We start from the raw sequence: 214529 nt of genomic DNA on the forward strand, positions 1-214529 counted from the left end.
GGAAGTTATGTTTAGTTTGTTAATTTCATTTCCTCCACTAAGAACATGCTTTGAATTTCGTGTTTTATGACAAATATTCCACTTGTTTTAGAACATTTGCCATTTTACCTTTGCCCCTACTGACAAGTTAGTAGTTGGCGTTGGGTTCCTAGCGAATACAGAATTATTTAGATTTTCTAGGCGTAGCGAATATAAGTGATCCTTGGCTATAGTGTGGTTTGTGGTGCCTGATTGCTCAATACAGTTCATAAATTAATTGACTATGTTTGTTATACACTTTGTCATTGTTGATGATAAACTAATTAGATTTATTTTTGTAGAGAAAAATATGGCGGTGATGTAATTACGAACAATATTTTTAGTTTTAAATATTATTTCTCCAAAGAATAGGATGGTGACATACATCCAATCTAATGACGACTGGTTCAAAATACACTATCTTTCAATAGTGGTAATAGTTTCACATGGAGAATATAATAGAAAAATACAAAGAAGCATAATTGTCTACAGCATACTGTTTGTATGGCGCCTGATAATAGGGCAAACCTTTCGGTCGTGTTGCTGCGCGGGTTGCGTCCGAACCGCAGTCAGGCAATAAGACAGTGCGCTCGTACAGCTGTCGCACGGTAGAGATCGTGATAAACATGCAGTCCTGTCTCAAACGTCTTAAAGCTTCTAACTTCGGTAACTATGAAGCGAAAAAAGTTTGACTGACAGCTCAACTGCAGGTTACGATATACCTCATTGCACAGTCGCTACATTACATAGTCATGCAGAAAGGCATTGCCCAGTAGTAGGAATAAAATCGGGTTCCTTTTAAACAATAATTTGAATATTATACTCGTAAATCGATAGAGCATACTTTAGAACTATGTTTTCTAAATATCTCCAATTTTGATTCGAACATTGATGAGGTTTCAAAGCTCAGACGTAGATAAAATAAGAAAACTACCCTATAGTAGCAACTTTCCTGTCGAGTCATATTTGAGGAATTTATTGTTTTTGATATTTTACAAAAGATTTATAGCTTAAGTGGTATCTATAACATTATGATGTAAGTTTAAAATAATTTTAAGGTAGATGAAACGATATAAGTAGGGCAACACATTTTTCTGCCTGAGGAGACGTGAAAGTTCAGCGACGTTATTTGAGCGAAGTCATCCGATACGTAAGCCTAGTGAATACTGTGCAGTGCCAGTGAGTACGAGCTTTTGGCTTTGTGGAACTGAGTCGCTGAATGTACCTTAGTTCCGGATTCTCATTAATATTCTGCGCACTGAAAAATGGACAGCAAGTGCCCAAGTCTTTGAAAAGCTGGCAGCCTTAAATATTTTGTGTTCCAACTACGAACTTCAAACATTCTAAATATTCCTGCACGATCCATAAATGAGCGCTCGACAGTTGAAACAAGTTTGCCTAGAGCTATAAATGTTGCGACTTGAGTTTTTACTTCTGGTGAAAGCGACTTGAACATATTTGTACCAAAACCCGAAAAGCATTGGGATTGATACTGCTTGTGAGAAATACAGCGATTATCGATTTGGAAAGACAATGATAGGAAAAATGATTATTTTTTCTTATGTTATTATGCCTGACTTCAATCACTGATGTATTTTTACTATGGCCAGTTTCAGCAGTGACCTACAGCCATCTTACTATCTAGTAATAACTATCATGTAAGTGTAGCAGCATTAGAAGTCTAGTAACATGGATCCTTCGTTTTATATTTTATGGAAAAGTCTGGCTAACATATAATCTATGTGTATGATTTTATCGCTAGACAGCATGGTTTGTACAGCACTTCTCTGCTGTATTTCTGTTGTTGTTGTGGTCTTCAGTCCTGAAACTGGTTTGATGCAGCTCTCCATGCTACTCTATCCTAAGCAAGCAGCTTCATCTCCCAGTACCTACTGCAACCTACAACCTTCTGAATCTGCTTAGTGTAGTCATCTCTTGGTCTCCCTCTACGATTTTTATCCTCCACGCTGCCCTCCAATACTAAATTGGTGATCCCTTCATGCCTCAGAACATGTCCTAGAAACCGATCCCTTCTTCTGGTCAAGTTGTGCCACAAACTTCTCTTCTCCCATATCCGATTCAATACTTACTCATTAGTTATGTGATCTACTCATCTAATCTTCAGCATTCTTCTGTAGCACCACATTTCGAAAGCTTCTATTCTCTTCTTGTCCAAACTATTTATCGGCCAAGATTCAATTCCATACATGGGTACACTCCATACGAATACTTTCAGAAATGACTTCCTGACACTTAAATCTATACTCGATGTTAACAAACTTCTCTTCTTCAAAAACGCTTTTCTTGCCATTGCCAGTCTACATTTTATATCCTCTCTACTTCGACCATCATCAGTTATTTTGCTCCCCAAATAGCAAAACTCCTTTACTACCTTAAGTGTCTCATTTCCTAATCTAATTCCCTCAGCATCACCCGACTTAATTCGACTACAATCCATTATTCTCGTTTTGCTTTTGTTGATGCTCATCTTATATCCTCCTTTCAAGACATTATCCATTCCGTTCAATTGCTCTTCCAAGTCCTTTGCTGTCTCTGACAGAATTACAATGTCATCGGCGAACCTCAAAGTTTTTATTTCTACTCCATGGATTTTAATACCTACTCCGAATTTTGCTTTTGTTTCCTTCACTGCTTGCTCAATATACAGATTGAAAAACATCGGGGATAGACTACAGCCCTGTCTCACTCCCTTCCCAACCACTGCTTCCCTTTCATGTCCCTCGACTCTTATAACTGCCATCTGGTTTCTGTACAAATTGTAAATAGCCTTTCGCTCCCTGTGTTTTACCACTGCCACCTTCAGAATTTGAAAGAGAGTATTCCAGTCAACATTGTCAAAAGCTTTCTCTATGTCTACAAATGCTAGAAACGTAGGTTTGCCCTTCCTTAATCTAGCTTCTAAGATAAGTCGTAGGGTCAGTATTGCCTCACGTGTTCCAACATTTCTACGGAATCCAAACTGATCTTCCCCGAGGTCGGCTTCTACTAGTTTTTCCATTTGTCTGTAAAGAAATCGCGTTAGTATTTTGCAGCTGTGACTTATTAAACTGCTTTCTTTGGGATTGGAATTATTATATTCTTCTTGAAGTCTGATGGTATTTCGCCTGTCTCATACATCTTGCTCACCAGATGGTAGAGTTTTGTCAGGACTGGCTCTCCCAAGGCCGTCAGGAGTTCCAATGGAATGTTGTCGACTCCAGGGGCCTTGTTTCGACTCAGGTCTTTCAGTGCTCTATCAAACTCTTCACGCAGTATCGTATCTCCCATTTCATCTTCATCTACATCCTCTTTCACTTCCGTAATATTGTCCTAAAGTACATCGCCCTTGTATAGACCCTCTATATACTCCTTCCACCTTTCTGCTTTCCCTTCTTTGGTTAGAACTGGGTTTCCATCTGACCTCTTAATATTCATACAAGTGGTCCTCTTTTCTCCAAAGGTCTCTTTAATTTTCCTGTAGGCAGTATCTGTCTTACCTCTAGTGAGATAAGCCTCTACATCCTGACATTTGTCCTCTAGCCATCCCTGCTTAGCCATTTTGCACTTCCTGTCGATCTCATTTTTGAGACGTTTGTATTCCCTTTTGCCTGCTTCATTTACTGCATTTTTATATTTTCTCCTTTCATCAATTAAATTCAATATTTCTTCTGTTACCCAAGGATTTCTACTAGCCCTAGTCTTTTCACCTACTTGATCCTCTGCTGCCTTCACTACTTCATCCCTCAAAGCTACCCATTCTTCTTCTATTGTATTTCTTTCCCCCATTCCTGTCAATTGCTCCCTTATGCTCTGCTTGAAACTCCGTACAACCTCTGGTTCTTTTAGTTTATCCAGGTCCCATCTCCTTAAATTCCCACCTTTTTGCAGTTTCTTCAGTTTTAATCTACAGGTCATAACCAATAGATTGTGGTCAGAGTCCACATCTGCCCCTGGAAATGCCTTACAATTTAAAACCTGGTTCCTAAATCTCTGTCGTACCATTATATAATCTATCTGAAACCTGTCAGTATCGCCAGGCTTCTTCCACGTATACAGCCTTCTTTTATGATTCTTGAACCAAGTGTTACCTATGATTAAGTTGTGCTCTGTGCAGGCACAGAGCACACCAGGCGGCTTCCTCTTTCATTTATTTGCCCCAGTCCATATTCACCTACTACGTTTCCTTCTCTCCCTTTTCCTACTACCGAATTCCAGTCTCCCATGACTATTAAATTTTCGTCACCCTTCACTATCTGAATAATTTCTTTTATTTGATCATACATTTCTTCAATTTCTTCGTCATCTGCAGAGCTAGTTGGCATATAAACTTGTACTACTGTAGTAGATGTGTGCTTCGTATCTATCTTGGCCACAATAATGCGTTCACTATGTTGTTTGTAGTAGCTTACCCGCATTCCTATTTTCCTATTCATTATTAAACCTACTCCTGCATTACCCCTATTTGATTTTGTGTTTATAACCCTGTAGTCACCTGACCAAAAGTCTTGTTCCTCCTGCCACCGAACATCACTAATTCCCACTATATCTAACTTTAACCTATCCATTTCCATTTTTAAATTTTCTAACCTACCTGCCCGATTTAGGGATCTGACATTCCACGCTCCGACCCGTAGAACGCCATTTTTCTTTCTCCTCATAACGACATCCTCTTGAGTAGTCCCCGCCCGGAGATCCGAATGGGGGACTATTTTACCTCCGGAATATTTTACCCAAGAGGATGCCATCATCATTTAATCATACAGTAAAGCTGCATGCCCTCGGGAAAAATTACGGCTGTAGTTTCCCCTTGCTTTCAGCCGTTCGCAGTACCAGCACAGCAAGGCTGTTTTGGTTATTGTTACAAGGCCAGATCAGTCAATCATCCAGACTGTTGCCCCTTCAACTACTGAAAAGGCTGCTGCCCCTCTTCAGGAACCACACGTTTGTCTGGCCTCTCAACAGATCCCCCCCCCCGTGGTTGCACCTACGGTACGGATATCTGTAACGCTGAGGCACGCAAGCCTCCCCACCAGCGGCAAGATCCATGGTTCATGGGGGGGGGGTATTTCTGTTAATAAACTCTTTAATGCTTTATTTTAAGCCGTACGACACGCATGCGTTTCTGTGTTACCAGGAAGATGCTGCGACTCTGGTGTGACAGTTTCAATCCTATTCTTCTATAACGAAGTTGTTCATTTTTGCTTTTATTTACTGTTGCCATATTTAGATATGAGTGAGCAGTAGATCACAGCTAAAATTGCTCATTCTAAAAGTAATACTAGTGATTGTCGTCATGTATAGCAAAAAAGAACGTAGGTTGGGGCTGTTTTGGTTCTGAAGCCATTAATTAGAAACAATGCACGTTAGCACATTTTGTAAAGAGCTTGAAATTTGTATGCACGTATTCTAGTACACAACGTATATTTTATTACGTTGGTGTATATGTTCATAGGTTTTTTGTTTTGCCTGTTGGTATTCCGGTTGCTATGGGCTGATTTATCGAGTCATTTTTTATTTGTACTTCACTGTTGCTAGCTGAATTTATGTGTTGTCATTTTGTCATTTGGAGATAGTGAATGGGGCTGTGGACGCTATAAAATGGAGTTCCAAGCGGAGAAATCGGAACATTTCCGACATATTCCTCGCACTGAGTTCAATAGCGGAGGCAGCCAGAAGTATTTGCACCGTACATGGGCTTAATAAATTGGACAGATCATGGTAAGAAAAGATTGTTTCATTTTAAGGAGGATCGTTTTGCCATTAGTGACTCTTCACGTTCAACAAGACGTTGGAGTTCGATGAAGATCGTTCAGACTCATTAATCGACAATTATCTACGTCAGTGGACCGGATGCACTGTAAAATGTGATGAACTGCGACCATTCTACCGTCAAGCGACATTTGCATGCGCTGTTTGGAAGGTTCAAAAATCGGATGTATGGGCACCGCATGCTCTAAACCAAAATTACAGAAATCAGCGGGTGGCCATAGGTGCATCTCTGCGTGCTCGTCATCAATTGGCTCGAGAAACAATGCCGACCATTCCCATTCTGTATCGTTACTGCTGACGAGAAACTGTGTCTTTATGCTAACATAAGGAAAACAAAGGAATGGTTGAGCTCAAACAAAGCAGCAACTTCCCGTACAAAAACCTAAGCACACCCACAAAAGACAGTGTTATGCATCTGGCTGAACAGCGACGATGTGGCGTGCTGTCAGTTGCTTCCATTTATTATCAACAACTGAGACGTCTTTCAGACACAATCCAAGAACAACAACCAGAAAGCCTGCGCCCATCCGCATCTGGCGTTCCGAGATTTTCACCTTTTCCACCGTGTATCTAACAACGTTCAACTAACTTCCTTGCAGGATGAAATTTCGCTCCGACCATGATTCGGCGAGTTCTTTGCCTCGGAACCACGTCATGTCTCCAGTCGCGGAATCAGAAAGTTACCCCATTGTTGGCAGACTGTTGTAAATAGTGAAGGGGAATATGTTATTGATGAATAAAGTCTCTGTTACGTTACCTGTTGTGTTTATTACACTAATGGGAAAACGCTACGAATTTATGCACCAGGCCAATATTTGAATACAGTCTGTGTGCTATCCCTGAAGCAGTTGGCGAACTGCAAATGGAGTTAAGTAACATCCTGAGCGAAATCTGAAGGCTATCCTGCAAAGCGAAGCAGTGAAACTTGTTGGTGAGACGGGAAAGAAGCCACTTGTGATGGAGACGGCTCTGCCCGCCCCACACGCCCTGCCAAGAGATATAGCCAGCAGTCTGTAGCCCGCCTGCCAGCTGGCTTCTCGCTGAAATGGGATGCTGCCACCCGCCACGCTCACAGCAGCCTGATTATCGCCCCGTAAAATACACTGCAGCTACCGTACAAGTTCGCCTGCCATGTCCGTTCGTCTTATAGCGACCATGGTTTAGACACTAACGGCGCGGAAAAATGGTTCAAATGGCTCTGAGCACTATGGGACTTAACATCTGAGGTCATCAGTCCCCTAGAACTTAGAACTACTTTAACCTAACTAACCTAAAGACATCACACACATCCATGTCGGTACTGACGACGTTGAGAACTTTGTAATTGATAATGGGCAAATTGTTATTTCCTTCTTCAGGAGTAAAATTAACTTGCAATTTGTAGTTCAATAACTGTAGTCCTAGGGCAAATTCGTTTATAAAAATGGAAGTTTGTGACCAACCTCTTTATATTCTTCCTGCTGGTGTCCCTAATTCTTTTATACACTCCTGGAAATGGAAAAAAGAACACATGACACAGGTGTGTCAGACCCACCATACTTGCTCCGGACACTGCGAGAGGGCTGTACAAGCAATGATCACACGCACGGCACAGCGGACACACCAGGAACCGCGGTGTTGGCCGTCGAATGGCGCTAGCTGCGCAGCATTTGTGCACCGCCGCCGTCAGTGTCAGCCAGTTTGCCGTGGCATACGGAGCTCCATCGCAGTCTTTAACACTGGTAGCATGCCGCGACAGCGTGGACGTGAACGGTATGTGCAGTTGACGGACTTTGAGCGAGGGCGTATAGTGGGCATGCGGGAGGCCGGGTGGACGTACCGCCGAATTGCTCAACACGTGGGGCGTGAGGTCTCCACAGTACATCGATGTTGTCGCCAGTGGTCGGCGGAAGGTGCACGTGCCCGTCGACCTGGGACCGGACCGCAGCGACGCACGGATACACGCCAAGACCGTAGGATCCTACGCAGTGCCGTAGGGGACCGCACCGCCACTTGCCAGCAAATTAGGGACACTGTTGCTCCTGGGGTATCGGCGAGGACCGTTCGCAACCGTCTCCATGAAGCTGAGCTACGGTCCCGCACACCGTTAGGCCGTCTTCCGCTCACGCCCCAACATAGTGCAGCCCGCCTCCAATGGTGTCGCGACAGGCGTGAATGGAGGGACGAATGGAGACGGGTCGTCTTCAGCGATGAGAGTCGCTTCTGCCTTGGTGCCAATGATGGTCGTATGTGTGTTTAGCGCCGTGCAGGTGAGCGCCACATTCAGGACTGCATACGACCGAGGCACACAGGGCCAACACCCGGCATCATGGTGTGGGGAGCGATCTCCTACACTGGCCGTACACCTCTGGTGATCGTCGAGGGGCCACTGAATAGTGCACGGTACATCCAAACCGTCATCGAAGCCATCGTTCTACCATTCCTAGACCGGCAAGGGAACTTGCTGTTCCAACAGGACAATGCACGTCTGCATGTATCCCGTGCCACCCAACGTGCTCTAGAAGGTGTAAGTCAACTACCCTGGCCAGCAAGATCTCCGGATCTGTCCCCCATTGAGCATGTTTGGGACTGGATGAAGCGTCGTCTCACGCGGTCTGCACGTCCAGCACGAACGCTGGTCCAACTGAGGCGCCAGGTGGAAATGGCATGGCAAGCCGTTCCACAGGACTACATCCAGCATCTCTACGATCGTCTCCATGGGAGAATAGCAGCCTGCATTGCTGCGAAAGGTGGATATACACTGTACTAGTGCCGACATTGTGCATGCTCTGTTGCCTGTGTCTATGTGCCTGTGGTTCTGTCAGTGTGATCATGTGATGTATCTGACCCCAGGAATGTGTCAATAAAGTTTCCACTTCCTGGGACAATGAATTCACGGTGTTCTTATTTCAATTTCCAGGAGTGTATAATTTGCAATTGCTGCATTCGTGCAATCCAAGATATCGTGATTCGTTTTTATTTAATATGGACATCTCGCACTCAATTGCAAATTAAGATACTGTCATTCCTTTGATTTAGTACGCATATGGCGCAATCAAATGCAAATTTACTAACATACAGAGTGATTAAAAATGAATCGACAAAACAGTGTCCGACTGAGTACAGTAATGACTTTACGAAATACACATGTAGACAGAGGTTAACTCTCATAGTTCCTATGAACATTCGCACAGTTATTCGATATGGGCTCCATCTGTGACACTGTAGATGTCTATAGAGTACTGCAGAGCCTGCCAGATCCTTTTCAACCTTCAGTGGAAAGAACCGCACCATCTGGTGCCTTAGTTACTATAATTCCTGCTGAAAAATGTTATGTAAACCATGTTATTCACACATCCCTAAAAGAAAAAAACCCACTGGTGTAAATGCAGGTGACTGGGGAGGGGGGGGGGGGGGTTGGAACAGGGGGCACAATGTAAACGGCTCACCATTCGACCCAGTACGATCAGTCCAGTGCTCTGGAAGATGGTCGTTATGGTAACTACATACGAGGTTACGCCATTGTGGCGGGAGTCCGTCCTGCTGACAAGTGAAGTCGGCTACCTCTAGTGCCATCTGAGGTAACAACTAAAAGAAAGCATATCTATATACATTACGCCTGTAATGGTAGGTTTTGTGAAGAACAAAGGACCAAAGACTCTGCCATTGGTTAAGGCACACAAAAAAATAAGTCGCGGAGAATCACGTTCATGTTCCAGAGAGACATGCGAACTTCTTGCAATCCAAGTTCTCGGGTTGTGCTTGCTCACTTTGCCACTCAAGTGAAATGTGGCCTTATCAGCTAACACAAGTCTGCATGCGAAACCACCCACACTCATCCGTGCTTGAAAGGCAATGCGTAGTTTCCTCTGTTTTGGTTTATAGGATGATTTTAGCCAGTGCAACGCTTGAATTCTACAAGCCTTAAATTGCAGGCTCTGGCAAAACAATGCCAGACTGTTGACTGCGACACATTCATTTCTCTCTCTGCTTGCACAATGCGTAGATTTTCTGGGGAGTCTGAATGTTTTCCACCACTTCATTCTCGATTGATGGCCGTCCGGTTGTTTTCTGTTTGTATATACATCTTGCCTCCTCGCTTTGCTGTGCCCGTCTAGCAATGTTGTGACGGTGTGGTACCACTTCACCAGACACCATCAGAAACTGTCTTTGAACAACCATTATTTATGATGTTCCTGTGTATTCTGTGACACAATACGTCTTTTCTATCGCGAATGCTACCGTTTTGAATACTAACATCAGAGATGAAACAGATGGCGACTTTCCCTTATTCATAGTTGACAACTCGAACTATGAGATTTAACCTTACACTCTATAAGTGTACTTCTGGAATAAATTCATTACTATAGTCAAAGGAATACTTTCTTTTCGCCCTATACATTTTGTGTGATCCTCTATATTGGTAAAATTTCGACCACTATAGCAACAAGCATTACGGCTCTCCAGCCGCAAACGGAATGCATTCGGGAGGACGTAGTTTCAGACCCCTGTCTAGCCACCCTGATTTGGGTTTTCGGTGATTTCTCTCGAGGAGAATGCCAAGATGGTTTCCTTTAGAGGGACTCCGTCTCCATGAGCTCGTTGTAGATAGTACATTTAATCGTCCTTCCTTCAGATTGGTAGCGATGAGGGCACCTGGTAAGGCAAGGAAACTGTATCAGTGGAGCAGATACAGCCATTCTAGTGAAGACACTGGCCGAAAATGGCGGAATTCACTGATATAAGCGACTTTCACAAAAACTAGATCATTATGAGCCGATATCTGGGAACGATCATGTCGGAAACGACAAAGCTGGTGTGCTTCTCCTGTGCTACTGTTGTGAGCGTCTATACTAAGTTGTTGATGGACGATGAAAACACGAGTACGCGTTACAGAACTTGCAGTTCAGAGGCTTGACCAGTTCGATGGTCATGGCTGCCTTCTTTGAGGGGAGCGACTGCTCGAAACATGCACTCCGTCACGGACACAGGCCGGTAATGTAAGTATCATGTTGTCAAAAATATCCACGCGGGTTTCCGTGGCACCTGTGGTAGTAATACGAGGCACCGCGACAGCTGCAGGCTACGCTTGTACTGTTATGAACCACCTGCACCCCGCATCCTCCTCAATGCTTGACGTCTTCCTCAACGACGACGGAATCTTCCAGAAGGTCACCAGGACGGAATCGTGCTTCAGTAGTTTTGGAAGTATGACTGTGAACTCACACTGATGTCTTGTTATTCAAAATCGCCTGATCTGTGCCCGATGGATACCTCTGGGATGCTAGCCTCCAAAAACCACCAGCCCGTAATTTATTGCGTGACCTGTTGCCACATGTATCTGGAAGTTTACCAAGGACTGATCGAACTCATACCACGCAGAATTCTACATCTACATGACTACTCTGCAATTCACATTTAAGTGCTTGGCAGAGGGTTCATCGAACAACAATCATACTATCTCTCTACTATTCCACTCCCGAACAGCGAGCGGGAAAAACGAACACCTAAACCTTTCTGTTCGAGCTCTGATTTCTCTCATTTTATTTTGATGATCATTCCTACCTATGTAGGTTGGGCTCAACAAAATATTTTCGCATTCGGAAGAGAAAGTTGGTGACTGAAATTTCGTAAAAAGGTCTCGCCGCGACGAAAAACGTCTATGCTGTAATGACTTCCATCCCAACTCGTGTATCATATCTGCCACACTCTCTTCCCTATAACGTGATAATACAAAACGAGCTGCCCTTTTTTGCACCCTTTCGATGTCTTCCGTCAATCCCACCTGGTAAGGATCCCACACCGCGCAGCAATATTCTAACAGAGGACGAACGAGTGTAGTGTAAGCTGTCGCTTTAGTGGACTTGTTGCGTCCTCTAAGTGTCCTGCCAATGAAACGAAACCTTTGGCTCGCCTTCCCGACAATATTATCTATGTGGTCCTTCCAACTGAAGTTATTCGTAATTTTAACACCCAGGTACTTAGTTGAATTGACAGCATTGAGAATTGTACTATTTATCGAGTAATCGAATTCCAACGAATTTCTTTTGGAACTCATGTGGATCATCTCACACTTTTCGTTATTTAGCGTCAACTGCCACCTGACACACCATACAGCAATCTGTTCTAAATCGCTTTGCAACTGATACTGGTTTTCGGATGACCTTACTAGACGGTAAATTACAGCATCATCTGCGAACAACCTAAGAGAACTGCTCAGATTGTCACCCAGGTCATTTATATAGATCAGGAACAGTAGAGGTCCCAGGACGCTTCCCTGGGGAACACCTGTATATCACTTCAGTTTTACTCGATGATTTGCCGTCTATTACTACGAACTGCGACCTTCCTGACAGGAAATCACGAATCCAGTCGCACAACTGAGACGATACCCCATAGCTCGGCAGCTTGATTAGATGTCGCTTGTGAGGAACGGTGTCAAAAGCTTTCCGGAAATCTAGAAATACGGAATCAACTTGAGATCCCCTGTCGATAGCGGCCATTACTTCGTGCGAATAAATAGCTAGCTGCGTTGCACAAGAGCGATGTTTTCTGAAGCCATGCTGATTACGTGTTGCTGAACTGTATTGCGTTCCAGCGGTGGACCAACGCACTGTTTACCAAGTGACCATCGGTGTGTGTGTGCAGTCCACGTGTATCTGTTACAGAGTTAAAATATATTATATAGCAGTTAAAATACTAACACATTCTAAACTACTTTGACACAATAGTTTCCCTACCATGTTGAAAACTTGCCTTGTTGTAAACTACAACCAACATCCCTTTCATTTCTGATTTGTACTGTCATCTTACTCCCCAGTAGAAGAATTCTTGTTCGTTTTTGAGAAGGACATTGTCCTCAGCTATCCTGGTTGGAAGTTCTGTATTCTTTGCAAACAAGTACGTAAGTTTGGCCTCAGTTTCAGAATTAACTCCCCCCCCCCCCCCCCACTGTGCATTAGCGACATCTTTTCTGTTATCGATTCTATCTGCGCTAGGTTTGTCTTTGGTGGCTGGGAGACCAGGGCACGTTTGTCTGCAAGAGTGCGTGCGTAAGCAGCGGTGAACGGACGTATATGCTATGCGGGAAGTGAATGGCTGGCGGCAGTGGCAGATTGGGGTCCGCGTTTACAAGGGTCGTCTGGGCGTTCCATTATCTCCGAACCTTGATGGAAGGCGGTGGCTCGAATGCGGAGTGATGTCGGCGTCATCACAACCACCGGGAATTCAGCTGTCAGCGATCCGACCATTTAAGGATGGAACTTAGCTCTGGGGAACCGTTGCTTGCCCATATTGTGAACCATAGTGAAATCCTTTAATTAATTTTGCGCTTAGTAACTGCATCCTGCTGTTGCACCCACACGATGTTTGTATCATTTCTCCGGTCGGGTGTTCTGAGCCAACGATGCTCGGCTGTGTTTTTGATGTAAACCATGTATTCAAAAATTGTGGCGACCATGCATACGTTGATGCCCGGCGTGAAGGAATTGTAGTGTCTTCAGGCGCTTTCATTAATTTCACTCTGTAAATTTCTTGTCACGATCTTTTATGTCACGCTCGCTAGATTCCTTTAAGGTGTCTTAAATTTTATGCATTTTATCTTTAATTTTTGTGATGTTTTAAGACCTTTAGTCCAATTACTAGTTTCTACAGAATCGTGCTGTCATCTTCTGATTGGTATTACACTGTATTGAAGGAAAATAGGTAATCGGGAATCTGCACATGATACAACCATTTTTAGGGATAACCCAAATTTTATAAAAGCTTTTACTTTTTTTTTCTTTATTGTGATTTCATTCCCCTGCCTCATATGGGCAGGGGAGGGCTGTCAGCGGCACAATACGCCGCTCTACAGCCGAGTGACATAACAACTTAAAATAAGAATAAAATGTTACGTATATAAGGCGAGAAAGGGGAACTTAAAACAGAGTAATGGGAGAAAATGGAGGAAAAAAATAGACTGACACGGAGACGTTCATGGAGGACAGTTAAAAGACACCAGAAAGTTAAAAAAACACAGTTGGCGAGTCTTCAAAACTCAGAGAAGACACTGAATGGGTATGCACACAGTAGTAAAAACACTCCGGAACAACACACTTAAAACCACTTGGAGCACACAAGACGAAGAATAAAACTGCCAGGCGGGACCTGCCGAGAGAAAGGGCAGAAAGGATGGAAAAGGAGGGGAGAGCATGGGGCAGCATGGGAAGAGGCGGGATAAAGACAGGAGGGCCATCAGTGGGTTCACGAAGAGGCAGGAGGCACATGGGGCGGGAGAGGAAGAGGGAAGACAGGGTAGGAGGGAGCGCACAGACACTGAAAGGAGGCACAAGAGATGGAGGGGGAGTAGGAGGGGGAAACCGCTCAGGAGGAGGGAGGGGGAGGAGAGGGAGCCCTGAGGTGGAGGCAGGAAAATGGGGTTAGAGTTGGTAGGATGGGTAGATGTCAGGGTGAAGCTAATCATCCGGGAGGTGTAGAAGGTGGAAGTTGTGTCGAGAAAGGAGGTGGAGGGTGTAGAGATGGAGAGAGGGTGGGACACAACGGTAAAGGTGTGGCAACTGGTTGGGGGTGGAGAGGAAGGGAGACAGCAGGGGGTGAGGGGATCAAGGCGGCGGACAATATATAGTGTGCGGATGTGTTCAAGGAAAAGGAGAAGGTGGGGGAAGGCGACGAGATCATAGAGGATGCGCATGGGGGACAGAAGGCAGATGCGAAAGGCGAGGTGGAGCGCACGGTGTTTGAGGATTTGGAGGGCTTTATAGAACCGGGGAGGGGCGGAAATCCAAGTGACACTGGCATAACAGAGGATGGGGTGGATCAAGGATTTGTAAGTCTGAAGGATGGTGGAAGGATGTAGACCCCACGTCCGGCCGGACAGGAGTATCAGGAGGTGGAGGTGGTTGTGAGCTTTGTTTTGGATGGTAAGGAGATGGGGAGTTCAGGTGAGGTGGCGGTCGAGTGTGAGGCCAAGGTGTTTGAGGGTAGGAGTGAGGTGGATAGGAGGGCCATAAATGGTGAGGTAAAAATCACGCAGGCGGAAGGAGCGGGTGGTGCAGCGTATGATGATCGCCTGGGTCTTTGAGGGGTTAACACTTAGGAACCACTGGTTGCACCAAGCGGTGAATTGGTAAAGGTGGGTTTGGAGGGTACATTGGAACGTATGAAGGGTAGGATAAAGGGCTAGGAAGGCGCTGTCATCAGCGAACTGGAGAAGATGAACAGGAGGGGGAGGTGCCTTGGGGCACTCCGGCAGAGGGAAGAGGGATAGAAAGTATGGGAGTTGGAATTTTGGATAGTCACACAGGAGGGACGATGGGAGAGGAAGGAAGCAACAAGACGGACGAAGTTGATGGGGAGAGCATAGGTCGGAGTTTGAAGAGGAGCCCGGGATGCCAGACACGGGCATAGGCGCTCTGGAGATCAAGGGTAACAAAGATAGTGGAGCGACGGGATTTAAGTTGGAGGGAAAGAAGATTAGTAAGGTTAAGGAGCTGGTCGTCGGCGGAGAAGGAAGGCTGGAAGCCACATTGAAAAGCTTTTACATACCTTTGCGTACATGTTCACATACAACTGTCATTGACATTTTGAGAACAAAACACAAATACATTAAACTCCATAGGCCGGCCGCGGTGGTCTCGCGGTTCTAGGCGCGCAGTCCAGAACTGTGCGACTGCTACGGTCGCAGGTTCGAATCCTGCCTCGGGCATGGATGTGTGTCATGTCCTTAGGTTAGTTAGGTTTAAGTAGTTCTAAGTTCTAGGGGACTGATGACCACAGCAATTGATTCCCATAGTGCTCAGAACCATTTGAACCATTAAACTCTATATGTTTGCCATTTATAAAACAGAGTGAACCCAGGTGTGTTGTTAAATGAATAAAAGATAAAATTACAACATCCATAGCACCAGTAGAGTTAAAACTACACTCATATCGACGACGTTACATGGATTAAACTGAGGCGCCTCAGAGCCCTTGTGACTTGCTGTGTAGACGCCAAGTGGCGCCACCGTATTAAATGGCCATATATTGAAGTATTTTGCACAGTTTAAGAAACGTATTATATACTTTGGGAATCACATAGGTAAATCTTTACACCTGACTCATGAACAACGATATCGCGCATTTCACCAATATAAATTGCATATATTGAAAAACGTATAGTAACAAAAATTTGTAATCCTCCTAGACTATCATTGTGTGCTACAGAGCGCTCAAACACCATACCAGCCGATGAGCTCGCTCATTGTACACGACGATTCTTTTATTTATTTGTAAGTTTCAGTTATTTATGTATTTTGAATTTGCCGTCTTATTTCAAAACTGTTCACGTTTTCAGTTCTTATCGAACTTATTCTATCTAGTGGTTTCAAATGTAACATGGAATAGTGTTTGATTCTGTCTACAAGTTTATGTTACAGGACAGATCAGTCTTTGTGTTATCTATCAGGGACCTAGCTGTATTTCTTACTCGATCCTGTTTTCATTAAGGTAGCTGGCCAGTGGATTACACCAGGTGCGCACTGTGATTTGCTATTTTTCGAGCTAGTCTCCTGTGCGATAGTTATTTGTCATTTGTTTATGTGCCGCTATTCTGCCTGTGTATTTGATCGGCTAGTGTTCGACTCGCACTGATATTTTAATTGTTTCAATTGTATGTGGTTTGATGTATATGTTTCTTATAAATTCACCCCTTGCATTTAAGTAAATCTAAGCGGCAACACCTAGAAGCGACCCTTTGTGTAAGTTCAGTGTTCTGTTTGTTTGTCCATTGCGCTGAGAGGTTCTCTGAATGGTTACATATGGATTTCTTGCGCCTTAGCCGAATTTCAGGCAAACCTTACGGCGTTTTCACCACTTGGAAAACTTCTGGCATGGTCACCTGGCCGTTGATTCTATTAACTTGCACATGATGTAATTTGTTTGAATACTATCAATGTCCAGTGTATGTTTTGCCTTTGTCGTTCTTAATTCCTTCGTATAATCACTCTGCGTACATCACTAATTGCTAAGAATAACTTTCGATTAGCCTTGTGCTGTTACTTTGTCAACTGTTTGTACTGTACCTCTTTGTAATTTAATTTGTTTTGGCTTGCCTATGAGACATACCTTCTGTAATGCCCTAAACCACTTGTGAGTTGCTGTGTTTATTATTATTTTTTTTTAAATTTGTGGAAACCGAAACCGCAGGTTTTTTGGCTGAGATGTGCAAGTCACTTGTCATTTCGCCTTAAGCTGTTTTATTTGCTAGTTCTCGACCCCTAACTCCTTGTTACCTATCTGTAACTCCTTGTTACCTTCGCATCCAGAAGTTCTTTTTTTTTTAAATTTTAAAATATTTTATGCTTACTGTCATCCTAATTTGGTGCATGTTTGTTATTGCAAAGAGTTTGGTTGTTTTTAACAAACTGTTTTCTAAACATATTTTACTTGTGTTGTAGTACCTTCCTGTTCCGACTCAGCTCTCTATAGCTTCACTCTCGTCACTCCGTTTAACGTGGTATTACACTTTTCTCTTTCGGTATTACGAGTCTGAGGTGACAAGTGAAGTCTACATCTCCGTTTATGTCCTCCACATATTGAACAGTGTTGCTTCTTCAAACGGATTCCTTTAATTAATTTTGTGCCATATAGATGCTTGAGAATGGTGATACATTATACCAGTATTCTACCACTTCAATCTGCGCTTTATTTATCACTTATTCGGGAATGGTGGAAGAAAGAAAAATAAATGTTTAACATCCCTTCGACGGCAAACTGGTTAGAGATGGACCAGAATATCGGATTAGGGAAAGAACGGGAAGCAAATGAGCAGCTGCCTTTCGAATAAAGCAACTCAGAATTACCCTTACGGGATTTAAAGAATCACAGAAAACATAAATACGGATGACCGAAATGATATTTGAACAGCCGCTCTTCTGAAAACGAGTTGTATATTAACAAAGTTCAAATGGTTCAAATGGCTCTGAGCACTACGCGACTTAACTTCTGAGGTCATCAGTCGCCTAGAACTTAGAACTAATTAAACCTAACTAACCTAAGGACATCACAAGCATCCATCCCCGAGGCAGGATTCGAACCTGCGACCGTAGCGGTCGCCCGGCTCCAGATTGTAGCGCCTAGAACCTCACGGCTACTCCGGCCGGCTGTGTATTAACTCCGCGCCACATCGTTCCGTCCACGAAAAAGACCACACTCTGTGTTTAAGTAACTATTCGAACAAAGCATATGAACAAAATTATAGCTGTGAGAATCTTGCAAGAAAGATAAGTGCTAGCTGTCGTTTCACGTTACTGTCACAAGTGACGCGATTCTTAACAAAAGCCTATTGACCAACGCTCTACGGAATTATGTGCTTCATTACAGGGTGTCTACTGTCTGGATGGTCAGAAGTTCTTTTAGTTTTCGTTTCGAATTTTTACATTTGAACTGTCTATTTCGAGTTAACACAAGTAAATTTGACAAACAAACTACATCGAGCAGTAAAGTTCCATTTTCATGATAGCTACCGAGTTCACTGGCGTACCATAGAAATTAACAGAAAGACTGCAACTCAGAAGGCGTTTCGGAAAGACACTGTCCACACTATGGTTTCTGATTGAGTGGTGGAGAACGGAAGTGGTGTTTCTCAGCTGTTGGGTCATTAAACTTCAAGCAATGCAACACTGTGACGATGCTTGCATTTCTAATTATGTATGAGGTGTCATTGTCGTCTGCTGATTCATCAGTCAGTTTTGGTAACTAATAAGGTACATTGTACAATAATGTGCAGGGACTTGATGATGATATACTGTTGCATTCTTGACATGGACAAAGAAGCGTAAGATGAAGACTACTTTAAAGATAATTTACATATTGAAAGGAGTGCTAGATCACTAGTTAAGCTATTAGAGCACACTTTTAATTTCTTTATACTGGGGTCTTCTCTAGTGAGAAAGGTTCCTGAACAACTCATTTACCAGTTGTGTTAGAAGAACTATAATGATTGAGACCTGGCAGTTAAGGATGGCAGGATTGGGTTACGATTGTGGACAGGGCCCGAATCAATTACTACTGGTTTGCTTTGCAATTTCACTCACTTATTTTAGTAAATAAGCCAATGAGTCGCAAACAGACTTTTAAGGCACGTAACCACAATCATGGCTAAAGGCCTTTACGCCAAAATTGGCAATTATTTAAAATTTAACAAATACATAAAATACAGACAGCTAATAATTTTGAAGACAAGCCAATGTGGTCGCAATCAGAAGTTTAAGCCAAGTAACCACAATCACGGCTGAAGGCTTTTTAACGCCAAAATAGCAGATATAAAAAAAAAAATTAACAAATGTACTGTCAGACGGCGAATGGCATACAAAAGGTAATTAAAAAAAAAACAACAACAGATCACCATGCAGGAGAGACAAATGATGGTAACTTAATAATACAGTAATGAAATAAAACACAAGGGCCAGTGACAGACGGTGCTCCAGGAATCGTTCTCTGAGTAGAACACACCAAAAACACTTTAGCGAGTTAAGAGAAAGGCAGCCAAGAGTTTCAGATCACAAGATGCTAACTCGTAGTGGCAGTCTAACGAGTGACTAATGATAATCTTGGTGAGGCTACCTGGCATCCAACAAAACAAATGCAAGATGTAACATTACGCCAAAGCCAGAACCAGTGGTCTGGGCTCTGCCCGCAGAATACTGTGCAACCTGCAATCAAGAAGCTGTCAAACTTACACACCTCACCGGACAACGACGGCAAGGCGAGGAAATGTACACTGCTGTTACATAGCCCGCATCTCGTGGTCGTGCGTTAGCGTTCTCCCTTCCCGCGCCCGGGTTCCCGGGTTCGATTTCCGGCGGGGTCAGGGATTTTCTCTGCCTCGTAATGGCTGGGTGTTGTGTGTTGTCCTTAGGTTAGTTAGGTTTAAGTAGTTCTAAGTTCTAGGGGACTGATGACCATAGATGTTAAGTCCCATAGTGCTCAGAGCCATTTGCTGTTACATTCACTAACCACCAGGGCAGGTAACTGGGGCGTTAGCGGCCACAAGACAGAAAAATACCGCTGGTTGTACTTAACAATGTAAGAAGCTGAAAATAGTAAATAGTAATTAGAAGCAGAGGAAGGCTAATCAGATCCGCCTTCCCCTGGTACTCCATTCGCTGCTTTTCCCCTCGGCGATCCTACGAGCAGCAACACGAACTCAAGTCTATGGAGAATCGGGACACTTCACAATGGTGGAGTTTTCTCTATGCGAATTGCAATGCACTCAAACATGCAGGACCAGGTTTCGACCAGGTCGTGCACCCTAATGACCACTGCCCTTTGATCCGGCTGTCCATACACGCCGCCAGTGGTCCCAGCATGTTGTCACTCCGCGCAGATCTCGCTGCTCCTGCGTTCCCAAATGAACTCCACACTCACACCACAAGAAAAGGAACAAGGTCGCTCCAAATATAGTGCAGCAGAACTACATATCGATAAGCGCCGCTGTTGCCTCTAGCGGACAGGCAACGCTTACGAAACCGAGTGGCGCCAGTGAATACGAGAAGAAGACAAACAACGCAACCATACCAACTAAACGCTACGGTCTGGCAGAAACCTACACACGGCATCAACGCGAGCCGCAGCACGGCTCAATGATGTTAACTCGAGAATGTGCTACAGAGACTTCTTCAAAACAATTGATATTTACACAACAGCTTCACAAAATATTTGTTCATCAATGTTCTTAGTTGTTACAAATATTTTTCTCTCGTTACCCAAAATATAATAAAACCATGAATAAAGTACAAGGATCAAAAACAAACTCTGCAAAGACGGTGGTAGGGAGGACAACATTCGGGCAGAAAGGACTCACATACACTACTGCATAATATATCCAACAACGTGTCAGAGCATTTTGTATACTTTGGTAGAAAAATAATCGCAACACCAAGAAGGAGTTGCGCGAAATAATGAAAGGTTGTAGGCGTGTTTCTGCGTCTGCAAGATGATTATTCAAATTTCGTTCCAGTCGCATGAGAGTGGTGCTAATTGCGCCACTATGAGGACGCGAATCAGGCTTGCTTTAATTACACGCTTTAAAGATCTTGAGCGTCCGTTACCTTTGAGACTGGAACTTATGATGTTGGTCAAGAATGCCTTTAAGGTGACAAAGATGCCATTAACAACACCTCACTGAATTTGAACGAGGTCGTCTATTGCGACCACGAGAGGCTGGATTGGCACGAACGTAGCCGCTGTAAATGATTGCTGGCAGCAATGGTCACTAGAATGTACGCTCACAAGAAGACTGGGTTCCGGCCGATCACGGGGCACCACCGCGAGGGAAAACCACGTGTTGTGTTCGGGACACTGTTCCGGCGCATCCATCGTGCATCCGCAGCTGCAGTCTAATGAGCAATTGGCACCACAGTGATATGATGAACTGTTACAAATCGGTTTCTAAGAGGACAGCACCTAGCCAGATGGACTGTAGCGTGCCTTCCATTTACACGAAAGCACCGCCATTTGCGTATTCGGTGGTGTCCATCGAGAGCTCATTGAAGGACAGAGTGCAAGTCTGTTGTGTTTTCTGATGAAAGCTGGTTCTAGCTCGGAGACAGTGATGGCCGTATGTTGGTTAGGAGGCCTGTCGATGGCCCGCCCCAAACCTGTCTGCGTGCTGCACACACTTGACCTATATCTAGAGTTATGGTTTGGCGTGCGATTTCGTATGACAACAGGAGCACTATCGTGATTAGTCCACGCACTCTGCAGACATGTACGTCAGTCTGGTGGTTCAACCAGTTATGCTGCCATAAATGAACAGCATTTCAGCGTGGCTTTTCCAACAGGATAACGCTCGTCCTCATACCGCTGTTGTAACCCTACATGCTCTAGATGTCGATATGTTCCCTTGACCTTCTCGATCAACAGATGTGTCTCCAATCGAGCACATGTCAGACATATAATGGCAACTCCGAGTATCATCCACAAACATTAACCGTCCCTGCATTGATCAACCAAGTACAACGGTCATGGAACACAAACAGACATCCGGCAACTGTACAACATAATGCATGCGCATTTGCATGCTTGCATTCAACATTCTGGCGGCTACACATTTTACTAATGTACCAGCATTTCACTTTTGCCGTGGCTTACATTAACCTGTGATCTAGCAATGTTAATCGCTTAAATGCATTAGCTAGACAAATGTAGTCCCGAAATTTCGCTACTCTACATTAATAATTTTTTGATGTTGCGATTTTTTTCCGTTAGTGTACCTCTTGGGTAATGTGATTGAGTTGGTTAAAAACTTTCTGTCGAACAACTCCACTAAAAAATATCTTCACAGAAACTCATAAAATTAATATTTTACATTATTTTACAATTAATAATAGCATTGTAATACAATTTTCTTTCGTAATTTTAAGTCATTTCATTACGCTCCACTTACGTAAAATGTTCAAATGTGGCATGTTTCCACCTGTCAGAGACTCCAGAACGTGTATTATTCGTTTTCAGACAGTGCTGCCACTACTACATATTATCGCTTCTGAACTGAAAAACACTGCCAAACGGACCGCTAAATTATCCTGTTTAATTTTCATTTGGCTTCAAGGCTTCGCTTTTCCGAAAAACTTTCAGATGTCACTTGGGAATTACTAAAGTTCGTGTGTATGAGATTCACCAATTACCGTACTTCAAGAATGAGACGCGGACTATGTTAAAATAAAATATATATTTTGCATTAGATACACGCATACAGGTCCCAGACGTTTACTAAAGGCGCTAACGTGCACCGTTACTAATTAATGACTTCAGAATAAAAAGATTCCCATGCTTCTTTTTATCATAGTTAACGACACTCACTGGTTTAATTTTTTGAATGAGCAATTATAGTTGTGATCTACAGCAGTTTCATGTGTAAATTTGAGAACAGTAACAAAAGTAAAATGGTACAATCTTACTATATAAGAACACTGTCTAACCTGAGTTGCAGTGTAAATATCCTGGTAACACAAACAAATGCGTGTCATACTGCTTAACCTAGACTTCAAAAAGCTTATAAACAGAAATACACCAGAAACGTGAATGAGAAACGATGCTGTCTTGAGATAGAATCATATATGTAGGCAAGTACACATCAGCCGAAGCTTTCGATGACGTATAAAGCTAAGGCGCCATGCTGTGATGTTTCTAATGCTGCTACACTTATTTGATACATATTATTAGATCATAAGATAGCTGTAGGTCACCGATGTTACCAGCAAAATTAAATATTAGAAACAATGGATGTTATTATGGCTGTTGTGTACATAGTTCTGCGTAGTCAGCGTGTACACAATTTCCCACTAGATGGTTCAAATGGCTCTGAGCACTATGGGACTTAACTTCTAAGGTCATCAGTCCCCTAGAACTTAGAACTACTTAAACCTAACTAACCTGAGGACATGCCCAAGGCAGGATTCGAAACTGCGACCGTAGCGGTCGCTCGGTTCCAGACTGTTGCGCCTAGAACCGCTTAGCCATTCCGGCCGGCTTTCCTACTAGAGCGCGCCCCGCTAAGCACAACAGCGCAAGCGCAGCGCACTACGAGAAGGCGCTGCCACAGAGATGGACCAAATTCTGCTTCCACCGATCCGCGTATTGGTATGTAACGCAGCCAATGAGATTGCTGCTAACGTAGAACCTTTTCTCCTCACGGATCACACTCGCGCAGTGATACATGAACGTGCGAGGTATTATAACGAGTGTACAGACCTCCGATTAGTCAGTCTGCATTTGTTTGCACCAGGCAGTACAAGTCTACATTTGTCTGTACCAGTCTATAGTCAAGTTTCAGTCTGCGCCTAATAAGATTACCATATTCCTGTACATAGCCATGAAGATAAATGTATAGACACTTTTGTCAAGTATCAGAGATACATGTGAGAATAAGATTAACGTACTAATACCAAAGGAACTTCAGACTGTCAATTGTAAATAGCATCCAGAACCAAGTTAAGTAATTTTTATGCTTGTTATTATTTTAGTAAATGTGTGTGAAAATGAATCAAGTTCTGTTTAAAGTTGGTCACCGTCGGTCTGCTACTCTAAGCGTGCAAGTGGCATTTCTATCGTCTGACCTAACGGCAGACGATAAACACGCCACGATAAGACCACGAGACATATTGCTGACACGTGCCTACTTCGTTAGAGCGACAAGTCAAATAATCTGATGGTGTGTGTACTGAAGGTCGTACAGTACGCACACCACAATGGCTGACCTCTTGTTTTTTTATTTTTTTGCAATATTCCTTAACACTATACTTACAATATAATATATAGGAAAAATGACATAATAGTATTTTACAAATAATATACATAAATTACATAGAAACATGAAATAAAAATTTTCGATACTTACAAAATTACTTTTTTGCATACTTTTTCAGTCTTTGCCTGAAAGAGATTTAATAATCTATTTTCCTTCAATCGTTTCAGCAACTGAGAAGTTGCCAGAAAGAACTATTGGCAACATGTTACATCATAAAAACTTGACATTCTACTTCATTATTTAGCCTGAATAACAAACTTTGTTGATCCATTTACTTTTATACGTGAATCATAGCTATTTTGTACTGAAGGTCAATTTATGTTCTTAAGTAGTGACTTTTTGGGTTAATTTGCAATTTTGTTTTATTAATTAGACGTTTTAACTTAGAAAATTGAATAACCTTTGTAAGTTTTTCGTTCCTTCCTGTGGCTCAATAATCGTACGGATTACTATACTAAAGAAATCATTTGTTTTACAGTAGTTCCTTTTCTACATCATTAGAAGGCTGTTTTTATTTCAACATATCAGATGTACGATCTGAATTTCTTAACACTTCCGTTTATTTGTATTTTGTTGTCTGTATTTATCGGTTAGATGACCATCTGCTTTAAGCAAAACTACGCGTTTCTCAAACCTTTTCACGAAACATTTGGGAATTACCCATCGAATTTTCACCTTTTCACCATATATGTCAGCCTATCGATTTCATTTCTCCTTTTTATCCCCATTTGCATTTAGATATATATGTCGACAGTCTCTCTATTTTACCTCCGTCAGCCTACTGACCTTATTATTTACTTACACATTTGGAGTGATCATTACCCCACTTCCACAGACCTCCTTTAATTATTATTAAACGCTTTGGCCTGCCTCCAATGGCATCATATTATTATTCTTTATCTTCAGACAACCTTACGCCCAACTGAAAATTATTAATTTATGCAGAGACTATTGGTTCAGATTTTAGGACCCCCTGTGGATGTGCGGGTTAGAATAGGTCCGAGGTATCCCTGCCTGTCGTAAGAGGCGACTTTAAGGAGTCCCACACTTTTCGGCCCTATAAGTTCAGGTCCCATTTTATGGTTTGACCTGTCGCCTTCCAAATTCTATAGAAGTGCGGGACATGTGGGGAAGGACTCCTTACGTGCTGCGTAAGTTATCCATAGTGCCCTGAGAGTCGATCCCCTGAATCTCTTGTCATGGCTTTGCATCTCCACCTGCAATTCACCTATTAGAGCGAGTACACTTTCCGGGGTATGTCATCTTCTTCCATTGACTCCTGTCCTCTTTCGCCCTCATGACTGTTGGATTTCTCTGCGCCCAATATCCAGCACAGTAGCCAGTCCATTGTGGTGGGGTCGTCACAACCATCATGCCATGTGGCCATTGCTGTGGCTGGGTGGTGCCCGTGGGCAGAGCCCCTGATCGGAGTGGGTGGCATCAGTGCGGTTGACCCACAATGAAACAGACTAAATCGTCGCTTGCTGGTGTCCGTAAGACGCTAGCAGTCTCTAAGACAGGTAAGATCGGGTACAATGTTGACAGATATGGCCCTAAATCGTTTCCCTCCCTCGCTACACCATGGGAGGAACGTAGGGCTACAGAAAGAAGAGAGCCATATTCGCCTCGGTATTTAGTCTGTAGCAGAATGGATGGGGACTCCTTTCTACCCATAAAGCCTCAGTTTTTTGTTGAACATCTTGAGGATAAGTTAGAGAAAGTGATAGCGCTGTCCAAGATGAGAACGGTGAAGTCTTGATTCAGACAGCATCCCCAGCCCAATCCCAGACGTTACTCGATTGTGACCGGCTGGGCGATGTTCCTGTTTCCGTCACTCCCCATAAGAGCCTCAACAGTTGATGGTTTACCGCTGTGACGATAACCACACGTCCCTCCCCCTATGCGGCGCTTTAATTGCAGGAAATTCGGACACATGTCCTCCCACTGCACTTCCAAAGCCACATGTCGAAACTGCTGACGTCCACTGCATCCAGATACTCCATGTGCGTCTCCTCCCATTTGTATTCCGTTCGGTTGACGTCTACGTATGCTGTAGTTACGTTACCATCGCCATCACAAATACCAGTCCTACCACACTCTGTGCCTCGAACAGCGTGCCGTCTGGGCCTCCAGAATACATCCGCCCCCTTGGTGGTAGGGGGAAAATCTTCTTCCGTTGCTCCCAAAGTACCTACTTTGCGAGCAAGGCCCCTCTGAACGCAGGGACATCGATCCCCTCCCCCCAACCAGAGAAGCAACAGCCTCCTCCTGCTTCTCTCTTGTAGAAGGGGACCTTTGGGACGTCTCAGCCATTGGGTGCCGTACGTCACCTTTCCAAGTATGGAAGATCAGATGTGTTTTTGGGTATCAGACCCTGACAGGTGTTACTGGCATTAACATCAATGGAGTGCTATCTACCGACGCAAACATAATTGCCGAGCACTTTGCTGAGCAGTATGCTCGAGCTTCCGCGTGAGAGAATTATCCCCCAGCATTTCGCACCCTCAAACAGTGGATGCTGTCGTTAACTGAACGTCGCAGTGAACCGTATAATGCTCCATTAGAGAGTGCGAGCTCCTCAGCCTTCCTTACACATTGCCCCGACACAGCTCCTGACCCACCCCAGTGTCACTGTGGCTCACATATGACTGTCGTCCACATCTTGCTGCACTGCCCACTTTTAGCCGCTCTACGGCGGACTGTTAAGCTTTCTAGCAACCTTCCTTCTTTGATTGGCGTCAATGCCACAACAGCAGATTTAGTTTTACGTTTTATTTGTTTTCTCTCTGAGGTCGCCACCCTCCCTTCATTTTAACTCTGTCGCACTTTCTTTGCATTTGTTTGTCTTGGTGCTCGTCTTTTCCCTACATATGTTCATCTCTCCTTGTCTTTCTGGGTTGGACATTTTAATGTGTTGCAGAGTGGCTGGTTCATCCTCTTTTATTATTACGGTTTTGGTTTGGTTGTTTGGGGAAGGAGACCAGACAGCGTGGTCATCGGTCTCATCGAATTAGGGAAGGATGGGGAAGGAAGTCGGCCGTGCCCTTTCAGAGAAACCATCCCGGCATTTGTCTGGAGTGAATTAGGGAACTCACGGAAAACCTAAATCAGGATGGCCGGACGCGGGATTGAACCGTCGTCCTCCCGAATGCGTGGTTAACCACTGCGCCACCTCGCTCGGTTTATTATTATTATGATCAGCCAACCCAGACCATCTGCTCTATGGTTTTAATGCCTTCTTCTACTTTTCCTTGTGGTGAATGTTTTCCCCGTTTTTTGTTCATTCCATTCGTTTTCTTTTTAGGTGTGGTGTTGAGTGTTTTTGTAACTTGAGCTTTGCTTGTGTCAGGAAAAAGGGAGTGATGACCCTGTAGTTTGGTCCCGTTATACCCCAAACCAACCAACCAATCAGATTTTAGGACATTCCAGCTTTAATAGCTTCTCTTAACCCAAAGTGTTCCGGGTTTCTTCGTTACTAACCCTTCTTATGGATCTTATTTATTATTTATTTATTTATTTTAGCCACGACTTTTCTACGCTTTGGTGCTCAAAGTTACCCATTATTATTTTAACGTTTATAATTTACTCCTGCAAACTACCTGTGACATTCTTTGGGTATAATCATGTTCGGGAATCACTCTTAATCACTAAGAAGACATTACAAACTTACAGCATATATACAACATGAAGACATATATTCCTTACTTGCTACGATAGGACAGAAGAAGGGAATGAAACTTCAAAGGGAAATAAAGTTTCATCCAGCTGGGACCACACAGTTCGCCAAACTGTGTATCCGCCGAAGAGTGACAGGCGCCCTACAGTAACTAGTTACCGTTATTTTTAAATTTCTTCAGATCTACAATATTTCGGAGGCCTAGTTCTTTCTTACTCTTTGGGTATTCCAAGCGGTATGCGTTTGCATGACGTTTACTTATTACCCTGAATGGCCCTTGATAAACATGCATAAACTTCTTGGTTTCAGATATTTCTTTAGTTTTAGCTGCTACTGATATATCAATGCTAAAACTTGAGAGTTGGCAATACTCTCTTAGGGATTAAAGGTTGGCTACAGCGCGCATACACAAGATCTGGAATCTAAGATATTGTCGCGCTTCGCAGCGCACGGATTAACTTGTGGCAGTGTTGAAGCCAGTGTAGGAGCCCGCCTGCTGTGTGTTGGGCGAGGGGTCATCGCCGAGCTGCTTTACTGCCGTGTCCGCTTGCAGCGACACAGGATTTGGTATTTAGTTGATATTTTTTTAAAATTTGCAGCGCCCTTATTAATTTAAAGAAAAGGGTTTGTGTATGTGTGTAGCAGCATAAGGTAATTTTGATAATGATAGGAGTTGAATTCTTAAGGGAAACCATTGTTAGGCGAATAGATTAATTTGTAATTGTCAGGGAATTGTTTCACTATGCATTTAACTGAGACGTATTTCAGTCTGTCTCAAGAGGTGTGGTAAATTTATAATATTGCTTTAATGCCACTGGAGGCAGATTTACATACGAAGCGATTGTTCAAAGAGCTTCTAGCGTTTTGTTAATTGAATGAGAAAGAATCGCCTTCAGAAAATAATTTTTTTTAAAAAAAGAGGAATTACGTGTTTGGATTATCATTGCTCGAGTTTAGATTTGACCAAACCCTTTCTCTTGAATTATATGTAGTTGTAGTAAGCAGCAGCAATCACAGCAACAGCTGGAGCCGCCATACAGAACATGCATTGCACTCAGCATGAATAATTGGTTTTTTATGTTTTTGTTAAATAATGGAATGCAGCAGATCAAGCAGTGGCAGCAGAAAGACCAAGTAAGTTATTTGTTGCGCACAGTACCAATTAAAATGAAAAGTTTAGGCGATCTCTGTAATAGTAAAGTTAACAAGAGTACAAACACGAGATTTTCAGTAGAAAACACGAGATAAGAAGAAAGAGCTCGCGACTTTCAAACTAGTAGAGAATGCTTTTACATCATGTCTTTTTTCTGTTCAGAGCCCTTTTACCTGAAATTAGATTTGTTGGCAATACCTTAGCATATATTTCTTCTAGGATATAGCTCTCTCCTGCATAAGCATCTTGCACATTATTACTGAATTCAATATGTTCCTTTAAAGATCCTCTATTCCTCATCACCCTAATAGGCAGTTCCAAGGTTTCATAATTACTCCCTGTATAGCTTCCTATAAAAGGTTATTGTCCCTGTATAGCTTCCTATAAAAGGTTATTGTATTACCCGAGAGTCAGGTAAGGTTAAAATGAAGTTGTTCTGGTCAAAATCAATCCTCCCCTGCTACTTTGATAAGAAATCTGTGCCAATTAATAGCTCAACATTTAAACTGACTACTCTTCAATAAGGATGATCTATTATCACGTCACCTATACCAAGGAGTATCAAAAATTTGTGCTGTACTGGTCTAGAAACTTTTCCAGTAGAGCCTATTATTTTAAAACCACTTACTTTCATGTTAGTTAATTAACTCTAATCGGAGCAGAATCAAAAAAATGCTTGGGACAGAGCACTTGCTTCACTGCCACTGTCAATATCTGACAACGCACTGTTACTCCTGATATGTTAGTTTTTATAATAGGGTTGGTTATTTTACTCTGAACAGGTTTCTAATAAACATCTTCTAATAAATCCTTCTCAAATTGTTTCCAGCTAAAGTAGTTTTGGTCAGTACCAAGTACATACAAACTTAGATTCTGGGGACATCAATCTCTACATTTTTAACTGCCTTTTCCAACATGTTCACGAATTTTAAATCAAAACACTTGACGACTCCCTCCACTTCCGTGTGCTGCACATCAGCTAAACTATTCTCTATCTGTTAGCAACTGCGTCCCTGCGCAACGTTGCTACCTATGATACTGTCGTCAGCTTTTACAGATTGTTGCAAGTCAATACAGCTATGAGGTTCTTTGACCTCATTCCCCTTCATCCATCAATTCCTCTTTTTCAAAGCCTTGCAAAACTGATTCTACTTCCTCTATGGCAACTTTTGCCTTCAGATTGACATCAGTGTCGAAGATGTTAGCCTTTATTTCATCTTCGTGCCTATTAGATTCAAACCCGTTAATTTCTTCCTGCTTATTAACTATAGCGTTTTCTTTCTCTTCCTTGACCCATTTTTCTAAAGTATCCAAAATGCAGTTCAAAATGGTTCAAGTGGCTCTGAGCACTATGGGACTTAACATCTATGGTTATCAGTCCCCTAGAACTTAGAACTACTTAAACCTAACTAACGTAAGGACAGCACACAACACCCAGTCATCACGAGGCAGAGAAAATCCCTGACCCTGCTGGGAATCGAACCCGGGAACCCGGGCGCGGGGAGCGAGAACGCTACCGCGCGCAAAATGCAGTCAACTATATTATGAAAGTGGTTTAACACATCACTGTACTGTCCGTTCCTATTTCATCATCCTTGTTATCTCTTTGCGTATGTTGGCTGACTGTGGTCTGTGTTTTTGTTACTGGCTGTGTTACTGCTTCTGCCTTACGAGCGTCATTTTCCTCATAGATGGGATTTAGTTTCCCACATGCTGCGTGTTATGTTCATTTGACACTGAATCAGATAGGGTAGCATTTTGTTCTCCGTCTTGTCTCAACGGCACATGATTTAAATTTCTGCTTTCGTCGTAGTAACTGTTGTGAAAGCGTGGTGACTGTTTACCCCCTCTTCCTCCAGCATGGCTTTGATCATGATAATTAGACCTCGTATTCCGAATCTCCACATTTCTAACGCTTACGTTCCCACTGTCATTATTTCCGTTGTTTACATGATTGTTAAAAGACCTCTTATTATTTTGTATCTGCTCCTCAGTAGCAGCTACTCTTTCTACTCGCCCTAAATATTCATTGAACCTATCCACATTATCCGTAGGTGCGGAAATGATCCTTTACTGCCAGTACCAAGGCAGCTTACCTCCTAGTCCCATGATAATCATTTCCGGTTTCATCTTTCCTGTCAGATGTGACAGCCGTGAAACCCACTTCATAGAGAATTCTTTTACTGACTCAAGTCCAGGAGCAAACTTTTACCACTCCAGAACTCTCTTCAAACAGCGGTTTGTTTATTATGTGACCAGTATTCATTAAGAAACGCAGGTTTAAATTCAGAAAGAGTTTTACATCTTATCATTACGTCAGCTGACCATCGCAAAGCATCTCCTGACAAATGACTTCTCATGAAAGAAATTTTCTCTCGCTCTGGCCATGCATTAGACAAAACATCCTCAAAATCATTCCAGAGTTCTAGTGAGTGAATTCGTTTGTCTTGATCAGAACGTAAAAATTGACGATATCCGACGAAAGCGGCGTCAGCTGAAGCCACATGTTGTACAATAGCAGTACTAAAACTACCAGAGGTTATTTTCTACGTTAGTAATACTAGTACTTACTTCTTCTACTTGTATTTCTCCCGCATCCACTCTGTCAGAAAGTCTTTTGTCCACATGCTCACATTAGTTGCACGCAATCTGCTTTAACTTTTTAACATCTTTTTGACAAACATTTACTCTCCTAGTTACTTCTTCAAATCGATTAGACCAAACTTTGGATTCGTTGCCTATTCTTTCCGACATCCTCCCTTCCAGAAGTTCATCTGCGTCTTTGAAATCTTTGCGAACTTTGTCAATTTCGCTTTTGAAAGTACTATGCAGTTCATTTAGCGGTTGCCCTACTTTGATTTTTAGATCATGATGATTAGCATCAATTTTTTAGTTTTAACTATTCAGTTTCGAGGTCATTTCATCCTTTAATGTTCTATTACTATCCTTCAGTCCTTTATTACTAGACTCAATCTTACTTAAGTGTTTGCTGTTATCACTCTGTTCTTTACTAGTAGATTTAATCTTACTGTCCAGTTCTTTATGATGAAGTTTAGAAAAGCAACTTTAACTTTTAATTCCACTCTTAAATTATGGTGCAATACTTTTATGCTACGCACAGAAGCGTTGTGGTGACGTGGCGCTACTGGCAGTGAACTGGGCGCACTCGCTCGCTTGTGTTCAATGATATAGCGCTTGTTCCGCCACAACGTCAATTGTCAACACGAAGGCTAGGACACTATACTCACCTTCTGCAGTAGCAGCGTATAATTCAAAAGTCCACGAGAGAACAGGCTTATCCCAATACGAAGTTGTCTGCAGTAAAAATACGCCATCTCCTTTCGAGCTGTATTAGAACTCTCCAGGAGAAGATGTGTCAGTGGTTCGTTATTTTTAAAATATGTTAAAAACTACTTGGAACCAAGTTAAACAGATGAATTCTTAGGCTTTGGAATGACAGGAAGGCCCCCATTATGAGAAAGCTATACTACTGGAATACCACGTCGGACAACTGGTCATGCTAACAAAAGGGTAGGCTCAGAAAGTTGTTCGGCGTTACCTACCTCAAGTGGTAGAAATGACATCACCTGTTAATATTGAGTCAGAATTCCCAACGCTCACCACTGCAGTGCACCCCAACACTCATCCAGTGCAGTGCACATAGGCCGTATTCGGCCAGTTAAAGGAACACCAAATACGACACCTCCATTGTCAGCAACGTATTCCAAGATGGGATTGGGGTGCCTGGGAAGAGAGAAAAGGAGTGTAAGATCAGGCAAACGAAACAGGGAACACCTACGATTACTCCGACCCATCCATATGCCTTAATGTCACGAAAAGGCTGCAAAGTAAGTGTGAAACATTGCGTATATGAATTTTATGTGACGAACTTCCTATTGGCTTCTGTCTCGGGTTACTCGACCGACGATTTTTCTGACGTTTCGCCAGCACGAGTGGCTGGCATCGTCAAAGTTTCACCCGCCCATTACTGGTGGTGGACTGGAGACGATCTCTCGGCCGTAAACTATATGTACCTGGCACGCCAACGTCCAAGGGCTTCTGCGTGGTCATTTCCGGTACTGTTCTCTTGCTACCTGCGACGTCGTTCGCTGCAGCACGGGAAGCCAGGATCCGTTACTTTTTTAGACTTTCTTCTTTCTTGTTGGAGCTATCTCGTGTTTATATATTTCTGTAGCTTCTCTGAACAAGCGGGTGTGACGGCTTTTCTGTTACGGTTACGTTAAAGTTTTATGAAGTGCACCATGAACCACGGCACAGTCATCTTTCCCACTGCCGGTGGTGTGTTTCCAAATTGATTTGGCGACAGAACACGCGAGAAATCGGGCGCAGAACACGGGAGTGCTCGGAACTCTACTACCGGTTGGTGACTGGCAGTCGCAGTGGAACGGTGGTAGTTGGGAATCGCCCAGCGAACGGAACATTGGTAACGGTTTGTAGGACAGGAACTACTTCCTGGAGATAGAAAGCAGGAAAGATATGGCGGATCAGCAAGGCCGCCTGACGGGCGGACAACAGAGGCTGATGGGCGTTTGCTGTCACACGGGTCATCGTTCCGGCGGCGGGTGGTGATGGGCTTTCAGAATCCAAGAAATGCACTTCAGCCGAGGGTGAAGAGCTGGTTGCGGCGGCGTGTTTTCAAGCATGAGAGTTAGAGGAGAATGAGCGTATTGTGATAAGTGCTGACCATAGTGAAAACGAGGTAGGCTAGGCCGACCTACTTGACTTACCTATGTATTACAAGAAGAAAAACAAGGCCACTTCCAGAATGAAATTTCACTCTGCAGCGGAGTGTGCGCTGATATGAAACTTCATGGCAGATTAAAACTGTGTGCCCGACCGAGACTCGAACTCGGGAGCTTTGCCTTTCGCGAGAAAGTGCTCTACGGAGGTAGGAGACGAGGTACTGGCGGAAGTAAAACTGCGAGGACGAGGCGTGAGTTGTGCTCGAGTATCTCAGTCGGCCTGTAATTAAAAAAAAAAAGATTGGTTAATGTATCAATACTGAACTTGAAAAAGTGTCATGGGACGTCCGCCCTGGACAAAAAGAACGAACAATAACGAACAAATGAGATAAAAAAGTCGATAGAGCACTTCCCCGTGGAAGGCAAAGGTCCCGAGTTCGAGATTCGATCCAGCACAGTTTTAATCTGCCATGAAGTTTCAAGACAAGTTCCAAATGAATCCTTTTTTAAATGCCGTTATAGAAGACTATCATAGTATTAAGCCAACTGAAATCTAACTCTTCATTTACATTTACAGTCTTCCTTGCTGAGTGGCAGAGTCTCATAATAAAATATTGGATCAACTGGCTCATACAGTAAGTACATGTGGGCTGCTAACGAATGTACGAAGTACTATTGTGGTCGTAATTGCTTTCATAACCAATACAATAAGAGACAGTGTTGAAGCAGAATAATACCGCGGTAGACAGGCTAGTGAAGAGTATCATTAAGTGGTTTGGACGTGGTAGACCCATTAGTTAATGAGCACATAACTTAATCGTTTACCACGACGCTTCATGAAGTATATTGGCAAAAATGATGACTAGTAGTGGTGTTGCATGCATTGCCTCTAAAAATCATGTATTGGATGTGCTTTCGATGGGCCGGTTTTTGTCTCTGTCTTTTCATGTAATGTTAGGAAGTGTTGGCTGAATTGATTTCATATCATGCCTTTCACTGATACTGTGCTCTGAGACTTCGGTATCATTTGACTTGCCGAGTATATTCTCTTCATGCCTAGTAACAATTCAAATAGATATTGCCTTCTTTTTGGAAAAAAATTGGGAAATTTGTGGTAAGATCTTATGGGACCACACTGCTGAAGTCATCGGTCCCTAAGCTTACACACTGCTTAATCTAAATTATAAGAATATAATAATTCCAATTCAAAAGAAAGCAGGAGTTGGCAAATGTGAAAATTACCGAACTATCAGTTTAAAAAGCAACGGCTGCAAAATACTAACGCGAATTGTTTACCCACGAATGGAAAAACTGGTAAAGCCGACCTCAGGGAAGATCGATTTGGATGCCGCAGAAATGTTGGAACACGTGAGGCAATACTGACCCCTACGGCATATCTTAGGAAATAGATTAAGGAAAGGCAAACCTACGTTTCTAGAATATGTAGACTTAGAGAAAGGTTTTGACAATGTTGACTGGAATACTCTCTTTCAAATTCGGAAGGTGGCAGGGCTAAAATACAGCGAGTGAAAGGCTATTTACAGTTTGTACAGAAACCAGACGGCAGTTATAAGAGTCGAGGAGCATGAAAGGGAAGCAGTGGTTGGGAAGGGAGTGAGGCAGGGTTGTAGCCTGTTCCCGATGTTATTTAATCAGTATATTGAGCAAGCAGTAAAGGAAACAAATTAAAAATTCGGAGAAGGAATTTAAAATCCATGGAGAAGAAATAAAAACTTTGAGGTTCGCCGATGACATTGTAATTCCGGCAGAGACAGCAAAGGACTTGGAAGAGCAGTCGAACGGAATGGACAGTGTCTTGAAAGGAGGCTTTAAAATGATCATCAACAAAAGTAAAACGAGGATAATGGAATGTAGTCTAATTAGCTCGGGTGATGCCGAGGGAATTATATGAGGGAATGAGACACTTAAAGTAGTAAATGAATTTTGCTTTTTTGGGAGCAAAATATGTAATTATGGTCGAAGTAGAGAGGATATAAAATGTAGACTGGCAAGGAAAGCTTTTCTGAAGAAGAAAAATCTGTTAACATCGAGTATAGATTTAAATGTCAGGAAGTCGTTTCTGAAAGTATTTGTATGGGGTGTAGCCATGTATGGAAGTGAAACGTGGACGATAAATAGTTTAGACAAGAAGGGAATAGAAGCTTTCGAAATGTAGTGCTACAGAAGAATGCTGAAGATTAGATGGGTAGATCACAGAACTAATGAGGAAGTATTGATTCGGATTGGGGAGAAGAGAATTTTGTGGCACAACTTGACCAGAAGAAGGGATCGGTTGGTAGGACATGTTCTGAGGCATCAAGGGATCACCAATTTAGTATTGGAGGGTAAAAATCGTAGAGGGAGACCAAGAGATGAATACACGAACAGATTCAGAAGGACGTAGGTTGAAGTAGGTACTGGGAGGTGAAGAAGCTTGCACAGGATAGAGTAGCATGGAGAGCTTCATGAAACCAGTCTGTCGACTGAAGACCAAAACAATAACAATCTAACTTAGAGTAACTTACACTAAGGACAACATATACACGCATGCCCGAGGGAGGACTCGAACCTCCGACGGAGGGAACTGCGCGGACCGAACGGCTACCCCATGATGCCTTTCCTTTCGGAATTTCGAATTTTTTGTGCATGGAACACAGTTTTTGCCTTTTTCGTCACACGCTGAAGAATTTTGCAATACTGCTAATAATACAATTTTAAGCCTACGGCGTCTATAGAGGCAGCATGGATCAATATTTCTGCTGGGGACTTCCAAGTAATTGTTAAGTCCATGCCACGTAAACCAGTCTCTGTATTTCACTATCCAACCGAATTCCGGCGTATGTTGATAGGGAAGCACGTGCCGATATGTGACCCTCCCACAGTTAACCAATATTCAATTGCAATTTCTGAGTGTGAAATCCGCTACGTAATCTTCCCTTGTATACAGAACGTATGTGAAATTACTCCTGCTAGTTTGGTGCGGTTGCGCTTGAATATCCAAGCGTAAAGTACACTTCTTGCCAGTTTCTTTCATAGATGCAACCTTCACATTGTAGTTTTGATGACAGCTGCGTGGGCGTTCTCATCAATGACGTTTGGATGAGATGACTCTGACACGTCGCTAGATGCTGCGTGTGAAGAGAGAAAATAGGAGGGTCATGTCGTATAAAACTATACGTTCTGGACATGCGTATTACTTCAACAGGGAGAATGCACTGAGGGGTCAAGACATTATGACCGCTGCTTACCGCGAAGTTCTACATCTACCGCTATATCTACATGGTTACTCTGCAACTCACACTTAAGTGCCTGGCAGATGGTTCATCGAACCGTTTTCATACTACTTTTCCACCATTCCACTCTCGAATGGCGCGTGGGAAAAAGGAACACCTAAATCTTTCAGTCCGAGCTCTGATTTCTCTTATTTTGTTATGATGATCATTTCTCCCTACGTAGGTGGGTGTCAAAAAAATATTTTCGCGTTCAGAAGAGAAAGCTGGTGATTGAAATTACGTAAATAGATCTTGCCGCAAAGGAAAACCGCCTTTGTTTCAGTGACTACCTCCCCAACTCGTGTATCATATCAGTGACACTCCCATCCTTATTGCGCGGTAACACGAAACGAGCTGTCCTTCTTTGGATTTTTTCGGTGTTCTCCGTCAATCCTACCTGATAAGGACACCACACCATTCAGCAATATTCCAGCAGAGGACGGACAAGTGTAATGTAGGCTGTCTCTCTAGTGGCCATGTCGCATCTTCTAAGTGATCTGCCAACACAGCGCAGTCTTTGTTTCGCCTTCCCCACAATATTATCTATGTGGTCTTTCCAATTGAAGTTGATCGTAATTGTAATTCCTAGGTATTTAGTCGAATTGACATCCCTTAGATTTATGCGATTTATCGTATACCCAAAATTTATCGGATTTCTTTTAGTACCCATGTGAAATACCTCGCACTTTTCTTTGTTTAGTGCCAATTGCCATTTTTCGCACCATACAGAAACTCTCTCTATATCATTTTGTGATTGGAATTAATCGTTTGATGATTTTACTAGACGATAAATTACAGCCTCATCTGCAAACAATCTAAGGGGGCTGCTCAGATTGTCACTTAGATTAAAAAAAAAGTTCTAATGTGTGTGAAATCTTATGGAATTAACTGCTAAGGTCATCAGTCCCTAACGTTACACACTACTTAACTTAAATTATGCTAAGAGCAAATACACACACCAATGCCCGAGGGAGGACTCGAACGCCGCCGGAACCAGCGGTCACCTAGATCATTTATGTAAATCAGGAACAGCAGAGGGCCTATGACATTACCTTGCGGAACGCGAGATATAACTTCTGTTCTACTCGATGCTTTACCGTCTATCGCTACGAACTGTGACCTCTTTGAGAGAAAATCACGAATCCAGTGGTGGTGGTGGTTGTTAGTGTTTAACGTCCCGTCGACAACGAGGTCATTAGAGACGGAGCGCAAGCTCGGGTGAGGGAAGGATTTGGAAGGAAATCGGCCGTGCCCTTTCAAAGGAACCATCCCGGCATTTGCCTGAAACGATTTAGGGAAATCACGGAAAACCTAAATCAGGATGGCTGGAGACGGGACTGAACCGTCGTCCTCCCTAATGCGAGTCCAGTGTGCTAACCACTGCGCCACCTCGCTCGGTACGAATCCAGTCACACAACTGAGACGATACTCCATATGCACGCAATTAGATTAATAGTGGTTTCTGAGGAACGGAATAAAAAGCCTTCTGGAAATCTAGGACTATGGAATCGATCTGAGATCCCTTGTCGACAGCACTCATTACTTCATGGGAATAAAGAGCTAGCTGCGTTGCACAAGAACGATACTTTCTGAATCCGTGTTGGTTGCGTATCAATAAGTCATTTTCTTCAAGGTGATTCATAAACTTCGAGTACAGTATATGCTCAAAAACCTACTGCAAATTGAGGTTTGTGATATGGGTTGAATGCCTCCTGGTTGTGTTGTGGAAACGTGACACAGTAAGGAAAGAGTGTAAGCGGAACAGAGACGAATGGGCAGTTATTCAGGCATTATATCGAAGATACAGGCCGAAAAATCGGAAATCCACTGAGATAAACGGGTTTTCAACAGAACGCACTGTTGTGGCGCTGCGGCTGGAAATGTGAATCTCTGAAATGATGAAGCTGGTCACTTGATGGCGCAGTACTGTGGTAAGCACCAATAGAAAGTGGTTCACGGACGGTGAAATAACAAGTAAACCATATGGTATTGGACGATCAAGTCTCATAAAAAAACGTACCGGTCGGGGATCCCCCCCGCTGTGTAATCCAGGATAGGCAGCGATTTGTGGCAGATCCGACGACAGCTGGTGCAGGCACAAGTGTTTCGGAGCGCATCGTTCAGAAACCATTGTTGAGCACGGAGCTCCACATCGCAATACCCCTACCTGTTTCTCTGTTTACCCAAACACGTCATCAGTTGCGTTTGCAGTGGGCACAGCATCACTAAGTTTTCACCGTGGAGCAATAGAAATGTGTCGTCTGTCCAGTGAATCGTATTTCTCGTCACACCATGTCGATGGTTGAGTCCTTACACGCCGTCATCCACGAGAATGGCTGCATTAAACACGAACAGCGTTACAGGTGCAGGCCGGCGAGGGCAGAATTTTGCTACAGGGTACATTGAGTTGGGTTTCTATGGAGCCCATGGCGGTACTCGAAGACGCCATGACAGCATTGAACTACTTGAACATTATTGCAGACTACCTGCATCCTTTGGTGGTTGAAGACTTCTCCGAAGGCGATGACATTTTCCAGCAGGACAACTCTCCGCGACCCGACGCCATGAAAAATGAAATGAGCGTTGGCGTCATTGGCCAGGAGCCCCCTTGCGGGGCAGGTCCGGCTGCCTTGGTGCAGGTCTTATTACATTCGACGCCGCATTAGGCGACCTGCGCGCCGCATGGGGATGAGATGATGATGAAGACAGCACAATACCCAGTGCCTGAGCGAAGAAAATCCGAGACCCAGCCGGGAATCGAACCTGGGCCCGTAGGACGCCAATCCGTCACGCTCGCCATTCAGCTATCGGGACGGACGACACAGGGACATAATCATGATGCAGTGATTTGAGGAACATGATAGTGAGCTCAAATTGATGTCTTAGCCAGCAAATGCCCACTGGAACACACATCGGGCGCTAGCTACGTGCCCACAAACCACCGATCTCTAATTTGCGGGAATTTAGTGACCTGTGAGTACACATATGGTGCCACATAGTTCTGGATACCTATCAAGGACTCTTGGAATGTATGCTAAGCAGATTCGCTGCTGTACTGTATTTTAAAGGTGGACCAATACGCTATTAAACTGGTGATTATAATGTTTTGGCTCATCGGTGTAATTTTTGTAACTCAAATGAAGTAGCATGTTTGATCATTCAATATATCGTAGCCTAATTCATTACTGCCTATATACTTTACACCATCTTTATGGTATCACATAGTAATAGGCTTATCTCAAAAAGAAAGTGATGAATTTATGAATGCAGTAATATTTTTCAGAGATACTTTCGTTTTTATTACGGTGTACCCACCATAAATTTTGTGTTTGCTTTTGTGCTATTGACCAAGCGATTGTCATAGCTTTGAGCCATTTCATGTAAACTCTGTCTAAAGAATGTGTCTTCCAGTGACGACAATCGTACCTCCAGTCCTCTTCAGCCTCCTTGAAACACTGTCAAGAAACTCCTTTAGCCCCGGAAGAGATGAAAGTCACTTCGTACCAAGCCAGTGTTTCGTTTCTTTTTGGCTATGTGTGGCCAAGTACCGTTATCTTGACCTCTCTACCTTCATTCAACTTTCGTGCCCACTTCGAGGCCATTACATCATTCATTACACAACGTTCGTAGGCGTCACACACTTGGGAATTACTTTCTTCTCGTTTCATGTCACTTGCATCCAGGAATCGAATATCAGAACAAGTCTCAGAGCTTGCAGTTATTAGTATGATTTGATATGGTCAAGTTTATTGATCATATCAAGTCATAGCAACAACGAGAAACTTTCAATGAATGAAGAAAGCGACTGGCAACGGGCAATGTTACGACTCCAATGGAACAGAGTGGTTATTTAATAGTGGTACCTCTATGTGGACGTATCCCATTTTCTCACCAAGCACTTTTCACCCTCTTGAAATCCTAGATTAATTTTTTTTTGTTCCGCTGTTCTAAGAGTACACAATGAAGGTGCCTCCTTGTTGGAAGTCAAGCTAGCCATAGCCATTTGCATCTGTGCCTTCTCTTGCAGTTATTTTTCATCTTGATTCATGTGTGCTGATAGTTAAAATTTTTTTAGTATTTAAGCTTTCTTATTGTCATTCGCAGTTTCAAGTCCTCTGCTAGTAATAGCTGCATGTACATTCTGTATTGGATTAATACTAGGCTCAGTACACAAAATTGTTTCTCTTCTATTGCAACAACGTAGTAAATGACAAAACAGTGAAGCACTGAGAGACGTTTAGAATCTCCTTTTTTTCCTAAACGTAGACTTTGCTTTTTTGTTACAATTGAAAATGTTGTCCCAGGTGCAGTGATACCCACGCTGTGTCTGCTTCTGGGAAAGAGAGAAATGAAGATAAAATATACGTAGAGTGTAACGGGTATAAGTGCACATATTTCTATTGGTGACTTAGGACGGCGTATTGAACAACATTACATCCTTATTTACGTCATTAGTAGATTAGTAATTATAGCTGGAGCAAGTCATATGTCTCTTCTGGGTTGGGTAGTACCTCCAAGTACATGTGGCACGAGCAAGCTATGAATGCAGATTTTCCATAGGTAGCAGGTCAGGTGTTGAAGAGTGGACACGTTGACACAAAACGGTTAGTGTATACTGACAAGCATAACGCACTTAGTGGTGCTATTACGGCCCGTCCAGAAAACATGACGTAGTAAATTATGTGACGTGTTTGCGGGAAGACTGTGAGACACAGAGGAAAAACAAGTAACACGCTGTAGTGGGTTCATACTAACGTACCACATATGAAAATTTCTGCACTTATATGCGTTACAACATGTATATAGGTACAATCCGGTATTGTTATAACTGGAGAACTGTCATACATTACAGTACTAAGTCAAACTGCAGTGAATATGTCTGCCGATGCACTCGCACATAATGTATCAAGCATCTCAGAACTTCATAAATCAAATGACACGCACAGAAGCTCTGGAGGAAAGGGAAAAATAATGTCATAGACTACAAAAGGAATAATTACAAGAGAATAATTTCCAACGGGTCACCAAAGACGAGCAGTCATATGACCGATTTCACCTAATTTCGACTGCTACGGTCGCAGGTTAGAATCCTGCCTCGCACATGGATGTGTGTGATGTCCTTAGGTTAGTTAGGTTTAAGTACACTCCTGGAAATTGAAATAAGAACACCGTAAATTCATTGTCCCAGGAAGGGGAAACTTTATTGACACATTCCTGGGGTCAGATACATCACATGATCACACTGACAGAACCACAGGCACATAGACACAGGCAACAGAACATGCACAATGTCGGCACTAGTACAGTGTATATCCACCTTTCGCAGCAATTCAGGCTGCTATTCTCTCATGGAGACGATCGTAGATATGCTGCATGTAGTCCTGTGGAACGGCTTGCCATGCCATTTCCAGCTGGCGCCTCAGTTGGACCAGCGTTCGTGCTGGACGTGCAGACCGCGTGAGACGACGCTTCATCCAGTCCCAAACATGCTCAATGGGGGACAGATCCGGAGATCTTGCTGGCCAGGGTAGTTGACTTACACCTTCTAGAGCACGTTGGGTGGCACGGGATACATGCGGATGTGCATTGTCCTGTTGGAACAGCAAGTTCCCTTGCCGGTCTAGGAATGGTAGAACGATGGGTTCGATGACGGTTTGGATGTACCGTGCTCTATTCAGTGTCCCCTCGACGATCACCAGAGGAGATCACCAGTGTAGGAGATCGCTCCCTACACCATGATGCCGGGTGTTGGCCCTGTGTGCCTCGGTCGTATGCAGTCCTGATTGTGGCGCTCACCTGCACAGCGCCAAACACGCATACGACCATCATTGGCACCAAGGCAGAAGCGACTCTCATCGCTGAAGACGACACGTCTCCATTCGTCCCTCCATTCACGCTTGTCGCGACACCACTGGAGGCGGGCTGCACGATGTTGGGGTGTGAGCGGAAGACGGCCTAACGGTGTGCGGGACCGTAGCCCAGCTTCATGGAGACGGTTGCGAATGGTCTTCGCCGATACCCCAGGAGCAACAGTGTCCCTAATTTGCTGTGAAGTGGCGGTGCGGTCCCCTACGGCACTGCGTAGGATCCTACGGTCTTGGCGTGTATCCGTGCGTCGCTGCGGTCCGGTCCCAGGTCGACGGGCACGTGCACCTTCCGCCGACCACTGGCGACAACATCGATGTACTGTGGAGACCTCACGCCCCACGTGTTGAGGAATTCGGCGGTACGTCCACCCGGCCTCCCGCATGCCCACTATACGCCCTCGCTCAAAGTCCGTCAACTGCACATACCGTTCACGTCCACGCTGTCGCGGCATGCTACCAGTGTTAAAAACTGCGATGGAGCTCCGTATGCCACGGCAAACTGGCTGACACTGACGGCGGCGGTGCACAAATGCTGCCCAGCTAGCGCCATTCGACGGCCAACACCGCGGTTCCTGGTGTGTCCGCTGTGCCGTGCGTGTGATCATTGCTTGTACAGCCCTCTCGCAGTGTCCGGAGCAAGTATGGTGGGCCTGACGCACCTGTGTCAATGTGTTCTTTTTTCCATTTCCAGGAGTGTAGTTCTAAGTTCTAGGGAACTAATGACCACAGCAGTTTAGTCCCATAGTGCTCAGAGCCATTTGAACCATTTTTGATGTCCTTAGGTTAGTTAGGCTTAATTAGTTCTAAGTTCTAGGCGACTGATGACCTCAGAAGTTAAGTCGCATAGTGCTCAGAGCCATTTCACCTAATTTCACAGCGATGTTGAATGGACACGAAAAATTGTAGTTTTAGTACTGAAATGTGACAGGTCGTTTTGGCCCCTCCACTCTCGTTGGAAGGCCCATCAGGTCCTTTTCCTATTGTTTTGTTTTTTTGTTTCTTCTTTTAGTAGTGCAACATGCAAATAGATCATAATTCACATGTTGTTACCTTAATTCTGTTACTGAATACGAGGCACGAATCGGTGATTGCATGGCTGGCGAAAATGGATTTCTTTTCTTAATACTACGTTTCTCCCGCTTTAAGTGGCGGCTGCATTCGGCCGAGTTAGGGTGGCCAGGGGTCATGTAATGTGGTGAGTCCGGGATCCTCCCGGAAGAAAGCGAGAACGATACGTGAAAGTGGCGAAGGTCCTCAAAGTTACATTCCGTGTTTTAAGTTACCGCTCTCTGCGTTGCTAGAAACCGTGTTTGTTGCAACATGGCAGAGTGCAGGGCTGCAGTGCCCTCACTGCTTGGTGTGATAGAATACGCAGAAATTGCCCTATGGCTCTATGGGACGCCCGCCGGAGAGACAGCGCAAGTAGACCAGCAGATTTACGTAGTCTGTCATTGCACGCCTAGCTTGAGTTGTCCCGTGCGCCTACTTGGCGGGGCCTGTGATTGGTGGGCGGACTGTGACATCTGCCTACGTTCAACGTCGCCTTTTGGTTTTAACGGGACGCTTTGAGATTGGCGCAGGGCATTTTTCTGTTTTTGTAGTGGGAGCACAGGGCGCCTCTTTCAGGGCCATGATTGCTGCCGGTTTTGTTGCTATGCCAGGATTCGCAATTTTCGAGCGCAACGGGATTCGGCGTTGGTGTTGTGGTGTCCACGGAGAGATCAGCATAGACTTGTGCTCGTCCGGACATCCGGTTGAAAATTAACTTTTCACGCAGCCTCGAATTAATCGTGATCCACTACGGAGTAGAACAGAAGGGAAGCTGGACTGTTGACGACTCTTGCAGCTTCGGCAGCGCACCGTACACCCGTGTGCTTCACACCGTACGACTGCGGTTTTGGTTAAAGGTCGCAGCACCGGCAGGTAGGGAATGCTGAGCTACATTACCATCACCTTGTTGCCATCTGCAGTAGCCGCAGTCAGCGCCCCTCTGTTTGCATGTAAAACCACGGCTTTTCTATGTGTTTGGCATGTTCTGTGTTAGTATGAACGGCCCTCCATTCACAGCAGAGTCGACAGCACGTCTGCTGTAGTGAAACTAGGAACACAGGCATCTATTGTTAGCAAACAAACAGAAAATCTTCTTCATGGTCGTGATTTTTGTACAACTTGCCGCTCTAATTTCTGTGTCGAGATCAGAGTTTAAATTTTGTTCTTACCCTAATAAATCTATAGCTTAGCACAAAGTCTTCTCGGTTCGTGTTCATAACTTAACTTCCTTTAACAGCATTTTGGCGGGGTTACCACATAATTTCTGTAGCAATTGCATTTGTGGGAATTTAGCCACCTCATTAGCATACGTATGATTGCCGAAGCAAGTTAGCGCTCAGTAACCCTTGTGCCACAGTATCAGCGTGCATCCTGTTGAGGGTGGTGGCTATTAAAATTCATCCCTTTTTGATATTGACGAGTGTAAATCAGTCAACCCTAAGTAGGACCCACCGCAGTCTAATTACCACTACTACCGATTCAGACTAACCAGCGAGCCATGTGTCCATGTACTGAACGTAATCAACTGTGGACCACATGTTAGCGAAATTCAGCAGCTTCGACAGGCAGAGACAAATACTACTGCTAACTTTAATAAACAAGTTTCCAAATGTCTGAATATCAGTCACCGGTACCAAACCAACCTCTGTACTAGTTTAAGACAGTAGCCAACGTAAGAAAAATTATGTAATATTTAAATTATCTTTTTGTCATAATTAATTAAACCTACAGACGTAGTAGTACTCTGTATCATGGAGCATGTTAATAAAATGTGTAATAATTTCGATGACTGTTAACTTTCCTACGTGCTGGTTGATGTTGCTGTATGTTCTGTTTTATCTTCCATAAAACATGTTTCGCTGTAGTTTTAGTTGCTACTTTTAAAGGGACACAAGACGCCTTGTTACCAATTTCATTGATTTGCAGATTAGAAATAATTTTGTTAAAGATGGAGTAGGTGCATCAATTAAACTCTGCTGTGCACTATGGTTTGTGAATAACGTAGTACGTGATTGTTTTGCCAGTACGCGTTCAATATAAAGAGGTTCTATGTAAAGAAAACACTTGCCGTATGACCGCAGATGCTCTGTTTTTCCATGAAACTATGTGCCTCTATTATTGCATCACAATTCTTAGGATAAACGCCTTCCATGTTTCCAAACATTTAGTGTTCACAATCTCAGAGAAACAGTTGCCACATACCACGTTTAAAATGTTCACACCATGTATTCCGTGGTCTTCCTGAGTTGTCGACGACGCATTGTCATTACTGATGTACCTGCTCTTGCTTCTGTACTCTTATTGGTGCTATGGGTATCTTATTTACCAAGTTTTGTATATCTGACAAATCATCGTGGAGCTGCGTTGTTATAAATGGAGCATGTTCTCAGTATGTCGACGAGACTGGCGTGTTATTATTATATTTGTCGGAGAGCTGAGAATCTGAGGACGCAGCAAGCTACAGTCGAAACTGGTGGTGAAAGAAACTAATTCACATCAAGCGATCTTGGCCTCTGGTATCACAAATTACAATCACCCGAACAACATGTGTAAATTATTTATCTATGCTGTTGGTCCACATTGTATCTATGAAAATTCGTGAAAATCTGTGTCATAGATTTCTCTGACATTCATTTCTGTATGGACCCAAAGCAAAAAGCATAATACCTCGCCGTTGAGCGCCCGTAAGCACCAACATAAAGCATAATAATTATTGCTCTGCGCTCCTCAATTGTTATCTAGGGTTTCCATATCATGTATGTACAAGTAGTAGTAGTACTTCCTACTCGGAGGTATATAGACAGTTTCATCTAAACCTCAAGCTACTGAATTTGCTTAGTGAAAATGATGATACTCGCATCAAGATGTGTTACTACAGGTCATTATTGTGTGTGATGCTTTTGTATCTGTTCTTCATGTTAATATTCTAGTTTCTCATTAATTGCAAACTTTACAACTGTCATAACACACTATTATCAATAGCCATATATGGAAATATTGTGGAGTAACGTTAGTAATAAATATAAACCTAAAAATTAACTCATTTTCATAACGTAGAGTTGGTACATTATTTTTCATAAACTTGGTTAAAAAACAAGTCAGACCTATGGGCCTGATGGTTTGACTACAAATTCGATATTCACGAAAATCGATTTTTCTCAGAACTTTGTCCTGTGCCTTGGGCCATTATGGTTCTCAGTGCTTTAATTTATTTATTATCAAAAGAACCGTTCGATTTTACAAGGTTATGTCTTGGGTACTTTTTACAATTACGTGTTGGATCAAAATTCTAATTTATGTTTTTTCTTCTTTGTTTTTTATTTAGCTTTTTTCCGCAGTTTCACATATACGTGTCGCATAGGATAACTGCCACTGTCCTCTCGTCATTTTGCTTGGAAAACGCGCAAAATGACTAGAGGACAGTGGACAGAAGTGTAAATGTGTTAAGTACATTGAAAGTGTTGTGTGTAAATGCAAATATTCAACACACACACGTGGAAGACGAAGTAGAATGGAATAAACGAAAAAGAAAAAAACTGACCAATGAAAATGCTTTACAATAGAGCGAAACGCGTCTGTTCTCATTAAGACTTTTGTTGCATTTGCTAAAGACGACGAGTAACCTATATAACTTCTCATTTATCTGTCACAATTGGTCAATATCCACTCCACAGGTTGCACGACCGAAGTCCGCATGATTGGCTGCTGCTACGCGGTGTCGCAGTTCGTTCAAAGTTGTTGAAAGGGGAAGAACATGACGGAGTCTTCCAGGACCCCTTAAAAAGAATGTACGCCAATGTCTCGTCCAGATCACAAGTGCCCTCTCTCGGTGAAATTGTCTGCCCTAGTGCTCCCATACTATCTTCACGCTAGTTCACAGGCTAAGCACTGATAGTATGCAGTGTTCACATCGACCATATCTTTATAATCAAGCTGTATAGGTGGAGGTGATATTTTAATTTTAACTACTGACAACGCCTTTGGCACCATTATTTTATGAATCTCCACTGCAGGATGTGCTTTTAGTAAGTGACTAAACGTTTTTGTGCCTGCAATACTTTGGTGATTTTCATGGTTACTTAAAGCTATAAGTGTATTTTTCTCATATCTTAGTTATGTTCCTTATACTTTTTTGCTAATGAAGGTGTCTTCTGTTCAGGTGTATTTAGATATACGGAAACCGTGGTCAAGGATTTCAATAAATCTTTGTTCTGTAATTGTTTATCTGTTATTATTTACCGTGTAGAAGAATCCCTTAATTTCGTCTACTTCGTGATCACCAATTTTGATGTCAAGTTTCTTGCTGTTCTCATTTCTGCCATGTGTCCATCTTTCTTCGATTTACTTTCAAACCAAGTTCTGTACTCAATAGATTGTTCATTCCATTCACGCTGTAATTCTTCTTCATTTTCATTACAGATAGCAGTGTCATTAGCGAATCTTATCACTCATATCCTTTGACCTTGAATTCTAATCCCACTCTTGAACCTTTCTTTTATTTTCCTATTTCTTCTTCGATGTGTAGTGGAACACTACACCTGTCTTACCACCATTTTCAATCCGATTGCTTCATTCTAGACCTTCCAGTCTTATTGTTCCTCTTGTTTCTTGTACACAGTGTATATTAGCCGCCTTTACCTCCAGCTTACAACTATTTCTCTCGGAATTTCGAACATCTTGCACCATTTTACATTTTCGAACGCTTTTTCTACGTCGACAAATCCTGTGATTTTCTACGTCGACAAATCCTATGATTTTCCTCCAGTCTTACTTCCGCTATCGAGTGCAATTTCGAAACTGCCACACTGATGTCTTTATCTTTGCTAAAACCAAAATGATCTGCATCTGAGAGATACATAACATAAAACATAGGTTTTTAACGTGCTAAATGCATTATTAATCAGTATAGTATATATAGTGACCCTACGACGTATCTTAGGAAATAGATTAAGGAAAGGCAAACCTACGTTTCTAGCATTTGTAGACTTAGAGAAAGCTTTTGACAATGTTGACTGGAATACTCTCTTTCAGGTTCTGGAGGTGGCAGGGGTAAAATACAGGGAGCGAAAGGCTCTTTACAATTTGTACAGAAACCAAATGGCAGTTATAAGAGTCGAGGGACATGAAAGGGAAGCAGTGTTTTGGAAGGGAGTGCGACAGGGTTGTAGCCTCTCCCAGATGTTATTCAATCTGTATATTGAGCAAGCGAAGAAGGAAACGAAAGAAAAATTCGGAGTAGGTATTGAAATCCATGGAGAAGAAATAAAAACGTTGAGGTTCGCTAACGACATTGTATTTCTGTCAGAGACAGCAAAGGACTTGGAAGAGTAGTTGTAATGAATGGATAGCTTCTTGAAAGGAGGATATAAGATGAACATCAACAAAAGCAAAACGAGGATAATGGAATGTAGTCGAGTTAACTCGGGTGATGCTGACGAAATTAGATTAGGGAATGGGACACTTAAAGTAGTAAATGAATTTTGCTATTTGGGGAGCAAAATAACTGATGATAGTCGAAGTAAAGAGGATATAAAATGTAGACTGGCAGTGGCAAGGAAAGCGTTTCTGAAGAAGAAAAATTTGTTAACAGTGAGTATAGATTTAAATGTCAGGAAGTCGTTTATGAAAGTATTTGTATTGAGTCTAGCCATGTATGGAAGTGAAACGTGGACTATAAATAGTTTAGACAAAAAGAGAATAGAAGCTTTCGAAATGAGGTGCTACAGAAGAATGCTGAAGATTAGATACGTACATCACATAACTAATGAGGAGGTATTGAATAGGATTGGGGAGAAGAGACGTTTGTGGCACAACTTGACAAGAAGAAGGAACCGGTTGGTAGGACATGTTCTGAGGCATCAAGGAATCACAAATTTAGCACTGGAGGGCAGCGTGGAGGGTAAAAATCGTAGAGGGAGGCCAAGAGATGAATACACCAAGCAGATTCAGAAGGATGTAGGTTGAAGTAGGTACTGGTAGATGAAGAAGCTTGCACAGGATAGAGTAGCATGGAGAGCTGCATCAAACCAGTCTCAGGACTGAAGACCACAACAACAACAACAATATATTATCTCTATTCTACGAGGGTTGCCCAGAAAGTAATGCAGCACAACTTTTTTCTTCAACAATTACTTACTGAACATAATGAGAGTTACACACACGATAGAATAGTATTTTATCTACACATCCTATTTTTAAACGTAGTTTCCATCTCGTTCTATGGCCTTCCTGTAGAGCGAAACAAGGGTGCGTATGCCCTGTCGGTGCCAACCCTTGTCCGGGTGGCGGAGCTAGTGCTTCTTTGTGTGAACCATGTCTTTGTCCTCAAAATATCTTCCACGAATGGCATCCTTTAATGGCAACATGTCAGGTGTGACAGTCGTGGATCGTCTCCCCGACCGCTGCAAATCCCTCCCAATAAATGTCGTGTGATCATTTCTTTTCACCGTGCCCAGCGACTAATTGTACTTCTGTCGACAGATGTTGCTCCATAGACTTTACACTTTCCTCACAGTTTCCTTCTCTGGAGTGAGAAATTCAATGACGGCACGTTGCTTGTAACGTACATCACCTACAGACGCCATTTTGAAGCTGTCGTGCAGTTACGCTATCTGTTGGAAGTGTCGGAAACTTGGCGCACGCACTCAGAAGACTTCAAAAAATACATACGTAATGTTTCGCATTCGTAGCATTATTTTCTGCTGAGGAAAAAAAAAAGCATTACTTTATGGGCAACCCTCGTAGATCTCTAGATCTAGAACTGATCTTTGAACTTTTGATATAAATTCTCTGAGAAATATTAACAGTGATATAGTAAAAAATCAGTAAGCTGCATTAAAAAAAGGAAAAAAAGTAAGTCAACTTACTTTTATTGAATTTTTTAAATAGCTGTTTATTCGTGGCAGTAATTTGGTAGCACCAAAAGTGAACCGATTGCGATTGATGGGAACTGAAATTACACGTTAGAATATGTAGAAAACGTACGTGATTTCATGAAGGGCATCGACTTCTACTTTACATCCAGAATCTTATCAGTGCAAGCAGTTCATTAGCGATGTTCTCTTAATATTAAACACTGAAACTCTCTGTGATTTATTGGAATCTATTTTGATGGTGATGATGATATATCATGTATAATTTATAGCTAATAGGACGGTTTCATTGAAAAATGTTTTCATGCCAGGATAAGAAAAAAGCCATTCGAGTATGTCAGCGGCGAGATACAAATGTTTTACGAGCGCATGTTTCGACTGTTTGCTTTTGCGTATGTCAGAATCACCGCGTGCATTACTAGCCTTTCCCGGGACATTAAGCCGTGCACTCGCACTGATTTACTTTCCGCAGAGACACGCCGCGCAGTGAGGGGGCAATAAATGGCTTCACGGTAGACGCCGAATGGCCTAGACCGCGAACGCTGGCGGAACGCATTGAGGCGGGAACCTAGGCGCTAGCTGAGGCCGCTGACCCACTCGCTGTCGCTCTCTTGCACCGCTCGCCGCGATGCACGCATCCGGGTCAGCTGATGTTTTCGTTTCCCCACAGCCCTGGCGCCAGCAGAGGCCCACCAATGTGTGATTAAGGCCGCTCGGAGAAACCGGCTAGCTTTCGTGGAGGGGACATCACAATGATGGTCAGGAACGATTACGCCTAATTAATCCCGAGGAGTGGAAAATCTAGGGCGCCGGTGAGCGCTCCGAGCTGCGTGCCAGTTCGCAGAAGTGCAGCCGACCATTCATTGATTCGGCTTAGCTTTCCCAGTGCACCTTTGAAATCACTGTGCCGTCCCACCACCACGCACCTCTATCATCTCTGCAGCGTGTGGATACTCAGCTGGCTCAGAATGCGATCTCTGTGTCGTAATGTATTGCTGGTTGGGTATACACTTGAGGTTTGCATCTATTCCATCCGCGTTCAGAACTTCGCGATTGCGGCGTTCCTCCACTTTAACGTGACACCCCGCACCTATCGACACTATTCGAGATCAGTTAGCGCTGTACCACACCACAGATATAGAAATGTAATCGCAATGACACCGGTAGCAGCATTCCTTTAGATTCCCACCGATAGAGGTGGTGAACTAGTTTCGTCACCCGATTCCCAATCGCGGCAACGGTGGTCCATGTTCGTGTACGGCTAAACAGTTTGAAGTTTTAAGTGTTTTTTTTTTTCTAAATCGCGGAAATGAAATGGCGGGTGGATCCCTTGAAAAGGACGCGCCCGATTTCCTTCCTCGCCCTCGACCACACCGGGCTCGTCCTTCTACAATGATCTCGTCATGTACGGGACGCTAAACCCTGTTTGCTGTGAGCTCTGAAGACAAATTGTGCGTTAATAACTCGTTTCTTTCTTGTGTCACGTCTAAGTATGTGTAAGTGCACTGTGTCTGAAGACTCCCGTTCCGCTGCCATTATAAAACGATAGTTGTACTGACAAGCCCTGCACTGTCTAGAATAAGCCACGAACCATGCCAGCCGGCCGCTGTGGCCGAGCGGTTCTAGGCGCTTCAGTCTGGAACCGCGAGACCGCTACGGTCCCAGGTTCGAATCCTGCCTCGGGCATGGATGTGTGTGATGTCCTTAGGTTAGTTAGGTTTAAGTAGTTCTGAGTTCTAGGGGACTGATGGCCATGATAGTTAAGTCCCATAGTGCTCAGAGCCATTTGAACCATGCGACGTGTGAATATATCTGGTGTTGCACACATAATTATGCAACAGTACTTCAGAAGTGATATACCTTCTGCGTCTGCAGCGGCTTCTATCACAGCACTAATTTCTGAGAAATAAGGCGCGGTGAGGAAGTTTCCGTTCGCAGGCCGTACACTCTAGACCTGGAGTGACAATCACGCAAAATCGCCGTGAGCATTCAGGCAATCATCTTACTGATGCACCAGGTTCAAGATACCCGATTGTGTCCGCTGCGTGAGGAATTCCGAATTCCGTAACTACCTGTTGAACATCTTCTTCCGGCAGGAATTGTCGACCACTATTTTTTTCTTTTTGATGCACCTAAGGCGTGATAATTGGATACGCAGAGATCGGGCCTAGAGGGTGGGTGCTCTAGTGTTCTCACCTGAGTTGCGTAGCTTGTGCGTTACGACAGTCGCAGTAAGGGGACGTGCACCCCTCGACGCACGATTCCACAACTACACTCCTGGAAATGGAAAAAAGAACACATTGACACCGGTGTGTCAGACCCACCATACTTGCTCCGGACCGTGCGAGAGGGCTGTACAAGCAATGATCACGCGCACGGCACAGCGGACACACCAGGAACCGCGGTGTTGGCCGTCGAATGGCGCTAGCTGCGCAGCATTTGTGCACCGCCGCCGTCAGTGTCAGCCAGTTTGCCGTGGCATACGGAGCTCCATCGCAGTCTTTAACACTGGTAGCATGCCGCGACAGCGTGGACGTGAACCGTATGTGCAGTTGACGGACTTTGAGCGAGGGCGTATAGTGGGCATGCGGGAGGCCGGGTGGACGTACCGCCGAATTGCTCAACACGTGGGGCGTGAGGTCTCCACAGTACATCGATGTTGTCGCCAGTGGTCGGCGGAAGGTGCACGTGCCCGTCGACCTGGGACCGGACCGCAGCGACGCACGGATGCACGCCAAGACCGTAGGATCGTACGCAGTGCCGTAGGGGACCGTACCGCCACTTCCCAGCAAATTAGGGACACTGTTGCTCCTGGGGTATCGGCGAGGACCATTCGCAACCGTCTCCATGAAGCTGGGCTACGGTCCCGCACACCGTTAGGCCGTCTTCCGCTCACGCCCCAACATCGTGCAGCCCGCCTCCAGTGGTGTCGCGATAGGCATGAATGGAGGGACGAATGGAGACGTGTCGTCTTCAGCGATGAGAGTCGCTTCTGCCTTGGTGCCAATGATGGTCGTATGCATGTTTGGCGCCGTGCAGGTGAGCGCCACAATCAGGACTGCATACGACCTAGGCACACAGGGCCAACACCCGGCATCATGGTGTGGGGAGCGATTTCCTACACTGGTCGTACACCTATGGTGTTCGTCGAGGGGACACTGAATAGTGCACTGTACATCCAAACCGTCATCGAACCCATCGTTCTACCATTCCTAGACCGGCAAGGGAACTTGCTGTTCCAACAGGACAATGCACGTCCGCATGTATCCCGTGCCACCCAACGTGCTCTAGAAGGTGTAAGTCAACTACCCTGGCCAGCAAGATCTCCGGATCTGTCCCCCATTGAGCATGTTTGGGACTGGATGAAGCGTCGTCTCACGCGGTCTGCACGTCCAGCACGAACGCTGGTCCAACTGAGGCGCCAGGTGGAAATGGCATGGCAAGCCGTTTCACAGGACTACATCCAGCTTCTCTACGATCGTCTCCATGGGAGAATAGCAGCCTGCATTGCTGCGAAAGGTGGATATACACTGTACTAGTGCCGACATTGTGCATGCTCTGTTGCCTGTGTCTATGTGCCTGTGGTTCTGTCAGTGTGATCATGTGATGTATCTGACCCCAGGAATGTGTCAATAAAGTTTCCCCTTCCTGGGACAATGAATTCACGGTGTTCTTATTTCAATTTCCCGGAGTGTATGCGTCATGGGAGTCGCGTGTGCCACCCACTGCACCAACTCGCTCGGTCCAATAAACGCGAACAAAGTTAATGCACTCTCGTGGCCGTGCTACCTGACAGAGAGATTTGTAACTCTAGTCAACTGAATAATCAGCGACGGTGTGTACGTGTACGGAGCTACATTGATAACCGGCCGTACCTTCTGGGTCATCCATCATTTTGGGCGTTTCTGCCCCTTCAGTCGATGTTTACGTGACTGCCTAGATGAATCTGGGATCCATCAGCAGAGTTCACGCTTATGTCTGACCCACCTTCTGGTCGTTTTAGCGGTAAGATTCAACACTAAAGAGTACGTTTTATATAACACTGTTCTTCTCTTTGTTATAGGTTACAGAATTCTGTTGAAAAGATAATTCGTTTCACTAGAAAAATAAGTTGATATCCCTCAATATCTTGATAGATAAAAGTCCAATGTTAAGAATACAGTAAAATACTCCATCTTTCGGGTACTGATATTTACAGAAAACGGTGAGTCTTTCACGTAATGTTAGGACCTACCTATTTCCTGATCATTAAGTCGATAAAATAGAAATAATATCTTTTTATGACACCGGATCTGCGACGGAGCGTATACTACTATAGAATTAACTCAGTGATCAAAATTGTGTGTGCGGCGGACAGTAACCCGTTCCTGAATGTTTACTCTTCGCGGGCAGAGCTCTTTTCAACTTGGCACACAAGTTGAATGTGTCGGTAAGTCACTTCGTCATTTATCAGGTACCAACTTCGAACATTAATTATTTCATAAATGAGCGATAAATATGCAGGGATCCTGCAGCAGTATTACATATAATCTTTACACGGAATTTTTGAGCTGTAGGTAAAGGGTAAAATCGGATGTAGTGGTTTTTTAATGTTCTGTTGTATGTCGCGGCAGGAACTGCTCAAATGGCTCTGAGCACTAATGGAACACGGTACGAACCGTGTCACGTACACAATTCACAGTCGAATAGTAAGAAAATGAGGCCGAAAATATATTATGTAGTTATTTATTAAAGATCGTACGTGACAGTGTAATTGGCCGCAACAGACGAACTACCGGAATTTCAGAGGTTGTGATACGAAACACTGTTAAATTACATTAAATGTATTCGCAGCTGTATAATGAAAAGACGGCAGTGAAAATTTGTGCTGGACCGGAACCCGAATGCGCGTTTCCCGTTTATGGCGAGCTATTGCCTTACCAACTGGCTACCCAAGAACATCTCACGGCGACATCCAAACCTTCATATCTGGACAACCATGTGTCTACAACTTGTACATCCGTTATGTATATTCCCGTACAGGGGGAACATTTTACTTGAAAGTCACTTGCTCGGTGCTGGCGGATAAACACGATATTACAGTGATTGTGTTACTTCATATGGCGATTCAAAGTTTCTGCGGACATGAATGCAAGTCTGAAGGAACTTCGCATCTTAATTCGGAATAACACAGGCACTGCAATATTGTCACTGTTAAATTGGTTGTACAGATATTATGGTTCGTGCAACTGGTGAAAACTGGAAAGGATGAGACTCAGGGAGTTTGAAATGTAATGTCACTCAGTGGCATTACGAGAGAAATAATTGGACAGATGAAATGAAATCAAGAGATTTTAGTTAGGCTACGCAAAGAGAACAGATAGTTTGAATCTAAACGACGAGGCATCAAGCAACGTTTCTCGATCATGGAAACAAGAAACTGGGAACATTACATAATTCTACAAATAAATGTGGCAACGCTCAGGATGATAAATGTTTCTGTTACGTGGATATGAGAATAAGTCACTGGGCAGAATAGAAAGGAGAACGACTGAATGCTGGACTTGTTGATGTTTTTAGTCGGCCAGACCTTTTGCTTATGCACGTCCTGAGCAGTACCGCACAGTAAATTATTGTACGTCTTGGTGGCTGAGTTCCGTGCACATTACGCCACTGCCGTGGCACCTCCATTACGTTTTCGCACTTTTAGTGCCACTTCCATAAGGCCTTGCGTTTCTGAATCGACAATATTCATAGCTGCAATGTCATCTACTGGAAAACGTGCGCCAAGATCTGCTGAAAAAGAATGGACCACGCTACCGCGCAAAATTGCACCGATATGCCATTTTATTCCAAAGATGTTAATTATCTAAGAGTGTCTAAATTTCACTGGTCCCTTCTGTTTTGTAGAATCGAATCGGAACCGCTTCGTGGCGACCTAAATGGTCGTGAGTACTATTGAGCAGTTGGAAGGGAGAAGAGGGGCATGAAGTTCTCAAGCATCATAATAACCGTGTATTGTTCATCATCAGACAATTGTGGCATCATTATGGAGCGATGTGACGGAGAATTGTCTTTCTGAAAGTTCAGGTCGTCTGTCGGCTGCTCTAGGAGAACAAACGGATGCTCATGGTCGTAGAGTTGATTCGTTAGTCATTCGAAGGCGAGAGATGAGGGTAGACTTATCAGGGCCTAAATTCATCGCATGTGTCTATCATTTTGGCACTTGAGTGCCTCCCACATCACCCTGGACTCTGAGCTATTTTGACAAGCAATATTGATCGTTCATTTCTGGTTTTCGACGTACCTGTATATCGCCATAGGTATGTACTAACGTGCCATGTCAGTTGAGTCCGGCGTCGGTGGTTTTCGCCGATCGAGATACTCACAGCTCATCCTTGACACAGTGGCACGTGGGAAGCTGAACTCTGGCATCCATGATCTGATCATAATGATATGCACTGAATACACTTACCCAGTAACGCGCGCGCGTTTGTGTGTGTGTGTGTGTGTGTGTGTGTGTGTGTGGGTGAGTGTGTGTTTGTGTCTTCCAACAGACTGCATTAATAAACGTCTCTGATTGGGGCGACTGCAGTGAAGTAAATGTGGGCTTACACAGTGTATACAGACGAAATGGAATGAGCTTGGTCACTGGAGAGGAGTCTCAGGACAGTAAGGATATACACTCCTGGAAATGGAAAAAAGAACACATTGACACCGGTGTGTCAGACCCACCATACTTGCTCCGGACACTGCGAGAGGGCTGTACAAGCAATGATCACACGCACGGCACAGCGGACACACCAGGAACAGCGGTGTTGGCCGTCGAATGGCGCTAGATGCGCAGCATTTGTGCACCGCCACCGTCAGTATCAGCCAGTTTGCCGTGGCCTACGGAGCTCCATCGCAGTCTTTAACACTGATAGCATGCCGCGACAGCGTGGACGTGAACCGTATGTGCAGTTGACGGACTTTGAGCGAGGGCGTATAGTGGGCATGCGGGAGGCCGGGTGGACGTACCGCCGAATTGCTCAACACGTGGGGCGTGAGGTCTCCACAGTACATCGATGTTGTCGCCAGTGGTCGGCGGAAGGTGCACGTGCCCGTCGACCTGGGACCGGACCGCAGCGACGCACGGATGCACGCCAAGACCGTAGGATCGTACGCAGTGCCGTAGGGGACCGCACCGCCACTTCCCAGCAAATTAGGGACACTGTTGCTCCTGGGCTATCGGCGAGGACCATTCGCAACCATCTCCATGAAGCTGGGCTACGGTCCCGCACACCGTTAGGCCGTCTTCCGCTCACGCCCCAACATCGTGCAGCCCACCTCCAGTGGTGTCGCGGCAGGCGTGAATGGAGGGACGAATGGAGACGTGTCGTCTTCAGCGATGAGAGTCGCTTCTGCCTTGGTGCCAATGATGGTCGTATGCGTGTTTGGCGCCGTGCAGGTGAGCGCCACAATTAGGACTGCATATGACCGAGGCACACAGGGCCAACACCCGGCATCATGGTGTGGGGAGCGATCTCCTACACTGGCCGTACACCTCTGGTTTTCGTCGAGAGGACACTGAATAGTGCACGGTACATACAAACAGTCATCGAACCCATCGTTCTACCATTCCTAGACCGGCAAGGGAACTTGCTGTTCCAACAGGACAATGCACGTCCGCATGTATCCCGTGCCACCCAACGTGCTCTAGAAGGTGTAAGTCAACTACCCTGGCCAGCAAGATCTCCGGATCTGTCCCCCATTGAGCATGTTTGGGACTGGATGAAGCGTCGTCTCACGCGGTCTGCACGTCCAGCACGAACGCTGGTCCAACTGAGGCGCCAGGTGGAAATGGCATGGCAAGCCGTTCCACAGGACTACATCCAGCATCTCTACGATCGTCTCCATGGGAGAATAGCAGCCTGCATTGCTGCGAAAGGTGGATATACACTGTACTAGTGCCGACATGGTGCATGTTCTGTTGCCTGTGTCTATGTGCCTGTGGTTCTGTCAGTGTGATCATGTGATGTATCTGACCCCAGGAATGTGTCAATAAAGTTTCCCCTTCCTGGGACAATGAATTCACGGTGTTCTTATTTCAATTTCCAGGAGTGTAGAACAAATACTGCAACAAAAGATTTTTTTAGACCTCAAGTGTGGACTGGGCTGTAACATAAGAGAAGGGAAAAGCTCTCTTAAACTGAATGAGATTTTCTCTTCCGCAAACGATCTCATTTCCTGAAAGGGCTCTGAGCACTATGGGACTTAACATCGTAGGTCATCAGTCCCCTAGAACTTAGAACTACTTAAACCTAACTAACCTAAGAACATCACACACATCCATGCCCGAGGCAGGATTCGAACCTGCGACCGTAGCAGTCCCGCGGTTCCGGACTGTACCGCCTATAACCGCTCTCATTTCCTGACTAAAGGTACGGACTTGGCTGTGCGTTGCTGTAAGATCGATCGAATGAATGCCTTTCCTCTCGGGTGCTAGTCGAGTGGGGAAATTGAGGTCGTGCATGGCGCTGAGTATGGCCCTCCTGATCTGTATGGCGTTGAGTATGGCTCTCCTGAGTCAACAAATTGAATATTCGCGTGGCAATCGTCGGATTCCAACCCGTTGCGAGCGTTGGTGTCATAGACAGATAAACACAAATCTTTATGTGCCATAACTGGCTACGATTTTACAGTGTGGTAAATGTCAGTAAGTAACGTATAATGCTAGCGCATACTAAATGTAAGTCTTGTTATTAAATTAGATTGTCAGAGATAATTTCGCAAAATGTCATCAGTAGTAACCTGTACTATTATCATCCGCTGGTATTCAGGTTAGCATGGAACCACCACTAGTAGCTTGTATACTATGAATTCTGATTCGTAACGTTTGGTTTTAAACGTGAAATCTTATTCTTAGGATGAAACGAAAGTGTCGATTAACTCTTAAGTTACTTTCAAAACATAGGCCAATTACTCAGACAGAAAATCCAGTGACATTCATCTCCAGATTTAAGTTCGCACCAGAGTTATCACTCGTAGCAGTCAAAACCTACACAACTATTTTCATTTTAAATATAATAAACTATTTATTTACGTCAACATACTCGACGTGAAACATAGGCTAACTATTATTTATTTTGATAAGTAACTAATACAGACAATGCTATAACGATGATTCAGTACGCTTGTGTTACCAAACGCCATCGTAAAAGGAACATGGAGGATGTCGTTTCAGTCGATCTTCGTTTTGGTTCAAAAAATGGATCTGAACACTATGCGACTTAACATCTATGGTCATCAGTCCCCCCCACATTTTTTTTTAAATCTCATTTTGTTCGCTTTTGTTCGTTGCATCTGCTCGGGGCGGACGTCGTAAGACATCCGTTTAAGTTCGTTGTTGATCGATTAACTCAGTTTTTTTTTATTGCAGAGGGCTGCTAACCCTCTGACCGAACACGCTGAGTTACCGTGCCGGCAATCGCCTAGAACTTAGAACTACTTAAACCTAACTAACCTAAGGACATCACACAACACCCAGTCATCACGAGGTAGAGAAAATCCCTGGCCCCGCCGGGAATCGAACCCGGGAACCAGGGCGTGGGAAGCGAGAACGCTACCGCACGACCACGAGCTGCGGACTTCGTTTTGGTCCTGATAACCTCGACGTTTAGCGCCCATAACCCACATACACAAAAAGAAGTAAAAAATGAAAATTTTTAGGCTTCAAATCATTGTTAAAAACAATTCTGAAAGGTCACATCGCATTCGAAGTGACGACGTATTCTGTGATGCTATCTAATACTCTGTGGCAAGTTTCAGTGAATGAGGTTTGCAAGCTTTCCAAGAAGCGAGATATTAAGGAACCGGGAGGAAGTTCTACAGCTGAAAAGACAAGTACACTTCCGTGTCTTGCGGATTAGTAAAAAGCTTTTGTAGAGTACGCCTTTAATTAGAAGGAGGTTTAACTGCAATGCATTGTAACCTGCAAGTGTTCTACAGTCGTTACTTGGCGTAGAAAAGTTACTGGCTTGCTGTAGAAAAGGTAGCTTGAAATGGTAAGTGATGTAATGGTTCTGAAGCGTTGACAAGCTGGGTGTTTGTTTTATTTGTTTATCATAAGTGAAAAAAAGGAATTAAATGACATGAGATAATAATTTGTCTGCTCTTTATAAATACGTGAATAGCAAAAACTATCAAAAACGCATAGCTGATTTAAAGTACAGACATTCTGTCACTTTATTTGCTATACATAAAAAATATTGCATTTACATAAAATAATGTCCCATACAGTTTACAGTGTGCAGTTCAGTAACTTAAGCACCTAAGCAATAATAAATAAAATAACTGTGCATAGTCTTACATTTATAGGATTACATGACTCGAATCATATACGATGGAGTGGCTATTTGATAGTTCAGATTTACATGAAGTTATTATTGACATACCTATAAGCATTCGAACAGGGCTACAGTAACTCTATTCACAATCAGGGATATGATGGCCATTTATCTGACTGGTTTATGCAACGCAATGATGAAGTCTGATAACGTGTTAGTTGGTAGGATTCAGTAAATGCAAATAAAATCATTTAAAATGAAAGACAATTCGTTTCAACTACTTCAGTTGTCACAGCAGACTGGAGAACATGGGGCGTATGCAGAATTGGTGTAATATGTAGTCAGGAATTCTGACAGGTTAAAACTGTGCAGCGAGAAACAAACAATGAACGTTGTCCTCTACAATAGAGCGTGCAGATCTCAGAATCTCCTCCCTCCCTCTTCGTCCTCTCACTGTCTTCCTGAGTCTTTACAGGCATCTCAATTGGCAAGAAAGTTGCCTGCGATAGGCGAGGATCAGAATTCGACTCCCTAAATGGCCCACAGTTTTAGACAGCTCTCTCTTTCTGTCTGTTATTTTACGGTGATCATTCGACTGACTGATAATCGAAGATAATGAATGGGTCTCTTTCTCATTGTCTATGTGCTGCGACAGGCGTAGAAAAGGAAACTAGTTCACTTTTTTGGGCTTTCGCAAGAACATTGCTCATAACAGATATCACAGAGTACGTCACAGTATTAACAAAGTTTTCGTCACTTCTTACACCAAAACACAGCGAACAGAGTCTCTCCGGATCTGTGCCGAGAGAAGGGGTGTGTTGTACTGTCGCGTTCTGTGCTTGCAGGTGGTGTCAGCGACGAAGCAGACGACGCGGAGCGCCATCGAACCGACTGTCGAGGTGGGGGTTCCCCTGGCGCTGCTCAGGCGATGCTGAGCCCGGGCTCCGGGGGCTGGCCCGGCGCGGGCAGCGCCTCCACGAAGTGCTTGCCGGCCGCGGGCTCCTGGGGTGCGGGGGCGGCGTCGGCCGCCTTGGAGGCGCCCGCTCCCGGCTGGCAGACGGGGTGGCTGCCGTCGCCGTGCGCCAGCGCCAGGCTGACCACGGAGCTGGCGGAGGCCGCCTTGAGGTCGGTGACCCAGCCGCGGCGCGCCAGCCACTCGATGATGCGGGTGGACAGGTCGTAGCGCTGGCCCAGCTCGGCGGCGCGGTAGTCGTACGGGAACGAGTGGTGGTAGTTGTGCCAGCCCTCTCCGAACGACAGGAAGGACACGAAATCGCTCTCCACAGGCTCGATGCGGCTGGAAACGAGAAAAGGATTACAGAATGAGATCTGCACTCTGCAGCGGAGTGTGCGCTGATATGAAACTTCCTGGCGAATTAAAACTGTGTGCCTGAGCGAGACTCGAACTCGGGACCTTTGCCTTTCGCGGGCAAGTGCTCTACCATCTGAGCTACCCAAGCACGACTCACGCCCCGTTCTCACAGCTTTACTTTTGCCAGTATCTCGTCTCCGACTTTCCAAACTTCACAGAAGCTCTCCTGCGAGCCTTGCACAACCATATCCTTTCTTCCTGGAGTGCTAGTTCTGCAAGGTTCGCAGGAGAGCTTCTGTGAAGTTTGGAAAGACGGAGACGAGGTACTGACGGAAGTAAAGCTGTGAAAATGGGGCGTGAGTCGTGCTTGGGTAGCTCAGATGGTAGACCACTTGCCCGCGATAGGCAAAGCTCCCGAGTTCGGTCGGCCGATGTGGCCGAGCGGTTCTAGGCGCTTCAGTCTGGAACCACGCTACCACTACGGTCGTAGGTTCGAATCCTGCCTCGGGCATGGATGTGTGTGACGTTCTTAGGTTAGTTAGGTTGAAGTAGTTCTAAGTTCTAGGGGACTGATGACCTCAGATGTTATGTCCGATAGTGCTGAGAGCCATTTGAACCATTTTGTTCCCGAGTTCGAGTCTCGGTCCGGCACACAGTTTTAATCTACCAGGAAGTTTCAAGAAAAGGATTAGTTTCCTCGAAATGGTTACATTGTTTGAACTATCCGAAGATAGGCTAACATCTCGAATATTGTAGAAAAATAGAATATCTGAGAGTTGTCCTAAAAGTTAGCACGATGACAGGCTTACGTTGCCAGTTAACTGGTTTTCTATGTATCCAAGTACACCCGTCAATAAAAGTTTTGCATCACCAGCTTATTTCGAAATTCACGGTTCAGAAAACAAAGATTGGTTCTGAGGCATACGTAGGCCTAAGTATTGCAGTTTGTCCAAATACACCCTGTCCCCAAATAAATAAAAGCATTTGTGTAACACAAAATTGTCTGTTTCCCATGGGGGATTTTTCACAGCACTCCTCAGCAATCTCAACATAAGATGGAACAGCCCCTCACTCGGATGCAGGCTTCAATCAGTAGTGGCATACCATCGGTAAGACTTCCGCCTCCGTAGCGTAGCGGTAGCGTTACTGTCTACCATGCAGGGGCGGCGGGTTATATTCCTGGCGCGGGACTGGTTGTTGTATGTCCATCATCATTGACTCGCAAGTCAACTAAAGAGGACTTGCAATACGGCGGCCGAACACCCCCGCATGTGGGCTCCCGCCGAACAATGCCATACGACCATTTCATTTTCATCGATAAGACCATCAAGACATTCCTGGTTCAAATTTTTCCACTCTTCAATGGCGGTTCTGGATAAGTCACGCAGACTACGTCATTGTCAGCATCCAAAAACAACTCGTTTCAGTCGATCACACACATGTACGATAGGGTCCATATCGAGAGAACAGCAAGATAAGCACTCATTGTTCACCAAGGTGACATTTTCACCAAAATTTTGGCGATGTTTTCCCGCCATTACAGAATCTCGTCCTTGTACCATAGAGCAGTGACATGGCTCTCAACAGCCACGAGGGATGTACATCACGTAGTTCCACCCCAAAACACCTCTCCACTACCATCACATATATGGGACACGGTGTTGGAGGCGTTCGATATTTCTGGGTTGTCTCCAAACACGTTATCTACGATTACCAGGTTACAAACAACACCCAACGCTAATCCTCGTGCGTCAGTTCTGCCCAACTGTATCTGAGTCCATGTTTGGTGTACGACGGAGTCTTCACCATGGTTTTCTCATAAAAATTTGATGCGAGACATGGCGTCCTGTAGCCTCTTCGAACGCTGAATCCAGTTATGGAGCGCTCATCCCACTGTCCTTTGACCCAAAATTTGTAGGTATCGATCACCTTGTGCATATAACGAATATAAACGGCCTGCGCAGTGTAAATCCTGAACACCACCTGTCAATTAGAAGCGATTTCATTTCAATTACACGTTGCTTTGACTCCAGTGCACATATCGGGCATCATCTCTGGTTGACAAGTCTTCTGCGCTTAACGTGTAATTAACTCGATTACTGATCGCGACTGTACTTCGTTGTATGATGGATATTCCACTGTTCCACAGGCGTCTGTAACGGGCCCTTAATGGTACTTCACGTTCAACTGAAATTCTGCAATCCATTCCAGTGTGGCTTTCTGCTTCTAGGTAATGCTCATGGTAACTGTGTGAATGTTTACAGACAACGTCAGTGGTGACCTTCCAATCGGTCCAGGGGCAGTCACAGTAGCAACACACCTGTGCGACGTATTGGGGTGATGCATAACTTTTGTTGACATGTATAGTTAGGGGTTGGGTTGGGTTGGGTTGTTTGGAGAAGGAGGCTAGACAGCGAGGTCATCGGCCTCATCGGATTAGTGAAGGATGGGGAAGGAAATAGGCCGTGCCCTTTCAAAGGTACCATCCCGGCATTTGCCTGGAGCGATTTAGGGAAACCACGGAAAACCTAAATCAGGATGGCCGGACGCGGGATTGAACCGTCGACCTCCCGAATGCGAGTCCCGTGTCTAACCACTGCCCCACCTCGCTCGATCCATGTGTAGTTAGTTATGACTTTCTAGTGACGACATCGCAGCGTATTCCGGAGCAGTGCCGCTTGCCTAGAGACCGACCGGCCGCCGCCCGCCCAGATACAGCAGTCACCTCGCAACGTCAGCCAACCAACCAGCATCCAGCCCAACAAAACCCCGCTATGAATGAAAAGTGTGGGTCTGTTTCGATCCGGCAATTATTTCAGGGCTCAATAAATCAGTGCTACCGACAGTGGATTTCAAATTGATTTCTACATTTCCTCACTAGCGGCATCTAGTTCGCAGTAGTTGACAGAATGTAATTTAGTGAAACACATGTGACATCTGGAATTCTCTAAGGAGGCTGTCCTTAAACTGTATAAATTCTTTAGCAGAAGATGTGAACAACAATTTTAGAGTGTTCTCAGATCATTGCTGTCGTTTAGAGTCTGGTGAAGTAATTAGGAGGTGAAAAGGAATTGCAAAATAATTTGAAAAAAAAAAGAGTTCTGGTTGGTGTGAATAGTGGCATTGACACAAAAGTATAAAAAGATTGAGGTCCTCGACATGAGTACTACCACAAATCACACAAATTTAAAGTTGTTGGTGGAACTAAATACCTAGGCATTACAACTGCGAACAATTTAAGATGAAACCACTAGATAGAAAATTAACTGGGGGAGGCAAACTAAAAATTCTTTTCTGTCGGAGGACCCTTAGAAGATTCAACAAATCTACTAAAGATACGGCCTACACTATCTTTTCCGTCGTATTCAGGAATACCACTGCGTTATATAGGATATTTACCTGATAGGGTTGATAGGGGACACAGAAAAACGTAAAAAATGGCAGCTTTTTTGTATTATTATGAAATAGGGAGAGAGTGTCACGGATATGATACGCCACATGTGATGGAATGCATTAAACAAAAGCATTTTTCATTGCAGTTGGATCTCTACATGAAATTTGAATCACGCAATTTTTCCTGTGAATGCTAAAAATTTTTATTGACCTCCACATCTATAGGGAGAAATGACCGTCGTAATAAAATAAGGGAAATCACAGCTCACACAAAAAGAATTACAAGTTCATTTCTCCAGCGAGCTACCCGAGAGTAAAGCTGTCAAGAAACAGTCTGAAAGTAATTCTATGAGTCCTCAGAAATAGTGTGGAAGTTGTTCTATGAATCCTCTGCCAAACATTTAATTGTCAATTTCCAAGTACTCATTTAGATGCAGGTGCAGGTACTTCGAGGAATGTAGATGTATTAAAAACTGAAAAAAGCAGTATTAATATTCCGCTACAATACTGATTTTATGAATAACAACATTTTTAACAGTTAGTTATGAGATACGTACAAAAACACGGCCTCTACTCTCAGTTTGTCTCCTTTGACGGTATGTACTCGTATTGTTGAGCGGAGGTATTGGAATACATGACAGCTGTGAAAACAGAATTGGGTCAGGAATCTAGGACATTGTAACGAATGCAAGTTGGAGTTCTATGGATACTGGAGGAGAATATATCCTCAGAGCGGAAAGAAGTTTTCGGCTGAATGTGTGAAATAATATTTATGGCCATCTACATTATTCATTGTACTATACTGCTTGCGACGGGGATGTCCTATGACGAAGCGACAAATCACAGCCCAATTTTTTTTTTGTATGGGCTAATATTCTTCTCACCAATGAAGTGTTGAAGTAATTAGTAAGCTAGACTCGCTTGCAGCACAATGGTGGCGAAATCCCCATCTCTAAGTTTGTATTCGGATTTTACCATAGATTCTCTAAACCACTTATTTGCAAACTACTGCAGAAATATTTCGGAGCATTTCTTGATTGATAGTTTTTTTTTTTTTTTCGAAACGGCATTCGTGGTTTTCTGTCATACAATGCAAGCTATATATATTTTCAGATCTACAAACAAAAACAAAAGCAAACTTAGTAAGATTAACGATCGAGCAATAATACTGTAAAACCAAAAAATAAAAATGTATCATGCTCCAAAGATAACATTTTTGCTTGGATTTCGTTAAAATTTTCATGAAATAAAATAAAAAAGTGAACAATGAGTACGGCCATATCTTCTGCAAGATGAAATAAAATGAAAGATCGAAGCATATACATTTCCATATATATTTTTACGTCGTGTGCTAGGAGGCTTTTGCTATTTATATAGCAACTTTTAGTATGATACTTTTAATCTCTGTCTTTTATAATGTTAATATTGGGACACAAATTTCAGTAATTTGAACCACCCAGAAACCAAGACGGTACTTCAGAAAGCCAAATTGTGTGGTTTATTCTAAAGAAACTGTGTCTTACGTATGATGGATCAAACCCTGTGGAAAAAAAGAAAAACATTCTTAAGCATTGTGAGTAGAACCTCAAGACGTGATCTGTGAGACTACAGGACTCGGTATACAATCTTGTACTGAGACATAGAAACCACTGATTACTTAGCCCAAATAACGCTGTTATTAATTGGTGGAACACTGGAAGAGGACTTCGTGGACTGAAAACTCACCCGCGTATGGGACTTAGCTGGGTGTGTCTGGAAGTGCCGCATGTCTGGTGATGAGTTTTTACCTAAGAATGTTGTGGAAGCAATTTTATAGAGATGGTGTGACGGTTTAGTGTTCTTTCTCCTGATTCTGACTTTGGTCTATTGGTTTCTGTTGATGGAAAGATGAATTAATTTGTTTATAAAATCGTTTTACATAACTCTTTGCTTCTCGCAACACGGAAACTCTTGTATCTTTTTCTATCTGAAAGAAAATGTGTCTAAAAGAAAATTAATTACACCATAGTGCAAGAAAATCTACGCATCTGAGAGTTTAATCTGCTAACCTAAATCCCATCAAACATGTTCCTGATGAACTTAGGAGACTGTTATGTATTTAAAAAATTCCTCTCAGAAACCTGGCAACGCCAGTTCATCATGCTGCAGTAGAAATGGGAAAACATCTAGTCGTATGCAGACGAGAACGAATCGTCCATGCCTTTTCACCTTCTCATCTTCTCTTTTACTTGTTTGAGGAAATTGTAGACATCTATTCCTCTTCTCGCTGATGTAAATCATAACACATCTGTTAATCTTACACAACGGAGTTACAAAGTCTAAAAATTTAAAATTAGGAAAAAATGATAGTATCCAAAAGTGCAAATACTCTTTTCTTCTATTCTGCACTCTAAATTTAGTTAAAGATGGAGTACGAGTTAATGACGTGGCAAATGGGGCATCTATTTGACGCTATTTTCTCGACGTTTGGAGGACGAGTGCGAAAGTGAAATGTAGACTGCGAACTGCCTCCAAGCTATGCGTTGTGATAAAGTGTTATTTAGATACTAACATACAGAACTGATTACATGTAATTAACGCAATTTAACAAGGATTACAATCGTTACATATAAAGGCAATTTGTCTGAATTGCTGCAAAAAAGGTAGCTAACTCAGAAGATTGTTGCTGCTGGCACTGCTGGAGGTTGAGGTAATACACCAGACACTGCATGGGTCCATTAACGGCAGGCGCTTTGTAATGTAATCGCACCTTTAATTAGTTTCTCGTAGAAGGGGAAAAAAGACTGGGAACGCTTGCATTCAAGCACAGGTGCGATCTATCATTACTGTCGATGTCTTACGTATCGCAATACAGCAAATAGCTGAAACTGCTCGGCGAATACGCTGATTAAATACATCTAACTGCATTACAAATTACAGTCTCCTTTTACATGGAGTAAGAGCAGACAATGATTAAGGAGTAAAATTGTCCTAACACATCTGTTGGTTTTTACACTACAGTGTTTTATGGGGCGTGATCCTAATTGAAGTGGTGTACCATTGCCTTCCACTGTGGAACTGATCAGTAGTTTAATACGGACTTCGAACTACGGTGTAACTTGAAATTTTTCGCTTTTTTGAGAAACTTTGGTTTTCATGCAGCTGTAGTACTCAGTTTTATTACACAACCAGTTTCATTCGTTAACAGGCCATGCATAAAGCGGAAAACTAAAATAAGGCACAATGAGTTACCACAAAAACTATCGTAAATATAGTAATCAACCTATACAGCCAATTGAGAACTTGCACTGTGAAACCATCATATGTGTGTTAACTGATAACCATTGTAAACCCTCAGGGTGCAAGCGAACATTTCCTTTTAACTCTGACAAATAGCAGAAGCACATACAGCGTCCAGTAGTACAGTGGTGAAGCACCTGACAATACTGATGTAACACTTGCTCCTCGGTACTAAATATATGGTCAAGAGACAGCTCATAAATTTTGCAACACGGGGTACACTCGCCCTATAATACCTAAATATTGTTGACTCATTGATAAAACACAAAGGATAAAGGTGAAAACGCGAAGACAAATTATTATGAATTTCTTCATATTATCCACTTTCGTCTTTGTATTTTTATCATTCAGTCAACAATATTAAGTCACCGTAAGTCGAGTGTTACTTACGTTGTAAAAGTTATGAGAGTTCTCTGGCGCTATGTAGGTTCTCTACCTATTTATCTCTCTGGTGTGGTATTCAGTATGTATGTACGTGTTACATCAGTATCGTCAAGCGCTTCGCCCTTGAAGTACTGGACGCCATATATATTTTTGTGATGACTCATTGTGATTTATTTTGGTTTTCTACTGTCTGCAGACGCCTGAAGATAGTCTGTTAGTGACTGAAAGTGGTTGAGTAATATAACTGAGTGATACAGCTTCGTACAACCATGCTTTTTCGACAGTTTTTAGGATCTGTAAATCATAACCTCCTCAATAAAATGTTTCACTTTAATTAATGAGAAATTAAGAAAATAACGAAAGTAAATCTACTAACAGATCAACAGGCTGATACAAACGGAAGACGAGAGTTGGAAATGTTTAGGGAAAAAAACCATTACTATAGTTTGTGTGTGCGTCTCACGTGCTCTTCTCATTTATTGTTTCACTGTGTTTCCTCTCACAACATTTCAGCGGAAATTTTGACAGTTCACAAACTTCATCTTGTATTAATATCTTTATGTGAATACTTTGATTTATTTCACTCTGTTTTGCTCGACTTCTCTACTCTTTCGAGGATGTTGTAGTTTTATTTTTCGTTTTTTGTACTGTGACTAACCCCACTTGCAGATATTTATCCATACTCTCCTATCCCTTTCGTTCAGTTATGTCTGTCTGCTTTTTATAATTTCCCACTATTCTGATGTCTTTACATATTACGTGTATCGGTTTCTGTTCCTCAGTGTTTCTGTTCACCCTGATTTCTATAAGTGTCATTGTTTTTGTCCTAGCTGACGAGTCTTCTCTTTCCTCTTTTCCTACTGCTTATCTCCCTGACAAAGTCGTCTTAGTTTAATCCATTTCCATTACTCTCTAAACAATTTGTCTTTCTGCCATTGCGGCTTGGGTTTCGCTTTTATTTTCTGTAGTGTCCTTCTTCCTTACAAATGCTGCTAATTTCTCTACGTTACCATTTGCTTTACTTTACAATGTTGCTAATTTCTCTACGTTTCCATTTGCTTTACTTTACTTGCCATTGCGAAACCTGTCCCCATTAATATTTTTTCCTGTTGTATGTGTGCCTTCACCACAACGAGACTACTGCTAAGAAGAGTCTGTTCCTTCTGTCCTGACTTTCACTTAGCCCTGCTCTAGTAGTTCCAATACCGAGAATTAACAGGAAAAATGACGAAAAACTATCGCTTACTTGCAACTTGTCGGGGAAAGCATTGTGAAACTTCATCAGCAGGCACACTGTTTTGCTGCCTGAGATGACACAGATCTTTTAACGTTTGTTCGGAAGACACCGTTTTGTACCTCCTTTGGAATTATCTTCCGTCAGTCTAATAATACCATTTAATTTTAAACTTCAGCACTCTTATATTTGAAGATTCTGTTCTTATAAAGTGACAACAAATCTTACGCTGATTTTCTCTACTGCATGAGGAGAACGTTTGGATTAATTAATGTCTCCTAAAATACTGATTTTTGCCTACTACAGAACGGTTTGGAGGCGCGGTGGATTTTTAAAATTCAGTGGTTCGGAGAATGAACGCCTCCTGATCCATGTAGAATGACTTCTATTTCGGACAATGGTATTGAGATTGAATAGATAAGTCATTTCTTGGTTGTCTTCTCATAAGAGATCTGATGAGCTGAGCGTACATTGTAAAAAGGCATATTACTGACATTAGTTGATACCTAGTATAAAGCAACGTTGAAGCCAACCGTGGTATGATGACTACTTTGGCGGTAACTTAGATTTTTTTTTTAAGAAACACCTATGTAATGTGAAAGTAGAATCCCAAAGGTCAAGTTATACAATCGTATACATTTTAAGCTTTCACTTCAAATTCGTAACCCAGTTGTGTCGGTTGCACGCAATAGTGTTGAATCGAAACGAAATTTTACGAAATATCATATTAGTTTGTCTGAGTTTCCGTAGATAACTCAAGAAGAGCAAGATGACTACTTGTCTTAGTGTAATAAATTTTGACCCACCGAGATGCATGTGGGTCAGAACAGAAAGAGATTTTTCAGAAGAAGCAGAGAAGGAGTGGGAGAAAAGTACAGAAAAGGAAGAGGACAAGAAAAGGAATAAGGGAGAATTGAGGAACACCTGACCTGAAATGGAACAGTAATAAAACAAAATGTAGGGAACGTGTAATGAGATCTCATGATGAAAACTCGGGGCAGTACATTAGCAGAAGTATGAAGCTGGATGAAGAAATTGGAATAATTAGAAAGAATGAAATGTTTGACTTAGCAGTGACAGGACGTTCACTAGAAACGGAATGTATGTGCATACTGTACAAAGTTAAGAAAGAAAATTCAATATGGAGACAGCAATGATAAAATTACAGTTATTGTGAACACCACGGCAAATAACACAAACTTTTCTGCACAATCAGCTACGATCTAAGATCCTAAGTAGGTTGAGCGTTATTTTCTTTCAGAGAATGTTTGCACCAGTCTGTTATTCTATGAGCATATTACTTCATTGTGCACTACTGATCAGTTTTGAGAGCATGCTCATTTTAAAGTGTGCAAATGGATATGACCACATCCTCCTAATTATTTGACAAATATCAAGAATTTGGGCTCAATTCTGAAACTTTAGGTATGGACTATTTCAGTGATAACTGTATTGAAAGCGGATAAGAAACCTGATGAACGGAAATGGCATACGCTACTGCTGGACAAAGCAGTTTATCTTCTCCATCACTTTTCAAAAAGTCTGAATTAAGGTGCCGTACTTCGTCTGCGATGAGTGTAGTTTATTTGACTATATCACCTTGATTGCACTATATACAGTCTACCACTAAACTCACATTAGTAGTAAACGTCTAGATACGAACGCAGTGCGATGGTACTCGGCTCCGTTAGATGAGTACGTTTAAGTAGAGAACACTCTGACATACAGAAGAAGAAACAATCGTTCCGACACTGCATTCAAGTTTCATAGTCGACAATATTAATATGTTGCTAGGGGACCCATCAAGGAGTTATACCGTGAAGAGATACTCATAGCACTCTTTACCCATGTCTCAGTAATGATAAAGGTCATACATTACCACAGAAACATTGTCTACGCAGAGGAAAACGTGGGAAGATTCTCTTTAAAACACAGAGCAACGTTTCAGGCATCACTTTCTAAATAAGGAAAATGAGGCACGAGTTCTTACAGTTTATTTAATAGTATGGCTATTACCCCCGTCGGGCATACCGTTCGCCGGGTGCGAGTCTTTCAATGTGACGCCACTTCGGCGACCTGCAGTCGATCAGGATGATAGGATGATGATGAGAACAACACAACACCCAGTAGCTGGGCGGAGGAAATTCCCCGACTCAGGCGGGAATCGAACCCGATCCCAGAGGAGTGACAATCCGCCATGCTGTCCATTCAGCTACCGGGGGCGGACGTTCTTGCAGTATGGATTGAGAGACACCTGACAAAATTCTATTTACTCTGCAATTAAGTGTATGGGGCATCACGTCACCATTTATCCAATGAAGTAAATTCTTGTATTCTGGAGTGGAAGTTTAGAGATAATTTGTAAAGTGTATCTAGTAATTTCCGTAATGAGTCAGACGACGTGCCTAATCTTTGGCTGGCGATTTAGGAAGCATGAACCATATGGCTTTCTCCGAGGTGCACGATCAAATCTCCTCACTGCAAAATGAGGTGTGGGAGAGAACAAAAGCCGTCAAGTGGTAATTTTAATGTGACCGTCAGAGATGTGGGTACCGCATATTACGCCAGTGCCACACCCGCGTCACTTACGTAAGTAGGGACCAGGGATGTCAGCGACCGGTAGAAAGTGCGCCCCGCCACACTCCTGATAGCGGGCGTCACTGGGTCGGGGGAAACCGCAGGGTGGTTACCCAAGCCATCTGCCTTATTAACAGGAGCGCTGCGGCGGTCCCGCCGTCTTCCAGTAATTTCAGGACGCGTCACTGTCAGAAAGGCCAGCGCCGCGAGCGTCTCCCCAGGCGGCTGACAGCTGCCAGCTGTCGAGTGGGAGCAGCTGCAGTGTAGTGAGAAAGCCAAGTTACGTGGAAATGAGCGGTGCAAAGCAGCGCAAAGCTTCTGAGAGAGAGACGAGAGCGCAAGACGTGGCGCTTTACGTAGTGAATGTTTTCGGGCAAATCACCAAATGACGCAAATTTAATGAGAAAGACGGTGTTCACAAAATGTCGAAGCAAATGTCAAATATATACTTCGCCTCTGGGATAATTGTACGAGGTATGGCTATAAAATAGTGGAACTGACGGTGACACACTGACGGTGACACATGGGCAAAAGATGGACGACCAATAGCTGTGAATCGTGAAGCATTCTCACTCCAAAGTGGTATCTCTGGTGTCTGTAGACATATCAGTGCGACCCTGGTCTTCGTTTGTGTAAGAGCTGTTATTTTGTTTTACCGGAAAAATAATAAGTATAATAACAGAGCAACGAACTGTCGTGAAGTTTCACATGGAACTTGGCAAAACTGCTACTGAAACCTGTCTTTTACTAAAATAAGTATACAGTGAAGATTGTTTACCATATACCTAATTTTTTGAGTGGTTCAAGCGTTCCACAATGTCCTAGAAGACGCTGAATATAACTCACGCCCGGGACGCCCTTCAGCATAAAAAGCCGATGAAAATATCAAAAAAGTAGTAATATGATTCGATCTGATCGTCGGTTGAGTATTCGATCTATTACTGTAGCGGTAGAAAGTGACAAAGAATGCGTAAAGAAAATTTTACGTAACCAATTTAAGACGACAATAGTGTGTGCGAAACTGGTGCCAAAAATTCTCGAAATCGAACAAAAAGAAAAAAAATGTTCAAATGTATGTGAATTCCCAAGGGACCAAACTGCTTAGGTCATCGGTCCCTAGACTTACACACTACTTAAACTAACTTATGCTAAGAACGACACACACACCCATGCCCGAGGCAGGACTCAACCTTCGGTGGGACGAGCCGCGCAGTCCATGACAGTACGTCTCAAACCGTGAGGCCCTTCGCGCGGCAACAAAAAGAAGCTTACGAAAATGTGTGTACGGACACGATGACTACCATAAAAATGATCCTGATTTCATGGAAAGAATCGTAACACTTAAAGAATATTGGTTTTTCACTTATAATCCAGAAACTTAAGCGTGATTCCATGAGCAAATCAAGATTCAAAGCGATGATGATTATTTTTCTTCGATATCTATGCAATGGTGCATCTTTACTGGAATTCTGAAGGTCAAAGTATTAATCAACCTTACTACCTTTCGATTCTTGCTCAACTACGTATGAAAATAAGAAAAGCCCGAAAAGAATTATGGATGAACCAGATATGGGTTCTGGATCAAGACAACGCACAACCTCACATCGCGTTGTCTGTTAAGGAGTTTCTAGCGAAGTACAGCATCCTAGTGTTGGACCACCTACATTAATCGCCTTACCTAGAATCATGAGCGTCGCGGTCTAGCCGTCTTTTCACGGTCCGCATGGCTTCCCCCGTCGGAGTTTCGAGTCCTCCCTCGGGCATGGGTGTGTGTGTTGTCCTTAGCGTTAGTTTAAGTTAGATTAAGTAGTGCGTAAGCTTAGGGAACGATGACCTCAGCAGTTTGGTGCCAAAGACCATACCACAAATTTTCATATTTCCTAACACTATGTTACTTTATTTATTCCCCAAGGTGAAATCAGCATTAAAAAAAATTCAGCCCTTTGAAGCACTGGAAGAAAAAGCAATGGTAAATATTGGCAGATCTTTTCACACGCTGAGCTACGTCTAACACGACGTGAATTCGGAATCTAAAATGAAGAAAAGGCCCTTTTCAGAGCCATGTTTGACAGTCATATCTCTCAACATTGACGGCGTATCAACTGAAAAAGAAGAACTTATATCCAACACATGTAAACTTCATTCCTTCCACGTACTGTGCCTCCAGGAGGCACATAGAGGGCCATTACAACGCCTTACAAATATTCCTGATATGACCCTTGGAGAAGGAGTGCCCCCACAATCAATATGGAAGTGTTCTACTTATTCGGCCTGGAATCAATGTATGGTTCAAATTGCTCTGAGCACTATGGGACTTAACTGCTGAGGTCATCAGTCCCCTAGAACTTAGAACTACTTAAACCTAACTAACCTAAGGACATCACACACGCCCATGCCTGAGGCAGCATTCGAACCTGCGACCGTAGCGGTCGAGCAGATCCATACTGTAGCGCCTAGAACCGCTCGGCCACTCCGGCCGACAGAAAAAGCGGCATTTGTCATCAAGGAGCTCATAGAGAAAGACTTCCAGCACCTCTTCCATCAATGAAAAAAGGATAGAGGAGGGGAGTTTGTTGTGGGTGACAGTAAATACGTAAGTTCTTGAAACCAAATGTTTCACAGCAATAGTACCGCTATTTTATGCAGTGTTTTGTCTCTGGATCCATAAGTATCTCGTTCGAATCCAGATGACCGATGGAATTTTAATTAGGCTTATATAAGGTGATCGGTGCGCTTCTTGTTGTGCACTAATTTCGTCATAATTATTATCGTCTTCTTTTTCTCCTTCTTATTGGTATTATTAGTGTTATTACAGTGCTAAGGATGCAGCGAGGTGTTTCCGATCAGCGTGATTTGCGTTGGTATTATGTTATCTTCTTTTCCTTTAGAAGCGTCAGCCTTACTTCTTGGTATTTTATAACGAGACAAACTTTGTGAATATTAATTCGATCTGCTTTTTTATTCAGAACTGATTCCTGTTACTGCATAACGTCAGTGTTTCTATTCCGGTCTAACAAAGTCTATTAAAAGTTTCATTTCTACAAACTGAAATCTTGTCTTTTTCCAGTTCTGATTTTTCTTCGAACGGAGCCAGGGTACGGCGTAAAAATTAAGTCGTCGAATCGGGATGTTAAGTCTGAGGTCTTCACCCGAGTCTGTATTAGATTTCACACCACTTCTCGTATTGACACACAGACGAGCACTCGTTGGGGTTAATCAAATATGTTGATATTTCACACACAGAACTAAAACACTGGAAAACTACATTTCCAAGGACCTTAATATGCTTGCTGTCGGGGGATATAATGTTATCACCCAACTGCCACTGTTCGTCCACGAGATCCAGATAGCGGTAGTTACCAGCGCTCAGGTTGATGCCACGTTCCGTTACTTCCGGAAGGCGTTGGATACAGTTCCCCACTGCCGCCTGAAGGACAAAATACCTGTGTACGGAATATCAGGCCAGCTGCGTTAACTGGACTGAAGTGTTTCTAGCAAACAGAACACAGCATGTCATTCTCTTCAGACGCAAAAGTAACTTCGGGCGTATCGCAAGGGACTGTTATTGGACCATGACTTAGTGGATAATGACTTAGTGGATAATGTTGGAATTTATGTGAGGGTTTTCAATGACATGATACTGTATACAGAGAAGTCGCGATGCTAGAAAATTGTAGAGAAATGTACGAAGACCTGCGGAGGATCGATGCCTTCTGCAGGGATCGGCAACTCAACCTCAGTATAAACAAATGCAACGTATTGCCCATCAATAGGCAAAAGGACCTGTTCTTGTATGATTACAAAATTGCAGAACAATCATTAGTATTAGTTACATTCATAACCCATTTGGAAATACGTGTACGGAGTGACTCAAAGTGGTAGTAGTATGGTATTCTGCCTTACAGCAGGCCTTTGTCCGTCCATAGCCAGTCTTTTCATTTCTGAATATTTTCCTCCTTTGATATTGTCCAGCATTTGATATCTTCTTTTTCCTCTTCGCCTTTTTCCCTCCACCATTCCTTCTATTCCTTCCTTAAATAAACAGTCCCTCCTCAAACAATGTCCAATCCAGCTGCGTTTTCTCTTTCTGATGACTTTAGCATGTTTCTTTCTTCTCCAACTCTTCTTAATACTTCTTCATTCCTTACTCGGTCTTCCCATTTCACTTTTTCCATTCTTCTCCATATCCAAATCACTAGTGCCTTCAATCTTCTTTCATCTTCCTTCCTCAATGTTCAGGTCACCGCACCATATAGTGCAATGTAACAGCCGGCCGGTTTGGCCGAGCGGTTCTAGGCGCTTCAGTCTGGAACTGCGCGACCGCTACGGTCGTAGGTTCGAATCCTGCCTCGGGCATGGCTGTGTGTGATGTCCTTAGGTTAGTTAGGTTTAAGTAGTTCTACGTTCTAGGGGACTGATCATATCAGATGTTAAGTCCCATAGTGCTCAGAGCCATTTGAACCATTTTTGAACCAGATGTAACATTTTGCAAGTATTTTCCTCAGATCTTTGTTTAGTGGTCCACAAAGTAATTTCTGTTTCCTCTTGAATCCTTTTTTTGCCATTGCAATTCTTTTCCTAATTTCTGTTGAGCAATACATTTCATCCATTATTACAGTTCCCAAGTAATTGAACTTACTCACTTGCTTTAGTTCCTCTCCCCCTATTTGCATGCGGCATTTTCTCCCTTTCCTCGAATTACCATGCTTTTCTTTTCTTCTAGTTAATCTTCATTCCATATTCTTCTAATTTTGTGTTTCGATCATCTAACATTTCTTCCATGCCTGTTGCACTCTCTGCCATCACAAACTGTCGTCTGCAAATCTTATACACTCCACTCTCCGACCCTCTATACAAACTCCTCTCCTTCCATCACCAACCCTCACTAATAATTTCCTCCATATAATATATTGAACAGTGTTGGTGATAAGCCGGCCGGTGTGGCCGTGCGGTTCTAAGAGCTTCAGTTTGGAACCGCGTGACCGCTACGGTCGCAGGTTCGAATACTGCCTCGGGCATGGATGTGTGTGATGTCCTTAGGTTAGTTAGGTTTAAGTAGTTCTAAGTTCTAGGGGACTGATGACCTCAGAAGTTAAGTCCCATAGTGCTCAGAGCCATTCGAAGCCATTTGTTGGTGATAAACAATAACCTTTTACACCTCTTCCCATTTCAATTTCTTCACCCATCACACCTCCTATTCTTACTCTTGCTCTCTGGTCCAAATATAAATTTCTAATTATCCGTCTATCCCTCCAGTCAATTCCATATCTCCTTAGGATTTCCATCAGTTTGTGGAACTACTACATAAAAATAATAGCACTGAGAGTCATTGGAAGAATCCTCAGGGAATGTAGTCACCCGCGGAGGAGATATCTTACAAAACCCCTCATTCGACTAATATTTGAATAATGCTTGTCAGTCTAGGATTCGTACCACACAGGACTGACAGAGAAAATATAAAAGAGCCAGAGAAGAACAGCACGTTTCGTCAAAGGTTCATCTAGTAAGTGCGAAAGCGCCACGGAATGTGCTCAGCCAACTACAGAGGCAGACACTGCAAGAGAGGCGTTCTGCATCGCTGTGCGGTTTACAGTTAATGGTTCAAAATGGCTCTGAGCACTATGGGACTCAACTGCTGTGGTCATAAGTCCCCTAGAACTTAGAACTACTTAAACGTAACTAACCTAAGGACACCACACACATCCATGCCCGAGGCAGGATTCGAACCTGCGACCGTAGCATCCCACGGTTCCGGACTCCGCGCCTAGAACCGTGGGACCACCGCGGCCGGCTTACAGTTAATGGTCCGAGAGTTTACATCCGTAGCGGAGTCAACAAATATGTTGCTTCCTGCTACGTATATCTCACTTAAAGATCACGAAGATAAAATTAGAGAGATTAGAGCACGCACAGAGGGCTACGATCAATCTTTCCTCGCGACTGGACCAGGATAAAGGAGATGTGACACTGGTACACCACAATGTACCCTCTGGCACACAACGTAAGGTAGCTTGCGGAGTATAGATCTAGATGAAGATGTATTTCGGCCACTGAAACCAATTGGCAAATCAGGGCTGCCTATCGTAATAACAATTCCTTTGGAGAAAGGTGTTTTGCTGACTGTTGACTGTCTGCAAACACCTTTTCGTTATACTGAATAATGGTAAATCCGTGTATTCAATACATTCAGCAGGAATATTAGGCCACCAGCACCTCACTGATCTAAGATTCTTTAGGCGGTGATTATCGGAATCGGGTCATCAGTTTGAAGCAACTGTTTTCTTCCAGGTCCCTATGGTTCAAACTGTAACTCCAAAACAATGGAGAAGGTATTGTCTTGTCTTCTGGGCTTAATAGCGGTTGCCTTTCTGATGCCCCAACATACAAAACTGAATGTCTGCTTGTTATACAGGGTGAGGCAAATAAAAGTGGTCCGGAAGAGGGATACCACTGGACGTGAATTTGGGGCAGCATTAACGGAGGAAGAAAAGACCTACAGTTACTTCCAGCAGGATGCAACAGAGCTGTTAGCAGAGGCCAGTGTCCCATCCTGTACCAGATACAAGTCAGATATTTCTTTAACTAAATTTTGTTTTTACATTACCTGCAGTGACTAATCGTTTGCTCGAAAAGATTATTGTTATCTGTAGGTGGCTTCAGAGGTGTGAATTTATATTCACTATACGCACATCGATAACTTATTACCATACACAAATCGCTGACTGAATGATCTTTATATTTCGTGCGGCGAGTTCGCCGGTCCTACTCCGTTACATTTGCTTCTCTTTGTACAACGTCCCTCTTCCTTTTCGTATTGAGCAGGCATTGTAATATACGTGCATTTTTACATCGTAATGTGCAAATTAATATAATTTCGAATGCTGCGATTTCCTGTGAACAGAACGCCTTGTAGAATAATTTATTCGCACATTTTACGAAGCCACAAAAACTTGTGAAAACGAGTATACAGGAACAGAACAAGGAATTTTTACAATATAAAGAGCAATGCAAATGGAGACTACAAAATTGTTGTAGTACGGAAAGAACCCGATTACAAGATTGGTGCTGAAGTGTAAAGTTATTTGAATAAATTTTGGATGGATATTTAACCAATAAGGAGCGGCGTTAGTTTTTGGGTACAAACGCAGTAAAATGAATGATGGTGACAGTAGGGAAACTTCTAATTCTGAATATTTCTGCAGAGGATAACAGGAAGTATAACATGCTAGTAATGTTACTTAATAACTACGTTAAAAGTATCCGAGAGAGGACTACGTAAGAAACGAAGTCGGGAGGCTGGAATTCTGTAAGGTGAAAGTGCTTTCTAATTGTGGCACGTGTTTCGTAATGTTTCAAGAGCAGCTAAGCCGTAGTAAGAGAAACACATTACTCGAATAATTAAGGTAGGATTCTGAACGAATTCCTTTCGTCAGAAGGAAGGAAGCAAGATCATGGTTTAAAGTCCCGTCGACGATAACATCTGTAGCAATGGGTTACAAGCTCGGATTGTGACCAATGAAGAAGAAATTCATCTGAGTCCTTTCAAAGCAACTCTCCTGAAATTAGACTTAAGCGATTTAGGGAAATCACTGAAAACCTAAATCTGGATGTCCGGAAGTGGTTATGAGCTGCCAGCCTCTCGAATGCACCACACCGCACCAACTTGCTCGATGAAATTTTTCTTTAAAAGTAAGGTGTTTACTGGTATCGAACTCTGAGAAAAACTTAAAAACCAGCTCGGCTGTTCCAACACCATTAGCCTCATAAGCAGCTATAATGGCACTGTTCGAGAATTCTGTGTTTTTTCGTTTGTAGATCGTAGCTGAAGTTAAAAGTTAAAATGACACTTACCGTTGATCCTTAGAATGAGAAAGATATAGTTTCGTCGGGTTTCGGAATCCCCTTCAAGACTGGCTGCGAAAGTGAGTTCTGCGGTCGGAGGTGCCCAGTGGCTTAAAAAAATGGTTCAAATGGCTCTGAGCACTACGGGACTTAACTTATGAGGTCACCAGTCCCCTAGAACTTAGAACTACTTAAACCTAAGTAACCTAAGGACATCACACACATCCATGCCCGAGGCAGGATTCGAACCTGCAACCGCAGCGGTCACGCGGTTCCAGACTGTAGTGCCTAGAGCCACTCGGCCACTCTGGAAGGTCCAGTGGCTTATATCGCCTTCCGTGAGATCATTCCTAATGAGGCACAGACCAGACTTGGAGTTGAAGACTACTTCATGCTGATGTACCTGAATACATACTGAGTGATGCCGATTCACTATCCTCTTTCCACAATCTGAAAATTCTGAACGTGGGAATAAAAACAAAAATTTAAAGTCATTGATTGAATTTCGAGTCCATAGACTTTGAAGTTAATGTGACAAGTCCTACACTCTTCTATAAATAAATTACTCTTATTTGTGAAAGCTTGGTGATTTCAACTGCTCTTTCGATATCCGTTAAAAACCTGTTACCATATGTTATTGCATTTCCAGTCTCAATGTTTGTCCTTACATATATGTTCGATTTATCCATCACTATTGTTTTCAGTCAGCTTAACCTAGATTTCTAAACCCTATTAAAATTTACTGTTGCAATAGGGTGTAAAACAGACCGTTTTGTACTTAATATTGCAAATTATATATCTTTGGAAACGTAATAATTATAATGAACTAATGCATATCTTATAAATTATGACCTCTTTTGAATAAAATGTGGAGTAAGAAACTTTACAATGGCTTAGTAGCAATGTACCATTTTCCCCTAGTTAGTGTTCTAGTGTTAATATAGTAACTACAAGAAAGTTAATCGAGGTATTTATTTGGAGGATTTGAAGCCGTGGCTCTGAAAAGTGGACTGTGGGCAAACATCAAAAGAAAAAAAGTAGAAGCTATAGAGATGCAGATATGGAGTAAAATCACAAAAACTCCCTGGACTGAAGGGAAGTCCACCGAAGAAATACTAGAGACTTACTAATTTGGTACGGAGAAGAGAAACATAATCCGACATAAGAGCTTCATGTAAGACATATTAGGGGGAAAAATGCCGGAAAAATAAGCAACAGACAGTCCCAGAGCAGCCGTATTACAAAGCGTTAGGACTGAAACGAACTAGACCAACTACAACTTGATATCTTGCGAACCATGGATGAAGGGTATCAGACGGATGCCATATTCCTTGACTTCCGGAAAGCGTTTGACTCGGTGTCCCACTACAGACTCCTAAGGTACGAGCATATGGGATTGGTTCCCAAGTATGTGAGTGGCTCGAAGACTTCTTAAGTAACAGAACCGAGTACGTTGTCCTCGATGGTGAGTGTTCATCGGAGGTGAGGGTATTATCTGGCGTGCCCCAGGGAAGTGTGGTAGATCCGCTGTTGTTTTCTATCTACATAAATGATCTTTTGGATAGGGTGGATAGCAGAAGGTGTCGTCGTTGAGTGACTGTAGGAGGATACAAGATGACTTGGACAGGATTTGTGATTGGTGTAGAGAATGGCAGCTAACTCTAAATATAGATAAATGTAAATTAATGCAGATGAATAGGAAAAAGAATCCTGTAATGTCTGAATACTCCATTAGTAGTGTACCGCTTGACACAGTCGCGTCGATTAAATATTTGGGCGTAACATTGCAGAGTGATATGAAGTGGGACAAGCATGTAATGGCAGTTGTGGGGAAGGCGGATAGTCGTCTTCGGTTCATTGGTTAAATTTTGGGAAGATGTGGTTCATCTGTAAAGGAGACCGGTTATAAAACACTAAGATGACCTATTCTTGAGTATTGCTCGAGAGTTTGGGATCCCTATCAGGTCTGATTGAGGCAGGACATAGAAGCAGTTCAGAGGCGGGCTGCTAGATTTGTTACTGGAAAGTTTGATCATCACGCGAGTGTTACGGAAATCCTTCAGGAACTCGGGTGGGAGTCTCTAGGGGAAAGGAGACGTTCTCTTCGTGAATCGCTACTGAGGAAATTTAGAGAACCAGCATTTGAGGCTGACTGCAGTACAATTTTACTACCGCCAACTTATATTTCGCGGAAAGACCACAAAGATAAGAGAGATTTTTTTCCAGTGTCACGCAAAATCAGAATGAACAGGCGTGATAAGTGGTAGCACTTAAGCAACACTGATGTTTACCTTCGGTTTATCACGCAAGAGGTCCTCCGTTTGTCACTCTGGGGTGTAATTGCCTCCTTGCCCAAGTGAAATAGTTGATTATGGCCGCATCATAGCGTTCCGTAGCCCATTTTAACGGGAACTTGCCTCGTCTGAAGTTTACCTCGGCGATAACGGCGGTGAGGCAAAAGTGGGGCCATCAAACATCGCAACGCCGGTCACCAGCACTCGGTCGCCCCGTAACAGGTGCCAATGCGTGGAAAGTGTCCACTGGTGAAGCGGCAAAAACGTGGGCTTTCTCCGCGCGGGCCTCGGCTATGTCCGAAGTAGTCAATATGCCCCGCGGGGATTGACGTAGTGACATTTGGAGGGCTCCAAGCGTTACGCGGTATTACGTTAGTCGCGTGCGTGGGAGAAAGCGCTGGGTGGCTGCGCAACTTCAGAACAATCGCGATGCTACTCTTCCGCAAAGCGAGGTCCCCTCCCCCAGTACATCATGCCGTCAGGCTAGGTGCCAGCACAAAGCAAGTAGGACGCCTTATAAGCTGTCCTCTTTGTGAGGCAGATCCGGTGCGTACATTCATCTCTCACTGTAGTGGATAGCAGCCTATCAGTTCAGGTCGGCGTGAAGGAAGCCTTCCGGGCTATTTGATGATATATCTCCATACTCTCACTCTTAATGTCATGGCCGCACTCCATTCATTCACTGACGAAAGTGCGTCCCTAGCTGTGTTACAACTTGACGTTCGAGATATAGGGCTAAAAGTCGACATAATAACAAGTAGCATGGCACATACGACTCATGGTGATAAGAATAAATATCGGAACATATTGATCCATAATAAAAACTTCATAACACTTGTATTTTTATGTTATTAGTAGCTTAGCACCTCGCTGCTTCACTCGTGAAGACTATATGGTCGCCGGTCGGGGTGGCCGAGCGGTTTCAGGCGATACAGTCTCGAACCGCACGACCGCTACGGTCACAGTTTCGAATCCTGCCTCGGTCATGGGTGTGTGGTGTCCTTAGGTTAGTTAGGTTTAAGTAGTTCTAAGTTCTAGGGGACTGATGACCTCAGAAGTTAAGTCCCATTGTGCTCAGAGCCATTTGAACTATATTGTCTGCACAATTTTTGTATTTATTTAATCGAATTTTTATGTTTTTCAGAAATTGTGACCCGTTCTAAACCTTTCACGCTAATTCATGCCGTACAAGCATGGTCTTTTCGAATGTACTTTTGACCAAAAGCAGTTCTGCTATCTAAAGGCCAAGATTTTTTTAAATTGTGCCTTTTTCGTTCTTGTGGTGATATTTCCATAGAAACTTTCATCCCCTATCTTTTTACATGTAAACAAGGTGTGAAATACCAGTTTTCATAGATAAAATGTTTTTTAGAGTAATTAAATATGTTCTTGAAGCTTTCTTTCCCTATTGCACCCCATTAGGGTTTTAATTCGCCAAAACGGTTAAAAAATATTTTTTTATGTTCAACCGGGAAGCAAAATACAAATTTTTATAGATTAGCTTCGAAATTTTATTTCATAATGAAATAATTACATAAAACATTTTATTCCAGTTTCAATTCCTTCGGGGGTTTGAAGTCCTAAAAGCACCCTAACACATACTTTTTTTATTCCTAACCGGAAAGTCAAATATCAGTTATGACAGATGTAGCTTTAAAAATGCTGTAAGAGCTCTTCAATAATTTATTTAAAAAAATCACCCACTGTTTAACTCTGTTAGTTACTGTATTTCCAAAAATGCTGAAGCATGCATATTTTTCAATAATTCAAAAACAGTCTTAATCGAATTTATTATTATTATTACACCGCCAACAGGTTTCAACCCGACGTAGGGGTCACGATAGTTTCCTGCCGTTATGTAGACTGGAGTGACAACACCAGCAGTCGACCAATGGTGTAAACGCCCAGAAGATGACCCCTACGTCGGGTTGAAACCGTTTGGCTAGGTAATAATAATAAATGCGATTAAAACTGTTTTTGGATTATTGATTAATCATACTACTCGCTGCTTCTCTCCACAACCATGTTGTCCAAAGATCTATGTATTTTTTTTGTTTCTGGTAGAGAAACTAGATAACAATTTTAAAATTACCTTAATGGTGACATATCTTCAGAAAATAATTTCCTCCTTATTTCACCGCTTTAGGAATGGAACTTCAGACAATCCCTTCTTTAATGATTCCTACAGTGAAAGATCCACACCATCTCTAGATTTAATGTTTCTTTCCTTAGCGGTTTACGCTGGGCGATCGTGAGTCAGCGAATCAGTGAGACAGTGAAACAGGTACTTTTCAAAGATTTAGTTTCAAAATGCTTTATAACGAAATATTTCCACAGAAGTTTTCATTCCGTATTTCATCCCAGTAGTGGTTGAATTTCCAAAAAAGGCTGAAACATGCGTTTCTTTAATAACGACCGAGAAACCAAGGATCAAGTTTTGTAGGTCTAGCTTGAAATCTGTTGTAATAGCGACATATTTTCAAAAAAGCTTTTATCCACTATCTCTTACGGGGGGAATTCCGAAAATCCCTTCTTAAACGATCCCTACACTGCAAGATCAACACCCTCTCCAAATTACATGTTTCTGTCCTTATCAGTTTGGGCTGGACAATGATGAGTCCATCGGTGAGGATCTTGCCTTGCGTATTAACTATTGACATGAGTACCAACAATCCAAATGCAGATCTGTCTGCAATGTGAATGCCTTTATGGGACTCTTTATTTGTCGAGCTTCTTCGTGAGATATCAAGTGTGTGTAGTTATGTACAGCAGTTAGTTTGATATGTAATTTAGTTTATTAGTATTTGTCTATCACCCTTTTTCTTTCCTTTGAAACACATCATCTGCTGATGAGTCAGTAATAGTCCGAAACAATTAGAGTGACCTGAGGCTAAAAAGCCGCCCACTGTGGCCGAGCGGTTCTAGGCGTTTCAGTCCGGAACCGCACTGTTGATGCGGTCGCAGGTTCGAATCCTGCCTCGGGCACGAATGTGATGTCCTTAGGTTAGTTAGGTTTAAGTACTTCTACGTCTAGGGGACTGATGACCTCAGATGTTGTCCCATAGTGCTTAGAGCCGTCTGAGCCAATTGAGGCTAAAAAAATACTATCTGATCAAAAGTAACCGGACATTATTACACTTTCATATGGCTATTACGACGGCTTGGACACCGCTGGAGACATTTCCAATGAGGCGTATGTCTGTGGAGCAATGGCAGTCTATTCTTCCTCAGGAGTCGCACCCAGAGAAAGTAGTGATCGTGGACGCTGAGGTCTGAAGAGAAGCTGGCGTTCTAACCCATCTGAAATGTGTTGCACCCGATCCAGATAGAGACGCAGAGCATACTGACCCACTTCATACGGTATTGCAGTGCCTGTGTTATTCTGATTACGACGCAAAGTTCCTTTGGACATGTATGCTTTTCCAAAGGAACAGGCACTGTGGCGACCACAGCCGTTACGAAACGCATCAAATGAATTCGCAATAGCGAATAAGGACTACCATCTGCTGTAGAATGGAATGACGACAATGAAAATTCTTGCCGGACCGGGACTCGAACCCGGATTTCCCACTTATCGCGAGCGGTCGCCTTACCATTTGGCCATCCATCTAGGACTCACGGCCAGACCCTAAAGCCATGTCGTCCACCATGCATCTATGACCTGAACTCGTACATCCATTATGTATATTCCCGTACAGGTCCTACGTTGTACTTTAAAGCCCTTGCCCGGTATCGGCATATAAATACGATATTGCAGTGCCTTTGTTTTTCTAATTACTATGGAAAGTTCTTTTGGACATGCATGCATGTCGTATTTATCTGCCGATACCAGCCAAGCGACTTTCAATTTCAACGTCTGATCGTACGGGAACGTACGTAATGAATGTACGAGTTCAGGTCGTAGACGAATGGTTGACAACATTTGGAAGTTTGAGTCGTGCACGGATGATAGTGGACTTGATTCGCAATTGCGAGCTCATTTGATGTTATCCATTTCAGGAATGTTATTGTCTCACAGACGGCCCCTTATAACAGGGTGGATTGTCACGCTCAAACAGTCATCGTCTCCGACTTGTCCCCTTACTGTAGCCGTTGTACGATGCTGTAAAATGTGCTCCTATCCTTCCGCATTTAGCGTTTTCTTAAGCGCATTAATGGGCCATACACTAAGCAAACACCCCTACACCACTTCACGTTCGGCACTGCGCGTAATGGTAGCTAACGTTTTTCCAGGCTTCCGCCGAGCCCAAAGCCTTTAATCCGATTGCCACAGGGTATAGAGTTGTTTATGACTCCAAATACCCCATTTCCTGTCGTACTCTGTCCGGTCGCGTCGCTTTTGTGCACCACTTCGAGAGTCGCTTCCGCTGATTTTATGCGATTTTTTACAGCCTCACTACTTAACGCTCGGCTGCCTCTGCCCGTCCTACACGAGGTCTGCGCTGCCTTGGTTTATCCGTGGTTGTTCCTTCGCATTTTCACTTCACAGTCACCACAGCAGAAAGAGACTTGGGCAGATTTTGAAAGGTTTTCAGTTCCCTGATTGATTTGTTACTCAAGCGCCATCCAGCGACTATTTCATGTTCGAAGTCACTGAACGCTCCTGCCCGACCTATTTCTCTGTTATTGCTTCTTTACTGACAATACAGTAGTCTTCACCTCCTTTTCTACCAGAGGGTCCGTCTCTCGTGACACTTAGTGGTCAATTTTGTTTTTGCATGAGTGTAGCTTAGACTATAGAGTCGCGAAACACTTTGGTCGGAAACCACAGCACAGCACTAAGATCCGCTTGTTCTCTGTGTGATGGTGCACCAACCAATCACATTAGAAATGTGTCAGCATGGTCATGAACGTGCTTGTATGACTCCCAAATCGAGTGACCGCAGTTGGACTGAGCACATATTCTGAGATGTCATGCAGTAGGCTTTTCCCACCCTGAATCTATCTCCAACCAGTCTCCGTGACGCTTGTTCGAGCAATCGGGAAAAGCGATGGTTGCCAAAATCTTTCGTTGCCACGTGTCAATACGTCGCCACTATCATCACGATGAAAAGTGGTGCTATACGCTACTGTGGAAAGCTTTCGATTGCGTTTGTATCACTGTTGGACATCTTTCTTTCAGCAGTGCTGCGCATCGCTCTCCAATAATTCTGGAATTTCGATTTATCAGAAGCATTTACAAAGTTTTATTTGGCAGTAGGTTAATAAATGTAGCATATCACCATGTAGAAGCACGGAAACAGGTGTCTCTGCCAGTGAGAAGTGTTACGGATCACAGTACATCGTACACTCATAGACTTCATGGTAGACAAGTACTCCATAAAGTAATTATCTGCAGTCGGAGAAAAACGGTTTCTTTGGCTATTAAGAAGTATTAAATGCAGAAAAAGATATAAACCTACGGGTAAACTTTTAAGGATTCACAGCAGCTGTAAATTTGGAGGGAAAAGTAGCAGGACTCAGTGAAGCATAAGGAACTTATGACTGTAAAAGACAAAGTCACGAAGTCATGGAGAATAATAGCGATGGAAATAAAGAATGACAAATCTTGGTCGTTTGAAAGTTGGTGGAAGTGTTACGCAAGCACTTCGTGAATTTCTAAAATGTTCTGTTACCATGGGTTTCAAAGGGAGCTCTGTTATGTAATACAATAGAGAAAAGTGGACGAAGGTAAAAGGGTTACTTGATAACTGCGCAGAACCGTATCGACGCCAACGAATGACTCTGCACATTTACTGACTTTTGTCGGCGTGACGAGCGGGAGCGCTTTCTCGTCGAGAATTACTAGCTGCTCCTTCGCTACAGCTCTCTTCCTGCTCATTTCTTTTCTAGTCAGTTTAGAGCGACCTGCTAAGCGCCAAAAAACTGTCCTAAATGTGGTTCTTTCTTTAGACCCTACCATTCTGAAATTCAGTGCTCTCAGTTTCCCATAAAAAAAAGAAATTATGCAAGGGGATAACATGTAGCTGAATAAGGCTACGTGTTTATCAACAACATAAAAAACAGCGTTCACAACAAGAAAGGCGTTTGACCTCTCCCTGCACTACATTTATCAGGAAACGCACCTGTTGCTCTTGCTGTATATAAAGTGCACAGCGTGTAACCACCCTAACGTAACATTCTGTGTTTTTACGGACGCGAAAGGATAGTTTTTGTGCAGTTCAACGCGTATTTAGACAGCAATTTAGTTTTTCTTTTACTGAGATGTTAAAGATATAATAAAAGTTTCGTTACAGAGGATGCTGTCATCGAGTAAGAAGGAACAACAAAAGCCCAGGTATAATAGAAGAAATAATCGCCAAAATGTAAATGACTCACATTTTGGCGATTACGAGGGGCGTTTGAAAAGTCCGTGCAACAATAATAACTACTTACGTGTTTGGGGTAAACCTTCTTTATTTTTCGACATAGTTTCCTTTTAGAGCTATACACATTGTCCACCGCTGTTGTAATTTGTTGATCCCTTCCGAATAATAGGAATTGTCCACGTCTGCAAAATAGCTAGTAGTTACTGCAATCACCTCCTCGTTTAAATAAAATCTTTATCCCACCAGCCATTTCTTCAAATTGGGGAAAAAAATCGTAGTACGAGGGAGCCAAGTCTGGAGAATAGGGGGGATGTAAAACGAGTAGGAATCCTATTTCCATTAATCTCGCGGCCACCACTGCTGAGGTGTGTGCTGGTGCATTGTCGTGATGGAAAAGGACTTTTTTCTTGCGGTCAAATCGCCGGCGTTTTTCTTGCAGCTCCGTTTTCAAACGGCCCAATAATGATGAATAATATGCACCTATACTAGTTTTACCCTTTTCCCGATAGTTGATGAGGATTATTCCTTGCGAATCCAAAAGACAGTCGCCAGAACCTTTACGGCTGAAGGATGGTCTTTGCTTTTTTTGGTTCAAATTCTCCCTCGGTAACCTATTGTTTAGATTGTTCTTTGGCCTCAGGAGTAGAGTAACATATCCATGTTTCATCCACAGTGACGAAACGACGCTTAAAGTCGCAAAACCCATCTTGCGGATAGCTTTCTTATGTCCAAATGTTTATGCAAAATATTGTGTATCCGTTCATTCGAGATGCCCACAGCACTAGCACCTTAACTCTTCTGTCATGCATCACCATATCATGGATTTTATCAATGATTTCTGGAGTCGTAACCTCCACAGGGCGACCAAAACGTTCAGCATCACTTGTGCCCATATGGCCACCTCGAAAATTTTGAAGCCACTTATCAACTGCTCTAATCGAAGGTGCAAGGTCACTGTAATGTTTATCAAGCTTCTCTTTAGTGTCCTGAGGCGTTTTGCCTTTCATAAAGTAGTGTTTAATCACCACACGAAATTCTTTTTGGTCCATTTTTTGACAATCACTCGACTTTCTTGATTCACACGAGTGCAAAACACAAAGAAATTGACCAATATGGCTGAAACTTTGTGTGCGTTCTTTCCAAAGATGCTACTAACTAAACATGACCTCGATACCCACCGGTGGTGCCATCTCTCGGTCTTTGCACGGAATTTTCAAACTCCCCTCGCACTTTGCAGCCAAAATAAATGGACAGATGCCTCCAACTGGTTCTTCTGCATGCATGTCAACACCTGAGTTTAGAATACTGACTTAGCTGAATCTCAGGACAAGACTGGATAGGCTTTTTTAAAGCAATGAGAACATTTATATTCGTGAGGTTCTGTGCACAATTATAGGACGAATCAACTTTCGCATAAAATGTCACTGGGAAGTGACATGGCTTGATGAAATTTGGGTCATACGTAGATAGAGCTAATACAGTATAGTACAAAAGGTAACGAAAAGAATTGTGTGATGAAACAAACAGAAATGACACTTTTATTCAAAGACAATAATTACACTGAAGTCACCGCGATTTATGATGATTGACAAGTGCTGGATGATCCGGTGCTCGTGGACGTGGTGCGTCTAGCTAACGCATCACACACGTGTTCGACGGGATGCAGGCCAGGGGAACGGGCAGGCCAGTCCATTCGCCGAATATTCTCTCTTTGAAAAAGCTGCTCCACCTTCACAGTTCGATGCTATCGCGCATTGGCATCCATAAAAAAGACAACAGCGTCGAATACACCTCTTAAAATACGCACATGGGTAAGTCGTACGGTGTCACTACGACATAGACCGGTGAGTGTACCGTGTTCAAAGATGTGGACGTCAGTACTTCCAAGAAACATTATGCCCCGCCACACCATAATACCTGGATCATCAGAACGATCATGTTGGACAATGTTTCTGGGTAGATTAAGTGTTCACACCATTCGCCATATAATGCTACTTCCAACATTGGAAAGACATTCTGCAGCACATCTACATGCACCAACGACTATTGAGCATTTGTCAACCGCACTGATGGAGGAATGGAACTCCCTACCACAGGAAGTTGTTACCAATCTTGTGACCAGCGGGGTAGCACGTTACAGGGCATGCATTCCCGTCTGTGGTGATTCAAATGGTACAAATGGCTCTAAGCACTATGGGAGTTAACATCTGTGGTCATCAGTCCCCTGGACTTAGAACTACTTAAACCTAACTAACCTAAGCACATCACACACATCCATGCTCGAGGCAGGATTCGAACCTGCGATAATAGCAGCAGCGCGGTTCCGGAGTGATGCGGCTAGAACCGCTCGGCCACAGAAGCCGGCGTTTGTAGTGACCACATGCAGCCTTAACCCTTTGAAAACCAGTGGTTGCTGCCTGAAATCACCATTTTATTAATTTTTTGTGTGCCAGTGCCTTTAGCTTCAGCATGAAACGACAGGTGCTGGATACATCTGGTGGTACACTGGGGAACTTCTACGAATGAAGAATATTGTAACAGTCACAGCGTTTAAAGCAATAGTCGGTGCAAAGATTGTGCTGCGTGATTTCGGGAGCTTGTGAAATGCGGTTTCTTTTTTATAGTTTATATTAAGGAGATCACTGACGGTGAAAGTAAATATACAGGGTGGTCGGAAATTCCCGTTACAGAAATCTAGGAGTTGTAGAGGGGAATGAGTACATCGTATTTTGAATAGGAACCCATGTCCGGAAACGTCATCCAGCGAGACTAAAGAGTGTCAAATTTATAGGCGCCTGAAGTCTGTAAATGTACGTATACACGGGGTGATTCCGTGATGATGTTACAGACTTTCTAGGATGATGGAGAACGAAAAATGTATTAATTTGAAGTAGTGATCCCTCTACCGGAAAGAACGAGTCGGAAGCGTAAACGAAAACGGTTGTGATACCTCTGACAGTTGAATACATGTACCGGTTCTTGTGCTGAGAAGAGTGTAGGGCTGGTAACTTTCAGTGATCATAGTGTGGACAAAAACGAGAAAAAATGTCTAATAAACGTGGGCTCTAAAGTGCATGCATTAACAGTTATGAACACTTGCTCAATAGAGGAGATGTGTTCAACATTATCGAAGATGAACGAATGGTCATAGATCCTCAGGCATGAAATTTAGAGCCCACTTTTATTGGAGATGCTTTCTCGTTTCTGTCCACACTACCACTACTGAAAGTTACCATCCCCACACTTTTCGCAACACAAGAACCGGTACATGTATTCAACTGTCAGAGGTATCAGACCGGTTTTCGTTTATAACTTTCGATTCGTTCGTTTACGGTACCGGGATCCTTATTTCAAATTAATACATTTATTGTTCTCCATCATCCTAGACAGTCTGTAACATCATAACGGAATCACCCCGTGTATACGTACATTTACAGACGCCCGCGGCTATAACTTTGACGCTCTGTAGTCTCGTTGTATGACGTTACCGAACATGGGTTCCTATTCAAAATACGATGTACTCACTCCCCTCTACAAGTCCTCGAAATCTGTAACGGGAATTTCCGACCACCCTATATGTATAGCTATTGTAACGTAAATCTGAGTTTGCACTAGTGCTTCTGTGAGTGGCTTCGAAATGAAACCACTGACTCAGTACTTTGTTTTAATACAAGATTTATTAAATTTTAGGTCCATTTTAGCTTGTTGTATGAAATAATAATTTGTTTGAGACATCGTGAGTTCACGATGTTTCGTGATATAGTATTGTGCCTAGGAAAAATGGGAATTCGCTTTCAGATTTATCACGTGAAATAACTGGTGGTAGAAAACAGTATGTCCTAGTAATTCTAAAGTCAAATAATCTACTTAAAACAATTGAGTGTTTAATTTTCTTCTTGTATTTTTTGCTTACTACGATTATAACGCTTAATTTTCTCAAATTTTAAAATTATATGTTCATTTTGTTGGGACTTAGAGGCTTAAGAAACGTGTCCCGTTGTTTGTAATGTACTGGGGACTGGCATTAATCTCGGTGACTTCATTGTAATTATGGTCTTTGAATAAAAATTTCATTTCTTAAACTAATTATTTCAATGTGGAAAACTATTAATGACTAAAAAGAGCAATTTTCATTACATAATTTAACTTTAATGAATAGTTTCGGTTACAGTCTACAACAATCTTCAGAGCGTTTAAACAGTAAAAATGAGTTGAATAAGCATTGAAAAATATCATCATTAGCTACAGTCATGAGATGACATGTATTCGTATTATGGGTCAACAAGACTAGGACAGTATGTACAGGGTGTTTCAAAAATGACCGGTATATTTGAAACGGCAATAAAAACTAAACGAGCAGCGATAGAAATACACCGTTTGTTGCAATATGCTTGAGACAACAGTACATTTTCAGGCGGACAAACTTTCGAAATCACAGTAGTTACAATTTTCAACAACAGATGGCGCTGCAAGTGATGTGAAAGATACAGAAGACAACGCAGTCTGTGGGTGCGCCATTCTGTACGTCGTCTTTCTGCTGTAAGCGTGTGCTGTTCACAACGTGCAAGTGTGCTGTGGAATTCCACCGCCTAGAACACAGTGTTGTTGCAACAAGACCAAGTTTTCAACGGAGGTTTAATGTAACCAAAGGACCGAAAAGCGATACAATAAAGGATCTGTTTGAAAAATTTCAACGGACTGGGAACGTGACGGATGAACGTGCTGGAAAGGTAGGGCGACCGCGTACGGCAACCACAGAGGGCAACGCGCAGCTAGTTCAGCAGGTGATCCAACAGCGGCCTCGGGTTTCCGTTCGCCGTGTTGCAGCTGCGGTCCAAATGACGCCAACGTCCACGTATCGTCTCATGCGCCAGAGTTTACACCTCTATCCATACAAAATTCAAACGTGGCAACCCCTCAGCGCCGCTACCATTGCTGCACGAGAGACATTCGCTAACGATATAGTGCACAGGATTGATGACGGCGATATGCATGTGGGCAGCATTTGGTTTACTGACGAAGCTTATTTTTACCTGGACGGCTTCGTCAATAAACAGAACTGGCGCATATGGGGAACCGAAAAGCCCCATGTTGCACTCCCATCGTCCCTGCATCCTCAAAAAGTACTGGTCTGGGCCGCCATTTCTTCCAAAGGAATCATTGGCCCATTTTTCAGATCCGAAACGATTATTGCATCACGCTATCTGGACATTATTCGTGAATTTGTGGCGGTACAAACTGTCTTAGACGACACTGCGAACACCTCGTGGTTTATGCAAGATGGTGCCCGGCCACATCGCACGGCCGACGTCTTTAATTTCCTGAATGAATATTTCGATGATCGTGTGATTGCTTTGGGCTATCCGAAACATACAGAAGGCGGCGTGGATTGGCCTCCCTATTCGCCAGACATGAACCCCTGTCACTTCTTTCTGTGGGGACACTTGAAAGACCAGGTGTACCGCCAGAATCCAGAAACAACTGAACAGCTGAAGCAGTACATCTCATCTGCATGTGAAGGCATTCCGCCAGACACGTTGTCAAAGGTTTCGGGTAATTTCATTCAGAGACTACGTCATATTATTGCTACGCATGGTGGATATGTGGAAAATATCGTACTATAGAGTTTCCCAGACCGCAGCGCCATCTGTTGTTGACAATTGTAACTACTGTAATTTCGAAAGTTTGTCTACCTGAAAATGTACTGTTGTCCCAAGCATATTGCAACAAACGGTGTATTTCTATCGCTGCTCGTTTAGTTTGTATTTCCGTTTCAAATATACCGGTCATTTTTGAAACACCCTGTAGCTCAAAGCTTCATCGGGAGAGAGGGATAGGCTGTAAACAACAGTCTCAGAAGATGCACGTAATAAAGAAGGAAAAAAAGGAGTTGTATTTGATGCCATTTTTATAAATGTTTGAACAACATACTCTACTGTTCTTATTGGCCCATAACGAATGCGTGTCATTGCATGACTGTAGCTAATGCCGATGCTTTTCAATGCATTTTCAAGTCTTTTCACAATCTGAACATTTTGGATATGGCTCTAGAAAGCAACCAAAACTTGTCATTATAGTTTAATTGCACAATGAAAAGTGTTGTCTAGCTATTAAACGTTTTTGTACATCAAGTTTTTTTATTTAATAAATTACCTTAAGACGGCTGTCTCGCTCCTTACAATGTCAGGCTTCATTTCTGTTCATCTCATTGCTTATATCTTTCCCTTAACTTCCGCATAACACTGCAGAAGATCTTTCTATGTATGGTCCAAGATTCATCGAGCTATGCTACTTTGTATTGACACATCATGTGAAACTTGCTTTCATCCTTAAGTTTTACTCACCAGTGGACATTCATTAGTTAGGCTTTTGATGATGACACATGCCTCCCATCGTGCTGCTTATTAATGAACAAAAATAAAAGGCTCATCACTTAGATTAATACAAGAAATTAAAATATTATGAAAATACGAACATGAACAATAGACTACAGTGAACAAGCTAAGTTAAAAAAATATTTCAGTAAAAATAAAAACTTTCTTTTATCTGCAGAAATAGATCAATACGCATGACCTTGCACTATATAACATTTGTAGAAGTAGTCATGTAGATTATTATACACAGCAATTATCTTGAGACCTGGGAAGGAGACGCGCAAAATTTGTGTGAGACAATTATACAAGGGAAAAGGAAAACAGAAATAACACAACGTTGTATTACTACTGCTTTGTGCCAGTGTATAACTTACTTTGCATGCTGCTACGGTGCCAGAACATCTTGAATAATACGATCTTAATATCTGACAAACAACCGTATTATTTTCCATTTGGCACGTGCATTTACTCAGGGCATTAAAAGAAAGAACACGGCACGTTCTCTTTGTAGCACGTTACGTTGTGGAGCTGGTTGGACCAGTCTGCAAGGTAGCTAGCTGCATGCAGACTCACTTGTTATACGGCCTGGTGCCGTAGAGGTGTGCCCAGCTGTTGACGAGCCACGTGATGTTGAGGGTTAGGATGGCTCTGGTGAAGTAGCACAGCATCAGAGAAATCCACGGCTGCTCGTTCCACGCGTAAATCGGCACGGCCACAGGCAGCATGATGGAGAATATCGCGTACAGCGTCTTATAGTACCTGCAACAGGGTCACGTCGGATAAATCAGAAACAACTGTGAGTACATAACGCTTGAGATGTTCGTCAGAGTATCGACAACCCATTTCGTAACCTACGCCTCGTCAGACGAAATGGAGTTCAAGTGGTTCCACACAAATATGAATAAAATTAGCAGGACAATTTATAAATCAAATAACATGTTTTAAATGACAAGTGAGTCTGTTATGGTCTTCAGTGGGAAGACTGATTTGATGCGGCTCTGCATACTTGACTAACCTCTGCTAACCTCTATACTTCTGACTATACTACAGCCAACATCCATTTGAGCCTGCTTGTAATATTCATTCCTTGGTCTCCATCTACAATTTTTACCCCCCCCCCTCCCCCCTTCCCTCCTCCCATCAATATTTTCCCTCCATTACGAAATTAGATCCCTTCTTTTAGTCAAGTTATGCCACAAATTTCTTTTCTCCCCAGTTGTATTGAGTATCTTCTCGTTAGTTACCCTATCTACCCACCCAATCTTCAGCATTTTTCTGTAGCACCACATTTCAAAAGCTTCCACTTTCACTTTCTGAACTGGTTATCGCCTACGTTCCACTTCCGTACAGGGCTACACTTCACACAAACGCCTTCGGACAAGACTTCGATGTTAACAAATTCCTCTTTTATAGAAACGATTTCCTTGCTGCTGCCATTATTTTTATATATACTCGTTACGTCTTGCTGTCCACATAAAAAATACATCGGGTACTTTTAGTGTCTCACTTCCTGATCTAATTATGTCAGCAGCACCTGATCTAATTAGATTACGTCCCATTACTCTTGTTTTACATTTGTTGATAGTCATTTAATAACCCCTTTTCAAGACAGTATCGATGCCATTCAGTTGCTCTTTCAAGCCTTTTGTTATCGCTAATAGAATTACGTCATAGGAAAACTGAAATTTTTTTGATTTATTGTCCTTGAACTTTAATTCCCATTCCAAATTTATGTGTGTACAGTTTGAATAACATCAGGGAGAGTCAACAATGCTATCACACTTCCTTCTCAACTACTGGTTCTCTTTCATATCCTTCGACACTTATAACTAGGTGATCGATTAAATGTACAACCAGTCATTACGGAAAATATATTTTTCACTGCAAAAACAGAAACAAAGCTGAGTCCTAAAAGTATATTAGATAACACAGCATAAACTATAAATACACTTGAATAACGTCCAGAGTTAGCTGATTTGATGAAACTGCCGATAACATTATGATCCCGATTCTATTACTTTAAGACACTTGCACAATAGTTTTAATCTTTCGAATGCAGGATTACGAGTCACAACTTCGAATACAGGAAATTGCTAAGATTGCAGGAAAGAATGATTTAGATAGTGCAGGGTTTATTATTAGCGACATAAGAGAAATGATAGCGACGAGTAAGTGGAAATAAACGTCAGTATCGAGCAGATCTTGAAATCACTTTTGAATAGTAATCTGAGCTACTTCAGTTAACTGCAAGGAATTTGGCCGATAATACAAGAGACAACTGGGGTAACTCTTGATACTACGAAAACTTTTGAAGAGAAAACATGTTAATACAGTTTCTTTAAAAGCTCTGACACAGTAATATGAACGATGGGGATATATTAGATAAAAGAAGTACAATTAAGAAATAGAAGGGCGCCTAGTTTTCTTTCAAGTCGTGAGCGAATTAAAAGACAAAGCTTTCCTATATGAACAGTAAAAATCTCAGAATAATGTATAAGATACATTATACCGATTATTGTATCTACATTTTACTGTTTTATGACAGAATTTAAGATAAAAAATAACCGGTATCTTGGTCAGACCCATCTCAGTGCAAAGTGGAAATATACTATAACTCCCAAGGGATGCTGAAATTTCACAGAAATGATAACTTGTAATTAATCACGTGGTACGTGTCTCAGTTTTTCTGGAAGATTTTTTCACTAGAGCTTGTGAACAGACGTCACTAAGCTCTTGATAAATAAATGCTATTGAAATATTTCTGCTGCGTACACTACACTGATGGCCACAGTGATGTACATTCGTACTCATAGATTAAGGATACTGCTGATACATGGTGAAACAACGCTCTGGTGGGCGGTTTGCGGGATTAAATCACCTCGGGGTATGACCATGCGGCGCATGACGTTATGAGGGGTAGAATACCAGGGCGACTGGAGGCTGGTCAAACACAGCAGGTCGTAGCACGGGCCTTCCGCGTACCGCAAAGTGTGATCTCAAGATTGTGGCAACGATTCCAGCTGACAGGAACGTGTCCACAGGAACGTGTCCAGGAGCTACAGTGCGGCACGTCCACAGTGTACACCACCACAAGAAGACCGATGTATTAACATCAGTGCCCGCAGACGGCCACTGAGTACTGCAGGTAGCCTTTCTCGGGACCTTACCGCAGCCACTGAAACAGTTGTCTCCAGACACACAGTCTACAGATGACTGAACATGCATGGTTTATTCGCCGGGAGACGTGCAAGGTGCGTTCCATTGACCCTGGTCAGCCCGTAAAGGCTGGTGTCAAAAACACAGTACATGGTCATTGAATAGTGGTCTTCGTGGACGCGTCCAGGTATAGTCTGAACAGTGATTCTCGCCTGGTTTTCATCTGGCGTGAACGAGAAACCAGATACCAACCCCTTAATGTCTTTGAAAGGGACGTGTAATAAGGAGGTCGTGGTTTGATGGTGTGGGGTGGGATTATGATTGGTGCACGTACACGCCTGCATGTCTTCGACAGAGGAACTGTAACAGAACGTTCCACATCAATACGAAGTGTAGTATTCATGATCTATGGAACAAGTATTAATCTAATCTAATCTCTAATCTATCGGGACGTCATTTTGCACCAGTATGTCCGCTTTTTTTAGGGTGCAGTGGGTCCCACCTTCCTCCTGATGGATGATAACGCACGGCCCCACCGAACTACCATCGTGAAGGAGTACCTTGAAACAGAAGATATCAGGCGAATGGAGTGCCTGCCTGTTCTTCAGACGTAAATCGCATCTACCATGTCTGGGTTGCTCTCGGTCAACGTATCGGTGCACGTCTTCAAACCCTTAGGACACTTGAGGAGCTCCGACAGGTGCTTGTGCAAGAATGGGAGGCTACAACCCAGCAGCTGCTCGACCACCTGATACAGAATATGCCAATCCGTTGTGTGGCCTGTACACGTGTGCGTGGTGATCATATCCCATATTGATGTCGGGGTACATGGGCAGCACAGAGTGGCGTTTTGTAGCGCATGTGTTTCGGGACGGTTTTCTCAACTTATCAGCAATACCGTGGACTTACAGATCTGTGTCGTATGTGTTCCCTATGTACCTATGCTATTAGCGCCAGTTTTGTGTAGTGCCACGTTGTGTGGCGCAACATGCTGCAGTTATCTTTAATTTATGAGCATGAGTGTACGTGGCAGACAGAGGAAAATTAGAAATAGCGTAATATATTTGAGAAATGTTAGTATTTTACTAAGTATGTTAATGACTTCGAGTATGTGACGAAGCGCGTCTAAAAAGGGAGTAGACATTCCTCTACCTTAAAAGCATAGCAACGTTCTTCCGGACACCAGTTACGTACACAGAACATAAAGGCTTTACTGACTAACGTTCCGGTAGCCAAGCTCCTACCGGCGTCGGGCTGTCCACTAATGAACCTATTTTAAAGTACTTCCGTGCCGCTGAAGGCGCCACCGAGAGCTGGAGATGTCTCTGGGTCATAAATACGGCAAGATGGGGCGGTACGCTTTCGCTGTCACAGACGCTTAGCGCACAACTCGGGCGGCGGAACCAGTACAGCTGCTGTAATATTCAGTTAGGTCAGCGGCATTCCAGGTTTCCAGCTTGACGTCAGAGGCGCCGCTTGGCGTAAGCTCAATGAGTCTTGCTCCGTGATGTAAAAACCGGTTTTATTACCGTACGCGCAGCATCTACAACGTCTGTTGTGACGCTTAAAGACACTTCCAAGTTTTTTCTGACATATCCATTAATGAGTACGTTGAACGGTAATACTTATTACTAATTTGCAAGTCCTTTGCTATACATGACAGTGAGGATATAACATGTGACATACACTGAATATTATACAACACATTCAGAAAATATTTTCCCCACACTTTGCAGTCTATTCAGCCCTCTTAGTAGTTCTTCTAATGCTTGTCAACAGTAATTCACAAGAATGCTAATTGTATGTTTTTTCTTGTTTCTTAGGATAATCAATGGTACAGTGTCTTAACTATTAGCAGGCCGATTGCCAGAGAGGGTTGTGGCGGGGAGCGGAGGAAGGAAGCTTAGCACTAACAACAGTGTTCCAACAGCCCGTGAGGGGGTAGGGGGGGGGGAGGGGGGGAGGAGGAGATCGAAATCCCCGCCGGCCTTCCGCAGTGCAGGCACCTTAACCTGTACTTCACATTTCCTTGAAAACAGATATCCTGCACAGAAGTAAATATGTCTTAAATGCTTTTCGTAATCGAAACTGAAATCATCTTATGTACTGATATGTTTACTAAAATCCTCATTGCAACAGTTACGTATACTTATTACAAGGAAAATAAACTGCACGAATTAGAGGAAAGTACAAAAGACAGTAACACAATAGACAACAGTCGCTACCTCACAAAGTACTGTCAGCTAGGTAAGGTTGGCTGCATGACAAAAATAACTATCATCCGAAGTTAACATGCTGTACATAGTCGTGAAATAAGTCAATACCTGACGACAGTATTTCAGGATTGATAATATTCTATAAGTAAGACTGTATCAGAAACAGCGCGTTCCAGCCATATTAATTCTCGTTTTCAGTGGTTTCCCTAAATTGGTCAGACGAATGCTGGAATGGCTCCTTAAAGAGAGCACAAATGTTTCCTCCAACGTCATTCTCCAATGAATATACAGATGAGGACAAAGATTAATACTGACTTTTTATCTGCGTCAATCGATAGTACTATTTAATGGCATACGAGGAAGAGAACACCAGACGTAAGTTTCCCCTTAGCCGTTTATACTGTAGCCAGATGACCATTCTCAGGTACCTTACAAAGTGACAGCTCACAAACCAAATACGTCTTTCGCACGCGGACTCAGATTTTTTCTGATGGACTTTGATAGCGTTAGTTCAATTAGTAGAGTTTCAATCGCTGATGTAGGAGATCCAGCTTCGAACAGCTGGTGCGGTGTTCCAGTTGGACGCCAAAGGGCGTCACGCACTCGGCTTCATAAGGCATGCTGGAAAAATATTCCAACCTACTGAGACGCGAATGAAGACACTGACGATGTCTTATTAGCCATGTCTGTAATCTTTAGGACGCAAGCATTCCTGTTGATCTCACACGAAAGATTTAGTCTGTGTTAACAACAGGCAAGATTCACTTCACATTAATCACCTGAGACTCAACTACAATTCTGTTTCTCTATCGAATCGCTTAAGGAACAAAGAAGTAATAAAATCGACTCGCTGGTTTTCTTTTTACCCCTGTGCGTTCTGGTGCTCCATACAAGCGAATTAATGCAGCTGGCCACCAGAAGGAATTTTCTGGGACTACTATGCTGCTTGGTAACACTTCTTGGTCGCACTGGACAGACTGTGTTGCTCATTTTAGTCCATGCTTGTGACACACAAACCGGTCTGAAAGTCAAATGATCGTTGATGATGGTTGGTATGCGCTTAGATCACTCAGATACTTATTGTTTCGTACACACTTATTTTGATTTTCCTTTCGGCAGTGGCAGTTTCCTGTGACTGGCAACACTGAACAACTAACTCAGATAAGGATTCATATTGTGACATACTGTTTGCAGTAAATAAACTATTGTTGGACTGGCTTTCTTTTCCTATTTCAAAGTTCAAAAGAAAGCAAAGGCCGCACGATACCAAGGCAAAGACAGAGGCTGGAAGTTTCAAAATACAGTTGTCTCCAACAGTTATGAAATGATGACAAACACAAAAAAAAAATAATTAAAAAACAGACACGAAAGCTGACTGAAATAGCAACGCATTGAAGGAAAACAATCAGTGCTTCAGTTTGTTTGCTCTTATAGCTACAGTCTCCTATGAAACGAAGTTGTCTGCAGTGTAGCACTGCAGACAACTTCATTTTATAGGAGACTAACAACTGCAGCTATAAGAGCTATAGAAGGTGGAGGTGGTTAACAATTTGTCATTCCGTTGTAGATAAACAACAACAACAGCAATTTTTTGTAAACATCATTTCGGCATAGGTGAAGTTCAAATAGGGGGCCGAGTTCTACGTATTTATTGTTATATATTTAAAGGAAGATATAATAAATTCTAGTTGAGGTCCACCGTAGGTAATATCATCGCGCAAAAAGCTTCGTGCATCTCAGGCGACCAGCTGCATGTTTTCTTTCAGCCGCTCGTCACAGGAAAGAGTGTTTGTAGTGATGCAGTAGACACATCAGCATGACAAATTCCAAAACAAAGGAGAAGCGCGCTCTCTCTCTAGTCATGAATTAGCAGAAGAAACTACTACGAATTCTCTTCCAAGAATCATATAGTTGGATGCAATTACGAGATACGCTAATCAAGATAGCTTAAAAAACAACTCCAGTAACATATCCGAGTAAAAATCCAATGTCGTCCTGCGAATGTGATGTAGTTTTCATAGTTTTGGTGCTAAGGCAGCTTGCGTGACAGAAATGTAACTCACAGAATAAACAAGATGACTGGGCGAAAATCCTCGAACAAGAACATACGCTGCTAGAACTATCCGTGGGTTAATACGTGCTTTCGACAAGAAATAAATAGTACAGATTGAGGAAGACTTCATGCAGGATTCAAAACTTATATAATACTTTTCTCGAAAATCATGGCATAACTACCATATCACAGCGAATTATTTAGAATTCTTCCTTCAGGAACTGGCCTCAATCATAATTTATTTACCCCCTCAAGAGAAAAGAAATTAGGCAATCACGCGGTGACGTAAGAAAATCAAAGCACCAGGGGAATCACCGGTACTTGGAACCACACAGGAAACGAGCCTATCGATAAAATGGGATAATCCGCAGCAATTTGGATAACGGTAAACTTCCACGCAGCTGGTCATTCGCACTTACAAGACAGCGCAACGCAGCAAATGATTGATATTAGCCTTTACTGTAATACAGAGAACAGTTATGTACTAACCGCACTTTTGGAAATAGGTAAAATTCCAAGTTCTGGGCCCAGGTGGCCCCATCGGGCCCGACCTAGCGCCGTGTGACTGTCCGCCAATGAAGTCATTGCATGCGACACGGAGATGCATGTGCTCAGAACACCGGTCTCCCGGTCGTTGTTGGGTTTCTTTACCTCGGAACCGCAGCTACACACCACGTGTGCGTGCGACAGGCATAAGAGCGCACCAGTTCAGTCGAAAGGCTGCCAAATAGAAATAGAAACCCCTTTTCTATCCCCTGTAAGCAGTGATAAGAAATACAAGTTGAGCATTTTAAGGTAGGACTATCCTGTCAGCACTTTGAAGGGTATGCCAGCAGGTGTTCGTTGCACGCTTTGGTTTCTGGGGTGTAAGACAGACAGCGCTAATGATTGGGTACCCTCCTAGATAGGTGATCGTAATTCGTAAGAGATGTCACAATTACCAAGTGCCCAGTAGTTGTTGACAAGACTATACTGACGTTTGTAAAGTAAGTGTGTCTGCAACGCACTCGTCGTTCCGCGACTTCGGAGTACTTTTTTGTCCTCCTCGAGGCATGCTTTTGGATTTTAGTCAGTATTCTCTTCTACGTGACAGGTCGATACCTGAAGTCTAAAAACGATATATATATATATATATATATATATATATATATATATATATATATATATATATACTCCTGGAAATGGAAAAAAGAACACATTGACACCGGCGTGTCAGACCCACCATACTTGCTCCGGACACTGCGAGAGGGCTGTACAAGCAATGATCGCACGCACGGCACAGCGGACACACCAGGAACCGCGGTGTTGGCCGTCGAATGGCGCTAGCTGCGCAGCATTTGTGCACCCCCGCCATCAGTGTCAGCCAGTTTGCCGTGGCATACGGAGCTCCATCGCAGTCTTTAACACTGGTAGCATGCCGCGACAGCGTGGACGTGAACCGTATGTGCAGTTGACGGACTTTGAGCGAGGGCGTATAGTGGGCATGCGGGAGGCCGGGTGGACGTACCGCCGAATTGCTCAACACGTGGGGCGTGAGGTCTCCACAGTACATCGATGTTGTCGCCAGTGGTCGGCGGAAGGTGCACGTGCCCGTCGACCTGGGACCGGACCGCAGCGACGCACGGATGCACGCCAAGACCGTAGGATCGTACGCAGTGCCGTAGGGGACCGCACCGCCACTTCCCAGCAAATTAGGGACACTGTTGCTCCTGGGGTATCGGCGAGGACCATTCGCAACCGTCTCCATGAAGCTGGGCTACGGTCCCGCACACCGTTAGGCCGTCTTCCGCTCACGCCCCAACATCGTGCAGCCCGCCTCCAGTGGTGTCGCGACAGGCGTGAATGGAGGGACGAATGGAGACGTGTCGTCTTCAGCGATGAGAGTCGCTTCTGCCTTGGTGCCAATGATGGTCGTATGCGTGTTTGGCGCCATCCAGGTGAGCGCCACAATCAGGACTGCATACGACCGAGGCACACAGGGCCAACACCCGGCATCATGGTGTGGGGAGCGATCTCCTACTCTGGTGATCGTCGAGGGGACACTGAATAGTGCACGGTACATCCAAACCGTCATCGAACCCATCGTTCTACCATTTCTAGACCGGCAAGGGAACTTGCTGTTCCAACAGGACAATGCACGTCCGCATGTATCCCGTGCCACCCAACGTGTTCTAGAAGGTGTAAGTCAACTACCCTGGCCAGCAAGCTCTCCGGATCTGTCCCCCATTGAGCATGTTTGGGACTGGATGAAGCGTCGTCTCATGCGGTCTGCATGTCCAGCACGAACACTGGTCCAACTGAGGCGCCAGGTGTTGCTACAGTAGCTAACCTCTATCTGAAAGTTTAACTCTTGTAGAGATGAAATGGCGTATGGCACTGTTGGCCGGGAGGCCCATCGGGGGAGTTCGGCCGCCGTATTGCAAGTCCTTTTTAGGTGACGCCACATCGGCGACTTGCGAGTCAATGATGATGAGAGACACGCAACACCCAGTACCCTGTCTGGAATCGAACCCGAGCCCCCTGTGTGGTAGCCGGTAACGCTACCGCTACGCTGCGGAGGCAGACGTTTAATTCTGTCATCAACAATGAACAGCAAAAATGAAAATAGATCAAGAGACTGGGGAGAAACTAACGAATTTGGATTACAATGTTACTGGTGGAAATACAGTACATCAGATGTGAATAAGTAGACAATTTCGAGGATCACGTGTCGATGGCCATTTGCTCTTTTCTGCGAACATCTCCATATAGCTGGGTAAATTAGATATAATGTCGAGATTCAAAATCCCTAATAATAATAACACTACATGATTTTTTAAAAAGTCTTTCTCTTGGTATAGCGGGAGAACATTTGACGCAAACACAAGCCTCAAACGCTTCCCAACGTCACTGACGGCTTCTTGAACGGGACAGGAGTGAAGGAGCGTAGTTCTGGGAAACGGAAAGATCTATAATTTATTACATATGCGCCAGGTATAAAGTAACAGAACAAAAATATGTGTGTGAAATGCAGTAAGAACGTTTGCAAGAAAGATAGCTCCATGGAGCACAAAATGGGTCCAAACGAATGTGAACAGTAGATGGAAGCCAATTACTTTATTAATTATTCATCTCCCGTGATTTGTAAACGTTGTAGTACCTCTTCATAAAATGCAGTCAAATGTCTATATACGACTTTACTCTATCTAGGATACAAAATTTCTCAATGAGAATGATAAATGACGTAAATCACTAATTGTGACCTAAAAGTCACAAGGCACCTCGACCCGTGAAAATTTGATGTGCGTCAATCGAAATGTTAAAATGTCATATTGCGACTTGCAGTGGAGTGTACGCTGTGACGAATATCTCCGACAAGTTTGACACTAAGTTTTAAGTGACACAATACTGTACTTACCTTATTTCATCAAAATCACGTGATATACGAGGGTGAGTCCAATGAAAACCTCAGATATTTTGTAAATAATATTTATTGTGCAGGAGTGGTACAAAGCTGTATCACTTTTCAACATAATTTCCCCCACGCTCAATGCAAGTCCTCCAGCGCTTACGAAGTGCATAAATTCCATTAGAAAAAAATTCTTTTGGTAGTCCGCGCAACCACTCACGCACCTCTTCATCAGAACGGAACTTCTTTCCTCCCATTGAGTCTTTGAGTGGTCCAAACATATGGAAATCACTTATGGCAAGGTCTGGTGAGTATGCTGGCTGAGGAAGACACTCAAAATGCAGGTCTGTGAGTGTTGTAACTGTTGTACGGGCTGTGTGGGGCCTTGCATTGCTGACAGCAATCCACGTCGCTTTGATCTGATTGCAGGCCGCAGATCTGTGTAGGGTGCACTGGTGACAGTGGTCCCTATAGGCATGTAATGCTCCAAAATGACGCCTTTTTCGTCCCAAAAGAGAGTCAGCATAACCTTCCCTTCTGACGTTTCTGTTCGAAACTTCTTTTGTTTTGGTGATGAAGAATGGCGCCATTCCTTGCTCGCTCTCTTCGTTTCCAGTTGGTGAAAGTGAATCCATGTTTTGTCCTCAGTGACGATTCTTGCAAGGAAGCCATCACCTTCTCGTTCAAAGCGCCGAAGAAGTTCTTCACAAGCATCAACACGTCGTTCTCTCATTTCAGGAGTCAGCTCCCGTGGCACCCATATTGCAGACAGTTTGTGAAACTGGAGCACATCATGCACAATGTGATGTGCTGACCCAGTGTAATGGTACTTGAATTACGTAACCATTACGGCACCTCACCTCAACCTCTCGACACCAGCAATATTCTACTGTGTTTCTGTAAAATAGTTAACATATTTCTGTGACAATATTCAGATTTTATTTCATTAATGTTGAGGTACTTCGATACATCGATATGTGTATATTGCAATGATATTATTCTTATGTGTATTCTTTCTTTTGTCACTATGATCTTTGACGTACTTGTAACTCTGATTTTTGGGCGCGTAAGCTGTTACTAGAGAGTCAAGTTTTGGTAGTCATGTTAAAAAGACGCAAATTGTAGTCAGTTTATGAAATGTGAACTTTAACAGTGAGGAAGATATTTTCAAGTATGTTTTATATGGTGAAGTGATGTTTTGGGACGAGTTAAATGATATTGCAACAAAAGTAAGAAAAAAGAAGTGTAACTTAAATTCGGAGTGCTGATTACTTTATTAACTAGCAAACGTTTAATCTTCAAGAATGGTTTGTGAAACACATTTATAAAACTTTCGAATATCGCAGAATAACACCTAGGCCTCTTTGCATCCGAGCTTGCAATCATCACTACCTAGATTTTCGACGATTGAGCTATGAGTTTACAACGAGACCAGCGTGGGAAGCACGAAACGATGAGTGCCTAGTTTATCCATTACTTCAAGAAATGACTTTATTAACTGTGTTCTAATGACCCTTGCCACATAATAAAACTTTGTTGTTGCCCGAAAATGCAATATTTAGCTGCGTGAGCAACACTACAATCATAATTAATTTTTGACCTTTGTTGTGGTAGTGTTGTTAGACCATGACCAATTTATAAACATGCTGCAATGTCATTCAGTGTCACTCGACGGTTTTCCTTCACTATGACTTCAACTGCTGTAATGTTCTGTGGAGTCACATCTCGTTGTGCCTGACCTGGACGAGGAGCATCTTCCACTGAAGTCACACCATATGCGAACTTCCTACGCCATTCGTAGACTTGCTGCTGTGACAAACATGCATCGCCGGACTGAACCTTCATTTCTTGATGAATTTCAGTAGGTCTCACACCTTCACTAACCGAATAACAGAACACTGTTCTTCCCTGACGGAAGTCGCAAGTGTGGCGGCCATCTTTATACTGATACTGCGACGGTATGTGTGCATCTGCACTATGTTGCCACCTACAGGCCATTCTGCACGCTGTTTGTAGCACGCTTACCAACTTACAGTATAACGGCGTGAAATTTCGATTTGTTACTCCAAATTTATGGTTCTAATTTGAATCACCCTCGTTGGATCTCACTACAATAACAATAAAAGATTATGCAATAACACACCATAAAATACGGTACGTCTTGCTGGAACTGTTCCAGAATGTAATAATAAAGGCTATGGCTGTAAAGTGCTACTACGAGGTTGGAAGTTTGGCACAGTAGAGGATGCCGTGGCGGGCGGTATAAAACCGCTCAGACTTCCCCAGTAAAAGTGTCACTTACCTCTTTTGGAACATGACGAAGGCGTCCTGCTCGAGGTCCGTCAGGTCGATGGTCTTGCCGAGCCGGATGACGTCGGGGTGCTTGCGCACCATGAGCCAGCCGATGTGCGAGAAGAAGAAGCCCCTGGTGGCGTTGTGCGGGTCGGCGTCCGTGTCGCTGTACTTGTGGTGCTGCCGGTGGTCGCGCACCCAGATGTACAGGCAGTTCTGCAAACGCACACACGCGCCCTCACACTCCGGCTCGCAGCAGGCCACAGAAGCACTTGCTACATTTACACTACTGGCCATTAAAACTGCTACACCAAGAAGAAATGCAGATGATAAACGGGTATTCATTGGACAAATATATTATACTAGAACTGACATGTGGTTACATTTTCACGCAATTTGGGTGCATAGATCCTGAGAAATCGGTACCTAGAACAACCAACTCTGGCCGTAATAACGGCCTTGATACGCCTGGGCATTGAGTCAAACAGAGCTTGGATGGCGTGTACAGGTACAGCTGCCCATGCAACTTCAACACGATACCACAGTTCATCAAGAGCAGTGACTGGCGTATTGTGACGACCCAGTTGCTCGGCCACCATTGACCAGACATTTTCAATTGGTGAGAGATCTTGAGAATGTCCTTTCCAGGGCAGCAGTCGAACATTTCCTGTATCCAGAAAGGCCCATACAGGACTTGCAACATGCGGTCGTGCACTATCCTGCTGAAATGTAGGGTTTCGCAGGGATCGAGTGAAGGGTAGAGCTGCGGGTCGTAACACAGCTGAAACGTAACGTCCACTGTTCAAACTGCCGTCAATCCGAATTAGAGGCGACCGAGACGTGTAACTAATGGCACCCCATACCATCACGTCGAGTGATACGCCAGTATGGAGATGACGAATACACGCTTCCAATGTGCGTTCACCTCGATGTCGCCAAACACGGATGCGACCATCATGATGCTGTAAACAGAAGCTGGATTCATCCGAAAAAATGACGTTTTGTCATTCGTGCACCCAGGTTCGTCGTTGAATACACCATCGCAGCCGCTCCTGTCTGTGATGCAGCGTCAAAGGTAACCGCAGCAATGGTCTCCGAGCTGATAGTCCGTGCTGCAAATGTCGTCGAACTGTTCGTGCAGATGGTTGTTGTCTTGAAAACGTCCCCATCTGTTGACTCAGGGATCAAGACGTGGCTGCACGATCCGTTACAGCCATGCGGATAAGATACCTGTCATCTCGACTGCTAGTGATACGAGGCCTTTGGGGTCCAGCACGGCGTTCCGTATTACCCCCTGAACCCACCGGTTCCAGTCATTGGATCTCGACCAACGCTAGCAGCAATGTCGCGATACGATAAACCGCAATCGCGACAGGCTACAATCCGACCTTTATCAAAGCCGGATACGTGATGGTACGCATTTCTCCTCCTTACACGAGGCACCACAACAACGTTTCACCAGGCAACGCCGGTCAAGTGCTGTTTGTGTATGAGAAATCGGTTGGAAACTTTCCTCATGTCAGCACGTTGTAGGTGTCGCCACTGGCGCCAACCTTATGTGAACGCTCTGGAAAGCTATTCATTTGCATATCATAGCATCTTCTTCCTGTCGGTTAAATTTCGCGCCTGTAGCATGTCATGTTCGTGGTGTAGCAATTTTAATGGCCAGTAGTGTAGTAAGCGAAAACTAAACTAAACTCCGCCCGAACAGGCCATGAACCGTCCGGCTTTTCATCCTCAGCCCACAGGCGTCAGTGGATACGGATATGGAGGGGTACGTGGTCAGCACACCGCTTTCTCGGCAGTATGTCAGTTTACAAGACCGTAACCGCTGCTTCTCAATATGACATTACTAATTTTCGTTTGTTTCTCAAGTAATCACCTTCCCAACAGTGCTCTCACTCCCACACAAGGGTCTAAGCCAAGTCCTACCCCATTGTTTCTGGAGATTGCAACAAACTAATGGTGGAAGTTGTTTCATCCTTATCATCGTGCATTTACAGTGTGTTTGAAAGTCTTTGTTACGAAAGTCTAGGGGTGATAGAACAACTTCTGTTAGAGAGAAAATGTTCACCGACGCTTTCCAGTGACGCTAGGCGCCCTTTGGTATTCAAAAGGACTAGGAAGACGAAATTCCTCCGAACTAGCAGGGTTTACTAACCAGGTATTGAGCTACTACGATCACCAGTAAACTGATAGTGAGACACAGTGATTTTGAAGAAGGAAATTGTAAGAACAATTGGTTCTAAGTGGAGAAAGATATTTTAGAAACGAATCAGGAACTTGGATTTTGCTCGGCCTACCGCACCTATTGCATGATAGGCAACACAAACTGCATGCGAACGGTGCAGAATGCCTACACCGTACTGCCTCTCAGTGGCATAACCAGTCATAAACGACGCATGGCATCGCCGGAAAGTGTCAGCAAACAATTTCTCTCTAACAAAAGTTGTCCGCCATGACGCGACCTATCACCGTTCGATTTTGTTGCATAGGTACGAGGTCTGAAAATAAGGTAGTGGCAACGCAGTGTTAGTAAGCTAACACGTGCAGCTCCATTACATTTATTCAGTGTAGTTAACTACAAGGTCTGTTGCCTTCGGTCAGATGTCGGAAATCGTTGGAAACCATTGGCAAGACGTACACTGTTGATTGACAGCGACAAAGCGCCCTACTGCGAGCAGTACACATGCCACCTCCGGCCTCGGAGGGGTTCTTTCGAGGAGACAGGTCCAAGTCACAAGAACTCATTCGCGGTATGTACGGAAGGTGTTCCTAGACTTCCCAATGCCCCTCTGCAATAAGAGTTTGACATCGTTTGCGACTTGACAATACGACAGAGTGGTCATCCCGCAATAAACGTGGACGTTTGTGCCGCATATGTTGCTCCAGATATCGGCAGTAGTAGTCACTGTTGCTGGTCTGTCCCTCAGGCACAACATGTATATCAATAACACCATCTGAGCCGTATGCCACAATCAGCATAAGCTTCACCCGAATGAGTTTCTGTCGAAATTTCTACAGACGCAGTTGACCTGGGTGACGTCGTTCATTCGATTGACACTTTAAATCAGACTCGTAAGCTCGTTCCCACGTCACATCAAGGGGTGACAACACGTTGCAGAAATGCGTCGGTTTGTTGTGGTATCTGTCAAGGTGGATGCCAGTCAATGCATACCAGTACCATTTCCGTATGTCGGTGAATCGGTGTGGAACCCAAAGTGACGTAATTTTTCCTTGTGTTAAGACATTTTACTAGCAAGTGCCACAGCGTTTTTCACTTAGCCCAACCTCTACTTATAATAAGTGGCCAGTCCATCGATGGTCTAAGGAAACGAGACCACTCAAGTTGACAGTCTGGCTTGAGGAATGAACAGCCGACACACGCGGTGCAAATCTGTAGTCTCATCCCGCCCCGCACGAAGCGTCTTGGCCCATCGTGCAAATCTCGCCACTGGCTCCAAGCAATCCTCGAGAACATTCTGACACATTTTTACCACAGGTAAACTCGATTTTACTCCATTAACGTTGACCACCTTTCGAAAACATGTTTAAGAGTTGTGAAATCTACACTCTCCACTTCAACGCAACACAGCAACAACATTCCCAACTGGATGCCTCCCCAAACAACATATCGACTACAGCGCGACCTAATCGCTCCCAAATCCAATTTGCGCATGCTCGATCTCCTGCGGGAGAATATAAGACACCCCTCAGCAGTGCTGCGAATTGCGAGTGGGGGTGCCGGTTGCAAGTATGCATCTGAATGGTTATAGGCTGATGGTTAACATTACATTTCATCCATGGGGGTCCCGTGCAAATGAGCGCTGAGGAAGGTGTGAGTGGTTGGGAAATGGGGTGTGTGTGTGTGTATATGTGTGTGTGTGTGTGTGTGTGTGTGTGTGTGTGTGTTCGGGAGGGAGAGAGGGAGGGGAATTGTTAGGCTTCGCCCGTGGACTGGGTGTTGTCATCAGCATCACCGACACGCAAGTCGCCCAATGGGGCACTTCAAATAAGACTTACAACCCGGCAGCTGAACTTCAGCGAGTAGGGCCTCCAGGCCAACAATGCCACATGATCCTTTCATTTATTTATTAGAAACATTGCTCAAGTTCGGACTGGGTCCGAAATAGGAAGGAAATTGACTTTATTCGTTCCAAAGGAACTATTCCAACATTTGAGGATACCACTGAAAAGCAAAATCTGGATCGACAGATGGAGATATGAATCGCCATCCCTTCGAAATAGACTACACTGTCCTGACAACTTCTTCATTATGCTCGAACCAGTACTAGAACCCGAAAACTTTCATTTAGCGGGCAAAACGTTTTGCTTGGGGAGGGTAACATTCCATGTTCCAATTTCGATGTGGCACAATATTAGTCCGCAGAGATAAAGATTCATTAGTTGATTTCTATTTTGTAAGGTATAAAATCTAACGGAGGAATAAATGATTTTGTAGTCGACCAAAATTAGAATTTTGAGATGAAGAGTTTCGCTCAGAACAAGATACAAAAAAAATTGAAACAAATTAACTTTCAGAAGCTTTAAAAATGTTAAATTTCGGTTTGGCGGAAGTAAATTGTGGAGAAAAGATGGAGGATGCACGCATAGTAACTTGTGAATCATACAAAGTGCACGTATACATCCGAGCTTTGGATACTGCATTTGTTACGTAAAGCAGTTAACATCCATTCGAGCATCTCAGCCCGTGATGTAACACATGCCTCACTCGACTGACGTTCCTTAACAAACTGTGTTACATTATACACAGCAGCGTTACTGTTCCCCATTCGTGACATTCATCTATTTTTATTGAGGAAATTTGATAATTTTTTATTTTGTTCGTCTCAGTTGCATGAATATACAATTTTTTTCTGCAGTGGTTACGGTATTATGGCTGACTTGCCCGTTCTCAAACCACACACCTTGTTGTTAACCGTAACTGGTGATACAATATGATGCCAAAAGGTACGAATAACTTCTACAGAAAGTCAAACTGTGGGCAACAAATACTATCATTGATAAGTTAGCCTATGTGTCTACTGCTGAACCTGAATGACACAATAGTAGCTCCTTTGTTACACCAATCGTGGCCTTACGTATCGACATGGTTCACTTCCATCTGACAAGTGGTTTCCTGTCTCACAATATTTACAGAAGATGCTACAATTTGTCTTTTAGTTGGATAGTTGCACTAATTCTTCAGTTTACCAGTCTATCTAGGTGGAAGAGGACGCCAACTTGGTACATTCAACAAGAGTGTAAACAGAAAGCATCTTACCCTCGTTATGTAATCTCAGAATAACAATGAGTTCAGAAAAACTCAGCAGCCGCCGTACATGGCGACATTATGAGATGGCGATTGGACAGGGGAGTGACAGAGAGAAACTAACGATGTAAGATGCGTAAGTTACAAGCACCCGTTTGATGTCATTGGGATGGTGAGAAGATTCAGGAATTTACTTTTATAACCCAAAGGGAACACACAATTTGTGTGTCACTTTGATTCTTTTGCGGCGTGTGTAGTGTTATTTGAGGATTTTTTGCATTGCTATCTCTGTGGGACATGGTACTTACATGATTTACTCTTTCAGTACTATAATATTCTAGTATGCAAGACACTGATGTATTCCGAAGCTTCGTGCCACTTCCCTACAGCAGATGAGAAATTGGATCGTTTAGAGGAAACCGAATCTTAGGATCTGTGGGCTAATGTTACAACAGATTCGATCTGTACCGTGTGTTACACGCAGTTAGGATTCTTTGCGGAACATCAGAACATACAATTGCCTTTCTGTCCCTGATTTTAAGACTTGAGGGCTTACACTTGCAACATGTTTCTAGTAATCTTTTTGCGTTTCTGTCATTTCTGAAAAGACGCTGATTGTAGTAATGGCAGACAACGAGCGAAGTATAAATTCCGATTTACAAGAGAAGGCACATCCTTCGGATTTATCGGGTGAGACATCGAATATATGCCTTACCGCCGCGCTGAGTGGCCGCGTGGTTTTAGGCGCCATGTCACGGGCAGAGCGGCCCCTCCCGCCGGAGGTTCGAGTCCTCCTTTGGGCATGGGTGTGTGAATTGTTCTTAGCATAAGTTAGTTTAAGTAGTGTGTAAGTCAAGGGACTGGTGATCTCAGCTGTTTGGTCCCTTAGGAATTCACGTACTTTTTTTTATGCCTAACCAGTTCTAGAAACCATATCTTATATTCATACTCGGATTTATATACGAAAAACTGGTTTATTATTACATCATAACCAGAGAAAGAAATTATCTGTTTTCAAGTCATCTCAACTTGCTGCCTTGGAAAATAAAGAAAAGGATTAATCGTAAAGTTCTGTTTCAGAATATGACTTGAATATCTTGCCCCTGAACTATCACATAGCAACAATCATGTATGGCTGAGTTGAAATTTCCCTTGGAATATTATATTGCATTTTATGGCACAATAAATTATCGTTCATACATTTAAACTGTAGTTCACTTTTAATTAAACTGTTAAACAATAGAGAATCAATTTATTCTGGCAAGTGAACTTCATATCATCAAAAATTTTCTGTGGACCTGTTACTAGATGTCACAAGTAATATTATAAAGTGGTAAGAAGCATTAGTTGTAGGGGGCAAATGGACAAATGACGCAAGTTCTGGGAAAGTGTAATGCAGCCACATAAGGAACTTCACACAGTACCCCGTGAACAATTTTTAAATATTTCTCCAGTGCCTAGAATTATTGCTTCGGATCAAACAAGGAAATCGAAAGAGTTTAAAGACTTATTGCTAGATTTTTAAACGATAAATTTTTTAACGGATGTAGTCAGTTCCAGAGATGATCACTGAGCTTTAACGGGAATCGCTGGTGAATACGAACTTCTCGCAAGACACTCATATGTGTATAAAATACCTACCATAACAAAGGGTAGACAAAATAAATCAGTCCTAGAATATATTTCATGCACATGTACTCCCTAGGCAAATGATATAAGTTGGATTTCCTGCCTTAAGGTTGTAAGTAGGCTGTTTAGGTTTTCTTATTGGTAACGCCGCTTAGCGCTCGGTATGAAAAATCACTGGCTGTGCTGTGCGCAGTCTGTGTTTAGTTTGCATTGTTGTCTGCCATTGTAGTGTCGGGCAGCGGCAGCTGGATGCTAACAGCGCGTAGCTTTGCGCAGTTGGAGGTGAGCCGCCAGCAGTGGTGGACGTGGGGAGAGAGGTTGCGGAGTTTTGAAATTTGTAAGAATTGGTCTCATGAAGTGCTATATATATTATGACTAGTGAGGTAAATACATTGTTTGTTCTCTATTAAACTCTTTCATTTGCTAACTATACCTATCAGTAGTTAGTGCCTTCAGTAGTTTGAATCTTTTATTTAGCTGGCAGTAGTGGCGCTCGCTGTATTGCAGTAGCTTGAGTAACGAAGCTTTTTGTGAGGTAAGTGATTTGTGAAACGTATAGGTTAATGCTAGTCAGGGCCATTCTTTCGTAGGGATTTTTGGAAGTCAGATTGCGTTGCGCTAAAGATATTGTGTGTCAGTTTAAGCACAGTCTTGTATAAATTGTTCTAAGGGGACGTTCCAAGGTATATAAAACATTTTCAGGGACAGTTTCATTTTGGCGACCCTGTACAAATACTCTAAATCAAATTTTTTACTTCCATTGCATTTCCTGTCGAATGAACGTAATGAAAGGTAAAAGGATTGCAAGGGCATGTAGACAATTTATGCTCTTCATTAGCGAGTAGAAAAGGAGGAAGATAGGGGCAAGTAATAGTGCGTGCTGTACATAGTGATACGAAGTTGATTTAGATACATGTCTGTGTTAAGTTCATAATCACGATTTATCCAGATAAGTTTACAAATACAAAAAAATTGCGATATGATTGTGATTGTCAACAGAATACTCTCTCATTCTTTCTCTTACATTTTGATTCACTTCTCACTTTCATGTCTTTACAGGGAATTACTAAAAAAGTTAAAGAAATTAGTCTTGGCAATGGAAACTTGTATTACAGCATATTGAGGTAATGAAAACTGTCATCAACCTGAAGGCTGGTTTAAACAGTACATTACTTTAGTATGTAGGATTTTTTAAAATATTATTTCCAGGCGGATATCTCCAAGTATATACACTGATTGAAAAAAGAATCACAACACCAAGTACTAAACGAAAGTTGGTAGCCGTGTTTTTACGCCTGAAATATGATATTTACTCCGATTTCACGCCAGACTCGTAAGATTGGTGCCAGTAGCGCCTCTATCAGGGTGCTAATCAGATTTGCTGTAAATACAAGCTGTAACGATCATGTGTTAACTACCTTTGAGATTGGACTTGGTGAGTTGATGTTACTCCAGAATGCCTGTAAGGCGACAAAGATGCTATTGTCAACACCTCGCAGAGTCTGTACGACTCCATGTAATAGAGATACGAGAAGCTGGATTTTCCTTCCGAGATACTGCAGAACGACTTGGCAAGGGTGTAGCCACTGTACGAGATTGCTGACAGCGATGGTCACGAGAACGTGTATAATACGATTGCAAGAAGGCCGGGCCCCAGATGGCCACGTGGCACTACGTGTAGCACGTAGCACGTCGTGTTCGGGTTATGGCACTGTCGCATCGTAGTGCATCTGCAGTAGCAATTTGAGTAGCAGTTCGCATCACAGTGACACAAAGAATTGTTACAAATGGTTACTTCAAGGACAGCTCCGAGCCAGACGCCCTGCACCGGGCATTCCACTGACACCAAACCACAGCCGCCTGCTACTTCAGTGGTGTCAAGCGAGAGTTCATCTGATTGCAAGATGAAGGTCTTTTGTCTTTTATGCTGAAAGCTGGTTCTGCCTCGGTGCCAGTGGTGGTCGTGTGTTGGTTAGAAGGAGGCCTGTCTGTACCCTAGAAGCGATGGACTTACACCTGGACCTATAGTTTGGGGCGCGATTTCGTATGACAACTGGAGCACCCTCATAGTTATCCCTTGTAGCACCCTGACTGCAAAATTATACGTCAGTCTGGTGAGTCGACCTGTTATACTGCCATTGCAGGGAGTGTTTTCCAACAGGGTAACGTTCGCTCACACATCGCTGTTGTAACCCAACATGCTCTACAGAGTATCGACATGTTGCCTTGGCTTGCTCGATCACCAGATCTGTCTCCAATCGAGTACATATGGGACACCATACACAAACAGCGTTAACAATCCCTATATTGACCGACCAAGTGCAACAGGTATGGAACTCCACCCCACAAATTGACATCCGGCACCTGTACAGTACAATGCATGCACTTTTGCATGCTTGCATTCAACATTCTTGCGGTTACACCCGTTATTAGGGTACCAACATTTCACACTTGCAATGCCTAATCTCGCGTTTACATTAACCTGTGATCTTGAAATGTTTCTCACTTAAATATGATACCTAGACAAACGTATTCCGGCGAGTTTATTAATCTACATTAATTATTTTTTGTGATACTATTTTTTTCTGTCGATGTATTTTAAGAAATGCATAGTACGAATACCGACTCGTATTTTATTCACCAACCGGAAATTTTTTTGGAAATTTGTGGTAAGGTCTTATGGGGCCAAACTGCTGAGGTCATCGGCACCTCAACTTACGCACTACTTAATCTAACTTAAACTAACTGACGCTAAGGACAACACAAAAACCCAAGCCAGAGCGAGGACTCGAACCTCCGACCGTTACAAGACGCTCCAGACCGCGCGGCTTCACCAACCGGTTACAATTAAATTCAAACAGTAGAGATCCAGTACATAATGACTGTCCGAGAATCAGGCACTGATCGATTCGAAATGAGAAAATATTTTTTGTGTTCACTGGAATTGATCAGCCTCTACTTTTAAGTCAGCCAATTTGAGTACCGCGTGCGTGGTCTTGCACGGAAATCGGTTGGTGAATTAAACGTAATACTTGTCAGCATTCGTATTATGCATTTCTGAAAAAAATGAATTTTTTTATTGTTTGTAGTATGCTTTGCCTTCCGCCGACCTTCGCACTGACTTATCCAGCCAGTTACAGGGATACATACAGCTTAATATGGACTTCGAACCACGGTGTGTTTCGTATTTTTCGCATTAACAAATATTGCTGGAGATGAAAGAACTGGTAAATTTCAGGATTTGTTCTTGCCAAGGATCGAAGTCGAGACCTTTATAGTGATAGGCCGTCAAATTACTACTTTTTTGTTTCTTTTTGCTTTTTTCACTATCCCTTTTCTTCCTAGTTCTCATCGATCGGGCCAATAACAGTGAACATACACACCGAAGAGCCGAAGAAACTAGTACACCCGCCTAACATCGAATAAGGCCCGCACGAGTACGCAGAAGTGCGGCAACACGACATGGCATGGACTCAACTTATGTCTGAAGTAGTGCTGGAGGAAATTGACACCATGAGTCCTGCAGGCCTATCCATAAATCCGTAAGAATACGACGGAATGGAGATATCTTGTGAACATCATGTTGCAAGCCATCCCAGATATGCTCAATAATGTACATGTCTGGGGAGTTTTATAGCCAGCGGAAGTGTTTAAACTCAGAAGAGTGTTATTGGAGCCACGCTGTAGCAATTATGGACGTGTGAGGTGTCTCATTGTCCTGCTGGAATTGCTCAAGTCCATCGGAATGCACAATGGACATGAATGGATGCAAGTGATCAGACAGAATCCTTACGTACGTGTCACCTATCAGAGTTGTATCAGGGGTCCCATATCACACTGCAAACGCCCCACACCATTACGGAGCCTCCACCAGCTTGAACAGTCTCCTGCTGACACCCAGGGTCCATGGATTCATGAGGTTGTCTCCATACCCATACATGTTCATGCGCTCGATAAAACTTGAGACTCATTCCGACCAGGCAACATGTTTCCAGTCATCAACAGCCCAATGTCAGTGTTGACGGGCCCAGGCGAGGCGTAAAGCTTTGGGTCGCGCAGTCATCAAAGATGCAAGAGTGGGCCTAAGGCTCCGAAAGCCCGTAGCGATGCTGTTTCGTTGAATGGTTCGCACGCTGACGCTTGTTGATGGCCCAGCATTGAAATGAGGAGCAGTTTGCGAGAGGGTTGCGCTTTTGTAATGTTGAACAATTCTCTTCAGTTGTCGTTGGTCCCGTTCTTGCAGGATCTTTTTCCGGCGGCAGCGATGTTTTACCGGATTTCTGATATACACGGTACACTCGTGAAACGATCGTGCGGGAAAATCCCCACTCGATCGATACCTCGGAGACGCTGTGTCTCATCGCCCGTGCGCCGTTTATAACACCACGTTCAAACTCCCTTAAATCTTGATAGCCCGCCACTGTAGCAGCAGTAACCAATCTAACAACTGCGCCAGACACTTGTTGTCTTATATAGGCACTTCCGACCACAGTGACGTATTCTGCCTGTCTACATATCTCTGTATTTGAATACACATGCCAATTCAGTAGAAAACACTAGTGACATCTGAGGAGAACAGAGGCACTCGCACCTTTGTATAGAGTACATTGTAGAGCCACTAAAGGTCGAATCGCTTCTGCTCCATTTGCCGGCTAGTTGTAAACAAGGCCGTGCAGCGGGCGTCCTGCGGTCAGTAGGAGAGAGTTCCGTCCACCGGTCAGTCCATGATCTCCGCGGACGAAAGCGCCGGCAGCTGTGTTCGTCGCACGCCTCCGCTGCTAAGTGGCCTGCGCTGCTCTTGGAAAAACAGCCGCCGGCGAGGACACAGTTCTCGCATACCGTAGAAAGCGGCTTCGTTGCCGTTCGCAGACCCAGTGTCACGGTCAGCGCTAATCCAGCGTTGTCTCCCTGCTTAGACCGTGCATGTGCATCAGTGTTTCTCGAGAGAGTGTGAGAATTCACTTTCACCACGTTGCTTCCTGTGCTTCTCCTCTTGTGTTAACATCTTCAGATTTACCTTTTTTTCCAATAGAGTGTATTACCTTGGTAAACGTAGGAATTCGCCACCATCTAGTAACGTAAACGATGTTATGGTTGCATAATTAACTTAATGAATGTCTTATTCGTAACATACCAGGTGATCAAAAAGTAAATATAAATTTGAAAACTGAGTAAATCACGAAATAATGTAGATAGACAGGTACAAATTGACACACATGCTTGGAATGACATGGGGTTTCATTAGAACGAAAAAAATGCAAAAGTTCAAAAAATGTCCGACAGGTGGCGCTACATCTGATCAGAATACCAGTAATTATCATAACAAAATAAGACAAAGCAAAGATGATGTTCTTTACAGGAAAAGCACAATATGTCGACCATCATTCCTCAACAATAGCTGTAGTCGAGGAATAATGTTGTGAACAGCACTGTAAAGCATGTCCGGAGTTATGGTGAGGCATTGGCGTCCGGCATTCCTAGAGATGTCGGTCGATCATGATACACTCGCGACTTCAGGTAACCCCAAAGCCAATAATCGCACGGACTGAGGTCTGGGGACCTGGGAGGCCTAGTATGACGAAAGTGGCGGCCTAGCACACGATCATCACCAAACGACGCGCAAGAGATCTTTCACACGTCTAGCAATACGTGGTGGAGCGCTATCCTGCATAAACATCGTACGTTCCAGCAGGTGTTTATCAGCCAGGCTGGGCAGATGCGATTCTGTAACATATCGGCGAACCTCTCAGACGTCACGGTAGCAGTTTTGCTGTCCAGCGCCATCTGTCGGACATTTTGTGAACTTTTTTTTGTTCTAATAAAACCCCATATCATTCCAAGCATGTGTGTCAATTTTTACCTCTCTATCTACATTATTCCGTGATTTATTAAGTTTTCAAATTTATACTGAATTTTTGATCATCCGGTATATCTGACTCTTCGATTCTTGGGCATGTTTCGAGTTCGAGCGATGATCTTATGACTGTATATAATCATCGTTCTGAAAGCGTGTAGCACATTATCTTTTTAAGTTCTAACAAAGGCACGAGAGAGACAATTCTGACGTTGCGGTTGGTAGTGGAATCGAGGCAAATGAAAAATCAAGACGCGTTCATAGGATTTGTCGGCCTGGAAAGAAGTTCGACAGTGTAAAATAGTTCAAGATGTTCGAAATTAGGGGTAAGCTATAGGGAGAGAAGATCCAAGAGGGAATAATAGGAGCAAACGACCAAGAACGAAGTGCTAGCATTAAAAAGGGTGTAAGACAGGTATGTAGTCTTTCGCCCATACTATTCAATCTGTACATCGAAGAAGCAATGATAGAAATAAAAGAAAGGTCCAGAAGTGGAATTAAAATTAATTCAAGGTGAAAGGATACCAATGATACGATTCGCTGATGATATTGCTATCCTGAGTGAAAGTGAAGAATAATTATATGGTCTGCTGAATGGAATGAACAATGTAATGAGCACAGAATATGGATTGAGAGTATATCGAAGAAAGAGTAATGAGAAGGGGCAGAAATGAAAACAGCGAGAAACTTAACATCAGGATTGATGGTCACGTAATAGATGAAGTTGAGGACTTCTGCTACCTAGGCGGTAGGTGGACATCAAAGGCAGACTATCAATGGCAAAAAGAGCATTCCTGGCCAAGAGAAGTCTACTAGTATCAAACATAGGCCTTAATTGGAGGAAGAAATTTCTCAGAATGTACGTCTGGAGTACATCATTGTGTGGTAGTAAAACGAGGAATGTGGAAAATCGGAACAGAAGGGAATCGCAGCATTTATGATGTTGAAAATTAGGTGGACAGATAAGGTAAGGAGTGAGGAGGTTCTGCCCAGAATCAGAGAGGAAAGGAATATATCGAAAACACTGACAAGGCGAAGGGGCAGGGTGATAGGACACCTGTTAAGACATCAGGGAATGACTTCCATCGTACTAGAGGGAGCTGTAGTGGGCAAAAACTGTGCAAAAAGACAGAGATTGGAATACATCCAGCAAATAATTGAGGACGTAGTTGCAAACGCTACCCGGAGATGAACAGATTGGTACAGGAGAGGAATTGGTGGTGGGCTGCATCAAGCCAGCCAGAAGCCCGATGACACAAAAAAATTTTAATATTATGAGTTACGTTTCTGATGTGGCGCTAGACTTGGACATAGTGGGCCAGCTTCGTAGTTGTGAAGGAAACATGCCACCAGTATTTGGTATGACAAACGAGGGAGAGGTAGTGGTGTCTAAATACTTTATCACCAGATTTGTGAATGACATTTCAAACCTCTCTGCAGGGACGGTATGTGTCTCTGTTGGATGGGGCGGTAAAGATCTGTTCGTACTATTCAAGACAATGAAGTTATGAGCTGCCACAGGGCTTCATCTCTTTCTTCCATTTATCCTTTGGAACACAAACACATCACGGTAGATTACAAACTCTCACCACAGTCAGCCAAACGAGACACACTTGACACTCCATAACAGGGTCAGAGGAGTGCAGTGGCAAAACACCCTTCGCTAGAACCTTGCAATGGACGGCACAACGATTGCTAAATCTGCCTCGAATGCTTATTTCCTGAGCACCGAATTACCCTTCGCCCGCCTTAATGCATGTCAACGTTCATCAGGTGGTATATTTGGAATGACTTCTAGATAGCGAAGAACTGGTTGATTTTTTATGAACATTTTTTTGCCACTAGGTTTGCATTTGTACCTGCGTTAGTTGCTTTGTAGATATATTTTATGATGTAAGATGTTATTCAATTTCCTTACACCATTTTGCACGAAACAACACAACAACACACATAATGCACTAAGACAAGGCGTTATGAGAGGAAAAACCACCTACTTCATCGATTTCGTGCACGATGCACAAACTTGGGCTTTTTTAATGTTTGAAATCATGATAAATGTATTATACGTCCAGAAATGTGTGGCCGGCCGCTGTGGTCTAGCGGTTCTAGGCGCTCAGTCCGGAGCCGCGCGACTGCTACGGTCGCAGGTTCGAATCCTGCCTCGGGCATGGATGTGTGTGATGTCCTTAGGTTAGTTAGGTTTAAGTAGTTCTAAGTCCTAGGGGACTGATGACCATAGATGTTAAGTCCCATAGTGCTCAGAGCCATTTGAACCATTTGAACCAGAAATGTGTGTAAACACTTCCAGCGAAAATAGCGAATAACTAACACAACATATGTGACATATATTTTGCATTTATAGATGGTAAATATGCGAAAATTAATACGGAATTTGAAGTTCGTGAGGAAATCGAGACGAAATGCATGACACCCGAAATCCTAAAGGGCGCCCGAAGACAGGGGGAAAGCATTTAACCTGACAGTGACGTTCAAACGATTCCCTCATAGCCATTGTGGCCGCAGGAGGTACCTCACATTATTGTTTGCTCAAGGTTCTGAGAAAGTACATTATGGATAACGACTTCATAGCTTCACAATCCTGTGAGATAGTGTTTCTGGAAAGGATAGGGCTCATGTAAGTGATTACTAATTAATACCAGGCAAAATGACCATGAAATATCACTAACAGAAAGGTCATATTATTACTGTTTCTAAATCTCAGTTCCTTTCAGAAAGATATTAAGTGTTTTCATTTAAAGAACTTATAGTAAGTAATTAAGTGATTTTGTGAACGATATCTATTACCAAACTAGTCACAGTCTAACGCTGAAAACCGATGTGGAAGTAAAAGCAATTATGGTGTTCCTTAATTATATTCTCGCAACTGCACACATAAATAGTTTATTTTTTATTGATTATAATTACTGTATTTAAGAACACTCTTTGTAATCAATAAATACAATTAATGTAAATTATATGCTAAGCAAGGCAGAGTATACCACTACATAAAACAAATCCAAAAATGGGGTTAAAATCCCGAAAATCCCGTCTCTACATCATTAATTTCACAGAATGTTTGAAACTTTTAGAAATATAGAGTAAAGTTCCTTTTCCCCCTTAGCTACACTGCAGATTTAATCGGTATCAGGTCTTGTATTTGTAAGAGGGATATGCAGTTTTTTAAAGAAAACTTAGTTCAGAACTGCAGTGCCGATATCGATATGAGACGGGGGGGGGGGGGGCAGCCTTTAACCTTAAGTGAAGCTCATTTTCATGCTATTTTGGTTTCAGCTTCAAGCTTAAAAGGAACACAGTGTGCCATATGTATTGAAACGTTAACTAGTTTAGTTGTTGCCGTGGGTTTAGTTGTTTGTGTATTCCGTGTTGAACTTGATGGACGGGTTTAAAACTATAACCCTTACACACATGTAGCAGTAAATATCAATCTTTTCAACGCCATGCCCATATTCAGTTACCCATTGAACATTTATTACCGCACGATTCTCATGTTTCGTGTTATTCATCGTTTTCAGAGTTACTCACGCGGAAGGACAGCTTTTGACATGTCATGGCAATAAAATGTTGCTGTGTGGCATGTTAACTCACTATATGGTCCGTAGTTGACATGAAAAAAGGAAAATGATGCATCGATAAATATTGTATGTCGTACATTTTCATAATAACGTTGAAAGAGACATGGAATTTAATTCATAGGTTAAAACGTCCGCAGGTGTGATGATGAAGCTCACGTCATCTGTGAGGCAGAAAATTTCAGTTCCTTTAAGTGAAAATGTGTCTACTCGCTCTACAGAACAGTGACTAGCCAGTCTTCTTTATTTTACGTAAAATCAGCCAGTAAACTAGATTCAGTAACGGCTGACAACCACTCTTGGTAATCTAAAGCGTCACTTGTTCATGAAATGTAAATTTTTGATATTTCTTTCATTACTAAAAAATTTATTGTATACTACTTTTGATTACTGAAAATAAAAATAAAAGAACGGCGCCGCCCTACAGGAAATACAGTTGTAATTATTGAATTTTCACAGTTCTGTTACTTACGAAACACTCGGTATGTGGTCTGTCTTAATTAGGTTTTACATCATAGATGTCTGAGACTTGAAAACGTCTGTACAGCCATGTAGTATTATTTGATTAAAGTACCTACGCTTGGGTTTCAGACAGGATCCTTCGTTTCCAAAATTGTTCAGTTGGAGTTTCTCTGCAACGCTATTCGTGTTTAGTTGGAATACCACCGACCTTGGTACAAATTTTCATTCATCGCTTCTGTGGTGTCACCGCCAGACACCACACTTGCTAGGTGGTAGCCTTTAAATCGGTCGCGGTCCGGTAGTATACGTCGGACCCGCGTGTCGCCACTATCAGTGATTGCAGACCGAGCGCCGCCACACGGCAGGTCTAGAGAGACTTCCTAGCACTCGCCCCAGTTGTACAGCCGACTTTGCTAGCGATGGTTCACTGACTTCTACTCTCTCATTTGCCGAGACGATAGTTAGCATAGCCTTCAGCTACGTTATTTGCTACCACCTAGCATGGCGCCAGTATCCGTACTATTGATATTGTGAGTCATGTACCATAGAGAGCGACGATCTCCATTAATGGATTAAAGTTAAGTATTCCACCAGCTACGTCCGTTTTTCTCAATTCTAATTCCCTTGTCATGTTCCAGACCTTACGCCAGCCTGCGTGAGCTAAAACGCGTGCATTTCGGCCTCCTTTAACCATACGGTTGGCTCTCCTGCCAACCACAACAGCTTCAGTCTGCACACATTTATTAATTAGATTTGTTATGACCAAATGGCACCCAACCTGAGTTCCTTTTGTCGGAAGTAGCTGACGCAATGGAGTCGTATTAGTAAGAACGGCGGTTTCAGGAAGGAATATTAGGTCCCGTTGATTTCAAGGTCAATAGAGACTGCAGTTTCTATGCCCTTCATGTCATACAGATATAGCTGTTCTGTGATTTCTCAAAATCACTCAAGTCAAACGCCGAGATGGTTTCTCTGAAAGGACATGGCAGATTTCCTTTCCCAATCTCCACAAGTCGAAGGTTGTTCTCCGTTTCTATTGATGGCAGGTTACATACTTCACTTCTTTCTATGAATTCCTTTTGGCATTCTTCGTTTTCCATCTGCAAGTCAGCTCTATACGGTGATGACCGTTCAGGACTCCCGCTTTACTGTCTTGAATGGAGCCTTAAGGTAGTGTTTCCACTGCTCCCCTCAGACTCGTGACGTCAAGTGTGTGTGTGTGTGTGTTCAAATCCTCCCTCGGGCATGGATGCGTGTGTTTGTCCTTAAGTAGTGTGTAAGCTTAGGGACTGATGACCTTAGCAGTTAAGTCCCATAAGATATCACGCACATTTGAACATTTGTGTGTGTGTGTGTGTGTGTGTGTGTGTGTGTGTGTGTGTGTGTGTGTGTGTGTGTGTGATGGTGGCAGAAAGTAATACGTGACTGTGTAATACATTGTTTCCCTGTTGTAGTATGTAATGAGTATGGAATTAAAGGAATGCTGCAATGGCATACATTTCTGGAATAGCACAAATTAAGCAACAAATTAACATGACCATCTGAGAGGTTGATCACTATCATATTCCTTCACTACGTGGTAAATGAGATTTTTGTTAAGATTATTGACTGGTTCTGCAAAGGAGGACTACCTTCGAACTCTGGAAAAATTCAGAAATACCCCTCCTCCTATGAAAGTATGAGAGACATTCAAAAAGAAAATAGCCCTTGCAACGGACAGCAATGCTCTCCGTACACTTGGGCCATTCTTAGATGAATTTACGTTCTCTGCACACCCTTTGACCTTCTTTTGAAGCAGCCTCTGTTTCTCTCCAGCACTACTGAGAGCAGTGGAAGGTCGGAGCGTGCCGGTGCTCGCAGTGTCGGCAAATACGTGCGCGCCCAAGGTCTTCCTAATGGCCAGTGACAATTCCCTCATCGGTTTTCATTTTACAGCAACCGGCTCGTTCCTTCTTGAATATTCCCTATTGTTTGTCAACAACAGGTAATAAACAACGTAGGTAATTCTAAGTTCTTAGCTACGCAAATGGAGTAAAACACACACCGTATAAACCATATAGCGGCCTCCTAAAAAGTTTAGGTTCACGCACTTTTATCATAAGAATGATTGCTAATTTTGAGGACACATAAAGCAGTAACTTAACATATTTTGCATATTTTCATTCACTGACGTTCTACGGGGTATTATTCTGAGGTAGCTTCTCGTTTAGGCAAGACGTACTCAGCCGGCCGCTGTGGCCGAGCGGTTCTAGGCGCCCCAGTTCGGAACCACGCTGCTGCTGCGGTCGCAGGTTCGAATCCTGCCTCGGGCATGGCTGTATGTGACGTCCTTAGGTTAGTTAAGTTTAATTAGTTCTAAGTCTAGGGAACTGATGACCTCAGATGTTAAGTGCCGTAGTGCTCAGAGCCATTTGAACCAAGAAGTACTCGTTTAATATATATATATATATATATATATATATATATATATATATATATATATATATATATAAGCTTCAAATGCCTCTGAGCACTGTGGGACTTAACTTCTGAGGTCATCAGTCCCGTAGAACTTAGAACTACTTAAACCTAACTAACCTTAGGACATTACACACATCCATGCCCGAGGCAGGATTTGAACCTTCGACCGTAGCGGTCGCGCATTTCCAGACTGTAGCGCCTAGGAGCTCTCGGTCACGTTTCAAAACAAAAGTAAATAGAACTATTTGTTGAGTCCATAAGAGCATATCTTGCACGAGTGTGTTTAAAAATTGTAATACAATATTAACTACGACCGTGCAGCATATTTATTTTCTCACGAAATTAGTTATCAACATTGCAGTGCTGTTTGAAAGTAATTAGGGTATTCACCAATACAACGCTACGACGGGACCAAAATAGTAAGTTACACATTATTATGGGAGGCCAACCGTTGTTGAATGCAGCACTACCCTTGAAAGTGATGAACATAACCCACATCTGTGCGGTCTTGGTTAAATTGTTGGCACCATTTCACTACGCCTGGACACGACGTTACATTCGGTCCTTATACCGTCAGACTAGTACGGCGGATTTGTATGTAATTCAGCCTTTTCGCGCCTAAAAATCGCACGGTCATGCATACTTCTTTTTTGGAATACGTTTCACTTGCCGCCCCATTTCAATTTGAAAATACTCGACCCTCACTGCACAAAGGGAGGACATGTGTAACTCAATTTATGAAGTCACCACATGGAAGAAAAAAATGACCTCCACTCCCCTGTAGTGAATCTAACTTTGGCACGAAAACTGCGAGTTACTCAGCAGTAAAACTTTTTTAATAAGCTGCCCACTGAAATAAAATTTCTGACAGAGAGCATAAATGTTTCTAAATGTAGACTGAAGTTTAAGAACTCCTTCTATGTGACAAAGGAATCTGTGAATATTACAAATAATTATTCCATTACGAAACAAAAAATTTGTAGCTTTCTCTCTCTGACTTTTGTTCATCATACCCATTGTGTATTAAACTAAGGTGACATGTAATAGCGAAATCCACATATACAGATGGCGGAAGTGTCGCGTACACAAGATATAAAAGGGCAGTGCACTGGCGGAGCTGTTATTTTTGTTCTCTGGTGATTCGTGTTAAAAAGTTTCCGAAGTGATTATGGTCGCATGACTGGAATTAACGGACTTTGACAGCGGAGTGTTAGTTGGCGTTAGACACGGGACATTCTATTTCGGAAATCGTTAGGAAATATTCTGAGATCCACAGAGTCAAGATTGTGCCGAGAATACCAACTTTCAGGCATTACCTCTCATTACGGATAACGCAGTGCTACACGGTCTTCATTTAACGACCGCGAGCAGTGGCGTTTGCATACAGTTGTCACTGTTAACAGACAAGCAGCGTTATGCGAAGTAACCACAGAAATGAATATGGGGCGAGAGTTCCTTTGCTAATAGCTAGACATCGTCTGCAGCGCCTCTCCTGGGCTCGTAACCATGTTGGTTGGACGATAGACGACTGGGAAACCGTGGGCTGGTCAAATGAGTCCCGATTTCAGTCGATAACCGCTGATGATAGGGTTCGATTGTGACGCAGACCCTACGAAGCTATGGACCCAAGTCGTCAACAGTGCAAGCTGGTGGTGGCTCCGTAATGGTGTGTGATGTGTCAGCGTGGAATGGACTGGTTCAAATGGCTCTGAGCACTATGGGACTCAACTGCTGTGGTTATCAGTCCCCTAGAACTTAGAACTACTTAAACCTGACTAACCTAAGGACATCACACACATCCAAGCCCGAGGCAGGATTCGAACCTGCGACCGTAGCAGTCGCACGGTTCCGGACTGCGCGCCTAGAACCGCGAGACCACCGCGGCCGGCGAATGGACTGGGTTCTCTGGTCTAACTGAATTGATCATTGACTGGAAAATTTTTATGTTCGGCTACTAGGAGATCATTTGGAGCCATTCATGGACTTCATGTTAAGTATGATAATGAGGATACGTTTTACGCCGTGCGTTACACGTACATCTACTCAGGGGTAATACGGGTCAACAGCTTTGCCGGCACATTTAACTTGGGAAGCACTGGCCAGCACCCTGGCCCAACTAATCTGCAGTGGTGTGAACGATGAGGTGACAATTGTAAAAATGCATCATTTGTACATTGTGCTCGACGCCGTGAAAATTATTGTTTTCCGTGTTTCTACGTCGCTTATAGCTCTGGCTCGTGTGAGAACACATCTGTCCTATATAACAATGGCACATTCAGACAAAGAGTATTAGATTTTTCACTTTTCTCGATAAAATTTAATTGTGTGTTGTTTTCCTAACTTCAAAATCTTTAACATTCTTTTATTGTGTATCGATAATTAAGAATGTGTATTTGCATTGAAAAACAGATCTCGGCGTGAGATATGTAATTAGAGACTAGAACACGTTAATTTTTCTTGAAAAATGATGATAAAGTTTCAGTTAATTACTACGTATTTGATAAATTTTATATTTAAGTTATTTAGGTATTCAAACCGAACAAAAAGAAACTGTACACCACAACGAGTTTGGCACCGCCGCCCACCAGCACGCTCGATTATCGGTGTACGACGCTACCGATTACGCCACGAATATAATTATTTTTAATTAATTTCTTATATTTATTACATAGTGTCTCTCGAAAAACGTTACAGCTGATTTTTCTCTTTAATGTTGTGGAAAACATTAAGAACAACTTGGTTCTAATCATTAACGGTGATCCACGCGTTTGTTTCACTACGAAGCAGGAAGCAGTGTTATCCATTTTCGCGGTACATGTGAACAGAGAGACAGCTGGAGCACAAGTAGCGCTTACAGAGATTGTGACTGTACACGATTTTGAAATAAAAGTTACGTAGCTGAAGTATGATCGACATAAACGTTGATGATTGTTAATACATCAGAATGTCTTAAAGCTTCATTTACAGTCACATAGTAATAAGATATACAGGGTGTTACAAAAAGGTACGGCCATACTTTCAGGAAACATTCTTCACACACAAAGAAAGAAAATATGTTATGTGGACATGTGTCCGGAAACGCTTACCTTCCATGTTAGAGCTCATTTTATTACTTCTCTTCAAATCACATTAATCATGGAATGGAAACACACTGCAACAGAACGTACCAGCGTGACTTCAAACACTTTGTTACAGGAAATGTTCAAAATGCCCTCCGTTAGTGAGGATACATGCATCCACCCTCCGCCGCATGGAATCCCTGATGCGCTGATGCAGCCCTGGAGAATGGCGTATTGTTTCACAGCCGTCCACAATACGAGCGCGAAGAGTCTCTACATTTGGCACCGGGGTTACGTAGACAAGAGCTTTCAAATGCCCCCATAAATGAAAGTCAAGAGGGTTGAGGTGAGGAGAGCGTGGAGGCCTTGGAATTGGTTCGCCTCTACCAAACCATCACTCACCGAATCTGTTGTTGAGAAACGTACGAACACTTCGACTGAAACGTGCAGGAGCTCCATCGTGCATGAACCGGGTGTTTTGTCTTACTTGTAAAGGCACATGTTCTAGCAGAACAGGTAGAGTACCCCGTATGAAATCATGATAACGTGCTCCATTGAGCGTAGGTGGAAGAACATGGGGCCCAATCAAGACATCACCAACAATGCCTGCCCAAACGTTCACAGAAAATCTGTGTTGGTGACGTGATTGCACAATTGCGTGCGGATTCTCGTGAGCCCACATCCGTTGATTGTGAAAATTTACAATTTGATCACGTTGGAATGAAGCCTCATCCGTAGAGAGAATATTTGCATTGAAATGAGTAGTGCCTGCACACGCTGTACATGGTACGGAAACAACTGGTTCTCCCGTAGCACACTTGACGTGGTCAACGTTACCTCGTACAGCACCAACTTCTCTGACGCTGACATTAGGGTTATCGTAAACTGCACGAAGAATTTCCTCGTCCATTGCAGGTGTCCTCATCGTTCTAGGTCTTCCCCAGTCGCTAGTCATAGGCTGGAATGATCCGTGCTCCCTAAGACGCCGATCAATTGCTTCGAACATCTTCCTGTCGGGACACCTTCGTTCTGGAAATCTGTCTCGATACAAACGTACCTCGCTACGGCTATTGCCCCGTGCTAATCCATACATCAAATAGGCATCTGCCAACTTCCCATTTGTAAACATTGGACTGACTGCAAAACCACGTTCGTAATGAACACTAACCTGTTGATGCTACGTACTGATGTGCTTGATGCTAGTGCTGTAGAGCAATGAGTGGCATGTCAACACAAGCACCGAAATCAACACTACCTTCCTTCAATTGGGCCAACTGGCGGTGAATCGAGGAAGTACAGTACATACAGACGAAACTGAAATGAGCTCTAACATGGAAATTAAGCGTTTCAGGACACATGTCCACATAACATCATTTCTTTGTTTTAGTGTGAGGAATGTTTCCTGAGAGTTTGGTAGCACCTTTTTGTAACACCCAGTATAATAAATAAGTCGGAGCTGCTTCCAATAGCGGAACAACACCAGAGTACGAGAGCTGTGGCTGCTGACGCATCATCGCTTTTGTGCTTGTTTACATCAGGTTTATTCTTATGATGAACAGATTATTGTGCGAAGTCGTGCGCCGTACTGGTGGAGTATCAGGCTGCAGGCGGCAGGCAGTGGACTTACCTGTCCAGCTATGGTGTGTAGGGTGACGAGCGCCAATCGCACTCCCCACGTGGCGCGGAAGCTGCGGTGCGTGTACAGCCGGTGGGCGCCTATAGTTACACCGAGGCCCGACACCACGCCCACCAGGATAGCTGCAACACCACACACGCCCTCACTGTTAGCTCGTCTGCCAGCTCCAATGTGCAATCACAGCGCTACAAACACGACATGCATGAAGAGTAACGGGGGAAAAGTCTTAGAGAGGCAATGCATCCTTATACACTGAAGAGCCAAAGAAACTGGGACACTTGCTTAATATCGTGTAGAGCCCCCCGAGCACGCAGAAGTGCCGCAACACGACGTGGTGGCAAAGACTCGACTAATGTCTGAAGTAATGCTGGAGGGAACTGACACCATGAATGCTGCAGGTCTGTCCATAAATCCGTAAGAGTACGACGGGGTGGGATCTCTTCTGAACAGCGCGTTGCAAAGCATCGCAGATATGCTCTATAATGTTAGTGTCTGGGGAGTTTGGTGGCCAGTGGAAGTATTTAAACTCAGAGGAGTGTTCCTGGAGCCACTCTGTAGTAATTCTGCGCATGTGGTGTGTCGGAACTGCCAAAGTCTGTCGGAATGCACAATGGACATGAATAGATGCAGGTGATCAGACAGGATGCTTACGTACGTGTCACCTGTCAGAGCAGTAACTACACGTATCAGGGGTCCCATGTCACACACGCCTCACACCATTACAGTGTCTCCACTAGCTTGAAAAGTCCGCTACTGGCAAGCAGCGTCCATCTACTCATGAGGTTTTCTCCATACCTGTACACGTCCATCCATTCGATATAGTTTGAAATGAGACTCGTCCGACCAGGTTACATGTTTCCAGTCATCAACAGTCCAAAGCCTTGTATCGTGCAGTCATCAATCGTACACGAGTGGGCCTTGACTCCGAAAGCCCATATCGAAGATGTTCCGTTGAATGCCACGCAGGCTGACACTTGTTGATGGCCTAGCATTGAAATCTGCAGCAATTTTTCGGAAGGGTTGCATTTCTTTCACATTGAACGATTCTCTCCAGTCATCGCTGGTCCCGTTCTTGACGAATCTTTTTTTTGGCCGCTGCGATGCCGGAGATTTGATGTTTTACTGGATTTCTGATAGTCCTACGATAGGTTATGAAAGAACCAGTGGAAATTTGCAGCATGTTATTGGTTATGTGTGAATGTCCAACTGGTAATCGGAAGCCTACTTATGGTTTGCAGAATTCTTATACTTTCAGACTGCACCGGTATGTACAACATCGTACTCAGATTCTGATGTTGAATTAGTATGCGCCTGTAGATAGGCAACCTAATGAACAGATTTGCAAGGCGTGGTGCTGTCTCACATTTCCAGAGATTTCGTGTCAATGATCTGCACGCACGTGCTGTCGTTCGCCGCATCACAAAAGGTGTCCATGTTGAATACCTGTAATGTTAAACTTCCTGACAGATTAAAAATGTGCCAGGCCGGGACTCGAACTCGGGACCTTGGCCGTTCGCGGGCAAGTGCTCTACCCAAGCACGACTCACGCCCCGTCCTCACAGCTTTACTTCTGCCAGTACCTCGTCTTCTACCTTTCAAACCTTACAGAAGCTCTCCTGCGAACCTTGCAGAACTAGCACTCCTAAAAGAAAGGATATTGCGGAGACATGGCTTAGCCACAGCCTGGGGGTGTTTCCAGAATGAGATTTTCACTCTGCAGCGGAGTGTGCGCTGATATGAAACTTCCTGACAGATTAAAACTGTGTGCCCGACCGAGACTCGAACTCGGGACCTTTGCCTCTCGCGGGCAAGTGCTCGCGAAAGGACTAGTCATTGGACGTCACCTGAGTAGCAAATCCATCAGGGATGTTTCGAGCCATCATAAGGCTTCCAAAGTTGACTATTGTGATGGTGAAATGGAAAGGTGAAGCAGCAATCGCAGCTAGACGAAGATCAGGTAAACGCCATGTACTGACGGACAGAAACTATTGACAACCTCGAGTCTAATTTCACCCAAGGCAGTTTTGACCTTTGTTGAACGGTTTTCTGTGTGCTGGTTCCGTTGATCATTTCTTTTTCAATTTCGTCTCATTTTCCTGCAGTCCTTTCACATTGGCTCCCTTGCACTTCTGTTTGTTGCATTCCAAAGCGACTTACATTGTTGTGTTTCTGCCTTTTGTCGGTCGATTGAAGTATTTCTTGTGTCAGCGAGGATTCATCGCAGTTACCTTCCTTGTACCTATGTTTATCTGTCCAACTTACGTGATTGCTCTTTCCATTTACATCTATTCCTCTTCAACTGAACATCCTACATAGGTAAATGTTTTTTTTAATTACCGCTACCAGTCACAAAATTTGTTAACTAATGCATTATTCATTTATCGTGCGACATGTTTCGAGGGTACACCTCATGATCAGGCTATACGGCAAAACAATTTCACAATAGCATCATGCAGATATTAAAATGCTGTGGTTATCCTGCGGAAGAAGAGAAAACCTAGTAAGAGAAGATGCCACTTTGCAAGCTGGACTGATGTTTGCATGAAAATGTTTTGTAACATTCACTCACTTTGTTAATATGGTGTGGCAGCCTTGTTGTGATGACCTGAGGTGTTTCCATTTCTGTGGCTCTCTTGTCAAATTGGCTTCAAATTCTTTCTACAGTGATATTCATTTCCGTAGTATCTACAGCCTTACAGAAATTCAAACGCATCTCATCTTCCGTCATTGCTTCAGTATCTCACTTATTTCCAAATTCATTTTTCTAGACGAGTCTTTTAAACATCAGTCTAGTCTTCATCATTACTAAATTGTGCTCTGAATCTGTTTCTGCTCCTGGGTACACCGTACAATGTAACACCTGGATTTGGAATCCCTGCCTCGGCATCTTGCTGGAATATTTCTGTGTCTCACAGCCTTTCTCAGGTATAAATCCTCCTCTTGTGATGTTTGAACAGCGTATTCGCTGTTACTAGCTGAAAGTTTCTGCAGAACGCCGGCCGTTATGGCCGAGTGGTTCTAGGCGCTTCAGTCAGTGCCATTTGAACCATTTTTCTGCAGAACTCAATTAGTCTTACGCTTCTCTCATTCCTACTATCAAGTCCATATTCTCCAGTAACTCTGTCTTCTATTGCTTCCCCTACTACAGCGTTTCAACCTCCGTGATTGTTAGATTATCATTTCCCTTTACATACTGAAATATCTGTTCAGTGCCGTCATATACTTTCTCTATCTCATCATCATCATCATCATCATCATCATCATCATCATCTGTACCTTAACCTCAGTAGTTGGCGTAGGTATAACGTCGATTCTGACTACAACAACCTTATCGCTATACAGTTCACAGTGACTCACTCTTTGCCCTACCTTCCCATTCAATTCTTGTATTCATCTGAGCAGGAATCCTTATCTTCTTTCCAGTTTACTTCATTGAACCCAACATTGTCTAAATTGATCCTCTGCATTTTCCTTTTCAGATATTTTGGCTTCTCTTCCGCTTTCACATTTCTTACATTCCACTCCCCGGCTCTTAGGATCTTACCCATTCTTTAGTAACTCAATATTTTTCTCATGGTCAGCACCTCCTTCACAATATCCCACCAAAGAACCGAATGAGAGGCAAATTCTGAATATTTTGGCAATGGAGAGATCAATATGGCAATTTATCAGTTGCACGCCTCTTATCCTGTGAATATGCATAATGCGTCTTTAATTCAGTGGTTTCTATAGATTTCCTCATCCTTATGCTACACATCATTGCGGATTCTTCCACCTTTTGAGGGCAGTTTCCCACCCCAGGGACAAGAGAGTGCTCTGAACCCTTGCCCATTGATCCGCCCTCTTTGACATAGACGCTGGCAGAACGAGGATAACTTCTTATGTCGGAAGTCTAAAGCTGCCATTGCTGATAATTTTGATTCAAGATGTAAGCAATCGCTGGCTTCGAACACGAGATCCTGGACTTTTGGCGACTAGTCAAAGACGCTACCCTTCTTTTTTCCTTTATTTTGTTCGTCCTTGTTCTCGTATTTGGTCTGGACGGACGTCACGTGAAACCCCTTCAGCTTCATCGTTGAATACTTCACTCAGTCCTCTGACCGCGCTGAGCTATCGTTCTGGCACCCCTAGACTAAGGATGAACCTATATGGGTACTTTATGCGGTCACCAGTTATGAAAGAATCGAAAATACTATAATCGAACAGTATCAGATTTGACGTTATGTCTGTTGGCTCTTGTCTCGGGATCTTCGGTGAAAGCTTGATTAACGATTTCCCTGACTTCGCTAGAACAAATGGTTGGCATTGTCCGAATACCACCCTCCATTGCCGGTGGGATCAATCTCAATGGGGGATGAACGTACGATAAAACTATCCACATTTTCTGGCGAAACGTCAGGAAAATCGTTAACCGAAACGTCGGCCTAAGATTCAGACAGAATCCGACAGACAATACATCAAATCTGTTCGGCTATGGTATCGTCGATCAATTACTCGGAGTGATCAATGTAGATCTGATGAATGGTAGATAGACTGGTTGAAAAAAATTTGAAGGAAGCGTTCACAAGAGGTATCGTTTTGCAACTACGCATCTAGCCACTTCTTATGTATTATTCGACTGTTCGCACATTCAACCACTTATGTAACGAAAGGAATAAAAATGATTTAGAGCGTATTGTTTCCATTCATCTTGCGCATGATCAGTCAGAACTGGCGAATCGCAGTGATGACATTCTTCATTCTAAGATACTGTAACGGAGACTTATGGGAGTAATAGAAATTCTTAAATTTCCGAGAGATGGCGTTCCAAGATAAGTCGAGAAATATCATTTCCTCATATATTCGCATAATTAGCAAAAGGACAAACCAGAGAGGCGTTCTGAAAGTACCGACGGCCATTCCTTTCGTGCATCGTACTCAAATGGAAGCAGGATGTGTGAAAGTAGTACTGGGATGCTATGTACAGTTCACATCGTGTAGTGCACTGGCTTGCCGAATGCAAAATAGACAGATGTAAATGCAGATGTCGGAAGGAAAGTTGGCTTTTAGTGCCCCATTAACGACGAGCATCACTTTAGATAAGAGGAAGACTGGAAAGGAAGTCGACCATCTGTTTTTCAATGCTCCAAGCCATTTAGGGATTCTGCTGGAAATCGGGATGGCTGGAAGGAGATTTGAACCCGGCGCTCCCAAATGCGAATCCATTGACTTAACGACTGCGTCACTTCGATAGGTGGAAGCAAAAGTAAAAATGTTCATTTCTAGTACGACTGATAGAGATAGTTTGCATCACCAGGATTTAGCTGCAAAGAGAAACAGAAATTATGAAATTCAGCCTATGATCATTACCTCAGTCATAGCGACAACATTCTTTGGTAATCTACGCCGTTTAAATCCTTAAGTATCTTCTTGGTAGATAAGTATTTTCTGTTCTCATCAGTAGATTATAGTTGATAGAGTTTTCGACAACAAACCGTGATTTATTGTCAGCTGGCATAACTTAAGCAGTAGCAATGAGAGATACAGTATAAAAATATTATACCATATGTACTATGTCTGTAGCGACCAGAAAAGGGTTTAAACTAAGAAAAGGTAAGCTACTATGTACCCACTTCAAATCCCTAGATTTTTTCAGCCTTCATAATCAGTAGCATTAGCTTATCGGTCTTAGAGTAGGACGCAACTCACGCTGGAGAACCAGGAGAAAACCTATTCCTCACGATGTGGCGCAATTGCGACACACGTCATCCTCCAGCTGTATGTATTGACACAGGACGACTGAGAAACAAAAACCACGCCGTGACGCTGTTCTCGTCGTGAATAAGTCGAAGTGTCTGCCAATTTGTTGCCTACGCTTCATTCACAGACCTGGATATTCGGAACAGCTTCGTAACACAATGCTCAGCCATGCCCAGTGGCGGAGTTGCCTCGCGACTTCCTTATTGGACAAGATTAGCCAAACCAACAGCTGATCCATGATTTTAGTCCCGTCGTGTATATTGTCTGTAACAGTTTTGCTAATGTCAGCAAATAAGTTAAAACCAACAAGAATAATATACATAAGAATGGAAACCATCTGTTCGACAACGATCAGTTTGGCTTTGGGAAAAGTGAAATCACCGGAGATGCAGTCCTGAAATTGTGCTTAATAGTGGTAGCAAGACTGACGAAAAATCGAAACACATTTATGGTATTTGTTGATCTGGAAAAAGCTTTCCACGATGTGAAGTCGTCCAAGATGTTCGAAATTCTGAGTAAAATACATGTAAACTATAGGGAAAGATAGGTAATATACATCATGTATAAGAACCAAATGGCAGCAATAAGACAGGAAGACAAAGAATGACGCATTTTCAATGAACATAACTTTTGGTGTTGACTCATTTATGAGTGAAACATTTTTTCAGTTGAACTCAGGACAATTTTAATTAATAGAACTGTATTTCATATCATTCTAAACTAGCGGTCACAGTATCAGGATAAATATTTTCTTATTCATTCTCTCAACAAACCCATTATAAATAGATAACACTGTTTTAATACTATAATTTTGCATTTATATTAAGGTAGGGATCTTATAAACGTATCTCCTGTATTTCTGCGGATCTATGCACTCAAGCATCCAATGCTTAATAATAGTGCCGAAACGATTGTCAACAGTAATCTGCGCAGTCATTCATTCTCGGAAAAGGAGAACTGTTACGAACTGTTTTCCGCTACTTCCTGCGGGTCCTTTCACCGTTAGTTAATTTTCTCGACTGTTTTCTGTGAGTTCTGAAGAAGATAATTAAGCAGCTCGGATTTGCTTTCTCTTGATTGTAGTGACACCAGGAAGATCTGCACTTCGTATACTCTCGCCTTTACGGTCACAGTAAATGCCTATTACTCAGCGCATTGGCTGTGTTAAAACACTGTATTTTCGTATTTCTTGTTCATCAGTCCAGTAATTTTATGTTAATGAGCTACGATGCTGTTTCTATTTTTGTAACAATGGTAATTAATTCTCTACCAGATGATGAAAACAATAAAGAGGAAAGTAATGTATATGAAATAAATTGGAAGATTAATTACTGTAAAATAAAAATGAAATGAAAACAAGGATGCTTGAGTGATAGTACGTACAAGTTTTATGTTTATAGGAACATAAACTACTCGCAAAAATAACAATATATTGTGAAAACACTGGGCGACTGACGCGGAAGTAAAGTACATTGTTGGTGCAAAAGTGCTACACAGAACTGCCACACTTGAAACAGCTACGGTACAATTCTCTTACATCACCTGTACGTAACGAACGACTGCACCATTGACAACTGGAAAGCAGACGAGTCTGTGAAAGTGGGAAGAAGTAACTGCAGTAGGGTAGACGGAGGAACGGTATTGCGTCACTATTTACTGGATGAACTGCGTTGTGGAAACTGTGGGAGGCTAGAGGCGGGTAAAACTCGGAAGTCAGTAAGCTGTGACGACATTTCTGGCGTTGGGCTCACCTCCCTACACTGGCAAAGAGTATTTACCTGGATAATTTAGCTATCATAATTTGTATGCTTTTATGTCTTAAAGCGAATAATAAAAATGTTTGTTTCTTTGGCCATTTCGTTATCCCCTATACATCATTAGCTTATAAGGAATACGATGCGTTTATATCTGTGGTAAGTGCATTGACACCAATGCTCTCCTTTTTGAGGCAGGGTAACCACCACTGATAATCAGAAGAGAACTGAAACGAATGTCGCAGGCAGGACACCCTCTGATCAATGGCATAATAAATATATTTGCCAGACACCGAAAAATTTAACTAGTTTCCTGGAAATAGAAGAAAGCCACCGATTACGGAACCTTGTATGAAAATAAAATATTTCTATAATTCCCAGCTCCAATAAACTTCCGAGAAAAAATACACTGGTATTTCGTAGTATCGTACAACATAAAGATTTTCCAAATTTTAAGACTGAGTCTAACATCTTGCTCAATGCTATTTTCCTGGATTCGATAAAGAGTTGTAAGGATGGATCCAAGGCCATCGACACCGAAATGTAGGATTTGCAATATACAACACTGCAGAAAATTATCAAGCCCTGTATTCTCTGCCTAAGGAGACAACAGTCTATTACGCGGCTGACATCGTAATTAGGGAATGTCCTTCACGTGAAGTAGTATGTTGATATTGACCTGTTCCCTTCATGCACTACAGAGTTTTTAAAAACCAAAAAGGAACAAAAGTGTGTCGCCTATAGTTATAGACATTATTTTAAAAAGGCCGTTACAAATAAGCAAGTAGGAATAGGAACCGATTTCTTGTGGATTCCAGGATACAGTACCATCTTTCATAATGAAATAGTAGTCAGCTTATCGAAGCGAGCAATGAACTTAAGTGACATCCCAAACGACAGACTTCCTTATCAAGATATGCTAACCTTATTCAATGTAAAAGCGGGGAACGACAAACTGAGACACTCAGATTCTGCCAAGATTTCAAAAGCTTTGCAACATAACCAGCTGTTGGCTAAAATAGCGCTATACTCGTATCCTTGGTTTACTGACTGTAGTGGAATCAGAAACATACTACAGTAGACTATCATAATTAAGAGTGGACTACAGCAGCTTTCCTAGTAGCCTTCCAGTTAAGATCGTAACCGCGGTACCCGTTCGTTACGTGTGTTACGTTCGTTTCAGGCGTCATCTCATTTCGATTCTTTGTTTGCGTATGCGACTAGCCACCTGAAGACCCCCAAAAGCCAGAAACGGTCACCGACTAGAAAATGAGTGACAATATATAAACAGAATAGTAATCTACGGAATATTTTTGTTCTACATACAGTAGCTATCCTGCTGTCTGTTATTTAAGAATAAGCAGTATTTATAGCAGAATTGAAATCGTCAATGTTTAATTCAGGTTTTATCCGAAAATTGTCGGTTTGTACGGTGAAATAGAGAGATGTCACCGTAAAAAAAAAAGAAAGACGGATTGAACATATAGTTTTAGAAAACCCGACGTGAAACCTCACGATAACACCTGTCGATATATAGCTACGTGGGTCTATAGCACTCCTCTTCATGTGCACACAATGTAATCAGCAACAAGGATCTAGAGAAATACATTTGAAATTCATATGATGATCTTAATTATTCGGACGCAGCTTTGACCGCGGACTGCTCTTTTGCCATTATCTTAATTAAAGACCTCGGTACTCGCCGTGTTGCTAGCTGTTGGCAGTAACCATGCAAGAAGAAAAGGTTTTCAGAGATCATGCGAGAATCTGAAAAGTGGTTTACATTGAGGCATACGAGAAATAACCTAGTAGCAGCTTAAGTAGTATCTGTATAATGGTTTTCTGGCTACACTTCCGTATACAATATCAATCATTTTCTCATTTCGCAAAATCTGTATGGTTGGATCCTTCTACGCACTGTGTCCCTCTTCTATTTTATACTTGTCCACAAGACGTGGAAAAAGCGTGAAACGGCTGTAAATAATTTGTATATTATGCGGTCTGTTTCAGCTAAATACGATTATCTGCCCCCTGCAATGTTAACATCACGAAACATAAGGAGATACATGTATCTGTTCTCTTTATATAAGAGCGCAGGCTTCCACGGCCAGTTTTACACTGAATCATATAATTTTGGGTGTTACGTTGCGTCACCGTGAAACACTAAGACAAAGGATTTTAATAAAATATGCTCTCGATGTTTCAATTATTTCCCCTCAAGTAATGAAGTAAGTTTCATTTCAAAAGTCTGAAAGTTCTCGAGGTAATTGGTAGATTTGTCAAACTCATTTTACACGCTGTACCAAATGCGATAGCATTGTCATCTGATGACCGTTGTGGTGAATTTGATATTGTAGAAAAACCTCCAAAATGTCTGGCAGGCAAATTGGAAGTATTAAATTTAATTCATAACCAAGAAACAGTTTTCCTGCTTAGTGACGGATCAGTTAGGAGGATTTCGCGCTTTGACAGCGACGCCGTAAGGCAGAGTGCTTCCCATTATGTAAGCGAGAAAGCGAGAAGTGAGTAGTAATAAACAGGGAAGAAATGAAAACCAACGCTATTGTCTGCTTTGGCACCTAATCAACATTATGACATCTCCACACGCATTAAGATTTGAAGTTGCTAAACAGCTTCGCTGTTTTCCAGCGGTGTGAATTAAGAAGTAATTTGCTGCACTGCTAATCGTTATGAACTTTTCTCCGCTGAGAAACGTGTTCTCTCAGAAACGCAAGATACTCTAACGGACTGCCCTTAAAGAAAGTGTTCCAAAGAAATTCAAGAAATGTTTTCATTAGATTTACTGTAGCTCAAGAGCAACATAGAAGATTAAGTTATTGTGAAACAATTTAATAAACGTACTCATTCTAATGTATTGGTAGTACCTTTTCTCTGAATAAGTAGACATTTGTCCTTAGTTTCCTTTTCAGCGAACAAAAAAATGGTTCAAATGGCTCTGAGCACTATGGGACTTAACATCTATGGTCATCAGTCCCCTAGAACTTAGAACTACTTAAACCTAACTAACCTAAGAACATCACACAACACCCAGTCATCACGAGGCAGAGAAAATCCCTGACCCCGCCGGTTCAGCGAGTAAATTATGTTGTTGACTGCTTATTTACATCTGAAAATCTGATAAAATACAGAGCCGTCATCACATCAATGAAAATCATAGGGAATATTAAGCATAAGTATTTCTCTATCTATGTTAGGTATACGTTTAAGTGATCAAATTCGAAGTGGTGTCCCTCAACCACGTGCAGTTTTGTCAGAGGAAAATGTGCACCAGCAGTAACGCAGATGACTTGAAGAATTTATGAATATTTCCTGTGAGACCAACAGAACTACGGGACTTGCAAACAGCGGAGACAGCTGTTCTTACATTGGCTTCGGTGTTTCACGCAACACTTAATTTAGAAGAACTAGAAAAACAAGTAAGCAAAGAGAAGAGATATTGCTTTCCGATATTAAACTACAAACAATTTTTTAAATTAAAACCCAAACGAGCAAATGGATATTAAAGTTGAAGCACAGGCGAAAGGCATTCTCTAAGTATTTTGGATTTTCTTACAACACCAAACTCGAAGAAAATTAGATAAACATGGAATTAAATTAAATAAAAATAGCAATTTTGTTGCCAGGTAGGTGAACCACCAAACCAAGAAACGGTTAAAACAAATATGGGATAATTGATATTTGATGTCAATATTACTTCTTTGTGAAATTCTCAGTATGAAAAAATCGTGAAGAATGAATAGCATTATTGCGCTAAAGCTATTGACTGAGTTGGCGTACAAATTGTCTGTGTTACTTGCTGCGTATAAGAATTCAAGTATGGAGCAGCAATATTGTAAAAAAGCAATCAAGCAAGAATTCAAGTATGGAGCAGCAACATTGTAAACAAGCAATCAATGTTTGGGGGATGGTTACCGGGATGTGTAATAATCTGCACATGTCGTGACATCGAGTCAGGCTTTGCACGTTCTCTGAAGAAAGCCATTTAAATAGCTTTTCGCCTCGTCCAGAGCTCAAATGGACTATTATCTGGAAAAAGAAACTAGTGACTCACCGACTCATGATTTGCGGAACATGTTCAATGGGGGACGACAGATGATCGAGCAAAACAAATTATCCCTCATGGCAAATCTAAAACTTGGATAACCAGACGAAGATTCCAATCTGTGTCCTTCAACTTACGAAGAGTATCAGGATTTAAAGTACCGTGAATGACGAGGTCAGCAAGAAATGGAATTGAGAGGGAATGGCAAAGGAAATCAGCCTTGTCCTCCCAAAGAAACTATCGTGGCATCGTCGTTCACCCATACGAGTCCAATGTGTTAACCACAGGTGTTAAAGTAACGCCAGGAGTTCCCGGCGGAAATTTATTGGGAGACCTGCTGTTCATCTTGTATAGTAATTATCTTACAGGCACTATTACTGGTAACGTTAAACTTTTTCAGGTGATGCATTTATTTATAATCAATCGATACCTGAAAAAAAGCTGCACAAATATCCAGTTGAATCTTGATAGGATTTAGAAACGGCGTAAAGATAGCAAACTTACATGAAACATCTATAAATGTAAATTATGAGCTCCAAAAAACACAGAAATGACTAAAATGTTAAAGTGTCACAGGTCACAAATGAAAGCAGTAATGTCATAAAAATGCATAGGTGAAAGACTTTGTGGGGATATGAAATGGAATGATCACATAGGCTCAGTCATAGGTAATGCGGGTGACTGGCATTGGTTTACTGGTAGAATATTAGCAAATTGCATTCAGTCAGCGGAGGATGTTGATTAAAAACACTCGTGCAATGAATCCTAGAATACTGCTGTTGTGTGAGGGCCATACGAAGTACAAAGGACGAATGTTCACACGTTTGACTGACACACGCAAGCGTGTTTTGGAAATGCTGATAAAACTGAAATAGAAGGCTCTTAAAAAAGCACTCCGTCAGGCCACGAGTAGCCTACCGGGACCATCCGACCGCCGTGTCATTCTCAGGGAAGGATGCGGGTAGGAGAGGCGGGGGGGGGGGGGGGGGGGGGGTGTCAGCACACCGCTGTCCCGGTCGTTATGACGGTAATCTTGACCAAAGCCGCTACTATTCAGTCGAGTAGCTCCTCAATTGTCATCACCCCGACAAATGGTCAGCCATCCATGTGTCTAGCACGCCCGACAGCGCTTCATTTCGGTGATCTCACGGGAACCGGTGTCTCTACTGCGGCAAGGCCGTTGCCGAAATGGAAGACTCTTAAAGATGTTAATTACATCTCTAAACCTTACCCACAAAATTTCAAGAACTGATGTTAAAAGAGGAGTTTAGGAATGTACTACAGACCCCGACATATGGCTTCAGTTGTGGCCCCGAAGATAAGATTAGGCTTACCGCAGAGCGCACATACTCATATTAGCAAACACATTTTCCGTTCATTTACTTGTCTGGAGCGAGCAGAAACCCTAATCTGTGGTAAAAGAGGAAGCACCATTCGCTATATATTTCACACTGATATAAGGAGTACAAATTTAGACGTGGATGTAAAAATCACATAATAGTCTACATCTTGTTACGACGGTATGAAGACACACACACACACACACACACACACACACACACAAATGACCAGGTGAGATTAGGACTCGCTCACGGAGTGTTCGGTACAAACTTAATTATGCACATAGGAAGTTCATTCATTCCGGGAATCGAGAACCTCGGCCATTTTTGTCTATTATGTACATTGATACTGGCAACATATCGACCCCAGTGATTCCAGGATTTTCGAAGAAATTTTTTACAGTAGTATAAAAGTCGAATAGTGATGCAGGAGAGAGGCGACCATTATTATAGTATTCGGTGGTGACCGATTCAGGACGATTGGGCCGCAATTGCAAAGACAAACATCAGGCTAAGAATGGATAAATTCCGAGACGAGTCATATGAGCATGGTGTCATTCTTTGCATGGTGTCTGACTTTACCATTGCGACGCAGTCAACCTCAATGAAGAACTACTGTTTTAATTTCAAGTGTGACGTCGAACAACGAATGACAAGTGTCTTTTACGTGTGATATAATTACAAATTCACAATTTTCGGATCTTTTCCTTTAATTACACTGTGAAACATCAGTTCCTGCCAAATTTCATCATTGTACATCAACGGGAAGTACCCTATAGGATTTTATGTGTGAGTCTACGAGCATCAAAAAATGTGACATAAATGGCCTGTCTTTTGACTGCGTTGATTTAAAAGCCTCAATTCTTCACGTCGCCAAGGGATCGTAATCCTTAGTATATGATATTAATTTCAACGTGATATGTCTAGCCGTTCCAATGAAAAAGTCGAACAAACAGAGATTCAGACAAGAAATGACAATTTTTTTCTGTGATGTGTTGTTGTTGTTGTTGTGGTCTTCAGTCCTGAGACTGGTTTGATGCAGCTCTCCATGCTACTCTATCCTGTGCAAGCTTCTTCATCTCCCAGTACCTACTGCAACCTACATCCTTCTGAATCTGCTTAGTGTACTCATCTCTCGGTCTCCCTCTACGATTTTTACCCTCCACACTGCCCTCCAATGCTAAATTTGTGATCCCTTGATGCCTCAAAACATGTCCTACCAACCGATCCCTTCTTCTAGTCAAGTTGTGCCACAAACTTCTCTTCTCCCCAATCCTATTCAATACCTCCTCATTAGTTACGTGATCTATCCACCTTATCTTCAGTATTCTTCTGTAGCACCACATTTCGAAAGCTTCTATTCTCTTCTTGTCCAAACTACTTATCGTCCATGTTTCACTTCCATGCATGGCTACACTCCAAACAAATATTTTCAGAAATGACTTCCTGACACTTAAATCTATATTCGATGTTAACAAATTTCTCTTCTGCAGAAACGCTTTCCTTGCCATTGCCAGTCTACATTTTATATCCTCTCTACTTCGACCATCATCAGTTATTTTACTTCCTAAATAGCAAAACTCCTTTACTACTTTAAGTGTCTCATTTCCTAATCTAATTCCCTCAGCATCACCCGATTTAATTGGACTACATTCCATTATCCTCGTTTTGCTTTTGTTGATGTTCATCTTATATCCTCCTTTCAAGACACTGTCCATTCCGTTCAACTGCTCTTCCAAGTCCTTTGCCGTCTGTGACAGAATTACAATGTCATCGGCAAACCTCAAAGTTTTTACTTCGTCTCCATGAATTTTAATACCTACTCCAAATTTTTCTTTTGTTTCCTTTACTGCTTGCTCAATATACAGATTGAATAACATCGGGGAGAGGCTACAACCCTGTCTCACTCCTTTCCCAACCACTGCTTCCCTTTCATGCCCCTCGACTCTTATGACTGCCATCTGTTTTCTGTACAAATTGTAAATAGCCTTTCGCTCCCTGTATTTTACCCCTGCCACCTTTAGAATTTGAAAAAGAGTATTCTAGTCAACATTGTCAAAAGCTTTCTCTAAGTCTACAAATGCTAGAAACGTAGGTTTGCCTTTTCTTAATCTTTCTTCTAAGATAAGTCGTAAGGTCAGTATTGCCTCACGTGTTCCAACATTTCGACGGAATCCAAACTGATCCTCCCCGAGGTCCGCATCTATCAGTTTTTCCATTCGTCTGTAAAGAATTCGCGTTAGTATTTTGCAGCTGTGACTTATTAAACTGATAGTTCGGTAATTTTCACATCTGTCAGCACCTGCTTTCTTTGGGATTGGAATTATTATATTCTTCTTGAAGTCTGAGGGTATTTGGCCTGTCTCATACATCTTGCTCACCAGCTGGTAGAGTTTTGTCATGACTGGCTCTCCCAAGGCCGTCAGTAGTTCTAATGGAATGTTGTCTACTCCGGGGGCCTTGTTCCGACTCAGGTCTTTCAGTACTCTGTCAAACTCTTCACGCAATATCGTATCACCCATTTCGTCTTCATCTACATCCTCTTCCATTTCCATAATATTGTCCTCAAGTACATCACCCTTGTATAAACCTTCTATATACTCCTTCCACCTTTCTGCCTTCCCTTCTTTGCTTAGAACTGGGTTGCCATCTGAGCTCTTGATATTCATACACGTGGTTCTCTTCTCTCCAAAGGTCTCTTTAATTTTCCTGTAGGCAGTATCTATCTTACCCCTAGTGAGATAAGCCTCTACATCCTTACATTTATCCTCTAGCCATCCCTGTTTAGCCATTTTGCACTTCCTCTCGATCTCATTTTTGAGACGTTTGTATTCCTTTTTGCCTGCTTCATTTACTGCATTTTTATATTTTCTCCTTTCATCAATTAAATTCAATATTTCTTCTGTTACCCAAGGATTTCTAGCAGCCCTCGTCTTTTTACCTACTTTATCCTCTGCTGCCTTCACTACTTCATCCCTCAGAGCTACCCATTCTTCTTCTACTGTATTTCTTTCCCCTATTCCTGTCAATTGTTCCCTTATGCTCTCCCTGAAACTCTGTACAACCTCTGGTTCTTTCAGTTTATCCAGGTCCCATCTCCTTAATTTCCCACATTTTTGCAGTTTCTTCAGTTTTAATCTACAGGTCATAACCAATAGATTGTGGTCAGAGTCCACATCTGCCCCTGGAAATGTCTTACAACTTAAAACCTGGTTCCTAAATCTCTGTCTTACCATTATATAATCTATCTGATACCTTTTAGTATCTCCAGGGTTCTTCCACGTATACAACCTTCTTTCATGATTCTTAAACCAAGTGTTACCTATGACTAAGTTGTGCTCTGTACAAAATTCTACTAGGCGGCTTCCTCTTTCATTTCTTAGCCCCAATCCATATTCACCTACTATGTTTCCTTCTCTCCCTTTTCCTACACTCGAATTCCAGTCACCCATTATTATTAAATTTTCGTCTCCCTTCACTATCTGAATAATTTCTTTTATTTCATCGTACATTTCTTCAATTTCTTCGTCATCTGCAGAGCTAGTTGGCATATAAACTTGTACTACTGTAGTAGGTGTGGGCTTCGTATCTATCTTGGCCACAATAATGCGTTCACTATGCTGTTTGTAGTAGCTTACCCGCATTCCTATTTTCCTATTCATTATTAAACCTACTCCTGCATTACCCCTATTTGATTTTGTGTTTATAACCCTGTAATCACCTGACCAGAAGTCTTGTTCCTCCTGCCACCGAACTTCACTAATTCCCACTATATCTAACTTTAACCTATCCATTTCCCTTTTTAAATTTTCTAACCTACCTGCCCGATTAAGGGATCTGACATTCCACGCTCCGATCCGTAGAACGCCAGTTTTCTTTCTCCTGATAACGACATCCTCCTGAGTAGTCCCCGCCCGGAGATCCGAATGGGGGACTATTTTACCTCCGGAATATTTTACCCAAGAGGATGCCATCATCATTTAATCATACAGTAAAGCTGCATGTCCTCGGGAAAAATTACGGCTGTAGTTTCCCCTTGCTTTCAGCCGTTCGCAGTACCAGCACAGCAACGCCGTTTTGGTTAATGTTGCAAGGCCAGATCAGTCAATCATCCAGACTGTTGCCCCTGCAACTACTGAAAAGGGTGCTGCCCCTCTTCAGGAACCACACGTTTGTCTGGCCTCTCAACAGATACCCCTCCGTTGTGGTTGCACCTACGGTACGGCCATCTGTATCGCTGAGGCACGCAAGCCTCCCCACCAACGGCAAGGTCCATGGTTCATGGGGGGTTTTTCTGTGATATAATTACAGATTTACAGTTTTCGAATATTTATCTGGGGCTATACTGTGGAACCTTGCTATTTGAAATATTTCGTGATTCGAGGCCTAAGAGAAGAACACTATAGGCTTTGATAAGAGAGTTTGCGAGTATTAAAGCTGTGGCAGAAATAGTCGTATCATTTGATAGCATTGGGTAAGAAGCTTCAATTTTTTACATCGGCACGGAATTTTTTTTACATGGAGCCCTGATAAAGGTTCCTTTTTTCTGACTGAGGCACGGAACCCCGCCCCCCCCCCCCCCCCCCGTAAAACAATAAATGACATGATGGTGGCCTGTAAATGGAATACATTGCACTGCTTTAGTTTGTAGAAAATGGTGGTAGCAACACGGAATCGTTCTTCGTCAACCGAACTACAGCTTCGTTCCGAGCTGGGAAACATAAACAGTAGTCCGTAAGTTTGGTTGATTGTTTGTGGTACTGGATTTCCGTCCACACGTTTTAAAGTGTAGGGTGCCACTCGTCGCAAGGCAGACGCTGTAGCAAGTGCCGTGTTCCATCCGTAGCGTTTCACTCTCTACGTACAGCGCGAAGCGGGAGGTCACGCTGAACGGTGCTGAAGTCAACAAAACATGAGAGTTCCGTTACACGGAACGAGGTCGGGTAAGCTTTCACTGAAAACAATGTTTCGTCCCAAGCGGAGGTGTCGTACTTGGAATTTCCATGTTCGCTCCTTACGCCGAGAGCTGGGGATGAGACGTACGTACAATACTTCTGCGCTTTGGGAAAACTTCGTGAGACGCCTGAAACAGTTACTGACACACGGTGTGGACTCATTCTTCCGTTTTGGAGCGTCGACTAGAACGCCAGTTCACAGCGAAACTCAAGTACTTTCCTGTCACTGAGAATAAGCACGTACGAGTGTCATTTCGGTTGGTTCAAGAGTTCCGCAACAAATGATCGTTATCACTCTAATTACCATCGTCTGCTTTCTTTTTCACTTTTAACTTGTGTGTGCCTTTCATGTACATGAAATATTTGCCTCCAAAATTTGTACATGAAAATCTCAGCTTCATCTCTGACTCCGATATTTAGTTGTATCGGCGTGGAACAACGCAATATATATCCAACTAGATGGAAAACTAAGAAATATACATAGCCGCGTTCTGCGAGCGGGAGCACTACTAGACATACAAAAAATTCCATTTTTCATTGCATTACAGCAATCTGAAAAGTACTGGAAGTACGATAAATGCGTCTAGACAGTGGCACCAACGAATTAATTACAAATGAGTCATTCTTGGATACTGTATGTTGAACATATTTGCAACACTGTGATATGAAAACATAATATATTCTAAGCTATCTAAGAAGAAAGCTTTTTATTCAGTTTTGCAATAAATAACATTTGATTTGCAGTTGTAATTCATTATCACTATGGCCTCCAGCTACAGGGTGTAATTAATTTCCCTTGAACAGAGTTTGAAGACAGGTTCTTTACACCAAAACAAAAAAAGTCTAGTTAACATGAGCTCAAAAATACATACTTTAAGAACTATGAACACTTCTTCAGAAGAAGAACTGTTTTTCACAGGCAAAGATAAACAAGTGATCATAGTTCCTAAGATATGCTTTTTACAGCCCATTTTTACTTGTTTCTTTTGTGGAAGGGGCCTGTCTTCAAATTCCGTAAAGGAAATTTAGTTACATATTGTATTGTGCATTGCACACACGTTAAGCCAAAATTTTACTATTACTGCATTGTGATGACCAATGTGAGCAGTACAAAGCTGGTTTCGATCTTTACGTCAGTTGGCCGGCCAGTGTAGCCGAGCAGTTCTAGGCGCTTCAGTCTGGAACCGTGCGACAGCCACGGTCGCAGGTTCGAATTCTGCCTCGGGCATAGATGTGTGTGATGTCCTTAGGTTAGTTAGGTTTAAGTAGTTCTAAGTTCTAGGGTACTGATGACCTCAGATGTTAAGTCCCACAGAGCTCAGAGCCATTCGAACCATTTTACGTCCGTTGTACAGACTATCATCAAGCCCACTACGATCTTTGGGAGGGAAGCACACTACAGGTGGGTAAGATACTGTTGTCTTTCCTCTGAAATATCACTGAAGACAACATTTAAAGAAGAACAGGAATTTCTGAATGCTGTGAAGAATTAAATTTAACAATCAATGTCGTCTCTGCTGTCGGCATAGTTACGCCCGAAGCACTTAAGCGGCAAGTGTTTATACAAAAGGGTTTGAAGAGGGGGTGTTTCAGATTGGCCTACGAAGCAACAACGAGATAATACCATCATATTTTTAATGCTGCTAACGTCATGACGTCATTGTAACATTACTAAGATGATATTATCAGCCATAAATGTGGTATGCAACCACGCGCGTTGCTGCATATGTTTAAAGGTACAGTACAGACAAAAATAAAGAATCTAATTGAATGTGATTGCTCAATAGAGGCTGATAATGTTAGGGAACTATTTACGTTATAGATATTCCAGGTTAGGCTTGGAGACCTATTGTTTCATTATTAGATCGAAGACTTCAGCCCAGCTGCAATTCTATCGTCTCGTTTCTGGACTGAAATGTACCAGGATGTAAGTTGACGTTCAGCTGCTTCTTAGATTAAAATAGTGTTTGTACCGTCCGGCCTCCCAGATGAAGAATCGAAGTGGTTTCGCTAAATCGATCAGACGAATGCAGCAATGGTTTCTTCGAATATAACATGGCCGATTTTCTTCACCTTTCTCGCTCTTTCATAGCTTGTGTTCCGTTTCTACTGACCTCGCTACCAGGACGCTACATCCTTCCTTCTATTCGCTGACAGCCTATCATCTGAGCTTTCCAAGCACGCGAGGTCACAGCTTCCTCCCTAGAAGCCAACGAACTAACACCTCTGGGAGAAAGCTTAGGATGATGAATGACCTACATGAAGCCCAGATAGACTTGAACATCAGAAACGAAATTTGAATTCTCTTGGGAAGCTTGAAGAATGGCATGTGTAGGGGGAACTGTGACCTATCCGACAAATGTGCTCGAATGGTCGTGTTGGTCGATCGTAACTCCTGGAAGCAACGTTTCTGATACGAGTAGCGGTCTGTCAATCGGGCAATATAATCAGACCTCGCGCTAACGAGAATGTTTTTACGCAACGTTCCTCTCGGCATCTTTCCTACGAGTTATTGCGCACGTATAGCTTCAAACGCATCTGACGCACGGCGTGCGGCGCTCTTTCCGTAAATGGCTCCCACCTTGTGGCCCCACCGCAGGCTGCAAAAAAGAAACACGTGGCCACTCTCCTTTTGTTTCACACGCGCGTCTCGTCTGCCGCTGACCCCGTTCTCGTCAGGAAACTATCTTGCCGGCGAACGTTCACGCCTTTTGAATATAGGCACAAAGAAGAATCTGAATCGGGTTTCAGTTTATTGATTGTGGGTCATTGAGAAAGTTTTAGAGAGATTACTGTGATACATCATGCTAAAGATGACGTGTGGTATCAGAGTACGAATGAGGCCAGCAGCAACATATATTGTTCGTATAAAGATGACAGAAAATTATTGTTGGTATCTTACAACTTTCTCTTTAGTTGTAAGGGTAAAACCACGGGCAATACAATTACTTCATACTAACGAATGTTGTCTCTCACATTTTGAACCTATTGTTGATTTTAGGTCTTCACTGACGAACTTTGAGGGGCTTTACATCACAAATAGAAGACCGAATATTCGTAGAAGGCTGTTCAGTTTCTATCAGTGTACCACGCTAATTGTTACTGTATATGTATAAGTTGTGGATTCAGCATGGACAACAAATTGTTAGAACTTACCAACAAGGGACAATAGAAAGAACTCCCGACATATTTCCGAGGATCGAAACGAAACATCAATACGCCTGTGGCTTTGTCACTTGGACCAGATAACAGCGCTCCTCGTACGTAACCTATGCAGCAGTTTCTTCATACACTCACATTACTATTCACAGATGAAGCTTACTTTACAGATGCCGTTTATTTTATAGAATCTGTACTACAACCAGCATTCCTAAGTGACTTTTCCTGTATGCGGTAAGGTGCCCTGTTTTGGGATGGAGGCCTAATTCCGCGTAGGTGGATACTTGCTCCATGCGCAGTGCTGCCGATGCGGAAACCAGCCAAAATCCTTGTGTTTCCACCATTTTAGTGTCCTAAGTGCCAAGCGCGTCAATGGCGTTTCGTACTAGCATCTGACTTCTTTGATAATATCTTACATTTTAATGTAATATTTTGTCCACACAACTAAGCGTCGCAGCTGCACGGTAAGCAGTTCTATATTTCAGTCTTGATTTGCTTGTTAGTGTTTAGAGTTTCCTTCTGCCTACGCCCTAGTAAAGCCATATGGTGAAATTAACTGCTGCAAATTTGTTGGATTATAGCTCATTCAAATGCATTAAAGCTATTTACTGGTGAAATCTGGATATACAAGATCAATAAAAAATCAATTGGATTGCGATTGATTGCTGCGTTACTACCCTTCCTTATAATAATATACTGTCACTGTGCACAACGGCTCCTTATGGAATCAAAATTGGCCCTAAGATTTATTTCTATGCTTCACATCTCAGCTGGGCAAAGATGTAGTAGCCGACACATGACGTCATAAAGTGGAATGATGTAGGAACGACAGATGGTAATGTGCGCACACCTTTCATGAGAAACTCCACCAACTGATTAATCTGTAAGCGATTCGGCTGCTGTGATATAATATGGATGTTTTAGTCTCTAGCAGCCCATCAAAACCGTCAGATTCATTCATTGATTATTAATAAAGTATAATCTAGATTTAGTTGTAGTTAGAAGAGAAAAATCTCTCAACGATATGGAAACCAACACAATAGAAATTCCATTTTAATAGCAACTTCGAAGAATATTTGAGTAATGAATTAGAGCCAAATCACTTCGTACATCATCACCTTAGCACTTCGTGAGCGCCCAGAGAGTGACTCATGTTACTCACTTCGGGTCTTTGTACAGGGACCAAACATAGCAGTAGATCGTATTTAAGTCCGCATACAAAACAGCGGCTCTGCGAGCAAAGTAGAGAATCATTTATTTAGCTTAGGACATGTGATTTTATTTGTGAATTTTTACATGTTTATTACTGTATAAGGATTACATTTGCGAAATATGTGGGCGATTAGTTACCTAAGTATGACTATTGTAGCCTTACGTTTGTTGCCACACAATTTCTGTGGTCGGTTTTCTGTTTTCCTCTACGATTGTGAAATTAAAAACGGATGGCAACCAAACGAACTTCTACAGGGTGTCCAGAAAAGGGCTCCCTGATTTCAAAATTAAATATCTCGAAAACAAAGATCGATAGAGGAATGCAGTAAACGGTATGATTATTGTGAAAGCTGTAAGAAGTTCATACAGCAGTTTGAAATAATAGTTACAAAAGCTGCTAACAGATGACGCTGTACGCTGTACAGCTCATATCAGCATATGTAGGTGAAATAATCGTATGAAAACAATCTTTGCAAACAATCACATCACAATGTTTCAAAATGTTCACCATTGGCACTACAGAGGTGGCGCAAACGAAGAATGGAATTCGCCATCACATTTGGTAGTGTCTCAACCAAAACGGATTCACATGCCACAGAGATCGCCGATTCAAGCTCGTCCAGCGTGGAGGGATGCTTCGGGTACACCATGTCTTTCACTGTGCCCCACAATAAAAAGTCAAAGTGAGTCAAATCCGGTGAATATGGAGGCCAATCCATGCCTGCACCAGTAAATGTGGGATATTCCAAAATTGCAACGTAACGTGCACCAGTGACCGATTCTCGAATGAAAAAAGGGCCAATAATGCCTCTGCTGCATACTGCAGCCCACACAGTAACTTTAGGAGAATACAGCGGTTTCGCTTCACACCAATATAGCTTATCGGAACCCTAAAATCGCCAGTCCTGCTTATTCACGTATCCATTCAGGTGGAAGTGTGCTTCATCTGTAAACCAGATGCAGCCAACATCAAATCCTTCACTATCAATCATTGTGAGCATCTGATTAGCAAAGGCGGCCCTTTGTTGCACAGCTTGTATGGGTATGGCCTGGTGCGTTTGAACTTTGAATGCACACATGTGCAGTCTGTTTCTCAGTATTTTCTGCTTGCTGGAACACTTCAAACCAGTCTCAGATGCAATTCTACGAACGGATGACATTGGATTTCGCTGAATAATTCCAGAAACTGTGGCGATATTTTCAGGCGTAACTGCGGTTTGCTTGCGGCCAACATGCCCCACTAGATCATCAGTTATGCTGCCTGTTCGTTGAAATTTTGCGAAGAGCGTACGAATGGTTTTCGCATCGGGTCCTTTTGGAACATTAAATCGTGCTTGAAAACTTCGCATTGTTGCCGTAGGACTCTCTTCTAACCTGTGGTACTCTAGCACCAGAAAAACGCGTTGTTCAATGGAGTACATGGTTTTAATCTCTTCCTTCGGTACGCTAACCTCCTTTCACGTTTCAATAATGGAACTGATCGCTCTGGGCTTCGGATCACTACTTATACTAGGCATTACGTACGGTGATTACAGCGCCATCTGTTAGCAGCTTTTGTAAAAACTGCTGTATAAACTTCTTACACCTTTCACAATAAACATACCGTTTACTGCATTCCTCTATAGATCTTTGTTTTCGAGATATTTAATTTTGAAATCAGGGAGTTCTTTTCTTGACACCCTGTATGTTTCTTTTTTTGCGGGTTTACGTGTAGTTCTGATACAGTCTCACAGCAAGGGCAGCGGGCTCCTACGTAATGTGCAACCTCTGTCCAGGCATGTCAGGATTTCCTTGTTTTGCTTTGATGTCACAAGGCACAACTAGGCACCCTACGCATCCCGTTACTCCGGTGTAACTGGAGACACTTGCATGCAATCTATAGTAATACAGGGAAGCGAGCAACAAGTGCACTCGCTCTGGTGACCGACTTACGTCATCATACTTCGTAAGAAGTATTGTATGGTATTGTATTGTATGTTTGTGCGATGTCCTTAGGTTAGTTACGTTTAAGTAGTTCTAAGTTCTAGGGGACTGATGATCGTAGATGTTAAGTCCCATAGTGCTCAGAGCCATTTGAACCATTCTTCGTATTGTATGTTAACCGGGGACCTAGGAACGATGGAGAAGCTTCGCCCCCGTCCCCGCCGCAGCCACAGTGGTCCACAACCCCACGTCGACTGTCGGGTGGGGTGGCCCAGCGGTTCTAGGCGCTACAGTCTGGAACCGCGCGACCGCTACGGTCGCAGGTTCGAATCCTGCCTCGGGAAGGATGTGTGTGTTGTCCTTCGGTTAGTTAGGTTTAAGTAGTTCTAGGGGACTGATGACCTTAGAAGTTAAGTCCCATAGTGCTCAGGGCTATTTGAACCAGCCCACGACGACTACCGTAGTCCACTTCACCTCTCCGCCGCCTCACACCGAACCCAGGGTTATTGTGCGGTTCGACCCCCGGTAGACCCCCCAGGGAACGTCTCACACGAGAGGAGTGTAACCCCTATGATTGTGTGTTAGAGTAATGGTGGTGTACGCGTACGTGGAGAACTTGTTTGCGCAGCAATCGCCAACATAGTGTAACTGAGGCGGAATAAGGGGAACAAGCCCGAATTCGCCGAGGCAGATAGAAAACTGCCTAAAACCATCCACAGACTGGCTGGTTCACAGGACCTCGACACAAATCAGCCGGGTGGTTTCGTGCCTGGGACCAGGCGCTCCTTCACGCCCGGAAAGCCGTGCGTTAGACCGCACGGCCAACTGAGCGGGCTCTTAAGTAGCACAACACAGTACGTTGTCCTCGACGGCAAGTGTTCATCTTAGTCAAGGGTATAGACAGAAGTGCCCGAGTGAAATGTGATAGAACTGCTATTGTTCCCCGCATAAATAAATAATCTGTTGGACGAGCTGTGATGCAACCTGTCTCTGTTTGTCCATGATTCTGTGTTGTACGATTAAGTGTGTAGGAACAGCGATCCCGTAATTTTCGATTACAGCGTTAGTAGAATGCTGTTTGTCACAGTCACGCCTTTGCAAAGCGGTTTGAAATGGAACGAGCATGTAAGGACTGTAGTAGGGAAGGTGAATGGTCTCTTCCGGTTAAGTGGGAGAATTCTGGGAGGTTATTGTTCATCTGTAAAGGAGACCATGTATATAACACTAGTGCTATCCCTTCCTGAGTACTGCTCGAGTTTTAGGGATCTCCACCAGGTCGGATTAAAGGAAGACATCAACGCAATTCAGAGGGGGGCAGCTAGGTCTGTTACTGGTACGTTCGAACAACATGTAAGTATTACAGAGATGCTTCGGGAACTCAAATGGGAATTCCTAGAGTGAAAGCGAGATTCTTTGTGAGGAACACTATTAAGTAAATTTAGAGAACAGGTTTTTGAAGCTGACAGCAGAATGATTTTACAGCCGAAAACGTACGTTTCGTGTACTAACCACAAAAAAAAGATAAGACAAATTAGGTCTCGTATACAGGTATACAGACAGTCTTTTTTCGTCTCTCTACACTGAGCTGAGAGGAGTCAAAGGTTAGTTATATGCACATGTACGAATGGCTTAGTACTGCGTACGTAAGGTGTAAAAGGGAAATGCATTGGCTAAGCTGCCATTTGTACTCAGGTGATTCATGTGAAAAGGTTAGAACCTGATTATGGCCGCACGACGGGTATAACGGACTATGAACTCGGAATGGTAGTTGGAGATACACGCATGGGACACTTCATTTCGGAAATCGTTACGAAATTCAGTATTTCGAGATCCACAGTGTCAAGAGTGTGCCGAGAGTACCAGATTTCAGGCATTATCTCTGACGACGGATAACGCAGTCGCCTACGGTTGGTTGTTTTGGGAAAGGAGACCAGACAGCGAGGTCATCGGTCTCATTGGATTAGGGAAGGACGAGGAAGGAAGTCGGCCGTGCCCTTTGAAAGGAACCAACCCGGCATTTGCCTGGAGCGATTTAGGGAAATCACGGAAAACCTAAATCAGGATGGCCGGACGCGGGGTTGAACCGTCGTCCTCCCGAATGCGAGCCCAGTGTCTAACCACTGCGCCACCTCGCTCGGTTGCAGTCGCCTACGGCCTTCCCCCAACGACCGAGAACAACGGCGTTTGAGTAGAGTTGCAGTGCAGTGCTGTGAAATTTGGCGTTAATAAGCCCTGGCAGCAGACGACCGAGCGAGTGCCTTTGCTAACAGCACATCGTCTTCAGTGCCTCTCCTGAGCTCGTAAGTATATGGGTTGGACCCTACACGACTGGAAAACCTTGATCTGGTCAGCTGAGTCCCGCTTCCAGCTGGTAAGAGCTGATGGTAAGGTTCGGGTGTGGAGTAGAACCTATGAATCCATAGACTCAGGTTGTCAACGAGGCACTGTACACGCTGGAGGTGGCTCTACTACGGTATGGGCTGCGTTTACACTGACTGGGCTGCGTCCTCTGGTCGAACTAAACCAGTCATTGTCTGGAAATGGTTATGTCGCAAGCATTTATGAATTTAATTTTGCCGAACAACAATGGGCCATGCCACCGGCTCACAATTGTTTGCGATTGGACTGAAGAATATTCTGAACAGTTCGAGCCAATGGTTTGACCATCGAGATCGTCTAGAATTTACGGGACATAATAGAGAAGAGATCAGTTAGTGCATAAAATTATGCACTGTCAGCACTTTCATAACCCTTTATTTGGCAGTGTTGCTCTCAAGCAGCATCAAATTTACGTTGGACTTATGGCACAACAAACACTTCCTAGTGCCTTTCACTGGCATTGTTGCCTCCAGGCAACGTTCCTTTACACACTGCGAATGCCAGTTGTTGTAATAGTTTAAGGTTTCCCACACGAGATGGAAGTGTGTGCAGTGATGTTACAGAGATCTCCTCGTGTGAGTAACAGGGGTGTCTCATATTGGATCTGAGAGAGTGGATTTCAATAAATTGTCAGTAATCTTAGCAGATTTTCTTCAAGAAATACCCAGACGTGAGTTTAAAGCAGAAATATTTCAATCTAATGTTGTTTTGAATTACGTACATAGTATAAAACTTGTATGTCGCCTGTGAGCAACATTGCCCATAGTTGGGACATGTGTCATTAGTATATTATATATGCTTAAGGTGGATATTCAAAACAATAAAATCTGACACTTGCAAGCTCATTTTGTGGTGTCCAACGACTCTCAACAGTAAATGATGGGACAACAATGAAAAAGGAAAAATTGACGTGCCCTGTCCCAGTATTGTACGTCAGTACAACAAGCAGATGGGACGAGTTGATCTTGCTGGTATGCTGATAGAGCTCTACAGAGTACCAATAAAAACTAGGTGTTGGTACATGAGATTGTTTGGATTTATGCTAGATCTGAGTGTTGTAAAGGCCTGGCTGGTATTTCGAAGGGAATCTCTGGACAAAAAGACCTCACTGAAGTCATTCAGGGCAGATACTGCCAATGGTTTGATGTTTTCAGGGAAATGGAAAGTGGGAAGGCCCTCAATAGACATAACACCACCACAAAAGAAGAGGAGGAAGCCAACAGCTCCGACTGTTACACAAGATGTCCGATTTGATAATATGGAGCATTGGCCTGTATACGGTCCCGAAGGTCGTTGTCGTTATTGTCCGTCTGGATTTTCTACAGTCATGTGTTCAAAATGCAATCTAGTATTGTGCTTCGTTCCAAAGAGGAACTGTTTCCAAAAATTCCATTACAAGAAGAACTAGAAGGGAAAATGAAACAGTTCTGTTACACAGCAGGATTGCATAAACGTGTTTATAAATTAAATTACTTACATACAGGAAACCTTTTGCTTGAGGTTATTGGAAATACTTTTTTTCTATTATATGTATAAATGCGGTCTACTGCTGGCAATGTTGCTTACAAGCAACATGAAACACTTCATAATTTTCATAATTTTTGTCAAAAATTTCTAAAACTGGCTGAATTGTATTTCTTTAAGCATAAGAAATAAATATAAGCATTGAAAAAAATTTTTTGTTTTTATTTTCACCATTTGCCAAATACAGAGATAATTATGGACGGCTATAGAGGCAGCAAGGCACAATATTTGTGCACTGGGCCTTTAACTACTAGTTGAGTTCATGTCACCTGGAGTTCCTGCAGTACTCTGAGCAAAAGGAGGTTTGTCACGATATTACAAAGTATCGCATGACTTTCGTCATCTCAGTGCATGTGACATAAGAAGGGTGAACAATACGGTAGCTAATGCGCTAAGAGTTACAATTTCGAAATAAATAGCTCTTGTAGCCACAAAAATGCCGTTAAAATGATGACGTTTTTGGCGAACTCGTATGTCTGGTGTAGACTCACCCCATAGCCAGGAGAGGACGCGGCCGTAGACGACGCCTATCCAGAGACCGTAGGCGGCAGTGATGTGCAGCGCGAGGAAACCGAGGGCGTTGAACCAGACGATGCGCATGCGCGGCGTATGCTGCAGCTGCTGCTGTTGCTGCTGGTGACCCTGTTGCTGCTCCAGAGCGGAGCGCAGCGTCGTACCCGCCGACCTTGGCGCCTGGGCGGTCAGTGGCGACGGCTTGGCGTCCAGCGGCCGAGGCGGCGACCGGCGCCGCAGCGTCACGCACTGCGTTTGCGAGATGGTCACCATGGCGACCTACCGGGGCAACAAACAGATGCTGTCTTCAGATCGCACCAGCAGCAGAAGCGGCAGGAGTATGTCAATAGAGTACATCTCTAATGTAGACGTGACGACGCATGCTTCACGTGCTACCAACTGCACAAGGAAGTTTTAAAAGGAAGAATCACGCTACACTCTGAGGCAAATCGACGAAGTCGTTTGGGACTGATGAATGCCTGGAGAACGTGATATGCGTTACACGTAAAGTACAGGTGATGATGATGTTTGGTATGTGGGGCGCTCAACTGCGAAGTTATCAGTGGCCGTACAAAGTCCCAGCCTTTACACAGTCCAGTCTCTCCACGTTCACGAATGATGACGAAATTAGAGGACAACACAAACACCCAGTTCCTGGACAGAGAACATCCCCAACCAGGCAGGGAACCGAACACGGGACCGCGTCATCCAGAGGCAGCAACGCTAGCCATTAGACCACGAGCTGCGGACATTAAAGTACAGAGGGGACGCTATTTTGGTACAGAGGTATTTTTCGTGACTACGGTGTGATCACTCACTTCAGGAAACGGTAAATGTGGAACCATATAAACACATTTTACGGCGCCGTATACTGTCTAAAGTAGAGGGACAGTTCAGAGATGATGATTGTATCAGCATGACAATGCAGCCTCTCGTAAATCAATATCTGTGAGGCAATGTTTTGTGGACAATAACGTTCCTAAAATAAACTAACCAATGCAGAGTTCTGACGTAAACCCAATGGAGCAACTTTGGCGTGATCCAGAACTCGACTTCGCCCCAGACCTCAGCATCAGATATCTTTACATTCCTTGGTTTCTACACTCCTGGAAATTGAAATAAGAACACCGTGAATTCATTGTCCCAGGAAGCGGAAACTTTATTGACACATTCCTGGGGTCAGATACATCACATGATCACACTGACAGAACCACAGGCACATAGACACAGGCAACAGAGCATGCACAATGTCGGCACTAGTACAGTGTATATCCACCTTTCGCAGCAATGCAGGCTGCTATTCTCCCATGGAGACGATCGTAGAGATGCTGGATGTAGTTCTGTGGAACGGCTTGCCATGCCATTTCCACCTGGCGCCTCAGTTGGACCAGCGTTCGTGTTGGACGTGCAGACCGCGTGAGACGACGCTTCATCCAGTCCCAAACATACTCAATGGGGGACAGATCCGGAGATCTTGCTGGCCAGGATAGTTGACTTACATCTTCTAGAGCACGTTGGGTGGCACGGGATACATGCGGACATGCATTGTCCTAATGGAACAGCAAGTTCCCTTGCCGGTCTAGGAATGGTAGAACGATGGGTTCGACGACGGTTTGGATGTACCGTGCACTATTCAGTGTCCCCTCGACGATCACCAGAGGTGTACGGCCAGTGTAGGAGATCGCTCCCCACACCATGATGCCGGGTGTTGGCCCTGTGTGCCTCGGTCGTATGCAGTCCTGATTGTGGCGCTCACCTGCACGGCGCCAAACACGCGTACGACCATCATTGGCACCAGGGCAGAAGCGACTCTCATCGCTGAAGACGACACGTCTCCATTCGTCCCTCCATTCACGCCTGTCGCGACACCACTGGAGGCGGGCTGCACGATGTTGTGGCGTGAGCGGAAGACGGCCTAACGGTGTGCGGGACCGTAGCCCAGCTTCATGGAGACGGTTGCGAATGGTCCTCGCCGATACCCCAGGAGCAACAGTGTCCCTAATTTGCTGGGAAGTGGCGGTGCGGTCCCCTACGGCACTGCGTAGGATCCTATGGTCTTGGCGTGCATCCGTGAGTCGCTGCGGTCCGGTCCCAGGTCGGCGGGCATGTGTGCCTTCCGCCGACCACTGGCGACAACATTGATGTACTGTGGAGACCTCACGCCCCACGTGTTGAGCAATTCGGCGGTACGTCCACCCGGCCTCCCGCATGCCCACTATACGCTCTCGCTGAAAGTCCGTTAACTGCACATACGGTTCACGTCCACGCTGTCGCGGCATGCTACCAGTGTTAAAGACTGCGATGGAGCTCCGTATGCCACGGCAAACTGGCTGACACTGACGGCGGCGGTGCACAAATGCTGCGCAGCTAGCGCCATTTGACGGCCAACACCGCGGTTCCTGGTGTGTCCGCTGTGCCGTGCGTGTGATCATTGCTTGTACAGCCCTCTCGCGGTGTCCGGAGCAAGTATGGTGGGTCTGACACACCAGTGTCAATGTGTTCTTTTTTCCATTTCCAGGAGTGTATTTTTGAGGAGGAATAGGCTGCCATACCTCCACGGACATTGAGATATCTTACTGAAAGTACCCCCACCATCATGAAGTTGAAGGATGATCGGATGATCGTCACACAGCTGCGGTGTGTGAACGAAAGGCGAATACCCTCCGCTGAAGATGACGATGCTGTCACACCTCATAACACAGCCACTGGGGGACAAGGAAGAAGCCTCCCAGAAGTTTGTACATGTACAGTCGGGCGTCCCCTGGGCAACGGTAAATATTGGCAGATCCTTTCACACGCTGAGCTACGCCTAACACGACGTCAATTCGGAATCTAAAATGAAGAAAAGGCCCTTTTCAGAGCCATGTTTGACAGTCGTATCTCTCAACATTGACGGCGTATCAACTGAAAAAGAAGAACTTATATCCACGTCCTGTGCCTCCAGGAGGCGCATAGAGGGCCATTACAACGCCTTCCAAATATTCCTGATATGACCCTTGGAGAAGGTGGAGAAGGAGTGCCCCCACAATCAATGGAAGTGTTTATTCGGCCTGGAATCAATGTATGGTTCAAATGGCTCTGAGCACTATGGGACTTAACTTCTAAGGTCATGAGTCCCCTAGAACTTAGAACTACTTAAACCTAACTAACCTAAGGACATCACACACATCCATGTCCGTGGCAGGATTCGAACCTGCGACCGCTCAGCCACCTCGGCCGACTGGAATTAAGGTATCCAACATACATGTTAACACAGTTACCAACATGGAAGTCATTCCTGTTATTATCGGAAGCATTACGGTGTCATCAATATATAAACCACCAGGGGAAATGTTTGCTTTCAGCCAACATGTCTGTAACTCACAGCTAATAATGGGAGACTTTATCTGTCACAGTAGAGTGTGAGGTTACCGAGACACAAATGAGGACGGAGAATTACTGGAAAGCTGGGCAAAAGAACACGAGCTGAATCTCATCCATCATCAGAAACGGCCTGCGTCAGTCAACAGTGCAAGATGGAAGAGAGGGTATAACCCAGCCTTCATATTTGTTTCCAAAACCTTGTCTGGGTCATGCAATAGATTCTTTTTCAATCCTATCCCAAAGATCCCACACAGACCAATCATGCTGAAGTTTAGACCAGTTATAGTGCTACAAAAAGTACCCTTTAAAAAACGTTTTAACTTCAAAAGGGCTAACTGGAAAAACGTTTCGGGCACCTTAGACATGGAAATCGTAAATTTATCATCAGACAATGAAAGCTACGAAAGTTTGTCCAAGCTGTTAAAAGATCAGCAAAACTCAGCATACCCAGAGGCTGCAGAACACTCTACATTCCTGGAGATTCCAACGACATGAAACAAATATGTAACGAATACCTGGAGCAGTAGAGCCAGGACTCTTTCAGAGAAGAAACTGTAAAACCTGGGGATCAGCTGACTGAAACTATAAGCAAAGACTGACATAGTAACAGAAGAGCTTGGAACCTCATAAAACGATTGTTCAGCGACCCAGAAGCTCCCAAGGATCATTTTTTCTTGACAGCTAATAAAATCTCACATCAGCTCCTTTTGAATGGTAAACCAACCAGGAACAGCGAGATTGCCACTTCATATAAGAGGTCACAAGAGGCTGAAATACCACCTGAGCCATATTTCACTTCAACAGAATTGGAAGCTGCTATCAGTTCCAGGGAGGCCTCGGGTCCCGATGACGTCATTAATGAATCTGTACAGAACATAGGGCCCACAGCTAAGGAATGGCTCTTACAAGTCTATAATTTCTGCTGGTCTAACAAGACGGTACCTAAGATATGGTTGAAGACCAAGGTAGTAAGTATCCCAAAGCCATTTAAATCAAGAGATGATGCCAAGGAGTATCGTCCAATATCGCTGCTGTGTTGCCCTTTCAGACTATATGAAAGTCTTATCTTGAATAAAATAGGACCACAACTACAAAGCCAAATCATTCCACAACAAGCAGGATTCAGACCCGGTAAGTTTTGCACTGGTCAGCTCCTCTGCCTAACACAATACATAGAGGACGGCTTTGAGAAGGGAGCAAAAACTGGTGTGGTGTTTGTCGACACATCAGCAGCATACGACACGATAAACCACAAAATCCTCCTGTGAAAAATTATCAGTATGTCGGGAAACTACCATCCTATTGAAGTTGTGAGATCACTGATCTCCAACAGAAGATATAATGTGAAATTTCAACAGCAAACAAATCACTGGAGGAACCAGAAGAATGGGCTACGACAAAGTAGTGTCTTATCCCCTCTACTTTTCAATCTGTAAACAAACGACCAACCAGTTGGACCAACAACAAGAAGTTTTATCTGTGCTGATGGTGTAGCCATTGCCTGCCAATCCAGATCAATCAAACAGATTAAGAGAAACCTAACAGATGCCATAGAAGTACTAACTGACTATTACAACTGGAACCAGCTCCCACCGAATCCAGCAAAGACGCAGACTTGTTTCTTTCATCTGAACAATAAGGAAGCAAACAGGAAATTACAATTGGAATGGAACTCAGTTAAACAGCCCAAACCCAGTCTATCTTGGAGTCACGTTAGAACGGACACTGTCTTACAAGAAATATGTAGAAAAAACTAGAGCGAAAGTCAACAAACGGAAGGGTAAAATCCGCAAACTTACCAACTCACACTGGGGAGGAAATCCTGAAATTCTACGTTCGTTATCCCTGGCATTGTGCTTTGCTCCGGCTGAATATGCATGCCCCATATGGAGAAGATCGACACATGCCCAGAAGCTAGATGCAGCACTGGTTGGCGACGTCCGAACGAAGCAGACAGTGCGAAGATAGAAGGTATCCCCCGTACGCACATCAGCCAGTGGTTGCAAGTCTTAAATCTAGGAAAGATTTCATAAAAGCTGAACGTCCACTAAACGAAAGTCAGTCTACAACCAGAGAGTCAATGTGGAAACAGAAATTGGATAAAGGCAGCCTGAAAAGTTGGTACATTAAAGAAAAGGTTCCTGTTCGATCACAATTGGATTGGAGAATTTGGAAGAGCCTACATTGACGTAGGTGTCAAATGGGAAGATCAAGTGGGGATACGCCGAAGAAGAGCCCTGCCAATGTGGAGGAAAACAAATGATGACACACTTGTTGACATGTCCATCCTTGCTGGCCCCATGAACTTCCCAAGACCGTGGTTGACCAACGACGCTGCAGTGAAGTGTGCCGAACACTAGAGAGAGATACGATCCTTACTATAGACAGTGATGACGACATACGACATGTGAAGATCATGAATGTACGGTATATATGAATGTATAACTATTATTTAATTGTATTTGTAACCTAGTATATATAGCCTATTAATTAATTACAGATGTAGCTCAGACACGATTAAATAAATAAACAGCCACCTGAGTGCTTCTTGACAGCCACACTTATCCACCACCAGGCGCAAGCCACACACTTGCACTCCATTGCATAGCGGCTGCATATTTGGAATATGCACATGCACGGTGCGGTACACTTAGGAAAAAACGTGCTTGCAGAATAAGGTGACCAGTAGATGTGCAGATGGCAGTGGGTATAGCAGTAGTGGTGAAGGTTGTGCGTAGGCCGTCAGCGCACTGTGAGTGCTGGAGCGCAAGTGCCGTTCTAAACTGAAGCCTACACGTATATTTTTCGTAAAGATTAAGTGGAGCCTCTCTAGGACCACACTTGCATAGTGACCATCCAAAAAGATCTACTGTCACTCCGCTTTGGTTACTACCTAAAAAGAGTTCTGCTGAAAGTGCCACAAAAGCAGTGATTTATTTTTCCCTAATATGTTTACCATTTGTAAGTTTCAAAGAAGCGCCGAATGGTGAATTTTGAAAAAAAACCCTATTTTGCTATTGTTGTCTTCTTAAAATTTGCTTCTTTCGCCAAAACACAGCGGAATTTACACAATATCACCTCACTAACGTATTGTGCAGACGCAAATGTGGTAGAATTCTGAAATTGTGGTTTATTAAGTTTATCAAGTGAGGAACTTAAGACAAATAAGGTCAATAGCTTATGAAAAACCGCATCCTTGGTGCAAAAATAAACGTTTAATGTCTTCATTTATGTTGTTCCAAAACTCACAGCATTTCTCGTTTCACCAGCTATCGATAGCCTTACAAAATTACATTCTTTCATCGAAAAACATCGGTAGTTTGTGGAATAACATGGTGCATAATGAAGTTTCATATAATAACCATACGGTAAAACACTTCCCGCTTTGTGCGCTATCATTTATCAAAATCTCGTTTCGATATCTCAAACAATTTACAACATAGGAGAAATCTTGTGGATATTTCATTCTAGTTTTATGGCTGATCCCTGCGATCACAAATGAGATGTAAGATCAGTTTCCTTGAGACTGGTGACATATAGAGGCCTCTACCCAAGTCTAAAGAAAAATTGAACATATTAACTAAATTTTATATGCAACTACATATTTTGTAGTATGCACCAAACGCAAAATTATAGAGACCCCTAGTTTTCATCGCAAACATTCAGTTTTGTGGTGTGTCTTACTTAGATGCAAATATTCACGTCGATCTGTACAAAGAATTATTCAACCCGACCTTCGATTGTATCCAAACAAGATGTCTGTGACTCATAAGCTTACTGCAAGAGAAAAGGAGCGGAGAGTGTAGTTTGCAAGGTGGGCAATTGAGCAAGAGCAAGAGGCAGTGTTACACAACACATGGTTTCCTGACGAAGCGTATTTTTACGTCAACGGTATTATGACCAAACAGAACGTTCGATTCTGGACACGTCCACCTCCGCGAATAAGCCACACGAAAGACACCAACGGGGAGAAAGTGTGCGTGTGGGTCGTGATGTCAAGTCATGGAATCATCGCTCCGTTCTTCTTCGATGCTACAGTAACCGGTGAACGCTATTTTACACATGCTGCGAAACCAGTTCTTTCCTCAAGTCATGGTCTTATGTCTTCCATTGCAGACACAATGGTTCATGCAGGACGGAGCATGCCCCCATACTGCCAACGTTGTGCTTGATTTCCTATATGAAAGACTTGGCCTCACCGTATTGTCAAACAGATTTGCAGAACGTTAGGCAGGAGGAGGAATGTGGCCGCTCCACAGCCCGGACATTAACCTGTGTGACTTCTTCCTTTGGGGGGAGGGGGGGGGGGGCGTTTCTTAAAGAGAATGTGTACCACAGAAAACCCGAAAATGCAGTGCAATTACACAGAAATATGATATTGGGTTTTCTATGAACCAACATTTAGAACTGGAGAACTAACATACTGAAACAGTATTCCACATAACGAGATTTTCACTCTGCAGCGGGGTGTGCGATGATATGAAACTTCCTGGCAGATTAAAACTGTGTGCCAGACTCGGTCTGGCCCACAGTTTTAATCTGCCAGGAAGTTTCAGTATTATACATACCTTCTTTCCCTAGCTAATCTGTAATTAAATAGGCAGCTTTCATCAGTAAATTCTCTATGAGGATCTGATCTAATTATGTGTTTTGTGAGAGCAAAAGCTTTTTCTCAGCAAAATAACTAGAAAATTTGCAGTCTTCTTGCGGCAAAGAAGCAGCATTTAGCAACTGGAGCCCACCTCTAGCCAGCACTTTATCTAAAGAAGTTTATCAGCATGGGAAATAGGACGTACTAGTAGTCCAGATATGTGCTGTATTTAATTTAAAACACAACATGTTTTTGAAAGAGATGATTCCATTTTTATAGTTTAGCATAATATTTTTAAAAATTTGATAATGAGATTGTGTGACCATAGAATGTAACGTCAGGGAAGAGTTTTATACTTCGACCACGGCCTATGAGCCCGGAAGTTTTAAGTGAAGAGAATGAGGTTGTGTCTTTTCAAAATATGTTATGTTTTTAAATTAAATAAGTCACATATCTGGACAATTAGTGCGTCATGTTTTCCAAACAGGTAACCTAATACAGATGTGTCCGCAGCTCGTGGTCTCGCGGTAGCGTTCTCGCTTCCCGAGCACGGGGCTCCGGGTTCGATTCCCGGCGGGGTCAGGGATTTTTCACCAGCCTTGAGATGACTGGGTGTTGTTGTGTCGTCTTCATCATCATTATTCATTCCCATTACGGTCGGAGGAAGGCAACGGCGAACCACCTCCACTAGGACCTTGCCTAGTACGGCGGTGCGGGTCTCCCGCATCGTTCTCCTAAGCTCCGTCACGGGGTATGGGACTTCATCATCATCAACACAGATGTACTATTGCTTCACAACGGATATCCTTTAGTAATCAACCATAACTGTTGCATTTATATTCCCCAGCGTAAAAGCAATGTACCCAACAACATATGTTAGGCATGTGCTGATTAATGTTAAATAAGTTGACTAAATCCAGGAGAGGTCCATCGTCTGACGAAGATGTGGTACCACGTTACTAACTACTCTGACTTCTAATAGTGCCGAGTCATACTCATGACACACTAATGCCACGTATCTAACATGCTATGAGTCACATAACTCAGTTGTCACGTCACCTGTGGCAGCCACTTGCACCGCTTGCCCCGCACTCGATGAGCAAGCGCCGCGTGTTGGCACGTGAGTCGACAGCCGGCCGCGTGATTCTGCACGCGCGTGCAAAGCAAGTGATGGAGGTCGAGTGCTGCTCACGTGGTTTTGCCAGGCAGATGTAGGGCTCTAATGATAATGTCCAATAACACACGCAAATGACAAAAGTCACGGGATAAATCCTAATTTCGTGTCGGACCTCCTTTTGTCTAGTGTAATGAAGCACCTCGACGTGGCATGGACTCAAGAAGTCGTTGGAGGTTCCCTGTAGAAATATTGAGCCATGCTGTCTCTATAGCCGTCCATAATAGCGAACATGTTGCAAATGTAGAATTTTGCATGTGAGCTCACCACTTGATTTAATCCTGTAAATGTTGGATGGGATTCATCTCGAGCGACCATGATCGCCAAATCATTCTCTCGTCCAGAATGTTCTTCAAAATGACTGCAAACAACTGTGGCCCAGTGACATGTCTGGGAACATGAAATCGATGACTGGCCGCAAATGAACTAGATGAACATAACCATTCCACTCAATGATGGGTTCAGCTGGACCAGACAATCCAGTCCATTCCATGTAAATAGAGCCCACACTATTATGGAGCCATCAACTACTTGCTCAGTGCCTTGACATCTTGGTCCTTGGCTCCATGGGGTGCAGGCCACATTTGAACCCAATCATCAGCTCTTACCAACTGAGATCGCCGCGCGGGATTAGCCGAGCGGTCTTGGCGCTGCATTCATGGACTGTGCGGCTGGTCCCGGCGAAAGTTCGAGTCCTCCCTCGGGAATGGGTGTGTGTGCTTGTCCTTAGGATAATTTAGGTTAAGTAGAGTGTAAGCTTAGGGACTGATGACCTTAGCAGTTAAGTCCCATAAGATTTGACACACATTTTTGAACAACTGACATCGGGATTCGTCTTACCAGGCATGCATTTTCCAGTGTCTAGGGTCCAACCGATATGGTCAAGAGCCCAGGGGTGGCGCTGCAGGTGATGTGTTGTTAGCAGAAGCACATTCGATGGTCGTCTGCTGCCATAGCCCATTAACACCAAATTTGGCGCACTGCCCTAACGGATACCTTTGCCGTAAGTCCCACGTTGATTTATGCGGTTATTTCACACAGTGTTGCTTGTCTGTTAGCACTGAGAACTGTTCACAAACGTCTCTGCTCTCGGTCGTGAAGTGAAGGCCTTCAGCCACTGCGTTGCCCCTGATTAGAGGTAGTGCTTGAAATTTGGCATTCTCGTTACGCTCTATAGACACTGTGAATCTCACTGTATTGAAACCCCTAACGATCTCCGAAATGTTAGGTCCCATGTGTCTAGCTCCAACCAACATTCTGCGTTCAAAGTTAATTTTCATCGTGTGGCCATAACCACTTCGGAAATCTTTTCACATGAATCACCTGAGTGCAAATGACAGCTCCGCAAATGCACATCCCTTTTATGCCTCATATGCGCGATACTACCGCCATCTGATTTACACCTACCGCTACCCCTGACTTTTATTAACTCAGTGTATGTACACTACTGGCCATTAACATTTCTACACCAAGAAAATGACGTGTTACAGACACGAAATATAACCGACAGGAGGAAGATGCTGTGATATGCAAGTGATAAGCTTTTCAGATCATTCACACAAGGTTGGCGCCGGGGGCGACATCTACAACGGGCTGACATGAGGAAAGTTTTCAACCGATTTCTCATACACAAACAGCGGTTGACCGGCGTTGCCTGATGAAACGTTGTTGTGATGCCTCGTGTAAGGAGGAGAAATGTGTACCTTCACATTTCCGACTTTGATAAAGGTCGGATCGTAGCTTATCGCGATTGCAGTTTATCGTATAGTGACATTGCTGCTCGTGTTAGTCGACATCCAACGACTGTTAGCAGAATGTGGAATCGGTGGGTTCAGGAGGGTAATACGGAACGCCGTGCTGGATCCCAACGGCTTCGTATCACTTCCAGTCGAGATGACAGGCATCTTATCCGCATGGCTGTAACGGATCGTGCAGACACGTCTCGATCCCTGAGTCAACAGATGGGGACGTTTGCAAGACATCTGCACGAACAGTTCGACGACGCTGCAGCAGCATGGACTATCAGCTCGGAGACCATGGCTACGGTTACCCTTGACGCGGCATCACAGACAGGAGTGCCTGCGATGGCGTACTCAACGAGGAACCTGAGTGCACGAATGGCAAAATGTCATTTTTTCGGATGAATCCAGGTCCTGTTTACACCATCATGATGGTGTTTGGCGACATCACAGTGAACGCACATTGGAAGCATGTATTCGTCACCCGGCGTGATGGTTTGAGGTGCCATTGGTTACACATCTCGGTCACCTCTTGTTCGCATTGACGGCACTTTGAACAGTGGACGTTATATTTCAAATGTGTTACGACCCGTGTCTCTAACCCCCATTCGATCCCTGCGAAACCCTACATTTCAGCAGGATAACGCACGACCGCATGTTGCAGGTCCTGTACGGGCCTTTCTGGATACAGAAAATGTTCGACTGCTGCTCTGGCCAGGAAATTCTCCAGATCTCTAACTGAAAACGTCTGGTCAGTGGTGGCCGAGCAACTGGCTCGTCACAATACGCCAGTCACTACTCTTGATGAACTGTGGTATAGTGTTGATGCTGCATGGGCAGCGGTACCTGTACACGCCATGTAAGCTCTGTTTGACTCAATGCCCAGGCGTATTAAGGCCGTTATTAGGGCCAGATGTGGTTGTTCCGGGAACGGATTACTCAGTATCTATGCACCTAAATTGCGTGAAAATATAATCACATGTCAGTTCTAGTATAATATATTTGTCCAATGAATACCCGTTTATCATCTGCATTTGTTCTTGGTGTAGCAATTTTAGTCGCCGGTTGTGTATATGTTGATTAGTGTACGTGTAAAGAATAGTTAATACTGACTCTGAAAGTGTTGGGACTCGAAGTCAAGGTGCCTGTGCGGGGCATTGCGTTTTACGAGTGCCTCGCCTCCGCCAGGCGGAGGTGAGGCAGACAAAAGAGGCTGTGCGCTTTCGACCCGCAGCCCGAGGCGCCCTTGCGCTAACAGGATCGCGGCCGCGTCGAGCTGCAAGTGTGTCGGCGTGCCCCACCCCACTCGGCTGCGCCGGGCGCATTGTGTCTTCGGGAGAGTGACTGCGGCCCTGGCCGTGCGCTCACCACTGACCTCAACGCGAAAGTTCCGCGCCTGGTTAACGGCCGCCCATCCGTGCAGCGGAGGCCTGCAGTTGAGGCCTGGATAATGGAGAAAACGGAGAGAGAGAGAGAGAGAGAGGGGGGGGGGGGGGGGGAGAGGCTGCGTTTCATTCTGCGAATTATTCACGAGCGCTGCTTGTGCAGGGTGGTGCAAGAAAAACCGGCTCCGACTACGGACAACCCACCTGTTATGCACGAATTATCGTCTGCCACGAGCGGGTACAACAACATGTAGATAAACATATAATTATTAGGTAATAATGAAATAACATTGATTGGCGACTCCGTGGAGTGCTGTGTGCAAAACGACCATATATGTTAAATTAAAAGCAAGGTCAGCGTTAGACGTAATTGTGACCGTTATTGTGATCGCTTCTCAGTTTTGGTTACTGATGACTTGATACCAGTGTCTGACTTTAATTTGTACACCACAGCACTGAAGATGATCACTATTTGATTGAAAATCGATTTTGGTATCAATAAAACATCAATATTACGGCCAACGCTGACCTTCCTTTTAATTAAAGAAATAACAAATAAGCTAATGCGAAGGTCTTTATATATAGAATTGATCTTGTCTTGTACATTGCGTTACGTGCTGCACTTTTGCGCGCAACTTAAAGTGTTAATATACGCTTTGCGCAGGTCTGCCGCATCTACATCTACATGCAATTCACAATTTACTGCCTGGCAGAGGGTTGATCGAACCATCTTCAAGCTATTTCTTTACCTTTCCATTCCCGAGCAGCAAGCGGGAAAAACCAACCCTTCAATCTTTCCGTACAAGCTCTGATTTCTCTTAATTTTTTTTTATAATGATCATTTTTTTCTGTATCTATGGGCACCAACAAAATATTTTTCGCACTCTGCGGATAAAGTTGGTGATGAAAATTTCAGGAGAAGGTCCTGCCACAACGAAAAACGCTTTTCTTTTAATGAATGCCACCCTAATTCGTGTACCATATCAGTAGCAGTCTTTCCCTTATTTCTCGATAGTACAAATCTAGCTGCCCTTCTTTTAACATTTTCGATGTCGCCCGTCAATCCTACCTGATGCGGATCCCAAATCGCACAGCAATACTCCACAACAGGGCGTACACACGTACTGTAAGCAGTCTCTTTAGCAGACCTGTTAAATTTTTTGTTTTGCCAGTAAGTCACCGTCTTTGGTTTCCTTTCCACACAATAATACAGGATGTTTCAAAAATGACCGGTATATTTGAAACGGCAATACAAACTAAACGAGCAGCGATAGAAATACACCGTTTGTTGCCATATGCTTGGGACAACAGTACATTTTCAGGCAGACAAACGTTCGAAATTACAGTAGTTACAATTGTCAACAACAGATGGCGCTGCGGTCTGGGAAACTCTATAGTACGATATTTTCCACATATCCACCATGCTTAGCAATGAATGAAATTACCCGAAACCTTTGACAACGTGTCTGGCGGAACTGCTTCACATGCAGATGAGATGTACTGCTTCAGCTGTTCAATTGTTTCTGGATTCTGGCGGTACACCTGGTCTTTCAAGTGTCCCCACAGAAAGAAGACACAGGGGTTCATGTCTGGCGAATAGGGAGGCCAGTCCACGCCGCCTCCTGTATGTTTCGGATAGCCCAAAGCAATCACACGATCATCGAAATATTCATTCAGGAATTTAAAAATGTCGGCCGTGCGATGTGGCCGGCACCATCTTGCATAAACCACGAGGTGTTCGCAGTGTCGTCTAAGGCAGTTTGTACCGCCACAAATTCACGAAGAATGTCCAGATAGCATGATGCAGTAATCGTTTCGGATCTGAAAAATGGGCCAATGATTCCTTTGGAAGAAATGGCGGCACAGACCAGTACTGTTTGAGGATGCAGGGACGATGGGACTGCAACATGGGGCTTTTCGGTTCCCCATATGCGCCAGTTCTGTTTATTGACGAAGCCGTCCAGGTAAAAATAAGCTTCGTCAGTAAACCAAATGCTGCCCACATGCATATCGCCGTCATCAATCCTGTCCACTATATCGTTAGCGAATGTCACTCGTGCAGCAATGGTAGCGGCGCTGAGGGGTTGCCGCGTTTGAATTTTGTATGGATAGAGATGTAAACTCTGGCGCATGAGGCGAAACGTGGACGTTGGCGTCATTTGGACCGCAGCTGCAACATGGCGAACGGAAACCCGAGGCCGCTTTTGGATCACCTGCTGCACTAGCTGCGCGTTGCCCTCTGTGGTTGCCGTACACGGTCGCCCTACCTTTCCAGCACGTTCATCCGTCACGTTACCAGTCCGTTGAAATTTTTCAAACAGATCCTTTATTGTATCGCTTTTCGGTCCTTTGGTTACATTAAACGTCCGTTGAAAACTTCGTCTTGTTGCAACAACACTGTGTTCTAGGCGGTGGAATTCCAACACCAGAAAAATCCTCTGTTCTAAGGAATAAACCATGTTGTCCACAGCACACTTGCACGTTGTGAACAGCACACGCTTACAGCAGAAAGACGACGTACAGAATGGCGCATGCACAGACTGCGTTGTCTTCTATATCTTTCACATCACTTGCAGCGCCATCTGTTGTTGAAAATTGTAACTACTGTAATCTCTAAAGTTGTCCGCCTGAAAATGTACTGTTGTCCCAAGCATATTGCAACAAACGGTGTATTTCTATCGCTGCTCGTTTAGGTTTTATTGCCGTTTCAAATATACCGGTCATTTTTGAAACACCCTGTATATGTGTGATCGTACCAGTTTAAGTTATTCGTAATGGTATTCCCCAAACATTTATTTGATCTTCCAGCTTTTAGATTTGTGTCAGTAGCCGTGTAACCGAAATTAAGTGAATTCCTTTTAGTACTTACGTGAATGACTTCACACCTCTCGTTATTTAGACACAATTGCCACTTTTTTCACATGGAGATATCTTGTCTAATCGTTTTGAAATTCATTGTGACCATCTGATGACTTTAATGACACAAAATGACTGAATCATCTACAAACAAACTTAGAGGGCTGCTCAGATTGTGTCCTAATTCGTTAATGTAGGTGAGGAACAACACAGGGCCAGCTCTGGGGATCGTCAGATATTGCTTCTGTTTTAATCGATGAATTTCCGTCAGTTATTAAGAACTGTAATCTTTGTGTCAGGAAATCACGAATCCAGTCACAGAACAGACGATATTCGATAGATCCGCAGTTTAATTGGAGGTCGCTTGTGAGAAACGGCGTCGAAAACCTTCTGGAAAACTAAAAATATGGAATCAATTTGACGTTCCTTGTCGATGTACATAGCATTCATTACTTCGTGAGAATAAACAGCTAGTTGTGTTTAAAAAAAACGATACTTTCCGAATCCGTCTTGGCTATTTGTCAATAAACCGTTTTCTTTTGGGTGATTCATAACGTTCGAGCACAGTACATGTTCCGAAATCCTATCGCAAATCTACTCAATATTGCCAAAATTTCATTACTGATATCGTCCTTCAAGTCTTCTAACGTTATTTTGTTATGTACGTGTACTTTTTCCTTTAGACTGCCACACAGATAATAGCCACAAATGGTTAGGTCTGGCAAAAGCACAGGCCAAAATCCCTTATTGACAGCCCTTTCTTCTGTGAATCTTTTATGAATTCGTGAGATTCTGAAGAGTGACAGGTCAGCTCATGCTGTTGAAAGACAGCATACTTACGTTCATTGGGGAGTCGAATGAGCATAAAATTCCACAAAAAAGCGCATGGACACAGATGTGTTTAGTGTTGTCTCAAAAAACTGGGACCCACATTCCGATTTGCTAAGACGACACAACACACTCCGATTTTTTCGCCGTGGAAAGGTTCCTTACTAATCGTATAGGGATTGTTTGTTGACCAGTATCTGGCGTTCTGCCAGTTCACATGTCCTGCCAGATGAAACCACGCTTCATCGCTCGTGAAATACAGCAGCGGATACTACGTTCCACTATCACACGTTCCGTTCTTGGAAATATGTGATTTCGTGCGGCTTCATCTTCATAATGCAAAAGACGTTGACAAGACCTACGGAAACGTTCATTGCTGGACTGTGGATCATTCGTGCATGAATGTCCGCGATCACAGCAGATGTACGACCAAACGGTACGCGATTCTTCTTTGGGTTTGCAACTAACCCTGTAGAATGGCACTTTGTCGTCAAGTCCTGTCGTCGACGGAATGCTAAGCCCAAATCTTCTTCCTTCTTTTTACGATATGGTAAGAAATTCTAGTTTCTGGTCCAAAAATGTGTGAAAAATTCGAAAATAAATAGTTTACCGTAATTCCTTTTATCTAATTTTATACTGAATTTTTGTAAACTATAGGATACAAAAAGTCTTTATCGGTTTCGGTAGGAGTACACCATTCTTTAAAATTAAGTACACCGAATCGTTGATGGACAAACTAAAATAATGATGCTTTAAACATTTCAGTAGCTGGTAAGAAGAGCACGAGTTTATAACCGTACTAAAGTTTATCTACTTGTAAATAACACAACACCGTTGTTAGCGTACGAGAGGTTATTGCTTCGTACCTTAATCGTTAGAACTTCGTCATATACAACACTGAGATGCTGGCCATCATCGTAGCAGTTACATTTCTAACTAGGTATCAGTCTTGTCCAAAAATCACGGGAACTATCAAGTTTCCGCTTCACATCAGGTGAAGACTTGCTGTGATGTGACATTATCTACAAGGACACACAAATCCAGCTGATGCTTTCTTACAGCACATCCTACTTAAGGAGGCATGTTGGAGCTTCTTTCTGGTAGGTAAGGTTCACACACAGTGGGACAAAATTCAACCTTTTGCGGTTGTAAGATGCCTTTTGCAATATATTTTTAGGTAGCTGTGCCTCACTTCACGTCAATTGACATACAAGTATTGATATAACTTGGTACTGACACTGAGAAAACGTTTTTAACTTCTATGATGTAGTTACGATTTTTCATGCCTCTGAAAAGTGCTCACATTATGATCCGTTTCTGATTGAAAACTTTGTTTAATAAAGTGACAATACAGCTGTGTGCGAACCACGATTTTCCAAAAATTTCCAGAGACCGTAAATAATCGCCTTCTCAAAGGAATGTGTATTATTCTATTTTATGATGTATGCACATGGCGTATTTCCGTATAACCTTATAAGAGTTCTCTAAGGAGTAACGCCGCTCTGCTTCATTGCCACTTCTTGTCGATCTCCTTTAGGTGACTACTGCAACGCATCTGTAGAAATTTTTCGGAGAAGTAAGTGAACGAAAATTGTTGGTCATGCGTGAAGTGCGTTGTTGAAAGCGATTCTGTAAATGTGATAAGTGTTAAAGTACAGTTTGATTTGAATTTTGAAGATCAGTGGAATAAATTGTAACTGTTTTATCTCTGAGCAACGTTTTATAGATTTCAAGTTTATATTTGCATTAATATGGTATGGAACATGCAAAACTTAGGAACACCACATATTTAGACGAAAATTTTGTTCATGTTGCATAGTCTTCCGAGCACTTTCTAGGTGTTTGTCATGTTGCTTCGAAACGTTCACGTAAGTTTCCTTTCTATCAGAGAAGTAGTGTTATAACCTTCACAGTTTTTCTGGAAGTAATTAAACCCTCTGCACTGTCAAATAAAAAATGAATGGAGCAAACCAATGTGGTTCTCTTGAAATAAGTATTCAGTAAGAAAGACAACGAAACATATTATACATATTTGCACAAATTTTCCCACTTCTGTGTGAAGGAGATCTTCACTTGCTTCCAGGGGTTGAGGGAAACCAAATGATCTTTCATGTTAGAAGAGGCAGCTGATCCTAAGAATAAATAGAGTAGAACAAAATACGCCTAAATAACCGTAAAAATACAACTAGCCGCTTATAGCAGATAGCAGTGGGGAGAACAGTTAAAATTCCAGTGCGGTCTTCCAAATTTAGGTTTCGTGTGATTTCCCAGTTCCTCTACAACTACATACACACAATGCAAGCATTCGTATGGTGTATGGTGTCGGGTACCTGCTATCCCTACTAGGTATTTCCTTTTCTGTTCTACTCCCAAATACAGCGAGCGAGAAACGAATCTCCTTGTACAAGCCCAAATTTCTTTTATCTTCACCATTCTTACGCGAAATATATGTTGACATTAGTAGAATCGATCCACAACCAACCCCAATTGCCTGTCCTCACATTATGTGAATATCGAGATGGTTCCAACAGTATTAATGTCCAATATAGCCAGAGCTCAATTTCTCACAATGCTGAAACCACCGAAGCTCTACAGTACTCCTAACTTTCTTTCGATGACATTCTAAGGAATAAGCTGTGTCATGTTTCAGTAGTTGTGTTTCTCCCCTTTCATTATCAATTTGACCAACCGTGGACCACAGGAATAACTTGTTTCCTAATTTTTGTTTCCTTTCCCTCTCAGAATTTTTCATTCTTTCAAATAGGTGCTTCAAAATGGCTCTGAGCACTATGGGACTTAACATCTGAGGTCATCAGTCTCCTAGAACTCATAACTACTTAAACCTAACTAACCTAAGGACATGACACACATCCATGCCCGAGGCAGGATTCGAACCTGCGACCGTATCAGTCATGCGGTTCCGGACTGCAGCGCCTAGAAGCACTCGGCCACCGCGGCCGGCTCAAATAGGTGCTTTCCTTCCTTTTCTCTGACCGAGTTTTCATCTATACACATTGTTACTCTTGAAACCCTTGAAGTTATGGACATTAATTCGAAACATCTTAATTCCAAATTTACCGTCGATCATTTGCAACTATGCCAAAAACCGTTTGTTTGTGGTCAATTATAAACTGAGGTTGTAGTTTTTTTTATATATTTTCATAGAAGAAGATTAAAGAAGATCGATGATCGCCATTCCACTGTCTAATTTTTGTGCTAATCTCCAATAGCTTTTGAGATTACTGGTAAGAAATTATTCACGTCCTCATTCTTCTTACGTCAATAACAAGCTGCATTATACATACAAGGAAATAAAGGACGTTAAACAGTGTCAAAAAAATTAGTTGCAATTATAACAGCGAATTTCACCTTACGTGCGAATAAACAGATATATCACTGTCATGTGTGGACACATCTTTGTTGTTCACAAGCTGCAGTATACTACAGTCTCTTATGTGGCGGCCGGCCTTTGTGACCGAGCGGTTCTAGGCGCTTCAGTCCGGAACCGCGCTGCTGCTACGGTCTTAGGTTCGAATCCTACCTCGGGCATGGTTGTGTGTGATGTCCTTAGGTTATTAAGGTTTAAGTAGTTCTAAGTTTATTGGACTGTTCTAGGCGCCCAGTCCGGAACCGTGCGACTGCTACGGTCGCAGGTCCGTATCCTGCCTTGGGCATGGATGTGTGTGATGTCCTTAGTTAGGTTTAAGTAGTTCTAAGTTCCAGGGGACTGATGACGACAGTAGTTAAGTCCCATAGTGCTCAGAGCCATTCGAACCATCTTATGTGGCCTTCTCGCTGTGAAAGGATCATCTGTTATTCCTGCACTGTAAAGTTCGAAGTTCTTGTGATAGTTTCCACGTTTTATGCTTCACCCGTTGAGAAACGCAACTCATTGTAGTACCGGAGCTATCTTTTGCTATGTAGACATAACGACATCCTTTCAATAGTCCGCAGTGACGGGCGCAAGGTGATCAGTGAAGCTGAATCTAAGGCCGTCACCGCCATTTGTGGACGTGACGAGCGAGATGCATGCCGGAACAATTAGCGGTGGTTCGGAAGCTGTCGCTGCGTCGTAGAAAGTGGCCTGCGCAGGAAAGTGTATCACGCCGAACCTAGCCCGCTAGTCTAATGGGCTTTTCAGCAGTGGGTCAGTTGACGCGTTTCTCTCAGCATCGACTTCAGTGAAGGGCGTCTTTGGTGTGGGCGCCTGCAGACCGTCTGACCTGCTCTCAATGACTCCGTGGAACTTCTTCAAGGATAGCCGAGATGCGAGATGTGGATTCCAAATAAACGCCGCCGCCGTGTTTTCTGGAGAAATGGGCATTATTTGCGACGGGACTGCAAGGCCCATACGGTCACTGGAGCTGATATCTACAGCACATCCGTAGAGGGAGCAAAAAAGAAAAGGAAGAAAAATTAAGATGTACCGTCCCGTCAACGACGTGGTCTTTAGTGATGATGCACAAGCAGTCTGGGGAAGAACATGGAAGTATATTGGACGCGTCGTTTTCAAGGGAATGGTACCCGGTATTTGTACTTTTTACATTAGGGGGGGGGGGTTACGACTCCACCCAAAAATTTAATTTAACCTCTAGTAAACCGATTTTTACCGAGTTTTAAAATCATATCAGTCACGTGGAGTTGTAGCAATATCCAAGATTTGAAGTCTAGAATTTAACTGGAATTTTGAATTTTTAAGATAATTTCAATGGTATTTTTGAAAATCAACATGGGTACGCAGACCCAATTTTCACAGTGCAAAATTTTTAGGTACGTTCACAAGACATTGTTCGATAGTTCTGTGCATTCAGTTCATGAGAAGTTTTATTAATTTACTCTCAGCATTTTTTCGACTCAAAAAGTTTCTGTAAACATCGATACATAAAAGTAATAATGAAATAGAAAAACGACAGTTTCGGTAATACCAATGCAAGCACTTCAAGACCACATGCTGCAAAAATTTCAGTGGGATTGTTTAATATTTACAATAAAAACGTTGGCACTGAATTTAGATGAAAACCGGAAAACAGATTTTAATTTTTTATTGAAAAATGAATGCTAGCACAACACACATCCATTGAAATTAACCAGCACCAAACGTTTTTCCTGCAATACTTCTTCCTGAATTGCAAAACTAGGGTAGCCTGATTCTACAATTTTTCCTTCTCCGAGCAACGTCTTGTGGACTGCTTGATCTGCCGTTTATCTCTAGATCAGCAGACCTCCTTCTGGAATTGAAAGACCACTGGCACTCTTGCTTTTTTCAGACTTCGAACATCACATACCCCATATTTAACGGGGAAACAGCTTCGATAAGGCCCAAACTCATTTTTTTCCAGTTTATCGCAGCCGCTGGCGAAATCCATATTTCAAGTATTTCTTAGACGTACTTGTAACTCGAATGCAGCTAAAAGTCTCTTGCGACTTATGAGTGAACCCTCCAAAGATGTGAAATATCCATTAAATTTTTTTTAAAAAAATTGAACTTTTAAGGTGGAGTCTCCCCTTGAGTGGTTTAGAGAAACCATGAATAACCTAAATCTGGATAGGGAATACCCTCACGCGAAATGTTAGTCCAGTGGCTTACAACCTCGCTCTGTAACCGTGTGGGAAGGCTGAGTGTTGAGTGGAAACGGTATATCGAATCTTCTCCCTGACCTCTGGAGTTGACTACCTTTCATGTTTTTTAACCATCTTACAAAATTACTGATATTTTTCTGCCTACAAACCCGCAGTTGATTTTACTCAACATAATAGCCGAAAAAACGTATGTCCCATCTCAAACTACAGTAATGTCTACGACTAAGAAAAAGAGGCAGATAAAATTATATTGCAGTAATGTAACCATTTTATCGTTCCCGTAGCCTCCTCTGTTATTAAATTTAGATAGTTTGCCTCAACTGTAAAGTCTGTTTTGACCATGTTAAAATGATGTTTATGTTTCGAGTTATGCTTCCGAAATGTCTTGGAATATTAAATGTGCTGTAACAACTTTTTTTATTCTGTACTTGCATTATGCGATCGTGAGTTTGATGCTTGTGAGCGAAATGACACAGAAATACAGTTGAACATTTAAGATCAGTGCTTTAAAAATGATTTATACTAGTGTGATTACTGTACAGATGGTTAGGAGAATGATTTTTTTTCAAAAGTTTGTGACTGCAAGTAAGAGAATAAATTTTAGCTAAATGCAGTTCATTGCAGGTATAGTTTAAAAAATGACAGTGGCAAAATTTCTTGACCATTCCACGGCGCTGTTATCTAAGTGTTCGTGAGTAGTTATTCCAACTCCTTAGTTTAGCTGGGGACTTTCGCTCGCATATCCCCAGGCAGGTGTGACTATTTAATACTAGCTTCGGCATACATTCGCTGCTTTATTGTGCAACATCTGACACTGTGAACAGTGAGAAGTGCTTGCATGTGGTAAACAAACCTATTCAACGGAATCACCAAGTGAGGAACATATCCAGCCCGTCAAAGACGGACTACGTAATCGTGTAAAATTCTCAATGTCGGTGCTTCAAAACCAAATGGAGCGAAACTTACCTGGCTGAAATGCAAAACCCTTTAGTCAGTCGAAATGGTGGCCTATATAATAACGGTAAACAGCAATCCGTACTTCGAATCACTGACCGTAGAAGATTCTTTACATATCGCTATTGTTGATGCATGGCCGTGTTCTCTATCTACTACACAAAATTATTAGAAGGTATTGAACATTTGAGAAAAACATTTTACATACAACTGTATGAAGGTGTTTTTGCAGTAATGAATATCCTAACCTGCGTGCCGAGAGACATTAATTATTATGTGTACGTGAACTTAATTTACGACACATTTTGGCATCATTAAGAAAACCTGTTCCCGAATATCGCACAATTATAGTAAAAAGGTAATTCCGGATTAAGGCTAATTCGAAGACTGGAATGTACATATGGGAAAGAAGGCCACAGCTTAAAGTCGTGTTCACACGGAACTCTAATTCGTTTGCAATATAAGCGGATGGGGCGGTAGGCACAGACTTTTTTGTTGGTGTTTTGTTTTAAGATCGTAGTATTAAGGCGTTTAGCAGAGACGCTTAACTGTGATACTAAATCGGATTGTTAAATTGGATATCGCAACAAATAGTTATAAGTTATGTATAACGGACAGTGAAATGGAGAAGTATGCAAAAAAGTAAAGTGTTGATCATTTCAGAAGTATTCGCCATAACCGTTAATACATTTTTTTCGTATATCCATATTTGAAATGGACGATTTGGGACGTCAGCTAGTATAATATATGTTTAAAAAATGACGAAATTCCTCCAGCTGTATTAAGGTGTTGCTTTATTGGCGACTAGTTTCGATGTTGTTACAACATCATCTTCAGGTCCATACTTGTTGACAGCAACCGTACGTGTCTAAAAAATGTGTATGCCTGGCATGGAAGACGCCTGTCTCACCACTGGCTACTAGTGTTAGACACATACGGTTGCTGTCAATAAGTATGGGCCTAAAGATGGTATTGTAACATCAGATGGTTGGTTCAAATGGCTCTGAGCACTATGGGACTCAACTTCTGAGGTCATTAGTCCCCTAGAACTAGTTAAACCTAACTAACCTAAGGACATCACACACATCCATGCCCGAGGCAGGAGTCGAACCTGCGACCGTAGCGGTCTCGCGGTTCCAGACTGCAGCGCCTAGAACCGCACGGCTTCAGCCGGCAGTAACAACATCAAAACTAGTCGCCAGTAAAACCAACACCTTAATACAGCTGGAGGAATTTTGTCATTTTTAACATATAGTTAATACATTTATCCCACTGCGAGATAAGACGGTCAGTGTCATCACGTAGAAATGTTTGGGGTTGCCTATGGAACCGTGATTGTACGCAGATGTGCATCTCTTCATCCGAAGCAAATTAACGGCCACGGATGTCTTTCTCCAGGGCTCCAAAAATATGGAAATTCCATGGGGATAGATCGTGACTGTATGGAGGAAGTGCAAGCACCTCTGCAACATGAGGGCCCGCCCACGATGCAGAAGCTTCGCTGAGAAGCGGTTATACTTCCTCCATACAGTCACGATCTCTGCCCGTGCGATATGCATGTATTTTTTGGAGCCCTGAAGGAAATTCGTAACGGTACATTTGCTTCGGACAAAGAGGTGCTCGCCTGGGCACTGTCATGGTTCCACAAGCAACCACAACCATTTTCCATGAAGGCATTGACCGCCTTGTCTCACAGTGGGATAAATGAATTATCAGTTAAAACGGTCACTTTTGAAATAATAAATATGTGGCTTACTTTTTTCCATCTACTTCGTCTTCATTTGACTGCCCCTTATAATAATACTCATGAGACGGTACACATTAAAGTCTTGTTGGGAAGCACAAAATAACAAGATATTAGGCAGTCAAATTTCGTAGACTACGGTATCACTAAGCTTTTAATGATCATTCGTCAGACTGAGTTGCGAGAAACATTACTAGGAGTTGAGAGTTATGTCACATTCGATTAAAACGCTTCCGCGAATTTAACACTGTTCCAATGGCATCATCGAACCCACTTTCACAACAGCGCGTTACTCAATAACAGTTCTTCGTAACTGTTCTTACTCCGTGGAATCCGGCTTCGCAGAACTGTTCCTGGAGAATACATTTGTTACGACATGTTTCGTGGAGAACGACTCCTGTTTCCTAAAGAGACATTCTGGGGGTACACTTGGAGACTCATTCTGATGTTTTTAAGAGTAAAATATGGAAAACAAATGGATGCAGATAGCGAACGTGGGTGCTCAGACAACAGAGTCTTTGACTAAAGTGATACTTGTGATGTAGAAGACTATAGTGAGCACAGCGTATTAGAACATTGCACTGAACGAAAACAGAATTTAATGTTGTCATCCACTTTGGATACCATGAAGATTGAAAATATCTGCCACGGAGTATCGAGTACTTTTCAGCACCAGTTACCGTATAAGAGACGATCTACCGTCATTATGATACATCCGGAACGCTGTTTTCCAACAATACAAAGCGCGACATCGTACACCTCGGCTCTTCTTCTCACCACAATAGGTATTAGTGTCTTGCCCTCTGGCAGAAAGGCGCTGTACGATCATCAAGGATAAGCTGTTTGCTGCAGAAGGTAAGCACCGTAACTATGTTCTTTTGCGTGAACTTCTACAGCGTCTATCTGTTCAAAAAAAAAAAAAAGGCTCTGGGCACTATGGGACTTAACTTCTACGGTCATCAGTCCCCTAGAACTTAGGACTAATTAAACCTAACTAACCCAAGGACATCACACAACACCCAGCCATCACGAGGGAGAGAAAAACCCTGACCCCGCCGGGAATCGAACACGGGAACCCGTGGGTGGGAAGCGAGAACGCTACCGCACGACCACGAGATGCGGGCGTCTATCTGTTCCTTGTGATGATTGGAGGTCTTTGTGATTACGTGCTACTTGAGAAACGTTACTAGTATGAGGCTTCGATAGTGAACTTCTCCACTTTCAGGTAATTGCAGCGTGAATTTAGTTCACACGTGCCGTAAAATTCAGTTCGTGTTTCCTTCACGGAAACGCGATCGTTACAAATACAGAATGCGCTATCCATTAATGTGTGCCTGTAAGCACAGAGTTCTGTAAGCTATGTTTGGAAGATAAGTAAATAGAGAGAGGAAGAAGTGGAATAAAGTACATACCTTCTTCTTGTTTTCTATTCTCTACTCCAAGCGAAGATCGGACTGTTTGAGATCCAGCACCATCACAGAATTAGAGTCTTAATTTTTTCAGTTAAATGTCCCAGATGTGTTCGTTTCTACGACGGCCAGCGCTAAGGAGTAACAATACTTACACACATCACCTGCAGGATTTGTGTGATGCTGAGACAGTACCAACTTTCGTATCAACGAGTTCACTTGCAGCAAAACCTCACAGCAGTATTAATAAACAACATATAAAAAGGGCGAAAATGCCTAGATTTTTGAAGTCGTGTGTAGTGCACTTCTTAAAATTTGTTTTGACGGTTGGAGAAGAAGTGATTGTATTTAAAACTCAAATCTTTTACCGCCATGACAGTATGTAGCGAGGTAGTACACCTGAGCCGTTGTCTGTGATGTAGCTGAAGCCCAATAACATACGAAAGTAGGTCACAGACGTGTTTGGTACTTAACGACCATTTGAAGCTAAAACCGTTGGATACGGACACCTGACTCGTTTCTGATGGGTCGCAGTGGCCTTGGTTACTTGTATTGTACTGATAACAGTAAAAATTTAAAAGAGACTATTTGCGTAGAAGTGAGCTGGTCAGCGGCGTCATACAAATGTGACTGAGATTTATGAACCACGACATATCATGGTGTTAATCGGAAAGAGTTTACAGTTCCTTCAGAGAAATGGTTCATTAGGCTCACCAATAAGCATTCGTAACTACATCTTCAACACTAAACTACCATTATTCATTGCACATTAATTTAAAAACGCTTTTGTATGTCCATAGAATTTGAAGACCAGCACAAAAGTGACAAGGTATACTCACAATGAGTATTTATCGTTTACGAATAGAAACGTATATGAGGCAGGAATGCTGCTCCTTTGCAGATGTTAACGATTAGTTTAGTTCTGAAGTTCCCCTAACGCAGATTATGTCTCTGTCGAGAAATAGAAATGAAAGTATATGAACTTGCTCACAATTACTGTCCATTCATTCCCTTCATTATTATGAATAACCAAAAATGCGAAAGAGCGTTCGTTATAGTGCCTGAAATAAGATGTATAAGAAATTAAATTCTGAAAAATTTTGTGACAGAAATTCTCGTACTCGAAAATGGAAATTCAACTATTTGACTTAATCCAGCATTAAGATATGTGACATGAATTCTTCTATTGTAAGTGTATTATAACACTATTATCATTATTAGCATTGTCTTCATTTTTTCTGGAGCTACGTTTTTAAGGCTTTAACACCCGACTGTTCTCTTCAGTATTACTCGATATGCTATAATGCCTCCTTTGACGCAGCAACGCGCGTGGTTGGTTGCATACCACATTTATGGCTGATAATATCATCTTAGTAATGTTACAATGACGTCATGACGTTAGCAGCATTAAAAATATGATGGTATTATCTCGTTGTTGCTTCGTAGGCCAATCTGAAATACCCCCCTCTTCAAACCCTTTGGTATAAACACTTGCCGCTTAAGTGCTTCGGGCGTAACTATGCCGACAGCAGAGACGACATTGATTGTTAAATTTGATTCTTGACAGCATTCAGAAATTCCTGTTCTTCTTTAAATGTTGTCTTCAGTGATATTTCAGAGCAAAGACAATAGTATCTTACCCACCTGTAGTGTGCTTCCCTCCCAAAGATCGTAGTGGGCTTGATGATAGTCTGTACAACGGACGTAAAATGGTTCAAATGGCTCTGAGCACTGTGGGACTTAATATCTGAGGTCATCGGTCCCCTAGAACTTAGAACTACTTAAACATAACTAACCTAAGGACATCACAGACATCCATGCCAGAGGCAGGATTCGAACCTGCGACCGTATCGATCGCGCGGTTCCAGACTGAAGCGACCACAACCCCTCGGCCACACTGGCCAGCTCTCTGTGATCTTCGACGGCTTGTAACAACAGGAGTTGTTAGAACAGTTTGGTAATTTTTTGTGTTTTTCTAGTTATTAAAGTGAAATATCAAATAAAATGTGTAAAAATGTTTTTATAACCATTTTTTAGACAGGACACACCACTACAGACATCAAAAGTGCACCTCTGATACTACTTCAGGCTTAGTATGCCTCAAGTGCCTCCGTATTTCGTCTGTCCTGATTGGTACTTTAATATTCGTTTCTCTTTGAATGTACAAATACCTCCACCATTTTCTCTCCTAATCCTAACAAGGTAAAGATCTGTACACGTAGGCAGCTGTAGACCTTGCTTCTTTGGATTACATGTCAAAACCTCATCGGTATTGATGAAAATATGTTGCATACGAGTACATACGAGGAGATGACATGTGTATAGACTCGGCAGCCTGTTTGAGTAAATTCGCCATATTACAAACCGTGCAGGATGTGGGCTTCGTGCCTCTGCGCTGTCCGACCGCTATTTCACGAAACCGTTCAATACCAACACAGTTGTCTGGGACATCCGAGCGTGGAGAAACAGCGAATGTTTACGTGAAGCTTACAAATACGTCAGGGACGAACCACTTTCCCTGGGGCGTCTGTAGTGCACAAACACTATGGAGGAAACGTGAACACGTGTATCCAGCGAGAACCAAGCGATATTCTCTCCTTGTATTTAGGTTGTGACGCACAGTGATCTCCAGACATACGCAATACAAATTACTGATATCTGAGAAAACCAGAGTTGTACTTTCGCTAATGTAGGAAAAGTCTTCAGTGTGTGTAGTGTTTCAGGCAACGTATTCACCAATAATACTTTGTTACAGATGTATGAAACGTGAACGAGGTTTTCAGAAAACAACAGACGTATGGCACTCGAGAAAAAAAAAGTATCTCTTGTTGGTGCACTAGCCACAGACGAAACTCCAAATATCGCGGTAAAGAATGTGTATTAAATGTGGATTGTAATTCTACAGGTTGTACAAGAAACACAAATTTTCTAGTAATAAGGGAGTACTTACTTTGCTGTATTGATCATACTAGTAATACTTTATCTATCTATTTATCAGTGCAACAATATTTACTTCCTGGACGGATTGTTACTCATTAAAACCGAGCGAGGTGGCGCAGTGGTTAGCACACTGGACTCGCATTCGGGAGGACGACGGTTCAATCCCGTATCCAGCCATCCTGATTTAGGTTTTCCGTGATTTCCCTAAATCGTTTCAGGCAAATGCCGGGATGGTTCCTTTGAAAGGGCACGGCCGATTTCCTTCCCAATCCTTCCCTAACCCGAGCTTGCGCTCCGTCTCTAATGACCTCGTTGTCGACGGGATGTTAAACACTAATCACCACCACTGATACTCATTAATATTAGATTCATTGTTTACTATGTTTCTGCGTTTTATGAAGTGAAAAATTTTACATTTCTGAACAAATAAGGAAAGCTACCAATCTCTGCACTACTTTGAAATCCTATCAAGGTACGACTGAATACTTGTGCACTTCTTTTCAGACATTATTACAGACAACTGCATCATCTGCGAATAAAATGAAGTTGCTTTTTATATTGTCTGCCAGGTCGTTAATATACACCGATGAGCCAATACATTATTACCAACTGTTTGATAACCTGTTGTTCCACTCGTCAAACACCGTACAACAGAGATTCTGCTTATACTTCACGGATTCCAGAAGTATATGGTACGAAATGTCTAGGCACATGTCTAGCAATTTTCGCAAATTACGGGATGGTGGTTTACGACACACAGCTGGCGCCCGATATGTATTCCAGTGTGTACAGATGAGACACAGTTTCTGGCCAAGACATCAATGTAAGTTCACTATAATGCCCCTCAAACCACTGTAGCACGATTTTGATCTTACAACACGGACAGTTATCCTGCTGGAAGATGTCATGCCGTAAGAGCCCTCTTCGAACCTGAAACATGCAGGTGGCCCGCAATAATGTTCACGTGGATCACTGCCGTCATGGTGCCTTCTATCACCACCACAGGTCCCACGGAAGCCCAACTCAATACATCCCCTAGCATAATTCTGCCCTCACTGGCATGCATCTGTGGCGCGGTGCGTGTTTAATGCAGTCATTCGAAGGACTCAACCATCGACCTGATGTAACAAGAAATGCGATTCATTTGAAAGACAACACGTTTCTATTGATACACGGTGAAAACTCAGGGATGCAATCCTAACTGACGACCACGTAAGGGTCATGTGATGTGGAGGTCCATTTTCAACAATGGCCTTTGAAAAGTGTGCTCCGAAACACTTGTGCTTTCACCAGCATTGTTCTCTGTCGTCAGATTTGCCACAGACTGCTGCTTATCCTGGATCACGCAGTGGGGAATCCTCCAACTTCTGCGCTTTGTGATGAGACGTGATTGCCCATTAGTATTGCGACCTACTTGTTATTTCACTATCCTTTAACCACTTTCCATAAATGCCCACTACAGTAGTACACCAACAGGCGGCCAGCTTCGCCGCTTCAGACATCGACGTTTCCAGCCGCAACGCTACAATAATGTGCACTTTGTCAAAATTGCTTATATTAGTGGATTTCGGCATTTGCGGCCCGTATCTGCCTACATTCTTTCCTTAGTGCGTCACGCGTCTGCAACACCACCGGGAGGCATTCAACCATGTGGTGGTCTGCGGTCACAATGTTTTGGCTCATCAGTGTACAAAATGAACAACAAGTGTCACAGTACACTTCCTAGGGGCACACCTGACATTACTTCCACATTTGGCGAAGGCTCTCCATCCAAGCTAAGACGCTGTGTCCTCGATACCGAGAAACGCTCAATTCAGTTACAAATTTTACTTGATACCACATACGATCGTACCTTCGATAATAATTGTGGGTCACATGCTAAATCAAATGCGACAGACTGTCAATCCATAGGGCCCGGGTTCGATTCCCGGCTGGGTCGGAGATTTTCTCCGCTCATGGACTGGGTGTTGTGTTGACCTAATCATCATCATTTCATCCCCATCGGCGCGCAAGTCGCCGAAGTGCCGTCAAATCGAAAGACTTGCAACAGGCGAACGGTCACCCGACGGGAGGCCCTCGTCACACGACATTTCATTTTTCAAAGTAAAAAAAAAAAAAAATACTGCAGCTACCTCACTGCCTTGGTTTATGGTTTTCAGAATGTTGTGTAACAAACAAACTGCTTGACTGTAAAACTTTACACGTTTTGTGTCACTACTCGTTTACTACGGAATCTTCTTAAAACAATGAATCGTTGCAATTAAAAAGATATATTTCTTAATTCTTACTGTAGACATAAAGGTTGGAGGTACTACTTTTACAGAGAAGTGCTCATTATGTAGATGCCATGGCTTGATGTAAACCTTATTTTATTACACGGATAGTTTATCAAATAGTCAGCACCCAAACGAAACGAAAAGTCATTTGCATAGGAAACTGCCCTCCATTTCTTTTATTAATGTTACGGGGCGAGATGAAGGCTGGTTGAAGACGCAGATATTCGCAAGTTGCTGGATTGAAACTTTGATCTCTATGAAGTATGTGACTGTAACCTCACAACCTTTTAGATATTGTACGCTTTACTAGGCAGGGAGACCCTAGATCGAATTCTAGTCGCGCCTGCTACTTTGGGATTGTTAGAGCTCCCAATTCAAACAGAGTACTGATTGCAACCATATCGCTAAGTACAAGGAAGCTATCTTGTCGTATACCATTATCAGATGAAGATCTACCAGTGCTGATAATTTTGCTACACAGGAAATATTAAGTTCCAGGAGAGAGCCACGACTGTTCGTTAGAAAAGGGATCATCCTTCCCTAATGTCACTATTGATGTCGATATCAACAGAATGTTGAACTCCTTCATTCTTGCACTTCTTAACGCTTTCACGCAGCAAGTAACGGCGAGGTGTCTATCATAGTCTACTACTTTCGCTGTCACCGATCATTTCTCAAACACACGTAGGTGCATAAGAAGCCATTGCTGGTTGTGTGAAAGCGTTAAGAAGTGCAAGAAGGAAGGAATTCAACGTTCTGTTGATATCGAGATCAATAGTGACATTAGGAAAGGATGGTCCCATTTCTAACGAGCACTCGTGGCTCTCTCTTGGAGCGTCCATGCGGGGTAGATGCGCGGTTTCGGACGTCTTGTCACGGTTCGCGCGGTGGCCCCCGTCAGAGGTTCGAGTCCTCCCTCGGGCATGGGTGTGTGTGTTGTCCTTGGCGTAAATTAGTTTAAGTTACATTAAGTAGTGTGTAAGCTTAGGGACCGATGACCTCAGCAGTTTGGTCCCATAAGACCTTACCACAAATTTCAAAATTTTTCTCCTGGAACACTTAGGAAAGTTGAAGGACGCTAAAACACAGGGACTCGACGGGGTCTTAGTATCACTCTCGAACACGATTCCCGTATCTTAACGTCAGTCACTTGCTCCTGCACTTCACGCGCTCATGCTGCAAACAGTCCAAGCAAAGTTCTGTGATGTTGTTATGAGCCAAGAAGTTGATTGCTCTTTTATTTAAAACGTAAGCCACAACACGTGTAGAGAACACAAGGTTCTCCAAGTTAGCTGGACTATATGTGATAGTTCACTTGTCTTTAATTACATTTGTGTCTCATCAACAGCTGTCCCTTGAGGATGGTGTTTAGAGATTCTGGAATCGATCATTAACAATTCAGTTGTTAAAAGGAAGTAAATTTTAAGAATAAATGAAAGTAAGTAATAATATAGATGAAGTGTTCCTATCATCTTCAAATAGATCTTCTCTTTACTTAACTAGGAATTTTTAGTGAAACAACTGTACTCGGAGAGTTGCGGTTATATCTTAAAACTGCCCAGTAACACTTTCAGTCAGTTTACATTGTTCAAGGTCTAATATTTATAACTTTGTTCGTATTCCGCAGCAAGCAACAAGCACTTGTGTTGCGCTAGTCAGTTTATACATATTTTCCATTTTTGTTTGCTTTTATTGTTGTGTCATATGTAGTCATTAGCGACTAACAATGAGTTGCGAGTTTTAATAAAATCTGAAATATATACAACCAAGCGGCAGTTATAAGAGTCGCAGGGCATGAAAGGAATACCGTGGTTGAGAAGGGAGTGAGAGAGGAATCTAGCCTATCTCCTAATTTCTCCTATATGTATATTGGGCAAGCATTAAAGAAAACGAAGAAAAATTTGGAGTAGGAATTAAAGTCCACGGAGAAGAAATAACAACTTTAAGGTTTGGTGGTGACATTGTAATTCTGTCAGAGACAGCAAAGGATGTGGAAGAGCAGCTGAATGGATGGACAATTTCTTGAAAGATGGATATAAGATGAACATCAACAGAAGCAAAACGAGGGTACTGGAACATAGTCGAGTATATTCAGTTGTGGCTGCGGGGATTAGATTAGGAAACGAGACACTAAAAGAAGTAGGTGAGTTTTTCAGTTTGGGCAGCACAATAACAGATGATGGACAAAGTTGTGAGAGGATTCAAAAATGTAGACTGGCAATGGCAAGAAAAGGCTTTCTGAAATATGTTAACGTGGAGTATAGATTTATTTGTCAGGAAGTCTTTTCTGAAAGTATTTGTGTGAGTGTAGCCGTATATGGAAGTGAAACGGGATGGACAAGTAGAGAATAGAAGTTTTTGAAATACGCTGTTACACAACAATGATAAAAAGCAAACGGTACATCATATGACTGATGACGCGTTGCTGAACAGGACTGGGGAACAAAGGAATTTGTGACACAAGCTAACTAGAGGACGGGATCACTTGGTAGGATGCATTCTGAAACATCAAGGGATATCCTATTTAGTACTGGTGGAAAGTAAAGAAGAGTAAAAATCGTAGAGACCAAGAGATGAATACAGTAAGGCCGGCTGGAGTGGCCGAGCGGTTCTAGGCGCTACAGTCTGGAACCGCGCGACCGCTATGGTCGCAAGTTCGAATCCTGCCTCGGGCATGGATGTGTGTGATGTCGTTACGTTAGCTAGGTTTAATTAGTTCTAAGTTCTAGGGGACTGATGACCTCAGAAGTTAAGTCCCATAGCGCTCAGAGCCATTTGAACCATTTTGAATACAGTAAGCAGATTCAGAAGGATGTAGATTGCAGTAGTTACTCTTAGATGAAAGGCTTGCAGAGGACAGAGTAACAAGAAAAGCTAGCTTTCAGACTGAGGACCACAACAACATAAACGATATACGTTCTTAAAATATTTCTTTCTGCTCAAAATTACGACAACGGCCGGTTCGTACGGTCTACAAAATACAGTACTGGAAACATCTGTACACCTCTTGGTTGACGTTCCTTGATAGCAGTTCAAAAGAAAAAGTGGGGCTGTTGTATTGAACAGTGACTAACGAAATCAGCACTAGCAGATTTGGCAAGCTATTTTTTCATTCGTACTAAACTGCTACTGAAAGTGTTGTAAATCACTATGCCAATCCACCTACAAAATAGCTCGTGTTCATAGAACCCATCGTTCCGTACGCTGTTAACTCTACGTTACTACTGGAAAAGGCATCTTGTTGCAGATATCCAGTACCAGGTTATTACTTTACATTCTGCTGCATGAACATTATATATGAGAAGCATGATAAAAAACTGAAATTTTCCGTCTTACTTCATCTAATGTCTACTTTTGCAAGTAAGATACTACTTCTAAATAGTAAGTGTGGTAGAATTCACTTATTTCGATCCAGTCGGGCTCCCAGTTTGATGAAATGTGTAGCCTGGTGTATCACATTTTTCTTGACAATATAAAACAGTTATTTTTTTAAGAAAAGTGGGCCACCTGTCATTTCCCATGAATGATCCTACTTTGCACCCTTAGTAGTCATTCCTTCAAGAAATGAAATTAAATGAATTTTGTCTGTTACATTAAATGAAAACGAGTATATATGTATATCCTGATGGAATACACGCAGCTGTTTATGCGTTACCTGGAGTGTTCGCGCTGCTGCTAACTAAATTCAACTGTAGCGACGTCCACTCATGTCCCGTAATAAGTGGTTCAAGTAATATGGAGAAAAAAGCACTGTTGGAAACGACTGTAGTTTACTAGCCTCAGCGTTGATATTGCAACCTTTATCGGCATTCTTTCGTTGAGAATAACTTGTAGTTCAGAAATTCGAACTGTTCTTGTCTCTTGAGGAATCTATGTCATTGCCGATAGCCAGTAACACGTAAACAGTTTGTAACATTGTGAATTGCTCTTTCACTCACATTACTCACAAGAGCACAGAGAAAAGAAAAATGGTTAGTCAATAGCAAACTGTCTGAAGAATGTTGGGAAAAATGATTTATTTATGAATCTAAACATATTTTCTTAATATGGCTGCAGTGGGACGGAGGTAGTGCTGCTGTCTGGGAACTGGAAGGATGATAGGGATTTAACGTTCTGTGTAGACTGATACCATTAGCTCAGGTAAGCACGGTCTACCATATCAAACAACTAGTCTGACATTCATCGCAAGTGATGTAAGAAAACAAAAGAAATCGAGACTGCCAAGGGAACGTTAGAACTCAGTTCAGTGTCTCAAATCGTAGTGACATCTTTCCTGTTCAGCCGCGCGACCTTGAGTCACAAGAGCGAGGATAAGTTATTTTATTTCGACGAAAGAATACTGCCTGAAAAGTAAATACTGCTAATCTCAGTAAAATAGTTGGAGACAGTAATTTGTTCTGAAACTACTACATCAAAGAATTTGTAGCCAAAATTACCAAAACTGGCGGATTACAGCGTTATTACCAAAATCTAGCTTCCTGTCATACAACGTGGAGCACTACTGAAATGAAAGCGTGTCTATTTTTCTCCCTGTAAGTTGTCATCTGGTGGAACTTAGTGAACTTCCCAAGGTCGGCCATCAACACGTATGACCTCCTACAAAGATATGAGAGACTACACGTGAAGAGTGCACACCTCAACGTTCCACCTGGGCAGTCATCCGAACTGCATCCGCAATCCTTTAATTGCTGATTTTTCGCTTTAATATCACACACAATGATATTTAACGGGCATTCAGTAATCTGAGATGGCGGAGCGGATCTAGGCGCTTCAGTCCGGAACCGCGGTGATGCTACGCCCGCATGTCCGAATCCTGCCTCGGGCATGGATGGGTGTGATGTCCTTACGTTTGTTAGGTTTACGTAGTTCTGAGTCTAGGGGACTGATGACCTCAGATGTTAAGTCCCATAGTGCTTAGAGCCATTTTGAGTAATCTGAGAGGAAATTACTTGCACACTATTTATATTTGTTCTATGAATTCTGTGTCAGCTAGGGACTGAACATCATGTCCTCTGTATGTATGCGCTTTCGAGGACGAGCTTTTTGACGAAAAGCGCTTAAAAGGCCTTCATTTGATGGCTGTTGAAGATAGGGCGGTTAGAAAATACATTGTCCGCCCAGTGCAGTCTACATAATCCTATGTATCAATCAAATCCTGTAAGTCCCAAGAGGGCTTAAACCCCATTGTCATTAGACTTTCTCCATTAGTTCCAAACATTATGTTTCAATGTTCGACTTCTTAACAGACACACGGATTAAGCATGTTGTAAATCATCAACACGGGATGCAATCAGGGAAGAGTAGAGATAGAGTTACAATCTGAAAGAGTGAATGGTAGTGGATCATACTGATTGCCGGTGACTGTAACGAAAATATACTTATGGTGTCCCAGGAGGAGAGGTCAACATTCAGGGTTGTGACAGGAGCCACCATTGGAAGCAAACAAGTTTAGTTAAAATGGGCTCAAAAAATCATACCTTATCTTCGGTAGCGTGAAACAAATCTCAACTACTGCAACCTCTTGTGAGAGGTGGTTGTGTGGAACTAAACAAGAAAAAAAAAGGTCCTGTGTAAACATGGACACCAAAGTTCATACGTTAAGAAATATGAACACTTGTTCGTCTTCGCTGCTGTGCAACACATCTCTCCTACTAAACAAGTGCTCTTAGCTATTAAGGTATGAATTTTTGAGCCCATGTTTCCTAGTTACATTCGCTTGTTTGGCCCATACTACCAACTCCGAAAAAAAAAGAAACCAAAGATCTTTCATTAGAAGAGATGAAGAAGCGCTCATAGCTATCAAGTCCATGTTTACTAAGCGTTTTTATTTCGAATGATCGCTTCCATCATATTCTTCAGCTTTGACCACTCCTGTTTGGACACCGTGAATGTTTATAACCATAACCAACCAATCATCATCACGAGACTGGTTTCGGCCGTAAACATAAAATGCATGTCATCCAGTGTGCATACCACAGCGTTTAATAGAAAGCGAAAATCATGAATCGCTTTATTTTTCTTGATTATAGGCCTCACTGAAATACATGTGAACACTTCATTGGCTGTTTGTGCTCAGATCCAATCGTACGGATGTCACACACGTGGGAAGTGTATCTGTCAGGTGTTGTACGACACGAAGAACTGATCTGTACATACAGTGCACGAAAACATCTGTCGGTTAGGCACAAAATAATGCGACACACGCTATGAATCACGGAAAGTCCCGGAAACACTGTGTACAGCCTTGGGCGTCGTTGTCGAATCGAGAGCTATCGTACTCAAGCGGGCTGGTACTCACCGCGGAAGAGCTTGCGGTAGGCGACGCTCCGGAGTGGGGCGCCAGAGGCTGTCTGGAAGGTTGTGAGCGGCGCTGCGCTGGAGTGGATGCGTCGCGGCGTAGCCGGAGCGATAAGGTGCGAGTGAGCGAGGCGCCCGGCGCGACTTCTCCAGATATATAGCGGCTGCGACCGCGGCCACCGGGGGAGGGAGAGAGCGACCAGAGGCGGCCCCTCCCCCGCCACGCCGCTGGTCCGCCGACGCTGTCCCCGCGGACTGCCGCCATCAGCACGTGGTCGCCCCTTCCAACTCATCTATGGAATGTACCATAATCAACAGGAGGTGCTGACCCGAATGAAGGCGTACGGCAATAGGAGTAAAAACATTCTAGTAAACAGGGGTCCACCAATGAACCGTTTGCCAGATAACTGCGAAGGTTTGGTTACGTACCGCCACTGGTTTCAGAATCAAATTTTGTCGTGTTGTTGTTGTGGTCTTCAGTCCAAAGAGTGGTCTGATGCAGCTCTCCGTGCTACTGTATCCTGTGCAAGATGTCTCATCTTCGAATAACTTGCAACTTTACATCCTCCTGAATCTGCCTACTGTATTCATCTCCTTTTCTCCTTCTACAATTTTACCCCCTTCACAAACCTCCAGTGTTAAGTTGGTGATACCTTGACGATCCAGAATGTGTCCTATTTACCGATCCGTTCTTCTAGTCACGTTGTGTCAGAAATTTCTTTTCTCTCCAATTCATTAGTTGCCTGATCTACCTATCTAACTCTGAGCATTCTAATGTAGCATTTCAGATGTTTGTATTCTCTTCTTGTCTAAACTGTTTGTCGTCCATGTTTCGCTTCCATACACGAGTACTCTCCAGACAAATAGCTTCGGAAAAAACTTCCTGACAAATTTGTATTTGACCTTAACAAATTTCTCTTCTTCAGAAATGATTTTCTTGCCATTATCAAAAAAAAAAAAAAAAAAAAATTGTTCAAATGGCTCTGAGCACTGTGGGACTTCTGAGGTCATCAGTCCCCTAGAACTTAGAACTACTTAAACCTAACTAACCTAACGACATCACACACAATCATGCCCGAGGCAGGATTCGAACCTGCGACCGTATCGGTCGTGCGGTTCCGGACTGTAGAGCCTAGAACCGCTCGGCCACTCCGTCTGGCTGCCATTGCCAGTATACATTTTATATCCTGCCTACTTTGTCCATCATAAGTTATTTTTCTCCACAGAGAGCAAAACTCATCTATTACTTTTAATATCCCAATTTCTGATGTAATTCCCTCAGCATCCTCAGATTTAATTCGACCACATTCCGTTATCCATGTTTTCCTTTTGCTGATGTTCATGTTACATTTCCTTACAAGACACTCTTCATTCCGTTCAGCTGCTCTTCCAAGTCTTTTGCTATCTTTGACACAATTACAGTGTCATCAGCAAACCTCAAAGTATTCATTTCTTCTCCTTGAATTATAACTTCCTCTGCAAATTTTTCTTTTGTGTCCTTTACTACTTGCACAATTCACAGATTGAATAACATCGGGGATAGGCTACAACCCTGTCTCACTCGCTTCTCAACTACTGCATCCCTTTCATGCTCCTCGACTCTTCTCACTGCCGTCCCTATTCAGCCCAAGTTGCAAGTAGCCTTTTGTTCCCCGTATTTCAGCCCTCCTACCTTCAGAATTTCAAAGAGATTATTCCAGTCAACACTGTCGAAAGCTTTCTCTAAGTCTACAAATGGCATTAACGCTGGTTTGCCTTTTCAAATCCTATGTTCTAAGATGCGTTGTAGGCTCAATATTCCTCACGTGTTCTTACATTGTCCGGAATCCAAACTGATCTTACCGGAGATCAGCTTCTACCAGATTTTCCATTTTTCTGTAAAGAATACTTGTTACTATATGGGAACAATGACATATTAAACTGGTAGTTCGGTAATATTCAAACTTGTCGGCACTTTCTTTCTTTGGAATTAGAATTATTACATTCTTTTTTATGTCTGAGAGCATTTCTCATACATTTTGCTCACCAGATGAAACAGCTTTGTCGTAGCTGGCTTTTCCAAGGCTTTTAGTAATTCTGATGGACTGCCGTCTACTCCCGCAGCCTTGTTTCAGTCACATCTCTGTTAAATTCTTCTCTCAGTATCATATCTCTCACCTCATTTTTATCTACATCTTCTTTCATTCTTATAATACTGCATTCAAGTTCATTTCCCTTGTATAGTCCCTCTACATACTCCTATCTTTAAGCATTCCCTTCTTTGCTTGGGATATTTTCCATCTGAGCTCTTGATATCCATACAGCCTCTTCACTTTTCTTCAAAGGCCTCTTTAACTTTCATGTAGGCGTTGTCTATCTTTCCCCCATTGAAATATACTTCTAAATTCTTACACTTGTCCTCTAGCCACTCGCATTTTTCACTTCATGTCAAACTCATTTAGACGTTTCTATTCCCTGCATTTCTGTATTTTCTCCTTTGGTCAGTTAAATGCAATAAATCTTGTGTTATCCAAGGATTCTACTAGGTCTTGTATTTTTGTCTATTTGTTCCTCTGCTGTCTTCAGTTTCTCATCTCTCAAAGCTACTATTCCGTGAAACAAATATGCATATAGAAGACCTACGATGTGGTTTCTGCGGAAAATTATTGCAAGTATCGTTATCTATTTATAATATATGATTTCATTGTCATTATTATCATAAGTGACATAAAATTAATGTGTAGCGAAACGAAGTGTAAGGTGACCAACGTGCAATCCACTAAGTGAAATTCTCATGTAGTCCACTGGCGCACCTCATTACTGGGGTATCATGACAGAAAATAAATGCGACTTAACTGATAACTGTTTTAAACTGTCTTTTACAAAAAATAAGGTGCATTCACGCTATACGAGACTTCTGTCGCTTAACGGTCACGTGAGGCTGTTTCGGGAGACAACTGTCTCTTGACTCAATAATTTATAATTACATGGTATCTCTGCTGGACTTTGATGAGAGGACTCCTGAAGATTTCATTCGCTTTGTTTAACAAGACATTCAGGTGATTCATTTGTGATTATAATGTTGCTGTCATCAACAAGCGGAATTTTCTCCGTGTTTGTAATATTGCCTGGACAGTCACTGATGTTTATCAAGAACAGTTATGGCTCAGAGAGCTCCTATATTAGTATACTAGCAGACAAATCCCGCGTATATTAGTATACTAGCAGACAAATCCCGCGTCGACCGAGTATTCACTTTGAGAACTTTCTATTAGAAACGAAAAAAGTGGATGGTGTTCGTAGAGTAATATCGAATTAGTTTCGTTTCCATGTATTGGTTAAGTTATGAAAAAGTCATTCAAAGCAATACGTACGATAATGAAATGTATAAATACAATAACAAAATTAAGAAACATAACATGAAAAATACAAATTCTTTCTAATGTTTGTTTCTGTACGCTGGATGCAGCTACTTCTCGAGTGATTTTGTACACGTCTCTACGGCAACTCCTGCTCATAGCTCTATAAACGGCTGTTGTTTCCGCTTATAACCGTTTGCGTTTCGCAGTTGAAAGCTGTCAAAGGCGCTGCTAGATATCAGAGATTTTCTTTAGCTGACTCTTCTATAGGAGTGTCTAAGTAGTAAAAAATAAATGTATTGAAACTTCATCCATGATGAGGCCGTTTTTCACGGCGCTCAGTGTTTATGACGACATATCTCCTGATCTAAATGTCACACAGTGATATAATTTTGTAGATAAATTCAGTGACATATGTGGATACTGTCTGCAAAATGTGTTGCAAACAGAGTTAGTAGCCAAGATGTAATAATTTTAATCATCATAAATGATGCAGCAGACTTTCACGCATCTATTTACGAGGTCGTATCTCCTGAACTATGACAAGTAGGTGCTTCTTAGCCACACAGCGATTGTTGCCTGACAGTAAGGGATAAGCGTATTTGGCTGAAATCGGCCCAGGGATTTAGGAGGAGATGCGGAACATAAACACATAAACATACACAAACATTCATTTCCATATGTATGGATTTCGTGTCTGACAAATGTTTCACAAAATCTTGAAAATCATTTTCGACCCGTGCTATCTCTGCTACCTGTAACCTGTCTTCCATGTATGAACAGAACCAGCCAGTTACTACTCTTCGTATTCATAATGATTCTGACATCTTCAGTTGCATTTGCCAGTCAGCGGTGTCAAAAGGCTTAAACAGAGGTAAAATATGTGTGCCTATGGTGCTGTCATTACCATCTAGTGCATGAAAACTATGTTTGCACTTTTATTAGCACAAAATAATTAATATTTGTTGAGGTAAATCGTTAACGTGACTTTCAGAACTGTCTCTGTAGTTATTGGAAATGATGAAACGATGACAGCAGAGAGAACTCTGTAGCTTCCTGCATTACCTATCCTATCCGTTTTAGACACATTGATAAGTTAGCTGAGATGAAATGCTTACATATTATGTTAGTTAAACGAACTTGTATAAGCATTCTTTCAGTACGTGGATTAACACTTAATATGTACCTGCTACTTTTTTTACCTACTAATCAGTATCTTCATGTCTTATGTTTTTCAGGATTCGTGGTCAGAATCTGCTGCGTAGTTTCTACTTCTATCTGAGGCTTCTCTAATGTTACCCCTGTCTCCACTTTTTTTTATCAACTGCCAGTTCCCAACCTTTTTCCCCGCCTTCTCTCTCTCTTCATCGTCACTAATTGTTTGTTTGCTGCATCCACATGAGCTTAAAGAGACAGTCTTTATTCATATAGTCCTATGCTTGTTCTTTGAGATAAACGTTTCAATTACAGATTATATAGTTCTAGAAATAGTGTTTGTGCCTTTGATAATTTCATTCACACATACCGTATGTCAAAGTGAAACCAGTTGCAACAACTTTCACTATAGATCGCGGTACCAATATAAACTATTCTATGATAACACCCACACTTTGCACTCCTGGTCAAATTAAAGTAACAACATATAAAAATATTCGAGAACGTGTTTCGTTGAAATTTCAAGAGAAGGTCCTGCTGCAATGAAAAATGTCTTTGTTTCAATGATAGCCACCCCAAATGACATACCACATCTGTGGCTCGCTCTCCTGTTTTGCCAAGTGTACTGAATGCAAACAAACAGTTCTTTTGTCATTTTGCCTTTACGAGTTTAGAGAAAATGTGGTACTTGAGACTTATTTGTCTCTTTCTGCTACTAAGATTGTCTAGCATTATTTTTAAATTTATGCAACATCGTACGGTTTTAGTTGGTATTGTATATTATATACACAACTTAGGACCATCAGAACTTGTCCTTGCAGTTGTTATTGTTGTTTCAATGCTCCACGCTATCTAACAGCAGCTGCAACTTTTTCCTCGATTTTGTGTGACAGCCGAAGTTTCTGTACGCTGTAGTGACGCTAGGTACAGCATCTCTAGATACCACTAATACGTTGTTAACTGTTGTCACGAAGGCACCAACTAACTGGGTATCGCAATGGTACGATCTCCATGTTGCGCTCGTCCCATGTGTCTCATATCCACTGAAATGGCGCTAACAGCAGCTGATCTTTGTCCTCAAACATGTTGTGCTGTGTTAGGTAGTGTGGAATATCATTTTCCTAAAGAATATTTGTCACCTCAGCAAGTTCACACATACGTGTTCATTTTAAATTAATTTAAAACGCATTTGCGTCAACTAAAGGCAGTTATATAGACAACTAATTTGATACATATGTGACTGTCGTGCAGATGCAATTGTTTAGGCACCAGTAAAGTTTTCGTGAAGAAACAGAATTCCTGTTATGGTGCGCTACCTGGTATTTTCGGGCCTCGTTCTGCGTATGGCCTTCGCCAGTAGAGGAGGCGGAATGTCCAGCTTAGCCGCGCAGGCCGATTCCGAGGAATGGAAAGCTCCGGCCCCAGCGACCGGGTTCCTGCACAACACGAGCGTTCGCAAAAATCTTTTATTTTCCCTTGCTCACACTGGAGACTATCGTGAAGGGATGTGTTGGCGCTACTAATTCCACTGGGCTTTGTCGCTGTCTCAAAGTTTTTGGTTCTCTGTTAGCAGTCTTACTACAAAGAATGTCTCTGTCGCTCAATTACTTATATCTTGTGTCACACATAATCAAGTATCTCTTTTGCTATATAACTTAAGTTCAAGTACCGATAGCACATTGCACGACACAGTAGTCTCTAGTCCATCAATTTAATCCAAACATGTATTAGTTTCAACTCCTCCCCCCCCCCCCCCCCCCCCCCCCCGTCGGAGACTCCAGTCCTCCTTCGGGAATGGGGTGCGTGTGTTCTCCATAGTGTAAGACCTCTGCAGTTTGGCCCCATAAGACCTTACCACAAGTTTCAAAAATGTATTAGTTTCAGACACATGTATATGCAGGACGCCTCATAATTTTGTTAAAATATTGTGATATTGTGGGAATATAATCAGTACGGTTGTGAGTCGTAGCATTCTGCAACTCATATGACGCAGCCGTATCCTCGCACGACTACTACGCACCAGTGACCCTGGAATCCAAGCTACACAATAACGGATCTGGGTGCAACAGTTGAAGTCCTCTTTGAGTTTTGAGGCGACATCTGCTAATATTGGTGAAGTTGTATCCTCGCACGCCCATTGCGCACCAGTGGCTCTGGAGTCCAAGTTACTCAGCAACGGATCTAGCTGCAGCCGTCCAAGTCCTCTCTTAGCTTAGAGGCGACATATGCTAATATTGGCATAAGTAGCTACTAAACGCTAATTGGTAACAGAGAACAGTGTCCACCGGACAAATTTCCAAAGTAACGAGAAGGGTCTCAATCGGTGTGGGTCTACAGGATCCAGTCGGGAGTAAGATGATAAGTGTCTGCATGCGTCTCAGACTCCAAAAACAGAGTCGATGTGCCCATACCACGCTGAAAATACAATACTGGCCATTAAAATTGCTACACCACGAAGATGACGTACTACAGACGCGAAATTTAACCTACAGGAAGACGATGCTGTGATAAGCAAATGATTAGCTTTTCAGAGCATTCACACAAGGCTGGCGCCGGTGGCAACGCCTACAACGTACTGACATGAGGGAAGTTTCCCACCGATTTCTCATTCACAAACAGCAGTTGACTGGCCGTTGCCTGGTGAAACGTTGTTGTGATGCCTCGTGTAAGGAGGAGAAATGCGTACCATCACGTTTCGGACTTTGATACAGATCGGATTGTAGCCTATCACGATTGCGGTTTATCGTATCGCGACATTGCTGCTCGCGTTGGTCGAGATCCAATGACTGTTAGCACAATATGGAATCGGTGGGTTCAGCAGGGTAATACGGAACGCCGTGCTGGATCCCAATGGCCTCGTATCACTAGCAGTCGAGATGACAGGCATCTTATCAGCATGGCTGTAACGGATCGCGCAGTCACGTCTCGATCCCTGAGTCAACAGATGGGGACGTTTGCAAGAGAACAACCATCTGAAAAAACAATTCGATGACGTTTGAAGCAGCATGGACTATCAGCTCGGAGACCATGGCTGCGGTTACTCTTGACGCTGCATCACAGACAGGACCTCCTGCGATGGTGTACTCAACGACGAACCTTGGTGCACGAATGGCAAAACATCATTTTTTCGGATGAATCCAGGTTCTTTTTACAGCATGGTCGCTTCCGTGTTTGGCGACATCGCGGTGAACGCACATGGAAGCGTGTATTCGTCATCGCCATACTGGCGTACCACCCGGTATGGGGTGTCATTGGTTACACGTCTCGGTCACCTCTTGTTCGCATTGACGGCACTTTCAACAGTGGGCGTTTCATTTCAGATGTGTTACGACACGTGGCTCTACCCTTCATTCGATCCCTGCGAAACCCTACATTTCAGCAGGATAATGCACGACCGCATGTTGCATGTCCTGTACGGGCCTTTCTGGATACAGAAAATGTTCTGCTGCTGCCCTGGCCAGCATATTCTCCAGATCTCTCACCAATTGAAAACGTCTGGTCAATGGTGGCCGAGCAACTGGCTCATCGCAATACGCCAGTCACTACTCTTGATGAATGTGGTATCGTGTTGAAGCTGCATGGGCAGCTGTGCCTGTACACGCCATCCATGCTCTGTTTGACTCAGTGCCCAGGCGTATGAAGGCCGTTATTACGGCCAGAGGTGGTTGTTCTGGGAACTGATTTGTCAGGATCTATGCACCCAAATCGCGTGAAAATGTAATCACATGTCAGTTCTAGTATAATATATTTGTCCAATCAATACCCGTTTATCATCTGCATTTCTTCTTGATGTGGCAATTTTAATGGACATTTGTGTATAATCTAAGAGGCAAAAAAAAGAAAAAAAAGGAAATTGATAGGTGTACAGACAAACAAACGATTACTATTTCAGAATAATTGGATGAATTATTCAAGAGAAAGAGCTTCACTAATTGAGCTAGCCAATTACGCGTCCATCTACCACTGGCCTTATTCAGTTCTTCGGACTGGAATTGATTGGCATAGTTGCTGGATGTCTTCCTTGGGGATATCGTGCCAAATCCTGCCCAGTTCATTTGTTTTAGCGTCAAAATCCCGAGGAGTTTGGCAGGCCCTACTGATAATGCTCCGAACGTTCTCAATTGTGGAGTGATCCGGCGAAATTGCTGACCATGGTAGAGTTCGACAAGCACCAAGACAAGCCATAGACACTATCGCCGTGAGCGGGTGGGCATTATCTTGCTGAAATGTAAACACAGAACGTCTTGCCATGACGGGTAACAAAACGGGGCGTAGAATATCGATCGTCAACGTACCTCTGTGCTGTACGGGTGCCGAGGATGACAACCTAAAGGGGCCTGCTATGAAATGAAACGGCATCCCAGACCAACACTCATGGTTGTCGGGCAGCATGGCGAGCGACAGTCAGGTTGGTACCCCACCGCTGACCGGGGCGTCTCCGGAAAAGTCTTCGCTGCTCATCGGGGCTCAGTTCGAAGCGCAACTCATCACTGAAGAGGATTATTCTTCGGTCAATAAGATTTCTAACCGTAGACGTCTGGAGACGCACCGGACTGCGGTCTGGGCTACAGTTTCTTTTCATAGCAAGACTTTTTAGAGCACAGCCTCAAGTCGACGATATTCTACACTCCATTTTGTTGCCCATATTGCAAGTCATCCTGGCCTTACATTTCGGCAAGCGCGCCGGCACATGGCTAGTGTCTGTGCTTGTTGTGTTCGTGCTTGCCAAACCGTACCCTGGCCAGCAAGACCGCCAGATCTCTCCTCAACTGAGAACGTACGGAGCATTATGGGCAGAGCCCTTCAACTACTCAGGTTTTTAAGTATTGAACGCGCTAATTGGACAGTATTCGGCACGAAATCCCTCAGAACATCCAACAACTCTGTCGATCAATCCCAAGCCGAGAAAGTGCTTGCATAAGAAACCAGTGGTGGACCACTGTATCATTGGCTTGCTCAATTAGTGAAGTTCTTACTCTTGAATAAATCATCCGATTTTTCTAAAATTGTAATTATTTGTTTACCTGTACATGTACTGCGTTCAGATAATTCGTCTGTGGTGATTGTTTCTTTACAGTTCTTTACAGATGAAGGGAACGATCTATTGATACGTAATCAGCATGGATTTAGAAAACATCGTTCATGTGCAACGCAGCTAGCTCTTTATTCGCACGAAGTAGTGGCCGCTATCGACAGGGGATCTCAAGTTGATTCCGTATTTCTAGATTTCCGGAAAGCTTTTGACACCGTTCCTCACAAGCGACTTCTAATCAAGCTGCGGTTCAATTGATTCAAATGGATCTGAGCAACTGATATTGGTCTTCGGATGACCTTACTAGACGGTAAATTACAGCATCATCTGCGAACAACCTAAGAGAACTGCTCAGATTGTCACCCAGGTCATTTATATAGATCAGGAACAGCAGAGGTACCAGGACCCTTCCCTGGGGAACACTTAATATCACTTCAGTTTTACTCGATGACTTGCCGTCTATTACTACGAACTGCGACCTTCCTGACAGGAAATCACGAATCCAGTCGCACAACTGAGACGGTACCCCCATAGGCCCGCGCCGTCGGGAGTGGCCGAGCGGTTCTAGGCGCTACAGTCTGGAACCGCGCGACCGCTACGGTCGCAGGTTTGAATCGTGCCTTGGGCATGGCTGTGTGTGATGTCCTTAGGTTAGTTAGGTTTAAGTAGTTTTAAGTTCTAGGGGACTGATGACCACAGCAGTGGTTCGATGAACCCTCTGCCAAGCACTTAAATGTGAGTTGCAGAGTAGTCTTGTAGATGTAGATGAACTTATGCATTTCTTCCGAGTTACAGTGTTGTTTAAGGTATCTACAGTTGTCATGACCTTTTAAACAACGACGCAGCAGTTACATAGTTTTTTGCTCCTGTAGATTATGGGCGCGGGAGATGGAATCTTTGTAAGAGTGAGAAAATTTCAGAGATAGCTAACTTGGTAGGAAGCCGCGACGCCTTGTTGTGTAGGAAGGCCGCGACGCCTTGTTGTGAGGGCTAGCAACACGTAATACCTGTTGTCTCCAATTCGAGTGAATGTTTATCCGTGAAAAACAAAAGCGAACCATGAACTAACTCTCCACAAAGTTTGGTCGAGGTTGACCAGGACTACGATATTTGCTGTTGTGTACGTGAAGAAATAGTGGCATCAAAAAATTTCCCTCGTTTCAGCAACTGGAAGGTTAATATCACAGGAAACAGTGCGCTTTGAAGTGGGGAGCCTGGGGGGGGGGGGGGGGGGGGGGGGGGGGGGGGGAGAGGGAGGAGATGGAGAATCGAGGCGAGTAGCCACCTGTGCATTAATCGCTACTGTATTGCTAATCGGCAAGGGATCGTTCTCTTTGCTGGTAAGGCGCAGTGTAATATCCAAAACTTCATAGGGTTGGAATAGGAGCCTAATCCTACTGATACCCATCAAATACTCTTGAAAGTGAAGGTTTTCTATGACTTAGTTCCCGAGTGTGTGTGCTGTGGGAACTTGCAGATGCACCTAAATATTCTTTTGGCTATTCAAGCACACAGTTGCTTTCTCTCTGATTGTTTTAAGTTCACCACCAAAGAAACCAGCATATCGAATGACTGAGTGATGAGTTCCAGCACTTGACATGAGTGCCAAGGGTCAAATATGAGTTACTTTTCGGGGGTGTTTCTCCCTGCGTTCAGCATGCCCAGGTACCTGTTTATTGTTGGAGTATCTGTTCCAGAATCATAGCGTTGACTCCCTATGCCTTACATACACCAGAATTATGCTGTATGTGCTGTTTTTTGTATACTCAGCAATCACCCCCAATATTAAAGTTATTGGTCTACACCTACTGATGTACCAACTTTCACTTTTCCATCACCTTGTAGCTTTATATATTCTGCCAGCTGAGTACACGGCGTTGCCCTCGTGTGCATTTATTCCAGTCTCCCTATTGGTCCATCCCCTTCACCCTCTAACAATCCATCTCTCCTTCCCCTCCCATCCACTCCTCCAACTCCCCCACCCATCTCCCTCCTTCCCCTCTCTTTCCCTGGCTATCTCCTCCTCCTCGCCCCTCTCTATCCATCGCCTCCTCTTCCCTTTCTGGCCATTTCTCTCTCTTCCTGTTCATCTCCTGCTCCCCCTATCTGTGTCCATCTTCTACTCTTCTGTCTGCCCATTTCCTCCTACCCCCTTCTCTCCACATTGTCACATGTACCTGAATGGGAGTTTGCACAGCATTTATTTCAGGACAGCATGCAGTACATGTATCAAGTTTATACTTCACACACACTGGTGCACGTAATTCGCCTGCATCTCTAGCGAATTTCGCCCAAGAGTTTCGTTTTTACTCATCTCAATATCTACGACGTCATATCACATTAACCATGTCTTGCACAATGATATAATTTTGCAGTTTCATTCAATGGTATATGTGAAAATGTCTGAATACAATTAGTAATAAAGAAGATAAAATAAAACGTCATCCTTGAAGCGGCAGTTTTATAGTGTTAACAACGAAAATGTAGAAACCAATTAACTTTTTTCCTTTCATCTTTTGTGGGGTTCTTAAGCGGGGAAAAGTTCCGTTAAGGTTTGAAATTGCTTCTAAAGTTTTTTGTAAGTCATGAAGTGCTCTCATCCTCAAATATTCAGGGTATTCGCGCCGTCATGAGCTATACTACTCCTTTTTCCTTCCACCTTTTTCAACCCCCCCCCCTCCCCCCCCCCCCCCCCCCCCCCCCCCCCCCCGCCGTCCTTTGATACGTAAGTGGTTCTTATCCTGACAGCGATTCTTTCCAGGCAGTACGCGATATGGGTATGTTTGGCTGAAATCGGTCTAGCTGTTTAGGAAGCGCTATGTAAGATACATTTTTATAATATGATGGAAAAAGAAGGAGAAGTGCAACGTAAACAAAATTGGTGGGCGTGTTTTTATATCTGAAAGATGATGTCTGTTCACATTTGGCCCCAGTCACGTAAGAGTGACACCAGTAACGCCACTATGAGGATGCAAATAAGGTTTGCTTTATATACAAGTGTAACGGTGGTGAGCGTTAGTTAGCTTTGAAATTGGACATGGTGAGTTGATGTTAGTCAAGAATGCCTATAATATATAGACGCCATTGTCAGTATCTCTCTGAGTTTGAACGAGGTCGTGTAATAGGGCTACGGATGATGGATGTTCCTTCTGTGATACTTCAGAAAGCTTGATAGAAAGTATCCAGTTTAGATGATTACTGGGCGGCGGTGATCACAGAATGTACAATTGCAGAAAGATCGAGCTCCGGGCGGTCACGTGGCATGACATGGAGGGAGGACCATCATGTTCTGCTCATCGTAGTGCATCTGCAGCAATCTGGGTAGTAGTTTGCACCACAGTGACGCAACGAACTTTAACAAATCGGTTATCTCAAGTATAGCTACGTGCCACGCGCCCTCCACCGTACAGTACACCGACGCCCAAACCACGGCCATTTGCGACTTCAGAGGTATCAAGCGAGAGCTCATTGGAGGACAGGATTGAGGTCGTGTTTTCTGATGAAAGCTGGCTCTGCCTAGGTCCCTGTGATGGCCGTGTGTTGGTTAGAAGGCGGCCAGTTTAGGGTCTGCAACCACCTCTCTGCTTGCTAGACACACTGGACTTACACTTTGGGTCAGGTTCTGGGGTCAGTTTCCTATCACAGCAGGAGAATTCTCGTGGTCATCCCACGCACCCTGACTGAAAATCTGTCCGTGGGTCTGGTGATTCGACCTGTTGCGCTGTCGTTCATGAACAGCACTCCAGGGGGTGTTTTCCAACAAGATAACGCTTGCCCCACTTACCGCTGTTGTAACAGTGTCGACATGTTGCCTTGGCGTATTCGATCAGCACAGCTGTCTCCAATCGAGCACATGTGGGGCATTATCGGGACGACGACTCCAGCGTCATCCACAACCGGCATTAACCGTCCCTATATTGGCCGACCCGATGCAATAGACATGGAACCCTATCCGACAAATTGACTTCCAGCACAATGTGTGCACGGTTGCGCACTTGCATTCAACATATTGGCGGTCACACCGGTTATTAATGTACCAACATTTCACCTTCGCAATGGCTTGTCTCACGCTTACATTAACCTGTAATCTTGCAATGTTAATCACTTAAATGCGTTACCTACACAAATGTATCCCCCAAAATTTCGTTGCTGTACATTAATTATATTTGAAATTACAATGAAAGAACGCCTTAGCTGCTTACAGGCGTTGACATACGTCAACGGGGACAGATGACAATGTGTGCCTCGACCGGGACTCGAACCCGGGATCTCCTGTTTACATAGCAGACGCTTTATCCATCTAAGCCACCGAGGACACAGAGGATAGCGCGACTGCAGGGATTTATCTCTGACATGTCCCCCGCGAAACCCACATTCCTCAACGTATTGTCCCGCACTACATTCGTAGTTCCCCCGCCCATTATACTCATTACTCGGAGCGCGTTGCCGATTCCCCGTAAGAGTTCGGGCACTGTATGTGCATTCGCACAGAAGAAGAAGGTGGTCAAGCGGCCGTGAGCATTAACTATATTTATACTAAGATGGTATCTGTTCTTTCGGACATGTCCGAAAGAACAGATACCATTTCAGTATAAATTATATTGAGTGTTGCTTTTTTTTCGTCTGTGTACTTACATTTTATAATATGTATTTTATTTTCGTAACGTGCGACATGTTGCACTTTAAGCAATTATTATTTTTTATTTGCACACAGTTTTGGAAGCAAGTGTACTTACAGTGACTCGGCACAAAAACACGACAACATCTTAGAATAATTTTATTGAAATCTTGTAGGGAGGAACCTCCCTGTCGCCGGCAGAGGTGGCCGAGCGGTTCTAGGCCTACAATCTGGAACCGCGCGACCGCTACTGTCGCACGTTCGAATCCTGCCTCTGGCATGGATATTTGTGATGTCCTTAGGTTAGTTATGTTTAAGTAGTTCTAAGTTCTAGGGGACTGATGACCTCATAAGTGAAGTCCCATAGTGCTCAGAGCCATTTGAACCAATCTCCCTATCCGGAACCATTCATTGACCACGGTGTTTCATTACCTGAGCAATGGCTCACGCTGATTATATATTTCTGTTCAGAATGCTGCATCAAATGTGAGCAGCTCTATTATAGTAGCAGTATTATCATGGTACTCCCGTTGAAATATTTTCCATTCTGTGAGTTTTCAGTGTTGGTAAGAGTTTCCCTGTCTCATTAGCTGATTTTCCAGCGCAAAGATATTGCCTCGGTTTATAACGAGAGGTGCGGCGTGCACATTTGGTCAGGTAACTTATTTCTCGTGCATCGATAGCGCAACAGGGCGTCGTCCTTCTCCGGTACTGGACACGTGAGACTGGTGTCCACCTGCCCGATGCCACATGCGCACAGACCAGTTGACCGTGGCGCAGCGGCTTTACCGGAATCGAGGCACCAGTTGTGCACCCTTGACATAGTAGCCACAGCTGCTCGACTTCGGAGAAGAAGCTGCGTGTTGGGCCGACCAGTGATCTGGCCGAGCGTGGCTCTGACGTCGTGGCGTCCTCAACTTTTCATTCGTCGAGGTCCTAAGAGCGTTATTATGCTACCTGCTAGCCACGTCTTGTACGACGACCCATCAGAGTATATGAAAAGAGCGTCACTCCTTGAAAGTTTAGTCAAAGCGTTGTCGTAACACATCTGTCGCGCTTTATCAGAAAGCTAAATGTATGAAATGTGCAACCTGGTGTCCCAAAAAAACGCATGTTCTCCACATATTTACCGTAATTGTTCGCAGGAGAGGAAATTCTGAATGGCTAACACTTTTCTGTAAAATGAACGCATATTATCATTTGAATTAGTGAATTGTAAGCGGTGGTGGTATACTGACGGATAGAACACATGCCACGCAATGAAAGTCTTAGACCCCTGAAAGTATTTCTAGATATTAAACTACACTATAACACAATTATCCGAATGGGACGGAAGTCTGTGGATGTACAGATAAACAAATGATTGTTATTTCAGAAAAAGGGATGATTTACTCGGGAGAAAGTACTTCGCAAATTGAGCGTCAGCTGGAATTTTTCCGTGTCCAAAAGACTTTTCCAAGTATGCCACCTCCTAAGTCGAAACAAGGCCCCGGGAGTAGACAACATTCTATTAGAAATACTGACAGCCTTGGGAGAGCCAGTCCTGACAAAACTCGACCATCTGGTGAGCAAAACGTATGACAAAGGCGAAATACCCTCAGATTTCAAGAAGAATATAATAATTCCAATCCCAAAGAACGCAGGTGTTGTAACACGCGATCTAGTGT

General features: G+C 43.1%; 1 protein-coding gene across 1 annotated transcript; it reads right to left on the reverse strand.

The window, feature by feature from the left end:
* Window positions 1-60829: 60829 nt before the first annotated feature.
* LOC126267980 (acyl-CoA Delta-9 desaturase-like) lies at window positions 60830-198843 on the reverse strand. The gene is made up of 6 exons (XM_049973326.1): window positions 198721-198843; window positions 161562-161862; window positions 133014-133144; window positions 109071-109276; window positions 96529-96714; window positions 60830-62255 (listed from the first exon to the last, which is right to left on the reverse strand). The coding sequence occupies exons 2-6, from the start codon at window positions 161854-161856 to the stop codon at window positions 61880-61882; spliced, it is 1194 nt and encodes a 397-aa protein (XP_049829283.1). The 5' UTR covers window positions 161857-161862; window positions 198721-198843; the 3' UTR covers window positions 60830-61879.
* Between the last annotated feature and the right edge of the window lie 15686 nt (window positions 198844-214529).

This window comes from Schistocerca gregaria, chromosome 4 (genome assembly GCF_023897955.1).
Source record: "Schistocerca gregaria isolate iqSchGreg1 chromosome 4, iqSchGreg1.2, whole genome shotgun sequence".
NCBI classification, from domain to species: domain Eukaryota; kingdom Metazoa; phylum Arthropoda; class Insecta; order Orthoptera; family Acrididae; genus Schistocerca; species Schistocerca gregaria.

What these genes read in the sequence shown, in the direction of transcription:
- LOC126267980 (XM_049973326.1), bottom strand. Translation starts at nt 161,856, where the DNA reads ATGGTGACCATCTCGCAAACGCAGTGCGTGACGCTGCGGCGCCGGTCG. An exon ending in CGTCCTCTCCTGGCTATGGG is followed by an intron (nt 133,145 to 161,561) that starts GTGAGTCTACAC and finishes GTGGTGTTGCAG; the next exon opens with CTATCCTGGTGGGCGTGGTG. An exon ending in GGCACCAGGCCGTATAACAA is followed by an intron (nt 62,256 to 96,528) that starts GTGAGTCTGCAT and finishes TCTCGTTTCCAG; the next exon opens with CCGCATCGAGCCTGTGGAGA.